Source organism: Sus scrofa, chromosome 6, assembly GCF_000003025.6.
Source record: "Sus scrofa isolate TJ Tabasco breed Duroc chromosome 6, Sscrofa11.1, whole genome shotgun sequence".
Lineage (NCBI taxonomy): Eukaryota > Metazoa > Chordata > Mammalia > Artiodactyla > Suidae > Sus > Sus scrofa.
In genome coordinates this window covers 10,157,734-10,446,091 of record NC_010448.4, presented here as the reverse complement: position 1 = coordinate 10,446,091, position 288,358 = coordinate 10,157,734, and the positions used below count along the sequence as shown (strand labels likewise).

The 288,358-nt window shown below is 43.7% G+C and overlaps 1 protein-coding gene and 1 long non-coding RNA gene across 5 annotated transcripts; one reads left to right on the top strand and one right to left on the bottom strand.

Annotated features, from left to right (window-relative positions):
• Positions 76,730–272,937, bottom strand: LOC110260910. 2 transcript variants are annotated; one of them, XR_002344486.1, is made up of 6 exons: positions 272,512–272,937; positions 181,705–181,995; positions 176,011–176,129; positions 157,150–157,268; positions 116,879–117,148; positions 76,730–76,920 (listed from the first exon to the last, which is right to left on the bottom strand). It is a non-coding gene; the product is annotated as an uncharacterized LOC110260910 (long non-coding RNA). The 2 variants fall into 2 exon arrangements; XR_002344487.1 differs by lacking the exon at positions 176,011–176,129.
• Positions 272,086–284,133, top strand: NUDT7 (nudix hydrolase 7). Of its 3 annotated transcripts, none has more exons than XM_003481783.4 (4): positions 272,086–272,218; positions 274,697–274,850; positions 277,831–277,989; positions 283,467–284,133. In XM_003481783.4, exons 1-4 carry the CDS (start codon positions 272,187–272,189, stop codon positions 283,833–283,835), a joined length of 714 nt encoding a protein of 237 aa, XP_003481831.1. In that variant the 5' UTR covers positions 272,086–272,186; the 3' UTR covers positions 283,836–284,133. The 3 variants fall into 3 exon arrangements, with proteins under 3 accessions (XP_003481831.1, XP_003481832.1, XP_003481833.1); XM_003481784.4 differs by having other exon boundaries at positions 277,810–277,989; XM_003481785.4 differs by lacking the exon at positions 277,831–277,989.

Sequence of the window (288,358 nt, the reverse complement as noted above, 5' to 3'; positions counted from 1 at the left end):
AGGTGATTATATTCAATAAAGGAGAAGGTAGGTGGGGGGAGAAAATATTTGAAGCAATAATGGCCAATTGTGGTTTTTTCCTAACGTCATGAAAGCCATATCTCTATTGATTCAAGAAACTCAGTGTTTCCATAGCATAAGAGACATGAGAACTCCACAAAGGCACATCACCATCAAAACCTGCTTACAATCCTCAAAACCATAAAGACGGCTTAAATCAGTGATGAGCAGAAAATTGTAAAAGCAGCCAGAGGAAAACAGCCCTAAAAGCTAAGATAGGGACGTAAGCAGATTTCTCAGCGGAAATGTTGTAAGAAGATAGTGAGACCTTCTAGAGTGACCAGTAAGCCACGCCTCTCTCATGATGCTCTACCATCCACAGAGTTCACGAGGTTGAGGCTGGGTTCTCCACCTGCGGGGAGTAGGGAAGCAAACAGCTTAGTCTAAGGGACTTGAAAAGGGACGTGCTCTAAGGGACGAGAAAAGGGTCCACACTGCCTCTGCCCACAGCCCATCAGCCAGCACTGAGTTCCAGGCCAACCCTGGCTGTAAGGAGGCTTCTAAGTATAATCTCTAACCTCAGGAGGACCACTGCTCAAAGAAAAAGAAGAACAGACATATCATGGGGGGACTGCCAGTGGAACAGTAGATACATGACCCTACTCCCATGTAGTCTTTATCCAACCCCCTCTGTATTTAGCCATGAGCACATGTATGCTGCCCCTCCAGACTTTAAGCTCCATGAGGATAGGAGTCCTCCATGTGGTACAGACCCACCCCGGACGTGTTTTTGTTTATTCGTTCTTGTTTCTTTTCTTACTTTCTTTTCCATTTTAGTATTTCTCTACATTGTTTGCCTCTTAGCTGCCTAATTGAAAATATACTTAACATGCCATGCGATTCACCCCTTGAAAGTATATAATTCAACGTATTTAACTCTATTTGGAGGATGATGTGACCATTACCATTAGCGCTGTCTAATTTTAGAATTTTGGCAGCCCCAAAGAAACCTCAGACCCATCAGCAGTCATTTTCCATTCTCCCCCACTGTTTCAACCCAGGCAACAAGTAATCTACTTCCTTTGTTTTCAATGTGTGAGAGAGCAACAAATCTCAGTCCCCAGAGCCTCACATATGGTGGGAACTCAACAAATTTACACTGGACTCACTTAAAATATTCTTGCTGCTACCATGCCTTCTCAGAGATTCCTTCCAAAGATTTTTTTGAAATACACGCTCCTTGGTGGACTTTATCACTCCATCAAGAGGCACAGAATTAACAAATAAAATCCTATTATCAGGCAGCTGGTAATTAGCTCATTTTCCCTCCACCGCAGGCTTCTGGGAAGGGCACAATTGTTGCTCCCATTTTACAGATGAGAACACTTGAGTCTGGCTCCTCTTCTAGAGGTGGCCGATTTTGAGAATTGTTAACCCACGTGTTCAACACAGGTCTGTCTGAATCCTCAGTTTTGGCCAAACCAAAAAAAAAAAAAAAAAAAAAAAAAAGCAAAACTCGTTAAGTCATATGTCTTAAACACTGTCTTAACAAGGCTATTCTGGCCTGGCTGTGGGGCCTGTTATATAAACAATATTTGTTTTTCAAGTGAACCATTACAACCTGCACTCTGATCTGCCTGCCAACCACCCTCCTATCAGGCACTCTGCCTGTGCCATCCTTTTCCCCAAAGTGACATAAATATCCACTCCAACACTCAGAAAACTGGACATCTTCGCAGATGAGAATTTTTTTTGTTCCTTAAACGGTTTCCCAGCTTGCTCTCACAGTTGGCAGGAGGCCTCTGTTCAATCACTTGATGTTCTGACTTTTCTTACAGTAAACTCTGCAAACAACCAGAAGCACAGACGCCCTGCCCTTTCTAACTGTGTGGGTTCTGAGTACATGGAAACACGAGGACATTCAGGGTTCTTCTTTCTCATAGAAGTCCTCATAGTTTGGAGCTATTTGCTTTACTGTAATACAGCCACTTAACGTACCACAATGAAAAGAAGACTTGTTTAAAGTATCTATTATTGCTCGTGGTCCTCGCCCCAAGCCACAGAGTTGCCAAATGTTGCTGTCGGCACTGCCTCTCCTTTCCAAATGGTCCCTTTTTTTCAAGGGAACAATGGTCTTTCTTTCCAGACACCTTGAGGAAAGGATGGGTGAAGCAAAGTGTGGCTGGTGAGGGCAGGAGCTGCCTCGGAGGTTTGGGATGAGTGACAGGTTGGTGAGAACGTCTGGGAGGAGGCCCTGCAGACCCACTCCTGGAGACTTTGAAGTTTTGAAGGCTGATGGAAGTCAGCCAGGGAAACTCAGATACACTCACCCAGTAATTGATTATTCAGCTGCATCTCAGAAAGACACAGCTTGGTGGGGGCTTACAGCTATTGTTTCCTCTTGCTGCCTTTCGAGGGTGGAAGCCAAGGAAATGTGGGGCAAAGATGCAGCCTGTGGGGGACCGGAGGTAAGAAGTCATCCAGCTCATGAAGCCTATTGTTCAGATATTTGTGAACTTCCTTTATCCAGTCTGAGATGGACAGTGGTGTGAAGGAAAATCTGATAAGAAGGAAAAGATGAAGCCTTTGGTGAATGAGTGGAGAAGAAGGAAAAGCAAGTGCAGACATTATGGACAAATGGAGCTTTTGTGAGCTTAATGCCTTTTCAATTCTTTGTAGGGTGGATAACATGAATCCACCATAGTTCAGTGGGTGCACAAGCTCTGTAAGATAATGACTATTAATTGTGATCCACCGTGGTTTTGTGCCACTGCTTGCTGATATTCACTTATGTTTAAATATATGACTGAAAGAACGGGTAAAATATTATACCACTGTTCCTCTCAATGAAACTTTTAGTAATTTTTTAAAACAGATGAACAAATATCTACAATAATTTTCAAATAATAACTTCCCTGGGTTATTTTTCATGGGCATAATGGGTAAACATTTCTAGGCTGGAAAACAAAACTTCGAGAGCTTTTAAGACAGTGATTTTAACTTGGGGTGCTTGACTATTGTGGGGAAAGTGGAAAGTGGAAAGATATAGATTAGATTTTCCCAGGGGAAAATGCACACACACATTTACATTTTTTCATACCTTTTTAAAAATTTTTTATTTTTTCTACTGTACAGCATGGTGACTCAGTTACACATATATGTATACATTCTTTTTTGCTCACATTATCAGGCTCCACCTTACCGCCTAGACTTACTGCTATTCAGTGTGTTCTATTTGGAAAGTCTGAGAGATTAAGCTGCCTATTACAAAGGGGGTCACATTGACCTAGAAACAGCTTCTCATCTGCAGGTGAGCGGATACCCAGAGTGACTTACGAAAGGCAATCCAGCCAGTGGAAGAAGCCGAGCTGGGACTCGGAACCAATCACTCTGATTCCAGACTCGACCTTCCTTGCATGATTTTCATGTATTTGGTGGCTAGCAGTGTATGTTTTGATGTTTATTCTAAATGCCTCTCTGCTGAAGAGAGGAAAATGAAGATCCTCTGGATGGCAGCTGACATATTACAGGATATAATAAGGGTTCAATAAATGTGATTAGTTTATGCTGATCATTGCGCTAAGCACTTTCTATTTAGCATCTTATTTAAAGCTCGTAACTATATTACAAGTTGGGTACCACAATCACCCCCATTTTGCAGGTGAGAAAATGGAGACTGAGAGAAGTTCAGAATTTGCACAAAGGCACGCTGTCAGCACTGGGCTAACTCAGTATTAACGCTCATGACAAGTAGATGCAGAATCCACCCTCCTAATTTCTGGAATGCATGACTATCTGAGATCACAGGTGTTTCTGTTCTCCAAGAACGTGGGCTCCAGCTCCGGTAGAGCTTGAGTGGAATTTGACCATCATCCCTTCTTTGTGCTCCAACAGTCCTACAGACCCTGCACAAGGCGAGCTGAACATCACAGAGGGGGATCAAGTAGGTGTAGAATGTCCACTGGGAAAAGCTGTCTCTCTGAGCCAGGGTGAAGCCACTGACCTTAGGTCTTCTCCCACATTGGGCGTTGATGATTCTCAAGATGTGTTTTCATGTGTTGCCTTTTCATTTTTGAACCACTGATTTTGGCTTCCCACTGTATCTCTCAGATTGTGGTGTTTATTAGCATCACCAAAGCATACACAGTCCTGACCACACTGCTAAGCTGACTTTATAGGATAAGTAAATTCTAAAGAGAAGGATTTCCAAGAATTCATTGTTTCTTTTTCTCACCCCAGGGAATCAGGCACTAAATGGCATTGAAAGAGCTAGTCTTTTGCTTGTCCCAGCTGGTATAACAACATGACCTGGAAACAAATATATATAGGATGGATAAACAACACAGTCCTATCCTATAGCATAAGGAACTATAGTCAATATCCAGTGATAAACCACAATGGAAAAAATATGTACAAGAATGTATTTGTATGTATAACTGAATCACTTTGCTGTACAGTAGAAATTAACATGACTTCATACATCAAATGTACTTTAATAACATTAATAAAAAAGTATTTTTTTAAAAAAATCATGACCTGGGTTTGTGGAAGGATGCTGGGACCATACCAAAATGATACATGTTTGCTTGGAAGCTTCTTGCCATATAGAAACCTAGCGGGATGTTGGAAGTGCAGATAATTTGAACAGGAAAGAACTTGTTTACCAACAAAAAGGTGTCTTAATTTTGACACATGAGAAAACACAGAGAAAGCAGGCAAATTGCTCTATGTCACACAGCAAGCTGGCAGTCAAGTCTGCACTAGAACTTTCACTAGGACGTCTCTGGGATCTTTTTCTTTCTTTTTTAAAAATAAATTTTATTGGAGTATATTTGACGTAGAAACTTGTATTAGTTTCAGGTGTACAGCAAAGTAAATCAGTTAGACACACAGATAGATATGTTCCTTTTCAGTCGTTTCCCACAGAGGTTTTAAGACAGTATTGAGTAGATTTCCCTGTGCTACACAGTAGGGCCTTGTTATTTATATGTTTTATACATAGTAGTGTGTATATATCAATCCCAACCCCCTAATTTATCCCTCCTGCGCAACATGTTCCCTTTGGTAATCATAAATTTGGTTTTAAAATCTTTGAGTCTGTTTCTCTTTTCTAAGGTTCTTTGGTATCATTTTTGTTAGATTCTACATATAAGTGTTATCATGTGATATGTGACTTTCTCTGTTGGACTTATTTCACTTAGTATGATAATCTCTAAGTCCATCCATGTTGCTGCAAATGGTATTATCTAATTCTTTTTACGGCTGAGTAGTATTCCATTGTATATATGTACCACATCCCCTTTACCCATTCACCTATCGATGGACATTTAGGCTGCTTCTATGTCTTGGCTATTGTAAAGAGTGCTGCTATGAATATTGAGGTGCATGTACCTTTTGGAATTATGATTTTCTTTGGATAGATGCCCAGGAGTAGGATTGATGGACATTATAGTAGTTCTATATTTAGTTTTTTAAGGAAAATCCATACTGTTCTCCACAGTTGTTGCACCAGCTTACATTCTCATCAGCATTAGAGGAGGGTTCCCTTTTCTCTGAGATTTTCTTCATGGCATCTAACCATCCATCCAACAAACTTATGTTAAGTTGCTGCTACTGCCTGTGCTCTAGACGATGGAGATTCAAAGCTAGAGACTCTCCATTGCCTCTTTGGGGAGTTTATGGTGTAGCAGGGAGAGATGCATGTCTAACAATTACGCTAGCTTGAGAAGACCTGTAATAGAAACAGAGAGACTCTATGGAAACACAGAGAAGATAGTGGCTGAATTTCCAGAAGAAGCATCCTGGCAGGAGTATCGCTTGCTCTCAATTTTGTGGGATGAGTAAGAGTTTTTTAGGTAGTCTTATAGGAAAGAGAGAGGCGATTTAGGAAAATGGCACAGACATGTGACATGCGGAGACAAGAGAGAAAGATTTCCCTTCACGTGGATGCTAAAAACAGAGATGGAAAAAGCTGAAAAGGTTGAAACAGCCGCTACCCCAGAAAAACATTTGGGATGTGGGCCTCTTTAGGAAGCCTCCTACACAGAGGAATCCATGGAAATGTGGTAAATCTGGAATAATCGTCTTAAAACAACCTAAAATATCTAAGGACCTGTCTGTCTAACTTGCCCTATCTCATCCCATACCAGTTTGATCGTCCAAGATGGTTTTTGGCATCAAGAAGAGAGTGTGACTAGACCTGTGATGGAGCATGATGGAGAATAATGTGAGAAAAAGTATATATATATATATATATATATGGCTGGGTCACTTTGCTTTATAGTAGAAACTTGACAGAACACTGTAAACCAACCATAATAGAAAAAATAAAAATCATTTAAACAATGAAAAATAAATTTAAAAATAAATAAAAACAATTAAAAAAAAAAAAAAAAAGAGAAGAGAGTGTGGAGTTCCCCTTGTGGCTCCGGTTAGTGAACCCAATTAGCATCCATGAGGACTTGGATTCAATCCCTGGCCTCGCTCAATGGAGTAAAGGATCTGGTGTTGCCGTGAGCTGTGGTGTAGGTCGCAGACCCGGCTTGGAACCACTGTTGCTGTGGCTGTGGTGTAGGCCAGTAGCTACAGCTCCGATTCAACCCCTAGCCTAGGAACTTCCATATGCCATGGGTGTGGCCCTAAAAAGACAAAAAATTAAATAAATAAATAAGAGAGTGACATTAAGCAATGAGCTCCTACTGCATAGAGCAGGAAACTCTATCCAGTCTCTTAGGATGGACTATGGATGGAAGATAATATATATATTCCCTTTCTTTATTATCTATACTATAATATATATACTATGACTGGTTCACTTTGCTGTAGAGCAGAAATTGGCACAACACTGTAAACCAACTATACTCTAATAATTTTTTTTTTTAAAGAGAAGAGACTGACAAACCTTAAGTGAGAGGGGACCATGGAAGCACAGCATTTTCTCAAACATATTCGTTTGTGGAGGAAGTGTGGTCAAAGATTTATATAATTTCTGTATTATCTTCCACAGGTATAGTTCCCTGTGCTATGCAGCAGGACCTTGTGAGTTATCCATTCTAAATATAATAGTTTGTATTGACTAATCCCCATCTCTCAGTCTATAAAGATTTATATAATTTAGTGACGCTGGGAGACACTATAATCTGAGATAAACAAGGGAGGAAGCCAAGACCAATGTCTCAAAAGCCAAGAGGCAAGCTACAGAAAACCAGACCCGTGAGCCACAGCGACTTGCACCATAGCTATACCATGCTTGTGATTCTCTCTGCAGAGAGGCAAGCGTCCTTTTGACTGAGCCCATCCTTCTACATGTAAAAGGCTCATTTCAAGAGGGTCCAAAGACCGCCATGATTGGAAAATATGCTCCATGTGGTTAGGGTGGTAACAGAAGGGGTAGCTCACCACCCACTCTGAGAAGGCCTATAGACCTCAAAGAACTGACAGGGCTGCATGGTCTCGCCATCAAAGCTGTGGCACAATGCCAATGAAGCCAAAATGAGGCGTTTACAGTTTCAGCATGATCACATGTCTCTTTGAGGAGAGAGTGGCTGGATTTAGTTTCTCTTCAGGACCTATCTTTGCCTAGGCATGCTTCATTTTTCTGTTTTTTGTTTTTTTTTTTTTTTTCCCTAAAAAATTCGCTTCAGGTCAGCTGGAGAGAGGAGTTTTGCTTAACTCAAGATTTGGCATGAACAATCAGAGTGGAATAAATTTTGAAAGATCCAGAATGTGGGGTCTGGAATGACCAGCCAAGGTTACTGAAAATTTTTTTTCCACACAAAGTCAGCAACTGCTCAAAAGGTATCGGGAAGTCTATGCTGTTTATAATTATTTGATGCATATAAGGAGACACACAGGTACCAATTCTAAATATATACACACTGCAATGGTTAACTTTATGTGTCAACTTGGCTGGGCTATAGTGTCCAGATATTTGGTCAAACATTATTCTGGATGTTTCTGTGAAGGTGTTTATTATGTGAGATTGACAGTTTAAAGTAATAGACTTTGAGTAAAACAGATGACTCTCTATGGAGTGGGTGAGCCTCATTCAATCGGTTGAAGGCCTTCGTAGAACAAAGGCTGACTTCCCCCAAGTGAGAAGGAATTCTGCCAGCAGGGCTGCCTTTGGACTAGAAGTGCAACTCTTCCTGGGTCTCCGGTCTGCTGGCTTATCTGGCATATTTTGACATACCCAGCCTCTGCAGTTGCATAAGCCAATTCCTTAAAATAAATTTCTTGGGAGATTGATAGATAGAAAACTCATTAGATACACAGATGACAGAAAAAAGAAAGAGAGGAGGAAGGAAAGAAAGAGAAAAAGAAAGAAGAGACAAAGAAAAAGAAAGAAAGAGAGAAATAAAGAGAAAGAAAGCAAATAGAAAAGGGGGAAAGAAAGAAAGAAAGAAAGAAAGAAAGAAAGAAAGAAAGAAAGAAAGAAAGAAAGAAAGAAAGAAAGAAAGAAAGAAAGAAAGAAGAAGGAAGGAAGGAAGGAAGGAAGGAAGGAAGGAAGGAAAGGAAGGAAGGAAGGAAAGAAAGAAAGGAAGGAAAGGAAGGGAGGGAGAAGGAAAGAGGGAAAGAAAGGAAGAAGGAAAGAGGGAAAGAAAGGAAGAAGGAAAGAGGGAAAGAAAGAGAAATTATGAAGGAAAGAAAAATTGAGAGAGGAAATAGAAAGAGAAGAGAAAGATATACATACCCTATTGGTTCTTTTTCTCTGAAGAACCCTGACTAACACACACACACACAGTCATACCACATGCCTACTGTATGTCAGGCAATATGCCAGATCATTCATATCTGTTTAACCCTCACAAACACATCACAACTTAGCTATTATTATTTCCATTTTATGGGTGAGAGAATTAAGACTCCGAAAGATTCAATAACTTGATCACAGCTTCCCAGAGACAGAGCTAGGACTGGAACTCAAGTCCATCCCATCAAGACACTGAGCTCCCATTCCCAAAGTGATGACAAGTAACCAGGCAAAATGAAACAAATTAAGTGGCAGAACATGTGAAGGGAGAAGACCCACAAGTGTGGAATCATCTCCCAATAACCATCACCAGCGACATCATTTACAATTGGAAAAGACAGGCTCTTGGAAGGGACAGGGCAGCCCTGGCAAAGGAAAGCACAGTCCAGATCTCTCTCTCTCCCTGACTCTGCCCATTCCCCCAGCTGTTTTGATGGGTTTGGGCTGATTCTGGACGTGCCCTGGAGGGAGAGAAGGTGCATGGCAGCCCCCAAAGGACGACAGTTAGGTTCCCATTAGCTTCGTTCATGACTTCATCACTGACTGTTTCTCTTTGTTGCAGTATTTTAGAAAATTATCCCCAACAGATTACTGGAACACATGGGACCCGGAGATTACTATTTTTTTTTTTTAATGAAGGACATTCCACTGAGAGCAAGCCTCTACATTGACTCATCAGAGGAAGTGTGTTCTTGGGGTGATGCTGATGGATACTGGAAGCTGAATCCTAGCTCAGCAATTTTAATCTGGGTAGATGTGAGTATGGGAAATTCCCCCAAGTTTATCCCCAGATCCCCAATGCCTAGCTTAGACAAGGATGGAAAAGGACTTCCTCCAGCCTTCTTCCTTTCTCTGGCCATGCTCTTAACTCTTCCCCAACATGCTTCACTGCCAACATGACTGGGAAACCTTCACCAGCTTTGGGAGCTAATCTTGACCATACAGTTGCTTAGAAGTAGCCAACTCAGAGTGGCCAAAGATGAAGTCATGGGAGCATCTTTGTACCTAGAGACAAGCATTTGGTTATTTCAGCATTTGTATATTTCCCCACCACTATTCTCCATTGGCTTAGATAACCCAGTGCTGACCAAATAACTGACCTCCTTGCTCTCTGTAGTGTGAACATTTATTTCCAGCATATCCCAGATTTTCCACTGATGTGTTTGTATCCCATACGTGTCTCAGTGCTCTCCAACTTTGTTCCTGTTTTGTTTTCATCTCTCCCATTGTATAGTCTCTAAAAAGTCCCCGATGGTAGACGTATGTGGTTTCAAATCACAAGAATGGTGTGGCCATAGCAATGAACCATTAGGGTGTATCATAAATCAACCACAGTTTGGGGAAACAATGACAAGTGTGATTTATAGGCTCTTTCAGCTCTGATTTCCATATAGCTTTTCTCTGATTCACAATTATTCCTTGGAGGAGTAGAAAGTAAAAGAAACTTCAGTGTGGGTGGTAGATTCCCCCTGCAGAAATCTATAACAGTCATCGTCCCCATATAGGAAAGCAGATAGTCATGCTTTGCAAAGATCCATGGCAACTGGGAAACTGTCGGAGCTGGAAGAAGTGAGTCAACTAAATATCATTTTTCCCTTGACCTGGGTAAAACAAGACTAAGCTTACATATTGGTCAAGAGAATCTGAAAATTGCCCATAATTCATGGTGGAGTAAAATTCCTGGAATTTAACCTAAGCTATCAATATGTGAATTAAATATATAAATGTTGATCAACTTTTTTTTACAGTAAGTAGAAGCAGAAAATGTGACTGATTTTACTAAAAGGCACTTCTTTTGTCAGAGTGGTCACCGTGTCTTCCGCCCCTTCACTAGATACTTAGGAAGCAAGAAGCAAGATATCTTGGTGTCTTTTAGTGAGAGGCCATTTTCGTCTCTGTCAGAGGCTAAAATATGCTTGCATTAAAGAAATGACACATTGATATTTGAAACACATTCACCCAGGTGCCTGGTATAAGGTAAGCACTCAATAAAGTATACTAATAAGAATATTTTAAATATTACAATGAGTATAATCTATTATGCTATAGAGGGCCAACATCTTTTGCAAGTATTCAAAATCAATGATTTGGGTAACACTTCAATATTTTTATTATTACTTTCTCACTGGAAGTCTTTTTTGTGGTTTTCAAATGTAATCTTACCTGGAACCCTAATATATAAAAATGATCAAAGCAATTACATATGTGCTATTTGGTGGAAAGCTCCCAGGCATTTTGCAGCACTCCCAAAACATGGCTTCAGAGCTAAACACATCACTTGCAGAACAATTTAAACTCTACAACCCTAAATATACTCTGACTAAAATGTTAAGATGTCAACTAAACATGATTTGGAGGGAGAATCCCAATATTTTAGGCAATTTCAGAAGTGCATTAAGGGAAAGTCAAGAAGCTGTATCTGCCATTCACTGGGTCTTTGGTTTTCTTTCTTTCAAGACTGATGCCTTTGTTATAGCATTTGAGTCCTGAGTGATGCCTTCAGCTGAAGTGCAGAGACAGTACAGAATAGAAAGAGGAAAAGGCCACTGCTATGTGCAGCATTTATCCTCAGACGCTTTCAAACCCAAGAAGACAGTCAATGGAAAACAGATTTTCTGAATGAGCCCTCTGATAGTTTCTTTATTTTTTTATTGTTATTTCCCCCAAACCCCCCCCCCACTCGACTGCATGTATGATATTTATCTTAGACATCTCCTTCTATTCTGGCCTGCCAAGTCCTTTCTTCAACCCTCTAGGCTGGATTGAGAGAAGTTGTTCTCTGTCATGTTGACTGAACTGGAAGAAAGTGCTTCCATTACAACATGATCCTAGAAGATCCCACGGGATGTTCCTATTAGACATTGTGAGATTTGCAGCAAAGACTCGGATGTGTTGACTCATTCTAGGAGAAGCTCCTTTCCCAAGTTCTGCAAAGCCAGAGCTGTCTGCGATGGGTCGAAGTCTCTGAGGCCACACCCAGAAACGTACGGCTCAATGCTTCTGGAAGCAGTTGGCCAAAACACCCCTGGGGCTTTCCTCCCATCCTCCACACTTCTTTTTGTCTCAGTGGATCTCAGGCAAACATCGCTGTGTTATTTACCTAGTGCTATACAACAAATTCTCACAAACTACTGACTTAAAGCAATACACCTTTATTATCTGATACTTTTATAGATTAGGAATCCACACTCAGCTTAGCTGGGTCCTGTTTCAGACTATCTTATAAGGCTGTATCAAGGTACTGGCCAGGGATGGAATTTCATCTGAAAGTTTAGCTGGAGAAGGACTGGCTTCCAAGCTGCTCACAGGGTTGTTTTCAGAATTTAGTTCAGGAAGATCATGGATAGATGGCCTTAGTTCCTGTCTGGCTATTGGCAAGAAGTTGTCCTCAGGACATGTGGCCTTACCACTAGAGGAGCAGATCAGAGAAAGAGAAGGTGAAACAGAAATCATAATCTTTTATAACCTGACCTTGGAAGAGTCATACCACCACTTTTGCCATATTCTGTTGGTTGGAAAAAAGTCCCGGGTCTTACCCAAACCCAATGGGAGAGCATCACCCAAGGATGTGAGTACCGGGCGGTGGGGATCACTGGGGACCTTTTGCAAGGCCATCTATCACACCCACTGTTTGCTGTTAGGGACTCATTTGAAGCAGAGGAAGAATTTGAGGTCAATGCAATTCCAAACAAGGCATTCAAGGCCTAGATCTCTAAACCACCCTCTAGTCTCCCCATAAACCCCTCCCTTTTCATAAGCCTTCCCTCTCTTCTTAAAACACACCACATCTGCAAATTTATGGCCTTCATCCCTGCTCTTCTCAGTGCCTAGAAAGCTCTTCTCTCAGCTCTATGCAGCCCCCTATTGAAATGTCACAGCTCCACAAAGTCCTAATGTGAATACCTGTTGAATACCTTTTGGTTTTTGGCCACATTCACAGTATGTGGAAATTCCTGGGTCAGGGATTGAACCTGCACCATGGAAATGGCTCAAGCATCTGTAGTGACAATGCCAGGTCCTTCACCCACTGTGCCACAAGGGAATTCTGAATATTTATTTTTTGAGCTTCTAACATGCATTAGGCATTGTCTAGTACCCCCCTCCCAAAATAGAAAAAAAAACAACAACAAACCAGAACCTGTGGCCTAAAGGAATTCTCTATTGTAAGAGACAAGTAAATAGCCTCAGCACATCCTTTTGCAATTTCTATGAGAGAGGTGAGGGGAAGGGGCAGAAGGAGTAAACTAGGAATATGAGTGGTTGGATGAAGCCCACTAATTTGCCCAGAAGTTGAAGCCAAACTCCTTAGCAAAAAGATTCTTCACAACTGATACAATTTCATGCCTCTTTCTTTCTCACTATATAGGACATTCATTAAGAAGAAAAAAAGCCAGATGTGGGAGTTCCCATTGTGGCATGGAGGGTTAGGAACATGACTAATAGCCATGAGGAAGTGGGTTAGATTCCTGGCCTCCCTCAGTGGGTTAAGCATCTGGCAGTGCCGTGAGTTGTGATGTAGGTCACAAACGCACTCAAATCTGGCATTGCTGTGGCTGTGGTATAGGCTTGTGGCCACAGCTCTGATTAGACCCCTAGCCTGGGAACTTCCATATGCTGTGGGTACAGCCCTAAAAAAAAAAAAAGCAAAATAAAAAAAGTCAGATGCTGTGTTTGTCCATACTCCCTTCCATGTGTTGTCCTGTCTGCTGAAAATACCTCTTCTCACTTGCTGAACTTGTATGCATCCTTAAAAGAGTGAAATATGGCACATATGAACCTATCTACAAAACAGAAACAGATCACAGACTTGAAGACCAGACTTGTGCTTGCTGGGGGGAAAGGGGAGGGAGTGGAATGAATGGGGAGTTTGGGGTTAGATGCAAACTATTACATTTAGAATGGATAAGCAATGAGGTCCTACTGCATAGCTCAGGGAACTCTATCCAATCTCTTGATATAGAACATGATGGAAGATACTATGAAAAAAAGAATGTATACATATGTATGACTGGGTCACTTTGCCGTACAACAGAAATAGAAGGAACACTGTAAAACAACTACACATTAATAAATTTTTTTTGAAAGTTTAGGAAATCATGGCAATCTTTGTGCAGACAGACAAATATAAACTGAACTTAGCTTCTATTCAAAGAATATATTTCTCTGTTCACCTGACCTATATCAGCTTCCTCCTTTGTTTTATAGCCTATATTTTCTCAATTTGTATTTAATATTTTGTATGTCTTACTGTTGTAATAATTGGTCTTACAACTTTTTATACCTCTTTTGGTATTCTTTACCAGATGATAAACTATTAAGTCACTGAGACCTGATAATAAGATGACTATAAATAAAGAGCAAGCACATTAAAAAAAAAAGAATGAAATCTAAAGCTACCCCTGTCTTGGTCTGCTCAGGCTGCTACAGAAAAATACCATAGTCTGGATGGCCTAACCAACACACATTTATTTCTCATGGTTCAGGAGGCTGAGAAGTCTAATCTCAAGGTGCCAGCAGATTTGAAGGGGGTCCCTTTCTTGGCTTGCAGACTGCCATCTTCTTGCTGTATTTCATGTGGCGAAGGAAATTCTGGCATCTCTTCCTCTTCTTCAAAGGGCACTAATCTCATCATGAGGGCCCTACCCTCATGACTTCATCTAAACCTAACACCCCCCCCCCAAGTCCCCATCTGCAAGTACCATCCTACTTGGGGGTGGGGGTAGAGCTTCAACAAAGGCATTTTGGGGAACATGAACATTCAGTGCATATAGTTCCTCTTTTTAGGAGCCTCCTCCAAATCCCTAGAAAAGTAAGCAGCTACACACACTGTGTTTCTGTAATCCTTTGAAATGAACGTGAATAGCACATGCAGCGTGTTTTGTGAGCATGAGTCTTTTACTATTAAACTGTGAGTGCCTTGGCAGCAGACTGAGTCTTCACTGCTGTCTGCTCTGTGGGTGCAGGGCAAGGTGACTGTTCAGCAGTGGTCAGTATACACTTGGGAAGAGCATAGAAAAGAGCAGAGAAGCCTTTTCCTAGCACTCAGACTGTTCCTTACTCACCTTGACGTTACTTTGAGCTCAAAGAAACGCCAAGTGAACTTCTGGCTGCCTGAATCTCAGCAGGAATGTTTGCAATACCCGGCCATCCTGTACATGGTGAGAAGTTCCAACATGTCCATCCAGAAATTAGAAACCTGAACATCCCTGACTCTTTAGAGTGTTTCGTATATTATGGTCTTTGAACCTCAGTCTGAATTGGATACATCTGTCTTCAAAAGAACTTAAATTCCAACATGAAAGTCAGAGAGGAAAACAGCATCCTTGTCTCCAGAAGGCGGGGTCCCCGAGGGTGAACTTCTCTGTCTGCTTAGGATGCCAGTTCACCCCATTATCAGGGTTCTTAAAGGAGTGAGTTTACTGCCAAGGTTCTCTATGATCTTTAAAGCACAAACTTACACTATGATGAATCGTTTTATATGCCATCTCCAATGTACTTCACTGTGGTTAAGACCTGTCTTTTATAAAACTTTAAAATAAAATTTAATGTACTTCAGAACGTCTCACGATATAATCGTTTCTGGCCTCTTAACCTAGCACCTAATACTGATTGTGATAATTAAAAGAGCAGTTTCAATAACTACCATTTTGAGCATTTATCATGTACTAAGAACGTTACTAAATATTTTCAATACAGAGATCTTTGCTTTTTGCCTTTTTAGTCCCTAAAACCATCTGAGGTTGATATAACTAACATACTTTGTAAATGAGAAAATTTAGACTCAAATAAGTGTCTGAGGACAGACAGAAAAGATGTAAACTGGGGGCAGGGAAAGCCAGGAAGAGAACTTCAGCTCCTAGGTGACTGTTGGCCAAAGGTCATTCTCAGCTTTTCTATCGAATCCTCGAGGATCAAGACTCTTGTTCGAATTAGAAATGAATCAGTGCATCTGAGGCTGCAGGATCAGTGACTTACAATCACACCAAGAGCAAGCCTAATAATCACGTCTTTGTTGAGGACAGAGTTTACTAAAAAGGGGTGAGAGGAAGGACAGACAATGGGAGGGATATCACACCAAGGACACTGGTGACTAAAGGGTCACCTGGTCCCCTATTAGACAACGACCCAGACAACTAAGCTTTTTTACACTGAAAATGAGAGCAGACCAATAATTGGGACATCCTCCTATCGTGCGGTCCTGTCGTTCATTCCTTCAGCCGAGTATGACGTGTTTGTCCATTATATGGGATTAACATAAACAAATAACCCTCAACATCTCATGTGGAAGTTTTTAAGAAACCAAGTGTTTCAATCAGTCATGAACAAGCCATTCTGTCACTACACTTGGGGCTTAAAATCTGCGTCTTTGTGTTATTCAAAAAAGGACCATGAATACATACAAACAATTCTTTCTCAATTTTTCAGGGCCTGAGGATAGATCCCCATAGACACATCCAACCCTCGCAACACTTATCTTTGTGTAACTTTGTTTAACTGAGGCCGCATAAGCCTACTCTAGGCTCTTGGACCACTCCAGACCCATTAAAAAGGGGATTTCATACAAATCAAAACTGCAATGAGGTACCACCTCACACCAGTCAGAACTACCATCATTAAAAAGTCCACACTGGAGTTCCCGTCGTGGCACAGTGGTTAATGAATCCGACTAGGAACCATGAGGTTGTGGGTTCGGTCCCTGCCCTTGCTCAGTGGGTTAGGGATCCGGCATTGCCGTGAGCTGTGGTGTAGGTTGCAGACGCGGCTCGGATCCCGCGTTGCTGTGGCTCTGGCGTAGGCCAGTGGCTACAGCTCCGATTCGACCCCTAGCCTGGGAACCTCCGTATGCCATGGGAGTGGCCCAAAGAAATAGCAAAAAAAAAAAAGACAAAAAAAAAAAAAAAAAAGTCCACAAATAACAAACGCTGGAGAGAGTATGGAGAAAGGGAACCCTCCTACACTGTTGGTAGGACTGTAAATTGGTACAACCACTATGGAAAACAGTATGGAGGTACCTTATAAGACTATATATAGAACACCATATAATCCAGCAATCCCACTTCTGGGCATATATCCAGACGAAACTATAATTCAAAAAGATACATGCACCCCTATGTTCACAGCATCAATATTCAGAATAGCCAAGACATGGAAACAACCTAAATGTTCATCAGCAGATGAATGAATGGATTAAGAAGAGGCAGTGGAATGGAATGGAATACTACTCCGACATAAAATAATGAAATAATGCCATTTGCAGCAACATGGATGCATCTAGAGATTCTCATACTAAATGAAGTAAGTCAGAAAGACAAATACCATAGGCTATCACTTCTATGTAGAATCTAAAATATGACATAGGAGTTCCCATCGTGGCACAGTGGTTAACGAATCCAACTAGGGACCATGAGGTTGTGAGTTCGATCCCTGGCCTTGCTCAGGGGTTAGGGATCCCGCATTGCCATGAGCTGTGGTGTAGGTTGCAGACACGGCTCAGATCTGGCATTGCTGTGGCTGTGGTATAGGCTGGCATCTACAGCTCCGATTCGACCCCTAGCCTGGGAACCTCCATATGCCAAGGGAAGTGGCCCTAGGAAAGGAAAAAAGACATAAAATAAAATAAAATAAAATAAAATAAAATAAAATAAAATAAAATAAAATAAAATAAAATAAAATAAAATAAAATAAAATATGACACAGATAAACCTATCTACAAAAGAGAAACAGACTCACAGACATGGAGAACAGACTCGTGGTTGCCAAAGGGTGGAGGGAAGGAATGGGATGGACGGGGAGTTTGGGGTTAGTAGATGCAAACTATTACATTTAGAATGGGGTCACACTTTATAGCATAGGGAACTATATACAGACTGTCTTGGGATAGACAGTGATGGAAGATAATATAAGAAAGGGAATGTATATATATGTATGACTGGGTCACTTTCCTGTATAGCAGAAATTGGCACAACATTGTAAATCAACTATATTTTAATGAGAAAAGAAAAGGGGATTTCAGGAGCCTTTAGTTCAATACTTGAGATCTGACTCTGCTTGGCGGACGAGCATTCTGCCCTGCCCTGCCCTGTGACCCAGCCCTCACTGTCCAGCACTGGTCTGATAAAGGCATGGCCCCCTCGGGACTGCTGACATCCCCTTTGCTTCTCCTGCCTCCCTTTTTGCAGTGGCTCCTCCTACTTGTTATCATGGCCTGCCTGCATTTCTTGGTACTGTCTCGTCTCGTAAGAACTCATGGTGCTTCGGGCTCCAACATCACATCCCCCGCTTTCACTGATAAAATAATGTGGGAAATATCCTGACTTAGAGCCTCTGTGAAATTTTTTCTCAAACAAAAGTTAAATTTTATTTTTGAAGTGGAAAAGAAAAGCTTCTGGTCAATGAAAGGTTCTGAATGCGACTCCTAATATTCTAATAGCAAACCCTGAATGGCTAGTAATATTTGTCAGTGCTGATCTGAGACCCACAGAACAGATTTTTCATGTGTGACAAAATAAAAAGGCCACCAATGCCAGGATTTTCTAGGGGCTGGAAACTGATTAATGTCTATAAAACTTTTGACTTTGTAGATTCTCTTCAACAGGAAAAAAAATCAGAATATACAGACATTTATCCTCAATGTCACAGTTTCAATCAGTAATATTTAGGTCATTCAAAATAGAATGTCCGATACAGAGACAGACAGATAGACAGACAGACAGACAGACAGATAGATATACATACAGACAGACAGACAGATGTGGATGGAAAGATGATGGATGGATGGATGAGGGATGGATGGGCAGGGAAATAGGTAAGTAGATCTACAAATTGATAAATGGATAGATAGAGATAAACTGATGATTAGGCTTTTTGAATGAACTGACACTTTCCTTCTCCGCCACTACCAGTCCTCGGAAGTCATCGTATAACACATGAAAGGGAGTGTGTATATATATCGCTATGACTGGGTCACTGTGGGGTACAGCAGAAACTGGCACAACACTGTAAACCAACTCCACAGAAAGAGGGATCTGACACTGCAGACCAGCCGAACATCAGAAAGGAGTCTTCAGCATGAGAAGCTGTGTCATTCTTCCCAGGAGCAATCACCCACTAACGTCCTCACACGGAACCCGAGGACATAGATGCTGTACTTATATGGCAGGTCCACTCCTCATTAGGACGTGGGACGAACCAGAGCCCTGATCATCAGCCACCCCCTGACTCTTCTTGACTCTGGACCCCTCAGGGAGCCCAGGGTTTAATCTGTTGCCCCTGCCTGAGAAATCGAAAGCAATAAAAATGGGCAAAGCAAAAAGGAGCCAAGGGAGGAGTCCAGCTCCTCACATTCTGAGAGCCAGGTGCGGAGGGGTAGGTCTGACTCCCTCCCGCCCACCCTGTCCAGCCCTCCAAAGGCTGTCCAAGGCCCATGTGGATTGAAGAAAGACAAAGTGTCTCTGGGAAGGAAAGTGGGGGAGGCGCTGACCCTGAGTTATAACTTGCCTACACAGTAAAGGTGGTGGTGACGGGGAGAAAATCTGAGGGGCAGGCCCTGGGGAGGCCCAGATAATGAGAAAGTAGGCCCGGGAGGAGCAGCGTGGGAGTGCGGAGGGTGTTTTGCATGAGATTAACAGAGGCGAAATGGAAAACATAAAGGAATACACAGGTCAGAGGATATGAGCTCCAGATACAAATCAAAAAAATTGCTTTGCTGCAGGATGAGGAGAGGCCGGCCAGCTCATGAGCCTCCCACCAAGATGACACGTGAACTTTCTCCCTTGAGGAGCCCAGAGGGAAGCCTGGGGAAAGCAAGCTTCTGTTTGTGCAATTTGGCTTAAAATATGTCACCCATTCTCAGGCCAGCCTCTCCCCTGGTGGCCAATCTGCAGAGATTGGGGGGTGGGGGTGGGGGCACAAGAACATGCATGCCGCCCTCTTGGCTGACCCACGCCAAGAATGCAATCACATGCCAGTGCTGGTGATAAATAGAGGCAGTGTCCTTTAAGCATCTATTAGGTGCCTGTCATCTACACCCTGTGAGGGAGGCATTCTTAACTCTCATTTCACAGATGAAGAGATTGAGGCTCAGAGATAAGTCACTTGGCCAAGGTTCCATAATGAATCAAAGCAGATCAAAGTGTGAATACCAGCAACACCAGCTGCACTCAGTTCCCAGGACTGTGTCCTTTCCATTACCCGCCTGTGTCTCAGTTAAAAGCAGGAAGGGACTAAGAAAAAGGGAGGAGAACAGAGAGGTATGGGGGCCGTTTCTAAACTACTGCTTGTGCGTTTAAATTTTAACACAGAGCAGGAATAGGTAATACTGTTGGGAGACAGTTTTCCCCATTCTTGCATATCTTGTGAGCAGCGGCACCGACTGCCTTTGTTATGCACCATCTTCTAAAGGATGTCCAGCAAACAGGTTTGGAAGATAGAGATAATATCTCCCATGGGAACAATGGGCAGAGTGTTTACTATCCATTCGGGAAATATCAGCTTGCTCTTCTGTGACACACCCTACAACCTGTGTGTGTTTGTGTGTGTCCTGGCCCTCTCTGCATTGTCCTGTGGGTACTAGGGCAAGGGAAGCTGACACAAACATGAACCTCATGCCAGTTGGTGTGCCAGAAGTAATGGCACTGGCTCAGGAGGGTCATGTCTTCTGCTGACATCTACAAAACCTTCCCAGACTAACTTCTTAGCTGGCAAAGAAGGTAACAGCTCAGACCCCGCAACACGGGGCGTTTCTTGGAGATGAGGGGACTGCACAGAGACATCCAGACGGATAATTTCCTTCCTGTCTTCTGGCACCAAAACAAAGTCCAGATGCTCTCACGTGGCACAACAGAAAGCATCCTGGTACCTTGTGCATCCTTGGGCAATGCAACCTGGGAAATATCTTGAACACTAATTAGCCATTCCCACAAGGTCCCAGCTCCTGAGCAAACATACATCACTCCCTAGGCTGTCATATACCTGTAATACAATGGGGGAACTTGACCAACTGCTTAAAAACGGCAGACACCTCTGAGTGCCTCATACACATTATTTCACTGAATCTTAAGAAGAACTCTATGAATTAGGAATGATTGCTCTCAGAAAGGTACCTAATTCATCCAAATCACACAGCTGGTGTCCAAGTGTGTCTGAATCCACGCTCACAGTTAGCATCCTGGAAGAGACCCGTTTCTTCTGCCAACACTGAATTCATCACTATTCTTGAAACATATTCCTTTTCAATTCTTTAAAACAATTCTTTAGACAAGGAACTTTGCACAAGTAAGAAGAGGCAATTGCCATTCAGGGTAAAAAAAAAAAAAAACACACTTATTTAGTTAATGAGAAACACTTGTTCAAGCAACATACTCTGGGGCAAATGAAACTTTATTTTTTTTCCTTAATTATCTGAAGTCCATGTTAGGGTAATCCAAACCTCCCCACAGAGAGGATGCAGTCTGTATAACCCCTCCCTCTCCCCCCCCCCACTTTTTTTTGACCCTTTAGGAGGAAAAGATGTGAGGCCAATGAATTCAGGCAGTGCAAATGCCTTTTGCTGGGCCAAGAGATATAACCACCTCCTCAGTTCATGCTACAGTCAGGAAGGAGGCCAGGCTGCAAAGATGAGCCTGCCCACTGCTTATGTGGCTAGGAGGTTGGGGTGATGGCCAATCTTCGAGGCATCTGACAGAGTGAGCTTTGGGGGAGAAGCACTCTGGAGCCCTGCTGGCAGAGGAGAAGGTATAGAGGCACTTCGGTAAAGAAGGTGGGTCCTTCCTTGGGTCCGTTACCAGCTCAGGGAGCCAGGAGATACCCTCACACCTCTCAGAGAGGGTTAATTCACCACTAGGTGTTCTCAGTTTCATTAGCGCGAGCTTGGTTATGAGAATCATTGCAGATAAGGGGTTACTGCACTTATTTCCCGGGGGTTGCCCTGACACCTACCAAACCACAACCCACTTGGTGGCTTACAACAAGAGAAATGTCTTTTCTTCCAGATCTGGGGGCCAGAAGTCCCAAATCCAGGCATTGGTGGAACCATATTCTCTCCTTTAGCGTTCTGACAGTGGCCAGCAGCCCTCAGCAGTCCTTGGCTTGCAGCTACTTAACTCCAATATCAGCTGCATCATAACCCAGTTCTCTTCTCCTTATGTGTCTCCACCTTCAATGGCATTCTCCTCTGTGCGTGTCTGACCCTCTTGTCCTTCAGAGTCTCTGTTTAAACACCACCTGCTCTATCAAGCATTCCTGCAAACCTCCTGGGTTCTCTACCGTTCCTTTGTTGGTCAGCATTTCTTTATGATAATTTGTTTCTCCTTCCTAGGACCCTCGCCTCCTACTTCACTGGGGTGTAAACTATTATGCGGGCAGGAGTTTGAGTCTGTTTTTCCTACCATACTTGGAAGGCAGTATACATTCAAGAAATACCTATTGAACAGGTGAATGCATCAAGGAGATGTTTTCATGAGCCAAAGGAAGTGGGACACACTTACAACCAGCACTGGAACTGACGCTCACCACCAAGAGGCCCTGGTTAGAATGTGCCATCTTTTACACCTTAAGCATCAGGACACTGTTCTATTTAAGAATGTGGTTAAAAATTGAAAATAAAAACATAAAAATAACTAAATATAGAACTATCATATGACCCAGTAAACACACTCCTGGGCATCTATCCAGAGAAAGCCATAATTCAAAAACATACATGCACCTCAATGTTCATTGCGGCGCTATTTACAATAGCCAAGACATGGAAGCAACCTAAATGTCCAATGACAGAGGAATGGATAAAGATGTGGTACATCCATACAATGGAATACTACTCAGCTATAGGAAAGAATGACATAATACCATTTGCAGCAACATGAATGGACCTAGAGATTTTATCACACTGGGTCAGACAGAGAAAAACAAATATCATGAGATCACGTATATGTGGAATTTAGTAAAAATGATACAAACGCACATATTTATAATATAGAAACCAACGCACAGATTTTGAAATCAAACTTAGGATTACCAAAGGGGAAACCATTGGAGGGGGTAGGGATCAACTGGGAAGGAGGAATTAACATACATACTACCACATATAAAATAGATAACTAACAAGGACCTACTGTATAGCACAAGAAATCTACTCAGTAGTCTGGAATGACCTATATGGGAACAAAAGAATGGCTATTTGTATATGTATAACTGATTCACCTTGATGCACACCTGAAACTAACACAACATTGGAAAGAAAGAAAGAAAGAAAGAAAGAAAGAAAGAAAGAAAGAAAGAAAGAAAGAAAGAAAGAAAGAGAAAGAAAGAAAGAAAGAAAGAAAGAAAGAAAGAAAGAAAGAAAGAAAGAAAGAAAGAAAGAAAGAAAGAAAGGAAAGGAAAAGAAAAGAAAAGAAAAGAAAAGAAAAGAAAAGAAAAGAAAAAAGAAAGGGAATGTGGGTTTTTGAGTCAGACAGCTGAGGTCCTAGTGCTGGTCCTTTCCCACAGCTCCTGTGTGACCCTCAGCACGCTACTTAGCTTCTCTAAGATGCTGTATAATATGGATGTGTGGTTTGTTTGTTAGTGTTTTGACTATGCTTGCAGCATGTGGCAGTTCCTGGGCCAGGGATCGAACACACGCCACAAAGGTGACCCAAGCCAATGCAGTGACCTCGCTGTATCCTTAACACACTGAGCCACCAGGTAACCCCTAAATGTGTGGTTCTGACCTCCTACGATTATTGTATAAATTATTTATCTAACAGACATTTATTGACTGTCTTGTTGGGCTTTATGATAAAAGAGGATAAGCCCTATACAGTGCCTAGCAAATTTTTGACATGTTGGAGGTGTTGGTTAAGTGGCATTTGCTCAGTTGGGTACCTAACATGGGTACCACACAAATGAGCAAGTCCACCAGGTATGGTGTGAAGATGATCCGAGGGACCACAGGTCCTCAGCATTCTTTGTCACTCAAGGTGTCCCCCTCTGCCTACCCAGTGCAACCAGAGAAGTTTCTACTCAGCCTCTGCAGATAAGAGCTTTAGAGGGGGGAATTGGGAAGAAAGCATGTGAGAGGGAATTACCCAAGGGAAGCATTGTTTGTCACCATCCTGTTGGGGTTTGGGGGTAGGAAGGTTGTCACCATGAATTCCAGTGGTACCAATCCTATCGGGCAAAGGTGAGTGCTGGCAATGTGGCAAGGAGAGGCAGAAAAGCACAGGCTTCAGGAGTTCCCGTCATGGCGCAGTGGTTAACAAATCCGACTAGGAACCAGGAGGTTGAGGGTTCAATTCCCGACCTCCCTCAGTGGGTTAAGGATCTGGCGTTGCCGTGAGCTGTGGTGTAGGTGGCAGATGTGGCTTGGATCCTATGTTGCTGTGGCTCTGGCGTAGGCCAGCAGCTACAGCTCTGATTAGACCCCTAGCCTGGGAACCTCCATGTGCCACAGATGCGGCCCTAGAAAAGACAAAAAGACAAAACAAAAACAAAAACACACAGGCTTCAGATTCAACACCGTCTATGAACAGAGTGTCTGCCACTTACAACAGAGGATGAGGCAAAGAACCATATTCAAAGAGGATATCCACTTGGGGGTACCAAGTACTTGGGGGTACCTACCACGGGCCACAGCCACATTCTTTGCTAAACACGCTACTCCGTTATTTCACATCAGCTTTTTGAGTCGGGAATTAATACCCCTATCCTGCAGATGTAGAAAATGAATCCTGGGAGATCAGTTAAATTTCCCAAGGACAATTGGCCTCTAAGCAGAGCAGGGGGTGGGACTGACCTCTGTCTGCATTCCCTCTGCTTCCAACCCCCACATCCCTCCCATATCCAAGATTCCTGGGTGTGGAGTGTTCGAACCATAAAACAGGCCAAAGTTCTAAGTGGGTTGCTCAGTGCATAAAATGTTTACATGGCCATTTTAATTCTGTCGCTTTGTAGGGGGCACAGAGTTATTTCAGTGGATTGGCATAGAGGACTTTCAGAAGTGGCGCTGCCCACTTAGATGGCTCCATAGGATCAAAACCATACTAAGGAAACATCACTTTAACTCCAGGGCAAAAGAAGGAAAGCCTTGACTCAGTGAAACTAGACCAGGGTTTCTCAACCTCAGCACTGCTGAAACTTGGGGCTGGATCATTCTTTGCAGTGGGGCTGTGGTTCACACTGCAGGATGTTGAGCGGCATCCATGGCTTCTGCCCACATACGAGAAGCACCGCCTTCCCCCCGGTTTGTGATAATGAGAAATGCCTGCAGATGTTGCCACAGACCCCTTGGGAGGGGGCTGGTGACAATCACCCGATTGTGAAACAGTAAACTAGGCAAACATGGATCCAAAAATCTTGGTCTACAACTTTTGTGGCTTTGGGAAAGTTACACACTCTCCTTGAAATGCTTTTTCATATACAGAGTGGGGATATTAACTCGTATCTTGTAAGAGAATTGTGTCAAGATAATGCATCCAAAGCACACCCCTTGTAGGCCCTCCCAAGATGCTCGGTAAATACTTATAAAAATAAGGATTTAATTTTTAAGACGTTTGACTAGCTTTCACATCACCCACATTATCCCTCTGGAAGGTGATGTACACTCTTTTTAAAAAAACATAATTCTTTTTTACGGCTGCACCCACAGCACGTGGAAGTTACCAGGCCAGAGACCAGATCTGAGCTGCAGCTGTGACCTGCACTGGATCCTTTACCCAATAACCCACTGCACCACAGCAGGAAGTCCGAAATACACTCATTGTATCATTGCTGCCCATTCCATACAAATTGGCCTTTCATCTTTAAGAGTAACATCTATCGAGTATGTTACACCTATTATCTTCTTCTAATTCTTCAAAACCACTCTATTGGTTTAAAATATCAAAAGTTGTACACATTTAATGCATACAACTTGAGGAGCTTGGAAATATGTGCTTAGCTGTAAGACTACTGCCATCATCTATGCCATTAACATATCCGTCAGGTCCTAAAGTCTCCTTTTCATCTTTACATAGTCCCACAAGGATGCGGGTGCCATCGCCACTTTAAAGAGGAGCAAACAGTTTTACAGACATTAAATAACTTACCCAAGACCATGCAGCAAGAAAACAGAGTTCAAATTTTATATCCAAGATATTTTCTAGTATCTTATCTTACTTCCATATGTATCTTTGAGACCCTTCCTGAAATTCTATACTGAGAACAGAGTCTCTGGTTGAGTTTACAAAGAAAAATAAGCAATTGCTTTAAGTGGGATGAATAAAGTTTACATATGGGGAAGAACGAAAGGTTATGAGAACACAGTGGAGGTGTATCTATCTCCTTTAGAAGGTGCTAGAAGGCTTGCTAACAGAAAATGTACAAAGAAAATCGAGAAGGACAATTTGGAGTTGGCCAGCTTGGAAGAGGGAGAGTCCAGATAAAGCTCACACACGTGCAAAGTCCTAACACTGAGAATAAACATGATGCATGTACAGTTGTCCCTCCTGCCCATGGTTCTGCGTCTGTGGGTTCAACCAACCACACATCAAAGTATTCAGGGAGGAGTTCCCATTGTGGCTCAGTGGTTAACGAACCCAAAGATCAACCATGAGGACGCGAGTTCAATTCCCGACCTCCCTCAGTGGGTTAAGGATCCGGTGTTGCCATGAGCTGTGGTGTAGGTTGCAGAAGCAGCTCAGATCTGGCATTGCTGTGGCTATGGCGTAGGCTGGCCACAGCTCTGATTGGACCCCGAGCCTGGGAACTTCCATATGCCACCGGTGTGGCCCTAAAATTAAAAAAAAAAAAAAAGATATTCAGGGAGTTCCCACTCTGGTGCAGCAGGTAAAGATCCAGCATTGTCTCTGTAGCAGCTTGGGTTGCTGCTGAGGCATGGTTTGATCCACAGTCCAGCACAATGGGTTAAGGATCCAGCTGCAGCTGAGGCTCAGATTTGATCCCTGGCCTGGGAACTTCCATATCTCACAGGTGTGGCCATATATATATATACATATGAATATATATAGATATTCAAAAAAATTCCAAAATATTCTAAAAATCAAAAATTGAATTTGCCACATGCCAGAAACTGCTTATATCATATTTATAGCCATTTACATTGCATTTGCATTTTATAGGTATTATAAGTAACGTAACCTAGAAGTGATTTATAACATACAGGAGGATGTGTATAGGTTATATGAAAATACTCACTATTTTATACAAGGAACTTGAGCGTCTCTGGATTGTGGCATCCACAGAGGCTCCTGAAAGCAATCCCCCCACAGATACTGAGGATAACTGTGGTTCAAAATGGGTGAAGTTTGGAGGGCAAGGAAATGGGAAGTAAAGGATGAGATGGGGGGGTAGGCAGGGGCCAGACAACCAAGGGATGTGCCTAGCGTGGTGTTCAGAGCTTCTTTTGGCTCAGGGAGCTTCTTGGCTGTTGCAACTCTCTCCTATGTCCTACTTCTCACATCAATCCCCTGAAATCTCTCTGCAGTGGCTCACCAGGCTACAAAGGACTCTGTTTCCTTGCAAAGGCTGCAGCTGTGATGTTGACCTTCCACACTTTGGCAAATAGAAGTGCTCTCATGGTAAAGTTATTCCAGGGAGACCAGGTCTTTTGGCTGTAAGACCTAATGAGGAAAAATGAACAGGACTGCTGTGCTTTATACAGGACCTGGGCAAGCCACACACCACCAGTTCTTCCCAAAAGGCTGCACGAAAAGAGACACCCAGCTCAGCAAACGGAGGCAGCACTCCTGGCAGGCTGATGGGAGAGGGAAGATGGGCATGCCAATTTGGGGGCCTGGGGTGACCCCAGGAGGATGAAGCCCAGCCCAGATTTAGAAAACCCAATCTCTGAGGATCTCGGCAGACACTCAGAGGACAAGGCTTCTAAGGAGCAAGGCTCCTCAGCAGTATCTCCAGCATATGAGGCTTTTTCATCATGACAGCAGGCAGACTGCCCTTTTCCTCACACTTTAAAACTTTCTCGCAAATGTTAATGACATTTCAGACTTGAAAAACCTAAACTATCCAAACTGGTTGTTTTGTAATGTATATACAGAGAATGTGGTCGCTGCATTGAAGGCAAGTCATGTGGAGTTTTTCTTGTATCCCCAGCACCTTGAACATAGTGGGTGCTTGATCAATGGTGGGGGACAGGAAATGAACTTGTAATCCCTATAGCATCTTAAAAAATGTCTGATCTGGGAATTCCCATTGTGGCTCAGCAGTAGCAAACCCAACTATTATCCATGAGGATGCAGGTTTGACCCCTGGTCTTGCTCAGTGGGTTAAGAATCCAGCATTGCTGTGAGCTATGGTGTAGGTTGCAGACGTGGCTCGGATCCCAAGTTGCTGTGGCTCAGGTGCAGCTTCAATTTGACCCCTAGCCTAGGAACTTCCATATGCTGCGGGTGTGGCCCTAAAAAGACAAAAAAAAAGTCTGTTTCATCTTTTTTTTTTTTTCTCACAGCTCCAGTCACCGCTGATAAAAATAGAAGGTATCCAAAATATCTGTGGATTAATTATTCCCAAAGTATATCACAGTGCATTGCTTCTCATTTTGAAAATGGGCAAGTTGGAAAAAGATGGCCCTGGGGAAGCAGACAGTAACAAGTCTGCACTGAATGTCAGAAAAGCCCATAACACACACACACACACACACACACACACACACACACACAGAGTCATACACATACACAGAAGGAAGTCACATGTTACCCAAGGGTAAGATTTTTAAGTCACATAAATAACAAATCATTTGGGGTATAAAATTATCCTTGAAAAACTTCCCAAAGAAGGAAGAAAAGAGGGAAGAGTAAGGAGGGCAGTAATATTGTCACACAGCCTGGGAGTGACAACAGTGCTGCCCAGGGCTCGGAATGGATACGTTGCTGACTCTCACAGACAAGGATGCTGGGATAAAATCAAGTGGGGAGGGGGGAAGGGCAAAACATTCTGCGAGGTTCCTCTATGCTGCCCAACCAAACTTCAGGAGAGGGGATGGGTTATTGGTGCTCCCATGACATGCTTCCCAATTTCCACTGATGACCATACACAATAAAATGGGCATAAGCCTGTTCAGTAAGAAACATCTAGAAGTTTCTCCAACTGAACATCCAAGCACATCAAGAAATAACTCCTTTTTTTTCATCTGTAGAAGAGTCTTTGAAGAGAGGTTATGTTTGGCTGACTCTGGGGATTCTAGAATCTACCTGACCCCCTTCTCAGGAAGCAGACAAAGTTTTGCACTGAATTTCAGGGGTTCCTAGTCCCTCAGACATACATCCACAAACCTCCCTCTAGAAAGAAAAGGTTTGCTAATAAGTTAACTGTGCACACCAATCGCTCTTGAAGGAAGTCAAACTGCTCTAAACATCTCAATAGTTTTGTTTCTTATGGAGAAGTTCCTATTTTGATAAAGTTACTAAAAATGCTTATGGAATGACGCCACAGAGTCACCTCTGGGATTTTTCGTTCTTCACTAATGTGTCATAGTGAGTAAATCTAGAGGAGACATTTCAAGGGAATGGAAAGGTTACACTCGTTTCTCCTTGGGTGAATTCAGAAACACGTTTCCCCTTCTCAAAGTGCAGTTCCTTCATCTGCAAAATAAAAGCATCATGCCATAGAATCTCTCAAGCTCCTTCCAGCTCATGAGAGAATAAATACCTACAACCCAGACCCTCCAGAAATTCTGATAAGTCTTCCCTGGAGAGAAAGAATTGCTAACATTTGATGTTTATGGAAACAGAAGAGCAAAATCTTTCTGCAGACAAAGCAAGAATGAACAGAGTCTCTGTTTCAATGGAGAATCGAAAATAAACCCATTATCTCATTTTACCCCTCAGCCTCTCCTTTGAGAATTGAAAGCTATTCTTGAGTTTCAAAAACTCCTCAACATCATCATCGGTAAATTAACCACAACAAACGGCAAAGATCTCTCAAAGCACCCAGGAGAAGGCAGGAGCAGGTTTCTCTTGGTTCATTGTTTACTCATTCCTCCTTCTAGTGACAATTACTTTTCTCGTAGGAGGAAGCCCAGCCAGGACAGCGTAGGAAGAGAGGAAGAAAAGGTGAGTCATCATCTGTCCACGATGATTCCAGGCCAGGAACTGTGCATATGTTATTTCATTTCTCAGTGGAATTCGCTGGATGATGAGGAACTGGAGACTCGGAGGCAATGAGAAACTTGCATAAAATGATCCAAATAGAGAATCTCAGGACAGAGAGGTCAGCTGAGGTCTGTGTGACCCCACACTCAATGTCCTTTTCAATAAACTGTTAGGGGACCATTGGCTGAAACCGCCCACCTTGGCAGGCATGAAAAGAGCCATTTGGTTGAGGGGTCGCACAACAGGAGCCCCTCATAAGGACCATGGTGCTGCGCTGAAGACTAACCAGGAGGATTTGCGAGGGATCACTAGGAGGAAGGAGACAACCAACTCCCCAGGATCCCTGGCGCTGGACTCCATCTTGGCTGAGAGGTGTGCGCGCCACCAAGAAGGACCCTGAGCCCGACCAAGTATGTACAGACCATGCAAATCGATTGGCCAGAAACTAACCCCACTCCCATAAAACCTGAGGCCGTGAGCCACATGGCAGAGCAGTCCTCCTGGGTTCCCTTACCCTGCGGCTCTCCACCTGGGCCCCCTTCCCAATAAAGTCTTTTGCTTTGTCAGCATGTGTGTCTTCTTGGACAACTTATTTCTGAGAGTTAGACAAGAGCCCACACTCAGGCCCTAGAGGGGGGTCTCCCTTCCTACAACAAAACCAAGCTGTGTGGTTTTGTTGATCGGATGTGTGACCTCCAGAGACGTTGTTGCATCTGAAAGCAAACATGATGTAATATGTAACATGTGACTCAGAGCTGTAATGTCCAATGGGACCCAAAGGGCCACAGGTGATGACTACAAAGACTACATCGAGGGATGATACCGACAATCACTTTGTGGTGGGGAAGGATGCATTGCTCAATGACAAAGCAGGTAGTGAAGATGAGGAAACCGAGACAGCTTTCTCTACGAACCAGCTGTGACCTTGAATGACCACTTAACATACGTAGGCTCCTACTTCTTTGCCTTTAAAACACAGATGGACGGTATCATTAGACCCCTCCCTCACGGGGCCCTTGTGATAATCAGAATAATACATGTAAAGACACATTTGGGAAAATCGAAGGAGTGCTTTATGAATGTAAGGGTTGAGAATTTTTAACGAATATTCTGGATCTTTAGTTCTAGCCCAAAGCAACTAACCAGAGAGTCACCTTGCCTACTTATAATTCACTCTTGATTGTGTCTGTATTACCGTACTCACCAAAGAACATCATAGGAAATAAAAAGACTAGCAGATTCCAGACAATTTTCCATTAAAATAGCCGCATGTCCTCTGATTACTTACAGCCTAAGTCCTGAGTTTCTAGTTTCACCCAAGAGAACGAAACCTCTCTTTCTGTGTGTGAACATTTTTTCAGCCTAGCTCATATCTTTAAGGCCTGGTTTCCAAACATCAAATTGTAGTAAGAATTTAAAGTTAAGAGCCCCCGTCACTTAGCGAATAAGCAGTGTTATTACTCAAACGGAGGTCTGCTTGACTTAAAAGGTGATGGTCTTTCCACAAATGCTGCCCTGTCTCCTAGAGGAACAAAGACCAAACATGAGAAATAAAGCTGGAAATTCCACTTGTCTGATTAATACAGAGTGCCTATCTGGAGATTTATGTTTGTTTTTCTACTAAATAAATGGTTACATTTCCCCAGCCAAGAATACATTGGGCTAATTAATAACAGCCCTCTTTCAAAGTCTACTACAAAAAAAAAAAAAAAAAAAAAAAAATTCTCTCCCCAGGGACCAATCCCTCTCAAAGGCCATGGATAGACCATCTCAAGAGTTCCTCAGTACGAGACTCCTGAGAACAACCACACATTGACATATTATTGGTCATTCACACCTTAGCAAAGATCAGCACGGGTGCTCTGTCAAGAAAGTAATACGGAATGAATGGAGGAAGAAAGGGAATGAGAAAGGGAAGAGGGAGGAAGGAGAACAAAAGGGAGAGGGGGCAGGAGACAGGCAGGAACAGGAGAGGTGGAAAGAAAGGTTGAGAGGCCCCTATTTTCTGAGCACTTGCTGGGTAACATAGACATGGCTTCACTTAACAACATACAATATTAAATTTTTTGTTCATTATCCGCTATTTATTTAAATGTCTGGGATCAACTTCATGTGTTATAATTTACATCCAATAAAATGAAGAGCGTGATTAATTTATTCCTGTTAGGAGGCATCACTGTAATCAGGATAAGTCCCATGTTCATCACCTGAACATCTTCCCTCCCTCGCCTGTACAGTTAACTCAATCTCAGAGTCTGCTCATCACTAACGTGATTTTTCACTTTTTCTGGACACTTCACATAAAAGAAATAATATAGTATGGAGCCACTTTCATCAGACTTCTTTCACTTAATGTACTGTTGATGAATTTTTTCCATTACGGGGGCTATTCCTAGTAAAGTGTCTATGAACATTTATGTACAAGTCTTTGTGTGAGGAGTTCCCATCATGGCTCAGTGAAATGAATCTGACTAGGATCCAGGAGGACGCAGGTTCGATCCCTGGCCTCACTCAGTGGGTTAAGGATCTGGCGTTGCTGTGAGCTATGGTGTAGGTTGCAGAGGCAGCTCAGATCTAGCATTGCTGTGGCTGTGGCGAAGGCCAGCGGCTACAGCTCTGATTCAGCCCCTACCTGGGAACCTCCATATGCACAGGTACGGCCCTAAAAAAGCACACACGAGAAAAGTCTTTCTGTGAACTTATGCCTGCATTTCTCTATCTAGGAGTAGAGTTGTTAGGTTGTATGGTATGTGAATGTTTAACTTTTAAAGAAACTATCAACAGTCCTCAAAGGTAGCTGCACTATTTTAAACTCGCAGCAGCAATGTATGAGAATTGTGGTGGCTTCACACTTTGGTCAACACTTGGTATTGTCAGTCCTTTTAATCTCAGACATTCAATAGGTGAGTAGTTGTGTCTCTTTTTGGTTTTACTTTGCATTTTCCTGTTGACTAGTATGTTGAGCATCTTTTCATGTGCTTATTGAACATGCATATATTGCCTTTTGTGAAGTGTCAGTTCAAATATTTTGGCCATTTTATTAGGTTATCCTTTTCTTACTGAGTGGTAAGAGTTTCTAAATATTCTGGTTTACTTCTTTATCAGATATATGATTTACAATATTTTCTTCAGGTCTGTGGCTGAATGTTTTTCTTATCTGAATTATCATCTTCTTTTTCTTTTTAAGGGCCTTATCCGCGGCATATGGAAGTTCCTTGGGCCAGGCACTGATCTGCACAACAGCAGTGACCCAAGTCGCTGCAGTGACAACTCTGGATCCTTAATCCCACTTCGCCACAAGGGAAATCCTTTACCTTTATTTTATTTTATTTTATTTGTCTTTTTTTTTTTTTTCTTTTTAGGGCTGCATCCACAGCACATGGAGGTTCCCAGGCTAGGGATATAATCGGAGCTGTAGCTGCCGGCCTATGCAACAGTCAGAGCAATGCAGGATCTGAACCGAGTCTGTGACCTACACCACAGCTCACGGCAACACCAGAGCCTTAACCCCCTGATCGAGGCCAGGGATCGAAGTGCAACCTCATGGTTCCTAGTCGGGTTCTTTTCCACTGTGCCACAATGGGAACTCCCCTTTACCCTTTTTTATATGAAACTTTACTTACCCACAGGACACAAAGATGTTCTATATATTACCTTCTAGCTTTAGTTTTTTTCTTTTCTTTCTTTCCTTTTTTCTTTCCTTCTTTCTTTCTTTTCTTTTCTTTTTTTTTTTTTTTGCTTTTTAGGGCCACATTCACAGCATGTGGAGGTTCCCAGGCTAGGGGTCGAATCAGAGCTGTAGCTGCCAGCCTACACCAGAGCCACAGCAACGCAGGATCCGAGCTGCATCTGCAACCTACACCACAGCTCATGGCAACGCCGGATCGTTAACCCACTGAGCAAGGGCAGGGATCGAACTCGCAACCTCATGGTTCCTAGTCGGATTCGTTAACCACTGCGCCTTAACGGGAATTCCAGTTTTTTTAATTATATATATATAATGATTTTTATTTTTTTCCATTATAGCTGGTTTATAGTGTTCTGTCAATTTTCTACTGTACAGCATGGTAACCCAGTTACACATACATGTATATATTCTTTTTCTCACATTATCAGGCTCCATCATAAGTGACTAAACATAGTTTCCAGTGCTACACAGCAGCATCTCATTGCTAATCCATTCCAAAGGCAATAATTCACATCTATTAACCCCAAACTCCCCAACCACCCCACTCCCTCCCCCTCCCCCTTGGCAACCACAAATCTATTCTCCAAGCCCATGATTTTCTTTTCTATGGAAAGGTTCATTTGTGCCATATATTAAATTGCAGATATAAGTGATATCATATGGTATTTGTCTTTTTCTGACTTATTTCACTCAATATGAGAGTCTCTAGTTCCATCCATGTTGCTGCAAATGGCATTATTTTGTTCTTTGTTATGGCTGAGTAGTATTCCATCATGTACATGTACCACATCTTCTTAATCCGTTCATCTATTGATGGTTGTTTCCATGTCTTGGCTATTATGAATAGAGCTTCAATGAACATGCAGGTGCATGTGTCTTTTCCAAGGAAAGTTTTGTCTGGATATATGTCCAAGAGTGGGATTGCTGGGTCTTATGGTAGTTCTATGTATAGTTTTCTAAGGTACCTCCATACTGTTCGCCACAGTGATTGTACCAGCTTACATTCCCACCAACAGTGCAGGAGGGTTCCCTTTTCTCCACACCTCTTCCAGCATTTGTTATTTGTGGACTTATTAGTGATGGACATTCTGACTGGTGTGAGGTGGTATCTCAAAGGACCTGAATAGACATTTCTCCAAGAAAGATATACAGATGGCCAACAAGCACATGAAAAAATGCTCAACATCATTGATTATTAGGGTCAAGGTTTTAATTTAGGCTTTTCCTTATTTGGATACACAAAAAATAGTGTACCTTCATCATTTTTAAAAAGGATATCTTTTCTCCATTGAATTACCCTTAGTAGCTTTAATGGTATGCCTCTATTTCTTGATCCAGCATTATGTTTGATTGACTGGTATACGCCTATCCTTATGCTAATACCACATTGTCTTGATCACTGTAGCTTTTTAGTGGTTCTTGAAATAATGTAATATAAGTCACCAGCTTTGTTCTTCTTTTTCAAAATTACTTTGGCTATTATGGGTACTTTGTGTTTTCATACGATAAAATTACAAAGTTAGCTTGTCAACTGCCACCCGCCCCCAAATCCAAAAAGGAAAAAAGAAAAAAGAAAAACCTGCTTGGATTCTTATTTGAAATGCAATGAATCTGTAGATCAATTTGGGGAGACATAAACTGGAGAGATCCTCAAATTATTGAATTTTTCAATCATAAATATACATAGCATCTCTTTATTATATTCAATTATCTTTCTAGGAATCTAGATTACACTCTGATTCAGCCTTAGGTCTAAAAGATATCTTCGTGATCACTGAGTCTAAGGACTTCATTTTGTATGTCATAAGCCATGTATCTTTTCATGTGAGTGCCCAATTTTCCTTTTTCAACCCTCCAGCTAAAGAAAACATTTTGATGATCAGTCCAGTATCCTCTTCCCTCCTTTCTTGCTCATTAGAGGTTAATTTGAGTTAAAAGATAAAGTGCTGAAAGGAAAAGAGACAGGAAGAAAAAAAAATGCTGAATATATTTGGGGTAGAAGAGGATTCTTTACCTGTATTAATTGCCTTCCTTCATGTATATACACACCCACATGCACACACCCCAACCAAGGGAGTTAAGAGAAAGAGGCTAAAGTGCACAAGGAAAATGACTGGACGCAGAAGCAGGATTAATAAGTGTACTTGTAGTCTGCGTATTTGGGTTCTTTTCCATATTCTTCAACTGGTGCCAGTAATGCCTGGGCTGGAGGAACTGTGATTCCTGGAGGTGGCGCTGCCCCAAGAGTGAACCACATGAGCTTCTGGAGAAGGAAGGGTCCCATGCAGAATCAGATGAGGGAATCAGAGCTCAGTGGAAGGCTGACATTACTCAACAGGAAAGCAATACACAGCAGAGTCAGCTCTAAGTCCCAGGCCGGCCTCATTATAAGCAGAAGTGGGGAGCCCATCACAAGCTGCTCCCCACCACTCCTGCATGGAGTTACGCTTACAGAGTATTACACCGTCACAGGACCCTGACGGCACCTGGGTAGCAGCATTTCCATGACTAGTTTCTCCACAGACAAGGAGGATAGCCAGGAGGCATCAATCTCTCTGTACTGAAATACGTCTATATTTACATATTGACACAGTTCTGTATGTGATAGAAAGTGGTGTGATAAACAGCCATTTCCTCCCAGGCTTACCCCCCACATTACAGCGCCTCTAGCGGCCCCAGCTGCCCCAAACGCCATCTCCACGTGACCCAGCATTGCTAACCCCCATTTCCACCCCCAAGGATGTGACCTTCATCCGTTCCGATTGGGGCCTGTCTTACATCAGCTGTTAAAAACTTTAACCACCACCACTTTCTACAGAAATGTTTTAGAAGACATTTGATTCCACACTCCCCTTGGTATCTCTGACATGCATTTTTTCTCTATTCTTACAGACACCACCTCTTGCCTAGGACATAAGTGAGCTGCTCACGGCTATAAAAAACTATCGTTTATTAAAAACCTACTTCTTCTGACTCTTTATGGGCACAGTATTGTTTGGTTCCCCAAAGAAGTCTAGAGAGAGGGCATTTTTGCCCTCATTTTTATAAGACACTTACAAAATATGTATAACGTCCTCAAAGCCGACATTTGGGCCTCTTTCAGGTTGAGTTTTTCCATTCCTCATGATCTTTCCTCATCTGAGTAATGGAAGACATTTAAAAATAAAGTCTCAATTAAAAATATGAGAACCCAGAGTTTGCACTGTGGTTCAGCGGTAATGAACCTGACTAGCATCCATGAGGATGCAGGTTCGATCCCTGGCCTTGCTCAGGAGGTTAAGGATCTGTTGTTGCTGTGAGCTGTGGCGTAGGTCGCAGATGCGGCTCAGATCCTGTATTGCTGTGGCTGTGGTGTAGGCCAGCTGCTGCAGCTCCGATGTGACCCCTAGTCTGGGAACCTCCATGTACCATGGGTGTGGCCCTAAAAAAAAAGTAAAAAAAAAAAAAAATATGGGAATCCTTCTCAACTGTTCCAATTCATTTAAAAGTGCTAACTAAGCATCTCTCATTTTAAAAGGTCATCTTTAATGTGTGTTTACTAACTCAGGATAGAAACAGGAAAGCCTATCCAGAGCCTCTTCTGGCAGAGCCTGATGGCTTCTCACGACAGCAGGGACTGTATTCACACGTGCTGGGAATGCAGAGCCATCCTCTCTAAGCACCATGTGAACAAAATCCTTCACTTCTGCCCTCCACTCTTCCATTCGTGGTTTTTATTTATATTCTCAGCCATTATTTGTTCATGCTTTTACACTCTCTTGTTATAAAAGAATACCTAGATTTAATAGAGACAGGCTTTGTCACAGTAAGAGGGCTGGATTTAGTGGTTTCTAGGGGGGAATTATTTGGGATAACTAATTGAAACCAAAGTGCAGTGCCATTCCTTGCCTGCAACAATAAACACTGGGTCTTCAAAGGCTGACCAAGTTTCCAGTGATTCCTAACAATAGCAGTTGTCATTTTCAAATGATGGTCCTTTTGAAACGCCAAGTGGAGTGAAGAAAAAGTGTGTGCTATTGCTGATTAGACAGGAATATGACTTGCAGAGGCCTAGGTTCCTCTCTTGTCTGCAAATTTTCTGCCCTGATTAATTACAAAGAGTGCCAGAGTGTGTTGACGTTAGTTAAAAGCATTTGCTCTTTCCAGCCTGTCGTTATACCCGAATTAAGGATTTCTGTGTCGAGGTGAGGTCAGGAGGGTTCAGATCTGTTTTCCACTGATAAATCTTTCTGTCCCATAAGGATTAAAGGAACCCAAGGCTTTCATATGTAAAACTAATACATGATCGCCTGTGCGTCTCTGTCCCCATGATCAAAGCTCTTGACCAAGTGGGAATGCCTCAAAGAGATAATAAGTAATTTGTTCACCACAAACATTACAATTATCTATCCCTCTACAAAGTATGGAGAATAAATTCTCTAATCAGAGTTAATTAGCATCCTTGCTGCTTTGGGTTTAGCTGACTCGTTCTCTTAAAGGCACATGAACGTAAAAAATTACATGCCTTCTCCAAGCCAGCTCCTTCAACTCTTTCCAAGTTGACTGGAGTTAACTGCCCATGAGTTAGCTTCCAACCCTTTACTTCCATTTGATGAAACCCACTGAACAAAATTCACGGAGATCTTCCTTTGTGTGCACTTACCCTTCCATGCTTCTGTTGGTCACCCAACTACCCTGTGCCGGTTGCCTTTCTGAGGGCGGAAGGCCCTCAAATTTCCAGCCCAACATGGGGCGCTACAAAGAGGAGTGAGTATGGGAGCTCTGGGAGCTCAAAGAGAAGAGGGGGGATGGAAAGGAGGTGAGAGTCAAGGTTGGTCTGGAAGAAGGAGTAAGAATCTGGTAGGTTTATTTGAGGAAGAAGGGCATTTTAAGAACATGGACAATAAAGCCAGGTGAAATAATAACAACAACAAGAACTGAAAGGCCAGTCGAGTTAAAATCCCTCTCGTCCTGACTCGGAAGAGGCGACACCCCAAATCACTCACGAGAAGCGGTCTTGATGCAAACAGCAAGAGGATTTTTATTCCGAGCGCGCTGGGGCCCACAGTCGTACGCCACGCAGGGGTAGAGGACTGCGGCCCCGAGTGTGGAGTCGGGACAGCTTTTATGGGGTTCACAACAAAGCCCGCGCTTTTACAAACTAATCATTTTTAAAATATCGCAAACCAGTCAATTCAAAACTTCGAGAGCCCGCGCTTTGTGGACCAATTAATTTTAAGTTGTTCTGGAGTTACATGTTTGTGCCTGTCTCTGGGTGGGGAGACATATTGTCACCAAGATATATTTATCAGGATTTTCAACATTTTGTGGCACGCCCGATCTTACTGGGGTCCGTTAGGCAATTGACTTCTCCTCTTTTTATCTTATGCAAGCAGGTTTACAGAAGCCAAACAAGCAGTTAGGAGCAGTTTCAAGAAGTTTCAAGCATAGAGGCACATACTCAGGGGCCTGTTTTTCCCCTTCCACAAAGTTTTGTACAGAGCAGAAAGCAAGCCCTAAAACAGCAAAAAGTATGATCTTTTACCTATAGGGAACAGGGTCTGGAATTCGAGGGCATTTAGAGCTTCTTATTAACTTCCTGGGTTCTGGGAGAGTCAGGTTGCATTTTCATCCTTTCATTCCCCATTTCTTCTCTTGTTAATAGTTCTAATCTTAGAACTAGGAAGGCTAAAGGTCAGTTTCTCCTTAGCTTGGAAGGCCTTGGTACTGCTGTCTAAGTACCATGATCCGAACTGCACTCACTTGTTCTCTAACAAAGGCAACAAACCGATTAATTAAGCAAGGCCCAACTGTAAGCAACAGGAGCAGTATTACTAGGGGTCCTGTTAGAGCAGAAAGCAGGGTGGTCACCCATGGGGACTTGTTGAACCATCCCTCAAACCATCCTTGGCCAGCCTCTTTTTCTTTGTGACGTTTTTCTAACCTTTCTCTGAGCTTGCTCATGGAGTCCCTGATAGCTCCTGAATGATCCACATAAAAGCAGCATTCCTCTTTTAAGGCTACACATAACCCTCCTTCTTTTAGAAATAACAGATCTAACCCCCTTCTGTTCTGTAGAACCACTTCAGATAAGGAGGTTAGGGATTCCTCCAGGTTACTGACAGATTTTTCTAGGGCTTGGAGATCTTCCGTTACAATTCGATGTAGGTTACTAAGTCCTTTCTCCAGCTGTTGCGGTCCTGTGATTAGGGCAGCCGTTCCTGTTCCCACGCCTGCAGCCACTCCCAATCCGAGCATTACAGCTAGTGTCAGGGATATGGGCTCTCTTTTTGGCCGATTATATCTATAGTCATATTCATCAAGGACTGCTTTTTCGGGATAGTAGTACACCCGGGGGACAATTTGGACCATAACGCAAAAGTCTTTAGTTTGGTTGAAAACCAAGGTGGAAACACAAGGGGTTAATCCAGTATTACATGCCCACCACCTGTCATAACCAGGTACCAGATACTGACTCTCAGAGGTTCGATTAAAGGCTTCAGTGTGGTTACAAAGGTGTTGGTGGGATGGGGGAACCATCCCTATGCAGGTGCCTTTTCCAGAAACCTCAGTAAGGGTAAGCTTATTTTGGGATCCCCATGTACATTGGTCTCTATGTTCCTTTGTCACATTGAATTTCCCTCCTCTAGCCATTCCCTCATAGTAAGGTGGGCCCGAAGCTAAGCAAAGCCAACAAGAAGAGGTAGCCTCTGGAGTCGTGGAGTTAAGAGCTTGAAAAGCTCCCTGGATGAGGTTAAAAAGTTTCGCCCCTGTTTTAATAGTGATGTTAGGCTCAGTGGGGACTGATCCAGAGGTTGTATTGTAATCAGAGGGGTTAGGAGATGGCCTCTGTTCTTGGATTGGAGGTCCTTGTTCGGCCAAACCCTTATTTGGTCCTATAGCAACCGGAGGTTCCATCTGAGTTTTTATTCTGAGGCGAATAGTCAGAACAGATCCTTTCTTTCTCCCAGAGCCTCCATAGTACACTATTCCCCAAGACATACCATTTACCCACTTTTGAATATTTTCTTGTTTTCCTTTTTCAGTGAAACTTATTTTTAAGTAATCTAGGTCTAACGAATGACAGCTTATTTGCTTATTTCGTACATCTTTTTGTACCCGCTGTTGCCAATCTTTCCATCTCCCATGGCCATAATTAAATTGATTATAACTGGTAGGATTGTTAACAAAAGAGTAACTTACTCTGTCTTGCTGAGAGACTGGCCATTTCCAATTCCCATCATTAGAAGTTACGCAGCTCCATTGCTTGCAAAAGAAATCCTGAGGATTTCCACAATATTCTTCATTATTTGGGGGTCCTGGGCAAACGTAAAACCCGTAAGCACGGAGTACATCGGGGGGTGTGGCCTGGTCATTGAGACCAGGGATTACTGATCGAAGGCAGACATATAATTCAGGCCACCAGGTCCCCAAGGGAGCCTCCCTTGAGTGCTGTTAATATTAATACCTGTACCGGAGTCAGTAAGTAACCAGGTGAGAGATAAGGGTTTATGGGAGTTCGGGCTGTCCACAAGGCGTTTACCATTAACTTGAGGAGTTATTGACAGAGTAAGGAACCACGCGATGGAGGCGAAGCTTAAGGGGATTTTCAGTCTTTTCGGCTTTCCACCCCGAATCGGGAGGTGGCGCCGGCTTAACGTGGGATGCATGGATCCAGGTGGGGATTCCTTCGACTTTCACAGCCGTTGGTGTGGTCAAAAGTACGAGATAAGGTCCCTTCCACCGAGTCTCGAGGTTTCCTGCACGGTGGCGTCTAACATAGACTGAATCTCCAACTTGGAAGCGATGTGGAACTTGCAAGTCTCCTCCTGAGTAGGCCTCCCGGAGCTGCTTCCACGCTCGCTGCCTCACCCACTCGAGCGCCTTGAGCCTAGAGAACAAAGGCTTCAGCCGTGTTGTAGTCCCAACCGGGGCGAGTCAAGGGAAATCCCATGTCAATCTCATTTTGCAACTGCGTGGGTCGCCCGTCGGCCCCAGGAACATTTTTTCTAGCCTCTAACAGAATTCTCTCTCGCTCCTCGGTTGTGAAGAGTGTCTGCAGCAGCTGTTGACAATCATCCCAAGTAGGCTGGTGAGAGAACATAAGGGACTCCACCAACCCCGTGAGGCGTTGGGGATCCTCCGAGAAAGGGGGATGGTTAGTTTTCCAATTATAGAGATCTGCAGAAGAAAAGGGCCAATACTGGAGGGGCTGCAATTGGCCCCCCGGTATGGGAGGGCCGTACGTGCGCAGCGGTAATGTCGCGATCTCGTCTGTCCGCTCCGGGGTGGCGCCCCTCCGGCTCCGAGTCCCTGCAGCAGGTCCCTCCACCGCCGGAGCTCCAGGAGGGGCAGAGGGTCCCCTCGCAGCACCCTGTGCCGGATAAGGGGGTGGGGGAACAGATTGGGGTTCCGGCCAAGCCGGCGGCTCCTCAATCTCGGGGTAGATATGAGGAGAGGGCTTGACTTTTTCAGCCGAGTGTTTGTTTTTCTCTCCAAGAGCCAGAATTCGGGGACCTGGCTTTCTTGGCTTATTCAGCCAAGGTTTAACCCATGGCGGAGGATCCTCTGCCAAATCTTGCCACGTAAGGATATAGGGCTCCTGATCGGGATGAGAGCCGGGTCCAGTCTGAAAAATAATTGCTTTAACAGCCAGGATAATCTCAGAATTAAAGGTCCCCTCTGATGGCCATCCAACATCGAATGTCGGCCATTCAGAGACACAGAAAGTCTGCCAAGGTCCCTGAACTGACAAATTATGAGCCCTGGATTTAACTTCAGTCCAATGGTCGAGAGTCAAACTAAGAGGGGTCGTCACCGTCTGTCCCATATTAAAACTGTAGACAAGGACGCACAAGACAAAGACACACAAAACAGAAACCAACAGATCCAGACACACGCGACCCGTCCGCGTCTTCCACAAGCAGGCAAAAGAGTCGGACGGCCGCGGAGGGGGAAGCTTTCGCTTCAACAACAGAACTCGGTCCTCTGACCGACAGAAGGAGACCACCAGGCGTCCCTGGCTCTCCCCACCTCCCGGGGCGTCCCCCAGGGTGGCAGCCTGTGATCCTCCTAGCACGTCTGCTGATCACAGTCCCCCAGTCCTTACGGTCTGAGAGGACAGCTGCAAACCGAAAGCGCGCATCACCGAAAACAGACACTCAGAACAGAGACGCCAGCCGACACACACACTCACACGTTCCAAAGGGGATCCCTTTACCTCCAAGTCGGTTCTCGGGTGTGAGGGGTAGTCGCGGGTTTCCCGGCCCATGCACCAAACTGAAAGGCCAGTCGAGTTAAAATCCCTCTCGTCCTGACTCGGAAGAGGCGACACCCCAAATCACTCACGAGAAGCGGTCTTGATGCAAACAGCAAGAGGATTTTTATTCCGAGCGCGCTGGGGCCCACAGTCGTACGCCACGCAGGGGTAGAGGACTGCGGCCCCGAGTGTGGAGTCGGGACAGCTTTTATGGGGTTCACAACAAAGCCCGCGCTTTTACAAACTAATCATTTTTAAAATATCGCAAACCAGTCAATTCAAAACTTCGAGAGCCCGCGCTTTGTGGACCAATTAATTTTAAGTTGTTCTGGAGTTACATGTTTGTGCCTGTCTCTGGGTGGGGGAGACATATTGTCACCAAGATATATTTATCAGGATTTTCAACATTTTGTGGCACGCCCGATCTTACTGGGGTCCGTTAGGCAATTGACTTCTCCTCTTTTTATCTTATGCAAGCAGGTTTACAGAAGCCAAACAAGCAGTTAGGAGCAGTTTCAAGAAGTTTCAAGCATAGAGGCACATACTCAGGGGCCTGTTTTTCCCCTTCCACAAAGTTTTGTACAGAGCAGAAAGCAAGCCCTAAAACAGCAAAAAGTATGATCTTTTACCTATAGGGAACAGGGTCTGGAATTCGAGGGCATTTAGAGCTTCTTATTAACTTCCTGGGTTCTGGGAGAGTCAGGTTGCATTTTCATCCTTTCAGAACCACAAACGTTTCTTAAGGGCTATGTGCCATATGCTTTGCATATTCTAATTCATTTATTCTTCACCAAAAATGCTATAAGGTATGTTCTACTGTTCTTCCTTTGAACAGATGAAGAGAGAGTGGAAAAGACGACGTAATTAAAACAAGACACACAGGGAGTTCCCATCGTGGCTCAATGGTTAGCAAATCCAACTAGGAACCATGAGGTTGCGGGTTCGATCCCTGGCCTTGCTCAGTGGATTAAAGATCTGGCATTGCCATGAGCTGTGGTGTAGGTTGCAGATGCGGCTCGGATCCCATGTTGTTGTGGCTCTGGTGTAGGCCAGTGGCTACAGCTCCAATTAGACCCCTAGCCTGGGAACCTCCATAGGCTGCGAGTGCAGCCCTAGAAAAGGCAAAAAGCCAAAAAAAAAAAAAAAAAAAAAAAAAAAAAAAAAAAAAAAAAAAAAAAAGACACAGAGCTGGAAAGAGGTAAAGCTAAGGTATGAACCCAGGCCATCTGAATCCACGATTTGTATGCTATACCAACCACACACACACACACACACACACACACATATAATGCTTGGAAAACACTCATCTTCAAAGAAGCTGTGGTTTGTTGGGATATATGAGCCACTGACACACTTAATTTCTCCTGTACTTAGTATGAGCTCTACAAAGGAAAGGCAGCAACCACTGAGAGGAGGGAGAGATCCCCAGGAAAGGTCAGGGAGATGTTTGAAGAGCTTGATTCTGAAGACTGCAGCTGACCACCCAATGCCTCGCTTTGTTTTAAAAACAAGAAACGACACATGGAAATGCTTCTCGCAGCACCTGATGTGTGAGAAGTGTTTGACGTAGAGGCCCTGTCTCTCTCTGCCCCTCCAAGCCAGCCTCCCCCACCAGAGCTTTGAAAGCCCTGCCATTAGAGATAGTTCTCATCTTTTGTGCTAGGTGGGACATGGAGGATCAAAGGAGGGGTGATATTTGTTTTCACACAATTGCCCTAACAGTGATAAAAAACTGAATTAGACTCTTCTCTGCTCTGTGGCTCATGTAAAGAGAGCCTGGGATTAAAAATAAAAACATTTACTCAGATTGCCTTTACACTTGTGTCTAGTTCAGAATCATGTTCTCACAGCAACAGGCTGATGCCTGTGGAATAGCTATTACTATCTTAGTCATCTGCTTTTGTTTTGTTTGTTTTGTTTTTTGTCTTTTTAGGGCCACACCCACAGCATATGGAAGTTCCCAGGCTAGGGGTTGAATCTGAGCTGCAGCTGGTGGGTCTGTGCCACAGCCACAGTAACACAGATCTGAGCTGCATCTGTGACCTACACCACAGCTCACAGCAACACCAGATCCTTAACCCACTGAGTGAGGCCACAGATCCAACCCGCATCCTCATGGATGCTAGTCAGATGTGTTTCCACTGTATTTCAAATGCTATTTTCTCCTTTCATCTTTCCAACAGCCCAATACTGGAGATAACACCTCCAATTCTTTTTTTAAATTTTTTGGCCATGTCACCACATGCAGAAGTTTCCAGGCCAGGGATCAAACCTGCCCAACAGCAGTGGCTGGAGCTGCAGCAGTGACAACGCCAGATCCTCAACTTGCTACAGCACAAGGACACTCCTCCAGTGCTTTTTTAATGAATGAGAAAGCTGATTGCTACAGAGTGTATGTGACTTGTTCAGATACACATGCTCCTAGTACTAAAAGAGAGAAGATTTGAACCCAGATTTATTCATTTAAACTGTTAACCATTCCTTCTCAATACATTCTCCATCACTTTTAAATGAAGGGAAGAGTGGCAAAATCCAAGCCATTTTTCCCTTTGGTGATTTTAGGAGGACAGGAATATGGACTAACTTTGGAGCAAGACCTCTTGAAACCAAGTCCCAGTGGTGTACATTAACTTCAAAGTACATAGCATTTGGCTTTTCCAAGCATCCGTTTCCAAACCTAGAAAATGTAAATAACATCACCTTTCTCACAAACACAGCTAAAAATTAACAGAGACGGTGTGTGAATAGGTTTTGAAATCACTCAAGTGGCTTTACTATCCTTCTAGGAGAAAAGAAGCTGGGTGACTAGAATTTTGGAGCCTGATTGGGGACACGTCATCATTTTGTTCCTTGGTTTCTTCAAGTGGAAAGTCAGTGGTTTGGGCGAGGTGACTTTCAGACTTATTCAGCAGTGGAAGTCTCTTTGCAAGTAAAATCTTATACAGAAGCTCAACACGTGATATAGGTAAACTCTCTGTGCCTGACCACACAGCCTCTCTAATATCCATGACTGGGTCAGAGTCAGAAAACCTTTCATTTTTTTGGCGGGGGGTGGGAGGGGTGGGGGGCTGCACCTGCAGCATATGGAGGTTGCCAGGCTAGGGGTCTAACAGGAGCCACAGCTGCCCACCTATGCCACAGCCACAGCAACGAAGGATCCAAGCTGCTTCTGCAATCTGCACCACAGCTCACCGCAACACTAGATCCTTAACCCACTGAGTGAGGCCAGGGATCAAACCCGCATCCTCATGGATCTTAGTCGGGTCGGTCTGTTAATCACTGAGCCACGACAGGAACTCCAGAAAACCTTTCATCTCAAAAGTGATGCCAGGGATCCTGTGTTTGAGGCCATCCATGCAGAACAACAGCAGTAAATTCAAAAGGAATATCACACTCCTGACACCTTAACTCTTCCATAGAAATCTGGTCACTGTGATAAAAAATAATCCATACCAAGTTATCAATGATTATGTGTTCCCCAAATAACTGGCACACCCCACTCTTTCCAATCTCAGAGGCTCAATGGCATTTATATCATTGACCCATCAGCCTTCCTATATGGTCACCCTGGATTCTCTTTCCATTGTCCTCAAATTGAATCAATCCATCATAAATATTGTGGCTATTAATTTCCAACAGACATCTTGAATATCACTACTTCTATTGGTCTCTACTGCCATTTTCCAAAGCTAAGACAGTCAGCTTCCTCCAGACGATAGGTAATAATAACTTGCCCTTCCTGTCTCCTTTCCATACAGCATCAAAGAAATAAGCTCTTAGATAAAACTGAAATCCCTAACTATAAACTCCAAGACCTTCTGACCCCTGCGTTATGGCACATAGCCTGCCCCTGGCTCACAGAATGAGCTCTTTCCTCTCTCTGGCCTTTGCATTTATCCTTCCAAATATACAGAATTTTTTTTCTTTTTGTCTTTTTACGGCCACACCTGTGGCGTCTGGAGGTTCCCAGGCTAGGGATCTAATTGGAGCTGTTGCTGTGGGCCTACGCCACAGTCACAGAAATGCCAGATCCGAGCCACGTCTGTGACCTACACCACAGCTCACAGCAATGCTGGATCCTTAACCCACTGAGCGAGGCCAGGGATCAAACCCGCAACCTCATGGTTTCTAGTCAGATGTGTTTCTGCTGCGCCACAAGAGGAACTCCTCATGGAATTTTTTTTTTTTTCTCATCTTCTTTGCTGCTTCACTCATCTGCTTCCGTCTTTGATTAAGTAAATGTTCTTCCTCACAGGAATCTCCCCTGAATAGCCTTTCAAGTTCTTCCCACCAATTGTGTAACCTGAATAGTCCATCCATAACCCAAAGCACACTCTGTATTTATTGATTGCTTGTTTGATGTCTGACCTACCCACTCAGTTATAAGCTCCAGGAAAGTAAAAGAGCCTTATTTTTTTTCATAATTATCATCTCAGTGCCTGAAATACTACCTAGGCCATGAAAGATGCTTACTACATATATGATGAAAAAAATGAACAAATAAATGTTCTAAGCATTTGAATTGATAGGTTTCTAAATATACCCATAAAGAATTTGTCTTTATATAGCTGCTTCCGCTTATTTTGGTTTTTGCTTTTTTTTTTTTTGGCTGTACCCTGCAGCATATGGAAGTTCCCAGGCCAGGCAGGAATGGAATCCAAGTCTCAGCTGTGACCTACACCACAGAAGCGGCAACATCAGACCCTTAACCCTCTGCACCACAGTGGGAACCCACTATTCTCCTGGTTTTGAAAAGCAATTTCTGTACCTTTCTTTTTTAACTTTTTTATTATAGTTGATTTACAATGTTCTGTTAATTTCCACTATACAGCAAAGTGACCCAGTTATTTATATATATATATATATATATATATATATATACATTCTTTTTCTCCCATTATCCTCCATCATGTTCCACCAATCTGCACCTTTCTTGATCTATGCACAAAGCACTACCCAGCACTCCTGTGGCACTTTCCCATTCTGAGAGCTTATTCTGATGCAGATTCTCTATGCCCAGCTTTCTTCACTTTTGGACACAGAAAAGCCCTGTGTGGGCTTTCTGAAGTGTTGCTAGAAATGGTCAAATTCAGGTGTTACCAGTTTCCACCCTGCCCCCCTAATTTTCTAAAGAGTCACCCAAGTTATATCTTCATCAAGATATACGCACACATGTATATATATTTGTTCTGGAGCTACAGCAAAACTGTCGTGTAATCCGAACATGTGAATAACTTCTACATGGCTTTCCTAGAACAGAAGAGACAGTATTTGATTTAAGGAATGTGTTGTCACATTTATTTCTTTTGCGTTAACAACCTAACATTACACTGGGGGGACAAGGGACCCAGTGATACCACCCCTTAGGGTTTGCAAAGGCCTTTCATATGTATTATTTTACATCCTATGTTCAGTGGATTAGACCCTGTCAGTGCCGCGATGATTACCTTCAGGCTACAGAAAAGGGTATTTAGTCTCAGAAAGGTCAAGAAAACTCCCAGAGATTTTATGATTAAAAGATAGGGGTCCCCATTTCAAGGACAGTATTGTTTCCACTAACCACACTGCCTTCTCTGACCAACCAATGCCCAAGAGAAATAACTGACATACAGACCCTAACTACCAGCAGGATACAGGGTTCTTAACGCTACCCCGACTAAATCAAGATGGTGGCGGAAACAAGAGCTTAGTCCAGTGGTTCTTGACCAAAGGTGATTTTGCACCCCGGAGAACATTTGGCAATGTCTGGGGACATTTTGTTGTCACAACTGGAGAGGGCGGTGCCACTGGCATTTGGTAGGTGGATGGCAGGGTGGCTGCTAAATACTCTATGATACACACAATAGCCCCCAACAACAAAGAATTATTTGGCTCCAAATGTCAAACATATTGAGACTGAGAAACCCTGGTTAAAAATAACTGTCCTGGAGTTCCCATCATGGCTCAGTGGTTAATGAATCCGACTAGGAACCATGGGGTTGCGGGTTTGATCCCTGGCCTTGCTCAGTAGGTTAAGGATCTGTGAGCTGTGGTGTAGGTCGCAGACGCGGCTCGGATCCCACGTTGCTGGTTGCTGTGGCTCTGGCATGGGCTAAAGCTCCATATGGCCTGGGAATCTCCATATGCCACAGGAGCGGCCCCAGAGAAAGCAAAAAGACCCAAAAAAAAAAAAAAAAAAAAGAATAATTGTCCTTGGGATAATAAGAGAGAAAAAAAAAAAGGAATAAAGCTTATTTTTCCCACTGGAACAAGAAAATCTAGCTCTTTGTAGTTTGAGCTATTTCCAACCTTATGGGTGGCTCTGCCTACAAAGATTGGGTGGTGGGTGGTGAAGGGTCTCCTGGTATTTTGCTAGGAGATACTCCCTGCTTTATGCAGCGAATTAATAGGAAAATGAACTTCAACATATAGAAATTCACTTTGCAGCTAATTTTTTTTTCTCAGAATGTACTTACTCTTATTACCATTTGAATTGTCAAATGATAAAGTATTCACTATGTGTAGGCTCCATGATATACTAGTGAACATATGGGCTGTTCTCCTCATTTCATGAAGAAGACAGAAAAATAAACATACGTCAATTAATCACAGGAAACATCAAAGAGGGAAATCATTTAAAATGCTGTCTATACTAGATTTCTAAACTTTAAGATCAAAGAATATTCTCAGGAATTTTTTTTAAATCACTCTGTCCTGTGAAAAGGAAATCTCCACGAAAATCTTCCTGTTTGGACAGCTTCTCTTTACCATAGTCAAGGAGTTATCAAAATGTTTTAAATATTAACAGTTTGTTAATGTAATATTATAATTGTAGCATGAACAATTCATAATTCTTGGACTTCCTGTGTGGCTCACAACAATTTGTAATTCCTGAAATTCAAAGCCAGGCTAAATATAAGCCTAAAATAGTTTAAAATAGGTGTCTTTTTCCAAAAGTGCAATTGCCCAACAATTGGTAGCTGGGATGAGAGCTTCATTTTCACTGCACAACTGTAAATCCATCCTCTGTGAGAGGGCTGTAAATTAGACATTCAGGAGAAATTCCTCTTGCTTAGCCTACTGGGGGAATCCAAGAAAAGCAGTAGGAAAAATGACTTACTGCCTCTGCACACTGCCCTGAAACTTGTACAGATACTTCATTGCTAGAGAGAGGAACTGGCAGAATGTGAATGCTTCAGCAGCAAAGTCCAAAATGAACTTCCAGGAGTGACAAAGAGGAGTGAGAACTAAACAGTGGTTCATCCCTCCCCGCCCCCAATCAAAAACACCTCAAGAAAACTAATGTGTGCTCCTTGAAATATGATTTCATACATCAAGATCTTACAAACCAGAGCCAAGAAAGGAATCAGGTGTTACCTATACCTTCCACATCCAATCCTTGGCAAAAGTGTATATCTGGATATTAAGTGCCCAAGGAAAAATACACAAAGTGCACGAAAAAAATTAATCAACTTTAGAAGGACTAGCCAAGGTTTTATCATAGGCTGTCCGGACAATAAATGAAGTACTTAACAAATGGGGATGTGGGAATGGATGTTTTCTCACATGCCAAGGAGAGTCCTTCCTTTAGATTAACTGAAGCTTGACTCATCATGGAACAGAACTAGGATCACAGAAAGTATTTTAAGTTATTTTTCTGCACTATGAAATTACTAGCACCTATTCAGAGGATAGACTTATCAGTAAAACTAGATACAAAGGTAAAGGACACATTTATATGTGTCCTATAAATGTTTTCAGAATGAAGGCAAGTAAGACAAGGGGAGCATGTGCCTGCTCTATGGAGCCCCAGAGCAGAGACAACAAAGTGACAGGAGAGGATGAAAAGGAGAAGTTTGGCTTGGCTTGGAAGAACGAGTAGGAATTTGGGTCATACATACAACCAATTTAGAGACGAGGTTCAAGAAATCTGAACTTAGGTGACCTTGGTTAAATAATTTGACACCTGTGAGCTTCAGTTACCTTGTCTGTAAACTAGAAACAACATTAGTACATTTCTCAGTGTGTAAATAACTTCATACACACCAAAAGCTTAGAATAAGTCTGATACCCTGAAAATGCACTCAACAAATGCAGTTATTATGCTATTATTACTATACTTGTGATTAACAAGGACTAGCCAGCACTATATCCCTTAGGGATGTTTGGGCAAAAAGTGGGCTCTCACTGTTGGTCATATCTGACCAGAACCTGGAAAACCACTATTTAAGAAAACTATACCTTGGCTGGAAAGGTTGCTAAGACCCCAAGCATCTCTCTATCCTAGGCATCACAGGAAGCCAAAATCTTACCTGCTAAAATATGCAGAAAGGCCTCCCACTTTAAATTCTCAGCAGAGCCAGGTCATAAAATTGCACTTATTTCTCTGGTCTCCTTCTTGGCAGCCAAGCCTTTTAGCCTCCTGCAAGTACTCCCCAAACCTCAGCAGCATTTTAGAAGATTTCCCATCACAGTACCTCCTAATAAAGTGCAAGACAAATTGGTAGCCAGGGGAGATAAATGTCTTGTGTTACATTTTGTGTTCCTTTAACTAGTCCATCTGTGATTTACAGCCCAACAGAGGGGTAGGGTTCTCATTCAGGGAGGCAGGGTGGTGGGTGAGTGAATGTTGAGAATGAAATTAGAAGCATCACACAGCAGCTGCACACACCAGACACACTTGGCTATTTTGTTTGCCAGAAGTAGAAGCTAGGAAAACAAAGGGGATACATCAGAGGAGATCTTCTGACTACATGGCTAAACATACATCAATAGACCCAGAAAAATCACAGAAAGTGCACAATCAGTTTTGCCAGCTAGCCCTAAAATCATGCTGGCAAATGTCTGGACCTCATACAAAATTTTTCCTGTTGGGGAGAGAGTGGGATGGACTGGGAGTTTAGGGTTAGTAGATGCAAACTAATGCATTTGGAGAGGATAAGCAATGAGATCCTGCTATATAGCACAGGAAATTGTATCTAGTCACGTGTGATGGAACATGATGGAGGATAATGTGAGAAAAAGATATACATATATATAAAACTGGGGATATCCTACTCCAGAAGACAAAGAGAAGGCCATATCAAGAGATAGGAGGGGTGGGAGTTCCTGGTGTGGCGCAGTGGTTAACGAATCCGACTAGGAACCATGAGGTTGCGGGTTCGGTCCCTGCCCTTGCTCAGTGGGTTAAGGATCCGGCATTGCCATGAGCTGTGGTGTAGGCTGCAGACGCGGCTCGGATCCCGTGTTGCTGTGGCTCTGGCATAGGCCGGTGGCTACAGCTCCAATTAGACCCCTAGCCTGGGAACCTCCATATGTCGCGGGAGTGGCCCAAGAAATAGCAACAAAAACAACAACAACAAAGACAAAAAGACCAAAAAAAAAAAAAAAAAGAGATAGGAGGGGTGAATATGCAACATAAACAACCCCATACCTCCTGGGTGGGAAGCCCCACAGACTGGAAACTAACTGCTTCTCAGAGACTCACCTACAGGAGTGAGAGTTCTGAGCCCCACATCAAACTCCCATGTGTGGAGATCTGGCACTGGGAGAAAGAGCCCCTGGAGCATCTGGCATTGAAGGCCAGTGGGGCTTGTGCTCAGGAGCTCCACGGGACTTGGGGAGATGGAGACCCCATTCTTAAAAGGTGCACAAGGACTTTCACATGCACTGGGTCCCAGGGCAAAGGAAAGTCTCCATGGGAATCCAGGTCAAACCTGAATGCAGCTCTTGGAGGACATCCTGGGAAAACAGGGGTGAATGTGGCTTTGGAGTCAAAGCTCTCGGGAATATTCAGCAGCGTGCCTTTCCCTGGAGGTGGCCATTTTGGGAAAATCTGGCCCCACCCATCAGTCAGTGCTGAGAAGCCCCAGGGCAAACAACAATCCAGGTGGGATCACAGCCTGCCCCTCAATAAATAGGCTGCCTAAAGACCCCTCAGGCACACAACTGCCTCTAATCCCATCCAGGGACTAAGCCCTACCCACCAGAGGGATTAGAATCAGCTCCACCTACCAGTGGGCAGGCATCAGCCCCTCCCATCAGGAAGCCTACAGCAAGCCCCCATACTGACTTCAGCCACAAGGGGGGCAGACACCAGAAGTAAGAGGCTACAACTTTATTATCTGTAAAAAGGTCACCACACCAAAAACCTATAAAAATGAAAAGATAGAGAACTATAACTCAGATGAGGGAGAAAGGAAAAACCCCAGAAAATAAGCTAAGCAATGAGGAGATTCTCAACCTCCAGGAAGAAGACTTCAGACTGTCGATGCTGAAGATGATGCAAGACATTGGAAATAAGCTGGAGGCAAAGATGGATAACTTACAGGAGACACTGACCAAAGAGATACAAGATATAAAACTTAAACAAGAAGAGATGCAAAATACAATAACTGAAATAAAAAATTCACTAGAAGCAGCTAACAGCAGAATACAGGAGGCAGAAGAATGAATAAGGGAAGTAGTGGAAATTACAGATGCAGAGCAGAAAAGAGAAAAAAGTTTGAAAACAGATGAAGAGAGTCTCAGAGAACTCTGGGACAACGTGAAACGCAACAACATCCGTATTATACAGGTACCAGAAGAAGAGAGAGAGAATGGGACAGAAAAAACATTCCAAGAGATAATAGCCGAAAACTTCCCTAACATGGGAAAGGAACCTCTCACTCAAATCCAGGAAGCATAACGAGTACCATATAAAATAAACCCAAGGAGGAATACACCGAGACACATACTAATCAAACTGACCAAAATTAAAGACAAAGAGAAAATCTTGAAAGCTAGGGAAAAGAAACAAATAACATACAAGGGAACCCTGATAAAGCTATCGGCAGATTTTTCAGCTGAAACTCTGCAGGCCAGAAGGGAGTGGCATGATATACTTAATGTGATGAAAGGAAAAAACCTGCAACCAAGATTACTCTACCCAGCAAGGCTCTCATTCAGATTTGAAGGAGAAATAAAAACCTTCACAGATAAGCAAAAGCTGAGAGAATTTAGCAGCACTAAACCAGCCTTACAACAAATACTAAAAGAACTTCTCTAGGTAGAAAAGACAGCAAAAGGAAACAAAAATTCCACAAATGACAAAGCTTACCAGTAAAGGTATATATACAGTAAAGATACGAAATCATCCATACACAATTATACCACCAAAATCAGAAATCATGAGAAGAGGAGGGTACAAATGCAGGACACTGGAGATGAACTTGCAATTAAGAGAACAACAACTTAAAACAATCTCATATACATATAGACTCTTATATTAAAACTTCAGAATAACTGCAAACCAAAAATGTACAATTGATACACAAACAAAGAAAAATAAACTCAAATACAACACTAAAGATAGTCATCAAACCAGAAGAGGAGCGAACAAGAAAAGAAGGGAAGAAAAAAGAGCAACAAAAACAAATCCAAAGCAATGAATAAAATGGCAATAAGAACACACATATCAATAATTACCTTAAATGTTATACAAAAACAAGACCCACATATATGCTGTCTTCAAGAGACCCACTTCACTTCTAGGAACACATATAAATTGAAAGGGAGAGGATGGAAGAAAATATTTCATGCAAACGGGGATCAAAAGAAAGCTGAAGTAGCAATACTCATGTCAGACAAAATAGACTTTTTAAAATGAAGAATATTTTAAGGGACAAAGAAGGGTATTACATAATGATCAAAGGATCAATCCAAGAAAATGATATAACAATTTTAAATATCTACGCACCTAACACAGGTTCACCACAATATATAAGGCAACAGCTAACAACCTTAAAAGGAGAAATCGACAATAACACAATAATAGTGTTTAACATCCCACTTCCAGCAATGGACAGATTAACCAGACAGAAAATCAATAAGGAAACACAGGCCCTGAATGACACATTAAACCAGATGGACTTAATAGATATTTATAGGACAATCCATCCAAAAGCAACAGAATACACATTCTTCTCAAGTGCACATGGAACATTCTCTAAGATTGACCATATCCTGGGCCACAAATCCAACCTCAGTAACTTTAAGAAAATTGAAATCATATCAAGCATCTTTTCCGACCACAACGTTATATGACTGGAAATCAACAACAAGAAAAAAATCTGCAAAAACCACAAACACGTGGAGACTCAACAACATGCTACTAAACAACCAATGGATCACTGAAGAAATCAAAGAGGAAATTAAAAAATACCTGGCAGCAAATGACAATGAAGATACAACACTACAAAACCTATGGGATACAGCAAAAGCCATTCTAAGAGGAAAGTTTATAGCAATACAAGCCCAGCTCAGGAAACAAGAAAAAGCTCAAATAAACAAGCTAACTTTACATCTAAAGCAGCTCGAGAGAGAAGAACAGACAAGACCTAAAGTTAGTAGAAGGAAAGAAATCATAAAGATCAGAACAGAAATCAATGAAATAGAAACAAGGAAAACCATAGAAAAGATCAATGAAACGAAAAGCTGGTTCTTTGAAAAGATCAACAAAATTGATAAACCCCTAGCCAGACTTCTCAAGCAAAAAAGAGAGAGGACTCAAATTAATAAAATTAGAAATGAAAAAGGAGAAGTAACAACAGACACCACAGAAATACAAAGGATCATAAGAGACTACTATATGCAACTATACACCAATAAAATGGAAAACCTAGAAGAAATGAACAAATTCTTAGAAAAGTACAATCTTCCAAGACTAAACCAAGATGAAATAGGAAAGATGAACAGACAAATCACAAGAACTGAAATTGAAGATGTGATTAAAAAACTTCCAACAAACACAAGTCCAGGGCCAGATGGCTTCACAGGCGAATTCTATCAAACATTTAGAGAAGAGCTAACACCTATCCTTCTGAAACTATTTCAAAAAATTGCAGAGGAAGGGATACTCCCAAACTCATTCTATGAGGCCACCATCACCCTGATACCAAAACCAGACAAAGATTCCACAAAAAAAAGAAAACTATAGGCCTATTTCACTGATGAACATTGATGCAAAAATCCTCAACAAAATACTAGCAAACCACATCCAACAATACATTAAAAGGATTGTACATCACGATCGAGTGGGATTTATCCCAGGGATGCAAGGGTTCTACAATATCTGCAAATCCATCAGTGTGATACACCACATTAACAAACTGAAGAATAAAAACCATATGATCCTCTCAATAGACGCGGAAAAAGCCTTTGAAAAATCCAACACCCATTTCTGATAAAAACCCTTCAGAAAGTGGGCATAACGGGAACCTACCTCAACATGATAAAGGCCATCTATGACAAACCCACAGCGAACATCATTCTCAATGGTGAAAAGCTGAAAGAATTCCCGCTGAGATCAGGAACAAGACAAGGATGTCCTCTCTCGCCACTACTCTTCAACGTAGTTCTGGAAGTCCTAGCCACAGCAATCAGAGAAGTAAAAGAAATAAAAGGAATCCAAATTGGAAAGGAAGAAGTAAAACTATCACTATTTGCAGATGACATGATACTATACCTAGAGAATCCTAAAGACTCTACCAGAAAACTGTTAGAGCTCATCCACGAATTTGGCAAAGTCACAGGATACAAAATCAATACATAGAAATCGATGGCATTTCTATATACTAACAATGAAAGAGCAGAAAAAGAAATTAGGGAAGCAATCCCGTTTATCATCACATCCAAAAGAATAAAGTACCTAGGAGTAAACCTACCTAAGGAGACAAAAGACCTGTACTCTGAAAACTACAAGCCATTGATGAAAGAAATCAAAGATGACACAAAGAGATGGAAAGATATACCATGCTCGTGGATTGGAAGAGTTAATATTATCAAAATGACTATACTACCCAAGGCAATCTACAGATTCAGTGCAATCCCTATCAAATTACCAAGGACATTTTTCACAGAACTCAAACAAAATATTTTAAAGTTTGTTTGGAAGCACAAAAGACCCAGAATAGCCAAAGACATCCTGAAAAAGAAAAATGGAGCTGGGGGAATCAGGCTCCTGGACTTCAGACTGTACTACAAAGCAACAATCATCAAAACCGCATGGTACTGGCACAAAGACAGAAATATAGATCAGTGGAACAGGATAGAAATCCAAGAATTAAAGCCATGCACCTACAGTCAACTCATCTATGACAAAGGAGACAAGGATATACAATGGAGAAAGGACAGCTTGTTCAATAAGTGGTGCTGGGAAAACTGGACAGCCACATGGAAAAGAATGAAATTAGAACACTCCCTAACACCATACACAAAAATAAACTCAAAATGGATTAAAGACCTGGATATAAGACCAGGCACTATAATACTCCTAAAGGAAAACATACGCCAAACACTCTCTGACATAAATGACAGCAACATCTTCTCAGATTCACCTATCAGAGTATGGACAACAAAAACAAAAATAAACAAATGGGACCTAATCAACTTCAAAGTTTCTGCACAGCAAAGGAAACCCTAAACAACACAAAAAGACAACGCACAGAATGGGAGAAAATCTTTGCAAATAAATCAACTGACAAGGGATTAATCTCCAAAATTTATAAACACCATCTGCAGCTCCATACCAAAAAAAACAAACAACCCCATCAAAAAATGGGCAGGAGATCTAAACAGACAGTTCTCCAAAGACATACAGATGGCTAGAAAACACATGAAAAGATGTTCAACATCACTCATTATTAGGGAAATGCAAATCAAAACCACTCTGAGGTACCACCTTACACCAGCCAGAATGGCCATCATCAAAAAGTCTACAAACAGTAAGTGCTAGAGAGGGTGTGGAGAAAAAGGAACCCCATTACATTGCTGGTGGGATTGTAATTTTGTGCAACCACTGTTGAAAACAGTATGGAGATGCCTCAGAAAACTAAACATAGAACTACTATTTGATCCAGCAATCCCACTCCTGGGCATCTACCCAGAGAAAACCACGACTCGCAAAGACACATGTACCCCAGTGTTCACTGCAGCACTATTTTCAATAGCCAAGACATGGAAACAACCTAAATGTCCATCGACGGAGGAGTGGATAAAGATGAAGTGGTGCATATACACAAGGGGATATTACGCAGCCATTAAAAGGAATGAAATACTGGCATTTTTTGCAACATGGATGGACCTAGAAACTATCATGCTAAGTGAAGTCAGCCGTACAATGAGACACCAATATCCAATGCTTTCACTGACATTGGAATCTGAAAAAAGGACAGACTGAACTTCTTTGCAGAACAGATGCTGACACACAGGCATTGAAAAACTTATGGTTTCTGGAGGAGACATTTTGGGGGGGTGGGGGATGTGCTTGGGCTGTGGGATGGAAGTCCTGTGAAATTGGATTGTTATGATCATTATTCAACTACAGATGTGATAAATTCATTTGAGTAATTAAAAAATGTAAAAAAATGGACATAATTTTTGTGGGAATTAAATGAGAAAATCTATTTAAATAGATGTCCAGTGGTTAGCGTACACACACACACACACACACACACAAAACTGGGTAATTTTGCTGCACAGCAGAAATTGACACAACAGTGTAAATTAATTATAATTTTTAAAAACTTGCCTGTGATACCTTCATCTGTGAAAATAATTCTGATGGGGAAAAAAACCCTCAATAGATATTTTATAGGTCTTATAAATTTCCTCTCTGTTGTCAAGTTTGCATACTTCTTTGCAAAACTAGGATCTACCTGGAGTCTGCTGTGGCACATAGGGTTAAGGATCTGACTACAGTGGCTCGGGCTGCTGTGGAGGCACAGCTTCAATCCCCAGCCCAGCTCAGGAGGTTACATGATCTGACATTGCCACAGCTGTGGCATAGGGCACAGCTGCTGCTCAGATTCAACCCCTGGGGCAGGAACATCCATATGTCAGAGGTGTGGCCATAAAAAACAAAACAAACAAAACAAAACAAAAGCTAGGATCTCTCAGATCCCAAAATTTGAGAATAAGGTAGCAAGTTTGATGCTTTCAAGAAAAATTTTGTGAAATCTTTTGTTCATTAATCATTATTTTAAAGGTGGTCATATATTTTCTTCCCTTTCTCTATAAAAAGATTTAACTTTTTTTTAAATAAGAAGATCTAAGGACATAATTATATCTTAGCTGAGAACATGATGTATTTTTAAAATTAAGCTATAAGTTGTTTGCCTAAATAATGGGAAATAAAAAATGCTTTCCTGAATATTATCTAATTTTTCCTAATTACAAGGAAGCAAGTTTCATTTCAGGTTAAAAATAAAATAGAAGCCTAAAAATTAATTTTTAAATCTCAAATTTTAGTTCCATGGTTAAATATCTGCTTTAACACATATGAATAATAGTGGAAAATCCAAGCCTAGCTTCCTACAACAAAGGAAAAGCCTGTGAAAGGGATATCAGGACTAGGTATAAAAAACACATCCATCTGGTCAGTTCACTCTGGGATGTACAGGTTCAGCCTCTGAACTCTATAAAAAAAAATTTGATGGTGGCCAAACTCCATCTAATGACAGATCACTTTCTTTGGATGAGAATCAGGAAACTGAACTTCAATCTTTAGATATGCCCCATGACCATACACTATTCAAGTCTAACAGAAATCACAACTGTCCTGAAAAGAATGATGTGGCAAATCATTCTGAGGAAGTTTAAATCGCCTCTTTGTCTTATTCAAACCTGATCTGAATTCAACAAAATAGGAAATCACTCAAATACCACTGAAATAATAGGTTGATAAAGACTCTTCAAAGGGATGGAAACACTCCTTTACAGGAATTACTGAATATCCTAAACCTTTACTACTAAAGCTTCATATACACTGTTATTTCTTGATTTAGCAAATAATGTTCCAATACGTACTGTGCATTAGTGACTGAAATTCTTCAAGCTTCAATGTGCATCTGTTGTCGGACACAGTCTAGACTCAAGGAGCAGTGGAGGAAAGGGGAATGTGAACATCTAAGACAGAGGAAACTAATGATTCCTCCAGCCCCAAGAGGAGGTCAGGAGAGGTCAGTCAGCATTGTGATTGGATTCTGAATGTGGTGAAGAAGTCCATAGGTCTCACTTCTTGCCCCAACGCCGTCCTACCCAAAGTGCAACAGAATGGTGGACAACCCAACTAGGAGCAGGACTATGGGAAGAGTAACCAAGGTGTGAAATGATCCAAGTGGTCATGGAGGGAAAAGGGAGAGAGAAGTTGGAACTTTCCAGAAGAACAGTTCCTCTACTGACCATGGGGAAAGGGTGGTCAGATAAGGAGACCCTGAGAGGCCATGTCATACCACTCGTGTCGACTAAAGGATGGGGTTGGGACAAGCTGAAACATTCTCATCATAGATTCTGCGTCAATTAGAAGATAAGACCTAAACTTGAGATAAATAACTACATTATACATTCTTGAGATATATGTACTTTTTCTGTTTGTTTTGGTTTTTGTCTTTTCTAGGGCCACACCCACGGCATATGGAGGTTCCCAGGCTAGTGGTCTAATGGGAGCTGTAGCCATTGGCCTACATCACAGCTACAGCAATAGGGGATCTGAGCCGAGTCTGCAACCTACTCCGCAGCTCACGGCAATGCCGGATCCTTAACCCACTGAGTGAGGCCAGGAATCAAACCCTCAACCTCATCGTTCCTAGTCGGATTTGTTAACCACTGAGCCATGACGGGAACCCCTTGAGATATATATATTTAATCAGCTAATACAATGTTGTTTAATTATGGAAGGAAGAGGTAATTCAGTTCTGCCTCAAAGTAAAAACCCAAGAGCTGCTCATTCATTCATTCAACAAATAAGGCTTAATCTGCGAAAAGAGCCAGAAACTCCAGGAGCTCTGCCCTTTATCCTTCCCTCATCCTTCGTAAGCTCTCAAATTCTTTAGTATCTTAGAAGGAAAACTGGGAGCAGGAAGAGCCAGAGGCCATCCCAGGGTGGGAGGAAGCCAGCAGGACAGAGAGTGGCCCTGAAGTAGGTGAGATGAGGGGTTTCCAAGTCAGGAGTTGGAAACCAAGGTGCAGCACATTTTTTGCCCATTTAGTCATCTTCACATAGCATGTGACCACGAGAAATACCGAGTGACAGCTTCCCTACCTACTTTTCACCTAGCAAATGACCACAGGACCATGAACAGAGTAGAAAAAATAAAACAATGTTTAAAACTACTGCTTGCTCCTTTATTAATGAGCTTTTCTTTTTTTTCTTTTTTCTTTTTTGGTCTGATCATCACACAGCCTCACTTTTTATTAGAAGAATAATACCTTAGAATTGAATATGCTTATGATTTACCCAAGGCTTTCACAAAGAGATCCTCCTTTTGCTTCCAAGAACTACTCCAGAAGTTGGGGGTTGTTGTTATTTTAGCACGCAAGATCTGGAAACTCAAGCTACACAGAGGTTAAGGGATTTGTGTAAGAGAACACAGAGTGTTGCACATTCACCATACTTTCAAGTCAAGTGGTTTCCCCACAACCCTGTTCTATCATTAAAGGGGTATAAAATTGCACAGTGTCACCAAACTCAGCACACGACCAAATGTAGTTCTCCTGACTTGCACTCATGCCGCCTGATCTTCTGCAAAGAATGGAATATACAAGGGGGAGTGTTGAAAAAGAGGAGGAAAGGGTATGATGAAGAGCTAAGTATGGGGGTCAAGCAGATCTAAAATCAAATTCTGATTCTGGCACTTACCAACTCTTGATCTTGACTCACTTGCTGGACAAGTTAGTCCACATCCCTCAGCCTTAAAATCCTCCTCTGTGAAATGGAGTAAGAGCAGTGCCTCCATCATGATGCTGTTGGGAGGATAAATGTTTCAAGCCTGCAAACCATGTGCACATAGCAGCCACTGCATCTCTGCCAGATGCCGTGACAACAATGCTAAAGAACAATAGCAACTTGGAGTTCCCGTCGTGGCTCAGCGGTTAACGAATCCGACTAGGAACCATGAGGTTGTGGGTTTGATCCCTGGCCTTGCTCAGTGGGTTAGCTGTGGTGTAGGTCGCAGACACGGCTTGGATCTGGTGTTGCTGTGGCTCTGGTGTAGGCTGACGGCTACGGTTTCAATTCAACCCCTAGCCTGGGAACCTCCATATGCCGGAGTGGCCGTAGAAAAGACAAAAAAAAAAAAAAAAAAAAAAAAAAAAAAAAGAACAATAGCAATTAGCAATGGGACATAAATATCACTACCAGTACTAGTCCTATTAGTAGCAGCATTAAAATAGCAATAGCATAATAGTAGTGGCAGCACGTGTGCAGCAGTAGTAAGAGTCATTGTCGTCATAATCATAGTCATAGTAGCAGTAGTAATAGAAGCTGTCTAGAGCCACTTGAGACTCAATGATCTTCCCACAAAGTGATGAGGAAAGAGAAAGGGACATGACCATCCATCAACAAACATGAGCAAAGAGCACATGAAGGTAAACATTTCTCTGGGTTTGATGTGTTTGAAGTTACCGCTGAGATCACCTGATCAGAACAGATATCAGGGGAAGGAAAAAAAATACGTCTTATTTCAATAATCAGAAATCACTAATGAAAAAAGAAAGGCCCACCTCGTCACCTGATTCTTCCCAGGGCAGCTGGAAGCAGTGGCAGAAAAGACAACAGTCTGGGGCTCATCCACTCTGGCAACCGAGATGTCTTCTCTGTACCAACTGGGGAAGCTCTAGGCTACTGAGGCTGGTAAAAACTATGGTTCCAAACTCCATCTTCGCCTTTACTTTGCTTTCAGCCAATTTCTGAAAGCAAGTGGGGCCAAATAACTTTCCTTTATTTAATTTAAACTATAGTTGATTTACCATATTGTGTTAGTTTCAGGTGTTAAGCTTTGGATTCTTTTCCTTTATAAGTTATTAATAGGTTATGTTGAATATATGTCATTAGGTTACATATACATTATACATATGTTACTAGGTTATGTGTGTGTGTGTGTGTGTGTGTGTGTGTGTGTGTTACTAGGTTATATTGAATATAGTTCCATGTGCCATATAGTAAATCTTTGTGGCTTACCCATTTTATATTTAGTAGTATGTATCTATTAATCCCACACTCCTAATTTATTGCTCCCCCTCCTCTTTCCCTTTTGGTAATCATAAGCTTGTTTTCTATGTCTGTGAGTGTACTTCTAATTTGTAAATAGTTCATTTGTATCTTTTTTTTAATTCTACAGGTAAGTGATATCACATGATATTTGTCTAAGTCTGACTTACTCCACTTAGTATGATAATTTCTAGGTCCATCCATGTTGCTGCAAATGGTAATATTTCTTTCCTTTTTATGGCTGAGTAATATTCCTTTGTATATATGGACCACATCTCCTTTATCCATTCCTCTGTCAATAGACATTTAGGTCACTTCCATTTCTTGGCTATTGTGAATAGTGCTGCTGTAAACATAGGGGTGCATGTATCATTTGGAATTAGAGTTTTCATCTTTCCTGGATATATGTCCAGGAGTGGGATTGCTGGATCACATGAAGGAATCTCCACACTGCTCTCCATAGTGGATGTACCAATTTACATTGCTACCAACAGTGTAGGAGGGTTCCCCTTTCTCCACACATTCTCCAACATTTGCTGTTTTTAGAATTTTTGATGATGGCCATTCTGACCAATGCGGGGTGATACTTCATCATAGTTTTGATTTGCATTTCCCTAATGATTAAAAATATGGGGCATCTTTTCATGTGCCTGCTGTCAAATAAACATTCTTTACCTGAAAGTTTCTTCTTTTTAGAAGAAAGTTTAAAAAATAAGTTACAATTTTAGTGTCTAGGAAGTATCTCACCCCACGCTAAGCTGGGTACCTGCATTTGACATTGGCTATGACCTCAGAAGGGAAAAGGGCACCAGAGCCCAAAGAATTCAAGCAAGACAGCCACTATGAAAGAGCTGGAAATGAGTCCGTCCAGCTTGAAACCCTAGTCTTTTTCTTTCCTTTTTTGGGGGGAGGGTGGGCATGCCCATGGCATATGGAAGTACCCAGGCTAGGGGTCAAATCAGAGCTACAGCTGCCAGCTTATACCACAGCCACAGCAACGTGGGATCCAAGCCGTTTCTGCAACCTACACCACAGCTCATGGCGACACCGTATCCTTAACCCACTGAGAGAGGCCAGGGATCGAACCTGCATCCACATGGATACTAGTCAGGTTTGTTAACCACTGAGGCATGACAGGAACTCCAGATCCCAGTCCTTTTCATGCATCATGGCTGCTCACTGAAAATATGCCTTCAAAAGCTATTTGCCATTTAGAATAAGACATTTCGGTTAGGTCACTTCTGAATCAAATTTTAATTTGTGTTCAGCATTGTAGCCATTGGGTCCAATCTGTGTCTTCACCCTTACCACCGTAGTGTTGGATCTGCCTGAGTGCCTTCTCTAGCTGCTGAAGCCCACATTACCTGCCCACCTGCATACGCCCATTTGTAAGCACTGGATCCTCTCAGGGGCATCCATTAATCAATGACTGGGGAAAGTTGGGGAATAAAAGCTCAGCTGCCTCCATCTCAGGAGAGATGGTAGCAGCATTTGCTTTACGCTGACTTCCCGCGAGATTAAGATCGAGTGGTCGCAGGAGTTCCTGGCTTGTTAACACATGCTTTGTTAACTGTCTTCCCTTTCCTATCTCAACTATTCTCTCCCAGGTAAAATGCTTACACTCAAATCGTTGCTCCAAATGTGCTTTCAGGAGCATCAGAACACATTTGATGTATGTGCAAACTCTGTTCATAAATTCCAACTTACCATTTGCAGGATCACACCCATTTTTCCCAAACTCTTCTGTATTTTTTTAATTAGCTAAAATTATACCCAAGAAGTTGATGCTCAGAGTTAAATATAACCCATTATTGTCACCAAGTACATTAGTTTGAGAAAATACTTTAGATTGTGTTTGGGTTTTTGCAGCTTCAAAAATGTCTATCAATTTTTCCATTGTTTCAAGTAGAGCAACAGGATTAATTGTTACCAGGCTTCTAAAGAAAAAAGGAAAAATGAAGATCCAAAACATTTCATATGTAATACAAATCTGTGTTAGGGAAAAAAAGATCTCAGCTTTCTAACCATGTGTCAGAGTGAAAACCAACCACGCAAGCGAGACTATGTGGAAGATGAAGAAAAGTGACAGTGATGGGGGTGGGGGCAAAAAGCAGGGTATATTTACTTGAGGTTTTTTTTTGGGGGGGTGTTATTCGTAGCTATTCAGGGGCAGGTAGATCCTTTACAGACAATAGCTTTTCAGGAGAATGTTCCTACTAAAACGAAGGAAAGAAAGGATGGGACGAGAACACACATTGTATATATGCCTATCAGGAAAAAAACAGTCCCTTGGGTATTGTACATTTTCTCTTCTGTCAATCACTAGCTTATTAACAAAATTTTTATGAACATCATTATTATCATTTACAAGGGATGCAACAGCCTGATGGCTTCATATAGAGGATACATTTAGCAACGGGCAAAATGAGAGTTCAGAACACCAGTACAAAAGATGCTAAAGCCTGCTAGTATCAATGATATACTAGTACTTTAGCAAGCTTGCATGGAAATGACATCACGTCACAATCTGCAAAGACCTTTCATTAAGGCTGAGAAAGACAAAGGCAGCTCCTGACAGCTGGGGGTGGGGTGACACTATCAGCTACACCTTAGTGTCACTAAGAGCCTCCTGGCACCAGCAGCAGGTTGTGATAGGTACCTGTTGAGCACAAACAGGTTCAGAGAACACCAACATTGGGGAAAGGCCATTATGAAGATAAATACATGATCACTCCATAATCAGGGCTGAACAAAGATAAAAACAACTACACCCTCCAAACAAAAATGATGATGATAATAATAATTAATAACAACATTCATTCATTAAAGAGACTGAATATCACCACTTCCTGGCAAATACAAGTGATTGCTCCTTCTCTGCAGTTACAGTTGAGCTTTGCTTCGCCCCACTGGTCTTCTAGATAACAATTGTCAAGACCTCTAGCCACAGAGTTATCTTTATATCCGGACATCCAATCCAGGGCAAAGCCCAGTTGTGAAGAAGGTTCTAGTTTCCTAGAACCCTCCCTACCATCAAATAACACATGCCTTCTAACATCTTACTGAGAAAGTACAATTTCTAATGATATGCATTCTACCTCATTATAGCAAGTTAATAAATCCTATGCTGTTCAACTATAGAGGTATGTCCGGCGTCTTTGGCCAAAGGACATTAAGAGTAGGTTCATTTATTCAACAAGCATTTTTGGAACCAGGTAGAGTGAATGATATATTTTTGTTTTCTCTGCAAAACTGACAATAAATCCTACCCTTGAAAGGTACTGCAATGCATTCTCTAAACTCACAGACAATTTTCAAAATGCAGATAGGAAATAGCAGTGATTTAATAACCCTTAGAACTCTCCTGAGTTCACACCAAAATGACAGTGAATGTTGCCTCTAAATATACTACCATGATATGGAAGAGAATGGAAGAGGAGTCTTCAGAAAAGACAGAAGGAAAGAAGAGGATGAGGGGTAATTATTGAGGAATACTGGGTACTCCTGAAAGTAAAGCCTGAAACATCAACTTGAGGTAGAATAAAATCTAGGGAGCAGCAGTGAGGGACCAGGAGGAGGGAGAGAAAGAGGAAAAGCCTGGAGTTCCCATCGTGGCACAGTGGTTAACGAAACCGACTAAGAACCATTAGGTTGCAGGTTCGATCCCTGGCCTTGCTCAGTGGGTTGACGATCCGGCATTGCTGTGAGCTGTGGTGTAGGTCACAGACGAGGCTCGGATCTAGCGTTGCTGTGGCCCTGGTGTAGGCCAGCAGCCTCAGCTCCGATTAGACCCCTAGCCTGGGAACCTCCATATGCCGCAGAAAGTGGCCCTAGAATAAGGCAAAAAGACAAAAAAAAAAAAAAAAAAAAGAAAGAAAGAAAGAGGAAAAGCCAATGTAAGGATCTGTTATCAGGTCTCTGATCACCCATAGGTGAAGCCCACCTATGCACAAACCCCATCTTGATATATAGAGCCCCGATCCAATATTAAATGCCAGTCATTAGATAGTGGGCAAAAGTGTCCAATATAAAAATGAGAGAAGACAAGATAAATAGAAACAGAAATGAGCCTGGAAGAAATAGAGGTAATGCAGGGAACAGAAGATAATTTAAAAAGCAAATTTTTATTAAGGTTTCAAAGAGATTAAAAAATTTATAATATCCATAAAACAAGCACAAAAAGAGTACCCCAGAAAAGTCTGCAGAAAGGTTAAGGAAATCTTCAAGGAAACAAATTGAAAAGACAGAAAATGAGGTATATTTACTTACTGAGACATATGGGAGGACCAACATAGAAGTTAAAATATCTCATTTGTTTTTTAAAAAATGATAAAAAAATTATGTTTCTAAATTTCACCAAGATGTACCTAGGCATAAACATTTTAAAATTTTTCTACGGAAGACTATTAACAGAACTTCCTATCCAAAAACGTGTTAAAAATTAATCAACAAAATTAAAAGGTAAGCAAACAAGGAAATATGTTCATAAAAGTTTATAAGAAAAGCTCCAATATCCCAGAGGAAAAAATTATTAAAAATGTGGACATTTCACATAAGACATACAAGTTGCCAATAAGAAATAAAACTTTAAAGAACACCTCAAAACACAAGTAAAAAGTGACTAATGACATGAAAAGTGTCCAGCGCCAGCAGGAATTTTTAGAAAATGCAAATTGAAGTGAGACTTTCTTTTTTACTCATCAAATAAACTAAACTTAAAAGTCAAACAATTGTTGGAAAGGAAGAGCTGGAAAAGACACTCTGATTTCCTTCTCAGGGGAGTGTGCCTTGGTACAAATCATCTAGAAAATAATTTTATAATATGCATAAAATCCTTCCAAAAAGGTCCTTTGCTTTCCCAGTGACTTTTCCCAAATTCTTCCTAACAATATTAAACTCAATCTCTCTCTCTTTGCTTTGTAATAAAACATTCACACAGACCGAAAAGGAAAAAACTCAGAGACATATATAGAGACATGTTTATTATTTTGGCATAAACACTGAAAATAAGCTAGACATGGAACAAGTAGAGTTGTAATGTAAACACTGTGGCTCATTCATTCAAAGAGACATCGAAGAGGGTGTTTCAATCAAATGAAAAAGTATTGCTGATAAAAAAAAGTTGGATGATAAAAGCAGGCTTCAAACTAGTTTATACAATGGGATACCTATCAAATTGTATACATATAATAATGTATATTATATATATGATACATATGTATATAATATATGATACATATATATGGGGCATGGCAGAGGGAGACATAAATAGATAGATGAAAGCTAGACAGACAGACAGACAGACAGATATCCAGCAGGAGAGCAAGACTCTCATGTGTTAACAGTGAAAATTTCGGGTGGAGGATGGTTAATTTTTATTCTCCTCTTTAGACCCTTTGATTTTTTTCCCTTCCACCAGTTACAATGAATATACATCACTTTTTTTTTTTTTTTTTTGGTCTTTTTAGGGCCACACCCGCAGCACATGGAAGTTCCCAGACTGAGGGTCAAATCAGAGCTGTAGCCACAGGCCTACGCCACAGTCACAGCAACGTGGGATCCGAGCCTCGTCTGCACCCTACACCACAGCTCTTGGTAACACCAAATCCTTAACCCCCCGGAGCGAGGCCAGGGACCGAACCCACATCCTCATGGACACTAGTGGGGTTTGTTACCATTGAGGCACGACAGGAACTCCCTATATATCACTTTTAAAATAAAACCAAATCAATGTTTCATCATTCCATTTGGGGGGATTTAACTGTTTAATTCTTAGAACATTTATTTTGGGGTTTTATTTTAAGATTTTGTGAAATGACCAACCCGTGAAGTCAACAGAGAAAACCCCTGGATCGGTTTCTGCCAGGTCTGAGGAGGAGGAAGAGTTAAGGGAGTAAAGCAAGTGAGAGGGGACTGCGTCTGAATGTGTAGGTTCCAGAGGGCGGGGGTGCGAGGATGGGGTTGGGAGCCCTCTGCTTCCATTCCAAGCCTGATGAAAGAAAGGGGTTCACAGGGGAACGACTCTGTGAGACCATCAATATGAGTGATCCCCCTCCCCCGACACCTGCTGCCAGAGGAAAGTTCAAGGGCGGTCTGCCAATTTTAATGGCTCCCCGGGTGGAAGCCCTCAGAGCTGGCTCGAACACATTAAGAAGTACCCTTTTTTAAAGAAAGAGAATAATACACTCAGGTCTCAATTTCATGCAATTTTATCCTTTTTAATAAGCAGTTAAATACATTTTACATCTGGTAATAAATTAATGGAGTTTTGCCCGTTGCTAAGGCTGTTCACAGAACTATCTTCACAGAGACTGAATTCGTCCAGGGGTTAAGATCACACACTTCCGAGTCACGGCCACCACCTCCTAGCTGTGTGGCCTCGGACAAGTTCCTTCACCCTCTCACGCCTGTTTCCTCATCTACAAAGTGGAGATAATAAAAGAACCTACCTCTCTGGCTTTCTCACGAGGAGTGTATAACTTAAAATACATCAGGTGCTTAGAACAGCGCCTGGAAAAAGAATATGCCCAGTGGAAATGTTTTCTATATTAAATAAAAATAAGTTGGAAACATTTCTTGGTCAGACCACGACTACTTATGTTTGCATTAGGAGACAGCTGTCTGCAGTTATTATCATAAAAAAGAAGGTATTTTCTCATTCAAACATGAAGAAATAAAAGGAAAACAGTGGCCAGCATCCCTTTTGCCTACCACGAGTTCCAAGGAACATAAAAAAACATGGTGACTTGGGGAACCCACTCAACAGAGTAGATGAGGCTGCTCCAGACAGGAAGCAGAGGGAAGGAGAGAGCTCAGAGAGAGTCCCCCAAACACAGACAGTGACAAAGGCTGGGAGGGCCAGCGAGTGCGGGGAAAAGAGCCCTGACTCTTGGAAGCATCCCTAGAAATTGGCAGGACCTCAGCTGGTACTGATGCAGAGCTGATGGGACGTAGCATCACTGGCCTCGAGGGCTGCAGTCCAGGCCATAGGTGCGGAGAGGTGAGTGGAGAAACCTAGATTGATGCCTGATACCAAAAACAAGGTGGAGCAGAAAGAGACAAGGAGCCACTTAAGGAGCACTTCCTTTGTCCCAGGGATTCTCCCAGCTCATGAATGGAGACCCTCGTTCCCATTTCAAAGATGAAAAAACCAAGAGATAACTTGTCCAGAGTCATACAGACCCGAATTTGAATCCTGGCCCTGAGATTTTTCTACCTGCCTCTGTACCTCCCACAGCTGCCCAGGACCCCTAAATCCTGGAGCTGGGGTACACATCAAGATGAGGCATGCCGTGACCTGCCTGCTGGGTCACCTGCAGGCTTTCTGAAGTTTAGCCAAACTCACTGCCTGATCCTCCCAGTCATACTTTGCAAGGGAGTCTATTCAAGGATTTAAGGCTCCTAGGGCATGAATTTTCAAGAAAAAGGAAGGATGCAAGCAGGATAGATAGTGCCCTAACACATCAGCCCTGTCTGGTGGAGGTCTTATCGATTGCTGGAATGGATACAGGTTGCAGCATAAAAGAGCCTGGGCTTGGATCCCAGGTAGAACTACCAACTCTATGGGGTCAGTGATTCAGGTCACTTATCTGAGCCTCCTTCACTTTCTCATAGTGTAATTATTATCATCCCCATTTCAAGTAATACCTCAGAGAGGGTTGAATACGACAATGGGGTGAGATGCTTAGCTTGGTGCTTCATTTAACACGGTGCCTTCCAGCTCCCCCTCAAATGTATATTCAAGTTTTCTTCTTCCCACCAAGAATAATACCCAGGAACCTAGACCTTAAGAGACACACCTCACTCCTTGAGGGGCTAGACCAAACTCAACGTCCTTCAGACACGATGAAACTAGGTGACCTCTTTAAGACCTCCCTAACCCCTCCCTGAAATTCCCAGTGATTATTTTAAATGACATCACGAGAAGAACGATGGGGCAGGAAGACAAAGAAAGTGCGTTTTCCTAACAGCTGGAAAAGAAAACAAAACGAAGAAAAATATTCCCCATGAAATTCTTAGAGCAAAAAAATATAAACCATGTTGTCTTTAACTGGGGTCAGAGAGTAAGTTCAAACTGTACCCGGGACGTATCTACCTTGCAATTGTTCAATAGCTTCGGCACAGACAGACAGTGTTAATCATTTTCTGATGGTTGCTCGGAGCTGTGGCTTTGGCGAGTGAGAAAAGACAAATTCCCAGAGCTGACGACTGAAAAGAAACACTGTACAATCATGGGAAATAAGTGGTGGTGGGGGGGAGACAGTCTTGGGCTGAGTTATTATATATCGCTGGTGAAGTCGTTCGAGGACTTTGCAGCTGTGAGCTGCTATGAGAGCGTCTGCACCAATATTCCCACAGGGGAGCCTCACGCACCATTGCAGTGGATCAGTCCAGGCAATGGCTAGGCCAGTGGTTCTCAACCAGGTGCAGTTTTGTTCCCCGGAGGACATTAGCAATGTCTAGAGAGACATTTTTGATTGTCCCGGGTTGGAGGGAAGTGCTACTGGCATCTAATGAGTAGAGACCAAAGATGCTGCTAAATTTCCCGTACTGCACAAGACAGCCCGCTCTCCTGTGCCCCTCCTCCGGGAAAGAATTTATCCAGTCCCAAGGAATTTATCAACAGGGCAGAGACCAGGGAACCCTGGTTCATCTCTCTGGGCAAGAGACAAGGTTTAACACTCAGACCCTGCATCTGATCCTGAATCCTCTCTTTCTTCTGATGACACTTCCCTACTCAAAGCCACAGGTATTCTCAGCCTCCAGCCTAGATTTCTTTCCTCTTTTCCCCCCTGATACTGAAAACATATCATTTGTCAAGTCCTGAACACAATGGACACTTTGGGAAGCGCTTCACAACACTTTCGAGTAGCCCCATTTCTCATGATGACTCCATGTGGAATGTGTGGTTAGGACCCCCATTTTACCCACCAAGAAACTTGGGGCTCAGGGGGTTACGTAAAATGCCCAACTGTGAAGTGGCAATGCCTGTATTCAAACCCAGGCCGGTGTGATTTCAAAGCATTAGCTCCTAACTGTTCAAGTCTACTTGTAGGCTTAACTTTACTTCCCAGGTAGACCCAGCAGGTCACTGAGTACCCCTGAGCTAGGATAGTGGAGACAATCAGAGTTTTATAAAGTTGCTTGAGTTGAAGATAATAAGACAAGAGTCCTTGAGAGTCTAAGCAGGTAACCCCTGGGCAGTTATACCCAGGAGTGTCTTAGAATTGAGTAGAAGTTGAACTAGCCGTCCCCAGATTTTCCCCTAGTTCTAAGTTCCTAGATTCTAGCCAAGCCTTAGCAATTCTTCAGGGCTTGACTCAAATCCTCCTCTCCCATGATTCCCTTCTATATCTCTTGCCCTCTAATCCACAGGTGGGCTCTTTCTGTGAAATCCTAGCATCTTCGTTTGTGTACCACACTCTAGTTAATTTCTCTTCTTTGTTCAATTCAACCTGACTCAACCTGATAGCATTTCACCATAAGTTTCCTGAAGGAGGAGTTCTCACATTAGTTTTTAGGGTCAGAACAGGTGATGCTATAGGCGTAAATACTTAATAAATACATCTTGAGTGAGGTGATTCCACAGGTAAGCAACAGAGGTCATAAAGCTTTGATTATGTCCTAAATGACTTCAAACATCTGATCTCATTTGATCCTCATGGTAACATGTTGAGTCAAGACCATGTTATCTGACTTTTCTGCCTTTCTCCTCCCACCCATCTGCATTATTTTGACGCTGTTTTAGCAGCTTTGTGTTCCCTTTTCCTACTATATGGTTGGGGCTTACTTTCTAGAACTTACTCTCTGCCTCTGATAAGTACTGATGTTGAACTCAATCCAGGGTTCTCAAACTTTGATTTTTTTTTTTTTTTGTCTTTTCTAGGGCCACACCCACAGCATATGGAGGCTCCCAGGCTAGGGGTCTAATTGGAGCTGTAGCCACCAGGCTAAGCCACAGCCACAGCAACACAGGATCCGAGCCACGTCTGCGACCTACCCCACAGCTCACAGCAATGCCGGATCCTTAACGCACTGAGTGAGGCCAGGGATCAAACCCGCAACCTCACGGTTCCTAGTCGGATTCGTTAACCACAGAGCCATGATGGGAACTCCTAACTTTGATTTTCTTAAGACGATTCCTTCTTCAGACAAAATCTTACACAGCACCTTAAAATAATGAACAGAAGCAGAGCTGCCCTGGGGGAAGGGTAGCACGGTATATGTGGTTCCAAGAAGATGGACTGGGAGCCTGAGTTTGATCCACTGTAGTGTTTTCCATTATTACCGTTGCTCCTTTGTCTACATCAGCCATGCCACTGTTGGGTACCAGACATCTATAGGCAGCCCAACATGGCCGTAGCTGGCAGAAAAAGACATCCTTCTCAGGGGACTTCTCCACCAACTGCATGTTCGACCACTGGGAACCCTCACTTCTCTCAAAGTTAATTTCCAACCTCCAGGTATCACTTGGCCATCGTGCCCCATTCAAGGTTGATCCTCCACCAGACAGCAGCCTTGAAGGGAGATACAAGCCAAACTGGCTTGCCCATCTTATCTCTCATTGGCTTCTCCCGCCACCACTTCCTTCCCCTACTGCCACCCCTACCCTTTTCATGAGGAATTCTCACATTCTTTCTTGAGTATAGTCCATTCTGTGGTCCCCCAACCCTTGGATAACCTCCCTTCCTTGGAAAATCCAACTCTATAATATTTATAAGCACAGGCTTTCATGAGAAAAATCCCGTTAAGTCTCCCCATCAACTTTTCCAGATATGATGGTTTGGTTCATAAGGTGGAACAGAAACATTAGTCTCTTCTCACCTTCCTGCACTCAACCCTGACTGTAGGAAGAAAAAAACCTCACTCATCTCTTCACTCCATTATTGCCTCAGCGATTAATCAGAAAAAGTCTAATTTTCTTGAAACTCATTTTTTATCGTACTGGTTTTTCCATCCATCGCCCTTGCTATGCATTTCCAAGCTATCCACCAGGAACACAGAAAAAAAAAAAAAAAAACACACATAGTGCACATGAAGGCCACTCCATCCTACCCATTCTCCCTAAAGTGCATGATCAGGTCACGTGGGACGAGATTAATGTGATTCTGAACTTGGAAACATGCTCTTTATGATTATTAATGAGGATGGCTTGGAAGGGAAAGGACTTTGCAAACGCAGCAGTTTAAAAACTGTATCTTCTACCTTGTTTATGAGGCACAAATCTATATATAATTCAGTTCCAGGGTGGAGATTTTCTGTTATTATGTGCCAAGGGTTATTTATCACAATTGCGAATCATTTCCCAGTACAAATTAGCCTCATCTTATCATCCAAATGGACTTCCCTTCCCCATCAGTCATGTCATGTTGAAATCTAAGGCCATAAAGTTGAAACCATGAAATAAGTCTTCCTTCAGAGGGCAGCATATGGCGTGTGTTGGTTGGGGTTTTTTAAAGCACCATCAAATTTACCACTGTCAAAGGCTAGCCTCCCAACTTCTTCTCAGCTGGTGACTCTGGTGTCTGAAGCTGATAGGAAATTATGCACTCAATAAAATATGAGATTGCGAGAGAGAGACAAAGCCAAAATAAGCAGTAGTCCACCAGAGGAGAACCCACTTTCAACAGCCTGGGTTTCACGTCTATCATGCTGATTGAAGCCATCCAGGGGTAAAAACATAGGCTTCGAGATACGTGAAACTTCAGGATGACAGCTAAGGCGCCCTACTCAAAATATAAGATGGATGTCCATGCATGAGGGTTGGACGCTCTAAATATGCGGAAAGTCTGGCAGGTTGGAATATTTGTGTGAAAGGAATATGAACTCTGATTAGTGAACTTCTGTGAGGGGGCACAAGCACATTTTTCTTTATGACACAAACTTTTTATTGACACTCATGAAGAAGCAAAAGACAGATTTAGAAAAATCAAAATGGGGACTTTTGTGCTTTCCTGGGGAAAATAAAACCAGATTTCAGGAAACCTCAATTTTCAAAAAAAATACATTGCTCTTTACAAAGCCAACACAAAAATGGGGCCACATTAAGTCCCATGACACAACGCAACTTTAGAAAACAGAAAAATCAAACAACACAGAAGCAAAAAAAAAAAAAAATTATCTCAAATCGTAAAAAGAAGGGATCCCAAAAATGCTATGCATTTTTCTCTAATAAGGATTCTATTTAGATGCGATCTGTCAAATATTTGGAGGTATGTGTCTGTTGTTTTTGCAAAGGAAAGTGTGGAGTGTTTCTTTTTGCTTCAGTGGAACAAATGTGTATGATCCTTCAAAATTGTTTTTCTGCCCCTCATCCACAAACAGGCTGTGGTTGCTAGGAGGCATTGTCGAACTCCACCAGGGGCACAACCACAGACTTTGTTATTAAGCACCATATTCCTGCTCAGAGAGGTGGACTGACTTGCTTAAGGTCACACAGCTAATGACTGAAACGAAAGGCACTCGCCTAGAAGCTAAGAGCCTTGGGTTCTAGCCCTGGAGCTGAGAGCTGATAAAGTCTGCACCTCAAAATAAAATCTCATGAGGTTTGTGCAATTTTTATCTTCAGAAGCAAGCATTTCATATTTTTCCTTGTCCCTTTATGTGTCTTCTGCACCCATGGAATCCCATAGATAGTTTGCCCATGAACTTGGACCACTGCTGTAGCATACTTACATCTGAAATCTTTCCTCCTCTGGTCAACCACCAAGCCCCTTGGATCCTTCAAGTGCCCTGCAAAATCTCTTATCCTCCCTTAATGTAATCTGTGATGAGGTGCAAGCCAGGACGCTACCTTCCCGTTTTGTGGATTAGCAGAGGGGCTCTAACAGAGAAGAACATGCCATCTGGGACCTGACTGGATGTGCTAGAGAGAATTCCAGCTGCAGAACATCTGCTCCACAGTGTCATGTTCTGCACATGTCCTCAACGGCCTCGCCTCCATCTTTGGGACTCAAATAAGACCTCCCAGTATAGCCACTGGCAGCCCAAGTGGGTGACTGACTGCTCCAGGATGAAACATTCCTCCACTCCATTTTAACTAGAAATGAGAGCCAGCCAAGCAGGCGGCCACCAACCTGGGGGCTCTGCCTCTATCACAAAGCCTCCTCCACCCAAGAGAAGACCCTCGGAAATGACCTAAGCTTTCCACCACCACACATGCTACTCCTTATAGCCGTCTGGGAGACACACCCATTTAAACAGTATTTTTTTACCTGCCGAGGATAACACGGTCTAATGGGAAGAGCTCTCGACTAAGTTTAGATGCAGGTTTCGATCTCGGCTACAACATGTGTGACAGAGTTTCTTGAAAGCATTTACCCTCTGAGTATCGTTTTCTCCTTCTCTAACATGGAATTAAAGATCCCTGTCAATTTCACAAAGTAGAGGTCAAGTGAGAAATTCAGTTAAATCGTGGATGGAAAAGCAAATCATAAACTCTTTTTTTTTTTTTTTTTAAATAGCAGCATGTGCAGCATATGTAAGTTCCCAGGCTAGGGGTGAATCAGAGCTGCAGCTGAGATTTACACTACAGCCACAGCAACATCAGATCTGAGCAGCATCTGCAACCTCCTCTGCAACTTATGGCAATACCAGATCCTTAACCCACTGAGCAAGGCTAGGGAGCGAACCCACACCTTCAGAGAGGCAATGTTGGATCCTTAACCCACTGAGCCACAATAGGTACTCTCATTAACCTTTTTTTTTTTTTTTTAATCTTTTTAAGGCCAAACCCGAGGCATATGGAGATTCCCAAGCTAAGGGTCAAACTGGAGCTACAGCTGCCAGCCTACGCCACAGCCACAGCAACTCAGGATCTGAGTAGCATCTGTGACCTACACCACAGCTCATGGCAACGCCGGATCCTTAACTCACTGAGCAAGGCCAGGGATCAAACCTGCATCCTCATGGATCCTAGTTGGGTTCGTCAACCACTGAGCCACGAAGGGAACTCCCTTTAATCCACGACCATTGATGGGAATGTATGAAAACTGTTGCTATGCATTCTCAGACTTATGAAATATACCAGCATAAGATAGTATCATTACTGATCAATACTGCAAAGACATACCTACCAGACATGGAGGCCTCGGGAGAAAAACATCAAGCAGCAAAATTGCGGTGGGAAAGGGAAAAGCAAGATCCGAGAGGAGGTGTTTCCTGGGTAAAGAGAAAACATAAAATACAAGGTCCATCACAAATGTGAGATATTGCCAAATGCTTTAAATGTAGCCATTTCTCTCAGCAAATAGTTGAGTCCCCACAGTATGCCCAATGCTGTACAGTACTGCATATGTTTCCAGTAAAAAGCCTCTAAGGTAGGAAGTATAGGTATTCTTATTTTGATGCCATAGAACACCGCTGAAGCTCTGAGAGGCCTACAACAGCCAGGTGACGGCAGTGACGAATTCATCATTCATTCATTCATTCATTCATTCAAAGATGTCTTGAACTTTCAAGGTAGGCTAAACACTATGTAATATATTACAGATAAAATATGCAAAAAGGGAGTTCCCGTTGTGGCGCAGTGGTTAATGAATCCGACTAGGAACCATGAGGTTGCGGGTTCGGTCCCTGCCCTTGCTCAGTGGGTTAATGATCTGGCGTTGCCGTGAGCTGTGGTGTAGGTTGCAGACGCGGCTCGGATCCCGAGTTGCTGTGGCTCTGGCGTAGGCCGGTGGCTACAGCTCCGATTAGACCCCTAGCTTGGAACCTCCATATGCTGCAGAAGCAGCCCAAAGAAATAGCAAAAAAAAAAAAAAACGCAAAAAGACAGAAGCACTCAGGTCAATTACAATGTTGTGGAAGTAGATGGCCATTGATCCGTCATCACCCAGGTGAATGGAAAATTCGAATGTCATGAAGTGCTTCAAAGGAAAGCTGCATGGTGTTTCTAGAACGTAGTGTGCAGATGCAAACGGGAGCAGGGGGGATAGGCTCTCCTGTGGAATTGATGGGCCAGTTGGGATCTGAAGAAGGTGCTGGAGCTGACCAGGGGAGGAGGGAAAGAATATGCCAGGTGAAAGCAGCAGCACATGCAGAAAGCCCTGTGGAAGAAGCAGGGCAGGTGTGAGAGGTTAAAAGAGGCTTTGAAGAGACCACGACTCAGAAGCCCTATTAAGGAGCTTTGTCTTCCTCCTGGGAGGGGTGCAAAGCTGTTCTCCAGGAAACACCATGAAATTCAACTAGGAAGTGTGATCCAACACACACACTTACTGCTGCACCAGCTATGGAAAGGGCACGGGAATCTGCACGATTAAAATAAGATATATTTTGAATACGTTTGATGGGTCTCAGTTAGAAGGATAAACTAGTGGAATCATTGCTCACTTGGCAGAACTATTCATCACTTGCAAAAGGAATGGGCGGGTGGGTCCTCTGTCTGCCAGGCATCCGCCGAGGTCTCCTGAGGCACTGGTTTGGTGGTCCATCTGCGAATCGACTGGGGTAGCAGGTGAGGAGGAAGGGGACCCCAGACAAGGAAAGGGAAGAGGAGGCTCTTTATCCCAAGACCTGCACAGGCCCTCATGACATCTGCAAGACCTGAGCATCATCTTAGGGACTGCGTCGTGAGGTTTTGGTTTCTCAATAAAATTTGAGGTTTCTCTGGCTCCAAAAGACACAAATTTGAGAGGCAAAGTCTTGCATGGTGCTCCCCAGAGAAAAGAGCAGTGCCTGTATTATCCCCAGCTCCATGCCATGACGTGAGGGATCTTCTCATTTGATAATAACAATATTTTTCAAGTCCTTGCTAAGTATCGCAAGGGCTTTTCTCCAAGAGTATGAGACAACCCTTATGTTTCCTATCAAAAAGAGAACAAAAATAAGGCTCTACAATTTCTCACATTAGAGCTGGTGTCATATACTTCTCTTTTGCAGTGTTTGGCAACCTTGGTGTATTTGCCTTTTTATTAGTTACATTCTCAAGCCCAGCAAATGTTTGGCTTCGCAATGTGTTTTGAATTAGATTCATGAAAGCTATAAAAAAAACTGGCCTGAATTAAGCTAATAAAGTCCTAAAAGACTAAAGAACTGCTGTTTTATGAGAGTCAAGTACTTTTTTTTTCCTGAGAATTCTGGTACCTGGATTGAATATGTATTTTTGTAGAACCATAGACTCTTAGGAATGGAGAGAAGATTAAAAAACTTAGCTGATCCAATATCCCATCTGATACGCTCTTCTACAAGGGTCCCATTGAGTGCTTTTATTTTTCTCTCAGTTTATCAAATACCTACAGTTACTTGTGGCTCATCAACCTCATTTTGGACACCAACTCTATCACTCAATATATTATAATCTAACCATGTTTTCGTCTGACTTATCTCAATGATTATCACATGCCTTGATGAAAACCAGAGATGCTATAGCCTGAGCTTTTTCCAATAGCCCTATTCTGAGACAAGGAAGTCAGAATTAATTTAACATGACTGATTCTATTGATTCTTAGTTATTGTTACTTCATTTTCCAAGTTTCTTTTAAATACTCTATTTACCAATCTCTAAACCGAAAGACAACTGAATTTAAACCGCTACATAAATACAGGGTAGAAGTCTTCACATTCACACAGATGGCCAATAGGCACATGAAAAGATGCTCATCATCACTAATTATGAGAGAAATGCAAATGAAAACTACAATGAGGTACCACCTCACACGGGTCAGAATGGCCATCATTAATAAGTCCACAAATAACAAGTGCTGGAGAGAGGATGGAGAAAAGGGAACCTTCCTACACTGTTGGTAGGAATGTAAATTGGTACAACCACTATGGAAATCAGTATGGAGTTTCCTCAAAAAACTAAAAACAGAGCTCCCATATGATCCAGCAATCCCACTCTTGGGCATATATCCAAACAAAACTCTAATTTGAAAAGATACGTGTTCCCCTATATTCATGGCAGCTCTATTCACAATAGTCACGACATGGAAGCAAAATAAATGTCTATTGGAAGATGAATGGATAGAGAAGATGTGGTACATATATACAATGGAATGTTATTTTGCCATAAAAAGAATGAAATAATGTCATTTGCAACAAGGTTGGACCCAAAGATTACCATACTAAGCAAAGTCAGAAAGAGAAAGACAAATAACATATGATATCACTCGTATGTGGGATCTATATGACCCCAGTGAACACATCGATGAAACAGAACTTACAGACATAGAGAGCAGGCTTGAGGTTTCCATGGGGGTGGGGGAAGAATTGGAAGTTGGGGATTAGCAGCGGCAAATTATTCTATATTGGACGGATAAAACAATAGTAACTGAATCACTCTGAAGTACAGTGGAAATTAACACAGCATTATAAATCAACTATAAAAATTTTTTAAAAACCTTCATGTTCAAGTCTTTTAACCTCACACAATCAATAATCATTTACTGGGCCCTTCCATGTATGAGGAACCATTTTAGATCTGCAGAATGCAGAAATCGGGGATATTTTTAGACTTTCAAAAACTCGCAGCCCCATATGTCTCATGAATAAGTTTTGACAATGCAGAGACTAGCACAAGGAGTGCTGCTTGGGTGGTTGGGCACCAATGGAGGGCACAGAACTCAGGCTAGCTGGTGGGGAGAAGGGAGAAGGGAACCCCCTCTCTGGGTAAAAGTTTCTACAAGTCATCATGGCACCAGAAGCATGGTCCGGCTAGGCAACTGCAAGTAGACCCATGGTCTTTAGAGGTCTTATTTTTTTTTTTTGCTTTTTAAAAAATAGACTTTTTTGAAAGTGGTCTTAGGTTCAGGGCAAAACAGAATAGAAATTAAAACTATTACATTTATAGTGGATAAGCAATATGATACTACTGTACAGCACAGGGAACTATGCCCAAACTCTTGGGTTTAAAACATGAGGGAAGATCTTGTTTTAAAAAAGAATGCATATATATGTGTGACTGGGTCACTTTGCTGTACAGCAGAAATTGAAGGAACATTGCAAACCAACTATGCTTTAATAAAAATTAAAAAAAAAAAAAAGGAGTTCCCATCGTGGCTCAGCAGTTAAAAATCTGACTAGTATCCATGAGGACAAGGGTTTGATCCCTGGCCTCACTCAGTGGGTTAAGGATCCTGCACTGCCATGAGCTGTGATGGAGGTTGCAGACACAGCTCAGATCCTGTGAGGTTGTGGCTATGCTGTAGGCTGGCAGACATAGCTGTGATTTGACCCCTAGCCTGCTAACTTCCATATGCTGCAGGTGCCCCCCAAAAGCCAAAAACAAACAAACAAAAACTGAATAGAAAGTATAGGGAGTTACCATGTAGTCCCCATCCCGCACATACCTCCCTCCTATCAGCATCCCACACAAGAGTGGTACAGGGTGGCTGCTGATGAACCTACACTGACACATCATCATCATCCAGAGTCTAGAGTTTACATTAGGGTTCACCCTTGATGCTGTACGTTCTTTGGGTTTGGACAAATGCACAATGATGAGTATCCACCATCACAATATCATAGAGTAGTTTCACTACTATAAAAATCCTTTCTGTTCTGCCTATTCATCCCTTCTTTCCCTGTAGCCCCTGGCAACCACCAATCTTCTTACTGTTCCATAATATTGCCTTTCTCAGAATGTCATACAGTTGGATTCAGACAGTATGTAGCCTTTCAGATCAGCTTCTTTCACTTAGTCACATGCATTTAAGGTTCCGCCATGTCTTTTCATGGCTTAAGAGTTCATTTCTTTCTGGTGCCAAATAATACTCCACTGTCTAAATTGTGGATGTACCAGAATTTACTCATCCATTCACCTTCTGAAAGACCTCTTGGTTGCTTCCAAGTTTGGGCCATTATGAATAAAGCTGCTAGAAACATCCACATTCAGATTTTTGCATGAACCTAAGTTTTCAATTCCTTTGGGTACATACCAGGAAGTACAATTGCTGGATTTTATGCTAATGCAAAATTTAGTTTTGTGAGAAATTGCAAACTGTCTTTCTAAGTGGCTGCACCATTTTTCATTCCCACCAGGGCCACTGGTATTTGATTCATTTATTTAATTATTTACTTCAGAAACAGTCACTGAGCATCTATACGAGTTCCAGCAGAGGGATTATCGTGGTGAAGAAAACAGGAGGGACCCTGCCTCCTGGAGTTTGCAGTCTCCTAGGGGACTTGCTAGAGGTTATTAGAGAAGGTATCTGGAAAGAGGAGTTGCTTCCTGAGGCTGCTTCAGGAAATGACTGAGACAGGACCAGAAAAGAGCTCCTGACCGTATCCTTTCTGGGATGGCATCCTCAAAGAGAAAAGGGCTCTCCCCACATTCCGAGGTGATGGCACATTGAAGGGAGGACAAGAGCTGTTCCTGAGGCACAGCTGGCTTGAGGATGGAGAGAGATGTCACAGAATGGGGCTGACCATGGAAGAACGGTGTGTTTGTTCCCACATGGACTTCAGAGATTCACATTCTTTGTCCCCAGCGTTGACCTTTGATACTAAGGACTAAGTCATAGTTGTTTCAAACAGAAGTGAATCTCAGGGATCCACTGTCCTGCTGGCTTTCAAACACTTTTTAACCACTGAAATCCTTCCTCAAATGAAATCTTAGATGGAACGCCCATATGTACTTCAAATAAAGGTGAGGATATTAAGTTCCTATTCCTGCTGATCAAATGACTGCAAACTGAGGGTCTGAAAACAACACAAACGTATGGTCCAGAGATCAGAGGCCCTCAAAGGAAGGTTGTCAGTGGGGTGCATTCCTCTCAGAAGGTTCTAGAATAGAATCTGGTTCTTTGCCTTTTTCTGGCATCCACCTGACTCCTTATTTGGAAGTCACCTAAATTCCTTATCACATGACACCTCCATCCATCTTCAAAACCACTTCATCTTCAACCCTCTCTCACACTCTTCATCTTTCACCACCTCTCCTTCTCTCAAGCCTCCCTCTTAGAAGGAGTTTTGTGATCTTAAATGCCTCTAGATGTTCCAGGATCACTCCCATCTCAGGATCCTTGCCTTCATCACCTCTGCAATGTCCCTTGTGCCACGTAAGGAAACATATCCCCAGGGCCCAGGATTGGAGGTGGACATCTTTGGGGGCCATTATACATCCTGCCACAGAGGGACACCCCTGGTGGAGAACCTGATACCTAGAAACTTCACAGTGCTGTGCAGACCACAATTTTAAAGCAACTGATCCGAAGCCTTCCTCAGATCATGGACAAGGAAACAAAAGTCCAGAGGCAGGAAATGGCTTATGTTAGGACCCCCACAATTTCAGGGAAGATCTAGGCTGAGGATTGACTCCTGCTGCCATGTTCTTTACCCTAAACCCACTACTTTTGGTTTAAACAACACCAACTATGATAAATAAAAAAGCAGCATAGTTTTGGTCCCATGGTCAAAACTGTGAAGTTTTGTAAAATGAAGACATCTACGAGGTTTCCTTAGGTCCTGGAAAGCTGATATCCTGTTATAAAGTGGAAGGCCTTCCATTCTGGAAACTTTTCAGTAGAAACAATCCTTGCCAACAAACCACTCCTCATAATGCAGAAGTCCATACTGTCTTTGTAGGATCTGACGACCCTGGCAGAGTCCACAGGGACCAGGAAGCCCATACGTGGCTCGGAGGACTTGTCCTCACATCCTTGGCCTCGTGAGTAACCCAAGTGCTTCCACCACATCCCCCTCCCTCTTTACTTTATGTCATTTACTGCTTTTTCCCTTAGTTTCAAATATGAGCCACAAGTTACAGACTTTGCAAAAGACTAGACTCTCTGACATTTGGGGGATCTGGTGTTTATTACACTGGGAGATTTAAACTGACTGTGATTTGTTCTTAATTTAGGGCAGTGACAGACAAATGCCTGAAATGTATGTGTGTGTGTTTGTGTGTGTGTGTGTGTGCGCGTACGTGCACACATTGTGTTTGTATCGTGTCCAGGATCCAGGCACATTTGGGCGAATAGTTTAAAAATCCAGGCAGCCACAAGTTGGAGGGAAAGGAGAATAAATGCACATTGGAAATCAATGATACTGTGAAGTGAGTGGGACAGATGGACCCCAAAGCCCAGGGTTCCCACTGCTCCGATGCTGCCACATCGGTGGGCACATGACCAGAGATGCCTGGTAGACTAAAATGGCTTTCAAGACTAAACAAATGGACCATTTCAATCTGCCAATCTCTGGGGAGACACAGTCTGGCTTAGGGGAGGCAGATAGGCCACACAACCAGCACTTAGACCCTGGTCTCTCATGATCATGCTAAGAAGCACCATGGAGCTTTCTCTATGTGATTCAACTCAGGGACCGAGCCCCCACTGTATGCCAGGCACTGCTCAGTACTTTATAAAATCTCTTAATCTTCACAGCCTCTGAGCTGGGTAATATCCCAGAGTCAAACTGATTTCACAGATCGAATCCATCACAGCTCAGAAATGTTCACTGCCCAAGACACTTGCAAGTGGTGTAAGGAGCGATTTTTAGCATTAGGTTTATCTGAATACTCAGTCTATATTCTTCCCACCACCACATCATCACATCAACTCCATCTTTATTTCCAGGCTAAGAGCTGGAGGTAAAATACGAATATAGACATAAACGCTGTCCACCAGGAGATCTGTCTGTCTCAAACAGTGAACTATTTAATTAACTTATCTTTTTCCTTTTCTTTTTAGGGCTGCACCTGCAGCATATGGAAGTTCCTAGGCTAGGGGTCAAATCAGAGCTGTAGTTGCAGCCTATACCACAGCTATAGCAAAACTGGATCTAAGTCATGTCTGAGACCCACACCTCAGCTTGCAACAACACCGGGTCCTTAACTCACTGAGCGAGGCCAGGGATCAAACCCGCAACCTCACGAACACTATGTTGGGTTTTTAAACTGCTGAGCCACAGTGGGAACTCCAACTTATTCATCTTTTACTTCAGTGAGTTTTCAAGGAGAACATCAGAGGACCCACCTGTACACCGGATCAAGGAGTTCCCTGTTCCTGCAGAGCTTGTGTCTACTGTGTGGAGGAGCACAAAGAGTCAACAAATGAATAGATCAATAAACTAAATAGGTTCAGGAGTTCCCTTTGTGGCTTAGCAGGTTAAGAACCCGACTAGGATCGATGAGGATGTAGGTTTGATCCCTGGCCTCACTCCGTGCGTTAAGGATCCAGTGTTACTGTGGCTGTGGTGTAGCCTGGCAGCTGCAGCTCCAATTCAACCCCTGGCCCAGGAACTTCCAAATGATGCAGCTACGGCTCTTAAAAAAAAAAAGAAAAGACAAGAAAAGGAAATAGGTGCAGATGCTGATAAGTGTGAGGAAGGACATAATCATGCTGCCATAGTGGAGAAGAGCAGCTGACACCACCCCACAAGAAGCTCGTTTTGTCAGGTAATGAGCTTCACGTCTCAGGAAGTATTTAATCAGAGGGTGGGTGACCCCCAGATGATCCTGCCACAATGGGAAGCTACTAAAGGGATGCAGATATCCATCAACCTGAGTCCTTGGGACGCTCACTCCAACCACAGGCAAGATGGGACGGTCCCCAAAGGGAGAGGCGGGATTCTGGAAGGCAGGATTGGGTCATTGATGGGCAGTCACGAAAACCGGGCCCAGACCAGGAAAGTACCAAATGTGGATGATGACGATGGCGATGGAGGGAGAAACAATAGAAGAGAAAGTATTCAAATGACTGGAAGGGTGGGGTAGGATGACACACCAAAGTCACGGCAGGAATGGCAGGAAAGACGGAGAGCGCTGGGTTCAGGCCGAGTTCAGGCTCAACTGAGATGATATCAGGATCTAATCACTCAGCCGCCTGCAGAGCCAGGCCCGCAGGGAAGGGTGGCTGCTACCTGCTCGCATGTGCAGCTCCAGTGCCCCTTCAGACCAGACGAAAGTCTGGTCTGGGCTGGAAACAGGACAGGCACTGAAAGAGCACTTCATTTTAAGAGGTGACCTGTTTTGCTTTTGTCAAACTGGTTAATTTGTCCCAAATGTTAAAGCCCTCTCCTTCTCTCGAAAGATCGGCTGTCTAGAGATTCAAGGTCCAAACAGGCAGACCGGGGAGAGTTAAACCAAACAAATGCCTCCCGGGTCTCGCCTCTGCCTCTGGGTCCCACCAATACGTTCCCATTGAGGAGAGATGAAGGATTTTCCCTGGCAGAATGAAGAAAAGCCACGGCGGAACCGGGTCCAAATGGCAGGAGACTACAGAAAGCCGGTGTTGACAGTCATCTGAGTCTAAGGGAAAAGGACGTCTCTGGTTTGGCTCGGACATTTGAGCGTCCCTGTTCCAAATAGAAACGTCCCCAGGTCATAGCTTCAGACCTAAAGTTAAGAATGCTCAGATTTTCAGAAAAAGAATGTGTGTGTGTGTGTGTGTGTGTGTGTGTGTGTGTGTGTGTGTAAAACTGGGTCCCTTTGCTGTACAGCAGAAATTGACAGAATATTGTAAATCAACTATAATAAATTTTTTTAAATAATATATTTTCAACATTGTTGAAAGCAACAAAAAAAGAATACTCAGATTTTTATAAGTCCCTTCTCTATGAAGAGGAGGAAAAAAGAGGAGGGTGTACTTCGAATTTTTAAAGTCTGGCAAAAGTCCAGGATGTATGAACACACACACACACACACACACACACTCACACACACACAGCACAGAGCAAGAATTTGGCTACACTCTTGAAAAGCGTTTTTTCATGTAATCCTGACAACCACCCAGGGGGGTAAGGACTTAAAAGTATTAGCGCCCCCCCCCCGCCCCCTGCCTCGTTTTATAGTAGAGAGAACCAAGGTTTTGGGAAATTAAACACACTGCCCTGAGTTCACACAGATGGTAGGCAGCAGGGCCAGGATGTGAACCAGTTCCATCTCCCTTTAAGGGGATGGTTCTTACCCAGGGCCCATTCCGCCCCACCTCCCCAGGGGACATTGGCAACATGTGGAGATATACCGGGTGGGGAGGGAGGGGTGGCAGATGCAGCTGGCATCTAGTGGGTGAGGCCAGGGAGGCTGCTAAACATCCTACCAGATACAAGATGACCCCTGATAACAAGAATCATCCAGCCCTAAATATCAACACCGCTGAGGCTGAGAAACCCCGGGCCAGAAGCTGTGCTGTGAAATATTACCTTCCACCTGGCTCTTCTGTTTGCATATCAATCCTTAGCTTTTAGCACAAATCCCTCTGGGTTTATTTCAATCCCACTGGACTACACTTGGTTGTATGAAGAAGCCACCACAGAGCCTTCCTGCTCTCAGATGAGAAACATACACCCTCCCAGAATCACGGTGCGTGGGCATGGACCTCTCTCCGGTATTTTCGAACTGTGAGATGCCTTCTGTCTCAAGGACAGCAGCCTCAGATCCACATGCTCTCTTATCATCCTAACAGCAACCGTGGGAAATGAGAAATGACCTGTTTTGCAGATGAGGCTCTGACATGCCCAAGGTTAAGCCACTGGAAAGTCTCACAACTGAAACTCCACAAGGCCCCTCATTTCCTGACCTGCATAGTTCCCTATGGTGGAGGTTCTCAAGCTTTAGCAAGTCTGGATTGGGATACAGGAATGGACATTTTTTCTCCCCATGGGATTTTTTTTTATTTTATGACCCCACCTGTGGCTTATGGAGTTCCCAGGCCAAGGAATGAATCTGAGCTGCAGCTGCAACCTACACTGTAGCTGCATCAATTCAAGATCGTTTAACCCACTGTGCTGGGCTGGGAATCCAACTCACACCTCAGCAGCAACCTGAACCCCTGCAGTCAGGTTCTTTAACCCATTGTGCCACAGTGGGAACTCCCCACCACCCCCTGCATGTGGGATTTTGATGCAACTGTCCCATGGGCCAAATTTTGAGAAACGCTGCCCTCTATAATGGGGGATATGAAGTGCATTTAATTGCAAAAATAATAGCAGAGATAGTTTTGTTTATTTCAGAGTAAATAGTCAATAGGATACAGATGAGCACACTGTGCATATACACCTGGAGAGGAAACAGGCAGCCTCTGGGGTCTCTGAAAGGTAAGAGCAAAAGGATTGCCTTGACCACCATAAAGATTTGAGTTTTCCACCCCAGTTTTGCCACTTAGAACTTTCTGATCGCAGGCATTCTCTTTTGTCTCTCAAGCCTTTATTCTTTCATCATTTACTATTTGTTTAAAAAGCAGAGTAAAATTAATTATCAGCTTTTTAGAATGGCATCAGCATTAGACATTTGCGTTGGGATGCACTTAAAACAGTAAGAAGGTTCACTAAGCTCAACTCGTAAATGCTTTCAGTGGTTGTTGTTTTCAGCACATGCAATGAGTCTGTTCAGCTCAACTCCATGAAATGCCAAGTCCACAGCGTTTCCCCTTCCGCAGAGCCAAGAGCACCCAGAACCCAGCAGCCGCTCAACTAGATGAAGTACCATCCCCTCTCCATCACACATTCCCCCCGACCACTGAACCAGAATAAGCAGCATGGCAGAAGCATCTGAAATATTTTTAAATTTATAAACACGCCTAGAGCAAAAGCCCCTCTTCCCGGCTCTGAGGAGAATGCGCCAGCTGCCCCTGCCCCCTCTCTCTTCCTTTCTGTTTATCTGATTGGGCTTCAAGCGACACTTTCATGAATGAACTGAAATGTCAAAACGTGCTCAGATGATCGCCGTTAGAGTTTTCCTTTGTGATGACGTCGACTATGTCTGCTCGGAAACCCCACCCGAGTCACTATCCGACGGTGGGAGCCGCTCCCAGTCCTGTCACAGAATGTGCACGGGTCAGGCAGGGTGCAGGGATGCGCAAGGTCTGGGACCTGACGCAGGACCGGCACAGGGCACCGCAGCAAGACAGGAAACTCCGCTTATTCCCCCAGTACGTGTTCCCTGAGCTCGCACCCCGTACAAGACACGAACGAAACTTGCACTACACGAGAGCGACGACGCAAAGGTGAGCCTTCTCCTCAAGATGCTTAGAGCCTGGTTCGTGTCAAAACCTCTGGGAAGTTACTCAACCATTAAAAAAAAAATTAATAATGCCATTTGCAACAACATGGATGCACCTAGAGATTATCACACTAAGTACAGTCTGTCAGAGAAGACCAATATCATATGAGAGTACTAATGTGTGCAATCTAATTTTAAAAAGATACAAGAGAACTTTTGCACAAAACAGAAACAGACTCAAAGGATTTGAAACCAAAGGGGAGATGTTTCCGGGAGGGATAAATTAGGAGGTTGGGATTAACATGTAACTACTATATACAAAATAGATACAGTAACAAGGACCTACCATATAGCACAAGCAACTCCATCCAATGTTATGCAATAACCTAGATGGGAAAAGTATCTGAAAAAGAATGCATATATGTGTATATAACCAAATCACTTTACTGCACACCTGAAACTAACACAACATTGTCAAGTAATTATACTCCAATTTAAAAAAAAAAAAACCACTCGAAGGACAGGGAATTTGACAAGTTATACAGCCAGTGCAACTCACCACTGCCCAGGTTATGAACAAAGTAGGAAAGGCTGAGAAATAGTCACAGACCAAAGGCGGCTGGGGAGCCGTGAGAACTCAATACAATATGGTGCCTTGGATTGGATCCTGGAACAGAACGAGGACACTCATGGAAAAACCAGTGAAATCCAAGTCCAGAATTTAGTGAACACTAAGGTCCATGTCAGCTTCTTAATTTTGACAAATGTACCACAGCGGGTGTTTTAAGTTGCAGGAACTAACGGAGAAGTAAAATATTAACAATGGGAGGGAAACGGCGTGGAGTGTAAAGGAAATCTCTTGCTATCTTTACAACTTTTCTAAAAATCTAAAACCATACCAAAATTAAAAGTATGTTAAAAAAAAAAACAAGGAAGTTCTGATAAAAATGCATACCTCTTGCTTCTCATCCTGAAAATTTTGATTAAGTTAGACCTGTCTTTTCTTTCTTAGGTTGGAAGCAGCCAAACTTGACCTTGGCAGCTGTCCTTCGCTGAGGCTGGGATGTTCTGCTGTCCTTCTATTAGATGAGATAACTTAGGTTCTCTGGTTATGAGATATGATATGTTCTTTCCATATTTTCCTTTTAAAATCTAATTTAGCCAGAAAAGCAGTGGGTGTTTTACGCTGGAGGAACTAATGGACGAATCTTCAGGGACATTTTTCTCTCCTTTTATTGCCCAAAATTCAGAATGCTAGTGTGAGAGGGGACTGTGTTACCGTCTTACTCCCCGGGGAGAGAGGGCAAAGCACCTTCCATGATTACCCAGCCAAGAATGGACACAAACAGGGGAGGAGAAATGCCCCACAGGGAAACTGAGATGCTGTGTCTGGAAAGAACAGGAATAAATGCTGGGCACACACAGGACAGGTAAGCACACCTGCAGGGATGCTGAGGAATGTGCCTTTTAACAGGAACGCTCCCCTGCCTCCAAGGGACTCTTTGGCAAGGGCTTCAAAGTTCTCACTTGAGAATTGCTGGTCTAGCGAGGCAGACGACCCCTGTCATGATACAAAGCAGATGCTCCTTGTCTTCTAAGGAGAACAGAAAATGTAACAGGACTCCCAAGAGACAGAGACCAACCTTGACCTCAGAGATGAGGGCAGGCCCTATGGGAAAAGGGGCACTGGGCTGTGTCCTGAAATATGGGTATGATTTCAGAGGCTGGGGAAGAGCAGGAGGAGGACATTCTCATTTCTATTTTTTCCTTCAAAAAAAAATCAGAGCAAAGGAGAAGAGGAGCTGTTGTGGTCCAGGGTGGCTGGACCGTGGGGTGCATGGTAGGGATGCAGCTGGGGATGGGGGAGAAGAACAGCCCATTCCAGTGGGAGGTGGGCCCCCCAAGTCCTGCAAGGTGCTGCCTGGTTCTAGGGACCACCCGCATGCAGAGCAATTCACATGATCCTCTGCACCCCCAGATCCTCCTGGTTCCCGCTTGTGCCCTGGTAGATTACGAACACCCAGAGAATCTGAAATAAACGTGGATCCAGGGAAACGAGGAAGGAGGATGGCAGGATATGACTCAGGCCAAGTTACAGGACCTGAACTATCATTAGGTGCCCTGGGAATTAAAGGATGGTGGGAGATTTGGCAGAATAAAGATGGCAGGGGAGTTCCTGCTGTGGCACAACAGGACTGGCAGCATGTCTGTAGCGCCAGGATTTAGGTTGGATGCCCAGCCCAGCACAGTGGGTTAAAGGATCCAGTGTTGCTGCAGATGCAACACAGGTCAAAAATGTGGCTCAGATCTGATCCCTGGCCCAGGAACTCCATATGCTACGGGGTGGTCAAAAAAGAAAAGAAAAATAAGAAGGCAGAAACTGGGAATCAGGTGGACAAGAGAAATGAGGGAAATAGTGTTTTTGGCTTCCACTGGGGATCAGAGGTGAAAGGGTGGACTTCGCTCTGGAGCTGAGCACAGGCTTGGGGTCCTGGGCCCAGCTGGACAATGAAGGACACTTGCCTTCATGCTTTGGGTGTTATCCCCAGGTGGGAGGCTGGGATAGCCATCCAGGTGCACAGAAAGAGCCAAGGTCCTTGCTGGGACAGTGGTGTTGAGTTTCAAGTCTGAAGAGTGAAGGAGATGCAGAGGTCAAGGGCTGATCAGTGAGGTCTTGTCAGGACCCCACACTCTGCTGCCAAGCTTAACAAAAGATGGCAATAAATGGGTGTGAGCGTTAAGTGGAACTGTGGCTTCATGTTAGGTGACTGATACTCCTGATGGGTGCGTCAACATGTTTTACAGATGGGAAGACTGATGGGGTCAAGGGCTATTTATCAAGTGCCTCTGGGAGGAACTGAAGATACAAAACCCCTTGAAGCACACAGATAGGAGACAAATTGTGAATTAACCAAGTAGAGTTTGGATGACGGCAGCATCATTTTCTGATAAGTAAGAACCATGAAGAGCAGCCTGAGATAGAATCAGAAAGACCCAGGTTTGAATCTTAGCCACTCAGCTGTGTGACCCTGTGCAAGTCACTTAACCTCTCTGATCCTCAAGAGCGTTATCTGTAGCATAGATATGTGATACTTCTTTGAAAGGTTGTGCTGAGGATTAGGAATAACGTATGTAACTAGTGTTAATATAGATCCTCTTGTAGGTGGCCACACAAGTTGTCAAAATAAAAGGAGAAACTTTGGTTCCTCTCCTTGGTAATGTGTCTGAAAACCCAGCCAGCACCGCCTCCTCACTCTTGATAATTTAAATTAAATAAAATGGATGGGATGATTTCATGTAACGAGTTTAACTCAGAAACAGCTGTGGATTACTGCCTGCATCTCATCCATAAAAAGCCCTGGTTTCTGTAGATGCTAAGTTTTTTTTTTTCTTTTGCTTTTTAGGGTCACATCCATGGCATATGGAAGTTCCAGGCTAGAGGCAGAATCAGAGCTATAGCCGCTGGCCTACACCACAGTCACAGAAACTTGGGATCCAAGCTGCGTCTTCGACCTACACCACAGCTCATAGTAATGCCAGGTCCTTAACCCACTGGGCGAGGCCAGGGATTGAACCTGCATCCTCATGGATACTAGTTGGGTTTGACGGGAACTCCTGATGCTAAGTTCTGACTATCCAATTCTTCCTTCAATCCAATGAGCTAGTGCACAAGCTTCTAGAAAATTCCCTTTTTGCTTATTACCCAAAGAAGTTGCTTCTTAAAAAAAAAAAAAAAACCACTCTTAACTGATTCAGTTCATATTATTAATATTAGTAGTAGTGTTTGTACCCCTAATATGGAATATAATAATCACATGTCATTTTCACCCTGAGTATTAGTGTTACCATCTTTCTCAAGAAGTAAAAGTCTTATCTGGGCCCTAGGTTTGGGGGTGATGGAAAGAGACTGGAACACGAAACATATTAATAGATACTAGATTTCTCCTCCTCCACTGCCCCCATCCTTGACAGCTGAGGAAATGCCAGATGCTTTGTCTAAAATGCAAAGGAAATATTAGTCCTTTCTTGCACACTGCCGTGGGTGCTGAGGAATACACATCTCTGAAGAACAGAGCTCAGGGGACAGAAGCAGGAATTCAAAACCCAGAGAGGCGAGGATGCTAAAGCTGGAAGGGCCCCTGTAGATCCATCCAATAGCCTGTGTTTCTTAGACGGGAGTATTCACATGTGTCCATCCCAGGCCAAGCTCTGATGATGCTGCATCCTACTGCCGGCAAATTTGACTCAAGGTTGTTATGTTAGATGAGGATAAACACAAACATCCATGCGTGTTTGTGGTCTCTCGTTTATCCTTAAGAAATTCTTGCTCTTCAGTTCCTTCAGTTGCTCTTCTTCCTCTTCAGCCGGCTTGAGCTTGGTGTCCAGCTGTTCAGAGTTGACACCAACGCATTTTACAGATGGGAAAACTGAGGCCCAGTGAGTCACCCTCATTCAGGGTCGCACAGTGAACAAGGAGCAGGGCTGATCTGAGAACCAGGCCTCCGACTTTCCCAGCTCAGCTAGGGAGATAAGAATTAAGGGGAGAAGAGAACATTCTGGTGGGTTTTGTTTGCTTTGGTTTTCAATCAAGTGTGATTCCCCCCTCCCCAGATACACTCTTGCTTTCTGCTCTGCAATTGAGAGAAGGTGAACACATTCTGTGAGCTGTGTTTCCTCTACCGTGTGGCTCTCTGCATTCCAGTCCTTGCTGTGGCTGAACAAGGGCACAGAGGGCTGGTCTAAGGATGCAGACTAAAACGGATGTTTATTTAGCAAGGCTTGCTGGACAAAGTTGAAGCTTCTTTCACTTTTGCTCTCACAGTCTTGAAATGGGCTTTGGTAGAAGAAAGTTGAATCATCAAAAATAATTCTTAGGGTTTCCACTGTGGTAGAGCAGGTAAAGGATCCTGCGTGGTCACTGCTGTGGCACCGGTTCGATCCCTGGCCTGGGAACCTCCATGTGCCGCCAGTGAGGCAACAAACAAAAAACTAATAATAATAATTCTAAATAAGATCTGTATCTACTGGAGGCCTGAGCTAACTTCTTGATTGTCTTACGAAGGTACCTTTCACCAGCTTCCTCCCACCTCAATCACAGCCGATTAAAATCCTAGCCATTCTTCTTGCCATTTTTAAGTATAAAGGATAACTTCTGGAGGCATGCGAGGGTGTGTCCTTCATGCTTTATTATGTTCCTTTTAAATAATTTAGATTATATGTGCATATACACATTTTCTCCTAAAATGTCCATCTACTGTTTGCTAAGAATTTTGTTATGTCATCATGAACTCTTCACAGATGTCACTGAGGAGAGCGACACAGTTTCTAGCCATTAACAGTTACATAATCAACCCTGGGTGTGGGTGATTTAAATCATTTTGGCTTGTTTCTCTTGCTAATAAATAATATAATAAATATGAGCATTTTCCCCCCAGCCCTTCCAAGAGATTACAAAAATGGAATAGCTGACATACTGGACTCGCTGTTAGGGTTAGGGTTAGGGTTAGTCAGGATAATGTGGCTATTGCAGCTTCATCTTGCCAGCCTTGGAGAGTTCCACTGAAGAAGAAAAAAGATTTGCCAACTGACAGAGCCTAACACTGTAGCTTCAGTTTACTCTGGAAGGTGAACTTTTGTCCATGTTCTCCGAACAGTTCTTCCTTCTTCAATGACTACCTTTGTCCTATGTTCTGAGGCCTTTCTCACCTCCACTGCTCCCATTTAGGGGCTCCAATGTCCTTCAGCACAAAGGAATCCCCCTCCCATCTACAGTTCTGGGATGACAAGCAAATCGCAGTTAACTCCATGTGGCCATAATGAAACTCTTGGGTGGAAGCAGGATCCCTTATCAAACCGACAGCGAGCTTAGTGGTGCTGCTCAGACACAGTGAACATTCAGTCCATGTTCAAGGGAGCGGGGAGGAGGGGCAGGAGATAAGGCAGGTCCAGCTCCTTCCGTCATCGTCTCGCCTTCAGGAATCTGGAGATCATGGTGGAGGAGAGACAGCAGGAGATCCTGGTCCGTATTCTGAGTAGGTATCTGCACTCCGTTTTCATCAGATTCACAGGCCATCAGGCATCGACACTGCCTCCCTACAAACTACAGATGGGACCTGGCCAACCACTGTCTAATGCACTGAGAGCTTTCTAGAGGCAGGGCTGAGTCACTGATCCATACCTACAAGGCACTCTTAGATAAGCCAGCTTTTAAATAATGCTGGATTTCCAACACCGAAGCCAATCCCATGGCAAACCACACTCAAGAAAAGAGCACCCTCGAAAAGATTCATGCATCCCAATGATTACTGCAGCAGTACTGACAACAGCCAAGACATGGAAGCAACATAAATATCCATAGTTGGAAGAATGGATAAAGAAGATGTGGTAAGTATATGCAATGGAATATTACTCAGCCATAAAAAAGTGAAATAATGCCACTTGTAGCAACGTGGATGGACATAGAGATATCATACTAAGTGAAATAAATCAGATAGAGAAAGACAAACATCATATGATATCACTAACATGTGGAATCTAAAATAATGATTCAAAGAGTTCCTGTCATGGTGTAGCGGAAACGAATCTGACTAGGATCCATGAGGACACAGTTTCGATCCCTGGCTTCACTCAGTGGGTTAAGGATCGGGCATTGCTGTGAGCTGTGGTGTAGGTCACAGATGTAGCAGATATGGCTCGGATCCTGAGTTGCTGTGGCTGTGGTGTAGGCCGGCAGCTGTAGCTCCAATTTGGCCCCTAGCCTGGGAACTTCCATATGACATGGGTGCAGCCCTAAAAAGCAAACATAATGATAAGTTCATTTGAATCTTTTATATTATTTTATTTTATTGCACGTCTGCAACCTACACCACAGCTCATACCAATGCCAGATCCTTAACCCACTAAGTGAGGCCAGAGATAAAACCTGTTCAACCTCATGGTTCCTAGTCAGATTCGTTTCTGCTGCACCACAATGGGAACTCCTAAATGCTACAAGTGGCATTATTTCACTTTTTTATGGCTAATATTCCATTGTGTATACTTACCACATCTTCTTTATCCATTCCTCTATCTATGGATATTGGTAAACTTCCATTTTCCAAATAGAAGCAGATTCACAGGCTTCAGAAACAACCAAATTTCTGGTTACCCAAGGGTGGTGGGGAGGGATGGACTGGGAGCTTGGGCTTGGCACATGCACACTACTGTATGTGGAACGGATGGTCAACAGGGACCTGCTGTGGGGACCTGCACAGCGAGGGATCTCCACTCAATATTCTGTGATAACTAACATGGGAAAAGAACCTGAAAAAGAATGGATATGTGTATAACCGAATCACTTTGTTGTACAGCAGAAATTAACACAGCATTGTAAATCAGCTCTACTTAAAAAAGTTTTTTTCCAGTGACCTGTGTCATTGTCAGGCATGTAAGTTTTCCTCTATCTTCTTCACACTATCTCACCTGTAAGGAGAGGGTGATCATGCTTCCAAATTATGTTAATGAGCATAGCCAAAGATGGACATGCTGAACTCGACCTAGAACTAGGTGGGGGAAGAAGATCCACTCCAGCCTGCTGTGTTTAATTAACCTCTTGTGTTCTAGGATTAGCTCATGCCAGAAAATGACAGCCATTCATTTTAGAACATATGTGCCAAATGGTATGTGTAATTCAGTGGAAAACCCCTACCAATAAAAGGGGAAACTCTAAAATTGCCAGCAGTTCTCTGGGTCCCTGGAAAGCTTAGATAACATTTGGCAAACTTCAGACCCTTTTTTCTTTAAATCCCACTTGAATCTCAAACCTCACAGTATAGCCTATTGCTACCTGAAACCACCCCAAGCATCCAGGGTGGCTGATCAAAGGACCAGGGATGAAGGCCACGATGAGCCTCTGTTTGCTTTCAGAACAGTAGTGTAGGGGAAGGACTCTATAATGTATGCACTTCGTTATTAAGGAATTGGAAACTTACGTGTATTAAGGGACCAGAACCATTACTCCAAAGACCAATGGATCGAGAAGGCTGATAGAATGAGTGTGTGTTTGTGTGTCACAGGTGAGGGAAACTGGGGACAGCAGCTTCGGCTTACTTACTCTCATGCCACACACAGCAGTAGAGACAATCCCTTGTCCTCCACCTATTTAATGCTATGACATACTTCACTATTATTTGTCCAGTCCTATGCTAGGTGTTTTGTTTTGTTTTGTTTTGTTTTGTTTTGTTTTAAGATGCAGACTTTCCTTTGTCCTTCCATAAGGAAAGTAAGTTTGGAGCATATATGTGGGGTATGTGTGTAGTGTCCTCAAATCACATCCTTTAAACATTTCTTCTTTAGAACCTTAGGCATTAGGTGGGACCCTCCTCTGTGAAATGGAAATAAATAATGACTTCCATGTCTAAAAGTTCAACAACTTTCCCAAGTCGTGGGAATGCTCGGGTGTGAACTCAGCTTCTCCCAGTGCATCAGGACCCATGAGGTCATACCCTCCATCCAATATGAATAGTGACCCTTCTTGTGTAATTGCTTAAAGGGTTTATGATGTTTTCCTACATATGATCTTCTATTGTCTTCTCAGCAAAACTATGAACTTAGCACCTTATTTTAAAGAGGGGGAGCTGGAGACTTAGAGATTCGGTGCTTTATTTGGGATGGTAACTGGGTAACCAAAACAAACTGAGAAAAACAGGAATCCATTAAGTATGGAAATCTAATCAAGTCCTTCTGATTAACACCTGTGGTCCTGAGGACACCACTTCAGCTTCTTAAGGAGCAGCCAAGGCTCTGATGATTCAGCCTCAGGGTATCTTGCTCCGTCTTCTCAGCCCCCACATTCCAGCCACAATGGATAGTCTTTAGTTCCTTTGTATCATCGTAATATCTCTGAGTCCTGGGCCTCCCAACATATTCTTTTCTCTCTCTGGAACTCTCCAGTCCCTGCTACCCCTCTTCCCATTTCCACCCAGATAACCTCCACACCCACCTGCTCTCTCAATTTACATGTCACTTCCTCAGGGCCACCTTTCCTGAAACCCACAAGTGTGAATGAGAGGCCCTTCCCTTGGGCTTGTTCTACCCCAACCAGCAATGTGTATGCAATATCGTGATGGACTCTTTATGTTGACATCTTCCAACCATAAGTCCATGACCTTCAGGAAGGCAGGGGCTGCAATACCCCAATGGCCATACAGGGTTGACCCACAATGACTGTGGCCCAACGATCTGACCATCTTTAGACTGTGTATTCCTTTCTTAGATAGGGGGACATAAAGAACGCCTGAGAAAGTTAAGGAGGACTCTGCATGAAGTAAAGCCAGACTGATCTTAAAAGGGGGACTTAATTTGCAGAGGGAAGCGGGGGAGGAACGGACATCCTCAACTTGGAAAACACCGTCCGGTCCTATTGAGCATCACGTTTTCATGGAACGGGGAAGAAGCTGGGCAGGCTCCAGAGGAAGCTACAGTCTTCCTTGTGTTAAAGCTCATGCTCTTTCCAAAGAGAGTCCCATGTCAGGTGGACACTGGGTCTGAAAGTGGAGAGAGTGGAGCAGGATACTGAAAACCCCACATCTAAGAAATCAAGGGCACACCATCACCACAGCACAGATGTCATGGAAGGGTTATGAGTGGGAGTCTTTGGGTGTGAATGAAATCAGTGCTTTGGGAATTCTCCTCTGAACCCATGGGGAAGGAAGGAAATGGAGAGGATGAGGGTGGCAACCTGGGAAAAAATAGGAAGCTATTTGGCATGGGTCCAGGGGAGAAAGCAAAAGGGAAAAGATGATTAAAGTATTTCAAAAGTGCTGGGCAGGGGGAGGGGCTGGATAGCAAGTCTGATCAGTTATTCGGATTGCTTTTCTTCCTCGGAAGAGATGTGCTAATAAAACTTTAACAACTGGCTCTTAATGGGAGGAGGTCTGGCTCATAGGATGGTGTAAATACTCCCACTTGCTGTCGTGTAAATACTCTCAGCATGGCTGATTTCAAGCTATCAGCCTAACTTCTCTGAACTTAGAGTTGGGAGAAGTCCAGAACAGTCAGTTCCTATGAGCCAGCAGGAACCATTGCCATCATACCACTGGCCCTGAGGCCCAGAAGACCTGAGATGAGAGGAAAGCAAGAATGCCCCAGGGCCCGGGGGAGCCCAGCTCTACTAGGATGCACAGCAACCATGAAGGTCCATGGGAAGTGACTGAGGAAGCTAGTCTGAGGGATGGAGACTAAACACAGAGTTTCCACTTATTAACAGATGTCCGTGACTAGGCACTGTGCTCAGAAGCCCCAACAATCTCATTTAATCCCGAAAACCACTTTGGGAATTAGATGTTCACTTGTCACCAATGGGAAAATGGAGGCTAAGAGAGGTTAATACACTTGTTCAAAATCACACAGCAAGTAGGTAAAAGGAGAAGAGATTTAAGGATAGGTGTATCTAACACCAAAACTCTGGTTCTGTTTCTCCTCAGTGTTTCTTCCTACCAAATCAGAGTGGGGTCAGGGGAGCTGTAAGACAAATATTCATGAGGGAAGTCAGAGGGGGGAGAATTAAAGATTGATGCCCACGACTGTAAACCTAATCCACATGCTCCGTGCATGCCGAAAACCCGTAATTCATGCCAAACGTCTATCCTGGAGAACCCACCTCAACCCCCACACCAGATTTCTAATATGATTTTCTTACAACCTTCTCCCTAGATTCCTGAAAGAGGAGAAAATGATAAAGCAATAGGAAAATGAGTTATATCTATTTCACAATAAATTAACAGCATTTCTCCATAGCTGAACACTGGACACGTATCTAAAACAGAAATACAGTTCTTGGCCCATGTTTCCCACTTCTCACTTCTGCACGACTTACCCCCAGTCACTTAATATTGTCCAAACTGAATGTTCCTGAACAGAGCAGCCCAAGGGGAGAATAAGGTTTCGCAGTTGCCATGGATCGCACCATCATTCTCAACGAGCATACACACAAGAAGAAGATGTTTAGAGGGGTGATATATTCACAGAGCCCTCAAAATACAGCGTCTTGTTCTTGAAGCCGCTTCGTCTGGCAGAGACAGAGACATCAGTTATGCTCACCAGTGGAGACCAACCATTCCAGGGTCACCCAGACTAGGATTTGAGATGTCCGTTTTGGAAGGAAAGCCTTGCTGTTGGGAAATACAGAGGAAGCCGGAAGGAGTGGTAAATAGTTCGAGACATGGAGACGCCTCATCACAACTCAGAGTCCACCTTGGGGGGTAGGGTAGCCAGCCTCGGAGTTGGCCCCCCGGAGCCTCGCTTTCTGGCTGGTACTCCTGTCTTTCTATAGCTCCCTCTGATCGTGAATAGGGCCAACCTGCGTCATCAACAGGACATTGCGGAAACGACAGCATATGCCATCCAAGGCGAGGTGATAAAAAACATGGCAGCTTCTCCCTCGGCCTTAGATTGCTCTTTTGGAGGAAACAACTCCTTATCCCAGAGAACATAAGGGGGGAGGGAGAGCCATACAGGACAAGGGACTGAAACCTCTGGGTCACAGCCAGCACCAACTCGCCAGGGATGTGTCCACAATCCTGGAAACAGCCCTCCAGCCCCAGTCACACCTTCAGATGATGGCAGCCCTAGCCAATGTCTTTGTCTTTTTTCAAGAATAATTGATTTACAATGTTGTGCCATTTCCACTGTGCAGCATAGTGACATAGATAGATAGACAGACAGAAAGAGAGAGAGACATTGGTTTTCTCATATTATCTTCCATCAGGGTCTATCCCAAGAGACTGGATAGAGTTCCCTGTGCTGTACAGTAGGACCTCATTGCTTATCCATTCTAAATGTAATACTTGGCATCTACTAACCCCAAACTCCCAGTCCCGCCCCCTCCCTCCCCCTCCCCCTCGGCAACACAAGTCTGTTCTCCGTGTCTGTGAGTCTGTTTCTATTCTGTACATAGTTCATCTGTGCCATATTTTAGATTCCACATACAAGTGATATCGTATGGTATTTGTCTTTTCCAGCTGACGTCTTGAACGCAACCTCACAAGAGTTTCTAAGCTGCTCCCAGATTCCTGACTCACAAAAATTGTGTGAGACCCTACAGGTCTTGTTTTACTCTGCGAAGTTTCAGGGTAACATGCTCCACAGATCATAGAACTAACACGGATGGTGGAGGAGGCTGGGTTCCTTGTAAGCAGACCCTGAGGCTGGGGCTCGAGTGTACATCATTTCCTGGGGGGGTTGACGTCAGGAGAAACGTGTGAGGAGGGGTTAAGGCAGGAAAGGGCCAAACAAGGAGGTGGTCTCAGGTACATTTCAGCCTTGGCCTGGTCTGGGGAGGCTCTGGAGTTTGAGCTGCATCTCTGGGTTGGGTTGTCTTTCTTGAAACAAGGTGATCCGGCTGTGATCCTCATGCTGCCACCAGCCAATGGCTGTGGGCCATTCCCTTGGGGTGTAACTTCCTGAGTAAAGCAACTGTTATCAGTGGAAGGAAATTCTCCATTCACTGAAAGGGGACAGATGAGAGCCACCCACAGCCAACTCTCCCCAAGCTGGGGGAAAGGTCCACCTGTTTGATGAAAGGGCTCTGGGCGGGGCTCCACAGCACTACAGCCAAGGGGAAACTCTAGTGACTTCTCTCTTCTCTGAGGCTCCCCCCTTTCACTTCCCACTGGGCTGGCCCTGCAGGATTTCCTCTCCCAGGGAGCTGGCTCTCTTCGGTGCTTGTTCTAATCTTTACCCACTTGGAAACAGAGATGGGTTAGGATGCCTGTAGGTTCAAGAGGAATGAGTAGATGTTTATAGCCCAGGAAGAGAATAAAAGAGGGGAAAGACAGGGGCAGTGTTAATCTGTACTAAGGCTTCCTGAGGCTTAACACGTGTAACTCCAAGCAGCCCTGATACCCTAGAAGCTGACAAATCTGTACTCTCAGAATGGCTCCAAGGTTTCTGTCTGCCTCTGAGACCATCACGCCAAAAACTGTGACAATACTTCCAACTCCTTTCTCCGCTCTGGTGTCTTTCCTTAGCACTTAAAACCATCAAATGTGTGGTTCCTGTAGTGGCTCAGGGGCTTAAGAACCCAATATAGCATCTGAGAGGATGTGGGTTAAATCCCTAGCCTTGCTCAGTGGGTTAAGGATTCCATGTTGCCACAAGCTGCAGCATAGGTCACAGAGGCAGCTCAGACCTGGGGTTGCTGTGGCTGTGGTATAGGCCGGAGGATACAGCTCTAATTCGATCCCTAGCCTAGGAACATCCATATGCTACAGGTGTGGCCATTAAAACAAAACAAAACAAACAAACAAACAAAAAAAAACAAGAAAAGAAGAAAATAGGAAAAAACATCAAATGCATGAAATACTTTAAGTATTCATCCGGTGTACTGTTTGTCTTTGCCACTAAGTTCCATGGAGATGGATGTGTGTCTTTTTGGTTCCCTGCTCTATTCCTAGCACTTGACATAGGTTGGCACATCGTCTGTGCTCCTGAAATATTTCTTGCATTAACACATGAGCAAATGGTTCCTTCACATGTGCACCCAAATACAGACTCTGCCCCTCACTGCAGTCTGGGTCCCCCATCCAAGAGCTCTCTGCCTTCTCACCTTCACGGACCTCAGGGAACTCCAGTGTTGGGGCTCCCTTTCTCTTTATTTTCTCTACTTGTCCCTTCTCAGAACCAAGATCTCATCTTTTCCTAAGATCAGTTCAAAAGATGGTTTCCAACGCAGGAGCCTGTAAAAACAGCCATGTGGAGTCTTTCTGTGGGAACCCAGTGGAATTTGCAAAGCTCCCCCTTGCCTCGGCTGTCCCGAGCCCGTCTGCTCCAGCACTAATGAATTATTTCCATCTTTACCATAAACTGGGGTCACAAGTGAAAGTATTGTTCTTGGACGAGAACCCGCGTCCTCGAGAAACTCGCCCTTGGGGTGACCTCACCCCAAGGTCAGACTGTCTGTGTCTCTCTAGGGCAGACAGCATAAGGGTTTGAATTACAGCCTCAGGAAGCTCCCTCCTCTGCGAGCTTGGACTCAGACTTCCCCTAAGTCCCCAAAGGAAAAGTGGGCAAAGTAAGGTGTCAGTGAAAGAACTCAGGTATGAAGACTGTTCCAGGATTCAGCAGCCACCAGGGTTGAAATTAAAAGGCATGCATGGAGGAGTATGCGTGTGAGCATGTGTGTATGTGTGTGTGTGTGTGTGTGTGTGTGTGTGTGTGTGTGTGTGTGCATGTGGGGGGGGGCAGTGAGGGAGCAGAAAACACGAGGAAAGAGCTAAATTCCTTCAACAAGACTTGAATCTCTAACTGAAAAGGTCTGGTGAGCTTGTCTATAGGGGAAGAGAAGGGACCTCATATTACCTACTTGCGACACATCTGCCACTCAGTCCCCCCTCCCCCCAAAACACTGCTGACGCATCCTAATTTTACATATATTTTTTTTAAATGCAATGAATCCTTTACGTATGATAATTCTGTAATTTTATATACACCATAAGAGGTTCTTTTCAATTTGTAATCGTTTCTTATCGATGTTCTGGGTTTCCCCATAAGACAATTTCAAGTGACTATGCAAATAACTAGTCCATATCCACTTTTTAAAAAATGCAATGAAAACAGTTTCTATTTCTTGAGAACCCCGTTTTGTGTTAGAAATTAGCTCTTTATACCTTCCTCATCTTGCTAAGATATAGGAAGTATGTTTATTTCTTTTCTTTCTTTTCTTTTAAGCCCACACTCATGGCATATGGAAGTTCCCAGGCCAGGGCTTAACTTCAGGCTGTAGCAGTGACAACTATTGCAAGGCCAGATCCTTTAACCCACTGCACCAGGCCAGGGATCAAACCCACGCTTCCTCGGCTACCCGAGCCACTGCTGTCAGATTCTTAACCCACTGTGCCACAGTGGGAACTCATATTTTTATTTCTTTATGAGTAAAAGAAAGCCACTGAAGCTCAGAGACCTCAAGTGACTGTACAGAAAGGGAAAAATCCAAGATTACGGTTGAAGTCTGTCCAACTCTAGTGACTGGAAGGTTTGCCACTATTCAGCCGAGGGGTGACAGGAAAGCTGCGCTGTTTCTGCCTATTGCTTATTTGCCTCTTTTTGCTAATATCCATTCCCCACTGTCCCCTGCTGGTCTCTGTACTTGAGGAAACTACACTTCCCATGTTTCATTGCCTTTGACTCCTGGATGGACTTGACCAACTGGATGCACTGGCAGAAACTACTAGGTATAAAATAAGCTACAGGAGTTCCTGTCGTGGCACAGTGGTTAACGAATCCGACTAGGAACCATGAGGTTGCGGGTTCAATCCCTGCCCTTGCTCAGTGGGTTAACGATCCGGCATTGCCGTGAGCTGTGGTGTAGGTTGCAGACGCGGCTCAGATCCCACGTTGCTGTGGCTCTGGCGTAGGCCGGTGGGAATCTCCATATGCCGCAGGAGCGGCCCAAGAAAGAGCAAAAAGACCAAAAAAATAAAATAAAATAAAATAAAATAAAATAAGCTACAAAGATAGATCATACAACATGTGGAATAGAGCCAATATTTTACAATAACTATAAATGGAGCACAATCTTTACAAATCGTGAGTCACTATATGCACCCTATGTTCATAGCAGCGCTATTCACAATAGCCAAGACAATGGAAACAACCTAAATGTCCATTGACAGATGAATGGATTAAGAAGATGTGGTACACATATACAATGGAATACTACTCAGCCATAAAAAAAGAATGAAATAACGCCATTTGCAGCAACATGGATGGACCTAGAGATTATCATACTAAGTGAGGCAATCCAGACAAAGACAAACATCATGTGATATTGCTTATATGTAGAAGCTAAAAAATATGATATAAATGAATTTATAAACAAAATAGACATGGGCCCACAGAAAGAGAAAACAAACTATGGTTACCAAAAGGGAAGGAGCTGGGAGGGATAAGTTAGGAGTTTGGGATTAACATACACACACTACTATACATAAAATAGATAAGCAAGTAGGACCTACTGTATAGCACAGGGAACTCTATTTACTATTTTGTAACAACTTGTAAGGCAAAAGAATCTTGAAAAGAGTGTGTTATTTATAAAGATAAAGCATGTATGTTATATACACACATATATATATGATATAGGTGTGTGTGTGTGTGTATATATATATAGCTGAATCACTGCTCTACATCTGAAACTCATACAACATTGTAAATCAACTATACTTCAATTAAAAAATCAGAAACATAAAAACTATGAATTACTATATTGTACACCTGTAACTTATAGAATATTATACATAACTAAACCTTAAAAAAAAAAAAGCGCAAGCAATAGAGAACCCTGGGTACGCTTCCCAGCCCGCCCTCCCCCGGTACCTCTCCCCACCCCTGACCCCAGCCACCTCTATTTGCAGCAGAACCTCCACTACAGCTCCAGCTCCGGGTGGACACACCCTGGCTTCTGAACTCTAACAACAGCACCTGTTCTTGCAATTCCTCCAGCCAAAGCCGTGGCAGAACTGTTGTTAATTGCTGTTATCTCATCTCCTGTTTAGTTTCTTAGCTCTTCCATCACCCCCGTAACCAATTCCCTATATTATGTCACCTCTGGTTGAAAAACCGAAACTGGTTTCTGTTTTCTGCCTGAAATCTGGCTGACACACTATCTTCTTTTCAGAAAACAAACGAACACTATTCTAACATTAAAACTGTAGTCTTACATGTGGAATCTAAAATATGGCACCAATGAACCTATCGAGAGAACAGACATGGAGAACAGACTTGTGTTTGCCAAGGGGCAGGGGAGATAGGCAGTAGGGATAGATGGAGAGTTTAGGGTTAGAAGATACAAACTATTACATTTCGAATGGATAAGCAAGGAGGTCCTGCTGTACAGCACAGGGAACCCTATCCAGTCTCTTGGGATAGACCATGATGGAAGATCTCATAAGAAAATGAATATATGTACATATGTATATGTGTGCGTGTGTATGACGGGGTCACTTTGCTGTCCAGCAGCAACTGGTACAACACTGTAAGTCAACTATACTTTAATTATTTAAAAGTTAAAAAAAAACCCCACAGAATCAAAGCACAGAGTGAAGGGGAGACTTCAAGGTCACAGGCATGGTTTAAATCATGGGAGTCTGGTGTTAGACTGAGACACACCAGGAGATAAGCCCAAGGCTTTGTCATCAGAGCTAAAGCCTATCCCTTGCGTTTACCAGCTGTGTGACTACAGGCAAGTGATCTTAGCCTCTCCAAGTCTCATTGCCATCAGCCCAAAAAAAATCCCTGTGTTGCGGTGTCGCCGCATGAGTCAGAAATTATGCATGAAAAGCAGCAAAGCACAATTCCTGACACATAGAAAGCAGCCAATTAATGTTACTTATTTTTCTTTCATTCCCAGGAATCTGACACATTTCAAAAGGATTGAAAAGAAACATTTTTCAGGAGTTGCGAGAGACATGCATCGCTTTAAATTCAGGAGAAAGCAGGAAGCATAATGTTTCAAAGGAGGTCTGAGCTAAATAACATTACCTGAAAGAATGCTAAAACTTGCAAAATTGAGGGTGGGGTTGGGGCCAAAAGAAGACAAATATGACAAAAATGTTTTGTTTAAGAGCTCTTTTTTTTGGGTCTCACTCAGCCAGGAAATGTTGATTTAGCTTCTCTTCAACCCATGGCTAGAGGAGAGATGTGAGAATAACGGCCTCACGTTGGGGCAGGGGCAGCCGTCAGGAAATGTGAGTGCTGGCGCAGCTCACTTCCCCACCACGCCCCCCTCAGTTTGCCCTTCTGCTAACAGTATTAAATCAGTGGCTCCCACCTCAGGCTCCCCTTTGCAGCTCTTAAAACATGCACTTTCCCAGGGTCTATTGTTAGAGTCTGACCAGTACATTCCCTGGGACGCCCCAGGCTAAAAGCTCCAGATTCAGGCATGCGCTCTTGGCCTTTGGCTTCGAAAGTCTTCTCTGGCTTAAGACTTCTCAAACCATGAATTTACCCCACCTGGAGAGGGAGAGTGAAAAGAGGGCCCAGCCCCAATCCTGAGAGACAGGGAAGGCTCTCCGAGGAGAAAATGCCCTCAACTCCAAAGGGCAGTTAAGACTGGGAGAGATTTACATTCCCACCAACAGTGTAGGAGGGTTCCCTTTTCCCCACACCCTCTCCGGCATTTATTGTTTGTAGGCTTTTTGATGATGGCCATTCTGACCAGTGTGAGGTGATGCCTCGTTGTCCTTTTGATACCCATTTCTCTAATAATTAGTGATGTCGAGCATCTTTTCCTGTGCTTTTTGGCCACCTGTGTGTCTTCTTTGGAGAAATGTCTGTTTAGACTTCTGATCATTTTTTAATTGAGTTGCCTACTTTTTGGATATAAAGCTGTATGAGATGTTTGTGTATTTTGGAGATTACGCCCTCATTGGTCAGTTTGTTTGCAAAGATCTTCTCCCATTCTGTGGAGAACAATATGGAGATATCTTAAAAAACTAAAGATAGAACCACCCAATGATCCAGCAATCACATTCCTGGGCATATACTTAGAGAAAATAAAAAAGATACATGTCTCACCCCCCCCCCCATTGTTCATAGAAGCACTATTTACAATAGTCAAGACATGGAGACAATCTAAAAGTCCATCCACAGAGGAATGGATAAAAAAAGATGTGGTACATATATACAGTGGAATATTACTCAGCCATAAAACAGAAGGAAATAATGCCATTTGCAGCAACATAGATGCAACTAGAGATTATCAAACCAAGTGAAGTAGCCAGACAAAGACAAACATCATATAATATCACTCACATGTGGAATCTAAAATAATGATACAAATGAACTTATTTACCAAGCAAAAACAGACTTGCAGACTTCGAAAACAAACCTATAGTTACCAAAGGAGAGAGGTGGGGGGAGGGATGGACTGGGAGACTGGGATTAACATTTATATACTGCTATACATAAAACAGGTAAGTTAACATGGACCTACTATCTAGCACAGAGAAATCTACTCAATACTGTGTAATAACCTGTATAGGAAAAGAATATGAAAAGCAAGGGATATATGTGTATGTGTAATTGATTTATTTTGCTGTACACCTGAAACACACAACATTGTAAGTCACTTATTTTGCTGTACACCTGAAACACACAAAAAAAATTCCAACAAATTTTTTTTTTAAATGTCTGTGATAGAAATATGAGAGAAGCTGTCTTTCCAGGGGAAAGGAAAGGTATGAAATGTCAGTTTCCTGGTAGCACAAAAAAGGGGGTGGGCAAAAGGAGAGCAAACCACAAAGAAGTGTGCAAGAAATCAGGCTGGGGGCTTTGACTCAGTCTGGCTCTAAAACCCAGCTCCATGATGCCATGACCTAGAGCAAGAATGTATTTTTTCCTGAACTCTCTTTTCCTCATCTGTAAAACAGGTACAATCACAGCACTTTGTCAGAGATTTGCCTTGAGGATTTCCTCGAATAGACTGTATACTGAATAACGCTCCCAATAAAAGAGACCCAGTACCATGATCATTGTCACCACTGTGATTTCTATTATTGTCTACATATCCCCCTTGGGTGGCTCACCATCTCTTTAAACTCAGTGCTTGGAGCCACCATACTAAGCTGCCATCATCCAGCAGGAATACAATGTTACCTGCTTTCTGGAAAGGAATCTGGGAGGCATGGAGATAGGAATGGAGAGAAATGAGAAGGGTGATGCTGAATTTAGTAAGATTTAGAGCAGAGCTTCTCCATCTCAGCTACTGAAGTTTGGAGTTGGATCATTCTTTGTATGTGTGGGGGCAGGGGGCTGTTTTGTGCCCTGTAGGATGTTTCACAGCATTGCTGACCTTGATCTGCTAGATGCCAGTAGCATCTCCCAGTTGTGAAAACCAAAATAAATTCAGACACAGCCAAATGTCCCCTGGAGGGGCCAACTCACTTCAGTAGCAAGGAATTACTGGTTTAGAGGAGTGAAAATGGAGATTTCTCAGGAGAAAGAGGTAGACAGAGAAAAATTAAAGATTTAAAGGGAAAGCTGATTTTAATACATGCGAGAAAGCGGGCAGTCCGGGGTTTGGGGGTTGTCTATTTCAAAATCTTAGCTGCGTCTGCATCAAATCTGGCCTGCGCTAGACACGCCATCAATGTGATTTGAGAAGAGGCACCAGGGTGTCTTTACATCATACTCCCCCTACGCCTGCCCTGGCCCCCCACCAGAGGGAAAGAGTGTCTAAGCGCTGATTACTAACCAAAAGTACAGATCTTGGCTGATCACCAGAGGGATTTTTGCTTCCTTCAGTTACATGGTTGCCTTGGTGATTCCAGAGTTCCCACCCAGCCCACGCCTGACCCCCATCTCCCCTGACCCCTCATCTCCCCACGTCGCCGCTCACATGGCCCAGGGAAATCCTGGAAAGGACCAGCCAAGAGTGGTGGCCAAGGTAACAGATCTACAACCTTATCTATAAGCGGGGCAACTTCCCCCAATTCTTTCCAAGAGGAAAACTAACCAGGCGGCTGGGCTCATCAAAGCTGCCGGACAGAGGCCAACTGGCAAAGAGGCCAGAGAGGCAGATGAGCCCGGCCACCTCCTCCCTCACTCAGCGCATTCCCCCCAGGCCAGAGGCAGGGAGGGGCTCCCAGTTTTCCTCGAAGGCAGCCAAGTCCCCCCTCGGTCTGCCCAGTCCCTCCTCTCCCCTTGGCCCCTTCACACGCTCAAGGGCCCTTGGATGCTTCCCCACTTCTACCTTGTGGCCTCCAAAGTCAGGTGGGCAAAGTCAAGAGGGTTTCCCTGAGTTCAACATCCATTCAAATACTCCAGGTGGGCACTTGGAACAAGCGATACGGTGAAGTGCTGCACTGAACTTCTAGAATGTTCCTCATCATCCCAACCTCATCACTGCTCTCTTTGTTCTCAACGGAGGCTTTTATCCATGTCGTTTCCTGTGTGGAAGATGTCGCTTATTTGCATCTTAAATAACCACTTGGAGACAAAAAACAGATTGTGGGCTTAACATTTTTTAAAAATCTCTAACAACACATAGCTCTATGCTGACACCTAGCAGGTGCTGGGTGAGGGCTTGGCGTTAACAATCAAGTGAGTCAAAGGAGTCTGACACCTAACACGGTGCTTCTCAGCTCTGACTTGAGCTGAACATTCACTAGCTCACTAGCTCTCTCTTTCCATCATCCTGGCCCTCAAATAATTGTGCTGCATAATTTCCAGAAGACCTACTGTGTGCCAAGCATTATACCAAGCAGCAGAGCTATAATGATGGAAAAAACAGACATTCTTCTCAAATCCATGGATCCAAGCCTAGCAGAAGGGCACGTATTCATAAAGCAAGCGGCTGTCTTTCTTTGGTCTTCCAAAATCCAGACTTTTCACTAATTCAAATTGTCCCTCCAAGAAACGTAAATTGGGATTTATAGTGCTAAAAAGTCCTGGAACTCAACTCTCTGCATGTTAAATCACATTCCCCAATTCAGCCACTCTCCACCTTGGTCCATGCATAGCCTCTGCCCTTTTTTGATTTTTTTCTTCCTTTTTTGCCTGATTTGCACTTCTCCTCCACAAGTCTTACTATATTTACTACGTTTCCTTTAAAAGGCTCATGACCTTTAAATGATGTGTTTTATGTATGTGCATGTGTGTTTGAGTCACACTTAAAGTCTGCTGTTCAAAATCACATCCTGTTCCTTACTTTTCTCCATTAGAATTTTTGTAAGATCTGTACATATTTCTGTAACTTAAATGTTTAATAAGCTTGCTTAGAATGTTGCATAGTAGGAGTTTCCATTGTGGCTCAGTGGTAACAAACCTGACTAGTCTCCATAAGGATGCTGGTTCAATCCGTGGCATCACTCAGTGGGTTAAGGATCTGACATTGCTGTGAGCTGTGGTGCAGGTCGCAGATGTAGCTCAGATCTGCCATTGCTGTGGCTGTGGTGTAGGCTGGCAGCTGCAGCTAAGATTTGACTCTAGCCTGGGAACTTCCATATGCTGCAGGTGCAGCCCCCCCCCCCCAAAAAAAAAGACCAAAAAATGTTGTATAGTATTTGTATCTGTTTCCTATGGCAACAAAACACCACAAACTTATTACAAGTTTATTATCCTACAGTTCTGGAGGACAGAAGGCTGGAATGGGTGTCACCACATGGACCTCAAGATATCAGCAGAGTGGCATTCCTTTCCAGGAGTGAATTTGATCTTTAGGCTCTATGGCTCAAAGGGAGCATCTGTTTCCTTGCCTTTTCCAGCTTCTAGAGGCCACTGCATCCCTTAGGCTGGGGCCCCTTCCTTCATCTTCAAAGCCAGTAAGGGCATATCAAGTCTTTCTCATCTCACATTCCTGACACTGATTCTTCTGCCTCTTCCTCCCGCTCTTAAAGACCTTTGTGATGACACTGAATCCACCCAGATAATCCAAAATGATCTGTTTTAAGGTCAGCTGATTAGCAAAGTAAATTCCATTTGTGATGGAAATTCCCTTCTGCCATGTAAGGTAACATATTCACAGCTTCCAGGCGTTAAGGCATGGACTTTTTGAGGGGGAGTGGGGGAAGGATGGAAGGAGCTTTAGTCTGCCTATCATTGCATTCCATAGTGTACAGCCACTGTATTTTAATCAACCTGGGTTTCCCATCAGGAAAATGAAAAACTCCAATTCCTAACTAAAGCAAATAGTGCCTCGATGTTCATCCTAACAAATCTATGAGATCATATCTCTGCTATATACATAAAACTAGAGGAGCTCTTACTTAATCTTGAGTACTGTTCATAGTTATGATAGTACATGATTTCAGGAAAAACAACAAATATTCACTTTCTGACTCTCGAGCATGCAAGCACTATTTCTAAATGTCCCTAAGGAAGACATTAGAGGTCTTATCTCTCTCCACTTGCCAGGCACCTGGTGGGTGGCCCTCCCTGACTCCTTTGAAGTTAGGCATGGTCATGTGACTTGCTTGGGCCAGTGATGACATGAGAGTGGACGTGAAAATGGTCCTGCAGACCAAAGTTTGAAGAGTACAGCTTTACCTCCTGCCACGGAGATCAAAGACGCCTGTGTTGATATGGAGCCTTCACTGAGCTCAGTCTCTAAGTGACCACAAATGGACAGAGACCAACCCCACCCTTGGCAACCAACTGGATATGGAGGGGCCAGGGGGAAAAAATCAAATCTTTATTATATCAAGCCACTGGATTATGTGGCTTTTGTTACTGCACCACATGGTAGCCTATCCTGACTAATATGTCTTCAAAACCAGAAAGAAATCAAGTTTCAAGGCTATTTAGATGTTGAGAATTTTACAGAGCACTTTCTACTGCCTTCTTCTCCATCCTGCAGTCTTATGAGCTGCCCCCTCTTCCCTGCCATCCCCTCCTAGGCAAGCTGTTCAGAAGATGGAACTCATCTCATCATTTGACATTCTTGCTTACTGGGTGGTGATACCCAGTGGTCCCTCTCTTGACTCATGTTCCTTAAGCGCCAGGGCCATGTCTTCTCAACAGGCACAGGTACAGAAGGTGGTCAGGATGGGGCACATGGTGGTCAAATAATACCAACCCAAAGGACTACCTATTCTCCCAATCTTACACACATGAACTGAAGTTCAGAGAGTTCAGGAGACTGGCTGAGGTCACACAACCAGGAAGAAGAGGAATCACGATGAGAATCCAGGCCCCACTGCAGTGCAATTCCTCCTTGGCCAGTTCAGGGGGAGGTAGCCCTGACACCACAAAAATCTACCCCTCATTGCCTTGCCCACCCCACTCAGATACAGAGACGGAAGCTTAAGTACTAGGACTGTGTGGCTTCCTTAGTGACTACATGGATTCCCTTCCATGTTTTCAAAGAAAGTGGAATGATGGGTCTGACATCTATTTGTGATGAAATTAGCCTCTGGGCTAATTGCTTCTCAGCATCTTGTTACATGTTTGTTAATAGTCTTTTCTCAATAGCAAAAGGAGCCTCATGAGCCTGCTTCATCAGATGGGATATCACAGACCATGACCTAAGCCCAGCATCTCAAGAGATGTAAACAACTCAAATCAGCAAGTGTTCCTGGAAGTCAATACAAATGCGAAGGTACAGGACATACAGGGAGGCTCTGAGCAGAAAAGGGGGCCACAATTGGTTTAAAATAGATATTAGAGCTGGAATGGGGGAGAAACCAAAAGGATCCATTTCCTCTCATATTATCATCAATGTAGTTGACAATGATCCCAAGGACTCAGAGGGTTGGCTGTCGCCAGATGGTGCAGCTTCCCTTATCAGCCCATGGCCAAGCTAACATGACCCTATGGAAATCCATTCTTCTCGGCTGCATCTGTGCAAATAAACACTGGCAATTTCTAATATCAAGTTGCTTGCCTGTAAAATGATCTAAGTGATGGGAACTTAATTCACAAATGATGGCTCACCTCCAGCTGGACCTAAAACACCAATTCGCTAATTCCTCTGATTTTTCCCTTTTCTTCTTACTCTTGACCCTGACAGATTATCACCCTGAAAGTGAGTAAGCAATTCCAAGCCAGAGGGTCCCGTTTGTTTCTAGACCTTGAATGTCTCCTTCTTTGTAAGGAAAGAATGGTTGCAGCCCCAGATGGATAGAAGCTTCTGATAATATGCTCTCCCCACGATACTCAGAGCTGAGAGATTTGGAATGAAGAGACTAAAGGATGTGATTGGTGTGGAGCTAGTAATGGCCCCCGGACGATGCTAAATGTTTGTGCATGATATGAGAAAGCTGGAGCCTTGGCATCAATCTCTGGATGAGACAATACGGGAGAGAGGTTAAGAGCTAAGGATCTGGACCTGGATTTGAGTTCTGATCTGCCGTGTAGTAGCCCCTTGCCCTGGAGTGATTGACTCACACCTTCCCAGGCCACTTCACGGTTCACCTGGAGAAGGAGGGTTAACAGTAGACTTGGATAGGGTCATTGTGAGAATTAAACCAAATAATGTACACGAGTGCCTAACACAGTCCTCACGTGAACTATTCCACTGATAATAAGGAGAATGGTCGTCATAGATCCTCCACTGGACAGTGGCTACATCTTCCTGCTAGAAGGGTACCCAGGCTGGGCTAAGACTTCAAGAACCAAGAAGGTGCAGTTCCTGTTGTGGTGCAGTGGAAATGAACATGACTAGTATCCACGAGGTTGCATGTTCGATCCCTGGCCCTGCCATGAGCTGTGATGCAGGTCACCGGTGCAGCCTGGATCCCGCATCGCTGTGGCTGTGGTGTAGGCTGGCAGCAGTAGCTCCGATTCGACTCCTAGCCTGGAAACTTCCATATCCCACAAGCGCAGCCTTAAAAAGCCAAAAAAAAAAAAAAAAAAAAAAAAAAAAAAGCTAAGAAGGTAGCCCAGGACACTCAATTCCCTGGAGTCTGGGGAAGCAGGCCATCCTAGAGGAGGGGAAGGGTCTTCCAAATGTCCCAGGGGCACTCTCTTGGGGTGTATGGCCATGGTGAGATCCTGATTATCACGGGCAAAGGAGCTGCTCAAGGAGGTGATGGCCACAAGCCAAGCTCCCTCCATGAGCGCAGGTGAGAGTCGAGAAAGAGAGAGCTGGTCAGCTGTTGCCACCAAGAAGGCACAAGCTCTCAAAGTAGACCGCAAAGGAGTCCCTGTCGTGGCACAGAGGAAACATATCTGACTAGGAACCATAAGGTTGGAGGTTTGATCCCTGGCCTCGTTCAGTGGGTTCAGGATCCAGCGTTGCCGTGAGCTGTGGTGTAGGTCACAGACGCGGCTTGGATCCCGCGTTACTGTGGCTGTGGTGTAGGCCGGCAGCAACAGCTCCAATTCGACCCCTAGCCTGGGAACCTCCATATGCCGTGGGTGTGGCCCTAAAAAGACAAAAATAAATAAATAAATAAAATAAAATTGTAAAACAAAAAAAACAAAGTAGACCCCAAAGAAGGGGTCAGAACTGGGGCCCCCATAATTCTCACAATGACCCTTCCCAAGCACCCAGACGAGGGAAGGGGAGTGATTTTCTTGCTTAAAACTCTTCAATGGCTTCCCATGGCCGTAGGAGGAAAAGAAAATGCCTTTCCGTTTGCCTCTTACTAACCCTCCAGCATCAACTCTTCGCTCTCCGGCCACTCTACCCTCCTCTCTGTTCATCAAACACCTCAAGTTCCTTCCAAGTTCACAAGATCACTCCCCCTTGATGCACGCCCATCTCCTCCGCATCCAGTTAGCTCCCATCGCTCCACCCCTGTCAGCCCCAGCATCGCCCCTTCGGAGAAGCCTTTCTCTATGGCCCCATCTCTCAACTGTCCTGCAGGTCTAAGGATTAATTTCCACCATGACCGGTCCCTGAGGGCCTCTCTGTTAAATTTCCATAACCTCTGTTCGTACTTCCTCTGTTTAAGACTCTTCCAAATCCCAAATTGTGTTAGAACTGTGACTGCCATCTCCAGGAAGAAAATGATGCTAGCGACCCCAAGTTAACACACCACCCTGGGCTCTCCCATCACCCTAGGAAGTTTATGCCTCTGCCATTAAAGCAGCATCAGCATATACACTGGGGTGGGGGGGGGCATCAGCACGTTTTAAGAACGGCTGAGTGGAAACTGCTGAACGGCTGGTCAAGGAAAGATGCCCAGGCTCCTCCAGCATACAGTGCTTCTCAGACTGTCCACGCCTGGACTGGGCTGCCATCCTGCCACGGAAGGATACTACAGCTTAATGCAATTAAAACCAAATGCAAGCCTTCCGCTGATGGACATGTGGAAATGAGAATTGGGAGACGACACTACCCTCCCTGGACTGATGATCTCGAGGACTCGAGTGCCTCTGTGCTACCCCGGGAGCTGTGCGTGTTTCCCACAGGGGTGACCTTGAGAATGCACTACTCACCAGGACCGTGAACCCAACTGCTTCTATCTGGTGTATAAAAACGCTAAGGTCCGCACTTCCTGGATGTTTGGGATCCCAACATGAGCGGCGGCAAATGCCTTAGAAGTTTCACTCTGTTCCTCGAAAAGCATTTACAGCCCTCCCCCACCCCCACTGTGTTACCTGTGGTTTTCCAAAAGTGTATGGATTTCAACACCCCGCTTCTGCCCCTGACCCCCCCCACACACACACACCTGCTGTCCAGTCTTAACCATGTCCCCAAACTGAAAACACCCTCAGGGATTCCCAGGAAGTGGAGATCTAAAGCTCTGAATCTGAAAGGCCACAAATTAACATCCATCTGTAGCTTCTTAGACGCAACTGCCTGGGCCAAGCACCAGCCCAAAACGGGATCGTGCCTTGGCTCCCAGTGGGCCAAAGATTTTCATGTGCTTCACAACTATGAACTCTAATGGGCATCTACCACCATGGGCTGCTCCCCAACCATCCCCCTTCCTTGTGGGCAGCTCGAACTGTGACGGCCCTCAGCCCATGGCAGACGTGGGCTCATGGCCAGTCACGTCACTCCAGACATCTCCCCCCTATCACCATTTCCTGACACCCAGCGAGGGAGCGAGTGTGATAACTTCGGCAAATTGAAGAGCATCCCCCAAGACTCTGAGTCTTTAGCAAATTGACGGCCAGTTGGAAAAGAAGCAGGTGAGAGTCTACTCATTTCAGGTGTGAGCTAGTGCCTTGCCCAGGTGCGCTTGCAGCTAGACTCTAGCTGCAGAATACAACAAATCACAGGCCTTGGTGACAATGTGAAACAACTGACATGAAAAGCTGAATGCCGAGAGCCGACTGAGCACAGTAGCCACTGCTGAAACTTCACCTAGATCCCAGGCAAGTCCAGCTTCTGTGTACTTATACAACAGCCCGGCTCAGAGCTCTAAGGAGGGTTGACTTTGGCTGAAGGAGCCGGCTTTTCTCATAGGTTTGGAAAGCCACAGTGCCTCGGAATTCATGGCCTGCCCTCTCTGGGGGGCGGCTCTTAACCAATGACTGACAGGTGCAATTGCAGGAAATCCCCATCTCCCTTGCCCAAATCCTAAGGCGTGACTTGCCTCTCAAAGTTCGCCTGATGAGATCAGGCTGAAGTTCTCCACATATGGGCCTTGGCCTGAACCCGCCATCTGCCTCGGCATCTTCCTCGGCCCAGTCCTGCTCCCCCACCCACGTGATCTCCCCCGGGAACCTTGCCTCGTGCCTGCATCCTCCGCCCCAGGTCCGTTCTGGGAGCATCTCAGCTCCATCAACCTGCTAAACCTGCAGCAGGTCCCAGATGTGAAGGTGAGCAAGCATAGGCAGATACTGGAGATGAAGCCCTGATCAGATACATACTTTGCAAATCTTTGCTCCCATTCCGTAGGCGGTCTTTTCACTCTGTTGATTGTTTCCATTGCTGTGTGGAAGCTATTTCATTTGATGTCATCTCATCTGGCCGTTGTATTTTGATTGCCTGTGCTTTTGGGGTCAGAGCCATGAAATCATTGCCAAGTCCAAGGACATGAATCTTTTCCCCCGTGTTTTCTTGCAGGAGTTGTCATTACAGTCAACAATAATGTCGGGACATTCAAAACGTGTTAAGAGGCTCTTTCTCATGGTGTGTTCCTGCCACAAGAAAATTCAAAGGGGAGATATATTTGCATAAGAAATAATTAAAAGGGTTAGCGCTGACATGCAAAGGCCCAAAGTAGACTGTGTATTATATTTAACACACTTAAGACTCTTCCCTTAGTTAGCTTACAGTCCAGCAGGAATGATAACTATAACCCTATTTATATCTACATACTACATTATATACATATGCACACATGCACACACATGTATAGGTGCATATACACACATGTATACATGCTTGTGTACATATATGGATGCATGCATGCATATACATGTATATATGCATGTATAGACATGCGTATTTGTGTATATATACATATGTATATATTGTACACACACGTACATGTGTATATACACTCTTGTATACACACATGTGTATACATACATATGTATGCACACATGTGTGTGCATATACACACATGTATGTATATGTGTATATCTATGCACACATATATGTATGTTATATACACACATATATACTGCATTATACCATATATATTGCAGTACATATGGTATACATATTACAGCTATAATAATGGAGTATATAGATAGATATAATTAACCAGGAAAAACAAAATGCCTAAATGCTGAACTTAGAGCCAGTCCATGGCTGAAGCATTATGAGCAGCTTATGATCTCTTCTCTCAAAGGAAAGTTTGTGGGAAAACAGTCCAGCTCCCTTGGCATCACCCTTAAAGGGCCGAGGTGTGACTCAAGAAATCGGTCTTCCTCCAAAACCACCTTCTAGGGATGTGACAGCCATGAACATACCTAAAGGCGTTCCTGGCTATGTCTATTTTGGGACCGCGTCTTGGGAGCGATGTGTTCCCTAAGTTCCTGCAGGGAGACAGGGTGAGGACTGGAAGACTGGCACAGCAGGCAAATATGGGTTTGGTTGCAGCCTCTCCTGCTTACTGGGTCTGTGGCATTGGAATTCCAAACATTAAATGTTTGTCATTCTCCCTTGCTGTTAAATGACACGCCCCCTCGGGTTCATAGTGAGGATTCTATATATAAAGCTCTTAGCTCTATACCTGGTACACAGTGGGATTCAGTAAAGTTTATTTTCTGTCGGTCCTGCACCTTACTCTTACCTTTTGACAACTCAGACATAAGGAATATAGGGGCTGACTGAATGAAGAGTCTTCAAAAATGGTCCAAATCAAGGGACTTTTGAAGACAGGTCTTGGTAAACTCCTTGAAGGCAGAGGCTAAATCGTTAAAAGTATTCAGTACGGTGCCAAGCCTGCTAGAGTTGCCCAGCAAACACTTAAAATAGTAACAGTTGCTTAAGAGCTGGATTTTGGTCTCAGTTTCCTTGGAGATGTCGCCACCTTGTGGACATAGGTCAAAACAGCACACCTCTGGAACCTGGGTGGTGTTCCTAGGGCCATTTAAACCCTGACAGTTTTATCTGCTACCATTTATAGCTCCTGGGATCCTGCGCAAGTAAGGACGAAGGAAAACTTAGAAGGAGAACAGAAACTTTTTATGGTTCTAGAAAGACTGATGCATTTTCTTGCTTTTAATGCTTTGCTTGGAGACACTCCTGTCCCATCTACTGACTCTAAGATTTGCAAGTGAAAACCAGGACCTGAAATCCCCATAACCATCTACAAAAGGACCTAGGCTAAGCCAAGTGACAAGGAAAAAACAAGGGCCATGTTGAGCTGCTCTCAGTAAACCCTTTAGAACTATCTGGTCTCTCCTGCAATCAGTATTCTGAGATCTAAAATATAAAACCACCTTTCATGCAAACACACTTGCAATACAGCTGATTCTCCAAACAGGGGATATATTGGGTAAAAAAAGGAAACAGAAAGGAAATTATAAAAGGGGATGAAAATCCTGGGCTCCCACTCCATGAATCTATGATAAAATGGAAAGAGCCTGGGTTTAAAGACCAGATGACTCTGGATGCAAATTCCAATCATATAACGTTGGACAAAGCAGTTAGCTGTTCTAAGGCTTCGTTTCCTCATCTGTAAAATGGGTCAATGATTTTCTCTCTGTACCGACCACACAGTCCCACCCAGTTACAGTTCCCAGGGTGGCACTACCATGATGGTACCGAAAGAGTCTCCAGTAGCCCTGATGTGCAGAGGTAAATGAGACGGGCATGTGTGCAAATGTCTGGGTTTCTTTTATGATTCCATGTCCGGTGGCCCGGCATGACTCAATCAGTTTTTTTACCATGAACCCATGGAAGTCTGGGGTCACAGAAGCACTCATGAAATAATGCCCACAAGTTTCCTGAACAGAGTCTTCAAGCAAAGCCAATAATGGAAGGAAAGGGCTGCCCACTTCCATCAATTCATTTCTGCCTCTGCTTCCGGAAGGATCCCAATTAGCAATTGTGATCAGCCCTGGCTGGGGAAACCTGCAAAGCCCTTCAGCAAACTGGCCCAAAGAAGAAAAGAGGTACTTGAGTGGAGCTCCTGTGAGATGGGCTGCCCTCTGTCTTCACCTTCGCCAGCAGTTATTTCCTGCAGCTAATGGGGAGGCTGAAAGGATGTTTATGATGGTGACAGAAGCCCTCACCCTGGTATTAGGGAAACATAAAGTGAGGTGGGAGGCCAAGAATCTCAAGACAGTCATTATAATGGAACCAAATTCCCATCCCCAGGACAGAAGACACACCAAGACACCCCTTTGCTCACGGGTGGTTCTCAATGTCTCTCCTTGTTTCCAGAGCTGGCAAAAGACGCCAGCAGACTCATTTCCTGCCTGCCGGGTTCAGGGTCGAGATCCTTGTGCTGAAATCTGATGAGGTTCTTCTCTGCGTTATCCTTGAACAGAAACTGGGACATTACTAGGGACGCAGGGCCAGAACGGGAAAGTGAGCACGGCAGTCCGCAGGGAAGAAGATCAGCCGTGGAAATCCTCAGAGCAGCGCCCCCCCAAAAACCTGATGGGAGCCCCAGAACTAGCACCGATGGGTCTGTGTCGCCCTTGAACCAGTGACTTGATAAAGCCTCAGTTTCTTTATCAAATGGGCATAAGATCCCTTTGCTGCACTGCAGCAATTGGCACGACATGGGAAATCAACTATAATTCTTTTTAATGTTTTAAAACAACGAAAAAAGAGAAAAACAACAAAAAGTGTAACCCCAAAATTAAATAAATACAGTGAGTGTACGTGGCAGAACCCTGTGATTAAAAGTGAAATTATCCCCTTCCTTTAGAAGTTTGTAAAATTAGACATTGAGGTCATCTCTGAAAAGTGCCCACGAGAGTGCCTGACAGTGGGAGCTTCAGAAATGGTACTTTGTCCTGATGATTCTGCACGGAGGCAAATTCTGTTGAACCTTTTCTATGGAAGCATCTCAGTGTTAGCTTTTTCTTTCCTCCTCTTTAGGGCTGCACCTACAGCACATGGAATTTCCCAGGCTAGGGGTCGAATCAGAGCTGCAGCTGCCCGCCTACACCACAGATCCGAGCCGCTTCTGTCACCTACACCACAGCACACCACAGCTCACGGCAACGCCGGATCCTTAACCCACTGAGCGAGGCCAGGGATTGAACCTGCATCCTCATGGATACTAGTCAGGTTCCTAAACCACTGAGCCACAACAGGAACTCTTCAGGGTAACTTTTTAAAGATCACGCTCCCTGTAAGGGTTGGGGTTGGACGGGACCTAAAACTCAATCCCGAAACTCATGCCTTTCACCCTGCGGCAGGGATCCTCGAGCTCTGGTGGGTTTCAGAATCCCTCGGGAGGCTGGAAAAAAGTGAACCTTCCAAGAGTTCCCACTGTGGCACAGTGGGTTAAAGATCCAGCATCTCTGCAGTTGTGACATAGGTTGCAGCTGAAGCTTGGGTCCAATCCCGGGCCGGGGAACTTCCACATGCCACTTACGCAGCTGAAAAAGTAAAAACATATTTGGTGAGTCTATAGCAGTGACCATAAAAATGGTTAAATCTCTTCAAGTTTCTGTATTTTAGGGAGATGATGTCAATACCACTTTGAAAGATTAGGGAACGTGAAATTCAGTCCTTCATCCAGCAAACACGCATTGCTACTCTATTTTGTGTTAGGCCCTGGGAGAGTGGGAGGGATTCAGAAATCAATAAGACTAGAAGCTTCCTGAAGCCCCAGAGCCTATCTGTCCTGTTGGGAAAACAGATCAATTTCAGTAAATCAAGCAATTCCAGAACATGGCAAGTACCCATAGAAGAGAAAATCCGGGTGTCGTGATAGAACAACAGGGAGGCAGGGAGTGTGAGAGTCTTCTTTCTGGAGGACAGACGTTCAAGCTGAGAACTGAAGGCCAAAGGGGCTCAGGTATGTGAAAAGTGGATGGAACAGCCAAGTGCAAAGGCCCGGAGGCCGGCAGGAGCTGAAAAGGTTCATTGGGAGAGGGGGGAAGTGTGAGGGCAGCCCGGGAGCTGGCCATAGACAGCCAGGGCGGAGCGGCATGAGGCCCAGCTGGCGAGGGCTCAGGGATAACCCAGGCCCCGTGGGCTTGGCCAGGAGGTTGGATTTTATTGCACGTAGAGCAGTGCAGCTCTTTCAAATGCTTCCTGAAACCATCACTATAGCCACTAAGAGGAGAATGGACTGGAGGCAGCAGGAGGCCAGTGAGGCGTCACACAGGGAGGGAGGCCACCACGGGGCAGCTGTGCAGGCTCCCCCGGGTCACTGTCCCCCAACTCTGTCACACACATGGTGACAGCCCTCATGGAAACCTCAAACAAAGCCCCCACTGGCTGAGCCAGACCTTAAGCCCAAGGGTCTTATTTCTCTCTGCCTTCCCCAGGCCAGCTGCCGGCCGGACACCCCTGTCCCTCCTCACTTGGTCCTATGGAGCACATGTCCCAGGAGCAGGAGGAAAGAGGTCACTTTCAGGGGCCACTCCCATCATAGGCGTCTCTGTTCCACACTGGGCTAGGGACACTGGGCTACTCAGTCTGGATGCAGTCCAGGGCATCTCTGGCAATGTCTGCAGGCATTTCTGATTGTCACTGGTAGGAGGCAGATGCTACTGTCACCTACTGGGTCAGGCCAAGGTGGCTGGTACACGTCCTACAATGAAGAGGATGGGCCCCACTCCAGAGGGGCCCCACTCCGGCCCCAAACATCAACAGTGCCGAGGTTGAAAAACCCTGGCTTGGCAGTCCACCCAACTTTCATTCCTTCTCCTACAAAGCCAGGGTCTCCCACTGCAGTTCCCCAAAGGAGAAGGAAGAATTCAAAGCCTCGTAAACAAGGCAGAGGAGAGATGAGTGGCAGGCAGTGACTGATGCACTGAATGAGGCCACGGCACTTTACACATGTTAACGCATTTCCCCGTTTGTTTTCTTTAGGGTCTTTTTGTTTTGTTTTGCTTTGTTTGCTTTTTGATGGTTTATTTGCAACAGATCTATGGAAGATGGGTGCTTTCCTTACTACAGAAGGGGGAAACTCAGATCGCTCGGGAGAAAGGACACTTGTGAAATCACAGAGCTGGGATTCAACCCCAAGGCATGCCGACGCCCAGCGTGGAGTCCTGTTCCGAATTCCATAAAACCTCTCGGGTCAGCTGGAGGGGAAACGGAGCAGTCGAGTCTGATTGTAGGAGTCTGGTGTCTTGCCCGGGAAATGTAAATAGTTTATAGAGTACGGGGCTGGAGGGGAAGCACGCTGTCTGGTTTCATGGGCCACCCAGATGGCGCTGGGGACCCCCACCCCACCATCCACACCCTGCAACGCACCTGCTGCCCATCACCCATCTGCCGGCAGATGCTTGCTTCCAGGGACTAGAACCTCCCTCTCAACCAGAGGGAGAAGGGAGAGAGGGGAAAATACCATTTGTTTCAAACAGAGGAACAGCACTACAAGCTGAGGAAATGGTACTGAGGCAAAGCTCCATCCACACGTGCGGATTTGGTGACGTCCACGAGGCGCCACGTGAAGAACAGTTAGGACCGGAAAGGTGAGCAGGAAGCACTCCTGGGACCTCTTTCATTCATCATGACATGGTTTATCAGGCGTATCTTTTATATCGAGCCAAAGGGGAACCTCCGGGATAGCAGGAGAGAAAAGACACGATCGCTGACCTCAAAGCACCTCTGGTCTAAAAGCGCCCGTTTATTAAGAAACAGGGCATATGCACACGGCGCTCTATGGAATGACTGGCCCAATGGGCACCCGCAGTAGAGCACAGAGAATGCCATCCAATAGTCTCTGCGTGGGAAGAGAATTTGAAAGAGAATGGACGTGTGCGCACGTGTAACTGAATCACGTTGCCGTCCAGGAGAAATGGTGGCGACCTAGCACATCAACTCTATGTCCCTAAAACTTAAAATAAATAAACAAATAAGTGCTAACAAAGATGCAACTGAAAGCGACAATGAGGACAGTCAGGGTCCCAAGGGGATGAAAGGATGGATTAGGATGACAAAGGAACAGGTACCACTCCAAAGCGCAGCTGCAGTTCTGGGACGTGCGTGAACACTGACCCACAGGGGATGCATCAGGAAGAATTTCGTGACCCATCAGCCTTTCATCTTAACAACATTCAGACCTGCGGGTCTGAGAAGGCTTGCATCCTGGAAAAGAAGGGACCGTCAACATTCTGAAAAAACGCCTTCTCAGACTACAAGGAACCATATTAGCCAGAGGCCAGAGCCATTTGGAAAGAAATGGGATGGCACCAGGTGGGTTCGGGCACCCAGAGCAGCGGAGACTGTACTTGGACTCCTTTTCATACTGTCCCATTGAGACCGACCAAAAGAATCAGAGTTCCCTGGTGGCTCAGCAGGTTAAGGAACCAGCACTGTCACTGCTGTGGCATGGGCTCGACCCCTGGCCTGGGAACGTCCATGTGCTGTGGGTGTAGCCAAAAAAAAATTGTTTCTAATAAAGTGTGCTGTATTTTTTTAAAAGAATATAAAGTAGATACTTTTATTAATGGCATTTAACAGATGGAAATGACAGAATAGCCACCTACAATCCTGGCAGGTAAACAGTGATGCCCAGGTGGGGTACAGGCCCTTTGGCTCAGAGCAGGTGACCTCAAACGACAGGGAATGAGCTAAATCTGGCATGTCATCTGTCTTTATAAATAAAGCTTTATTGGAACACAGACATGCCCATCCACTTGGCCATTGCCTATGGCTGCTACGGCAAAGCTGAGCAGTACGACAGAGACCATAGTGTCTGTGAAGCCTAAAGGAATTACTGTGTGGCCCTTTCTGGAAAAAAAAGTCTGCCCGCTGCTCTCCAAAGCGCGCCCCATTGGCTTAGGTGGCCCAGTGAGTCCTGGGCTGGCAGCAGCAGAGGGAGCCTCCACCTGGGCCTAGGGGCCACTCCCAGCCCTTGGCCACACCAGCCACTCCCCCCTCTGATGGGGCAGAGCTGGGGGAGAGGGGGAGCCCCAGGGTCTTCTCGGGACGTAGGAAGCCCTACAAGAAAGCACACCCCTTGAGTGCTTGAATTCCTGTGGCATCTCCACTATTTATACTGCAAACACCACAAGAACTCATTTTTCATGCTATTTCAGCTGAAAACAGCCACAGCCGGCCCACAATCTGGAGATCAGGACGGCGGAGGACAGCTTGTTTGTGCAGTCGGGCTCAGCCGAGCGGGCTCCAGGTTGCCTGTACCAGGTGCACTGGGCCCAGGCCAGCCTTTCTTCTGGGACAGTGGGCTGGAGGAATGAGGGCCGGTCGAGGGGGGCAAAGGCGCCTCGCTGGAGACGTTGCCTCCTCTCCTCCAGAACCGCATGAAAACACGAGCTGGCCTTCACACGGCTACCTTGTTTGACAACCTCACATGGATGGTTAATTGAACTAAAATGAAACAAAACGGAGCCCAGATGTTGGTATAGACTCACCCGCCCAAAATTCAGACACAAATCACCAAATGGAAAGGCATCAACACACAGAGCAGGATTTATTGGAGGGGCCTGGGGTTACCTCGCTGTTTCTATCTCAACCATGTGGGTTTTCTTGGTCTTTTGTTTGTTTTTTTTCTTTTTATGGCTGCACTGGTGGCATATGGAAGCTTCTGGGCTAGGGGTCTAATCAGAGCTGCAGCTGTGACCTACGCCACAGCCACGGCAACACCAGATCCTTAACCCACTCAGCCAGGCGAGGTATCAAGTCTGCATCCTCACAGGGATGTCAGGTCCTTAACCCACTGAGCCAAACTGGGAACTCCTCAATCACTTGTTTTTGTTTTGTTTTGTTTTTCTTTCACAGCTCTTAGGCAAAGAGAAGGAAAAAAGACAGATAAAATCCTAACTTAGAATTTTCTTGGAGTTCCTATGGTGGCTCAGTGGTTAATGAATCCAACTAGGAACCATGAGGTTGTGGGTTTGATCCCTGGTCTCGCTCAGTGGGTTAAGGACCCGGCGTTGCCACGAGCTGTGGTGTAGGTAGCAGATGTGGCTTGGATCCCATGTGTCTGTGGCTGTGGCGTAGGCCGGTGGCTACAGCTCCAATTAGACCCCTAGCCTGGAAACCTCTATATATTGCAGGTGCAACCCTGGAAAAAGACAAGAAGACAAAAAAAAAAGAATTATCTTGTATTTCTCCCCATAGGACTGGAAATTCCCTAAGAGACTATGTTTGCTGTTCGCTGTTATATCTCTGGTACCCAGCACCCAGCCTGGCACGCGGTATGTACTCAATTAATCATCGTTGGTTGAACACGTGGTCCTCTTTTCATATATACCAGATGATCACAAGACACATACAGTACTCTTAGAATTTTTAAAAACAACGCTATCTAAAAATACGTATCAATTAAATCAGCGAACGGAAACTAATGTCTCATTCAGCGAATATTTACTATCTCCTGTGTGTGCTCATCACCATTTTCCCTCACCCCCAGAAAGCCATGCACGATACAATATTCATAGCAAATCATCATCGAAGACCTCGTGAGCATCCCTAACCACACAGATTGCACAACCCATCAGCACTGCTCTTACCACCTACTTCCAGAAAGATATGTAACCCCAGCAGAAACAACCACTCATCTTTAAGAGATTAAATGTTCCAGTGAGCCCACCACCACAGCCCCCAAGAGTCTGGAATGCCTTTTCCTGGAAGACAGTAGAAATGAACTCCAACCTTGGCACAGAGAAGATCCCGCTGTTGTTCTGGAGAAGTTATCAACAAGCATTGTGAGGCCAGCAACCGCTATGAATAATAAACAAGTCAGCGGTTATGAAAGTCTGAAACACAGAGATTGGCATCCAGAAGGCTTCAGTCCACCATTGGGCCCGAGACTCTGAAGATCAAAGTCGAGGCACAAAACGAACAGGAGGTGTTGGAAAGGAACAAAGCGTCTTAGATCTACATGAGTGAATCCATGCTCAGTCTTAAGCAGGAGATGTTGCGGCAGATGGGGACTCATTGTTCCCCTCTTCACAAACATGGTCGTGAAACCTTGATTTTTAAAGACCACTTGTGAATGTCAAACAAGAAAAGACTCCCAGGGACTAGCCAAGATCGTGAAACAGTGGCTGGCCCGACATGCTACTTAAACTGGGCTTTCTAGTCAAGCAAGACTGGTGTTGGCATGTCATACTAAACCCTGCCACTCTGTGGGTCGGCATGCCCACTCTGAGCCTTCATTAATAAAGACAACTGGTCTAGCATGATCTGGACCATGTTTGCCAGCTGATAAGTGGTTCCAATGGCACAGGGGAGTGAAGAACAAATGGGAAAATGAAAAACAAAAACAAAAACCTGGAACAAAAGAAGTAAACATTCTTAAGAAGATACCACCTTCCCCTAACCCTGCCCTAGAACTACAAAAAAAAAAAAAGAAAGAAAAAAATTAGACTTAAGCCGCATTGAGCAAGGGAAAAAGCCTTTCATCCTGGGGAGAAAAAACAAAGCCAAACCAAAATGGCAGCCTAATGTAAGGGATGCCTCAGTCTTAATGACTGTTGAATAATGGATTATGAGATGTTATCTCTTCATTCCACAAAGGAGTAGCCATCAACCTGCTGGGTGGCTGGCCTAGGTGCTATGAAGAAAAAGACCAGTCTCTGCCCTCAATGACACGTATGATTAACTTCTTAGAAGCATGTTAAAATTTGCTAATGGCCTTCCATGACCCAAGGTTGGTGCGAGGCTTCATAAATCACACTCAACCATTCAGCAAGTGCTGGTTAAGCATGTCAAATAAATAACGCTGTTCTAGGCATTAGGGTTACACTGAACAGAAAAAAATCCCATCGTGATGCACCCCCTGCATGTCCCTAGAGCACCATCCTGTGGATATTATTCCAGTGAGATTAGACACGATCTACTCAAGGTCACACCGGCCAGAGCCAGGACTCAGGCCCTGCCCACCCTCAGACCCTTCCTCTTTCACCCCAAACACATGCAAGGACCTCCTGGCAGATGGTACAGCGGGTTAGACTGACCGACAACAGCAACTTGTATTCGTTTCTTTGTTTCTACATAGACACCCTTTGACTATTAAACCCACAGGGATAGTTCCACTTCTGCCAAAATAAAGACAGCAACAATAGTACAACAATAACAACAACAACAGTAATAACAAGACTCCATCTCATTTTTCTCCAAACACATAGCCCTTTTAGCTAATTGTTTTGCTTGGTCTTGAGACGGAGCCAGAGTTGACAAGAAATACTTCGCTGTGTGTTCCCCACGGTTGAGCATCTTCAGGATGGCCATGGTCATTGGATGACCCTGACCCTTGTCAACTCCCCCGTTGAGGAGGTGATGAGCGGCTGGCGGGGGTGGGGGGCTGCTGTGGGGAAATGGGGTACCTGAGGCTGGAGTCTAAGGGGAAGCTGCTTCTCAATCTCCACTGATGGTCCCCTTGCAAAAAGGAAGCCAAGTGTTGTCAGAACTTCTAATTTTTCAAAGGAAGCCACACATCTGGATTGAAAGGTCAAATCTCCTCAAATGTCCATACTGGCAATACATTTTTAAAAGTATTTTGGAGTACGTGTACCAACATTTTTAGCTAAGCAATGCGTAGTTTGGTGTTAAGACTGGCACAGGTCTCTGCATTCCTCCAAGTATTCTTTCCAGCAAGTATCATGCACATGGAATAATACTTTATTTATTTAGAATACTTATCAATGGTTTTTTCCTTTCCATATTTACAGATATGCCATGAAACCACCTACACAGAGAAAGAAAAAAATGTGTTTCCATCAAATAGCATTATATTCCAAGTACCAAATACAAGACGTTGACAGCAAGGGCAACAGAGGTTTAAAGGAGGGAGAGGTCACCCAATTCTTAACTAAGTGTCATAGAGGAGAGGAGACTTTACCTTGGTTTTAAAAGGAGGGGTTTAGGGAATTCCTTGGTGGACTAGTGGTTAAGGATGAGGCATTGTCACTGCTGTGATTCAGGCTCAATTCTTGGCCTGGAATTTCCACATGCTGCAGGCATGGCCAAATACCTAAATAAAATATGTATTTTTTTTCATTTTTCATTTTAATTTTTTGCTTTTTAGGGCTACGCCCGCAGCATATGGAAGTTCCCAGGCTAGGGGACGAATTGGAGCTGCAGCTGACGGCCTACACCACAGCCACAGCAATGTGGGATCTGAGCCAGTCTGTGACCTACACCACAGCTCACAGCAATGCTGGATCCTTAACCCACTGAGCGAGGCCCCAGATCGAACCTGCAACCTCATGGATCCTAGGTGGGTTCGTTCGCCACTGAGCCACGAAGAGAACTCCTGAACTAAATAAAATAAAAGGAGGGGTCTACTCTGGATTTAGAGAATAATGGCAGAAATTAGATGAAGAAGACATGGAACATGCACAAAAGCTTGGAGATGAAAGAGAGCAAATACTCTTTAAGGGGCTGTAAATATGGGAACACAGAAGAGCAAAGAAGACAAGGACGTTGTAGATGGTGTGGACAGAAGGTTACACTGAGGCAATTTATCATGTTCCAAATGGTGCCCATGTGTTCTCTACTTCAGAAGATGAGGTTGGGGGAGAGCCTGAATTCTAAGGGGTGTGCTGTACGTCCTTCGATATCCCCAACACCTCACGCAGTGTTGAACATGTAGAGAGCTTTCAATAAAAATTTAAGGATGAAACGAGCTCCTAGATGGGAAGGCATTTTGACCAACACGAAGTGTGCCCAACATCAAAAGGTTATTAATATTGATGAGGAGACAGTTTTCAAAGGAAACATATAGGACCCTTGAGAGAAGAATAATACATGGAGGGTCTCTGGCAATCGTTAATGGGGCTGTCAAAGTTCAGCAGGCATTTCCTTCTTACAAACAATGAACGGAAACTCATTCCATTGATTTCTAATCCAACTGGGGATACTACACCAAAAGGGGAAGGGAAATAGAGGTTAATACGTGGCCCTCTTTGGATGCCAGAGTCAAGAGACACACGCTAGCCTTCCCCCAAAGCCTCCCCTAATTAAAAAAAAAAAAGAAAGAAAGAAATAGAAATAGAAGAAGGCACCACATCTTACTTTCACCAACAGCTATGGTCTACTTTCCCCTGCATGACAACACAAGCTCCGGAATCAGGCAGACCAGGGTTCAAGTCCTAGTCCAGCCACTTAGCAGCTCTGCCATCTTGGATAAGCTACGGAGCTTCCCTGAGCCTCTCCGTAGAGCAATGAGGCAGCGAAAACAGCACCTGTCTCAAATGACTTAGGAGGATGACAGGAATAATGTAGCGTGAAACCTGATTACCCTCCTGTAAAGATCAAATCAGACATAAGATGATCTCATTTCACGAAGACATCAAAAGCCAAGGAGCCAATTCTGCTGAGATGAAAATCCCACAGAGATTTTCTCCAGGATGTAAATTGCTTCTTGATAAGTCACCTCTTCCTTGACTCCTAAGTACAGCGTGCTGCCTTCACACGTAGATGTTTCTCAGCAGGGTAATCCATATGCACAGGTTGCCCACAGCTGTCCCAACCACATGAAAGACCCACACGCTCCCCAGTGACCTCTTGGTACAAGGCAGTCATTCATCAAATGCTCAAGGCTCAGCCCCAGACACAATGAAAGGTTAGCCTTTGCTTTTTATTGTGCTGGTGTTAGCTTTCCCTGTCTGCAGCCATTTGCTCAGTACAAAGCTTTACACTGTTTACAAATGTTGGAGGGTCCTGGCCTTTTCTCCTTATTGACTTTTAGATGCTTGCATCATTAATCTTTTGTTTTCATTGGAAATTTCGGCTGGCCACGAAAATGAAACACTGCCTTGGGCTGTGTCCCTCAAGTTCTGCTGGGCTGTGTTCCTCCAGGGAGGTCTGGTGTGATGGGGTGTGTTCGGGGAAGGACTGCTATTATTATCCAGCTGGTGAAAAAATTGCAAATGTTATTTGTGACACTATGTATGCCTTCGAAACCAGCCATACCCACCCAAGGAGTGTAGTGCAACATTTAGTATATGGGAGCATTCGATAAAGAACAATGGTTTTTATTATTTTTTTCTTTTTTATTTGCTTATGGTTATTTCCATAACCTGTATGGTTAAGAAAAAAAAAAAATAGGGGAGTTCCTATTGTGTCTCAGCAGGTTAAAAAACCCAACTCCTGTTCATGATGATGCGGGTTCGATCCCTGGCCCAGCTCAGTGGGTTAAGGATCTGGCATTGTCATGAGCTGTGGAGCAAATAACACTTTCATCAGTAAAGACTATTACACAAAGAGCAGAGCAGTAACAGAGATAAGCCATTGTCACTATATCGTCCAAGCTTCAGAATTCTGAGCATGGCATGGTGCAAGTTTATTCTTTTCCCTACTGGTGTTGCATGTGGATGGGGAAGAGTAAGTGGCATACTTTTTGTGAAAAAAGAATTGTTTTCTTCTAGATTTCTGTTAAATAGTTCTCTAGATCAGCATCAGCAAATACAACTTTCTGTGATGATGGAAAAGTAGAACCTAGCAAAAAGCTGACATGACTAAAAACTCAATGCAATTGAATAATTTTACTTAAGATCTCAGAAGACCATAGTCTATGGTATGTATATGCCATATTTTACATAGCGACCCCCTCACTTCTTAGAGTTGCTATCCATTTAGTAGCAAAAATTCAAAGGATACTTTTGAGATACCTTCCAATACTAGGCACCAAAATTAGGAACACTAGCTGTTCTCTTAAGAATCCTCATCTCTTAGAGTGTGGTGTATCACCTAAGATGGACCGACCTGCGAGATCTATGAGAAAGAGTCAACACTGTGTTAATCCACTCATAAGTGTGCCACTGAGATAGGATTATTATATCTTTTCACATATTTAAATTTCTAGCCTGTTAGCTTTTTAATAATCAACAATACTTACACTACCCAGAAATCTGATCAAAGGCAGGTGTTCAAGAAGGACGGATGTCAACCTGGGAGTGATGCTACAGAGAGTGTACAATGGATAAGAGAGTCTGGGGGTGGGGAGCAGCCTGAGAGCACAGACAAGCCACTTGATCCTCCATCCCTAAAGGGGTGCCAGCTGCTGCCCCAGCCCAAGAATACACCTCTCATCATGTTCCACAGGTCACTGAAGTAGAATTCATTCGCGGTGTATACCGCTTTGTACAAAGTATTATCACATCCATTATCTTTATTTGATCATCACAATGACCCTAGATGTGGGTGGGGGCATACATTTGGTGGGTAGTATTACAGTATTCCCATTTTACACAAGAAATATTAACTTGTCTAGGACTATAGGGCTACCCTACACCAGCACTAGGATTAGAACTCAGGCCTCACGGCTTCCAAGTTCAGAGGTCTTTTTAGTATACTCCATGCCCTCTTGCCCCCCAAGAACAAAATAGGGCAGCAGTTTGGATGGGTGAAAAAACAATCAAACCAGAAGGCTCCATATCCTGCCTAAATGTATATTTTTTAATTTTTATTTTATTTATTTGTTTATTTATTTATTTTGCTTTTTAGAGCCGAACCTGCAGTATATGGAGGTTCCCTGGCTAGGGGTCGAATCGGAGCTACAGCTGCTAGCCTATACCACAGCCACAGCAATGCAGGATCTGAGCCACATCTGCAACCTACACCACAGCCCGCAGCAACGCCAGATCCTTAATCCACTGATCAAGGCCAGGGATTGTACCCACAACTGCATGGTTCCCAGTCTGCTTCATTTCCACTGAGCCATGATGGGAACTCCCTAAATGTATAAGGACTTCTGATTCCGGGAGACATGGAGGAAATACACCCCACCCTGCCTGACCCCCAGAATATAGCTATAAAGCATAGACAAAAAACATGAAGCAGTTATTTGAGGACTCAGGAAAGTAAACAGTGGCATATAAATTGGGAAATAAAATTATAATTCAAAGTAACACTGAACAAGTGGTGGGTTTTCCACTTCTTTTCCCTCCAGTACACTTTGGCTTGAATTCAACACTCCAGATCCGACACTGGGCACTAGGACAGAGCAGAGAAAGCTTCTGAGAGGCCACTTCATTCTGGCCTGAGGCCCTGAAGAGGGAACTTCCAAAAAAGAGGGTGGAAATTTCCCATTTTGTTCTCTCTTTCTTTTCTCTGTTTTCTCGTGCCCCCAATCAATTTTTAAGGGTGGTAGAAGTGACGAGTAGCAGGAGTTCATGGGAGTCAAAATTCTGATGGAGAAGAATGTTTCTATCAATGTCATGGAGTTGCAGTCCCAGGGGGGTGGGAACAATCTTTATTTTTCTCCCTCTGTCCTGCCACCATTGGCCCCTGACCCAACCAAATGAAGGGATTAATCCTTGGTTCTCTAGTCAGAGGACCAAAAGCACAAGCCCCGGGGAGCTGGGGAATATTGAAGAGATCACAAGAAGGGAGGAACTCGAGCAAACAGATCCATGATGCGTTTATTAACACTTGGCTTCTCCCCCCTTACAGTACTTGCATCAGTCTGATCCTACTCAGCATGCCAAACACATTGCTCAATGTCAAGCCACCTCCTAGGATACAAATTGGTCACACGTAGGGCAGAGCTGAATAGTAATGAAAATGCTTTGAAAACCAAAGACCATTAGGATCATAGCCCTCAGGATGTGGGAGAGAACTTAAGGCCTGGCCATCAACAGGTTGACTGAAAGAAAAATATCAACATTCTGCAAGGATTTTAGAAAGAGCCAAAGTCTCCTAATGCAACATTAAAAATGTTCAGAATACAACACAAACTGTGCAGCCTATGAAAACTCAGGAAAATCTGAACTCACAAGGGAAAAGAAAATTGACAGACACCAACACTGAGATAATATGAATGCTGAAATTACCTGACAAAGACTTTTTTTACAAGTAGTATAAAAATTCTCAAGCAAGCAACTACAAACACTTTGAAACAAAAGGAAATTTAAGAAGTCTCAGCAAAGAAATGGAAGATATAAAGAATAATCAAAAAGTTTTAGAACTGAAAAACACAACTGAAATAAAAATTTACTGGATGACCTTAAAAGCAGAATGAAGATGATGGAAGAAAGAGTCACCAAACTTGTAGATGGATCAAGAGAAATTATCCAATCTCAACACAGAGCAAACCACTGGGGGGAAAAATGGGGAACATATCCTCAGGGGTCTATGCGGTAATGACAAGAATTTTAACATTCATGCGAGCAAAATCCAAGAAAGAAGAGAGTACAGTACCAAAAAATATTCAAAGGATAATGTATGATAAATTATCACAACATTGTGAATCAACTATACTTCAATAAAACTTAAAAAAGAATGGATGAAAACTTCCTAAATTTGATGAAAGAAACAAACTTACAGATCTAAGGAGCTGAGTAAACTCCAAAAAGGTCAAGCCAAAATAATCCACACCAAGACACAGCATAATAAGAACTAAAGACAAAGAATAAAATCATTATCTACAGAGGAACAACAACTGAAACTACTGTAGATTTCTCATTAGAATCCATGGGGCCATAAAGAAGTGGCATGATGTTTTTAAAGTTTTGAAATAAAAGAACTGCAAGTGAAAATAATGTATCCAGCAAAAGTATCCTTCAGAAATAAAGCTGAAATAAGAACATTCTCAGATGAAGAAAAACTACAAAGTTAGCTAGAAAAGACCTGTTCTAACCAAATTGCTAAAAGAAGTTCTTCAGGAGAAGAGAAATTATGCCAGATAAAAATCTGCAGTATCAGGAATGAAGAAAGAGCAGAGGAAGGAATAAATATGACAGACTACTCTTCTTTCAAGGCTCTTAAAGCAGATTTGAAGGTCGAAAGAAAAATTAAAACATTGTCTAATGGGGCTTTCAGTATATACAGATTTACTATATGAGACAATTATAAAGAAGGGGCATGAAAGATGCATATGTTGTAATGTGAGGAAATGCATATGATGGTAAGGTAAACAGTGGAAAGCTCGTACACATGCACATATATATAAATATAATGAACCCTAAAACAATGATTTAGAAACTTTACAAATATAAAGTAGATAAAAGATTCAAAAGTTTGAAAAAGGTAAACTATTTTTTTTACATGTTCAAATGTTCTAAAAGGAAGCAGGAAGGAGGATGGGAACAAGACAGACATGGTCCTTACATTCACAATGACCACTAATGGAGCAGATAAACATTTGCATTTTATCATGAAACTCCTGAAGGGAAATGGAATACCGAGCACTGTGACACAGACTAGCAATGATAGTCGGGAAATTCCTCTGTGCTGAGAAGGATGAGCTTTCAATTAAGAGTAAGAGCAGATATGAAGGAAGACCAAAAGGGGGGAAAAGCATGAGCAACGACTCCAGACAGGAAACAGATTCTGGTGTTAGAAGAACTGAAAGATCATGGTGGCTGGAGACGTGAACAAGGAGAATGTGAGATAAACGAGGGAAAGGAGAGGAAGACTGTGTGAGATCCCCTAGGCCATGGCTACCAATTTGGATTTCATCCTAAGCGCGCTGAGAAGCTGAGCTGTGGAAGTACTGCATCAGAGGAGCAGAGAGATCTATTTTTAATGCTTTGAGAACTTCCACACTATTTTTCATAGGAGCTGCACCGTTTTGCATTCCTCTCAATTGTATAGAAGGTTCCAGTTTCTCCACATCCTCACCAATACTTGGCTCTCATTGTTGTTGTTGTTTTTGACAACAGCATGAGTCCACCTACATGAGGTATCTAATATAGTCACTCTCAAAGAAGCAAAGAGCAGAAGGGTGTTTAAAGCTTTAGTAATGCGAGATGAATAAGTTCTAGAAACCAATGATCAATGGGTTTAAAGCTGCAGGAGTGCAAGACAAGTAAGTCCTAGAGATCTACTGCACAAAACTGTGTCAATAGTTAAAAATACTAGATGGTACACTTAACCATCTGTCAAGAGTGTAAGTCTCATGTGTTCCTACCGCAATACAACCAAAGTTTTTTTTAAAAAAGAATGAAGATCAGAATTCATCTGAGAATGGGAAAGGAAAGGAAAGAGTTACTCTGGAGAACCCTACCTACCACCCCCGCCCAAGGTGGGAGATTCCTGGGCAGAGCATATATGTGTTCCCCCAGGGTTTGGCTGAGGATAACACAGCAAAATAAACAAGGAGGTCCCAGGCAAGAGCCAGCATTTTCATTCCTTTGACAGCTGAATGGTTAGCTTCCCTGGGCAGAAATGTGTACAAATCTGGGTTACATCGAACAGTCAGATGCCTTATCTAAAAGACGACAGCCAAAGCTTGATCTTTGGCCTAAGGGGAGAAGTAAAAGCTGTTTATGTTTCAGAAATAATCAGAGTCAGACATCTCAAAATTAAAATTCTTTGTCAGCCTATCAATATTTATGAATGTGTAAAATTTCCGACAGCCCCATTCCACAATTTCCATGCATTGCAGGTTGAGAGATGTTTGACCCTGGAGATAGATAGCATCTCTTTGCCAGCACATTTCCAATTTCTTACTCTGCAGAGCAAAGTTTATAGAAAACTATGACCCATCTTCCAGGGCAGTTACTTATACACACCTTTCTTGTTGAAATCAACCAGAGTGAGATTTCTTTACTTACAGCAGACCTTGCAGGATTGAAAAAAGTAAACTACAGGTTCTCCCATACACAATCCACTAAAAAAATAACAAAAACAACAACCATGAATTAATGAACCATGGCTATTCTATACTACAGCCAATCTAGTTTGAAACAAAGGCAAACTTTGCATTTAGAATAAAAGGCTCCTTGTCAAACTTTTGACATTAATTCATCATGTGAACTTAAGTCTTTTTTTTTTTTAACCTTTAGTGGCTTCACTTATTATCTGCAAAGTAGGGAGTCCATGTATATTGTGTGTGTGTGTGTGTGTGTGTGTCTGTCTAGAGGTCAAATTCTTTAGAAGCAGAGCCTGAGACAGAGTTTCAGAGGTATATGACTAACTGAGGGAGACTAATCTGTTAGAGAGATGAAGCAAGAGAGAAAGGGGAAAGTGGTAGACAAGGATGTGGTTTCAGGTAAAGTCCAGCTTTAGCCTGACTCCAAGAGAAGATTAAACTGGCCAGGGGCATAACATAAATTTGTAACTCAGAATAGTCCCCTCCATGAGACAAGAAGGTCAGCCTTTAAAAAAAAAAAACCCGGAGTTCCCGTCGTGGCGCAGTGGTTAACGAATCCGACTAGGAACCATGAGGTCGCGGGTTCGGTCCCTGCCCTTGCTCAGTGGGTTAACGATCCGGCGTTGCCGTGAGCTGTGGTGTAGGTTGCAGACGCGGCTCAGGTCCCGTGTTGCTGTGGCTCTGGCGTAGGCCGGTGGCTACAGCTCCGATTCAACCCCTGGCCTGGGAACCTCCATATGCCGCGGGAGCGGCCCAAGAAATAGCAACAACAACAACAAAAGACAAAAAAAGACCAAAAAAAAAAAAAAAAACCCATTATCAGGCACTGGGATGCTCTCAGGATGGAGATAAGAACTAATTTCTCCTGGGTGAAGAGGCTACTCTTGGGTGATGATAATTCTTTGGAGTAGGAAGCCAGCCATGAGCCCTTAGGAGCCAACATTTACAAGAGTTAGGGGATGGACACTCTGGCCCCATAAAGGAGATCTGGACAAGGGACTAACATCTGTGTTGTGTATATATATATATATATATGTATATATGAATGAGAGTACGTTGCATATATGTGAATGAAGGTAATGAAGCCATGTGCACACGTAGACATGCACACACGCACAGAGAAGAGGGGGAGCTTAGTAGTGGGGAGAAAGAGTGAGAGAGAGATTGACATCATTTTCTCTATTGGCTTACAAGGTTATTATGAAAACCAAAAAGATAATACTTGAGGAAATAGGAAAAACTCATGCCTCCTGCATTCCCCAACCCATCCTAAGCTTCCATGACTCCATTGTGCTGTTCCCTCTGCCTGTGACTCTCCTCCCCAACGACCAGGTTTACTGTGACCCCAAAGCGGCTACCAGGTGCTTTCCTTTTGGAAGGTTCTGGGGTTGACCCTCTCTTCTGACCACCACCCCTCCTGCTGCACTTAATCCTAATGTAAGACACCATAAATAAGGACCCAAGAACAGTACCCTGTGTGTGGTGCCCATCTTAGGAATCAATCATTAGTGGGTTCAAATCCCAACTCCCCATTTAATACTTACACGATCTTTGGCAGAGCCAAAACCTTTCTTCTCTACGTCTGCTTCCTTTTTCTCTTCTGTAAAGGTGAGTGATGCCACTACCCTCAACATTTTTATTCTACATGTGACATCTTTTGACAGCTATGGTGATATATTATTTGATGGCTATTTTCTCCGCAGGAAAAAGCATATTTTCAGCATTTCCCACTTAAACTGACCCATAATACCCTTGAAACCTCAGGACTCCATCAGAGAAAGAATGATTCTACTTGGATTTGAAGGAAACAAAAGGAATGCATAGTTCTTGCACGGAAGGAATCTAATACTGAAGAGAGGAAAAGCATGAAAATGGGGTAGGGGGGAGTCCCAGGCCATGAGCCAAAAGCCAGGTTGCAGCTGGGCTCTGCAAAGAAAGCTCAACTATTTTTAGCCTCTGTTTGGGTATACTGATTTCCGGGAAAATAGCCTCTAATTACGGTGTCTAGGATTGTATCCTGACCTCTCACCCTTATCCCACCAGAAGCAGAAATTCCGTACTGTCGGGCAGCTCATTCTAGGTGTCCCTCAAACCAGACAGGGACTCTCGGCCTTCTAAATACACTCTCCTGGAACTGACTTTAATGTCAACAGCCATCCAAGTGCTTTCCTCATAGCAAAGGGCAGTCTTTGAAGCCTCCGCTCCTCAGGCTGCTCCATGGTTTTCCAATGCCAGTTGGCATCCAGGTCAAAGCACTGGCACGATTTTTGTTGTTGTTTTCAGAACAATAATGAAAAAAATACCCCCACAAATCCATCTCAGCAGTTCATGCACTGGGAAAATGAAGCATAAAGCCTATTCTGGTTACCTGTTGCTCCATGACAAGTCATTACCATTTAGTGGCTTAAAACGGCCATTTGGTTCTTTCTCGTGGTTCTGTGGGTTAGCTTAGATGGCTGAACAATTCTGCTAGTGTTCCTTGGGATGTTTCCTGCCATTGCAGATGGCACTTGGGGCTGGTGTCATCTGGGCACTTAACAGGAATGTTGGCTGAAGTCTTAGAGCATCTTCTAAGCAACAAAGTCCGTGGGGAGGAAGACACCATGGGATCAGGGGAGAAGAGGAAGAGGCAAGGCATGGCTTCTCTGCATCTCATTACTTTATATAATCAGGTACCCGCATCAGTGCCTTTGCCTTCTGCCTTTCCACCACTTCTCTTTCCATGACCTCATCAGCCATGGTGACAGGCTTAAAATGAGCCAGAAACACAGGAATCATTGAGCCAACAACCAGGCAGGACCTTAAATACATACTTAACATCTAAATGCCACACATGAGTGAGGGGGATGGATGGAAGTTTGGGGTCAGTAGACGCAAACATGACATTTAGAATGGATAAGCAATGAGCTCCCGCTCCTATAGCACAGGGAACCCTATTCGATCTCTTGGGATAGACCATGATGGAAGATGATATAAGAAAGGGGATGTATATTTAAATGTATGACTGGGTCACTTTGCTATACAGCAGAAATTGGCGCAACACTGTAAATCAACTATACTTTAATTTTAAAAAATCAACTAAATGCACAAACACACTCACACCCCATCCCACAATGGGAGCTAAAGGAACAATTTATGGAGCCACTTTGATGAGACTCGTTACCTTCTCTCTGAACACCTGAGGACTCTCTGATTTTCACCACATTGCTGATAAGAACCTCTGCTGCTCTGTGCTATGTCTCATGTCACAGATTTCCAGCACTGGAAAAAAAGTCTTAGAATTCTGAGGCAATTACCTTCCCCAAAGGGAACACTAAAAGGGATAAAGTAATGAAAAATGATTATGTATTTCTGAAACTTTGTTGCTAAGGAGGTCCAAGGTGATAAGAAGACCGTAAATTTTCTTTCTGAAAATGGCAAATCTGGATTCAGCTGCCCTCTCTAAAACAGAAAGTTAATTACCCTTCACTCAGATTTAATTCTCTCTGTGTATTTCTAACTGCCTGATATTATGTCTGTTAGTTTATTGTCTGACTCTACAAAATATCAACTTCATGAAGGCAAGGATATTATCTTGTTCACTATATATCCCCTTAAAGAACACCTGGGACATAGTATCGATATATTATCTGTTGAATGAATGAACATGAACCTAACTAAGTATAAGATACTATAGAATTTGCTTTGTGAGGTTGTGGTCTGCAAGATGTGAAGCTTTGCAATGTACATTACTAATTATAACACTTAGGAAAACTAAAGGGCATTTAGAGATATAAACAAAGGACTATTGAAAGAGCACAGGAAAAAGTCATGGAAGACTATTACTTTGAGCAATACCCAGGGCAGCTCACAGAGACGTGAGACAAAACTCCAGCAAATGGTGGGCCCACTGTGATGGGGTACAGTTCAAAATGCCCACCATCTGAGAATCCACTTTCCTGGCACCATGACCTCAGATTACTAGCTTGTACTTGGTGGAACGCAGCTCCTTTCTCTGTAAACTAAACATCTATGCCTAGATAATTACAAAGGTTCCTTTCCACGACAACATGGGAGGGATCTAGGAAAGAGGGGACCAGGCTTTGGCAGCAAGTCCTCAGTAAGGCATGTGTAGTGAAACGGGCTTAGATTAGTCAAGCTTAAAGCCCCATAGCCAAACTGTCTGCTATTAAGATCTATCCACAAGGATGTTCTCCACAGAGTTAATTAAAATAAAGAGAAAAATTGGAAAACAAACTAGAAACACTTTAGAATTTATTCTGAGCTAATTTTAGAGGTAAAGAAAAATTGCATAAATTGCTGAGTTTCCATATATCTCACGTGCCTTCTCCTAATATTTTTTGTCAGAAGATATAGCACCCATATGCTCATTGCAGCACTAGTCACAATACCCAGAACATGGAAACAACCTAAATGTCCATTGACAGATGAATGGATTAAGAAGATGTGGTATATATACACAGTGGAATACTACTCAGCCATAAAAAAGAACAGAAAAATGCCATTTGCAGCAACATGGATGGAACTAGATACCCTCATAGTAATGAAGACAGAAAGAGAAAGACAAATACCATATGATATCATTTACATCTGGAATCTAACATACGGTACAAATGAACTTTTCCACAGAAAAGAAACTCATGGACTTGGACAACAGACTTGTGGGGGTTTTTTGTTTGTTTGTTTTTTAATTTGAATGGTTTTTGTTTTTTCCATTATAGCTGGTTTACAGTGTTCTGTCAATATTCTACTGTAACAGCAGGTGACCCAGTCACACATACATATATATATTCTTTTTCTTTCTTTTGTTCTTTTTTTTTTTTTTTTTGATCTTTTCTAGGACTGCACTTGCTACATATGGAGGTTCCCAGGCTAGGGGTTTAATCAGAGCTGTAGCCACCGGCCTACGCCACAGCGACAGCAACATGGGATCCAAACTGCGTCTTCGACCTATACCACAGCTCACGGCAACGCCGGATCCTTAAACCCACTGAGCGAGGCCAGGGATCGAACCCACAACCTCCTGGTTCCTAGTTGGATTCCTTAACCACTGAACCACAATGGGAACTCTTAAATTCTTTTTCTCACATCATCATGCACCATCATAAGTGACTAGTGCTCTACAGCAGGATCTCATTGCTTATCCACTCCAAAGGCCATAGTTGGCATCTATTAACCCCAAATTCCCAGTCCATCCCACTCCCTCCCCCTTCCCCTTGGCAACCACAAGTCCGTTCTCTATGTCTGCCAGTGTGCTGCGTCTGTTTTGTAGACAGTCTTATTCTCCCTACTGCTCTAAAACGTACCTGGGTTCGATCTAGTTTTGAGTCTTTTCTCTTTTATCCTGCTTTGTGCCTAGTGTCTTTTTTTTTTATTATTATTGTTTTTTTCCCACTGTACAGCATGGGGACTCAGTTACACATACATGTATACATAATTTTTTCTCCCATTGTCGTGCTATGAAGTAAGTATCTAGACAGTTCCCAGTGCTACACAGCAGGATCTCATTGTAAACCCATTCCAAGAACAATAGTTTGCATCCGTTAACCCCAAGCTGCCCATCCCTCCCACGCCCTTCCCCTCCCCCTGGGCAACCACAAGTCTGTTCTCCAAGTCCATGACTCTCTTTTCTGTGGACAGGTTCATTTGTGCCGTATATTAGATACCAGATACGAGTGATATCATATGGTATTTGTCTGTCTCTTTCTGACTTCTTTGTGCTTAGTGTCTTTACTCAGCATTGGCAAACTGTCTTCTATTATTTCTTCATTTCCTCAGTTCCACTGTCTCCATCCTCTCTTTGGAAAGCTCCTAGTCACTGGGGATTGGACCCTCCTATACGGATCATCTGTGTTATGTCATGTATTGACCATCTCTTCTCCCACGTTTACATTCGGAGAGATGATTTACAATGTTTCTTCCAGGGGTTAAAAAAACCTTTCTTTCTTAAGTAAGACTACTGCAGCAATGATAGTTTTGATTTAGAGTAAAGTGTCTCAACCTGGAGACTACTGGCATTTGAGGATGGCTAATTCCTTCTCTTGGGCAACCACCTTGTGCAGAGAAGGATGTGTACTAGCATCCCTGGCCTCTACCTACTAGATGCCCAACAGCTCTGCACCCGCCCACCCCTCTGTCATCATCATAAAAATGATTCCAGACACTGCTAATCACCCCAGGTGAGACCACTGATTTAGAAGAACTCTAATCTCCCTTATTTCTTCTCTTTTATTGCAGCCTGCTTTTTCATATGGCCACAACCGCAATACAATTCGGCCTTGTTAAACTTCCCTTTTGTTTCTTGACCTAGTCTTGCCTTCTAGAGTCAAGTGTTCTGTTGGTTCCTCTTGGTCCTCCTCTACCATTGAGAGTTCCCTCAAATGCCTGGTGGTTTTGACCTTCTCCATATGTTCATCATTGAAGGTCTTCATCAGTTAATATAAGTGACTGGATTGAGTTTCTGGGGGTTTTTTTTGGGGGGAGCAGGGTATGTTTGGCTTTTTTTCCCACAAAAGACCTCTTCCCTGAATCAGAGGGAATTCAGGGTGAAGTTTATGAATAATCAGCTTATTATGGGATGGACCGGTCCAGAGCAGGCGGGCATCGCAATGGACCCTACACCAAATGTCAGGTCACTGTGTACTTCACTCTGGGGCACGAATACCCATAACCATGCTCTAAAGAGACCCTCCCATCATCACCCTCATTCTTGCCTCTCACCCATCCCTCACCCTCTGTAACCCACTGACCCCAAGCCAGGAGCCAGGAGTGTCTCTGAGGCACCAGGAAAGAGTAATTCCTAAATTTAACCCGACTATTAACACCTGACCCTAGGCGTGGTCTGGCCCTTCCTCCGCATGTCCTTCAATAAATAAATGATTAAATGCACTGTATTCCATCCACACCATGGAATACTACACAGCAATCAGAAAAAGGAAGCTACCGAGACCTGCAAAAATTTGGTTAGATTTCAAGGGAACCATGCTGAGTAAAAAAGCCAATCTCACAAAGTTATATGGTGGATGATGCCATGACCACATCGCGGAGATGGAGAGCAGGTTGGCATGGCCGGGTATTAAGGGTGGAAGGGGTGACACAGCATGAGTATGACTATCAAGGGTAGCGCAAGGGAGATCTTTGTGATGATGAAATATTTCTGTGTCTCGATTGTCACATGAATACACACATGTGATAAAACCATAAACATCTACACACACACATTCAGAGTGCATGAAAAACTGATGAAATCTGAGTAATTTTCTGTGGATTGTACCAATGTTAATTTCCTGGCTTTGATGTTGTGCTAGTTAGCCAAGATGTTACTGTTGGAGAACCCTGGGTGAAGGGTAACTTTGAGAACTAAACCTGTATGGAATCTCCCCGTACAATTTTTTGGCAGCTCCCCATAAATCAATAGTTACTTCAAAACAGAAGTATTTTTAAGGGGGGCCGTCTTCATCCTCACCTCCAGATATTCATGACCTTCTCGGACCCAACAAATGCTCCCTCTCCCATTCTTAGGCAAATAGGGTTTCAATCCTTCTATTATCTCTCCCCTAGGATTTCTGGACATAGAGGAAGCAAACTCTTTGTGTTCACATGTATGCAGACAGCAATGCTGAATTAGAAATCATGCATATATTTCCTTTGAATTAAGAGAACTGTGAGGGCTCATAAAGGTGAGTTACTCAAAACCCCAGCTTAAAAAGACATCACTTTATAAATCTCCTTTAAAGCAGTGGTTCTCAAAATGCGGTCCTCAAACCAGCAGCATCAGTGTCATCTGGATGCTTGTTAGTAATGCAAATTCCCAGGCCATATTGACTCAGAACCTCTGGGGACGGGACCCAGAAACGTGTTCTAATAATGGACTTTCTAGGAATCTCCAATGCATGTTAGAGGTTGAGAACTACTACCTTAGAACTTAGTGGTGGGTTCTCTGGTGTTGGATTTGGTTGCAATGAGAAAGTATTTTTTATGATTTAAAATAAGAGAAAAAGAAATACGTAGTAAAATATGTAGTGATGGTGGAAATTACTTATAAATTGTTTTCATGCTAACTTTCTGCTACTGGGAAGCTAGCATATTTTAAATTCTGTTTGTCTGGGTTTATTTTGCTCTTTCTGCTAGGAAACTCAGAGCCAAACTGGAGAGTTGGCCATGGTAAATATATTAACTCACAGAATTATCATACAGATTCCTTCCTCAATTTCCTTTCCTTGCCTTCCCTAATTTCTTATTTTTATTTTATTGGATGTTGTTCCTTTGGGGAAAATAGAAAGTTAATAAACAAAAGAATCCTTAACCACAGTGGCAGTGTGTTCTTAGACAGGCCACGTGTTCTGTTCTGAGTATGAAATACAGACCACGCACACCGAGCAGATGTTACCAGATATTAAATTGTTTCAAAAATAGATGACAGAACAGGAAAATCCAAACACTGCCTAGAAAAAAAATATTTTCATATATAGGTCCCAGGGATATTCTTACAAAATAGAATTATTATTCCCCTTTTGTTTAAATGTAAGAGGAACCACTTAGGCTTAGATTTATGATATTAGTATATTAGCCACTATTGTTCTTTTGGCTTCTTGCCTGTGGGTGATGTTTTCTGTTTCCATCATGTTGAAACAAACAATGTGTATTGCAATTGTCTTTTTCTATTTTGTGGGCCAACCGCCCAATACAATTCCCATTTGAAAAAGTTTCTCTGAAGTTTCATACACAACCAACCGAACCTCAAGACTACCCGCAAGTTGAACAACTCCCACACATAGGATTACATCTTGGTTCTCATCTGTGACACGTTCTAACCTGTCCGTGAAAATGATATGGTTAAATAAATGCTTAATTTTTAGAAGATGAACATCTGCAAGGATAACCAATAAGTGTTTCTTGAGCAACACTTGCTTCCTTTTTCTAAAAGTCCAAACTGCGAAAGATAAAGTATAAAATACATTCTCTGAAGACTGAAAACCACCTGGTATAGACTATGTCCCTTTTTCTTTTTCTTTTCTGTCTTTCTTTTTTTGGCCGCGCCCACAGCATGCAGAAGTTCCTGGGGCAGGGATCAAACCCTCACCACAACACCAGTGACAACACCAAGTCCTTAACCTGCTAGGCTGCCAGGGAGCTCCAACGACAGCACTGCCCTTGATCCCACCGTTCTAGACCCCCATATTCTAGAGCCCTTCAAACCTGTCTGACTAAAACGTGGAGACCCTGCACAGTCTCTTTCCAGGGGCTGAGACAACTGGCTAAGTCCTGTTCCAAAGCTGGCAACTGCCCAGAAGCTTGAAGCAGCCATCCACCTGCTTCAAACACTATTATCTGTTAGGATCCCGTGCTGCTCCACCCCCAGCACAGAGCCCCAGGGCATCAGTACCAGGACACTGTAGACCCCTCATACTTCTCTGGAGCATACTCTGTGTATTGGCTTCCTTCGGCTGTCATAAGAAACCACCATAAACTGAACAGCACAAAACAACACCAATGTCTTTTCTTACCATTCTGGAGGCGGGAAGTCTGAAGACAGACTCGGTGAGCTAAAATCCGGAGGACAGCAGAGCTGTACTTCATCCTGGAGGCTCCAGAGCACATCTGTTTCCTTATCTTTTCCAGCTTCCAGAGGCCACCTGCCTCCCTGGGCTCTGGACCCTTTGCACCCACAAGGTCAGCAGTAGCTGCTGAGTCTCTCTTGCATTTTGAACCTCTGACACTGACGCCTCTCTTCCTCTCCTTTTAAAGACGCTTGTGAGTGTATTGGGCCCACCTGAGACTCACAGATAACTGCCTTAATTAAGGATCGCTGTGGGGAAACGGTCCCTTCTGCAGCCCTAATTTCCTTTACCACGTACCCTAGTTACAGTTTCTGAGGATTAAGACCTGGACATCCTGGGAGATGGGGCATTTTCTCCCATGACCTGTGCGTCCACAAGTGAGTCGCTGAGTGACCAGCAGACTAGAATGGTGGACTGACCAGCTCAGGCTGCTGACCACTCCGTTCCTGGGAAGCAGCCTGTCCCCTGGAGGGTCACTGGAGAGCAACGTGGAAGCTCAGCTTTCCGCACTTATACCCCTGGCCCTCGAAGTGTCGCTTGCCTTGTCTGTGAGGAAAATAGGAACCCGTATTTCACAGGGTGATGGTGACATGAGAAGACAGGCGAGTGTCTGGAAGAGAAAAGCACTGAAAGAATTAAAATGGAAGGAGGAAGAGGAAGAGGAAGCGGGCGGGGGGAGGAGAGAAGGGGAGGGAGGGAGGGGGCGGGGGGGGGAAAGGAAGAGTAGGGGAGGGGGAGGAAGAAAAAGAAGGGGGGAGGAGGGGAGGGAGAGGAAATGGGGAGGAAGAGAAGGAAGAGGAAGGGGAGGGGGAGGGGCTGGGGAGGAGGGGGAGGAAGAGGAAGTAAAAGAAGGCCAGTGTCCCAGGGTCCTAAGGTACAGAGACAGAGCATCCTAGAGCTGAAAGTACTGTGGCAAACATCAAATGGGAAATAAAGGCAGAGAGGGGAAACAGCACCGCTCAACTGCGGCAGAAATAAGATTAGCCATCAGCCCTGGATTAGAAGCCAGGAGACCCCTCTCTTTGATCTCGCTCAGCCATTTACCAGGACTGGGACTGGGACACTGAGCAAGGCTCTTCCGCATCTAGCAGATGAGGACACCCAGCCGCGGAGGGCACTTCCTTCCTGCCCCGGCTGCTTTGGGAGCCTGGCCTTTGTGATGTATGGGAGCCACATGCTCCTTAAGCTTTGGGACAGTATTTCAGCAAAGTTTCAAGGACACGCGGACATTTTTCACCATGGATACAAAGCAGAAAACATAATTCTGTATTCATGCTAGCAACAGTTATGTAGATACAAACAGTTCATTTGATTTAAATTCTTGCCAAAAAAAAAAAGTGTTACCCACGTTTATCTCAATGTTGTATATGGTGGAGGCTTTTCACTTTTCTGTCTCGTCTTTGTCTTCCAGATGTGCTAAATGAACATGACTTTTATAATAAAGGAAAGCAAAGGTGTCTATTTAAAAAAAAAAAAAAAAGCACTAATGAGAGAGATTACTTTGGGGGGGAGGCAGTGATTTTGTTCTGTCATGTCCTCAAATTTCTAGATCCTGGATGTTCGAAAGAAATATTTCCTTTATATTTTAAAAAATATTTCACCTAAATATTCCTTTCCTTATTTCTAGGAGATTTCTTTCTTTCTTTTTTTCTTTCTTTCTTTTCTTTTCTTTTTTTTTTTTTCTTTTTTAGGACTGCACACATGGCATATAGAGGTTCCCAGCTAGGGGTCTAATCGGAGCTGTAGCTGCCGGCCTACACCACAGCCACAGCAACGCGGGATCCGAGTGCATCTTCCACCTACACCACCGCTCACGGCAACACCAGATCCTTAACCCACTGAGCGAGGCCAGGGATCGAACCTGCAACCTCATGGTTCCTAGTCGGATTTGTTTCCGCTGTGCCACGATGGGAACTCCTCTAGGAGATTTCTGACTTATCCCGCCCTGTTACACACACACGAAACACCAAAAAGCATTCTACCATTAACCACCTCAGTAAGCAAGTCTCTGGACCATGTGAAACTGAAATACCCCCACCAGTGAAAACAATAAATCAAAACATGTCACTATTTCACATCCCAGAGTCGCCATTATCAGCCTCCCTTCACCAAAGTCCTCCGGCTTCAGGAAGTTTTCTCTCCATAGCACTACAATCATTTTGCAGGCAAATCCTTTCTAATATTACTTGGTATTCAATAAAGAAAGGCATGCATAGCCTGTACCCCTAAGTAGGAGCAAGTCTGGTCTCTTACAGTCCACTTTCCCCTGCACGCAATCAGTTTAATCTCTTTCTGAACGTGTTCTTAATATGGGCTGTGACCATGGACCATTTTTCACATGTCTTGGTTTTTCATCACTCGGTTCTTGAGTAAGACCACAGACACAAACATGATAACATATCATGTTGAAATCATGGTTAAGTTCAAGGGGGAAATAATAGGCTCTGTCTACAGTTAGAATGAAGGAAAGTGACTGCAGATCATGATGGCATCATTTTCATAATATTTGGACTGGTTTCTTACTGTCACGTTTGGGTTAATGGAATTACATTTCGCAAGCTGGTCTAAAGCGTTCTGAGGTCACTGTGTACACGGAGGGAAAGGGGGAGGAGATGAGAGGCAAGTTTTCTCAGAACCTGAACGACTCCTTAGGGTGGCAACGCAGACCCCTGGTACAGAAAGATCTCAAAGCCCCCAAGTGAAAATGGAAAGAAACAGTCTTACCCAAAGGTGACTACAAACCCAAAACCCATCTGAGAAAAAAAGAAAAAAAATCAAGCCCCACCTGACTTCCAAAAAGATGATCTCAACACATCAGGTTTATATGAGCTGTTCAGTTTATTAATTATTAATAATACAGAGCTTCTAGGAGTCCCATGATTAATTGGCCTGCCCTTCTCCATTGTGACTCTGAAGGTGCAGAAGTTTCCTGGTTCAGCCGCTGTCAGCCTGTCTTGCTTCCTTGTATCCTCTACCTACTGAGCCTCCATCCCACCCACTGACCGCCACCTCTTTCTGTAGCTTCTGTCCCCGAAACACCCTGACACAAAGGAAGACCATCAGCTCTCAAGGCTTAGAATTTACATGCTCTCACCGCCCCACTCATGTTCCCTAAAATCTCCTATCTCTAATTTGATAATAATTATTATCAGTAATCACATTAACAGCCACCATTCACTGAATGATCCTACATGCCAAGCATATATATATTTTTTTTTTTTTTTGCTTTTGTCTTTTTAAGGCCACACCCATGGCACATGCAGATTCCCAGGCTAGGGGTCAAAATGGATCTGAGGCTGCCAGCCTATACCACAGCTATACCAATGCAGGATCCAAGCCAAGTCTGTGACCTACACCACAGCTCACAGCAATGCCATATCCCCAACCCACTAAGCAAGGCCAGGGATTGAACCCATGTCCTCATGGATACCAGTCAGGTTTGTTAACCACTGAGCCACGAAGGGAACTCCCATGCCAGCCATCTTTTACTTATCTCGTTTAACTCCTATAACCACCCTTAAGGTAGGTATCCACTATTAAATTCTCTGAGCCTCACTGTTCTCATTTGTAAAATAAGAGTCTGCAAAAGCACGATATTCACAGAATGGGTAAATACTAGGTCTGGGGATCACACCCAGGAAGTCTTAATCCTCGACTCCAGGCTCTTCCTACTGTGGCTCACACTTACCCTAGTCTCCTTGCTGTCAACATATCCAAGGTTAGCCTCATCCATTCAACCCATAGAATTTATCTTCTTCTAGAGTTTACCTTATTCAAAGGATACATATCCTTTAAGATACAGAATTACGGAAAAGTTGCAAAAATACTGCAAGTTCCATGCATGCTGCATCCAGCTTTCCTAAAGGCCATATTTTCTGGGGGGAGAGGGGTTCTTCAGGTCATCACTGTCAAATTCAGATTAACTGAACTGCTGCACAATAGCGACACGGCCACAGAAACCACCTAATATTTTAATAGTATGTCACATGGATGGCATCACTTTCCCCCTCGGTGGAGGCTCTCAGTTGGCCATCTCACTCTTTATCTGTTGTTGTTGTGAGCCATGCCTGTGGCATGCAGAAATTTCTGGGCCAGGGATCACACCCATACCACATCAGTGACCCAACCAAAGCAGTGACAACACTGGGTCCTTTAACCGCTAGGTCACGAGGGAACTCTTTTGCGTTATTATTAATGATTTCCTCTGCACACAGCACAGGTACTGATCTTACAGATCCCCACTGCTGACATAACAGATAGATGAAGGATTCTCTAATTTTGTTGGGTCCTTGATGAATTTAAAGAATCGTCCCTTTCTCCAAGTTCCCATTGTGGCTCAGCAGAAATCAATCTGACTAGTATCCACGAGGACACAGGTTCCATCCCTACCCTTGCTCAGTGGGTTAACAATCCGACGTTGCCATGAGCTGTGGTGTAGGCTGCAGATACAGTTCGGATCTGGCGTTGCTGTGGCTGTGGCATAGGCCAGCACCTTCAGCTCCAATTTGATCCCTAGCCTGGGAACCTCCATATGCCTCGAGTGTGGCCCTAAAAAGAAAAAAAAAAAAGAATTGTCCCTTTTCTCTGAAAAAAATGCAGGGACAAACACTCCTACATAACTCACGTAGTTTGTAGACCCAGGGTACCTCTCTCTGAGTTCAGCCTCATCTGTTTTATTGTTTGAAAACTAACAGCCGCAGTCTGACCTGCTAACCTCACTCGCTATCTTTCCCTCCATCTTCATAGGGCTTCTCTGCATCACTAACCCTGGGGAGGCTGCCAAGGAATGGAAACCACTCCTCCCAAGACATGGCTTTCAACCACTGAATTGTTGGTTTGGGGCTGCGGAAATGGCCGTTTGCCAAAGAATACATGTTGCTGCCACCAGGACAATCTCATCAGGCGCTGAGGACAGGGGATTCACGGCTCCCACCGTGTCAGGTCCATTACTTCAGGGATTTCCTGACAATAGGGCAGCCCCATAGGGTGCTCAGCTACGTACTTGCGGAGGGTCAATCCACTTATCCGTACAGACCCCGGTGACTTCTCACAAATGAGTATTTATGAGTCTGATATCCTGTCCAAGCTAAACATTCTAAGTGGAATGTAGCTGCCTTCTTTCTTGATAAACTAAAAGCCTGAACTTCTCAGGCCAATAGTCTACTAGGGGACCAGGTGGTTATTGATGAAACCAGAACACCTAAGACAAGTCTTAAAAGAGAACCAGAGGACAGCTGGTCTTGAGTTATTTAGTGCAAGAGAATGAGCCTTCTTCACGTATAAGACCAAAATGTTGATTGCCTATTTCTAACATTAATGGGTTAAAAAAAAAAAGGCTATTTCCAACAATACCCATTTTGAAAAATACAAAATTAGTCTATCCTGGGAGTTCCCTGGTGGTGCAGCAGGTTAAGGGTCCAGCATTGTTACTGCTGTGGCTTAGATCACTGCTGTGGTGCAGGTTCAATCCCTTCCACGTGCCATAGGTGCAGACAAAAAAAAAAATTAGTCTATCCCAAGGTAAGAATTAGACAAATAACCCCGAGTTTGGATGTGTCCCTTGACCGAGCTGTGTGCCTTTGCTTATCCTCTTCTCTAAAATGAGGAAATAAGAGTTCTCATCGTGGCTCAGTGATAACGAACCCAACTAGGATCCAAGAGGATGCTGATTCGATCCCTGGCCTCCCTCACTGGGTTAGAGTCCAGCATTGCCATGAGCTGCGGTGAAGGTCACAGACATGGCTCGGATTTGTGGTTGCTGCAGCTGTGGCGTAGGCTGGCAGCTGTAGCTCCAACTCGATCCCTAGTCTGGGAACTTCCATATGACACACCTGCAGCCCTAAAAAGCAAATAATAAAATAATAATAAATTAAAATAAGGAAATAATGCACATGAGAAAGGACCATGATGAAGAAAAAATGTGAAAATGAGCGTAAGAGAGCTTGCAGTGAGGAATAACTCAATAAATCTTACTTCTGTTTCTCCTAGAACTCTTTCTTGAACTCCCAGTTATCAAGAACAGCAAGAAGATAGAAGATTCTACAACTCAAGCCACATCAAATTTTAAGCATATTTAAAATTTAGGGAATTTAAGTGATTTAAGAAGACAAACCTCTGCATGGATAGTAAGGAGTCAGAAGTCAACAAAGAGTATTTTAAACACACCAGCCAGAACAGCATCAAAAAGTCTACAAATAATAAATGCTGGGGAGAGTGTAGAGAAAAGGGAACCCTCTTACACTGTTGGTGGGAATGTACATTGGTGCAACCACTGTGGAAAACAGTATGGAGGTTCCTCAAAAAAAACTAAAAACAGAATTGCCATAAGATCCAGCAATTCCACTGCTGGATACATATCCAAAGAAAACAAAAACACCACCTCGAGAAGATATAAGCATTTGATGTTCAATTGAGCACTATTTACAATAGCCAAGACCTGGAAGCAACCTAAGTGTCCATCAACAAATGAATGGATAAAGAAGATGTGGTATACATATATACAGTGGAATATTACTCAGCCACAAAAAGAATGAAGTAATGCCATTTGCAACAACATGGATGGACCTGGAGGTTATTATGCCTAGTGAAATAAGTAAGACAGAAAAAGACAAATACTACATGTTTTCACATATATGTGGTATCCAAAAATAAAACAAACAAAAAGGAGTTCCCATCGTGGCTCAGTGGTTAAAGAATCCGACTAGGAACCATGAGGTTGCGGTATCGATCCCTAGCCTTGCTCAATGGGTTGGGGATCCGGCGTTGCCGTGAGCTGTGGTGTAGGTTGCAGACGCGGCTCGGATCCCTTGTTGCTATGGCTTTGGCATAGACCAGCAGCTACAGCTCCAAATCGACCCCTACTCTGGGAACCTCCATAGGCCGCGGGAGCGGCCCCAGAAATGGCAAAAAGACAAAAAAATAAATACATAAATAAAACAAACAAATGAATATGGCAAAACACAAACACTCACAGACATAGAGATCAAACTAGTGGTTAACAGTAGGGAGAGGGAAGGAAGAAGAGGCAAGACAGGGGCAGGAGATGATGCGGTACAAACTATTACATATAAAATAAAAAGGCAAAAAAGAACACATTGTACTTTACAGGGAAATAGAGTCATTATATAATACCTTTAAAAGGAGAATAATGTATAAAAATACTGAATAACTATGTTGTACATCTGAAACTAATATACTATTGTAAATCAACTACTTCAATATAAATAAATAAATAAACCAAAAATGTCTGGGATCAATTATGGGCAAGATGGGGTAGGCACAGTCCAGCCTGTCTTTCCACTGAATGCAAATATAAACCCTAAACAGAATGCATGGAACAGTTATCTAAGAAATACATGATGGCAGGCAAACTGTTGCATTTGGAAAGGATACTCAATGAGCTCCTGCTGTACGCAGGAACTATATCTAATCACTTGTGATGGAACATGATAGAGGATAATGTGAAAAAAATGTACGTATGTACGGATAACTGGGTCACTTTGCTGTATAGCAGAAATGGACAGAACATTGCACATCAACTACAATATTTAAAAAAAAATAGAAAATAAAAGACCAAGCCTTGTATAGCTACTGGGAAAACAAAAGAAAGAAAGAAATACATAGTAGCAGACACATCAGGGAAGCAGAATTGGAAGTATCACCAAACTAGGGCTAAGATTCCCACTTATTTCTCCTCCAGTATCACCCAGACACTGGTTTAAACACTGGCTTTCTGGAGTTCCCGTTGTGGTGCAGTGGTTAACGAATCCAACTAGGAACCATGAGGTTGAGGGTTCGGTCCCTGCCCTTGCTCAGTGGGTTAATGATCCGGCGTTGCCATGAGCTGTGGTGTGGGTTGCAGACGCGGCTCGGATCCCGAGTTGCTGTGGCTCTGGCGTAGGCCAGTGGCTACAGCTCTGATTGGACCCCTAGCCTGGGAACCTCCATATGACGCGGGAGCGGCTCAAAGAAATAGCAAAAAGACAAATAAATAAATAAATAAATAAATAAACACTGGCTTTCTGACTCAAGGATTAGGAAAGGGGACTCAGAGGATCAGAGACAAAAAGAAAAGTCTCTTTTCTGTCCCAGCTGCCAGGCAATCCTGACACATGGCTGCAGCAGTAGACCAGGTAGATGCTTAAAACCGAGGAAAGGGTATCCTTTTCCCAGACCAGAAACAGGATTCCAACAGCACAAGGCAAAGAGCCATTACATTTTTTTCCCCCTCTTTGTCCTCAGCAAACATGAAACACAATAGATTTTAAAATAATCATATCCAGATATATCATAACATGATTTGAAAAGTAAAGATAAAGAAAAAACACTTGAAAGCAGCCAGAGGGAAAAGACACGTCACACATGAGGGAACCACAATTCCAATGACCATAGAGCTCTCATCAGAAACAGTGGACACCAGAGGAATGAAAACAGTTTCAAATTTCTGTAGGAACTGTCAACCCAGAATTCTATATCCAGTAAAAATGTCCTTCTCAAATGGAGATGGAATAAAGACAGTCTGAGAGGAGGGAAAAAAGTTTGCCACCAGAACCTTCTCTGAAAGACATGCTAAAGGAAATTCTTTAGACAGAAGGGAAGTGATCTTGGAAGGAAACACGGAGCATCGAGAATGTGCCTAGCGTAAGAAATGGTAACTATCTCGGTAAACAGAAAAAAGGAGTCTTCACTTCAGTTGGCCAAAATACGTATGATGGTTAAGGTAAAAATTATAACACTGACTGATGGAGTTTACAAGGTAGACAGATGTAATTATACACGATACAATTATACATTTGATAAATACAATATATATAAATTGAGGGGAAAAGTAAAAATATCTATATTGTAGGTAGGTTTCTATATTCTACTTGAAAATATTAATTCCGAGTAGAAAGTGAAAAGTTAGGTAGATTTATTATATCGTACTATAAAGTTATAGTATAATATATATAGTATATTGTAATACCTAAAGAAACAACTAAAAAACAAAAACAAAACATTAAAAAAAAACCTTTTAAAGTGTAATAGTAAAAAATCTCAACAGGAAAAAAAAAAAAAGAGGAAACCTAGAAACAAAAAAGAGAAGGAACAAACTGAAAACAAAAACAAAAACCTAAACGGTCCAGGAATTCCCGCTCTGGCATAGGCTGCAGCTGTGGCTTGGATTCAGTCCCTTGCTGGGGAGCTTCCATATGCCAAGAGTGTGGCCAAAAACAAACAAACAAAAAATGGTCCAACTAAATTCAAACACATCATCACATATGTATAACATGTAAATAGAATAATCACACTGTTTGAAAAACAGATACTATCAGAATAAATTTTAAAAATAAGATCCAAGGATATGTTCTCTACAAGACATCCATTTAAATATAATGATATAGGTAGGTAATAATTAAAGGATTGGAAAAGATGTACCATGAAAATACCACAAAACCCTGAAGTGATGCTATAGGTATCAGACAAAGGAGGCTTCAGAACAAGGAAAATTATCCAGATTAAAGAGGAACATCATACAATGATTGAAAGGTCAGCTGATGAAGAGACCTAACAATCTTGTGTATAGTCACCTAAAAACAGAGCTTCGAAATACATGAAGCAAAAATTAATAGGATGAAAAGGAAAGATAGAGAAATCTACAATTTTAGTCGAAGACATCAACTTTCTCTACCCACAATAGGTAGCGTGAGTCAACAGCAATAACAACAAGGAGTTCCCGTTGTGGCGCAGCGGAAAGGAATCTGACTAGTGTCCATGAGGATGTAGGTTCGATCCCTGGCCTTGCTCAGTAGGTCAGGGATCCAGAGTTGCCATGAGCTATGGTGTAGGTCACAGACATGGCTCAGATCTGGCATTGCTGTGGCTGTGGCGAAGGCCAGAAGCTGTAGCTCCGATTCGACCCCTAGCCTGGGAACCTCCATATGCTGCGGGTGTCGTCTTAAAAAAAAAAAATCAGCAAGGATACAGAAGAATTAACATCATCAACTGATTTGATTTAATTGACTTTGTCAATGGTCCCATGGCCAAGATGAGAAGGACACTGTATCAAAAGAACCCTAATGGCAGAGATATGGTATTAGACAAAAGCTCAGACAAGTTGCTCGAGATGGATAGCATGTGCCTTGAAGTCCAGGAACAGCCCAAGTGGTGATGAAAAACTAGGAGCCGTTTTTGAGCTTCCATATTCTTACCCATGGAATAAATGGCTGGTGTAATGCAGTGAAATGCAATGGTTAAGAGGCTAAAGGCAGATAGTCTAGGTTAAAATCCTAGTTCTGCCTCTTACTAGTTGGATGAGCTTGGCCAAATGCTTTAACTACTTCTCTTTGCCTCCTGATGCTTCTCTGTGCAACAATCCCACGTTTGAATACAAAAGGACACACAAAAGCCCCTAATTTCTACAGGCTGGGGGGCAAGCGGGGGTGGGGTGGGGGCAAAATTGAGATAATCTAAGTATTACACTTAAAACAGGACCTGGCACATAGTGAACACACAACAAATGGTAGTTATTATGAAAACTATTAGTAATTCCAAAATTACTGAAAGAGTGTTTCTCAACCTTTTTATTACTGCATCCTAATGAAGCTTCTTATCTTTTCCCCTAATCACTCCCCTTCTCCCTGAAATTTTAATACCATAGATATACCACATATCTGTATATGTGCTGTGACCCTTTGGAGAGCCACAAACCATTGTAATATTTAACAACCAATTTTCACCCTCTTGGGAGAAATAGTACCCTTGCTGAAAATGCACATGCTAAAGAAATTAATCTGTAACAGTCTATAATTCTAAATCGGTATAGATCATATCATAAGACCTTTACAATTCCTTATCTGTTTCACATCAAATGTAAGCTAAAGATCTCAGTGGAATTATTGATTTATTGTTACATTATGTTAGGCAGAAATTGGGAGTATAAGGGGTTAAATCAAAGGATTTGGGACCTAAATAGTACAGGCAGACAGCTGGCCAGAGACTCGATCCCATTAGATAAATATCATTACACCCTAGAAATATATTTATGTCCAAGTTACGGGTATACACTCTGAGTTTGAAGATTTATGAGATTATAAAAAAAATTTTAGTCATCAAGAATATGAAAAAATGAAATATTTTTCTTCTAGTCATGTAGCTGGGCAGATTGAAACGTTCTCCTAATTTCTCTTGACATACAGCCCATCTCTCATTAGCTTATAAGGGTGTCTGTAACTGCAGCACCTGTCAAATTCTTATTTCCAATGATCAACGATCACATTAAAAAGACAGCCCAACCTCATCTTGACTTTAAAAGTAGAGAAAGAAGCCTAATACTAAATGTGCATTCTGGAGCCAAGAGAGTATGTATTTTCTCAGCCCCTAAATCACACACTGATGGTAAAATAAGACCCAAGCAGCTCTTTGGAATACTGCAGTCTTTCATTCCTCACTGACCTCAGAGATATTCAGCCTAATCTTGATAAATTATCAGAGTATCACTTACCCTTCACAGGGGCTTCTATTTTTCCCTTGAACATTTTCTCCTGTGTTTTTTCTTCCATTCTGCTTATCATGAGTTATTTCACATTGGTTCCATCTCTGGTGGCATCCAGTTGATAGTTACTGAGGTTGGAAATAAAGAATATAAGGACATCAAAGAAGAAAACTGCAAACTATTACATTTAGAATGGCTAAGCAATGAGATTACTGAACAGCACGGGGAACTTTATCCACTTTCTTGGGAAAAAACCCGATGGAAGATAGTCTGAGAAAAAGAATATATATGTATGCCTGGGTCATTATGCTGTACGGCAGAAATTGACACAATGCTGCAAATCAACTATATGCTAATAGAATAAATTTAAATTTAAAAAAAGAAGAATGCTGATCAATTCCCAACAAAAGAGAATGTCTTCTGGGAAGCTCACACTCAAGGTCAGATTTTCACATTAAGTAATTTACATTATCAGCTGATCATGATCTCTGGAACTGACTCAGTTTAATCTAATTCCTAAATGGTTACTATAAGTCATAATGTCAAACTTCTGGTTTTAGTTTTTTGGATTTATTTGTTTTGTTTTGTGTTTCCTTTATTCTAAAGAAAACACCTATTCAGTGACTAAAAAAAATAAAATAAAAAGGATGTCTCTCATTCAGATCATACCTGCCCAAACAGCAAGGAACATATGGACACAAATTAGTAATCAGATTGTTAGATCAGAATGTAATCCCCCCAAAGGCAGAAATGGGTGGAAAATGATCATCTGGAATAGCAAAGACAAACAGTTGGCATGCATTCCACTATTACCTCTACTGCACCAGTGAAAGACATTGTTAATCAATCACTGCACACTTTTCATGATGAGCTCTGATATAAGCACTGTAGCCATCCCACAGAGTACTCTAGGCAGCCCTATCCAATCAATCATATAACAACAGAGTTGTTACATGAGATGAAATCTTATATGCCATATTGGCTTGGGGGAATGAGATCCAAGCCATGGATCTCCTTTTCCTGCCACAAGACAGAGAATTCTTCACCAGTTATCATAATTTATATTTATAGCAGATATAGAATTCTTCTCTCTCTGCTAGGAAATTACTGCCAAATTCTCCTTTTCTGGTAGAGTATATTTGACAGGTAAAATTATAGAAAGACAAACAATAATGTTTTTTTTTAATGATAGAATAATGTTGAACTTTAAGAAAAAGACTTTAGTGATGAGACCTGAGTCCCTGTATTTGTCAAAATCTCTATGGAGATTTGGTGTTTATTGAAAACCCCAAAGTTGTAGACTCCTGGCCATGCAGGAAAAAAAACTGCCCAGCCCACAGGAGACAGTGATCCAGGCTCTAGCATTACAGTTAAGGCTGACTACATACAGGCTTGCTTCACAAGTCAAGACAGATACTCAAGACCTCCCAATATGGTGCTCTGGACTACTCTTCCCAAGCAATCAGATTAATGTGCCAAGCAATCAATAGAGTTTTTCCATTCTCTCTTCTTCTGGCATGGCAGAAAGACATTGAACTGACATTCGCCCAGTCTCCTTAAGGTAAGTGTGGCCAGATGACTTGATGGGCCAATCCTATCAGAGGTGATGAGACATGGAAAGCTCTAAGAGACAGTGATGCAAGATCAGCTTTGGGCTTATAATGATGAGGGAGAGAGCTCTCAATCTTCCCATGATAGACACGGAACGTGACAGCTAATTTTCTGCATCAACCTGACTGGTCACAGGATGCTCAAATTAAACATTATTTCTAGGTGTATCTACATGGGTGTTTCTGGATGAGACCCACATTTGAACTGATGAACCCAGTAAAACAGATGGTCTTCCCCAACACAGTGGGCATCTGTCAATCTGCTGAGGGCAGAAGAGACCAAATAGAAGAGAAAGGTGGAATGTGCCCCCTTTTTATCCTGCCTTACTATTTGAGCTGGGGAATCTCATTTCATCTTCTCCTGGGCTCAGGTTGGGACTTACACCATAGGCTCCCCTGGTTCCGAGGCCTTTGGATTCACCCTCAAAGATGCCATCATCTTTACTGGGTCTCCAGCAGAGAGCAGATCACAAGACTGTCTCATCCTCCATAGTTGTGTGAGTCGATTCTTCGTAATAAGTGTGTGTGTGTGTGACTGGTTCTGTTTCTCTGGAGAACCCTAACACAAGCATGTAGAGTGAGTAAGAAATAAGCCTTTGTTCTTTCAGGCCATTGAGATCTGAGAGTTGCCTCTTCCTTCAGCATAACCCAGATTATTCTGAGACATCATGCAAGGGAAACTTTTCTTCTTTTTTTTTTTTTTTTTTTTTTTTTTTGCAATCCTTGCAACATCTTTCTGGAAACTCTCAATAGGAAAATTTGTGCTTCATCAAGGTCTCTTCAATTTTGGCAAACTTTAAAATATAAGCAGATTAAAAATAAGCTCTCTTGATATGTGGGGTCTTTTTATATGGGATCTCTAAAGAGGACCAGAGAGTGGGTTTGAACACAATAGGGAGGAGAAGGGGGAAGGAAATGAAGGAGAAATACACATGGGAACAATTCTTCAGGCCTTTTGCAAACTTGTGCTGATCCCTGATTTTTCTGATTTCTCCAGGATGCCTGGGCAGGGGCCCAAGCCAATCTGTGTTGGAATAAGATACACTGAACCACAGTGAGTGTGCTGGGCCCCAACATCACCATTGAAAGCAAGATGGGGACAAGAATGGTTAAATGCTACAACCATCATTTTCCAGGCAAACATTTAATTTTTTGTTGTTTATATGTCTCTTCTGCAATAGGAAAAAATTTCAAATAAGTGATTTAAAGAGGGCTTGGTTCCTACAAAAGACAGTATTTTTCTGTCTAGCTTTCGCAATATATAGCTAAAAAATATTTTTCAACAATATGATTACAAATTGTAAGGGGTGCCATCCAAAAAATACAAACTACGAATCCAACTTCTAAAAGTGCACACAATGTCAAATAATAAAATTTTTTTATATAATAGAAAACATGTTTTCTTGGGTAAAGTAGGCTGCTGAAATTTTAAAGGATGTCATAATAATTAATTCCCAAACAGATAAACTGAAGGCATGTTTGTATTTCCTCCCACTGCTATTTTCTTATCAAGGATATGGTTTAGAAGAAGATTTTAAAGTGATAATGTCAAGTCACATAAACATATTATGCTTTCCCAGTCAAATTTCATCTAAACTACACATTCAGTTACGGTTTCATGAAATTATAAGGTCCTGGGAATGTATTTCCTAACTGTACATGGCACGTAAAAGATCTACTTTTATAAAACATTTGAAGGGTAAATTGAAGAATTAATCAGAGAAGAGGAACATATTTTCCCCCTTCAAATCACATATTTATTAGTTTTATAAATGGTGTAGATTAATTCATCCATTTATTTCATCAAAAGATACTTCTAAGCACTTGTCACCCACAAGGCTCAATTCTAGATGCTGAAGCTACCACTGTGAATAAGACAGACAACAAGAACCATGGACTCAGAGAGGTTACTCTCCAGTAGGGGTCATAAATGAACAGAAATGAGATAGAAAGAGAGAGTGAGAGGGAGGTGATGGATGGATAGATGGATGGATGGATAGATAGAGGGATAGATAGATAAATGTTAGGTACCACTAAAGATTTCTTCTTACATCATGTATAAGGTCTACAGTCAAGGGATGGAGAATGATGGTCAGAGGCACTATTTAAATAAAAACGTCAAGGACATCATCTCTGAGGAAGATACCTTTGTGAAGAATCCTAAATAAATTGTGAAGACCATTCCACGTACAGTGGAGAGTAGGTGCAGACCCTGACGTAGAAACAAACTTGGAAAATTTAAGACACAGATCTTGAGACGGCAAGATCTAAGATGGAACCATGAGAGAAGAGAAGAGAACATCACGAAGAAAGTTATCCCTGGAGGCAAGGAGGTCAAAGAGAACTCAAAGCACTGGCTGGTTCATTTAGGTTAACGATCTCATATCCTTTGGTTGAGCATTTGTGAATCAACTCTGAATCTAGTCTTTCTTATCTATTAATATAAAGGTCAACTCTTCACTATAAACGGCACATCTGCCTGTCTCTCAAGTGTTGGATATGTAATATTTGCATTGTTATTTGTTTCTAAATATTTTATAAATACCTCTGTGGCTTTTTTTTTAGTATTCTGTGATTTCTGAAATAGGGTTCTCTATGTGCCCATTACCTAACATGTTGCTCATATCTGTATCTTCAGTGATGTTTAATCTCTCAGTATCTATAAGAAAAATGCTTCAATCTCCTGTTACAATTTTGTACTTGTCCATTTCTCCTTGTAAGTCTGCCATTTTTGCTTATATCTTTTTGTGATTACCTTGTTATTTATGCATATCCAGCATCAACTGTACAGTAACTTCCTGGTTAGTTATTTTTTTATTAGGATTCTATAAATCCTACTCGTATATTTCACCTTATAGTCTATTCTATCTGACATTAATATGACTATTGTAGCTCTGCCTGATATATTTTTTCTATCCTTTAACTTTCAACTTTTCTGTGTTATCACACATCAAAAATACCTCATAAAAAATGCAGAAAATTTTTCTCCCAGTCTAAAAATTGCTGTCTTTTAATATGTGAACTAAGAAATTTGCATTTATTATGATCACGGATATACCTAGATTCAATTCTACCATTATTCTATTTAAGATGGATTATATTGTTAATCAAATCCCAATGACAACTTGATAGTGAAAATTCAGATTATACCCCCAAGTGTGGAGCCAATTTATGCCTTTGTCTCCAGTGGGAAGCTTTTTTTCTCCTCTACAGACCCCCAAACAGAATCAAGCTCCCGGCTGTCTCTCCAACTAAGGAGCACAGTGTTTCTACCTACCTCTCTTCACACCAAGGCAGCACTTGCGGTTTTACGGGCCAGTTTCCATCCCAAATCCCTGCCTTGCATTGGCCAAAGGGTCACTTGGTTAGTTTTCTAGGGATATCATAGCTAAATCTTACAGACTGAGGTGGGGGTGGGGCTCAATAACAGAAATTTATTTTCTCACAATTCTAGAGGCTCAAGGTTCAAGATCAAGGTATTGCCAAGACTGGTTTCCTCTGAGGCCTCTCTCCTCGGCTTGTAGACAGCCACCTTCTCTTTGGGTCTTCATACGGTCTTTTGTCTGTGCACATCTGTGTCCAAACCCTCTCCGAAGAAGGACACCAATTCTATCGGATTAGGACACAAGCTAATGACCTTGTTTTAAGTTAATTACTCATCTAAAGGCACTTTCATCAAATATAGGACTGGGGATTAGGACTTCCATATATGGATTTTAGAGGAAAGGACATAATTCAACCCATAATAGACAACCTCCAAATTCAATCTGCCAGGTTGCTCGACGTAGAGGCTCTGGACATTCTTTACGCCCCTCTCTGAGTCTAGTTTAAGACCAAGCTCCAAGGCTAACCTTTCTAGGGAGTTAATCCAGTCTGCTGTCCCCAGACAGAATTCAGTGCTTCCTCATCACAAAGCACTGTGCACATATTTCCCTTATCGTCACACATAATCATTGAGCACATACATCCCGGCAGAGGAGAACTACGCCGCCACGCTGGTGATGATGCAGCACCTGGCACAAAAACCCTTTGAGGTGGTCACTGTTATTAACTGCATTTTTAAAATAAAGAAGCTATGTCACAGAAGGTTAAATCAGTCCACCCAAGATCACAAAGCCAGGATTCGAACACAGGAGTCCTCAGGAGTCCACAGAGCCCACATCCTTATACCACTGCTTACTGACTTTGGAATCAAAGAGACTTGGTACCTTGATGGCTCCTTCCACAAATACTAAGATCTGATGTCACGTCACTCAGTGTGACAGGGCCTGAGGATGCCCAGTGAGCAAAACCCAGCACGGACTTTGTTCTCCTGGAGCTTAACACCCAACGGTGGAGCTGTACCTGGTGGAGAGCATGGGGTGATGATTTCGATGACGTCAAATTATAAACTAAGAAAGAGTGCCTTCAGGGGAGGAGTATGATTGTAACAGAGAAAGCTGCCATAGAATTAGGATGGCAGGAACCTGCCTGAACACACGGATACGAGGAGGGGGAGCTGGTGTTAACTAAATGAGGGTCAAGAATACAGAGAGAATATTCTAAACCAAAAGAGCACGTCCTAAGGTCACGTGGAGGAAGCAGGTGAGCAAAGTCAATGAATTGTATGAACATCCATGAGGCTAGAACACAGAGTGAGAAAGAAGGTGGAGGGAGATGGTTCTGGACAGGTTGACAGAGAAATAGCTAAACCTCTCTAAGGATTTCTATCAGAAGGGTTTTACCAGGGAGTTCCCATCGTGGCTCAGTGGTCAATGAATCCGACTAGGAACCACGAGGTTGCGGGTTTGATCCCTGGCCTTGCTCAGTGGGTTAAGGATCCAGCGTTGCTGTGAGCTGTGGTGTAGGTTGCAGAGGCGGCTCAGACCCCAAGTTGCTGTGGCTCTGGCATAGACTGGTGACTACAGCTCTAACTGGACCCCTAGCCTGGGAACCACCATATGCCATGGGAGCGGCCCAAGAAATGGCAAACAAACAAACAAACAAACAAAAACCCAAAAAGAAGAAAAAACTAAGGGTTTTACCAGGTTTGACCCATCCATAAACTGTTGATAATAATTCCTTCTTTGCAGAACTGTAGTAAGGATTTTCTGGGGGGGAAAAAAAAAACCTTCAACAAATGTCTGGGTTGTGGTCAGCACCCAACCATCAGACTTTCCTTCAGTTTTCTCAACTGTATTTCTTTTAAGGAATGTCTAATCAACAGTCTTGTCCGCTGAGGTTTTAGGCCTCCTTTAAACGGATTCTCACACAAATGGAGGACATTGGTATCTCACTCTGAGCCATGTTCTTTCAACCTTTAATTTGCATGAAAATGACCAGATGAAATAAACGTCGTCCTGCCCCCAAAACCACAACTGTGAAATCAAGTAAACTCTGCAAAAGTGGCCCAACCAGAGGATTTGCCAAATGCCACCACTACCAATTAGAGGCCATGGTGATTTGCAACAACATACTTAAAAAAGAATAAGAAGGCTTTCTTCCAACGATTACCGCGAAAAATTTTCTTTTATAGAGAGAACAGAGGGTAACAGTGTTTAATATTCTTCCTGGAGTACCCACTGTTGCTCAGTGGAAATGAACCCACCTAGTATCCATGAAGACAGAAGTTCAATCCCTGGCCTCACTCAGTGGATTAAGGATCTGGTGTTGCCGTGAGCTGTGGTGTAGGTCGCAGACGTGCCTCAGGTCCTGTGTTGCTGTGGCTGTGGTGTAGGCTGGCAGCTCTAGCTTCAATTCAACGCCTAGCCTGGGAACTTCCATATGCCACATCTGCAGCCTTAAAAAGCAAAAAAAAAGAGAATATTCTTCCCTAGGTTTCAGGACAATTGTGTGTTGAGTGAGTGCTACATTTTATCGGGTGCTTTCTGACCTCCTTTTGGGCTGTATATTCCCATTTCTCAAATGTAAAGAGTTCCCTCTTCCTCATCTTTACAAGTACAACAGTTGGAAACATCACGTTCACACTACAAGGAAACGTTGGTTGAGAAGGGAAATTAGGACATGCACTAGGATTCCTGGTGCTACCTCTACACTGGCCTTGGGTCATGTTGGAGCAGTAGACATTACTCACACTTTAGCCTAAAGATGGACAAAGACTTTTTTCTTTATACCCCATCACTTACCTGAGACAATCTTAGAATGGTCACATCCAACTGTCCTAAGTGGGAAATCAACACAGAAACCAAGATTACCAAGAATACAGATAATCTATTGACCAAGAATGACCTACTCACTCGACGCAGCTGGAGGTAATTTCCAACTTCTCATCTCCCTTTAACTCAGCACCTAAGAATTCATTCCTACCCATCTTAGCTCTTATCTGCCTTCTCTAAACACTGAGCCCAACAGAGAGAGACCCACGTCTCCTTTGTGGGTTATCTAGACTCATCTCTTCTTTGGTTGCCTAACAGCAGGAGTAAACTTAACATGAAATCTCACCTCCTATTCCTCCTTAGGCTGAGGCTTTAATGGGCATCTCTCAAAACAAAACTAGAAATGCAAGGTTCACACACACAAGAGCAGAGGGGCATTTCCTTACATGTAACCCATTCGCCAAAGTAAAGTTTTCTAAAAAAAAAATGGAAAAAAAATTGTGCCACAGAAAATAACAAGTCTAACACCCACTAACTAGTCTCCTGTGCTCCATCCTTTTTAAATGCAGATGCTGTTTTCATACAACAATTTCTACATCCTATTTCATAATTTTGTAATGATTTTCAATCTGTTAAAACCTCTCTTCTTAGCCTCCAAATACCTTTATATACTGAATTGTACAAAAATAACCTAAGATAAGGCAGAGCAGAATGTGCTGAGTCGTCTTTTTTGCAACTATGATTTTGCATATACTGATTACTTTGCCTTGAATTATTTGTGGTACACAGTTTTCAACTTTATTGGCTTCTCAGCATCTCAGCTTTTTCATTTTTTGGAGAATGCCACCCATGTACCACTACCAAAGCTGAAAATGTCAGGTACTTGTGTTCCCAGACTCCCTTTCAACTAAGGCATAAACACACGACCCAGGCTCTGCACCTCTCACAATGGACCCACGATGAACTTTGAAACAGGAGCCAGAACTACCAAGAAGTGAGACTGTCTCCGGCAGCAATTAAGGTTGCCGCAAACTTGAGCTCGCAGGGTACGACTACCGGGCTGCAAGTCCAAGTATTCAGGGCTTGAGCTTTTTTGCCAGTCCGGTTCTAGGGTATGACTTTGATCTCTGTTGCTGGCTGTGTAAATCTGAGCCTGGTTTTTAGCTCCCCTAACAACACCCTTTAAATCAAACTCCTTTCCTGTTCAAATCAGCCAGAATCAGTGACTGGAATGCCCAGTCAAGCATCCTTACTACACCTTTATTACCTGGTGAACAGCTTGAAGCTCCCACTGAGTGGCTGCTAAGGGAAAATAGGAGGCAATTTGACTGACTATTATTGATCTAATTCCTGCAGATAAATAGGATTTAAAAAAAAAAAAAAAAAAAACAGACCAATCTCCTATTTTGGAGCCTCGGAACCCAGGTGAGATTGCTGATCTCCTTTCTGTGGGAACAAAGGTTATTGTCCCAAATAACTACCCATCAGTCTGACAGCCATACTTGTATACCTCTAGTGACACACACAAATCTTTTCAGTTACGATGAAGGTAAAAATGTTTTTTAAAAGGTCTTTCTACTTTCAGAAGATGGAAATCCTTGGATGATGAGAAATTTTTTTTTTCAGGTGACTCTTTTGGATCACAGGTTTCTGCATGCTTTTACTGAAAAGTACATGACATGTCATGTTTTCAGAGCAGAAGGAGACATTCGCCAACTGAATCTGCATAATCCCATCCTTCATTCTGCCTTAGACTCAGGGTCAAGTGAACTGCATCTCATGGCAGAAGTCCCCTCTCTAGCACTGAGGAATAAGACCTTTCCAGAGCAGGAAATAAGACCCTGTCACCCCCAGGGTTGTTCTCCCCTCATGCCCTCTATACTCAGCCCAAAAGCTTCTGTCTGGGGAATCCTCCCTTGCCATGAGGATGGCGACACACAGGGTGCCCTCTGAGCAAACTTGGGAATGTACCCCCACCACACTGTCACCCAGATTTTAGGACACACCAGGGAGCGATGCTGTGCAGTCAGAGTCACAAGTGAGCCATTGTTTCAGGCTGTGGTTTCTCCTGTGTCACTGTGCTCTCAGAGTGCATGCTTCTTACGAACAAGGTCAGCAACAGACCCTTAAATTACATAGTTGTGGGTGTAGACAGAGCCTTCCAAACTTGGCTCTCAATCAGAACAAAATTTGTGCTGAGACATAAAGAAAATTTTGTGCTGCTGGGAATGTTCATCCAGAGAAATCTAAAAATATTGAGTTGCTTGACTACAGATACGCAAGGGGATATAGAGATAACACTTTGCTACAAGTGAGTGTCTGGCAAAATTTACATACTAAACTGCTGGTAGAGAAATCCTACCTAGAACCCAACAGAATAAATCAGATTCAACCCGCTTGTCAATTTGAAATAATAGGTAACTGGGTGCTAATCATTGGCTTAGTGGGAAAGAGTATACGATCGATTAGTTATGGCTGCCCTGGAATTGGAGGTGGGGAGTAGCAACATGAGTACCCTGAATTTTAAAAACCCTGTCATCTGATGTAACGGTGTCAGTTAAGCATTGCCTGATTTCCTCAATTCCACACTGAGTTCCCCATCCTTGGAAACTGCAAAAATGTTTCCTTCTGCTTCTCTTCTAATACTTCTTATATTCCTCTCTTATTTGCATGCTTCTGTTTACCTCTTCTAGCTCTTTAATTCCCCAAGGCAAGAAACTTCATCTTATTTACTCTTGCATCCCTCTTAATCTAGATTATGAGATTCCTAACAATCTCCCATTCATTCTTTCTCCTATCCCTTAATTCAGCAACTGAATTCAGCAGCACTGAATTTCTGCTCTGTGTTGGAACTGGTTAGGCTCAGGAACAGAAGCACAAATAAGATCCACTCCATACCTTCAATAAGCTCATGGCCTAGTAGACTATCCAATGAATGCAGCAAAAATTCTATTCTGATTCTCCTATTGGTGGGATCCATGCTACTGACTGTCTTAGAGGGGCTGGTGTGTCATGACTTATGAACTAGGTTTCCATATACATTGTACTCATGTTATTCCAGTGAGATGGATGGGGCAGTGAACTAAGGTTGTATCAGAGAGGTTAAGAAACTCACCCCCAGTTTCACCACAATGTGTTTTGACAGATCAGTCAAGAAATGCTTTTGAAAGTAACCATGAAGCAAAAAGAGAAAAACTCTCTTCTGTAGCGCTGTGACCTGAAAGCTGAGCTCTGACAATTACCCCAGCTCTAAACACAGAGCAGCAGCCTCAGTGTCTGGGTTGGCTGAATAACAACCCCTATGAAAACGTCCATATCCTAACCCTAGGAAGCTGAGAATATGCAAAGTTTCACGGCCAAAATGAAAGTGAGGTTTCAGATGGAATTAAGGTTGCTAATCAGCTGACACTTACACACGGAGATTATCTTGAATTTTTCCAGGTGGGTCCAATGTAATCAGAAGGTTCTTAAATGGGGAAAAGGGAGACAGAAGAGAACCAGAGAGATGCCAGCCCAGGGAGGACTCAGCTGGACATTGCTAGCTTTGAAGATGGAGGAAGTAACCACAGCCAAGGAATGCAGGCAGCTCCTTCAAGGGCTGGAAAAGCCCCTAGACTCTCCTAGAGCTTCCAGAAGGAGCAGCCCTGCCAACACTTGGACTTCAGCCCCATAAAGCTCATTCTGGATCACTGACTTCCAGAATTGCAAAGTAATAAATGTGTGTTGTTTTAAACCATTGTGTTTGTGGTAATTTGACACAGCAGTAATAGGAATCAAATTCAGAGTACTTGGGAGCAAATCAATTTCAAAAGGTGTGTGTGTGTGTGTCTTACATAAGAGAATATATATACACAGGGTCCTCCGTGCAGCAGAACAGCGACAAATGTTAGCTCCTTTCTGTTGTCCCTTGGAAATAGCCATGTCCTGGGAGTCTTTTTTTAAAAATCACAATTTAAGCAATTTCTGGCCTATACTATTCTCTAACAACATTCAGAAACACCGAAGAAAAAGAAATAAACCGGGAGTTCCCATCATGGCTCAGCAGGTTAAGGACCTGACATTGTCTCTATGAGAATGAGGGTTCAATCCCTGACCTCGCTCAGTGGGTTCAGGATCTGGCATCGCCGTGAGCTGTGGTGTAGGTCACAGATGCGGCTCAGATCTGGTGTTGCTGTGGCTGTGGTGTAGGCTGGCAGTTGCAGCTCCTATTCAACCCCTAGCCTGGGAACTTCCACAGGCCACAGGTGTGGCCCTAAAAAGCAAAAAATAAAAATAAAAAATCAACGAAACTCTTCTTCAAAGAACATAGGTCTCCATCCTACCTATACGTGAGAATCACCCGAGGAACTTTAAAAAAATACAGACACCCAGGCTCTTTCTCGGACCAATCAGACAGTCTGTGCAGGAAGGAATCTCAAGCACGGGTCTTTTAAATGCTCCCCAGGTAATTCTAAGGTGTGATGAGGGTTAAAAGCACCCACCCAAAGCCACAGAGGAGCCTTTTACAGCAGAAGCAAGAGCAAGGCCTTCTTGATTCTGGGCCCCTGTGTCCCCACCATGCCCATCATATAACTTTCCAGCACCTTCTCCTAAAAACACTAGCTTTCCTGTTTTATTTTTAGTTTCAAAAAACTCTTGCCAAAAGAAAACAGACTCCGAAGTCCAACTGATGAAAAAGGTGAAAACGGGAGGTGGTGGAGTTCCCGCTGTGGCTCAGCAGTAATGAATCCGACTGGTATCCATGAGGATGCCCGTTCAATCCCTGGCCCTGCTCCGTGGGTTAAGGAGCTGGCATTGCTGGAGCTGTGGTGTAGGCCAGCAGCTGTAGCTCCAATTAGACTCCTAGCCTGGGAACTTCCGTGTGATGCAGGTGCAGCCCTAAAAAGCAAAAAAAAAAAAAAAAAAAAAGGTTGGGGGGAGAATGTATGGTGCCTAGAGTCCTTCAGGTTCCGGCCTTCCACATGTCCTCCAAAGCCAAAGTGCCAGAGGTGGAAGTGCTGTGTACTCAGTCAGCCACAGATGTGGGCTGAAAACCCCATCTAGTGTGGCACAGCACCCCCACTGTGTACCACAGACCATTAGATCCTCAAGACACTAACAGATGCTATGGGGGAAAATAATGATAACAACGGGAGGGCGGCTATGGTCAAAATATCTTAGAAAAACACCACCCACGATCTCCCACTCTTGAATAGTAAAGGCTATGAGAGGCCCTGTAGTTAAAAAATGTTTAATATAAAAGGTTTTAAAAATTCAAATACATATGCAAATTTAAAATGTATATATTTAGTAAATGATATATATATTTATAGTATATGTAGTAAAATATATACTTATAGCATATATAATAAGATGTGTGTGTGTGTATACATACATAGTTTAACCTAATACTTCCTCAGCTTACTTGACCAAGGAACAGTTTTGTAAGGCATATTGTCATTCACAGGACTCAGTGCAGAAATTCAATTCCTTCTTGTGAAAGATGAGAAAACGGGGGCTCAGGAGCTGATGTAAGGTTAGGAAGCACAGTCTGCCAATGCCTCCCTGTCTGACCCTGAACCCCCCGGGCTTCCATGACCTGGGCTGTGTCCAGCACGCTGACAGCTTCCCACCCTAGGGCACCTGTGTTGGCCATCCCTGTCTCAGAACTTCCTCTGGTCCCACGGAAGTTCACTCGGGGGCAGGAATGATGAGGGCTGGTGCATAAATGCTTCGCTTTCCCATCTTCCTGGATGGGATGTGCTCCATGTGGATTTTCTGAGAGCCTCCAGGGAGTTGAGCCCCAAGTACCTACCTCGAAGGTCTGCTCAGGAGTGGCCCTCTCATTGGCTAACCTCCTTTTCCTGCCCCTAACCCTGTTTCCTTACCTGTGCTTCCCAGAATCAACCTCCTAATGAGTTCAACTTGAAGTCTGCTTTTGGAGAACCCAAGCAAAGAGTTACTCAGAGAGCTAGGTACACAAAATGATCTAAATTTAAAGTCTAGTTCAGACACTAGTAGATGATTTTTTGGCCATGCCCACAGGCATGCCGAAGTTCCTGGGCCAGGGAGAGAACCCAAGACATAGCAGGGAAAACAATGGGTCCTTAACCACAAGGCCACCAGGGAACTCCAGCAGATGATTTTTTTAAAGAGCAGTTTTAGGTTTACGGCAAAAATATGGGGAAGGTGCAGAGATTTCACATATACCCCCACCCTCAAACATACATAGCCTCCCCCCTGCCACCATAGTAGGACACAAGTTACAATAAATGAAGCTACACTGACACATCACTATCATTCAAAGCCCATTGTCTACATGAGGGTTTGCTCTTAGTGCTGTATGTCCTATGGGTTTGGACAAATGTATAATGACATGTACCCATCATTAGAGCATCATACAGAGAAGTTTCACAGCTTTAAAAATCCTCTGTGGTAATGATTTGGTTTTTACCATGAAATCAGATTCAAGTTTAAGGTTCCAAGTTTTAGGTAGACATAGACATTCTCTCCTGAGACAAGCAGCTAAAACTTACCACAAAAATCAGAAGAGTAGAAGCTTTTTCTTCCCTCTGACACACACACACAAAAAAAAAAATTGAGAAATAAGGTTGTGTCAGAGATAAAGCCTTTTGCCTTATCTTCAGAAAAAAGGCAGGGTTGATCCATCTCTGTGCCCTCCAGTGAAAGGTCACAGACAAATAATCAGTCATGTTGCGAGAATGTTCTTTAAGAGCTAAGAAGGAAACAGACATGCTTCAGAAAGTTGAACTCAGGAATTTCTGAACAGGCTGCACATCTGAGATGGCTCCAGGCTGCCAATATTTTTTTCACAAACAGCGAATAAATTTGCTCAAGAAATTAGCTGTCAATAGCAGGGGTATGAAAATCTAGCCAGAGCTCTAAGTTTGGCCAAGGATCTCAAACTGTTTTCCAGATATTTGGGGCTCAGTAAAATCTAACACATTTTCCCCGGGAATTTTTTTTCCACTTTAATTTTCTAAATCCTAAAATTGTAAGGGAACTTTGATATGGGCTTCTTAAACCTGAGTTGATATTAACCAAGGAAACCTAAGTTGATATTAATCATCTCCTGATGATTGCTTTAATGGAAGGATTTTCAAGAAACTAACACTTGATTTTGGTGAATGTGATTTTCCTCCATATTTAAATTTTGCACACTCTATATGCTGAGGAGGGTATATTTAAGGTTGAAATCTCATGAGAGGAGCTTACATTTTTCACAGGGAGGGAGAAGAAGACACACACACACACACACACACACACACACACACACACACACACACACACACACACAGAAAGAATCTATAGGGGCTTCAAGCAACCTGCCCTGAGAGCTGGGAGGAGAGAAATATCTATTAAGGCAGAGAAAATGCAGCCCTTGCCTTTCACCCTGGAGGAGACTGATAATGTCTAAGGCCAGTTGGACAAGAGTCAGGACAGACTCTTGTTGTTAGAATCCATCTGCTCAGCTCTGAGTATCTGAAGAACTGGAGGATTCAGGGTCGTGTGCTTCAGAACACAGCTACATTTCTGACCTACCTTCATCAAAAGCCACGTTTGCCTAGAAATCTATCCCCGGAAGTCCTTGTGCCCCATGAGGATGTGACCTGTTGCTCCTTCCTCACTGCCTTCTCCATCCTCAGCTCTTGCCACGTCCATTGCCAGGAACTTTCCGCTGACCTGGCGTCAGACCTCTACCCCGACAAATGAGCAGACCATCTGACCTTCCACTTGCTTAGCTCTGAGAGCAGATATCACTTTAAAGGGCAGAGAGTCCGTCTGAAGGTTGTTCTCCATCTCCTTGACCCCACGCCGTGCAGCTCCTGCTAGTGGAAGACCACCTCATCTCCCCACTTCCACCTGTACACCTCCCACCAAGCCTCTCCATGGATATGCCACCTTCTCCATCCAGGGCAAATCACCCTCTGCAGATGACATAAGGGGTCTCCTACAAGGAATGTTTTGACAGGGTGATGGGAAAGGTCCCCTTTGACCACAAAGGACTCCCTCAGAAGCCCAACACAGGACCAAAATGTCCATCATTCAGCTCCTTTCTCTGGAGTAAAACATGGAAGGCAGGTGTCTAGGGAAGTGGCAAACATGCGATGTCCTTATCAACCATAGGCATGCTCGCTAAAGTGAGTTTATCACATTTGTTCTGGCCACCAGCAGGGATAATGAAACTGGATCATGGACACGAAGTATCTGCTAAGATCTGACAAGGAAGGATGCTAAGGGCCTATGGGGTTGAGCAATCAAAACGGTTCTCCTTAGAAAAGGGAACTCTCCTATACCACTGGTGGGAATGTCAGTTGGTGCATCCACTACGAAGAACAGTATGAAGGTTCCAAAAAAACCGAAAAATAGAGTTACCAAGTGATCCAGCAAGCCTACTCCTGGGCATATACCCACAAATGAAGAAAACTCTAATTTGAAAAGATACAAACAGCCCAAGATTCAAAGCATCACTATTTACAATAGCCAAAACATGGAAGCATCCTACGTGTCCACCAACAAATGAATGGATAAAGAAGATGTGAGATATATATATATCACATGTGTATATATATATATATATATCAGCTATAAAAGCATGAAATAATGCCATTCACAGCAACATGGATGGACCTAGAGATTATCATACTAAGTGAAGTAAATCAGACAAAGACAAATATCATATGCTATCAGTTGTATGTGCAATCTACAAAAAAGATAAAATGAACTTATTTACAAAACTGCAACAGACTCACAGACATAAAAAACAAACTTATGATTACCAAAGGGGAACGAGGAGGAGGGATAAATTAGGAGTTTAAGATTAACAGATACATACTGCTGTATATGAAATAGATAAATAGCAAGGACCTACTGTATAGCATAGGGACCTGTATTCATATCTTATAATAACCTGCAGTGGGAAAACCTGAAAAATAATATAGTACATATTTACATATATTATATATATAACTGAATCACTTAGCTGTACACCTGATATTAATACAACATTGTCCATCAATGATACTTTGATAAAAAAGTTACTCCTTAGTTATGGGAATAAGAAGGGGGGCAGGCATTAAGGAGACAAAATAAGGGCCCAACAAAATAAGCAGACAAAATATGCCCGAAAAAGAACATAGCCCCAAGGAGAATATACACAGGTAGGAAAAGATGATGAAATTCCTATGAAAACACACAAAAAAATTCCACCGTATGACCCAGCAATCCCACTCTGGGGCACTTATCAGGACAAAACTTTCCTTGCAAAAGATATGTGTACCCAGAGTTCCCGTCGTGACGCAGTGGTTAATAAATCCGACTAGGAAACATGAGGTTGCAGGTTCGATCCCTGGCCTTCTCAGTGGATTACGGATCCATAGTTGCCGTGAGCTGTGGTATAGGTCGCAGACGCAGCTTGGATCCCGAGTTGCTGTGGCTCTGGTGTAGGCCAGTGGCTACAGCTCCGGTTAGACCCCTAGCCTGGGAACCTCCAAATGCCGCGGGAAGCAGCCCTAGAAAAGACAAAAAGACAAATTTTAAAAAAAAGATACATGCACCCATATGTTCACTGCAGCACTATTCACAATAGCCAAGACCTGGAAACAACCTAAATGTCCATCAACACATGAATGCATTAAGAAGATGTGGTACATATACACAATGGAATACTACTAAGCTATAAACAAGGACAAAATAATGCCATTTGCAGCAACAGGGATGGAACTAGAGACTCTCCTACTAAGTGAAGTAAGTCAGAAAGAGAAAGACATATCATATGATATCACTTATATCTGGAATCTAATATACAGCACAAATGAACCTATTCACAGAAAAGAAACTCGTGGCCTTGGAGAACAGACTTGTGGTTGCCGAGGGGGAGGGAGAGGGGAGGGAGTGGGATGGACTGGGAATCTGGGGTTAATAGAGGCAAAGCATTGCATTTGGAGTGGATAAGCAATTTGGAGTGGATAAGCACAAGGAACTACATGATGAAACATGATGGAGGATATTGTGAGAAAAAGAATATATATATTTTGTACATATATATGGCTGGGTCACTTTGCTATACAGTAGAAATTGACAGAACACTGTAAATCAACTGTAATGGAAAAAATAAAAATCATAAACAAAGAAAACAATGTTGTAGTCATCCCTCAGGGAGGAGACACAGTATTAGGTACTTAGCAATACAGTCTCTGGCTTGATTATCATGAGCCTTACTCTAGGTAGGTATTTTCGTTTCCATTTTACAGATGAGTATGTTGAGGCTCACAGAAAACTCACCCCGACCTTATTCACACTACTCTGAAGCGGAAGCTTGTAGGTTCAAGCCCAGATTTCCCCTCCAAAGGTCATTCCCATTCCACTCGGTCGCAGCATCTTCCTAATCATGCATTAGCTGCAGTATAGTTAGCACATATGTACTTTCTCAGGGAAGAAGAAAGACAGAGAGGAAAAAATTCCACTAGGTTTCAGACTAGAGGCTTGGCCCGGAGCAGCAAAAATGTCAGTAAGCTAAATCGACCGTTGTTCCTTTGCCTCACGTCCCACCATTCACCTAAGTCCACGGCTCCCAACTGGGGACTCAGAGGCACTGCAAGGGATCTGTGTATCCATTTGCACACCGAACTTTGTCTGCAGACAAAATACATCACAAACATCTATTCCTGTGATTGATAATATGCCAGTGGATTCAAAAGTGTTACTGAATTCACAGACGCTATTTATCATTGTATATTTCCCAACCTAGGAATATTAAAAGCCTAATTAGAATCATATGAGATGGACGTTTTGGTTATTAAAAAGGGATTTTCAACCCTACGATCCAGAAATTCCACTCTTAGATATCAACTCATGTGTTCACCCATAGACATTATACAGGAATGGTCAAAGCAGCATATTCCTAATTTCCTCAAAATGGAAACAACCCAAACGCCAACAAGACCGCAAGGGATAAATACCTCGTCGTTCAGTCACACCGTGGCATACGACACAGCAGCAAACGTGAACAGACCACAACTGCACTCAACAAGATGAATCTCACACCGGGATACAGAGCTAGGGGACCAGAAACATAAAAGGCACCCTCTGTGGAATTCCACTTGTAAAATATTCAAAAACGAGCAAAATGAATCTATGCGGTTAGAAGTCAGGAGAAAGGTTACCTCGAGGTGTGTACGGGGCAGCAGGTGGAGGTTGAGTGAAGAGGGTGTGTAATGCTCAGCTCCTTGATTATCCGGAAGTTGGTTACATGAGTGCATCCAGCAAATGAACGCTCCTTGAGCTGTGGGTGTGATTTGCATATGTTTTTATATTTATATTTTAATAGAAGATTTTTAAAAGAGAGGGTCGTATCTATACCATGAATGACCACTACTCTGTATGAAGGTTTATCCCAACCAAGACAGACACTGATGTTTTTCCCTCCCCATTTTCACTCAGGCCATCTCCCCAACTTCCAATCGCCCACCCCACCATCTCTGCCTATAAAAACCATCTTCCTTCTTCCAGACCCAGCTCCACAGCACCACCTCCGAGGAACCGCCTCTGCTTCTCGAACCAGATGTGAATTCAGGCTCCCCAAGCCCCAGGGAGCTTTCACAGCAATTTCTCAGATCACAACGTGGAGGTCCCCGGAGCCTAGCATAGCACACTGCTTGCCAGATGACAGGTTGTCAGTGCAGGTTTTCTATTGTTCTAATAATCTCTACCTCTTAACCTCTTAGTGCAAGACTTACGTTGACCTTCCTCCTTGCCCTGAAGAAGCTCCTAGTCTTGGGAGAATCTCTGTCTACCCATCGCATCGCCCACCACACCAACCCATTACCAGCCTTTCCGCAGGTGCTCAGCTAATGGTTTTGAATGAAGACATAGGTCCCCCGGAAAAAGAACTTGGAGTGGAAGAGATGCCCCGAAGATCTCAGCAGCTCTATATCCTACATGTACAAAGGGAAATCAAGAAGAATTCAAGAGGAATATTGCCCTTTCTTCCTGGTGGCTGATTATTTCATTGAAATGATACCAGAATGAATACCCGCCCCTTAGGGGTCCAATGAGCTATACAGGCAAAAATGTGGGTTTTTTTTTTTTTTAACAAGAAGAAAACTGAAGGCAGCTGAGATGCTTGGAGCATGGTCATGAAGAACTCTACCCAATTCCAAGTCCCTTGGACCAACCTTGGCTTCCAGCACAGCAGGAAAAGGAATCCAACAATCAAATCAACAAGTCAACATGCAATGAAAGAAGACAGAAGTAGCAGCGACAAATAAGCCTTCAAGTTCACTTGTCTTCCAGGGGAGCCCTGGTGTTTCTGAAGACCCCCACTCCCCACCCCCGTGTACCCTCAGCCTATCTTTCTGCCTCCTGCCTTCCCTTTTCCCTCCATTTTTCTCACTAACCTGCACACCATCCAGGACAAATTCATTGTGAAATGATTTTTTTTTTTCATCATTGGGGCAAAATGAGCAGCACTGGAGCGCTAAGATTCCTGAATTCATAATATTGCTGCCATCCGTGATTTGAGCTTTCTCTTTTCTGTTGGCAGAAGCCAACACATTAGGAGATATTTTCCAGCATTACAGTCAAACTGTGCATTTTTAGATTTGTGGGCAGGCTGAGTGATCTCCAGCCAGAGTCTCAGCCCTCAGCCCGACATTCCTATGTCAGTCTCTTACCACAGCATCATTCCTGGCCTCCCCCAAGTCATGGCTTCGGAGAAAATGAAGCACATTTTCAGAATTTAATTTAAGAATAACCCAGGCAACCTCAGGCCAGCTGACAAGGCAGCGGGTGAAGTCAGCCGAAGGAACAGTAGATATTGGCAAAATATATGTGGTCAACATCTCCCACCAGCAAGAACTTTGCATCAGGAATTTCATCAACAGAACATTGTACATTAACTATAATAAAAAAAATTTTAAGCAATGAGGTCCTGCTGTACAGCACAAAGAGCTATAGCCAATCACTTGTGATGGAACATAATGGAAGATAGTATGAGAAAAAGAATATATATATATATGGGTCACTCTGCTGTACAGCAGAAATGGACAGAACAGTGTAAATCAACTATACCTACAAATTTTTTAAAAAAATAAGTGCATCAAAAGTTAGAGTTTACAGGTCCAAACAGCCTCATGGGCCCACATCTTAGGGTTTTTATTACAATCACAAGAAAACAGAGCATTTGAATTAAAATATGTGTACTAGAACTAACCTACTTATCTTTCAGGTGTCAACATGAATTTAATTTCTTAAGGAAGCCTGGCCGAAGGCTTGTTTTCAGACTGACGTTCTCCCCCGAAAGCCTTTGCCATGATTGTTATTTTACTAATAATTACGTGGGCAAGCACACACACAGTGCCTGATGCTCCATGGAAAAATAAGTTCCGTGAGAGCAGAGACTGGAGCTGTCTCGTTCACGGCTAGCCCCAGGATCAGGGAAGTACTGGCTATAGCTGACACCTGCTCATTGGCTACACAGATTACTAGAACCTAGTAATTCAGCAACTCCCCACCCACCATGATCGGAAAGCAGGAAGGAGAGACCAGTGTTTTTCATGAGCCCATATCGATGGTGAACCCATGATCAAATTTTCCATCCTTTTTCTTTCTGCCATGTCCCTGAGTGATGGCACCACCCTTCTCCAAGTCAACCAGTTTCAAAAACCTAAGAAACACCCCTCGTCCTGTCCTCTTGGCCAATTTACCTACTTCTGACTCATTGATGCTACCTCTCCAAGCTTTCTTCCAGCTGCCTGCTCCTGCAAGTCAACCAGCTTCAAAACCTGAGACACACCTCTGATTCCGTCCTCCACGATAATCCGCCTACTTCTGGCTAGGTGATGCCTCCTCTCCAAGCTTTCTTCCAGCTGCCTGCTCCTCTCCTTCCTCCTGTTACCCCTGCCCCGGTTCTTGTTTCCACTCTCCTGGACATCCAACTGGCCTCTCTCTTAACCAAATCTCCTTATTCCTAGCTAGCAGGTAATTCTTGGTACTTTCAGATCACCCCTTCCTATAAAAAAAAGCACTCATGAATTCCTCACACCCTGGTAAATAAAATTTCAATGCCATACTTTGGAATACTTCGGGGTCTCCCAACTGTCTCTGGCTTCCTTCCCAGATGAGCCTTCTGTGTTCAGCTGAAATGCCCCTTGAGGCAGGAAGTCTTTCCTAAGTCCTCCTCCACCTGAAAATGCAACCAAATGCTTCCCCCCGCATTTTTGGGAGCTGTGTAAATGTTCAATTTTATAAACCCTAAAGCATCTGCGAAATTGTTCCTATTAGTCTAGAAAGACCTTCCAGCCATAATTTAGATCACATTGGTCTTTGTTTACCCAAAAATGCCTAACACTCTGTCTGGTACAGAGTGGCTTTTCAAAAACTATTTCTCAACCTTAATCAATTTCAGTCCTTCATTCATTCCTTCAAACACGCAGACTCTGTTTACTAACCCCAGCCCCACCCCAGGGACAATGATGTAGAATAATTTTATGACCTCAGACATGTAACTTTAATCCTTCCATGGCTTTGTCTCTTCCCCTGCACAACGAGCTACGCTGTGGACCAAATAAAATAAAGCACTCAGCCTGGTGCCTGGCACATAGTATATGCTCAGTAAAGGCTAACCTCTTATTATTATTACTTCACAAGGCAGTCTGTTCCCTTGTTGGGTGGCTATGATTAATAAAACACTTTTTTTCCAATTCTGAGTTAAATTCTTCTTCATCGATCAGAGCTCCTTCGCCTGTAGGCAATCAGAATGAAGTGTCTCCAAAGCAGGCTCAGATACACTTTTAAAAACCTGATTCTCAGCCCCAGGCCTGGAATGAGGAAAGGAAAACTGGGGTCAGCTGGGGAGAGAAGCTGGGTTTCATTAATTCCGTGGGTTTCTGAAAAGGGCTAAGGTTCTGCAAGTTGGTGTTCATTTTCTACCTTAGGAGTTTCACTCTGGGAGTCCAATCTACTGCTTAAATTTCACTGATTTCCTTTAGCTGTAGGATTTGGGGAAGCAAGGAAAATTCTGCAAAATGACTTCACCACTGGCAGTCAACTTTCCCTTGGCCAAACTGGCTTGCAATTGCTCTTAAGAGTGTCAAGGGCTTCCAAATTAGCTGAGGCTGTCTGATGCTGAGTTGGCTCCTTGAGGTGGGTTATGGCCATGACTTGAGTCTTGTGCAAAGATGGATCCAGCCACCCTGAAGAAGTCTGTGCTCTGCTGTCCTCGCTTCCCGCAGCCCCTGGTTCAATGCCTGCTGGTAACCATGACACCTAAGGAATTGCTTTCATTTCTCCAAGTTCCCACCCCCCTTCAATTGTGTTCTACTACCTCTGGGTTAGTAATTCTTTTCATAAATGGCCTTCAACAGACGGAAGATTCCTTCCTTTAAGAGACCAGCCTTCTGGGGTTCCATCGTGGCTCAGTGGTTAACGAATCCGACTAGGAATCATGAGGTTGCGGGTTCGATCCCTGGCCTTGCTAAGTGGGTTAAGGATCTGGCGTTGCCGTGAGCTGTGGTGTAGGTCGCAGACGCAGCTCGGATCCCGAGTTGCTGTGGCTCTGGCATAGGCTGGCGGCTACAGCTCTGATTCAACCCATAGCCTGGGAATCTCCATATGCCAGGGGAGGACATGGCAAAAAGAAAAAAAAAAAAGAGAGACCAGCCTTCTTCTTTCCATCACCGTGCTCCACGGCTGCGCTGTCTTTGCTCTAAGGGTGCACAAGCCAAGCTGCAAAGCAGCTTCCATGTCCTCATGCAGGTCTAAAGGCTGACGACACTGCCAGCATACTGTCAGAAATCTGAAACCATTTCTAGAAAACTCAAGAAGCGTCTGTAACTCTCCAGTGGTAGCAGTGACTCATTTTCAATTAACTTCAGAGTAATCCATCATCGTCTTCAACTCAAGCACCCAAGGAGGAGTGAGTTATATAGCATTTTTACAAAAATCCATGGAGTATGTACACTAACCTGCAGCCTGACAGCACAGCTTCCCCTCACGGACCTCCACCTCTGCTTTTGTCCCCTACAATCTACTCTCCACCAGATCCCAGAGTAATTTTTCTTTGGCTGCGCCTATGACATATGGAAGCTCCCAGGCCAGGGATGGAGCCACAGCAGTAACCTGAGCCACAGCAGTGACAGTGCCAGGCCCTTAACTGCTAGGCCACCAGGGAACTCCGAGAGTGATTAAAATTAATATGTCATACTACCTTACAGTCTTGATTTCAGGAAAAAAAAAAAAAGGTTCTACAGCTTCAACTGTATTCCAGATGAAACCATGGGTATCTGAGTCCTATAAACCCTGGATCTTGAGGTTTCTCTACCCCCTCACAGCCTGCCCGCCTTTGCCTACTACACACAAGCAGGATTCCTCCCGGTTCCTCAAATGTGTCGAGACTGTTGTGGCTACAGGCCCATAGTCATTGTACTTGCTCTTCCCTCTGCCTGGATTTCTCCTCCCCAAGTTCTAAACATATGCCTCAGTCTGCTATTTTGGCTCCCCTCTTACATTTAGCTTTCTCTGAGAACCGCCAAGTAGAACCCCCTTCCTCAACCTGCAACGCTGCCCTTTGAGTCATTCAGCATGTTTTCTTTACGCCAGCCTTCTTGGGATTGCCATGATTTATTTGCGGGGTCGATGGCCCTAATTCTACATAAATAAAAAGGCTAATGAGAGTCAACAAGTATGACGTGCCTGGTGCGGGGGAACATATATCAATCCTACAGCCGTTCAACACCGTGAATCGGATCGAAGCGTTTCCTCCATAACCGCCACGGAGCTACTACCACCAGGGAGGAGGGTCGAGCAGAGGAAATACTCCCTTTTCTTTAGCAGGGTCTTGCTTATTGCATAAGACTTACCCGGCGGAGCTGCTCGTTGCCACTGGAAGACTCGAGTCGGATGGAGCCGCAACATGAAGGTTCTTCTTTAATATTCCAGTTCCCTCTAGAATTGAATTACCAGCCTATACATATTCCTGAGATGGTGCAAGAGAAATAACACGAACCAGAAAAGGAATTTCTCCTTGACCACTGTCCATCGTCCTTTCTCTCCACACCCAGACTATCCATCCTGGAACTTCTCTCGGTGGGTGAATGAAGAAGCGTGTGGCTTGTGACATGAGCAAGAGGCACGTCTGAGTTTCCCAAGGTCTAGAAGTGGAAAACACAGAAATAAAAACCCAAATAAAGGAGTAAAAACAGTAGCAATATTAGTCAATCCTAGCATCCAGTGAGTGTTTATTCTGTGCCAGAAAGGGTTCTAAGCCTTTTGCACATGCTATTTCATTTCACTCCCATATCAGGAAGTTCCTTCTGTGGTGCAGTGGGTTAAGGATCTGCCTGCAGTGGCTTGGGGTCACTGCAGAGGCTGGGGTTCCATCCCCAGCCTAGAGCAGTGGGGCAGGGTCTGGCGGTTGTAGCAGCCATGGCGTTGTAGGTCACAGCTGTAGCTCAGCTTCGAATCCTGGGAACTTCCATATGCTGCAGGTGCAGCCAATAAATAAATAAATGAAGAAATAATTTACATGTAAAAAAATAAATCCTATATCAATTGCTTTCTTTGAACCCAAGAAATCTGACTTCATCACCTTCCTCTTAATCACTTACTGCTCCTCCACGCTCCAGAGGAACTGGAGAGTTCAGACATCCCAAACAGTGCTGACAACACCCAAGTACTCTGAGTCCCGGGCGGGACAGGGTTTGCCAAAGTGGCCAGGCTGGGCCTCCGCCAACTTGGCTGAAATCATGAGAGAGTGAAACGTGTGATGGATCCATTCAATCCTGTGTGATACAGTCTCGGAGAAAGTTCTAGGGATTCTTGTGAACCTCCCCTCTCTTCTACTGGGCAGGTCTTTTGTTCCTCACCCTTGCCTGGGCCATTTCCACAGACTCCTCTGCATCCGTTTCTTCTCTTTCATCACACAGCCAATGATCGCCCTCAATCTCAGTTCCCATCACATTGACCCCATTACCTACGGAACCACCTGCGTCTGAATCCCAGGGTGGCCACTTACTGTTCGGGGAAACTGGAACATGTCACATGCCCTCATTGAAGGTCAGGTGCCTTCATCACACATGGAACTAAAATAACTTCCTGACAATGTCTTTTGGAGGATCTAGTTCATAGTAACTGCTCCAAAAAATGGTACCTCTGTTGCAAATGTCTACGGTGACGTTCTCTGTGCCTGAGATTGCTTCCTGCTCTCCTACCTGTGCCCAAATGTCATCAATAACGCAAAGGTTGGTGTGGATTTCTCCTGCAGAAAACCATTCCAGCTTCCTCCCTCTAGAATCAAGGGGGATGCTGCCCCTGCTTTGAACGAGCAAAGCCCTCAGTTATGGACTTGATGACTCTTCCTAGCATGTTCAAGCTCCTGGAGGTGAGCGTGTGTAAATCACACTACTATCTCCAAAGCCATCTGTCCCAGGGCTTTGCCTATGCCTCAGTGACGCTCGGTGAAGATGAGTGAATGAGCAGGATGAAGTCCAATCTCAATATTTTTAGATCATCTTGAAAAACCACATGTATTAAATAATAACCTATTCATGCGACAAACAGGCGGGAAACTGACCCGACAAACTTTATACTCTTTTCTCTCCTGTCCTTCTTCTCCCTGATTCCTGCTGTCATCACCAGCCAGGATCACCCCTTTATTTCTGAGCTCAAGTCTTGGGAAGCAGGGAGCGAGTGGGAACCTTCGATATGTTCCTGCTGGCACACGGAGGCTGGCTCACAGAGTTAGGTCATTTTGCTTTCTTTTTAACAGTAAGGAAAATAGGAATCAATACAGAAGTCATAGAGCATAGCATGCTGTCAGGTTTCCCTGGGTTGGGCTCCCGCTGAGCCCAAAGAACTGGAGAAATTTCCTCAGTGTCTTGGTTGGCTGCTGAGTCTATGAACACTGCAGGTTGGCTGCTGGGCTCCATCCTGCTAGACAGAAACAAACACTCACTCGATTTGCTTCCTTGTTAAAGCACCCCAGAACTTTTGTTTTTCTTTCTGGCCATGCCCACAGCATGTGGAAGTTCCCAGGCAAGGGACGGAACCCACGCCATCGCAGCGACCCAAGCCTCGGTGGTGACAATGCCAGGTCCTTAACCTGCTGAGCCATCAGACAACTCCTGGAAATCTTCCCTCCTGTATTTTAGGCAACTCGGACTGCTACAACAACACCAGACTGGGTGGCTGAAACAACTGACATTTACTTCCCACAGTTCTGATGGCTGGAAGTCTGAGGTCAGGGCGCCAGCCTAGACGGGTGCTTGGCGAGGACTCGCTTCTTGCTTATAGACCACTCAGCATCTGACTGTATCTTCACATGATCGGGGGTGGGGGGGGGAGCACCTCTCTCCTGTCACTTTTTTTAAGAACATTCACACCATTCATGGGGCTCCACTCTTTATGACATAATACCTTCCAAAGGCCCCACCTCCAAACAGCATAGTATTGCAGATTTGAATGGTGGGGGGGGACCACAAACGTTCATTCATAACACCCCAAGCACCAATATCTCAGAACAGCTCATCCCAGGTCTTACGGACAAAGGCACACCTTATTCCCAGGCAGGGGCAAGCGAGATGGAAGAAACGACAGCAACGTCCCTGCAGACCCAACAGCGTCATCACGTTTCAGGAAGGCAAGAGCAGAAATAATCATTTTCCCTCCACACGCATCTCCCTCACTGGGTTCCAGCCACGTCATTCCCCTGCAGTTCTGCAAACACACCAAGCTCTCGCCCATCTCAAGGCCTCACATGGCCCATTCCCTCTGCCTGTGATGCTCTTCCCTGTTCATATGAATAAATGATCCTGTCCTTTATCCGCCCTCTAAGAATCATCTTTCCTTTAAGCCTCAGCCTAAATATTCATTCTGCAGAGGGGGCTTCCGTGGCCGTGTTTTCTAAATGAAAGGAACCTCCCTTCCCAATTCATCCGTATTTCTTATTTCCTTCGTGGCACACACCACAACTCCAGTTCTCCCATTCATTTATTTGCTGGCTCCTTGTTTGTCTTTCCAGAAATGGTATAAATGGAAGAAGGTCAAGAATTACGTCCATCTTTCTTGTTCACCGCCTGGACACACAGTCAAAGCAGTGACTAAAACAAGTATACAATATATAATCATAAGGAAAGGGGAGGGAGTCAACAAAGACATCCACTCTTTTATTCACAGATAGTGTTACAACCAGGAAATAATCATCTCATTTTATAACAATATCAGATTTCATCATGAGCTCTATTATCCAAATTATTCTGCTGCTAAAAGAAACAGGTCCTCCTCTGTATTCTAGACTATGATTTACCATGAAACATACTCTAGAGACTCTGAATAATAAATCTCGTTTCTCCCAATGGAATCAACTCCTCGAATCTAAATGCTGACATCCTTAAGCGACGTCAACAAAGACAAGACAACTTGTAGAAGCAGATGGGGCTATTTTCGAAGAAAAAAAAAAAAAAAGAAGTCTGCCTGCTGTTTTAACTTTGCAAGTCTCAAAGAATTCTTTCATGACAATGCACTGAGGACTACTTCGTGAAAATAAACAGCCACAGAGGAATATGGATTTAATTGTTTGCATTGCTGCATTAGCTAAAATAAAACAGCTGTGATCACAGTCTGGGGCAGAAACTATTGTTCAACAAAGACTTCTATTAAAGATCACCCATTTGATGAGTCTGGCTTTCTAAAATCAGGCATACCACCCGTTGTCCTGAGAGTAACAGTAATTGCAATTTCAGGGGGCATCTAGGTTGGTTTTGGTTTTGGGGGGTTTTTTTTTTGCAGAAGTGTTGTCTCTGACATAGGGCACAGGACTGCTTGAGAGGTTTTTCTCTTTTCCCCCAAATACACAGCTCAAGTTACTCGAAATTACTCAGCAAAACAAATTCCTTTCATATTTCCATAATCCCAAGACACAGGCAAGGTGCTAGGCAAGCGGCTGGGGCTTTTTACAGTTCCAATTCGCTAAAAGATGAAACGGGAAGCAGACTTTGTCCAAGTCCTTCCAAAGAATCTTTGTGCCTAGAACTTTCTCCGAAGGGGCGGGGGACAAGTCTCCAAGGTGGTGGGTTTTTTGTTGTTGTTTGTTTTTGTTTTTCGCTATTTCTCAGGATCAGAAACCACCTTGAGATAATAAGAAGGCCCTGGAGACATCCATAGAAAATTCATATATGTATTAACATAGAGTTTGAAGCCTGGCCCCCAGAAGCTCTGCAAACACCCTAAAATTATCCATGAACCACAAACTCACAACTTTTATTGTAAAATGCAGAAGTAGGGCTTAAGAATTCAAATTTTTTTTCACCAACCCCATCATCTATCTACTTTGAATAACTCTGCCACACACCAATCTCATCTCTAACCCTTCCAGTGGCCCATCTGCAGACTTTGAAACATGCAATCGCTATCAAGGCAAGTAAGTAAGGAGAAGGGAAGTCTGAAGCAAAGCGCAAAAGGGCTATTTATGGAATAGAAGCCCAAATTTTTATATTTCTAATAGTCCACCCAGTCCTCCACTCGTAAGATTCGGTTCCAATGATTGGCAAGCCAGTCCTTATCAAAGGCAAGTGTAATCTGGAAAGGGTACCTTCAATTGTTCCACTGGGCTCCCGATTCAAAAGGATTCTGCAGTTTTTATTAAACACCCAGATGATCCCGAAGCTGGTGCCTATTCAAACCACAGTTTCAGGGGTTTCCCATCTCGCTTCTCGGTGTCTAAGAAATTCCAATATTTTAGGATCCAGAATACATACTCCTTCCTCTTACACCTGGAAGGGGCACAAACACCATACTGCCTACTCGTTTGAACCAGATATGCCACTAATTTCTTTTCATCTACACCCCTTTTACGGGGAATTTTCAGGGAAGAGGTGGAGTGAGAGGTTTCTAGACCCCAGTGCCTGAGAAGTGCCCCGCTACTGATGATCAGATGATTAGTGGCCATATTTCACCTGCAAAGTGCCCTCTTGTCACATAATGAAACACATTCATGGATGCAACACCAGCGGAGACAGTCAGGGGGGGCCAGCATCTTTCCTGAGGCGACTGACTATCTTTTCTGCCCACCCTTCAGGACCCTCCTGCTCCAGAATGTCTACTGATTTTACCCTACTTCCCACAAATAATTCCTCCCTTTTTGAGTTCCTATTTCACCTGGTTTCACAGTTAATTGTGAACTATAAAATAGAGATAATGCCATTTATTTATTTGTTTGTTTGTTTTGGCTATGCTCATGGCACACAGGCGTTGCTGAGCCAGGGATCGAACCTGAGCCACAGTAGTAACAATGCCAGATCCTTAACCCACCGAGCCACAAGGGAACTCTGATAATTTCCCTCCTTGTTCTCCCACTGTTTCTTGTTATCTGCCACATGATTACCCATTCTTTGAGATATGAATATACTTTAAATGCCTCGGCATCTCACACAACATACAAGCAATCACAAATGCAGAGCAGGTGTAGTGGCTTCTGCTGCTTGGCTTGCCAAGGCTCTGTTCCCCTCTTTACCCCATTCCTCCCTGATAACAGCATCTCAGTTTTCCCCTAGGAAACTACTCTCCTCCAGCCTGGGTCCATTTGTTGCAGAGTTTAAAAAGTCACTCCTCCTTCCAGATGTGGGCACATGGTCTAGATTGGGCCAGTCGGCATAAACCATTCCCCTGGCACAAACTATTGGTTCCTGATTACATGACCCCACCTGGGCCAATTAGATTCAGTCCTAAAACTTTGCCAAGCATAACCAAGGTCTCTTTCTGTGTAGGTTGCTGGAGTTGGTGAGCTTCCCCAGGCATCATGTCATCCCTAGGAGACGAGCTTCTCGGGAAGGATGCAAGCAGGGCTGAGAGGTACAGAGCCAGTGCCTGAATCCTTGGGACCTAGCTCCTAAATTCAACCAGGCCAGAAGCCCTCCCTATCTCCCAAACTTTTCAGTTATACATACACAGTGTACAGTTAATACATGACAACAGGGAGTATTTGAACCCAGTTGGGTATATTTCTATCACTTCAACAAAAAGAGTCCCAACTTATTTCATGCTTAATAAATACTCATTGGTTGCATGAGTAGCCATCTTTAGTCTCAGGAAATGTTGGCTATATCTGGGTTCTGAAAGCCTGCAAAGTACCTTTTTGTATTTTGAACTTTATACTTTGAACACCGATCTGGTCATAAAACTGTGGCCTTTGAAACTGGGCAAATGAACTTGGATCCCAGTTCCACCACTTACAAATGGTGCTGCTTTGGGCATTTTACTGAGGAATCTTTTAAGCGGCGGAAGGCTGCAGTAAAAAAAAAATAATAATAATATTAATTAATGCGCACCATTATTGCAGGGTCATTTTTACGTTGATGATGGATTGAAGGATGGAGAGACAGACACAAGAATGCACTCTCAAGTCCAGGCAACAGCAGATGAGGCTTTAGACGAAGGCAGCATCACTGGGGAAACACATTAGAGAAAAGATTGCAAAAATTGCATCTTTGTAGCAAGATGAATGGGGGATGTGGGAAAAATAAAGGACACAGAGGTCCAGGAAACTGATCAATTATTTTTATTTTGAGACGGTAAAACAAACAAATGCAGCCTGTGAGCCAGGTGGTGGAGCTGTTCTTCAATTCTCATTTATCTGTTATCTTTAACAACAGCGCAGACAGGTTTGGGGGTAGATCTGCAGCTTCCCGCTTCTTGGAGAAATTGAATAGCTTTTCACGTCTAGGCCAACAGAGGGTGATCTTTCTAGCAAGTGATGCTCTCATCACTTTGATTTAAAGTTGTATTTCCCAAACTGTTAGAGGGATCTGCTGGGGGTATGGGAGGTGGTATTTTTAGGTGGATCACAGCATGTCTAGCTGTGCACAGACAAGGCATGAAATTATTGACTCACATCGGGGGAAGCTGTTCCCTCTCAGGCCTCTTGAATATTTTGTCAAGGAAAAGAAAAATCTCACATGGGGCCTAAACCATCTTCAACACCTCTTTCCAGCTCTTGCTAATCCCCTTGTTTAATCCCCTTGTTAATAGGCTTCAAATCTTGATGAAACACAGTTTCAGTCTAGGTAAGATCGCTGTGTATTTGCTGAATTTATCTTTACACGTGCGCTCTATCACTGGCAAGTGGGACTTTTTTTCCACTTGTAATAGCTATACACCTCTTTTAAAAATAAATTTATTTTATTTATTTTTAGTAAATGTATTTATAAAAAATTGACTCCAGGGAATTCTCTTATGGTGCAGCAGGTTAAAGATCCCTCATTTTCACTGCAGCAGCTTGGGTGGTTGCTGCCGCACTAGTCCAGTCCCTGGCCTGGGAACATCCGCGTGCTGTGGGTATAACCAAAAACTTAAAAAAAATTTTTTTTTAATTAAAAAATTGACTCCTTTTAAAGGCAACTAAAGAAATGTGGCATAGAGCCATGTAAAGAATTGGGAAAGGAATCTACAAAAAAAAAAAAGGCCATCTTGGGTCAGGGGTTCTTAAATACCACTCATCCGTGGTGGAATTTCCAGCACTATGACAAATACTCTTAGGCGGTATATACTCAGAGCACCACTAAAAATAAAACTTGCAGCTAAAAGCCGAAAGTGAGACAATGTGCCTAGTCTTTGGACAGGTACCAAGCCAGAGGCGCAGGACACGCTTTTCCTGCCCAGGAGGTTTCCCGGCACCTGTAGGGTTTCTGCCCCTAATTGGTGCTGAGAACAGCCCGCGGTGTGTGCGGCATCCTTGCAAGTCCTTGCGAGCCCAGCATGACCTCCTATACAACTCCTGATTCTAAACAATCCGAGAGTTTGGCTCCCTCGTTATGAATAAACACTCTCAGCCCCCGGTGTTTGGAAACACTTGGACTTCTGCGCTCCGACTCGCTCCTCTCTGCGCCGCTGCGCGTCTGATGGATGCATCAACCCTTCCCCGACGCCCCGCCACGCTTCTGCGCAGCATCCGTTGAGACGCGCCGCAGGAAAACTCTGGGACACGTCTGGCGTAGGGGTGTTTGATTTCGCGAGCGATCTTTTGTTTATGGGAGAGTTGATTTTCTAGGGGAAAAAAAAACACTTCTGGCTAACCGGGGTTTTCTAACGCTACTCAACTTCTCCCCCTAGTGGACCCTTTCATTAAGAAGTAAATCATTCAGAGCAGGAAGCCCAAGGACCATTTGGAAGAGGTAGCTTTTTAATTTTACGGTCAAAAACGGCATCAGTACTAAAAAGAAAGGGGAAAAAAAAGATTGCCAACTAGAAATTACATGTCATCTGAAATCACTGGAAAATCACTTGAAACTCATAAAAGTACGATGCTTTAACATCAAAAAGTAAGACGGACAGAATCTGAGTAAAGGCAGCACCAGGATTTTCTCCATGGACAAGGTGGATGGCGCCAGACAGGTTAAGTGTTCTTTCTCCTCCAGCAACCTCATATAGCACATTAAAAATAAATAAGGGCATGAGTTCTGGTAGTGGCTCAGTGGCAACGACTCTGACTAGCATCCATGAGGACACAGGTTCGATCCTTGGCCTCACTCAGTGGGTTAAGGATCTGGCTGATGCTATGGCTTATGCTGGCAGTTACAGCTGGATTCGACCCCTAGCCTGGGAACCTCCATATGCCATGGGTGTTTCCCTAAAAAAAAGACAATAAATAAATGCACATAAGCCCAAAAGTATAGTCAGCTGATCTTCAAAAGGAGCAAGGTCAATACATTAGTGCAGACGTAGGCTTTTCAATAAATGGTATTGGAAAACATTTCCATAGGGCCAAAAAAAAAAAAAAAAAAAGCTAGATCTATACCCTTCACAAAAATAAATCCAAAATGGAGCACACAAAATGATAAAATTCCTGGAAGATAACAAAGTCTAGATGACCTTGGGTACAGTGATGACTTGTCAGATATGACACCAAAGGCATGATCCATGCAAGAAACCACTGATAAGCTGTTACTTTGTTAAAATTAAAAGCCTCTGCTATCAACTCTGGAGAGAATGAATACTCAAGCCACAGGCTGGGGAGAAAGTATTTGCAAAAGACACATCTGATAAAGGACTGTTATCCAAAATATACAAAGTATTCAAAACTCGACAGTAAGAAAATGAACAGCCTGATAAAAATGGGCACAAGACCTAAACAGATGCCTCACCACATATATACAAATGGTAAATAACTATATGAAAGTGAAAAACTCCACGTCATTAAAGAATTGCAAATTGGAGTTCCCTTTGTGGCTCAGTGGTTAACGAACCCGACTAGGATCCACGAGGATGGGGTTCCATCCCTGGCCTCGCCTGATGGACCGGCGTTGCCACGAGCTGTGGTGTAGGTCGAAGACGCGGCTCGGATCCCTCGTTGCTGTGGCTGTGGTGTAGGCCGCCAGCTGTAGCTCTGATTTGACCCCTAGCCTGGGAACCTCCATCTGCCACCAGTGCAGCCCTAAAAAGCAAAAAAAAAAAAAAAAAAAAAAAAATTGCAAATTAAAGTGATAAGAAGCCACTATATACCTATTAGAATGTCCAAAATCAGAACACTGAAGACAGAAAATGTTGGTGAGCATGTGGAGCCACAGGAACGCGCATTCGTTGCTGGTGGGAATGCAAAAGAGTACAGCTGCTTTGGAAGATAGATGGGTAATTTCTTACAAAACTATGCATACTGTGCCATCTGATCAAGCAACCCTGCTCCTTGGTATTTACCCCAAAGAGTCAAAAACGTACATCCACACAAAACCCTCCATTCTAATGTTTATTGCACATCTATTCCTAATTGCCCAAACCTGGAAATGACCAAGAGGTCCTTCTGCAGGTGAATGGATTAATAAACTGTGGTCCATCCAGGCAATAGAACAGTACTCAGTGCTAAAAAGAAATGAGCTATCAAACCTTGAAAAGACACAGAGGACACTTCAGTGTACATTAATCAGTGAAAGAAGTCAGTCAGAATATGCCACACACTGCGATTCCAACTATATGACATTATGGAAAAGGCAGAACTATGGAGATGGTAAAAAGATAAGCGGTTGCCAGCGGTTGGGGGAAGGAAAGAATGAATAAACACAGTATAGAGGATCTTTATTGTTGCGAAACTATTCTGAATGATACTCTAATGATGGATACACATCATTATATGTTTGTCCAGAGTCAAAGAATATGCAACACCAAGAATGAACCTTAAGGTAAACTATGGACTTTGAATGCTAATGATGTGTGATTATAGGTTCACGGCTTGCAACATAGGTACCACCACGCTTGTGGGGATGATGATAAGGAGAAGACTGCAAGTTGGGGGCAGGGGATATTTAAGGACTGTCTGTCTGCACTTTCTGCTCCATTTTGCTATGAATTGAATTCTGCTCTAAGAAATAAATTCTATTTTTAAAAATCAAAAAACCACATACATACCCAAGTGAATCAAAAAATAACATCCTGAGGGAATCCTCTTTAGACATGATAATTGCTTATTAGAAAGATGTAGATCCTTCCTATTCCAAGTGTGGTCTGGGGCTACCAGCCTCAGCAGAAACAGGGAGCTTTGTACAAATGCAGAGTCTCAGCCCCAACCCCAGACTTGCTGAATCAGAATCTGCATTTTTAACGACTTTGATTTGTATTACTTGAAACTGGAATCAAGTATCAACTTAACTCTTTGATGTGTGGTATCCAACATAGTTTATGGCAAATAATAGGTATTGAATAAACATTTTTTGACATTTGAATAAATGATTATCCATATCTGTCAAGGTTGAGAGATGATGGCATATTTGTCCTCTATTTTCTAACTCTATGCTAATTCTGTCTTTGCCTAGCACAAGCCTTTGACAGTAATGATAACTACAAGTATCTTCTCATTCTCCTAGTATGTACACTTTTAATCTGAGATTTGTTGTTAAAAAAATTAGAGATAAGCTATGGGAAACAACTTGTCCAAAGTCACATTATTAATAGTCAGAATTTAGCAAATGCTTCCTTATGAATAACTGAGTGACTGAGTGACTGAAAAAACAAACTTACAAAGCCCAGGAAGGGGCAGGATAAAACTTTCCTAGGCCTCTGCTGCCTTGAATGTGAACATGAACCCTTTCCGTATTATCTGATTCAAGATGGCTTGCCCCAGCTTAGAAAAGCTCAGAAGAGATTTTCAAATATGAAATCCTGGAAGAGAAACAAGAAAAATACTCTACTGACAAGAAAGTAAGTTGCTCAGGTTACAACAATAAATTAGATTTGGAAACACTGAAGACACATCTGCCTTTCGGGAGCTTAAGAGAGAGAAGGTCCTGGCTGTGGCTCCCTCCTCATCTGTCACTTGGCCAAAGATCTTCCAAAAGCACCGCAAAACCCAATTAATTAGAAATAGATGAACCTCCATGTTCCGGGGCCATATGACATGTCAGGCCAATGAGCCAACCTTCCAAGCGCAAAGAAACACACTGTGCACTTGGCCACACGCCTTACTCTCAACTTTTAAACTCCTGTGTCTATTTTCACGGCAATCTAATCCACATGGTTCAGATTATTTGCATGAGATTCCACAGAAGCAATTTTTGCAAGAAGCTACCATCTAAGAACTTCCTCAGTGCTGTCTGCTAGACCTGATCTCCTTCTCCACGGTTCTTCCAACAGAGTCTGCTGGGTGGCATTTATTATTTGCTCAAGATGGTGTGGAGATCAAGGGCTGGGGCCCTTGCAGCCAGACTTTCAAGGTTCAATTACAGACGCTCACGGGGTGCCAGGCACCCTTCTAACCAGTAGCTATCATGTCTATGTCACTGAGAGACAACTGACAGCAAAACCACCATTGGAAGGGCTTGCATATGAGAGTTTACTTCTCTTTCATAGAAACACAGCCAGGTCCAGGATAGGATGATGATCCCGCCTCACCAAGAACCCATCCCTTTCTGTCTAGGGGCCCCACCAACCTCAGCACAAAGTTCTCACCTTCTGATCCAAGATGGCAACCCCAGCTCCAGCCTTTGTGTCCACATTCCGGCCGGAAAGAAGGAGGAAAGAGGAGAAAAATCACAGACCCTTCCTTTTAGAATGCCTTCCTTTTAGAATGCCACTTCGGCTGCATCCCATGGAACAGAACTTAGTTTTGTGGTCGAGTGCCATCTTAAAGGAGACGGACACAGGAGGCTCTTCATTCTGCTATTGTTTATTCCACTACGGCTGTTGAAAAAAGGAAGGACCCATATGGAGGGACAGTTATCTCTGCGTCCGATTCAGAGCAGAGGGTCAAAAGCACCATCTGGATCCGGAAGGCATAAGCAAATGGAGATCATCGGATAATGGAATGTGGTTTGAGAAAATTGCATCTTAAACTCAGGCCTCGGCCGTCACCACGTTCTGTTTGCTTATAAAATCCATAAATGTCAGCTGCATAAAACACTAAATAAATGTTTATTCTAATTATTGTACAAAATGACCACAAATCTCTTCTTTCCACCCTCACCAGAATTATATCCGTGGAAGACTTCAGATGCTTGCGGATTTAGAAAGAAAAGATCTGGTGACTTCCAACACTGCTTCAATTAAAAAGGAAGGCTCCTCAAACACCTGGCAGCAGTCACACTCCAAAGCCACCCTGTAGACCCTTGCTGCCCCATCATAACCGAGAAAGTGATGACACCCCAGCAGGCTCAGGGCACCCCCTCCAGACGCTGACCACAGATGCTCGTGTTAGACAAGGCATCTTCCCATTCTGTCTAAGCCTTTACCAATACAAGTTGTTGACAACACATACATAGATAATAGGAAACATGTTTTTGGCCCGTGGGTTCGCTTTCTGGTCAGGCTTGAAGACTGCAGCAGATAGTTTGGAAGCTTCCCCATTATTCTCCCTCCTTCTGAACAGAAATCTCTTTCCCAGCCTTGAGGTTAGGTTTGGGAATGGCTCAAATCAATCAAATGTGTGCACCCCTGTGTCCACAATAATTATTTCAGAGTCGGGTGTGTGACTGAATGAGATGAAGGAATGTGAAGGAAGATGAGGGGAAGAGGTGTTGGAGGAAGAAGTGTCAGTGGATGTTGGCCATTGTCTTGGGTTCTCAAAGAATATTACCCCTTAGAATGAAGACATCAGATTAACAGCCAATGTGACCTAGAAACGAACACGGCAAGATAAAAGTTGATCAGTAATGATGATGAGTCAGTGGCTTGGAACTTCCTAAAACCCAACATACCTGAGGACTTGGAAATTTGCAAGCCAGTAAATTCTCCTTGTGGTTTAAGCCTCCTGAGTTGGAATTTCTGTTACCTGGTATTCTAATGGACACCGAGTCATTAAATGAAAACTTGGGAATATTTAACACAAGCCGAATTAACTGGGAAACTATTATCAGACATCTGTCGCATCAGCTGTACCAAGGTATGGAATAGAGTTCTCTGTGCTATACAGTAGGGCCTTGTTGTTTAGCCATTGCATACACAGTAGTATGGTGTTAATCCCAAACTCCTAATTTATCTCTCTCCCCACCCACCACCACTCTTCCCTTTGGTAACTGTAACTTTGTTTTCCACGACTATGAGTCTATTTCGCTTTTGTAAATAAGTTCATTTGTATCACTTTATTAGCTTCCACATATGAGTGATCACATATGATATTTTTCTTTTCTGTCTGATTTACTTCACTTAGAATGATAATCTCTATGTTCATCCATGTTGCTACAAGAGGTTATTATTTCATTCTTTTTTATGGCTGAGTAGTATTCCATTATGCATCCCTAATTTTTACTTGGAACAACTGAAGGGAAAGAAGCATGTTGGGGTAAGGGCTATGGACTGAATTGTCTCTCCCTAAAATTTGTGTGGTGAAGCCCCGAATGGCCAGTGGGACTGTATTTGAAGAAAGGGTCTTTAGGAGGTAATTGAGGTTACATGAAGTCATAGGGCGGAGCCCTGATCTGAGCGGATCAACGTCCTTATATAAAGAGAAAGACCCAAGATCTCAAGGGAAAACACAGTCAGACGATGACCATCTGCAAGCCAGAAAGAAAGTCTTCACCACAGACAGACTCTGCTGGACCTTGATTTGGGGCTTCTAGCCACAGAACTGTGAGAACACAAATTTCTGTTATTTGAGCTACTTCGTCATAGTACCTTAAACATGGCAGCCCCAGCAGAATAGTACAGAGTGACCCAGAAGAAAAGCCCGGAGCTGGTCATCGGTGAGATGGATGTGGCCCTAATATCTTTTTAGTCTTTTTAGGGCCACGCCCATGGCACATGGGGGTTCCCAAGCTAGGGGTCCAGTCAGAGCTGGTGCCCTGGCCTCCACCACAGCCACAGCAACGCGAGATCCAAGCCGTGTCTGTGACCTACACCACAGCTCATGGCAACGCCGGATCCTTAACCCACTGAGTGAGGCCAGGGATCGAACCCAGGTTCTCAAGGATGCTAGTCAGGTTCGTTAACTGCTGAGCCACGATGGGAACTCCTATATCCTTTTTTTTATGGAATCAAAATGGAAACAACCTTCTGTGTAGGCTGATGATGAGGACTGAACTACAGAGATAATATATGTAAATTGTTCAGAGATAATGTATGTAATCATTCACATAATATATGTAAATTGGCACCTGGAAACACTCAGTATCTGACACTTTGTATCAGCCAGCTCTGTGTCCATCTCTGCGCCCAGTATGAACCCTTACACGTACAGGGGTGCTCAGGAAATAGTTGCAAAATGTAACTGAAGTGTAATCACACATGCTAAGGGACCTCTCCGTATTTTAATTTTTTCATTTGCACAGTGAGGTAGCTGATGCAAAAGGGTGCGTCTGACATCTGACACTCTATTTTGTGTCCCACAGTCTGAGCAGGAAAGAACCTGAGTCATTTTCATCGTAGGATAAGCAGATTTCAGTCATGAGCACAATGAGATCTTTGCCTGGTATTTACCAGTCATCATAAAAAGGAAGTGTGTACTTCCTTAAAGCATAGAGTCTCTACTGCAAGGTGGAAACGATTGGGCGGAGGAGGCAGACGGGGTGTGGGGGGTGACTTCCGGGGCGCCTGAAATCACAACTTAAAGAGGAATCAAGCATATCCTTGGACTCAGAGCTCCCCTGGGGAAGGAAGTGGGGGTAGGTGGCTGTGTAGACAATGCACTGACGCCCACAGTGGTGTGCTGGGGCAAGCTCCTTCCAGCTCTTCCGAGCCCAGAGCCCATTGTGGACTTCTCTTCCCAACTCCACATCAAGGATGCCGTGTTGGGAGCTTCCCTTCCAAGAAGGGAATCTGAATGAGAATGGATTGTGTGTATGTATAACTGAATCACTCTGTTGACCAGAAGAAATGATCACAGCATTGTAAATCGACTTTACTTCAATAAAACTTTAAAAAATGAAAGAAGAACTGGCAAGAACTTAAATGTCAGCAACAACATTGAGTAAAGCAAAATATGGTGGGAGTTCCCCTTGTGGCGCAGTGGAAACGAATCCGACTAGGATCCATGAGAATGTGCGTTCGATCTTCACTCAGTGGTTAAGGATCTGGCGTTGCTGTGAGCTGTGGTATAGGTCACAGACGTGCTCAGATCTTATGTGGCTGTGGTGTAGGCTGGCAGCTGCAGCTCCGATTTGACCCCTAGCCTGGGAACGTCCATATTCTGCCAGTGCAGCGCCAAAAAGCCAAAAAGCCAAAAACAAAACAAAACAAAACAAAAAAAACACCATCAACAACAACAACAAAATTGGTCACAGTGGGACTGTTTCTCCACAGAAATTGAAAAATGCTATAAAGTGGTGCATTCCTGACCCACTGGAGTGCCCGTGGTTAGCCATCTACCAGCACACTGCTGGGTCCATGGGCCAGGCTGGCTCCTGCTTCCTGGGGGTTCAGAAATCTCTGCGAAGGGAGAGGAAGGGATGGCAGGAGTCTAGGATGAGTGGACCAAGAGAAAGATTCAAGGAAGTTAGGGGGAGGTCCAGATTTTGGGGTTTAGATGCTAGCCTTTGCTGTAACTTTCACTGTTTTTGAGATTCCAGTTTGTGACCTGATTCTGAGAATTAAATCATGGATGGTTCTAAGAAAATTATCCTCACAGACTCTGGTTGTACTTTCTTTTTCTTTTTTTGGCTGTGCCCCTGGCATGCAGCAAGTTTCTGAGCCAAGGATCAAACCCACACCACAACAGTGACCCAAGCCACAGCAATAACAACGCCAGATTCTTAACCAGCTGAGCCACCAGGGAACTCCTGACTGTACTTTTTTTTTTTTGCTTTTTAGGGCTGAACCTGTGGCATATGGAAGTTCCCAAGCTAGGAGTCAAATTGGAGCTGTAGGTGCCAGCCTATAGTACAGCTCAGAGCAACGCCAGATCCTTAACCCACTGAGCAAGGCCAGGGATCGAACCGGCATCATCATGTTTAGTAGCCAGATTCATTTCCGCTGTGCCACAATGAGACCGTCAGATGATACTTTTTTTTAACCTAGAAACTCCACTGCCAAAAGGGTTACTCCCAATAAAAGTATTAAATATGTATGCAAAGATTTTACACCGAGGTATGTGGAATGACTGGCCAATGGGGACCTGCTGTATTGCACAGAGAACTCTACCCAATATTCTGTGATAATCTGCCCAAGAGGGGAATCTGAATGAGAATGGATTGTGTGTATGTATAACTGAATCACTCTGTTGACCAGAAGAAATGATCACAACATTGTAAATTGACTTTACTTCAATAAAACCTTAAAAAATGAAAGAAGAACTGGCAAGAACTTAAATGTCAGCAACAACATTGAGTAAAGCAAAAAAAAAAAAAAACAATTTAAAGAATGAGATCCTGCTGTGTAGCACTTGGAACTATGTCTTATGATGGAACATGATAATGTGCAAAAATAGAATGTGTACATGTATGTGTATTGGGAAAATAACTATTTTAAAAAATAATAATAATAAATATTGAGAGAGAGAAAGAAACAAAGAAAGAAAGAAAACAAAGATTTAGTCACTGGAAGGTTCTATACAATAGTCATTATCCTGCAGTGTATTTTGGAATCACCCAACGGCCCAAAACATGGAATTCTGCTTAACTTTAATACTATGGGCTCATATAAATGGATACTATGCCATCTTTAAATATTCCTCTAAAACTTGATTTTTAATGTTAACAAATAAGGGTCATGATAAAAAGCAAGCAAAGTAAGCAGCAAAAGAGAGTGATTCAACGATCAGAATTTTATAAAATGTAAAAGCCCTGATGGTTTAGCATAGTTAATGTTAAGTGGCCAACTTTCTTACCTTTGGTGCTTTTCTGCACTTCCCAAATTTTTCTGTGATGAGAATGTATTACTTTTCAAAATACGAAGGAAAAGAATTAATATTTTTAAGTCACTTCTCCAACTAGAGAATCTGAGAACCAAACCTAAAGTTTGGTTTATCTACATAAGAGTAACATTCATTTAATTAACAAAATTGACTGTTACACAACATTGCAAGAATTGCAAATCATCAATGGTACCTAAAACAGCTATAACTATGCCTTTCTCCCCTTCCTTCTACTATCTTCCTCTCCTTCTCCTTTGTCTTCTTCTGATAATAGCAATATTTTTGGCTCCTCCCCAGACATGTGGAAGTTCCTAGACCAGGGATCACACCTGCACCACAGCAGCGACTCGAGCCACTGCAACGACGATACTGGATCCATAAATCCATTGTGCCACAAGAAAACTCTTAATAACAATATCTACAATGTAATATCTACAGTATCTACTATAATAAAAAAATTTTTTAACCACTACACTTTCCATTCTGGCACTAGATTCCCAGGAACCATGCCTACAGACACCCCAAGATACCCAAGGATTGTCTCAGAGAAAGCATCTCTCTGGGTGATGTCTGGCTTGCTTTGAGCATAGACATCACCTGCACTTCCCTTTGCGTCAATATGTGCATTGCCCAGCAGAGGGCAGGCTTGCACAACACACCCTGGTTCCTTCCCTGTTAGAACTAAACAAGGGAGAGAAAGAAGATGGTCCAGATTTAGCAGCATCAGGCAGATGAAGACACGGAGCAGACCAGGGCCTGTGTGCTGAGAGATGACAGCATGAGAAATACTCTGGGCTGGGAGTCAGTATGCTGGGCCCCAGCGTGGATCTGGGAGTCACTTCACCTGGTCTCAGCCTATCAACAACCAATGTTGTGGCTGGACGGGCCCTGGTGGTTCTTATTATGAAAGCATGACAACTTCAGCCATGACCATCAGGAAACTTCGGGATAAAAAGACGTTTATGACTTACAGGTCCTGGAAACTACATGGCACACCTGGGGCCACAGAGAGAGAGGTCAAGGTGGAGGGAAGGAGGGAGGAGAGAGAGAAAGAGAGAGAGAGAATGAATGAGCTGTAAGAGATTCTGCTCCTACTGGGTCAAGGGTGGATGCCTCTTTATTGGGTAATTTAAAATATAACATGGAATTTAAAGTGTGGAAGGACCAAAAGGTCAGTTATTAAAATCAAACAAGATTTGCAAACCAAAGAAGCCTGAGGGGGGGGGTGGTTTTTTAAAAGTGATTGGTCTTTGAAGTGGATGCGGCAACAATCCAAGCTTAAATCAGCCACTTTGCCTTGCAAAGAGAAAAGCCAAGGGGAGGGTTTCAATTTCTCCAGTGGTGTGGTGAAGGAATTATCTTAGGTGAATCCCAAATTGTATTTCTCCTCAAAATTTCTATAGCACTACACTCTGGCCTATCCTGAAATAACACTCTTGAAATTGTCCTTTTTGGGGGTGCAGGGGTGGGGCACCCATTGCATGCTGAAGTTCCTGGGCCAGGGATGGAACCTGAGCCACAGTAGTAACCAGAGCCGCAGCAGTGACAATGTCAGGTCCTTAACCCCCTGAGCCACCAGGGAACTCCTTGACATTGCAATCTTGCTAAATACCAACTGGAGCATGTGGGCCCCCAGTTATAATCTGGGAGTAGGAGTTGGAATATGATGTTGACTAAACACTACGACCTGAAAGTTGAGAGTTAAGTTTTATTTGGGGTGGAATCACCCCAGAAGACAGCATCTTAGGTGGCCCCAGAAAGAGAAACCACTCCTAGAAGGCAAGAGAGGAAGCTAGGATTTATCGGTTTTTGCAACAAAGCTGAGGTGGTAGGAACAAAAGATCTACAGATATCCAGATTTACAGAAGATTTATAGAAAACCCATTTCTATAGAAAGACCTAAAGGTGGGCTTACTGAAAGCACTCCTTTGAAGGGCCTCCCTGAGTTCCCTCAGGGCCCCCTGGCCCACCCTTGGGAGTGGCTGTTCTCAACGCTGACCACATCTTTGGTTCTGCCCACTAACTGCAGCCCTGGAGGCAGTATTTCAGTAGCTCTGAAACAGGAGGCAGTATTTCAGTAGCTCTGAAATACTCTGAAATACTGCCCCAAAGAGGAAAGGGGAAATATCCAGATCTAAGTCCTAAAGGTAAAGGGGGAGGGGCCTGCAGCCAGGCACACATTTTTTTTTCCCACTGTACAGCATGGGGACCCAGTTACACATACATGTATACATAATTTTTCCTCCCATTGTCCTGTTGCGATGTAAGTATCTAGACATAGTTCTCAGTGCTACACAGCAGGATCTCATTGTAAATCCATTCCAAGAGCAATAGTTTGCATCCATTATCCCCAAGCTCCCAATCCCTCCCCCTCCCTCCCCTTCCCCCTCCCCCCAGGCAATCACAAGTCCATGATTTTCTTTTTTTTTTTTGTCTTTTTTTTTTTTTTTGTCTTTTGTCTTTTTGTTGTTGTTGTTGTGGTTGTTGCTATTTCTTGGGCCACTCCCGCGGCATATGGAGGTTCCCAGGCTAGGGGTTGAATCGGAGCTGTAGCCACCGGTCTACGCCAGAGCCACAGCAACGCGGGATCCGAGCCGCGTCTGCAACCTACACCACAGCTCACGGCAACGCCGGATCGTTAACCCACTGAGCAAGGGCAGGGACCGAACCCGCAACCTCATGGTTCCTAGTCGGATTCGTTAACCACTGCGCCACGACGGGAACTCCATGATTTTCTTTTCTGTGGACAGGTTCATTGGTGCTGTATATTAGATTCCAGATATCAGTAATATCATATGGTATTTGTCTTTCTCTTTCTGACCTATTTCACTCAGTATGAGAGTCTCTAGCTCCATCCATGTTGCTGCAAATGGCATTATGTTGTTCTTTTTTATGGCTGAGTAACATTCCATTGTGTAAATATACCACATCTTCTTAATCCAATCATCTGTCCATGGACATTTGGGTTGTTTCCAGGTCTTGGCTATTGTGAATAGTGCTGCAATGAACATGCGGGTGCATATGTCTTTCTTAAGGAAAGTTTTGTCCGGATATATGCCCAATAGTGGGATTGCTGGGTCACAGGGTAGTTCTATGTATAGATTTCTAAGGTATCTCCATACTGTTCTCCATAGTGGCTGTACCAGCTTACATTCCCACCAACAGCACAGGAAAGTTCCCTTTTCTCCACAGCCCCTCCAGCACTTGTTATTTGTGGACTTATTAATGACAGCCATTCTGACTGGCGTGAGGTGGTATCTCATGGTAGTTTTGATTTGCATTTCTCTAATAATCAGCGATGTTGAGCATTGTTTCATGTGCTTGTTGGTCATCTGTATATCTTCCTTGGAGAAATGTCTATTCAGGTCTTTTGCCCATCTTTCAATTGGGTTGTTAGCTTTTTTGCTGTCGAGTTGTAGAAGTTGCTTGTATATTCTAGAGATTAAGCCCTTGACAGTTGCATCCTTTGAAACTATTTTCTCCCATCCTGTAAGTTGTCTTTTTGTTTTCTTTTGGGTATCCTTTGCTGTGCAAAAGCTCGTCAGTTTATTAGGTCCCATTGGTTTATGTTTGCTTTTATTTCTGTTGCTTTGGGAGACTGACCTGAGAAAATATTCATAAGGTTGATGTCAGAGAATGTTTTGCCTATGTTCTCTTCCAGGAGTTGGATGGTGTCTTGTCTTATGTTTAAGTCTTTCAGCCATTTGGAGTTTATTTTTGTGCATGGCGTGAGGGTGTGTTCTAGTTTCATTGATTTGCATGCAGCTGTCCAGGTTTCCCAGCAATGCTTGCTGAATAGACTTTGTTTTTCCCATTTTATGTTCTTGCCTCCTTTGTCAAAGGTGAATTGACCATATTATTTCTGGGTTCTCTATTCTGTTCCATTGGACTGTCTGTCTGTTTTGGTACCAGTACCATACTGTTTTGATGACTATGGCTGTGTAATATTGCTTGAAGTCTGGAAGAGTTATGCCTCCTGCTTGGTTGTTGTTTCTCATAATTGCTTTGGCAATTCCGGGACTTTTGTGGTTCCATATAAATTTTTGGATTGTTTGTTCTAGTTCTGTGAAAAATGTCATGGGTAATTTGATAGGGATTGCATTGAATCTGTAGATTGCTTTGAGTAGTATGGCCATTTTTAAAATATTGATTTTTCCAATCCAGGAATATGGAATATCTTTCCATTTCTTTACATCTTCTTTAATTTCCTTGACTAATATTTTATAGTTCTCAGCATATAAGTCCTTTATCTCCTTGGTCAGGTGTATTCCCAGGTATTTGATTTTTTGGGGTGCAATTTTAAAAGGTATTGTATTTCTATATTCTTTTTCTAATATTTCATTGTTAGTATACAGAAATGCAACTGGTTTCTGAATGTTAATGTTATATCCTGCTACTTTGCTGAATTTGTTGAGTCCTTAGGGTTTTCAATGTATAGTATCATGTCATCTGCATACAGTGAGTTTCATCTCTTCCTATTTGGATGCCTTTTATTTCTTTGGTTTGTCTGACTGCTGTGGCTAGGACTTCCAATACTACGTTGAATAGCAGTGGTGAGAGTGGGCATCCCTGTCTTGTTCCAGATTTGAGTGGGAAGACTTTCGATTTTTCTCCATTGAGTATTATATTTCCTGTGAGTTTATCATAAATGGCTTTGATTATGTTCACGAATGTTCCCTCTATATCCACTTTGGTGAGAGTTTTTATCATAAGTGGATGTTGGACTTTGTCAAATGCTTTTTCGGCATCTATTGAGATGATCATATGGTTTTTGACTTTTCTTTTGTTAATGTGGTGTATGACGTTGATTGATTTGCATATGTTGAACCATCCTTGTGAACCTGGGATGAATCCCACCTGGTCATGGTGTATGATCTTTTTGATATGTTGTTGGATTTGGTTGGCTAAAATTTTGCTGAAAATTTTTGCGTCTATACTCATCAAAGAAATTGGCTGACAGTTTTCTTTTTTTTTTTTTCTTTTTTTTTTGTCTTTTTGCCTTTTCTTGGGCCGCTCCCGCGGCATATGGAGTTCCCAGGTTAGGGGTCTAGTTGGAGCTGTAGCCACCGGCTTACGCCAGAGCCATAGCAACACAAGATCCAAGCTGTGTCTGTGACCTACACCACAGCTCACGGCAACGCCGGATCCTTAACCCACTGAGCAAGGCCACGGATGGAACCCAAAGCCTCATGGTTCCTAGTTGGATTCGCTAACCACTGTGCCACAACGGGAACTCCCCGTTTTCTTTTTTGGTGGTATCTTTGTCTGGTTTTGGAATTAGGGGGTCTTGTCTCTCCTGCAGGTCCAGACCTTCTCCCAGGTTCCCTCTGTGTGGCTTTCCACTCCCTAGCCCTTAGCAAATTGCTCCCTCCACCAGTGAGGCACCGCTTCCTAATCCCTCAGGCTGTTTCCACACTGCCAACCCCAGCCCACTCCCAGGGACTAACCTCCGAGCCACGGTCTCTGGTGCCCAGCCCCCGCCCGAGCATCTTGGTTTTTGGCGTCTGTGCCAGTGGCTCAGATGATCTGTGTGGCTCTGGCTCTGCTTTTCAGATCTCAGACCTACTGCTGCACTTTTCTCAGTGTCTGGAGATCCCTCCGACCCGGTGGATCTTTCCATTGGTTAGGTGACTTTCCAGGGTGTGGGTTCCCTTTCTCCCTCACGGTTCCCTCTCGGGAGCGCCCATCCGGTCCTGATGCCCCTTCTCCCTCTCTCCTCTTTTCTCTTATTCTACCCAGTTATGTCAAGAGATTCTTGCCACTTTGGGGGGTTTAAGTTCTTCTGCCAGCATTCAGTTGCTGTGCTGTGTGAGTGGTGGAATGTGTAGATGTGCTTTTTCGTTGGTTTGTGGGAGTGGGCGAGCGTGTCCCCTACTCGTCCACCATCTCGCCTCCCCCACCAGCACGCATTTTATAGGTTTGCTGCGGGTCTCCTGCAGCTGACTCCTACTCACAGACATCACTCATCACTGATGGAGTTTAGCGTTTTTCTAGATATGAGGAGATGCAAGAAGTGGGCTCGTACAGTCTTCTCCTGAAAATATCTGAAGACCTGTTCTTCCAGTTTTCCCAGAGCACAGACTGCCTCACGCCTGGTCTCCACCCTGAGCTCCACTCAGGGGTGCTGCTGAGCTGCAGTGGCTCACGTTTTACTCCACGTAGAGGCTGACGGCAAGTGCCAGTCTTCAAGTCACAGTGAGCGTGTTCACACTGATGCCTCAGAAGTTTCTCCTTCCAGCAGAGGGCAAGGTTGTCCTCCCAATTTGATGTGGAGATTGGGGTGGTTGTCTCCGTGGTAATAAAAAATAGTTATACATAATATATTTATATACATATTTATTATATATTATTTAATATATTTTTGTATATTTAATATATACATTTAATGTATATTTATAATATATTAAATTTATATTAAATTTAATATATATTAATATAATATAGTTATAATTTAATATATTAATATATATTAATATTTAATGTATACAATATATTGATATATTATAATTATTTAATATAGTAATATATTGATATTAATATATAATAATAAATGTATATATTAATATATAATATAAATATATACATTTAATGTATGTTTATAATATATTAAAGTTATATTAAATTTAATATATTAATATAATATAATTATAATTTAATATATTAATATATAATATATACAATATATTAATATATAATATATTAAATATATTATATATTATAATTATTTTAATATATTAAAGTATATAATTATAATAAAATATAATTTAATATACAAATGTAACATATTAAATTTAATGTATATACTTTATGCATTGATACATATTAAATTTAATATATATTTATATGTTTGTTTATTTTTTTAAAGGCCTCACCCATGGCATATGGAAGTTCCAGGGCCAGGGACAGAATCCGAGCTGCAGCTGCAGCAACATGGGATCCTTTAACCCACTGCCCCAGGCCAGGATTCAAACCCATGCCTTTGCAGTTAACCAAGCTGCTGCAGTTGGATTCTTAACCCAGCGCACCACAGTGGGAACTCCAGGCTAACATTCATTGACGTGTCAGGCAACGGCAAAGCACACTACATGAATTATTTCATTCACTCTCCCACCAACCCCATTTTCCAGGTAAGGTCACAAAGTCGCAGTGAGATTTAAGTAAATTGTTCATGAGTGTGCTTCCTGATGGGAAGAGATGGAGCTGGGATTTGAACTCCAGAGAATGAACTTAGCTGTGCTCTTCAGGGCTTCAGGGACTTTGGGGATGGGAAACCGAGCAGAGCCTTGTGGGGCTCCTGGGCACAAGCCTTTCTGTGTCCCTCATTTCTCCTTTTCAGGGAACGTCAGCCCCCATAACCTTCCCTGAGTTCCAAAGGGCCGGCTCAAACAGTTGCTCATCAGGAAGGGGAGGGGATGCAGAGACCAGGGAAGAGCAGTCGAGAAACAATAGTGCAGCCTTGGGGCAGGTCCTGGTTCTTCTTCAAGGAACATACATAACAACATCTTTGAGTTCTTCTGCAGAACTCAGACTCCCCCAAAAATGAAAACGAGACAGGAGGACCACCAGAACCAGGCTTGGGGCCACTAAACACCAACTCTGAAGAAGAATGAAAGTTTGCATCTACCCTTGATAGGGATGGAGTAGGATAGTTACACAGGGACTTGTACGAACCCCAATAAGAGACCATATATAGAGAGGGAACCCAGGGAACTTTGGGAGACCACTGTAAGTTAATAACTGCTCACGAGAACAATCAGAATGAGGCAGGCTTGCTTGAACAGTGGAGGCATGAGATATGCCTCAGGTCATTGGGTGGGAGATGGGGTGGAGCCTGCAGTCAGGTTCAGACGAGGGCAGGAGTTTAAGGACCACCCTTCTGCTGATTTGAATAAGCACTAGGACAGTCCTAGTCTAACCTTATAGGGTCAAATACTCTCTTACGGTATGCCAAGGAGGAGCTACTACAAAAATAAACAAACAAACAAAAACAACTAAGAAAAAGGAAGAGGTGGGCTTTTCCCATCCCCATTTTCCTTGGATAATAAAAGTGTAGCCCACCTGACCCTCAGGGCAGAGCCTCCTAGCCTGCAAGCTTGCATCTCTCACCTCGTCTTATCTTAATAAAGCAATTTCTTACCTATCACTTTGTCTCTCTCTGAATTCCCTCTGCGCTGAGGCCCAAAACACCTGAACCTCAGTAAGTCCAGACACCAGGTGAGTGATTCCAATTTAAAAACCGTGGGTTCAGAGTTCCCGTCGTGGCTCAGTGGTTAACAAATCCGATTAGGAACCATGAGGTTGCGGGTTCGATCCCTGGCCTTGCTCAGTGGGTTAAGGATCCGGTGTTGCCGTGAGCTCTGGTGTAGGCTGCAGGCACAGCTCATATCCCGTGTTGCCATGATGTAGTCCGGTGGCTACCGCTCCAATTGGACCCCTAGCCTGGGAACCTCCATTTGCTGAGGGTGCGGCCCTAGAAAAGACAAAACATAAATAAAAAGTGAAAACCATGGGTTCAAGTGTCTATCTGGGTTTAGGCTGGGTGCGAGTCCTGTGCACGGGTTCTGGCTAGGTTTAAGTCATAGTGCTGTCAGTTTCAGCCTGATCCTTATCTGTGGCTCTATTTTCTACTCCCAAACAGTAAAACCACTTCCTATTCTCTCCCAAAGGAGGGCACAGTCCTTAGGGGATCAGCCTGCTGTGGCCTCTTTGCCTGGCGATGCAAGAAAGCTATTTTTTTTCTCCTTCACCCAAAACCCCGTCTCTGCATTCCTATTTGGCACCAGTGGACAGAGGCCAAGTTTCGGCATCCAAAGGAGATGAACAGAGACCACCATGGGTCCTTATTTGGGCCAAGATTGGTTCATACACTCCCTCACTCACTCACATTCTTTCTCAATAAAGATCTCCCAAGGGCTTACTGTGTCACTGCAACTCCGTACACTTGCAGTGATAGTATCCTGTCCAGTAACATGATTCTCTAGACCAACGCAGAAGCCTGGGGGGTAAGACAATGTCAACACTGGCCTTGAGGTGAGCTTTTTGCCGGGCAGGCACAATAAAAGTGGGGTTGGGGAGGAATTGGGTCAAAAGTGCGACAGTTGATTCAGACAATCAACCATGAGGTCCAGATGGAAACATAAGCCCCCGCTGAGCTGCGGCTGATCAAGGTTTGATGAATCTGCTCCCCTAGTTTTTTCCCAGCACAACCCTCACTCTCTGTGGCTAAATGGACCGGCATTAACAGCTAGAATACTAGCTTCCATCATAGCCCTGCCTTGACCATCTCTGCAACATGGAAAAACCATTCACCATTTCTGGGCTTGTCTCCCTTATCTGTGTTTAGAGGCACCATTCAGCTCAACCATGAGAAAAAGAGCCGCGTAGAAGGTGCCTGGCACTGTGCTTCGTGCTGAAGACACAGAAAATGACAATAACAACAATTTCCCTGTTCGAAGAGCTCACACTCTAACACAGTCTAGATATTTGCAATCGAACGTAATAAGACAGTGGACCGACCTTTGATTTAAGAGTGTCTACAGGATACCAGCAGTACTGTCACTAAGAGCCCATGGTTTGAGGTACCTAATTGGGGCCAAACTCTACGTATGAATTAGTTTTGTAATCCTTTACCCCAACCCTCTGGCATACACACAATTATCATTTCCATCTTACTGATGGAAACACTGATGGAGCTCCCGTGATGACGCAGGGGAAATGAATCCGACTAGGAACCATGAGGTTTCGGGTTCGATCCCTGGTCTCGCTCAGTGGGTTAAGGATCCGGCATTGCCGTGAGCTGTGGTGTAGGTCGCAGACGCGGCTTGGATCCTGCGTGGTTGTGGCTGTGGCTGTGGTGCAGGCCGGCAGCTGTAGCTCCAATTCAACTCCTAGCCTGGGAACCTCCATATGCCACAAGTGCGGCCCTAAAAAGCAAAAAACAAACAAACAAACAAAAAAACCTGACTGAGGATTAAAAAGATCCAGTTACTTACCAAAAGTCATATTGATAGTGTCACCTGCCATATCAGTAAACAAAGGATGTTGCAGCCACCGAGCCATCAGCCAATGCAGCCACCCTAGGACTGTGCACGTGGAGGGGATTCAGGATGGGGGAAAATAAAAAAAAAAAGCAAAACAACTGGAGACTGGCCTTAGATAGTTAAGGTGTATATCAAAGGGATGATTGCATTGAGCCTAGACTCTTGCATCTTGCTGCAAGAAAAGCACTAAATTCATTAACATGAAATGTTTGGTTTCCTCAATGGACAGTAATAGTTTGATGTTCCAACTACCAGGTCTTTGTTGCAAAAACTCCTGTAGATCCTGGCTCCTCCCTTAACTCACTCACTCGCTCGCTCTCTCTCTTTTTTTTTTTTTTTTTGGCCCAATCAGAGCTGCAGCAGCCAGCCTAAGCCTAAGCCACAGCCACAGCCACAGCCACACCAGATCCAGGCCACATCTGCAATCTTTGCCAGAGCTTAGGGTGACGCCAGATCCTTAACCCCCTGAGCAAGGCTGGGATCGAATCCACATCCTCACAGACACTACGCTGGGCTCTTAACCTGCTCAGCTCCAGTGGGAACGCTTCTCTTACCTCTTTGGTGCAATTCCTCAGATTTTGAGAGTCTGTCTCCTGGACTTACGTCTTCAGAAAGTTTGCCAAATAAAACAATTCTCAACCCCAAATAAAACATAATCTTCAACCTTCAGGTTGGGGGTGGGGGGTTGTTTTTTTTTCAGTTGACAACCGTAAGAGATAGGAGAACCAGAACTGGTTCCCATCATGGCGCAGTGGTTAACAAATCCGATTAGGAACCATGAGGTTTCGGGTTCGATCCCTGCCCTTGCTCAGCGGGTTAACGATCCGGCGTTGCCGTGAGCTGTGGTGTAGGTTGCAGACGCGGCTCGGATCCCGAGTTGCTGTGGCTCTGGCGTAGCCCAGTGGCTACAGCTCCGATTAGACCCCTAACCTGGGAACCTCCATATGCCGCGGGAGCGGCCCAAGAAATAGCAAAAAGACAAAAAAAAAAAAAAAAAAAAAAAAAGAGAGAGAGAACCAGAACTAAAACCAGGAGGCTTGTGGGAGATCAATGCCTGTTTATTCCTAATCCCTTTTTAAGCACAGAACAAGGGACCCAGCCCTTCTAGGCCGTGAAATTTCAAGTCAGTTTCGGGTGAAAACTGCCTGGATTCTTGAGACTGAATTTCACTCATCTTATCAATTAAATTTCAGTGAAATTTCAGTCAGTGAAATTTCTCTACTGACTTTTGAGTTCTCATCCAAGAAAAATTGGCTTAATAAGAACTGGAATTTGAGAAAACTGTATTTCTTCAAATGTTTCTTTTTGGTCCGGAGAGCTTCTCAAGAGATGTGAAAAGAAGTGATATGTTCGTTTGATGCATAACCCCCAAATAGCACACTCTTGTGTTGGCTAATTCGTAGCTGTTGGTTGAAGAATGTCATTTACTTCCAGGGCCTTCCCTGGATATAGCACAATTATGGAAAAGACTGTCAGCAGTAATTGTTCCATCATGGGCCCAAAAAGTCCTAAAGAATCTGAAATGCTAACAAGTAGTTCGGATCCGCTGGAAAACAACTATAAATGACAGATCTTGTCATTTTAACTAATATGGTGAAATACTTTGGCTTGCATGATTTACTAATTCCCTAAGCCATCTTTAAAGTCTTGAATTCTGAAAAAAAAATTAAAATCATTAAAAAATAGTCTTGAATTCTTTTCTAAGCCAAAGAATGACACAGATTTGAAGGTTATGTTTAAAAGAGTGTGCAGCCCAGGAGTTTCCTTCATGGCTCAGTGGCTAACGAACCCCACGAGGATCCATCCATGAGGATTCAGGTTTGATCCCTGGCCTCACTCAGTGGGTAAAGGATCTGGCGTTGCTGTGAGCTGTGGTGTAGGTCACAGATCTGGCTCGGATCCTGCGTGGCTGTGGCTGTGGCCAGCAGCTACAGCTTCGATTGGACCCCTAGCCTGAGAACATCCATATGCCAAGGGTGGAGCCCTAAAAAGCAAAAACAAACAAACAAAAAAAAGAGTGTACAGCCCAGATGGCTGTTAGAGTTGTCAATGTTTAAAATGGCATTTCAGATACTCCAATGGGTCCAAACAGAAATTTGAGTAGGCTATTGGTCATATTTTCTGGCACCTGGAAGTTCCCAGGCCAGGGATCAAATCCAGGCCACAGGAGTGACAACACCAGATCCTGACCCCACTGAGCCACCAGGGAACTCTGGTCATTTTTTAAAGTTTTTTTACAGGTATAATTATGTTTTAAAGGTGTTTTTTAAAGGTATAAGTACCATAAAATACATTCATTTTAAGCAGACAATTTAATGACGTCTAGCAAATTTCTAAAATTATGCAACCATCACTGCAATTTGGTTTTACACCACTGCCATCCCCCAGAGTCCCCCTCACGCCACTTAGCAGTTACTCTTCTCTTCCACTCCCAGGCTCAGGAACTACCTAACCCCCTTTTTGTCTCCAGAGTCCTACCTTTCCCAGACATTTCTTTTTTTTTTTTTGTCTTTTTTAGGGGTGCACCCACAGCATATGGAGGTTCCCAGGCTCGGGGTCCAATCAGAGCTATTGTTGCCGGTCTACGCCAGAGCCACAGCAACGCCAGATCCAAGCCGCATCTGCAACCTGCACCACAGCTCACGGCCATGCCAGATTCTTAACCCACTGAGTGAGGCCAGGGATCGAACCCGCAACCTCATGGTTCCTCGTTGGATTCATTTCTGCTGCACCACGACGGGAACTCCTCCTGGACATTTCGTGTACCTGGGATCATACGAATACGTTTGCAGCTGGCTGGATAAACCTGGTTCCTCCATGTTGTAGCATGTAACAGAATTCTGTTCCTTGGTCTGGCGGAATAATGTTCCATTGGACATATGAACACGTGTTGTTTGTAGATTTCCCATCTGAGGGACATTTGGGTTTCTCCCACTTTCCAACCTTTCGATTAAGGCTACTGGGAACATTCATGCATGAGCCTCGGTGTGGACATATGTCTTCATTTGTCTTGGCCGATAACCAGGAATGGGATGGTGGGACCCGCAAGCAAATGTATGTCTATCTTCTCTTTTTAAGTTTCATTTTCCTTTTATGTGTCACTTGGGAAAGTTTATGTGCCCAACTGTTCCCCAAAACAGCTTTAATGCTTTACATTCCCATGCTGGTCATGTTCAAGAAGGCACATTAAGGAGTTTCCTGAATAGCTGCATTCATTCCACAATGTTGGGAATTTCAATTATCTCTAATCCATTGAAGGCTTTCTGGTTTTAGGCTGTGTCAAACATTGTTATTGCCCCATGGGTGGGCAGAAGCTGAAAGAATATTAGGCCTCTCAGTAAAGAATCCAGTAATTATACATTTAAATGATCACCCCTCCCCACACACCCCCCTGCACACTTTCATATTATTTGCAACAGCACTCTGGCTTCTCTTACTGGCTTGTGCTCCAACGGTGAACACTCCCACCCTCAAATTTAAGAGAAGTGCCTTTTTTCATGGTTCTCGTAATATTCCATGCCTGCCTTTTGTCACTATATAATTTTCCAGCCTCTCTCAAGAGAAGTATATTTTGCTTCCTTTTTTCTGCTCAGCACAGACAGAGCGTCATTGGATGTACTCAATAATACCTACGGGAGTTCCTGTTGTGGCTCGGCAGGTTAAGAACCTGATGGAAATCTCTATGAGGATGCCAGTTCAATCCCTGGCCTTGCTCAGTGGGTTAAGGACCCAGCTTTGCCACAAGCTGCGGTGTAGGCATACAGCTGTAGCTCCGGTTTGACCCCTAGCCTGGGACCTTCCATATGCCACAGGGGCAACCATAAAAAGGAAAGTAATAATACCTATGGATTAATGAATGAATCAACAAACACACCTCTCTGCTAAGTATATCGTCACAATCTTAATCTGAAATACATGACAAATACAGGTAAGGAAAGACCTGAATCTCTGTCTAAGTAATTTCTGATTTTTTTCAAAAATAACTAGGAACTCAACCTAGCATTGACTTCATCCCAAGGGTCTAAAAAGACCTGTGAGTTCTAGAAAAAGGGTGCCTTTTAGACCCTTCTCTCACCAGCTTTGAGGCCTGGCCTCAGTCTAACTACTTAATTCCACCAAGCATCCATTTCTTTACCTCAAAAGCACTGCTGTGAGGATTAAACAAAATAATTGATATAAATCCCTTAGTGATTATTGTATTAGGTCACCACGCTAACATTTATTGAGGATTTATCAAAATTGTTATGAATATGAGTAAGAAGGTTGGTGTGTCTTGCTAGTAAAGGCAACATTTCTGCTACAGGCCACCCTAGAAAGCGACAGCGCAGGCCACACCCCCAGAGAGTCTGGCCTACATCACCTAGTCATCCAGTGAAAGATTGTAAAAGGCAAGACCCTAAGGCAAAGATAATGAAAGACAAGGAAGATTTACATCCTGTGCAGGTGTGATATTAACTAAAGCAAAAAAAAAAAAGTTGAAAGAAAGAAAGGAAGGAAGCAAAGATTTCGTCACTAGAAGGTTCTTCAACACAGCATTCATTATCCTGAAGTGTATTTTAGAATCACCCAACATCCCGCAACATGGAATTCGGCTTAACTTTATTAGAGTGGGCTCACATACATGGATACTATGCAACACACACACACACACACACACACACACACACACACGTCCACTGCATCAGATCTCAGAGGATGCCTTTAAGTTCAGCACTCACATCCAAGCGTAACCCAGCAGGTCCAGGGTTCTGGGGATAGACCCCTCCCCACATCCTCTGCTTTGGCTCCTCTTTGGAATATCTAGATAATAGAATCCAAGGCATATTTCCTGAATTTTTCAGATGCTACAACCACTGCCAAATGGAAGAAATTAACACCTGATGATCATGAGCATGTAAAGGTCCCACCTCGGGGCCTCTAAGGATGGATCACCATCAACCAAGCAGAGATTTGTGCAGAAGCTGATCGCACACCCTGGACGCCCCTCCCCCACCTGGCCTTCAAAAATGCTTTGCTGAAACCCTTTAGGGAGTTGGGGTTTTTTGAGCATGAACCACCCTTTCTCCTTGCTTGGCCCTGCAGTAACACTTGCTCTGCTCCAAACCCCCAGGTTTCAGTTTGTGTGGCCTCCCTGTGTGTCGGGCACAGGAACTTGCATTTGGTACAAGGAGATTCTTCTGGAAGGGAGGCTGGTTCTAGGACAAGGCCCATCATCAAGAGCGACTGTTGTCTCCAGTTGCTTCACTGAACACCACCCCCTCTTCAGTCTCGGAGGAAAGAACAAACACCTCCAGAAAGCTCTTTGGAATCCTCAGACAGAGCAAGCCATCGATGTGGAGATGCTCTCACCACACATTATCCAGTCTGAAGATGATGGGGTTGCTGAGCGGTATGTCCTCGGCATCGTGTGGTCCAGGGACGCGCATCACGCAGCCCTGCGAGGATGCAGAACCACGAGGCGGCCACAGGTGTGTAAATGGTGTGCTGCCATCTTTAGAGGCAAAATTTGATTGGACTCCTCACCTGCCACTTGCTAGTCTTGGTCAAATTATTCAGTTTTTCAGAACCTGTTTTCTGCATCTGGAAATGGGGGTCAATACCTGACGGACAGGAAAAAGAATGAAATAACACCACTTGCAGCAACATGGATGGACCTAGCGATAATCATATGAATGAAGTCAACCAGAGAAAGACAAATATCATACGACATCACTCATAGGTGGAATTTAAAATAGGACACAAATGAACTTATTTATAATACAGAAACAGACACACTGACATAGAAAACAAACTCGTGGAAGTGCTTGTCGTGGCTCAAAACCGATTAGCATCCTTGAGGACCCGGGTTTGATCCCCGGCCTCACTCAGTGGATTAAGGATCTGGTGTTGCCGTGAGCTATGGTGTAGGCCACAGACATGGCTGGGATCTGGCATTGCTGTGGCTGTGGCATCGGCCATCGGCTGCAGCTCTGTTTCCACCCCTAGCCTGGGAACTTCCACATGCCATAAGTGTGACCCTAAAAAAAAAGGAAGAAAGAAAACAAACTTTCCAAAGGCGAAAGGGGGTGGAAGGGAGTGAGGGAGGGATAAACTAGAGTTTGCGATTAGCAGATATAAACAGATACAAACTATTTACATATAAAATAGATAAATAACAAAGTCCTACTGTATAACACAGGGAATTGTATTCAATATCTTGTAATAAACTAATGAAAAAGTATATACATATATATATATATATATATATATATATATATCTGAATCACTTTGCTGTATACCAGAAACTAACACAACACTAAAAACCAGCTATACTTCAATTTAAACAAATTTTTAAGTACTTAGCTGAGTCACTATGATAATTTTATACAATAATATAAAATTATCCAGCAAAGGTAACAGATGTAACTATTCTACAACGTCTATATGAATATATCTACACACACACAAATATGCCATGATGCTAAACCAATTACTCAGTAATATACTTATAAATACATATCCTGTGACATAAAGCTCCCAAACACAGAGACAAGAAGATAAAGGTACATGTTTTCCCAGGCTCTCGTCTCCATTTAGCTTGCAGAGTTGCTTTCTCCTTGGGCCTCCTCTTTGCACGGACTGACTGCCACTAAGCTAATTTTTCACATGTATGTTCTGATTACCTATGATGGACAGTGATGTCATTGAGAGCAAAATAAATGAGCTTGAGGACGGGGCCGGAGGGGGACCCCTAACCCACTGGTGCCTGGCTACCCCATGAGATCAAGCAATGAAGAGAAAGATGGCCGACGATGGTCCCATGTACCCCCAAGCTTCTGAAATAAGCATCTCCCACCCCAGCCTTCAGGCAGGAGAGCCCACAGTGAACACACCCTCTGAAAACTGATAGCTCCTCAATCCCACCCATGTTTTTACCAAGACCGCTAAACCCCAGAAAACACTTGTCAAAAGAGGAAAGACCATTGCCCCAAGTGGTTTTGAACGCTTTTCCATTTCAGAGAAGGATAAATACTTGTTTGTCAATGAGAGAGTGTTGTCTGGCAACGGGGCTAGTAAAACCCTGATGTAATTGATAACACTGCATGTTCCTAATCGCGTATGAAATTTATTCCACCACACTGTGTAAATAATATCAAGAGCATATGTAATCAACAGATGCCAGTTGTCCTCCACTTAAGCAACTGAGAAACAACCCAAAATGAATGAGGTTTATTGAACGCCAGTGTAGAGCGCTGAGATATTAAATATTTAACGCCCTGAACATAACGGTGTAGCTGATTGTGTGTGCTTGTTAGTTTCGGCTTTATCATTTTGCATCAGTGATCCCTCGAATGCGTCATTTTTCTGCAAGGCTCGTTGGATGTTGCTATGGAGACAGGAGCTGCTCTGACACATTCCCACTGGCCCTGTTTGCCAGCTTTTTCGGGAAACACTTAATTATGCGTTGCATTCTGCAATCAGTGCGGTTGGAGGAAGTTGGCTTAACTGATTTCGGGATGAAGATGAGTCCCCCTCAAAAGCAGATGCTTTCGTAAGGGTTGAGTGTGATTCTAATAAACGGAGCAAAATCAAGGACCCTCCAAGAGAAAAGCAAACAAATAAGAAGGCAAGGATTCAGTCTAATGACTCCTGATTACCTATATGTATCAAAGCTTATCCAAGTCTTATCAACAACCTTGGCTCCATACTGAAACCCCTGACGGTTTGGCAAAGAGGTTGAATTATTCTAAACCATATAACCTAAGCAGACAGATCAAACCAACCAACCAACCAACCAACCACAATATATTTGAAGCCTATTCTGTCCAGGAAGAAGGTATTATTAAAATCTAAGATTCTAGAAAACAAACTTATGGTTACCAATGGGGAAAGTAGGTGGGCTGAGGGATAACTAAGGAATTTGGGATTTACAGACACAAACCACCACATATAAAACAGATAACAAGGTCCTACTACACAGTACAGAGAACTATATTCAATATCCTATTTAAAAAAAAAAAAAAGAAAGAAAAGAAACACAAGATCCTTCTTTCAGTCCGGAGTCCTCAACACGAACACAGACTTCCAAAGTCTACAGACTACCCCCTCTTTCTAGAAGTATAAGCAGAATATGGTTTCTGTGTGTCCATGTGCATCCTTCCGGAAGAGGCCACAGCTTTGATCAGAAACTCAGAAAATCATCAGACAGAACAAGATAAAGAGCCCTCAACCGACTGTATTCTAGCGAAAAATACCCCATCACCTCTGAGGAAGCGTGTTAACTCTTTCCCCCGTCAGGTGTGATTACCAAAATGCAGGAAGGCTTTCTGGGACGGAGACCCCACCCTGCATCTGCTCTTCAATCAACTCTGGATTCTGATAAAGACATGTCTGGAACTCTTGCTCAGGGGAAGGAAACAAACACTGGGTTAGGTGCCCCGAATAAAGAAGTAAGCTGATCCACGCCTGCATCCTAAGTGACCACAAAAGCTGTCTCCCAATGGATCCTTAATTGTACGAAATGATTTAATTTCTTGAATGAAACACTGATTTGACAGATCCTCCCAGGGAATCAGGTTTCTATTTGATTTCCTTTTTACTAGGTAATTTGCTCCATACCTGGCCTGTCCTTATCCACACTCTGTGGCCTCTGTGTGATTTCAGTGTAGTTCTTTGCACGGAAACCAGAAAAGAGAGACAAGGGTTTAGAGCCAAGCATAATTCAGACAGAAGTGCGGATGCAAACCTGGGGATGAAGGAGGCAGGCTGGGAGCTGCCGCAAAGGAAGGGCTCACCCTTCACCTTCACTAAATGTCAACAACGTGAATGTGTTTGTGCAGCTACGTTCACTGCACAAATGCGTAACCTCACCTTGAAACCACAACTGTCTCTTAAGTTCGTTCATTGTTCTATGGGGGTACAGACACCACCACCTGTCTCTTCTGCACAGTGTCTGGGGCTCCCCCTTGTTTGACCCAATGGCTGAGGAATGGATGCCTATGATCCTTTATGAAGCCTCAGGGCCTCTCCATGTGCTCACACATAAGGTCACCCCAGCAGGAGAATTTCAAGGCACTCCAACTTCCTGCATGCTGGCTCACGGCTCAAGTTGGCATTTGCCCCAAACAAGGGCAGAAACTGCGAGGCTCCTTAGGACCTGGTCTCATAAGTCCCAGAACATCATGCTATTTGTCAAGAAGACACTGAAGGAGTTCTCGTCATGGCTCACCGGTAACATTCCCGACTAGTATCCCTGAGGACGCAGGTTCGATCCCTGGCCTCGCTCTGTGGGTTAAGGGATCCGGTGTTGCCATGAGCTGTGGTGTAGGTCGCAGATGCAGCTCAGATCCCACGTTGCTGTGGCTGGGGCTGGGGCTGGCAGCTACAGCTCTGATTCGACCCCTAGGCTCAGAACGTCCATATGCCACAGGGGCGGCCCTCAAAGGCAAAAACAAAAGAGACAGAGAGAGAGAGAGAAAAGACACTTGAGCCAGCCCAGACTGAAGGCGGGGAGGGTGGGGAGGGACGTGGGGCTAGCTCTCACCAGAAGCAGTGGCAAACCCTGGGGAGCCACGTTCAGCAGCTCCAAAGGCAGAGCCCATTAGATAACACGGTTACATAATTGCCCTAACTCCTGTTCACACGCAATCTGAGTCACCTCTCCTAAGCAAACCTGTCAACCCCACATGACAGATATGAAAACCGAGGTTGAGGTGTTCCCGTTGTGGTTCAGTGGGTTAAGAACCTGACAGAGCATCCATGAGGATGCAGGTCCAATCCCTAGCCTTGCTCAGTAAGTTAAGGATCTGGTGTTGCCACAAGTGGCTGTGGCTGACAGGTGCCACACCGATTCGACCCCTATCCTGGGAACTTCCATGTGCTGCAGGTGTGGGTGGAAAAAGAAAAACAAAAAACAAAAAAGCAGAAACAAAAAACCGTGACGGTGGGAGAGATTATGTAATGTGCCCCAGTGGCAGCAGAACAGGGATTCAGCCCAGGGTGATTTGAAGGTTCTGTGCCACGGACGACTCCCCCTCCTTTCTACCCCAATTTCACTTCAGTGACAATTACTGTAGCCTCCAGGGATGGCTTCCTCCTTCCTCCTCACACACTAACTACTTGGATCTTACATGAAATGTACTGTAATGACCCGGCATCTTTTTGGGGGGGATATAGACATCTCCCCAAAGAGATCACAGAATCCCAGAATGGCAGAGCTCTGGGTCCTGAGATGGCACAACAGAGTACACAGGGCCAGCATCTTGCCTAGGACCTCACGGATGCTTGGAGGAGAGGGAACGGGGCTGAGGGAGAGGAGCAGCTTCTGGTGCTACCCCAGGCTCTGTCTTCTTTATAGTTTTAGGCACTGTGGGGGAGGAAAACATTTTCTCCTACCCATCAAGGTTCTTTTGGTTGGTCTATGCATTCAACTGACATCAGACAGATTAGCAGGAGGAAAGTAAATTTAATTTTGTACCTATGGGAGACCTCACATAGACACTGGGGCTTATATGCCATCCCGAGCTAAGGAGAAGAGGGTAGGAGTCCGGGGCATCATAGGGAAGGAAGATAATGCACAGGAAGACTGGTAAGCAAACCTCTGTCACGCCACACAAAGAAATAGGACACAGAGAGAAACGTGCCCAGGCCCAGGTGAGCCCACTACACCAATCCCATATACGTATTTTTCTCTTTTTAGGGAGGCACCTGCAGCATGTGGAAGATTCCAAGCTAGGGGTTAAATCGGAGCTGCAGCTGCCAGGCTAAACCACAACCACAGCAATGCAGCGTCAGAACTGCACCTGTGACCTACACCACAGCTCACGGCAACACTGGATACTTAACCCAGTGAGCAAGGCCAGGGATTGAACCCACATCCTCATGGATACTAGTCAGGTTCATTACCCCTGTGCCACAGTGGGAACTCCCCCAAGCCTTTACTTTTGTGGCTATTGTGGGTGATCCCTCTCTTCCTGGACCAACCCTCTATCTGAATTCTTTTATGTTGTTAAGAGGGAGGTACGAAGCTCTTCCTGAGTCTTTGGGGCCTTGATGGACCCCAGCTCAAAATAATCAACATGCAAAGTGGCACATTCTGGGGAGGCTGGGTCTGAACCCCTTCAGTACATAGAAGCCTCTGGGGCGGGGGGGAGGGAATGTGTGGTGAAACCAGTGATTACTGGGGCTATTCCGTCTGTCTTATCCAGGGCTGAACTGTGTCTAAGGGAAGGTAATTTGCTCTCTAATGAGAGCACTTCAAGTGCATTTCTTTCACCTGCTTTGAGATTTCTGTCAATTTTTTCATCTAGTTCTAACCGAATGGAGCTTAAATCCATTTTCAGCTAATTAGAGGAAACGCTTCTAATGGGTAAATTAAGTTTCCTGGTCTGGGAGGCTCACCAGCCAATACCTTTTCCCTCCATTCCCCACAGTTCACTCTTCCTTGTTTGTTCTTAAAGACTTGTCACTCCCAAATCTCCCCAAATCATGAGCCATGGGAGAAGCTTCCAGAGGTCATCGTGACCTCAGGAGGAAGCGGCCATCCACCAAGGCCATGTCCAGGAGCCCTGAAGTTACTGCCCGAAAACTGCTGACCTCTCTGGTGCTATGAAATGTTCCTCCTGGCTTTAGGAAAACAAAAGACGGTCTGCCACTTGCCTGGAAGCTACAATGCCTGCCAAAGCAAAGGGGTGGGAGTTGGAATTACCAACAAAAGAAAAAAAGCTTTGAAAACGAGAATGTGCCTGTGGCATCCTCAGTGCTACTTTGCTTCCTTTCCGAAACGCACTGAAGGAAATTCTAGGTCACACAGTCCTCGGTGCTGTGCTCTTGAAAGAACTAGTAAAGTCCAAAGTGACGGGGGTTGGGGGGGGGAAACAACGTGGCTGAGGTTATGCTTATCAGTAAGTCCAGCTGCAGATATAAGAGCAGCTACGGGCTGTTAAACAGAATTATCCGTCATGTGACCCATGAGGCTAAAACGATAAAAAAAGAGGAGTCCCCATTTTAAAAACCCAACATTGTCTCCATGAGATGTAGATTCAATCCCTGGCCTTGATCATGGGTTAAAGATCTGGCATTGCTGCAAGCTGCCATATATATACATCTCAGATGCAGCTCAGCTCTGGTAGTGCTGTGGCTGTGGTGTAGGCCTGCAGCTACAGCTCTGATTCAACCCCTAGCTTGGGAACATCCATGTACTGCAGGTAGAGCCACAAAAAGGAAAAAAAAAAAAAAAAAGATTAAAAAAAAAAAAAAACGGAGAAGTATAGATCTTTAAATATTTCTCAAACACCCAACTGTTTCGCTCATAACCAAATATATTGGCAAAGGGGAGCAAAATTTTCTACCCTAACATGTTTTTTGTTTTTTTGGTTTTTTGGTTTTTTTTGTCATGTGGCTTGTTTTAAGATGAAAATAATCAAGGCCCCAAAGACTTGGGAAGAAACTTTGATCTTCCCCTTAACTGCCTAAAAGAATTTAGACCAAGGGTCTGTTCTGGGAATAGAGCTAACACCACAGATATTTGCAAGGAATATGGGCTGGGTGCCATGGGGGAAATGCTAGGCAGGACCTAGAGGTCAGGTTCCCAGTTTCTCTGCCTAGCCCAGCAAACATTTGATTACCAAAGATTTGCTTTTCCATCTCCATGTGAATTGCCTTCCTCCCCTTAGAAGTCCAGAACCACTACCCTCAACATCCTCTTTTGTCTTTGACTAAAGATAGTATTTAAAGTGAGGGTTTCAGCAATTTTGGTGAGTTACTCAGTTTTCCTGGGTCTCACCTATGTATACACATTTTTAAATGTTTGTTTGATCATCGCCTAGTAATCTCATACCAACTTAATTTTTAGACCAGTGAGAAGCACCTAAAGGGACAGGAGAAAATTTCTTCCTCCCTGACTAACATTGGTCAACTACTTCCATCAATCTTTAAAATAGTTAATGATGTCTGTACAATAAATAAAACAAAGTATCAAGTATGTCTCCTCTGGATGGATCCTATACCTCATCAGGTCTATCTACAACTAACTGCTCACAATTCTGGCTGCCCCAAATATCCCTCACCCCTGCTTTCTGATGTCTTCACTTCCAGTTAATAGTACACAGATCCTTAAGATCAAAACAAGATTTTACTTAGCCTGCTTAGCCTCCAGCGTTAATCTAATGTTTGTGATAGATATTCTAATCGTGGCTCTAGCAATACTTGCAAGAGAAAATTGATGCCTGAAGAAATTAAACGGTCCATCTAAAGTTTATCCACCATTTAATAGAAAGGTTTGAACATGAGTCTTTAATCTCTAGGAGATCTTAACACTCTTTCCTATCTCATGCTGCCAAATGTTGCAGCCTCATCCCAACAACACCTTCAACTATGATTCCTTCTTGTCAATTCCCTGAATTCGAAGCCTTGTTATTTCTAATTCAGATTATTTTAACCATCTCCCCATGAGGTTTCATCATTTTGGCCTTGTCCTCTTGCTTATTCTTCCCTTAAATTGCTCCTGGGACAGTCTTCCCAAACATAACACCAGCTGAAAATGTGGTGCTCTTGGAGGTCTAATGGTATTAAGACAGAATTCGGACAAGTGGCTGGCAATTCCTGAACATCACCTTGGCCAAGCATCCCTTTGTCTTCTGAGCAACTGTTGAGATGAATGCCCTGGGAATTGTCGTACCTGAAAAATGAAGTTCCACTTTGCAGGTAGATGCTGCTCATCACCATTCAATCAGGGCTCCATAAAAATGGGCAGGGGTGCCCTTTCCCTTCCCCTAACCCCAGATCCAAATTCTATCACTAACCAGCTGTAGAGACTGAAGTTTTGAAATCCACAAGGGAGGTAGAGGAGAAGGAATAGGAGAAGGGAGAAGGAAGGAGGAGGAGGAAGAAAAAGAGGAGGAGAAAGAGGAAGAAGGAGGAGGAGGAGGGAAAGGAGGAAAAGAAGAAAGGTAAACAGTAGAAATGGTGGGTCAGGGAAGATTTTTCGGGGAGAGGTATCTGAACTGGGTTCTGAATGAGAAATGGGATTTCGCACAAGGTTGTCGCTACACCTGAAGCAAGACTTAAAAGTTATAAGATGCAAGAAACAAACAGTGAATTCAAGTCAAGAGAGACAGTAAAAAATGTAAGTCATCTTTGACAAAATCCATGATATTCATAGAAATACTTCTTTCATTACTTAGATGTGGAAGATTAGGGTGGTGGGGATGGTACCTACAGGTTGTGGGGGGTGGAGCACAAAGGGGCTGGGAGAACACACAACCGTTTATCCAGTGGCTTGCTGGTTAAAAGCAAAGAATCTGAATATGAAGTACTTTGGACATAAATCTTGGGTCTGTAACTAACCTGGAAGCTTCAGAAAAGGAACATATCCTCTTTATAATCTATTCTTTGCTTCCATATCTTTTGTCAGTAAATGAGGAGAACACTGCATCTCAGGAAGGGGAGAGTAAAATGAGCCAGTGCATTTCAAGAGTCCAACACAACTCGTGACACATACTCATCAATAACTGCGATTGGTGTTAGTTCCATTCATTTCGACAGCCCAGGGATCCATTCAAAGTTGGCTCTGGCTGCCATACCACCAGGTAAAGTCTTGCAAAGTTCCAGTCTAAAATGGCCAGACTTCTTTATTCCTAAGAGAAATATCAGCCCACAGTCTGTGAACTGGAGATGGTGTGTGTGGAGAGGAGAGTTGAGGGCCAGTGTCTGAATTCTTCCAGCTTCCTATAACATTGATGATTGAACTGTATGCTCGAGTCCAAGCATATTCTTCACTGTGGATGCCAAAAGATGGTGTGAACAAAGCAGATGCTAGGTGGGAGTGGATATTACAGTTGGGTGTCACAGGACCATCTTAGAAGTTATTCATTTCAATGTCTTAAGAACTGAATTCTCCCTTTAAGAGGGTCTAACTCGGCAGCCCTTACCATACTGGGATGGTTTTCCAAGGAGGCTGAGGAGAGTACACCTAAGGCTCAAAGCCCTCCTCCAACCTCCTCCACTTACCCTCCCATTAGACTTTTTTTCTTTCTACAACTGCACTACAGTATATGGAAGTTCTTGGGCTAAGGGTAGAATCAGAGCCACAGCTGCAGGGCTATACCACGGCCATTGCAACACCAGATCCAAGACTTGTGGCAACACTGGATCCTTAACCCACTGAGCAAGGCCAAGGATTGAACCCACATCCTCACAGAGACTATGTCAGGTCCTTAACCCAGTGAGCCACAATGGGAACTCCTCCCCATTAGACTTTTAATGCAGCCCTTAAAACTAGGAACCTCTGCCTCCCCACAAAAGCAACCCACATAAACCCCCAGGCTCCTAAAAGAAACTTCAAAGTCCGGATTCTTTTTTTTTTTTTGTCTTTTTGCCATTTTCTTGGGCCGCTTCTGTGGCATATGGAGGTTCCCAGGCTAGGGGTTCAATCGGAGCTGTAGCCACCGGCCTACGCCACAGCCACAGCAACGCGGGATCCAAGCCATCTCTGTGACCTACACCACAGCTCATGGCAATGCCAGATCCCTAACCCACAGAGCAAGCCCAGGGATAGAACCCACAACCTCATGGTTCCTAGTCGGATTCGTTAACCACTGAGCCACGACGGGAACTCCAAAGTCTGGATTCTTAATCATGTACTAATTCAGCTGGTTGAGGGTTCCTAGAAAAATATATCAGGGAGGATTCTGAGAGTGAGTATGATCTTAGTGGATAGACAATCAATAAACATTTTAATTAATAAGTATTATATGCCGGTAACTATCTCAGGTGCAGAAATGTATCAGTGCATGAGACAGACATGGTTCTTGCCCCGTGGAGTTTACAGTAAATGTGCTGCGCTCCATTGGTGATGTCTGTAATGGACTCGGGAGGGAAGCGCAGTGAAGGTGTGCTACATTCCTGCCAGCTCAGCACGCTGTTTCACACCACTCATTAACCACCACCGGAGGAAAAACGCTAGAAAAATCAATGCCCAGTTCGTGAAATGTTTTTCTAATACCCAAGCCACATTATGGAGTTTCTCACCTTTCCTCTCTTTCCAATAAAACTTAAGTTTGGCCAGCTCACTGAGGGAAAAAAACATATGCCTATAATTTAGGATTGAGACCACCTGCAAATGTCATTTTGTCATTTTGAATTCTTTCACTAAACTGACCATGCCTTTGACTTGAACGGTTCAAATAGGTAGGTTTGGCCTGAGAAGCTATCAAAACCATATTCAACAGCCACGATTTGCCTTTTTTGGGAAGTGCACTGCTTTTTTGCAGCCATGATTTTGCTAGCTTTTGAAAATGGGCTATTAAATTTAGACTACTTCAGAATAAGAGAGCAGAGCCCTGGGGAGTCTAGATGGTGGGGTGGGTAAGGAAAACCCTGATGTGAAGAGAGATAGTAATTTAGGAGACACAGATGGGCCATTCAGGAAGCAGAGGACAACTCTTTAAGGTCCACGTCGTGCTAGATGGGGCAGGAGGAAGAAACTTTACATTCAAGCTAAGGGCTTTTCTGTTGATATTTCCTGTCTCACAGTGCCGGGGGCTGATGTGAGCCACAGAGCCCTCTGGCTCTGCGTGTGATCAAGCAGAAGCCAGGAGTCTCTGTCAGAGATGCCGAAAAATCAGATGGGAAGGTAAACTAGTTCAGAGGTTATAACGTTATGGCCCATAGAGTTTGCTTTTTTCTTTTCAGGGCTGTACCTGTGGCATACAGAAGTTCCCAGGCTAGGGGGTTGAATCGGAGCTGCAGCTGCCGGCCACGGCCACAGCCACAGCAATACCAGATCCAAGCCACATCTATGATTCACACCACAGCTCACAGCAATGCCAGATCCTTAACCCACTGAGAAAGGCCAGGATCTAACCTGCCTCCTCATGGATGCTAGTCGGGTTCGTTTCTGCTGAACCGCAACAGGAACCTCGAGTCTGCTTTTTTTAAGGGGTCCATGGAGGGGGAAGGGAGACAATCAACTTCCCAAAATGGATAAGACAGCACCAAAAGAATCCAGATTTTCTTTAAAAATAGAGAGCTCCAAAGACACTAGGCTCATTCCATTTGGCCACATTTACTAACTGGCTGGTATTGCTGAGTAAATGTTTATCCCTTTCTATGGGTCAGGGGCACTGGTGTGCCTGATTGATATTATTAATTTCAAGTACCTGCTGGGTCCCTGAAGGCTTCTGCATATTTGACCCTGGGCCCTGATGCAATGTAAGCTTTTTCCCTATATTTGATGGTAAGCAATCATGCCTGACCCTTCTGGACGTCTGTTATCTTGCTGAAAATGGACTTGCAAGATGCTGAGCCAAAATAGGCTGCCCAGACTCAGACTTGCTATGTTTCCTGAAGAAGGGCAGGGCACAGATCCCAGCCGATGTGTCACTGGGGTCCTTCGGGAATGGACGGGAGCAAAATTTGCCGCCATAAAAATGTGTTTCTTGGCATGAGCATTATTTCAGGCTGTTTTATTGCTTCATCCATGCCCTGTGGAAGTTCCCGGGCCAGGGGTTGAATCTGAGATGCAGCTGCGACCCATGCCACAGCTGCGGCAACACTGGAATCTTTAACCCACCCTGCTGGGCCATGGGTCAAACCCACGCCTCTGCAATGACCCGAGCCACTCAAGTTGGATTCTTAACCCACTGCGCCATGGCAGGAACTCTAGGTTAGCTGTGTTTAAGAGATAGAAGCTTCAGGAAGAACTTTTTCCTCTTTTCCTTTAAATTCCCTTAAGAATTTAGATGGGGCATCCATTTAGATGGGAAACTAGCAAGAGAGCTAGTTTTTCAAAAGGAATAAGAGCTGAGTGTGGTGGACTGAAGCAAACACAGCAAGGCCTGCTTGATCAGAGTCCCTCTGTCCCAGTTTCTCAGGATGCTGCAAACACATGCGTACGAAATATTTACATCTTCCCATCTTCCTGCAAATTGTATGAAATCCCAAACCTCTACTCCCTCTCCAGGGCCATATGAGTCTCAATTGCCTAACTTGTTTGGGGGCCTCACATTCTTGTGGAGTCCCTGTGCATCTGTAATGACATTTGGCTTCTCTCCTGTTAATCTGTCTCATGTCATTTTCATCACTAGGCCAGCCAGAGGAAGCTACAAGGGTAGAGGGAAATGTTTCCTCCCCAGCTGGAACTGTGACGCCTCTTTCAATCTGCATCTTCCTAAAGCATTCTCCTCCAATGAAACGATGTCACTTCCCATCCTAAAGCCTCCGAAATCTTGACTTTACTCAAAACACTCAGGAGGTGAAGCAGAATCAAAGGCTCTCAGGCTTGGAAGGGAGGGGCCGGTGATGCCTCCAGCACAAAATCGGAAGTTTTCACTCCCACGGTGCGCCCAGCCCCACCTCCAAGGCGGCTAGGTTTCTGCAGACACTTCAGAGGAACCTGGTTTGTATAATTATTTGAACTTTGCAGAGAGTGGATGGGAAGCACTTTGAAAAGCTAATTCCCTCTTCTCGCCACACTGTCACTCGAGTGGAGCTTCTAAAGCACAGATGCGATAATATCAGGTCCTCACTTATAACCCTCCATCCCATCTTTACCTGCAGCCTTAACAAAAGAGAGACATCACATGTGTGAGCTGATGCAGGCAGTGGACAGACGAGCCCTGAATGCTTCCACAGTCACGTAGACTATTTCATATGCATCATGTAAAACCAGAACAGCAGATCAAACTTACAATTTCAGTTGAAATGTAAAGTTTCTTTAGTGTATCTACATATACATATGAGGCAGATTAATAACACAGGGAGTCAGTGCACAAGCACGGGCTTCGATGCATTCTTTGACATGGCCATTGATTAACATTTGCGGCTTAAGAGTTCCAGGGAGTAACATCCCCACAGGCCTTGTTTACTGTGGGGAGGGTACCTATGCCCAGATGGACATTAACCTCTAACCCCCTGTGTCTCAGTTTACGGGAAGAAAAGGGCAAAGAAACCATGAGACTTACAAGACATTTCCACCCCTAAGAACCTTATTGGATAAAAAAGGACTGATATAGGTAATTGGGCAAGGCCAATGGGAAAAAACTACATCTTTCTGGACCCCACGTTGGTACCCCCCCCCATCTTTAAGGGATAAAAACCCCTTTAGGACAATAGAGAGCGGGGGCTCTTCTCCACTCTTTCAGGAGCCCTGAGAGCTATTTGCTTTCCTGTAATAAAGACTTTGCTTGCTTGCTGCCAGTGTGTTCCTGAAGTTCATTCTTTGGCTGCATGAACAAGAACCCAGACTCCAGTAACATCTTTCCAGCACAATATATATATATATATATATATATATATATATATATATATATATATATAATATATATACACACACACACACATATACACATATATACACACATATATACATACATATATACATACATATATACATACATATATATACACATATATATATACATATTTGGCTACACTCTCGGCATTTGGAAGTTCCAGGCTAGGGACTGAGTCCCAGCCACAGCTGCGAACTATGCTACAGCTCCAGCAATGCTGAATCCTTTAACCCACTGTGCCAGGTCAGGGCTTGAACCCACACCTCTGCAGTGACCCGAGCCGCTGCAGTCGGATTTGTAACCCACTGCACCACAGTGGGAACCCCTCTTTAAAATATTATATTTAAATATTTCCTGCCAAAATTCATTTAAAGAAGCAATATACATTTAAAGGAAAAATCAATTTTCAGTAAATGGTACTAGTATTATGGGTGGGGAGGAAAAAGAACTTTGCCCTTCTAAGTTCTTGGCTGAGACACCTTGTGATAAAAGGCAGAGTAATGGAAGGAAACCAACGTGTCCTAACATGCATACCTCCTGAACACATGGCTCAGACCCAGGAAAAGTCATTCCCAGAAATGGTCCAAGCCACCAACTGCAAGGTCATCCTCGGCTCAAGACAAAAGAAGATGTGGAGTTCCTGTCGTGGCGCAGTGGCTAACGAATCCGACTAGGAACCATGAGGTTGCGGGTTCCATCCCTGGCCTTGCTCAGTGGGTTAAGGATCCGGTGTTGCCATGAGCTGTGGTGTAGGTTGCAGACATGGCTCAGATCCCGCATTGCTGTGGCTCTGGTGTAGGCCTGCAGCTACAGCTCCAACTGGACCCCTAGCCTGGGAACCTCCATATGCCATGGGAGCGGCCTAAGAAAAGGCAAAAAGACAAAAAAAAAAAAAAGATGTTAAAGGAAAAGAGAGTCAGTAATGGGAGGTGACCAGAAAAAGACAGTAAACAAGGATAAGGCCATTGTGCAGGTTTGGGTCCTTGCCTTTTCCATTGATGAGGGTTTCTAGAGATTAAAATCATTCTTCTCCTCCTGGTATGGAGAGGGAGGCACCCCCACAACTGGAAATTTCGTGATAAATATAAAGGCTTTCTCTGTTCTCAGAGCTTTTCCCATGTCGCTGCTTCTTTTCATATAACTTAATTTTCATCTTATGTTGGAGGGTACTTGATTTACAATGTTGTGTGAGGTTCAGGTACATAGCAAAGTGATTCAGTTACACATACATGCACATCCATTCTTTTCCACATTCTTTTTCCATATAGGTTATTACAGAGTATTGAGTAGAGTTCCCTGTTGTACAGTAGGTCCTTGAGGGTTTTTTTTTTTAATTTTATTGAATTTTATGGTTGTTTCTTAAAAATAATCTGTCCCGTTATAAGAACTAGGGATGTAATAAGCAACAACATAAACATAATTAATACTGCTCCATGTTATCTCTGAAAGCTCTAAGGAGAGTAAATTCCGGGTGTTCTCACTGTAAGGAAAAAAATATCTTTTTTCTTTTTCTTTTAATTTTTCAGCTATATGAGATGATGGATTTTCACTGAAATTACTGTGGAAATCATTTCCTGATACATACAAGTCAAATCATTATGCTGCACACCTTAAAGTTATATTGTGCTGTATGTCAAATCTCAATAAAGCTGGAAGAAAAATAAATAAAATATAAAAATAATAAAAAATCAGTCTAAAATAATCCTTTTACTAAAGAGGCATGTATTGGGGGTGCTCCCTTCATATGTGTGTACAGAAACATCATGAAAAATGGTACATGAATGGCTGAAACTGGGTTTTAGAAACCCAGACCTACAGAAGAGAATCCAAACTACTTAGAACGTCTTAGATGCCCATCAGAGCCTGGCCATGTCCAGTCTCACAGAAGGCTGTCAATCACCATGCACTTGGCTCCTGGGAACCACATGCTTCATTATGACTCAGGGCCTTTGCACATACTATTTCTTTATGGCTGAAGTCCCTTTTGCTCCCTTTCCCACTTGGTGAACCTCCCCTCTAGCTTATCAACCAGCTTACAACTCACCTCCCCAGGGAAACCTCCTAAGTCTCACTGGGCAGAATTAACATCCCCCTATGTGCCCTATAATTTTTTAGCACACTATGCAAACACGTGATCCCTGATGTTAGTTGTGGACGTGTCTGTTGATACGACTAGACCGAGACCCCCCAGTGGCCTATCTTCATCTCATCTTTCCTCCTGTGTTCCAGCTACTCATTCTTTTTCTCTTTATTGCCAGTTCTCCCTTTTTTCTTGACTCTTCAGAGTCAGAGATTTTCAAGGCTCACTTCCAGATCCTATTCACGTCTCCATAACACCAGGAATCTAACAACAACAAATACTTAATATGAGCCAGACACTCTTCTATGCAATTTTTCTCAAACTTTCTCATTTATGCCCCTAAAACTATGAATGTACCACCTCCTACGTTTGCTTCTAATCCACAGAGAAGATTGAGACACAGAGTTCAGTGACTCCCCCCAGGCAGGAGGTCACAGCTAGTCTCGGACATAGGCAATCACGTCCCACAACCTCAGCTCATCACCTGCCCTCTACTCATGCTTCACAACCAAGGGCAACTTCATCCCCAAGGGGAGAAATGGAAACACCTGGAGACACACTGGCTGTCATAACTGGGGGGGTGCTCCTGGCATTGAGCGTGTAGAAGTTAGGGATGCTACTAAATATCATACGAGTCACAGGATAGGCCCCACAGCAAAGAGTTATCCCGTGCGGGATGTCAATGGGACTTGGGATGAGAAACAGCTTTATACCATTTTGTAACCTTTTGGTAGGCAATCTTCCCCAGGTCCACAGCTGTGAGTTCAGTCTGTACTCTGAGTAGACCAGAACGGATATTCTTAGCCCCAACTTCTTTAACTCTTCACACTTTCTTGCATTTGGATATCCACTAGCTAACAAAGGCTCAATGTATCCAAAATTGAACTCAGGACCGTTGCCCCACCATATATCCTCCTCCAAGATTTCTTCTCTCAGCAAAGGGCACCCCCATCCAATCAAATGCAGAAACCAGGAACTAGGGAGACCCCTGGCCAATTTCTCCTTCCTCCTCCCCAATTCTACCCACCACAAACCCTATGGACTCTACCTCCTAAATACCTCTGGAGCCCACCCATTTCTCTCCATCTCTGCCAATGCCACTCTCCAAGTCCAGGTTTCCCTCCAGTAATTTCTAGCTTGGGCAATGGCAGCCAACTTCCGATCTCTGAATCAACCACTCCACATCATCCATTATGAATCTTCAAAAGATGTCATGTTAAGGTCACTACGCTGATTTCATTTTTTTAACTTTGAAAGCTATTCAGTGGACATTCTGCCCAGCTCTAATGCCATCCTTCTCTGAGCAGACTTCCCAGTGTGCCCCTCATTTATCCATTGATGTCTCAACAGAAAACAGATGGTGCATTCAACACAAGTTGGATAGGACCAAAATGGCAGAGTAGGAGACACCAGCCTCTACCCCCCCCAACAAAGAACAACACTGACAGCTATTTATAAATGAAAAGATCTCTGGGAAAGCTCAGAAGTCCAATGAAGAAGCTTCAGCAACACAGTGGGACAAAAAAATCTGAGATTTGTAGGAATATGGATAGATATATTCTTTTCTCAATCTTTACACTATTCCTGACCCAAAGTAAGCACTTAATAAATGAAAAATAGAAGACCTCAAATATATATGAGCACTTACGAAGCACCAGGTCCTGTACTGAGTGGCTGGATTACACTGGTGAAAAAGACTGGCTGAACACAGAGACCTTACAAGTAGGACTTTTTCCAACCATGAACCAAAGATCTCCACCATTAAACTATTTCAATAGGGGAGATCCCTTCCTGGCTCAGCGGTTAGCAAACCCAGCTAGGACCCATAAGGATGTGTGTTCCATCCCTGGCCTTGCTCAGTGAGTTAAGGATCCAGTGTTGCCGTGAGCTGTGGTGTCACAGACATGGCTTGGATCCTGCATTGCTGTGGCTGTGGTGTAAGCCGGCAGCTGTAGCTCCAATTCAATCCTCATATGCCACAGGTGAGGCCGTAAAATTAAAACAAAACAAAACAAAACAAAACTATTTCAACAGGGAATATTATCCTACTTGTTCCTGGAGCCCTAGCCTAATCACCTCCCAAGAACAGTGCCTCAGACTCCTTCTCCTTTGTTCTATTTATTTATTTATTTAATTTTTGCCATATCCACAGCATAGGGAAGTTCCCAGGCCAGAGACTGAACTTATGCCATAGCAGATACCCAAGCTGCTGCAGTGACAACACTGGATCCTGAACTTACTGCTCTTTAAGAGAACTCCTCCTTCCCCTTAATTCTTGCATGAATTCCTCTTGCCCATTCTGATGTTTGAAAGGAGTATTCTTTACAATCTTTTTTTTTTTTTCTTGTTTATCCCCTCTAGGATTGAATGCCTCACCAGAGTCAACACACAGGATATGAAAAATCAATGCATCACTGCTCCAAGTGTCCTCAAAGGAGGTCACGCTCTATTGATTCACAGACCATATTAAAGCCCTAAATCGAAATAACGACAAATCCTTACCCGTTTCCAAGGATTTTATCAGGCTCAAGAGCTCTTTGGTAAGTTTTCTGTTGTAATACATTCCTCCAGCCTGCAAGAGCTTCTGGTTTCAGACCATCAAAACTATTTGATTTGAATAAATCCCATACGGCGTGCTCTAGAGAGTAATTGATTTATGGCTTAATGATTTTCCAAATACCGTAAGCTCTAAGACAAATTATCTGCAGGGAATGGCATGCCGTAAGAGAGCATAGCAGCAAACCTGTGTTAAGGATTCTTGGTGCCTGTTCTTGTTGCCAGAAACAGTGTGACTGCTGTGTACTTAAAAATCACCTAAGAGATCCTTGAACCTTCGGCACTTGATTGAAGAATGTCTTCAGGGTTCAGAGTTTCACGCTTATAGCTTAAATTAGAGGATGTTGCTTGCCATCACACAGTCAACATGGCTAGAGAAAATGAAATTGATGAAACAGCATGGTGGAGCAGAAATTGCCACACATTGAAAGTCAAGGGGCCTGGGTTTAATCTCTTGACACTTCCATTCACTGAATATACACAGTTGTCCCCGTTCTCCTTAGCAGCATGACCTGTGGGATGATGTAGATCAGAACTCACATGGAGTTCCCATCGTGGTGCAGTGGAAATGAATCTGACTAGGAACCATGAGGTTTCGGGTTCAGTCCCTGGCCTCGCTCAGTGGGTTAAGGATCCAGCATTGCCGTGAGCTGTGGCGTAGGTCACAGATGCAGCTGGGATCTGGCACTGCTGTGGCTGTGGTGTTGGCCTGAAGCTGCAGCTCTGATTCAGCCCCTAGCCTGGGAACCTCAATATGCTGCGGGCGTGGCCCTAAAAAGAAAAAAAAAAAAATTTAATAAAATAAAAAATAAAAGTAACCACAAACCAGGAGTTCCCATTGGGGCTCAGGGGTTAAGCACATGACATAGTCTCTGTAAGGATGTGGATTTGACCTCCAGGCTTGCTCAGTGTGTTCAGGATCTGGTGTTGCCACAGTGGGTTAAGCAGCACAGGTCACACAGGCAGCTTGGATCCACTGTTGCCATGGTGGTGATGGAGGCTGACAGCTGCAGTTCCCATTCGACCCCTAGCCTGGGAACTTCCATATGCTCCGAGTGAGGCCGTAAAAATAACAACAACAAAAAAAAAAAATCACAACTCGCAGCCAACTGGCAGGGTGTGGTTTGCAGACGTGTTCTTTGGGCTGCTCAGTATTAAAAACAAACAAACAAACAAACAAACAAGCCAGCAACCCTGAAAAACACAGTCAAGGTTTTTAAAGTCAAGAGATGTTCCAGCAAATTCCGGATTTCCAGCTTCTACTAAAAAATCAGGAGATGTGGCCACGTACATCTGCACTCCTCGTGGACACGGCGATTAGAGCGGTGTAGGTGCTGCCCCAATGGATGGGGTCCTGGCAGTCCAGTTTGTCACCACCGCCACACTTCCCGTAGTGGTCCTTCGGATTGAAGCACAAGTGATTTTGCATTTTCACTTGCATTACTCTGTTGTTCTCTCATAGTAGAGAACCACTTCATTTTCTAAGAATTTATAGAAAAAAAATGTACAGGGGCAGACAGACTAGGAAAGCCACTTGATTCAATAAAAGTAGCAAGAACGTGTTTTGCAGAACTAACGACAACTTCTAAGTGTGTCATATGCAAACAGGGTACGTCTTTGTTGAAATGAGGCAAAGGGCTGATTTCACTCATTGAGAGAGTTTTCCCCTCTCAGATGAGAAGCTCTCAAGGGCTCTTTCTAGTTCTACAAACTTAGTCTACGAAAACCCTGTTCTGCAAACCAATCTTATGGGTACCATAGGTGAAACCATTGAGGGGAGGAAGAATTGGGAAGGTGAGAATAACATATACACCTTACTGTATAAGATAGATGATTAATGAGAATCCACGGCATAGCACAGGAAAATCTACTCAATAGTTTGTAATAACCTATATGGGAAAAATGAATGGATATATACTTATTTTTTATTTTATTTTATTATTTTTTGCTTTTTAGGGCTGCACCTGCAGCATATGGGAGTTCCCAAGCTAGGGGTTGAATAGGAGCTGTAGCTGCTGGCCTAAACCAAGCCACAGCAACACCAGATCCAAGCTGCATCTGTGACCTACACCATAGCTCAAGGCCACACTGGATCCCCCACCCACTGAGCAAGGCCAGGGATCGAACACACATCCTCATGGATACTAGTCAGATTCATTTCCACTGCACCACAACAGGAACTCCCTAGAATGATTATATTTATATGTACGACTGGTTCACTTGGCTGTACACCTCAAACTAATACAACATTGTAAGTCAACTATACTCCAGTAAAATTAAAAACAAACCCCCCAAAAAGCACGTTCTACTATTAGAAAAGCCATTTATTGATCTTTTAGGACTCTCTCTTTTTGTTTGGGTAAGTCACATACCAAGTAAATTGATGTCTTTGGAGAAGAGAATCTTACTATAATAATTGTAAAAGTATGACATGACAAAATGAAGCACTGCTTATGCTCAGAACATGTATAAACCCATCCATATACACTCTATCGCCATGGGTTAAAAAAAAAAAAAATCACCTATGCTCTGAAGCTGGGGCAGCAATAAAATTGCTAAGGCGGTGGGTGGCATACTGATACACTGTATCCAGAAAGACGGTTCATCTCTCTAGGTGGATGTCAGCATCCATCATCTACAGTAGGAGTTCTTAATCTGGACTCTGTGGATCCAGTTAGGTCCTACAATGGAATGGGCTTGAGAGCATCTTATTTTTCTAGGATAATGATCCATACTTTCACCAAACTTCCAGAAGGCCCATGACTCGCCATGCCCAAAACTTAAGAACCACGGAGATACACAGGATATCAACTAAGCACTGTTTATGTGGTCTTGTTGGGACCTAACTACAATGACTATACTTTCAAAACCAAAAGTTGGGGTTCAGGTTGGGCTGGAAACCAAGTTGGGATGTTGAGATGAGAATTGTTTCAGAAGACTCAGGATATAAGGTCACGTTAGAAATAGGGTCCTCAGCAGAAACAGACTCACACAGAGAGAAAACAGACTTGTGGTTGCCAAGGGGGAGGGAGCAGGGAGTGGGATGGACTGGGAGTTTGGAGTTAGTAGATGCAAACGATTTCCTTTAGAATGGATAAGCAATGAGGTCCTACTGCATAGCACAGGGAACTAACCAGTCTCTTGGGATGGGCTATGATGGAAGACAATTTAAAAAAAGGAATGTGTGTGTTTCTGTGTGTGTATACACACACACACACACATATATATATATACACACACACATATATATACACACACATGACTGGGTCACTTTGCTGTACGGCAGAAATTGGCAGAACATTGCAAATTAACTATACTTCAATTTTTTAAATGTTAAAAAAATAAGAAAGAAAGAAATAGTGGCCTCAGGATGTGATAATAGCTGGGGAAATATGCTTTACCGATGGCCATGTCACACCAGGTAAAAGAAGCAGTTAACCTAAGACGATGGTGTTTCTGGCAAAATCAGTACTAGAAGTGGGGTCTTTTATTTTTTGCAGTGCATTTCCATAACCCACCTTCTTGCATTTATTCTAAAACAGCCCCTCTCCCCTGCTGCACACACACACACACACACACACACACACACACCCCTTATTCTTTTTTTTTTTTTTTTTTTTGCCTTTTCTAGGGCCACTCCCACGGCATATGGAGATTCCCAGGCTAGGGGTCTAATTGGAGCTACAGCCACCAACACCACAGCTCACAGCAATGCCGGATCCTTAACCCACTGAGCAAGGTCAGGGATCGAACCCGCAACCTCATGGTTCCTAGTTGGATTCGTTAACTACTGAGCTGCAATGGGAACTCCAAATTTCCTCAATTTTATTTTATTTTATTTTATTTAGTTATTTATTTATTTTGCCACACTGATGGCATGTGGAAGTTCCTAGGCCAGGAATCCAACCCATGCCACAGCAGTGACCCGAGCCACAGCAGTGACAATGCTGGAGCCTTAACCCGCTGAGCCACAAAGGAACTCCAGCAGGTATTTTATCATTCTGCGCCAATTATAACAGAGAGCTATTTTGTGAAACTGTAACAGAGAACAAACCTGAAATACACATGATTGTCTATTCTCAAGGTTCTGCCTCCCAGGCTTGACCTTTAAAGGTATTACACTTTTCATTCATATAAAGAAAAAAAGTGGGGAACAGAAAATAATATTTGTCTCCTTGGAGGTTTATAGGAACATGAACGGCTGCAAGAACAAAGGATTCCAGCATGAAGAAGTTTGTGGCCACCAACCATATCCCCTCCCGTTTTAGTAGAAAAGAAATCTGAATTCCAGCTGGGAGAAGATGGGTCTTTGGGACATGAATCTACCATCTGCTTGGTCTGCTGGCTCTCTGAATACAATTGCTATTCCTTGCCCCTTTGTCTCTCTCTTTTTTTACGGGTCTGTCATATGGTGAGCAGTACGAGCTTGACTCGGTAACAAAACCATCATGGTTTGAGGGCTTTAGTTGCAGAATCACATTTGATCCTCACAATAACTTTATGAGTTAGATACTAACAGCATCCCCCCACATGGTAAAACTGAGGTCCAGGGAGATACAGGGATTTTCCCAGAGCGACACAAATGCGAGCAGGTGAAGCCAGGACTCTGGTCTGAGAGATTCCAAAGTCATTGCTCTTTCTTTGCAGGAGACAGTGTCGCCCTATTGTTTGGTTTTTGCCAAGGTCCAGTTCACCCAATATCTGGGAGAAAAGAGTGTGAGAACCACCAGGGTAAGGCGCCTGTTGCATAGCAACCCTGCACTTGAGTCTGGTGAAAGGAGATAGGCTCCTTGAGTTTTTTAAGCACTATCACTAAAAATAGCCTGAGCTATGACAGCTCAACATGAGGTCTCCTCCAAGAAAAACCCATCTCACAATAGAGTGTCTTTGCTGTGTTGTCCTTGAGAAAAGCAAGTGAAATGATGGGAGGCTGAGCGTCAATAGCTTTTCCCAGCAAACACATTACTTCGCACCACTCTTTCACCTCAGAGGTGAGGGTGCTGCCAAGTATATGAGGCTCCTGAAATATCTATCTCCATATTTATTTCCACTCCAAAGCTGGAATTCCATCCAGGTCTAGGCAAGAGCAGTCTACTTGATTACGAAACGTGGCCTTCGGCTTCCCTGTATTAATCTCCCAGAAATTAATCACTTCAGTTGGAATCACCTGAGGTGCAAACGTTTATAATGCCTACATTTGTCACTCCAGGAGCAACCGTGCCAGTTCCAGTGGCGCCAACTATAAATCTCATGCCTTCCAAAGAATATTAGGTATTTAATTAGATCTTGAAAAACCTCTTCACCTAGTACCTTGATGGTCTTTGAGTCCTCTGAAGGCTGACAATTAAAAGAACTCCCGTCTGAGCCTGCTGTATTTTTTCTGGGAATCAGAAGTACCCATCACAGTATTTACTGAGCCTGAATATTGGCTTGGCTGGGGTAGGCACACGAAGCAACATAAGACATTTAAATGCAGTCATCTGCCCACAAAGAACTTCTAAACCAGTTGGCCACTTATTTATTCAAGGCAGAAGAATGGTCCCCCAAGATGTCTACCCCCTAATCCCCAGAACCCGTGACTCTGTTAAATTACATGGCAAGGGAAATTAAGGTTACAGATAGAATTAAATGTGCTAATCTGCTGACTGTAAAATAGTGAGATTCGCCTGGATTATCTGGGTGTTCCCAATGTAATCACAGGGTTCCTAAAAGTGGAGGAAGGCCAAAAAAGAAGAGATTCAGAGGAACAGATGCCTAAAAAAGAAATGCACACGGAGATGCGATACTCTTGGCTTTGAAGATGGAAAAGGGGGCCTCTACAAGATGGAAAGAGCCAGGAAGCAGTCCTTCCCTAGAGCATTTAGACTCTGGAGAGCCTGCCAACCTTGATTCTACCCCAGTGAGACCCCTTTTGTACTTCTGACCTCTTTTGTACTTCTGACCTCCTGAACTGTAAGATGATACTTCTGCATTAAGTCCCAGAGTTTGTGGCAATTTGTTACAGCAGCGACAAGAAACGGATACAAGCACCTAGTTGGTATTTAATGATCAGCACTGTGTTCAGTACTAGGCAGACAATAGTGAAGCCACAGTCGCCACCTTTCCCCTCTTGCTGTTTATACTCTGGTGGTGCAGACAGAAGGGGAAAATGAATAGTTCCAGGTGATGGAGAATAACCAAAGAGCAGTTGACAGAAACTAACAGAATGTCACTTTCGATGGGGATGATGGGAGGCATCTCTGAAGAGGTGACATCTCAGCCTAAAGAGGAGTTGAGGGGGAGAGAACTCCAGGTGGAGGGGACAGTATATGCAAAAGTCCTGGGGTGGAAAAGAGCTTGGCACATTTCTGGACACTAGTGGAAAAAGCAGTGTGGTTGGAGCACAGCAGATCAAAAAAGTGAGAAGCAAGAGGTGACACTGACCAGTCATGCTGGGGCTTGAAGGCTTCAGTGCCAGTTTGGATTATCTGCTGAGCGTTCTGGATTTGAAGGCTTTTAAATAGACAGATGTGATGCAACTTGAGTTTTTAAAGATGCTTTTTGCCCCCGTGCAAAGGAACAGATTGAAATGGCAGGACACAGAGATATCAGGTGGGAAAATGACAGTGGCTTAGATCTGGGCAGTAGCTATGGAGATGGAGAAGGTCAGGTTCAAGATGTATTTTGAAAATAAAACTTATAGACTTGCTGATGGGCCATCTGTGAGAAGTAAAGGATGAGGAGAGTATAGCGCCTTTGGGTTCCTTCTTGTTGCCACTATGACTGTTTTCCAAAGCAAGAGAGAGACAAAAGGTTGGGTACCATCTTTACCTCATTGTACTTCAATTCTTGCATATGTATTTATTCATTTCACAAGTAGTTATTGAGTAACAACTAGGAATCAGGTGCTGTTTAGGTGCTGGAGATATAAACCCAATAAAAGCCCTTATCTCATAATGTTTATATGCTAGTGGGGTAGACAGACAACAGATAAATAAATGCAGAAATGTATAATGAAATTTCAGATAGTTCTAGGCTATGAAAAAAAAAGGCAGGGGATTGTTACTTCAGATAGGATGGAAATCCTGGCTAACTCATGGAAACCAGGAGTTCACTACTTAGCCTAATTAGGAAATAGAACTAGAGATGTTAATTGCATGGTAAAGATAATTAGTAATAACTGCAAATAGGAGTCATGAACCACGAGGCAGCTACCTCTTTTACTGTCAAAAGAGGGGTCCATGGCGAATCTCAAATTGGGCCATGGAGAATGCCTTTTTTAAAACATTTTTTTAAAATTTTTTAATAGAAGGAAAGAAATAGATAGAAGAGTACATGTGAAAGGCTGGAGTTGAGGGGGAGGAGGAGAAAGGGAACAGGTGAAACTGAGCAGGAGCCTGGGGGGCCCTCCCAAGTACAAAGGTCTCTTTGTATCCACCCCCACCCCATCCTTTGTTTATTTCTCTGAAAAAGATTTCAGCCTCCTTGACTTCCCCTGAGTTCCAAAGGCACATTCAGAGGGGTACTAATTAGGCGAGTGAGGAAAAGCAGAAAGAAACAACAGCGCAGGATGCAGTCTGGGTCTGATTCTTCCGGGGGGGGGGGGGGGGGGACTGTTTATAGCAATTTCATTCAGTTCTCTGAGTTCCTCTACAGGAACTAAGACTCCCACCCCCAGCTAGAGGATGATAATTCTTGGCTGAGCCCAAGCACCTGGCCACCAGACTGGTTGGAACCGGAAGGCTGATGATTGAGATTCCGGGACCATCATCCTGTTACCTCCCCATCAGCCAATCAGAGGAGGGTCACACACACGCAGCCCTTCCCTCAAATTTTGCCTATAAAAATGTTCTTCCTGAAAGGCAATGGGGAGTTTCCATCTTTGGAGCAGGAGTTCCTTTGTTCTCCTAGCATGGCCCTCCAACAAATAATCCTTTTTCTACAGCAATCTCCCACATTTCATCTTGTTTGGCCTCCCTGTACATTGGCACATGAACTTGGATTCAACAACAACGGCACGGCCAGGTCTCAGTACCAGACTTTTCCAGTCCCATCCCTGACAAATTGGACCTCTGCGTACTTTCTTAGAGATGCAGGAGTACCCATTTTCCTTGGTTTCAGCAAAAGAAAGGAAGACGTGAAGAGGGAGTCTGCTCAGGCTAACAGGTTTACTTTAACAAACATACTCCAATTGTATCATTTATGTTGAATATTTAAATTCAGAGTTCTCCAGGAGTTCCCTGGTGGCTCAGCGGGTCAGGGATCCTGCACTGTCACTGAAATGGCTTGGGTCACTGCTGTGGTGTGGGTTAGATCCCTGGCCCAGGAACTTCCACATACTGCAGGCATAGCCAAAACAAAACACACACAGGAAAAAAACAAGTAAAACAACAACAACAACAAAAGAATGCCCCCTCAAAATTAAATTTCCTTCCACTTGAATATTACTGAAATAGCTAAGACCAAAAGCATTGCTCCTCGAAGTGGAGGTTTACCAGTCACAAACAACAAAAGCAGTCAGGTAGGTGAAATCTTTTGAAATTGCTCTGTGCTGAAAATAGAAGACTAGGAAAATGCTGAGCACATCATAAACACAAAAGAGATCTTAGACTTGGGGCCTCCTGATGGCAGGGGTTAACTTGCCAGCATCTGGTTCAGGCCTAGTGCATGATGGGTGCACAGAACAATGTGAGAAAATAGATTAGCTGGTAATAGTTGAGCAATAAAGTAGTAAAGTTAATATAAAGTGTGACTGTACTACTACCACGTTCCAAATGGCTCCATTTCTTGCAGCAACATCTAGGCTGTAGTCTTCAGAATAAAAATGTTTACCGTCTATTTATAGAGAAGGCAGAAGATTTATGAAATAATCAATAAATGCTTATTAAGCAACTGCAACTAAGTATGGAACACGAGGCTCAGTGACGATCAGGCAAGCTGTATGTCACAGGAGAACTTTGGCTTCTTGAGAAGTTTTCAGGCTCAAAGTAAAATGTGAAGATGATGGGGATAATAAAGAGGAGGAGGGGGAGACTATCCACCATGGATGGAAGTCTTACTATCTGTTTGGAACTCACTTAATTTTTTTTTTTTCTTTTTACAGCCACACCTGCAGCATATGGAAGTTCCCAGGCTCGGGGTCGTATTGGAGCGGCAGACCTACACCACAGCCACAGCAGCACTGGATCTGAGCCACATCTGTGACCTACATTGCAGCTTCCGGCAATACTGGATCCTTAACCTACTGAAGGAGGCCAAGGATCGAACCCACATCCTCATGGAGACTATATCAGGTCCTTAACCTACTGAGCCACAATGGAAACTCCCACTTAACTTTTATATTTGTCATCACATTTAATCCACACAACGATCCTATAAGGAAGTCACTAGATTATCCACATTTTATGGATGAGAAAAGTAAGGATCAGAGAGGGTAAGAAACTAGCCAAAAGTCACAGAGCCTATAACGAGGGGGATGGGCTCAAATCCCTGTAGCTCAAATGCAAAAATCCTGTTTTATGCTACTCCCTCTGATCAGGTAATGAAAGGGCACTTGATCTACAGAGAAAATATCTGTGAGTATAAATTGCAGCCTCATATTCCATATTAAATACAGGAAAAATCAGCATCCTACCAAATAGAATAGAAAGACCCCTACTCTCTAGCCAAAAGGGCAAGGAAAAGGCACTTTTTTCAGAAGCTGGAATCAGCACCAGAGTCATCCTCAACCCCGTCATCATTTGAGAGAGAGCAACTTTAGTGACCTCAGAACCTTAACTTCACTGATAAAACAAGAACTGATGCAAACTTCATTGAAAATGCAACTATTATTCAACTATTAACATTATATTTTTGGGAAAAAAATGTGGAGAGAAGTCCATGCTATATGTTTACTGATAAAGGCAGGAGGTAAAACTGTGAATATTATAGTATACTCCTATGTCTATGAATAAGAATGTATGAGTTAAAATATGTAAAGAATATATGAGTTTTAAGGGTATATGAGTTCAAATACGTTTTTTAAAATTTACAGACAAATGTAAGTACTATAGTTATTTCTATGTGATGGTATTTTGGGTTTCCTACTTTTTTTTTTTTTTTTTTTTTGTCTTTTTGCCTTTTCTAGGGCCACTCCGGCAGCATATGGAGGTTCCCAGGCCTATGCCACAGCCACAGCAACACAGGATCCGAGCCTCGTCTACGACCTATACCACAGCTCACGGCAATGCCGGATCCTTAACCCAGTGAACAAGGCCAGGGATCGAATCCGCAACCTCATAGTTCTTAGTCGGATTCGTTAACCACTGAACCACAACGGGAACTCCCATCTATTTCCTGCCTTAATTATCCTCTATTTTTCAAGTTTTCTAGGCAGATTTATAGTATTACTTTACCTGAAAAATTTTATTCTCAAAATATACATACACACGCACACATACATCCACTTACAGTATTAAAAATCCAGTAGAAATTATAATTATTCACAGAAGTCACTTGATATATAGAAGAAGAATCAAGAAACAGCAATGATAATATTTCTTCTTGATTCACTAAGTCTACTTTATTAATATGATGAAAAGTTAGGTTCTTAGTTCCAGGAGAATGTGAAATAGGCATTTTTCCTCTAGATGAATGACCATGACCTGGAGCAAGAGACTCATACATAATGGGAAAAAAATCACAAATTGCTTCAAGGCTTCCTCTCATTGTCCCAGAAATCCAGTGTGAAAGAGAAGAGAGGAATCTTAGCAAAAAGGGAAAGTAAGAGCTCTAATTTCTCACCACTCCAGATGGAGTCACATATACCACAGGTGGAGGGGACCATCAGACCTTGATTGGATGGACTTTTAACTCCCACGGCCAAAGGCCCAGGCAGATGAGCCCCCCTTCACCCTCATGAAGGAGGATGGAGAACACTAGGCTTTGCCCAACGAGCATTTAGTATATTCTGTGTTTCAAGAAAAATGGGAAGGAGCATTTGTGGAAATGAAGATGCTTCCTATTTTCTTCCCCAAGTTTGAGATGCAGGTAAATAAAAATTTTCCCTGTCCTCTCCCTCTCACTGGTGCTGATGTTTATCTTACAGTAAATGGCAAGAGATGCTCAGCTTCAATGCCTAGAGGAAGACAATAGGGAATGGTGTGGCCTTTGGTGAACTTAAGGGGAAGCCGCCAGCTGTCTCCCACTAATTGGTGTCATATTCTAATCTCAAAGTGTAGTGTGCAGCCAAGTTACCTGGGAATCTTTTCTAAAAATGAATCCTGAGCCACAAAACCAAAGTGATCTTACTCACCTTGTCTAGACCAAGATTCTGGAACCTGCATTTTAACAATCACCCTAGGTCAGCACTCTCCGTAAAAATATAATGTGAGCTACTACTGCAAGCTGCGTAACTTTATATTTTCTAGTATCCACATGTCTAAAAAGTAAAAAGAAACAGAAGGGAGTTCCTGCTTTGGTGCAGTGGGTTAAAAACTGTCTGCAGTAGCTTGGGTCGCTGAAGAGACATGGGTTCAATCCCTGGCTTGGTCCAGTGCGTTAAAGGGTCTGGTGTTGCCATGGCTGCAGTGAAGGTCGCAGCTGCAGCTCAGATTTGCTCCCTGGCCCAGGAACTTCCATATGCAGTGGGTGCTGCCATAAAAAAATTCTTTAAAAAAAGAATTTTGGGCCATGCCCATGGCATATAGAAGTTCCAGGCTAGGGGTCAAATCCCCATCACAGCAGTAACCCAAGCCTCAGCAGAGACAATGCCAGATCCTTAGCCACTGGGTTACCAGGGAACTTCAGAAGATATTAATTTTAACAATATATTGCATTTCATCTCATACCTATTATTTCAACATGTGATCCTTATTGACAAAAGTATTAATTTTTCCTACTAAGTCTTGAAAATTTGGTGCATATTTTACACTTACAGCATATCTCAGCTCATTGAGGCCACATTTCAAGTGCTCAGTTGTTATTGTAAGAGACTCATATTTCTGGTTTATCTTTTTTGTTTTGTTTTGTCTTTTTGCCTTTTCTAGGGCCACTTCCGCAGCATATGGAGGCTCCCAGGCTAGGGGTCTAATCAGAGCTGCAGCCACCAGCCTATGCCAGAGCCACAGCAACGCGGGATCCAAGCAGCGTCTGCAACCTACACCACAGTTCACAGCAACACCGGATCCTTAACCCACTGAGCAAAGCCAGGGATCGAACCTGCAACCTCATGGTTCCTAGTTGGATTCATTAACCACTGTGCCACGACGGGAACTCCTGGTGTATCTTTACGAAAGTCATACTAAGACTTATTCCCATTGCTTGTCCTAGTCACATGGGGCCCCTGTAATAAAATACCCCAGGCTGGGTGGCTTATAAACAACAGAAATTTATTTCTCAAAGTTGTGAAGGCTGGAAATCCAAGATCAGGAAGCCAGCACGGTTGGACAGGAGAACCTCTTCGGGTCACAGACTTCTCATTATATCCCCCCCAAAGCAGAAGGACTAGGGAGCTCTGTGGAGTCTCTTTTATAAGAACATTAATCCCATTTATGAGGTCGCCACCCTCATAACCTAATCACCTCCCAAAGACCCCACCTTCTGATACCAGTACATTGGGCAATAAGAGTTCAACATGTGAATTTTGGAGGAAAACAAGCATTTAAACACAGCAGTGCTTAAAGCCAAAAAATGTATTTGGTCACTCACCTGCTCCAATACCCCTCTCCAGCTCTGCCTCATATTAACCTCATGACTTTGGACAAGTAGCCCCTTTACCTGTTAAGATGCCACCTTCCACATCTATAGGTGAGTCGCTTGAACTAGATAATCGCTGGAGACCCTTCTTTGACTCGGTAATGCTAACGAATGGATTATCTGTCCTTTAGTTCCAAGAAAAGAGTATTTTTCTTGTCTTCCTTTCTTTGTCTTGTAATACTCCTCAGAAAGTTAAAACTGAGGCTTGAAGGACCTGAATTAGACATGGTCTAAAGGCATGATCTGAGACATGACCTGGTTTAGCCAACCAGGTAGCTCCAGCTCTGTAAGGATGTGTGGAAGTAAAGCATCACTTGGGAACCCTCCTGCACTGTTGGTGGGAATGTCAACTGGTAAAACCACTATGGAGAACAGTATGGAGGGTCCTTAGAAAACTTAAAATAGACCTACCATATGATCCAGCAGTCCCACTCTTGGGCATCTATGTGGAGAAACCATAATTTGAAAAAAAAAAAAATACATGTACCCCAATGTTCACTGCAGCACTGTTTACAATAGCCAAAACATGGAAGCAACCTAAATGCCCATTGACAGAGAAGATGTACATATACACAATGGAGTATTACTCAGCCATAAAAAAAGAATGAAATAATGCTATTTGCAGCAATATGAATGAACGAAGAGATTATCATACTAAGTGAAGTTAAGTCAGAAAAAGACAGACAGAGAGGACAAGATGGCGGAGGAGTAGGGGGACACGCTCGCCCTCTCCCACAAACACAACAAAAAAAGCACATCTACAGAATAAATGACTCGCACAGAACAGCAACCAATCGCTGGCAGAGGAACCTAAACTCCAATAACGGCAAGAAATTCGTGACATTATTGGGCAGAACAGGAGAAAAGAGGAGAGTGAGAGAAGGCGAATCCGAGCGAGACGGGGCTCCCGAAAGGGAACTGCGGAGGAGAAAGGGATCCCGCACCCTGGAAAGTCACCTACCGGGGGAAAGATCAAACGAACCGGAGGAATCTCCAGATGCAGAGAAGAGTGTAGCAGTAAGGTGGAGTACGGAAAAGCCGATCAATAACCCAACGGACCATCTGAACTACGGGCAGAGTCACCAAAAATTGAGACGCCTGGGTGGGGGCTGGGCACCGAGACCTCGCCTCTGAAGGTTAGTCCCCGAGAGGGGGCCGGGGGACGCCTGGGTGGGGGCTGGGCACCGAGACCTCGCCGCCGAAGGTTAGTCCCGAGAGGGGGCCGGGGGACGCCTGGGTGGGGGCTGGGCACCGAGACCTCGCCGCCGAAGGTTAGTCCCCGAGAGGGGGCCGGGGGACGCCTGGGTGGGGGCTGGGCACCGAGACCTCGGCTCCAGAGATTAGTCCCCGGGCTAGGGGGGCGGGGCAGAGCGGAAACTGCTTGGGAGGTCTAGAAACCAGTTGACAGGGCAGAGACTGCCTGGGAGACTAGAAAACAAAGCTGTCGCAGAGGAAGGGAGCAATACTCCAGGAGTGGGGAAGGGGAAAGCCACATCAGAGGGAACCTGGGAGAAGAGCCTGGTCTGCGCCCGTGCTGGGGAGGGGAGAGAAGAAGGGGTGGGTCCCCATAGAATACCCCCCACGCCACAGCAAGCTTACAGGCCCACTAGCTAGCTGAAAACTCTGCTTCCCAGTGCATCCCCTCCCCCCACCCCCGCCACGCCCTACGCTCTCACGGACCTGGGGCTGCCTGCCATCCAGGAGGGCTGGCCTCAACAATTGCCTGAAGCCTACCACCGCAGGGGCTGTCCCTGCACAGGCCTGCTTGCCCTTTGGAGGGGCTACACTTCCGCAGAGCAGCACCAAACAGCACCAGCCCCCGAGAAAAGGCCTGCAGCCTAGAAAAGCTAGAACAAGCTTAGCCAGGCTGTGAATAGATCGGCCTAATTCTCGGACAGTTTTTCTGAGTCGGGTCACCCCGGGGAGGAGCCTCTTCGGTTTCCAACGGCCCTGCTACCCGCCCAAGCCCCCAGGGGATGCTCTAGTGGACCAGCTGCATAGGACTGCCAGCTCCAGTCAGGACCCCCTGCAGCCCAGAAAAGCTGCAACAAGCTCAGCCAGACTGTGAAGATCCGCCTACATTCTCAGGCTGTCCTTCTGAGTTGGGCTGCCCAAGGGAAGAGCCCTAGGGAAGAGCCCCCAGGGGGTGGTGCACCCCTAAAAAGCAGCTGCCCAACACCGCCAACCCCCTGCAAGAACCCCACAGCCTAAAAACACCAGAGCAAGCTCTGCATGGCCAAGTGAAATCTGCTACCATCGCGGTGTGGACCTCTCAGTCCTGTCTGCCCTCAGGAAGTCCTCCTTTGCTTCAAAGAAACACTGTTAGCCCCATCAACACTCCAGAAAAGCCACACTGCCTCAGAAAAGATTGACCAACAACGCCAGCCCTCAGGAAATATTCCACGGCAGTGACAAGGCAAACACTGCCCGATCACGGAGAGTACAACTCCCTCAGGAGAAAGAAAACAACAAGCAAGATGAAGAAGCTGAGAAACCACTCCCAGTCAAACCAACAGGAAAACTCACCTAAAACAGTCAACAATGAAACAGATCTCGGCAGTCTGACAGACCTGGAGTTCAAAAGAGAAATAGTGAAAATACTGAAGGAATTAAGAGAAGATATGAACAGTAATGCAGATACCCTCAGAAAGGAACTAGAAAATATAAGGAGGAGCCAAGAAAAATTAGAACATTCATTTGCAGAGATGCAAACTGAACTAGGGGCAGTAAAAACCAGAATGAATAATGCAGAAGAACAAATCAGTGATATGGAAGATAGAATAATGGAAATCACTCAATCTGGTCAACAGACAGAAAACCGAATCAAAAAACTGGAAAGCAATATAAGAGACCTATGGGATAATATAAAGCGGGCCAATCTACGCATAATAGGAATTCCAGAAGGAGTAGAAAAAGATAAGGGAATGGAAAATATATTTGAAGAAATTATTGCTGGAAACTTCCCAAATCTAAAGGATACTGGACTCAAGATACAAGAAGCACAGAGGGCCCCAAACAAACTGAACCCAAACAGACCCACACCGAGACACATCATAATAAAAATGGCAAAAGTTAGTGATAAAGAGAGGATCCTAAAGGCAGCAAGAGAAAAACAGAATGTTACCTACAAGGGAACCCCCATAAGAATATCAGCTGATTTCTCTACAGAAACACTACAGGCCAGGAGGGAATGGCAAGAGATATTTAAAGTGCTCAAAGGAAAAAATATGCAACCTAGAATACTCTACCCAGCAAGAATATCATTTAAAATAGAAGGGGAAATAAAAATTTTTCCCAACAAACAAAAACTTAAAGAATACAGCAACACAAAACCCAGGTTAAAGGAAATATTGAAAGGGCTTCTCTAAACCAAAAAGAAAGGAAGGAAAGGGAAGAAAAAAGAAAAGAAAAAAAAAAAAAAGAAGAAGAGGAAGAGGAAGAACTAGGACTGAGGAAACTGCAATCAGAGAGCAGTCACTCAAATAAGCCAGCATACAGATTTAATCATGAACATGCTTCAAACAAAATAAAATTAAAAAGAAAAAAATAAAAAAGTGTCATCATAACCATAAAATGTGGGCAAGGGATGTCAGGAGGTAAATAACCCTTTTTGTTTGTATGTATGTCTCTCTTCTTAATTTTAATATAGTAATTAAGTGTTTGAACTTACAGGACCATCAGGCTAAAACACACATTCATGGGAAGGGGTTAGCATACTTAAAAAACAGGGCAATCACAAGCCAAAACCAAATATTGCATTTGCAAAAAATGAAAAAAAAAAAAACCACTCAAGCAGATAACAACAGGAGACCATCCAACCAAAAAAAAAAAAAAAAAATGGAGAACCATAGAATCAACTGGAACACGAGGTTCAAATGGCAATAAATAATCATCTATCAATTATCACCTTAAATGTCAATGGACTGAATGCCCCAATCAAAAGACACAGAGTGGCTGAGTGGATAAAAAGGCAAAAACCTTCAATATGCTGCCTACAAGAAACTCACCTTAGGACAAAAGATACATATAGATTGAAAGTGAAAGGGTGGGGAAAAATATTTCACGCCAATAGACATGACAGAAAAGCAGGAGTCGCAACGCTCATATCAGACAAAATAGACTTTAAAACAAAAGGCATAAAGAAAGACAAAGAAGGACACTATTTAATGATTAAGGGATCCATCCAAGGAGAGGATGTTACTATTGTCAACATATATGCCCCAAATACAGGAGCACCCAGATACACACAACAAATATTAACAGACATAAAGGGAGATATTGATGAGAATACAATCATAGTAGGAGACCTAAATACCCCCCTCACATCAATGGACAGATCCTCTAGACAGAAAACCAATAAAGCAACAGAGATCCTAAAGGAAACAATAGAAAAGTTAGACTTCATTGATATCTTCAGGACACTACATCCAAAAAAAGCAGAATACACATTCTTCTCAAATGCTCATGGAACATTCTCAAGAATCGACCACATATTGGGACACAAAGCGAATCTCAATAAATTCAGGAGCGTAGAAATTATCTCAAGTATCTTCTCTGACCACAATGCCATGAAATTAGAAATCAACCATGGGAAAAGCAAAGAGAAAAAACCTACTACATGGAGACTCAACAACATGCTACTAAAAAACCAATGGGTCAATGAGGAAATCAAGAAGGAAATTAAAAATTACCTTGAAACAAATGATAATGAAGACACAACCTCTCAAAATCTACAGGATGCTGCGAAAGCAGTGCTCAGAGGGAAATTTATAGCAATCCAGGCCTTTCTCAAAAAAGAAGAAAGATCCCAAATTGACAACTTAACCCTCCACCTAAATGAATTAGAAGAAGAAGAACAAAAAAGTCCTAAAGCCAGCAGAAGGAAGGAAATTATAAAGATCAAAGAAGAAATCAATAAAATAGAGACTCAAAAAACAATAGAGAAAATTAATAAAACCAAGAGCTGGTTCTTTGAAAAGGTGAACAAAATTGACAAACCCCTGGCCAGACTCACTAAAAAGAGGAGAGAAAGAACCCAAATCACCAAAATAATAAATGAAAAAGGAGAAATCACAACGGATACAGCAGAAATACAAAAAACCATAAGAGAATACTATGAACAACTGTATGGCAACAAGTTTGACAATCTGGAAGAAATGGACAATTTTCTAGAATCTTACAGCTTGCCAAAACTGAATCAAGCAGAAACAGACCAACTGAACAGACCGATCACTAGAAATGAAATTGAAGAGGTCATAAAATCACTCCCTACAAATAAAAGTCCAGGACCAGATGGCTTCACAGGTGAATTTTATCAAACATATAAAGAGGAATTGGTGCCCATCCTCCTTAAACTCTTTCAAAAGGTTGAAGAAGAAGGAATACTCCCAAAGACATTCTATGAGGCTACCATCACCCTCATTCCAAAACCAGACAGAGATACCACCAAAAAAGAAAACTATCGGCCAATATCATTGATGAATATAGATGCAAAAATTCTCAACAAAATCTTAGCCAACCGAATCCAACAACATATCAAAAAAATTATACACCATGACCAGGTTGGGTTCATCCCAGGTTCACAAGGATGGTTCAACATACGCAAATCAATCAGCATCATACACCACATTAACAAAAAAAAGGTCAAAAATCATATGATCATCTCAATAGACGCAGAAAAAGCATTTGACAAAGTCCAACATCCATTCATGATCAAGACCCTCGCCAAAGTGGGTATAGAGGGAACATTCCTGAATATAATCAAAGCCATTTATGATAAACCCACAGCAAATATAATCCTCAATGGGGAAAAACTGAAAGCCTTCTCACTCAAATCTGGAACAAGACAGGGATGCCCACTCTCACCACTGCTCTTCAACATCGTTTTGGAAGTCTTAGCCACAGCAATTAGACAAACAAAGGAAATAAAAGGCATCCATATAGGAAGAGAAGAGATCAAACTGTCACTGTATGCAGATGATATGATATTATACCTAGAAAACCCTAAGGACTCAACCCCAAAACTCCTTGAACTGATTAATAAATTCAGCAAAGTGGCAGGATATAAGATTAACATTCAGAAGTCAGTTGCATTTCTGTATACCAGCAATGAAACATTAGAAAAGGAATACAAAAATATGATACCTTTTAAAATTGTACCTCACAAAATCAAATACCTCAGAATACACCTGACCAAAGAGGTAAAGGACCTATATGCCGAGAACTATAAAACTTTAATCAAAGAAATCAAAGAAGATGTAAAGAAATGGAAAGATATTCCATGTTCCTGGATTGGAAAAATCAATATTGTGAAAATGGCCATCCTACCCAAAGCAATCTACAGATTCAATGCAATCCCTATCAAATTACCCATGACATTTTTCACAGAACTAGAACAAACAATCCAAACATTTATATGGAACAACAAAAGACCCAGAATCGCCAAAGCAATCCTGAGAAACAAAAACCAAGCAGGAGGCATAACTCTCCCAGACTTCAAGAAATACTACAAAGCCACAGTCATCAAAACAGTGTGGTACTGGTATCAAAACAGACAGACAGACCAATGGAACAGAATAGAGAATCCGGAAATAAACCCTGACACCTATGGTCAATTAATCTTTGACAAGCGAGGCAGGAACATCAAATGGGAAAAGGAAAGTCTATTCAGCAAGCATTGCTGGGAAACCTGGACAGCTGTATGCAAAGCAATGAAACTAGAACACACCCTCACACCATGCACCAAAATAAACTCAAAATGGCTGAAAGACTTAAATATACGACAGGACACCATCAAACTCCTAGAAGAAAACATAGGCAAAACACTCTCTGACATCAACATCATGAATATTTTCTCAGGTCAGTCTCCCAAAGCAATAGAAATTAGAGCAAAAATAAACCCATGGGACCTCATCAAACTGAAAAGCTTTTGCACAGCAAAGGAAACCCAAAAGAAAACAAAAAGACAACTTACAGAATGGGAGAAAATAGTTTCAAATGATGCAACTGACAAGGGCTTAATCTCTAGAATATACAAGCAACTTATACAACTCAACAGCAAAAAAGCCAATCAATCAATGGAAAAATGGGCAAAAGACCTGAATAGACATTTCTCCAAGGAAGATATACAGATGGCCAACAAACACATGAAAAAATGCTCAACATCGCTGATTATAAGAGAAATGCAAATCAAAACTACCATGAGATACCACCTCACACCAGTCAGAATGGCCATCATTAATAAATCCACAAATAACAAGTGCTGGAGGGGCTGTGGAGATAAGGGAACCCTCCTGCACTGCTGGTGGGAATGTAAACTGGTACAGCCACTATGGAGAACAGTTTGGAGATACCTTAGAAATCTATACATAGAACTTCCATATGACCCCACAATCCCACTCTTGGGCATCTATCCGGACAAAGCTCTACTTAAAAGAGACACATGCACCTGCATGTTCATTGCAGCCCTATTCACAATAGCCAGGACATGGAAACAATCCAAATGTCCATCGACAGAGGATTGGATTCAGAAGAGGTGGTATATATACACAATGGAATACTACTCAGCCATTAAAAAGGATGACATAATGCCATTTGCAGCAACATGGATGGAACTAGAGAATCTCATCCTGAGTGAAATGAGCCAGAAAGACAAAGACAAATACCATATGATATCACTTATAACTGGAATCTAATATCCAGCACAAATGAACATCTCCTCAGAAAAGAAAATCATGGACTTGGAGAAGAGACTTGTGGTTGCCTGATGGGAGGGGGAGGGGGTGGGAGGGATCGGGAGCTTGGGCTTATCAGACACAACCTAGAATAGATTTATAAGGAGATCCTGCTGAATAGCATTGAGAACTATGTCTAGATACTCATGTCGCAACAGAAGAAAGGGTGGGGGAAAAAACTGTAACTGCAATGTATACATCTAAGGATGACCTGACTCCCTTGCTGTACAGTGGGAAAATAATAAAAAAAAAAAGAATAAAAGGCAAAAAAAAAAAAAAAGAAAAAGACAGACAAACGCCATATCACATATATGGAATATAAAAAATGATACAAATGAACTTATTTACAAAACAGAAACAGATTCATATAGAAAAAAAACCCTATGGTTGCCAAAAGGGAAAGGAGCAGGCAGGGAGGGATAAATTAGGAATCTGAGGTTAACAGATAAATACTACATAAAATATTTCATACATACTATATAAAATGGATAACCGGCAAGGAACTACTATATGGCCTAGGGAACTCTACTCAATATTCTGTAATAATCTATATGGGAAAAGAATCTGAAAAATAATGGATATATGTTATGTAACTGAATCACTTGGCGGTACACTTCAAACACAACATTGTAAATCAAGTATACTGCAGTATAAAATAAAAATTTTTTAAAAAGAAGTGAATCATCACCAACCTGTAAGGCATGCATATCTAGGAGAGCCCATCTCTCAGAACAAAGGTCTGCTCTCAACTTCATGCCCTCTGTGTGCAAGCCAATTACTTACAGCGTGCATATAATTTAAACTTCTAGTGTTAATTAGGATAAGCGAAACAATGCTGATATAACAACCTTCAAATCTCAGTTGCTTAAAACAAAAGTGTATTTTTCACTCATACAATACATCCATATGGGTCAACCCTGTCTGATATGGGTTTGAACTGTGTCCCCCCAAAATGCATACATTGATGTCTTAACCTCAGAATGGGACCTCATTTGTAATTAAGGTCATTACGTAGCTGGTTAAGAGGAGGTCACATGGAGTAGGATGGGCCTTGAATCCGAGATGACTGTCGCCCTTGTAAGAAGAGGAAGTTTGGAGACAGAGCCACACACAGAGAGAAGGCCACGTGAAGATGAAAGAAGAGATGGGGTAAGGTTTCTACAAGCCAAGGAATGGCCAAAGATGACCAGCAAGCCACCAGAAGCTGGATGAGAGGTATGGATTCTCCCTCACAGTCCTCAGAAGGAACCAACCCTGAGGACACCTTGATCTTACGCTTCTAGCTTCCAAAACTGAAACCATGCCATTTTATTTTTTAAGCCTCTCAGCATGTGATACATTTTTATTTACAAGAGCCCAAGCAAATTGTTCCCGAGGATCCCCAGATCATGAAGACTTTACCATCTGGTAGCTGTGTCCTGTGGGATTCATCACCTTCTCATAACCTCCCTAGGACCCAAGGAAGAGCTTCCAGAAGGACCTGTGCTTTGGCCCAGAAGTGACACAGGCCACTTCTGTCCAAAGGCTGTTGGTCAGGACTCGTCTTACCCATCCTAACTGCAGGGCAGAGAAAGAGACATAACGTTTGGTGGGCATCGCCCTGGCATCTTTCCCACCTGCGACCCTCCCCAGAGACTAACATATGTATTTAAATAGTCATTCCAGTTCCCCCCTTTTGTAAGTTTCAGGGACATCTGAAGAGCTTTCAAGAAGTTCCAGAAGTCCATGGAAGGTTCCATTTCATTTCAGATGACTGCTGTAATGGACCTGCTGTAATTATGATCAGCTGTCAAGAGTGTCGTGCCAAGACAGATTCAATTCTACATGGCTTCTAGGATGGGTGACCAGTGGCAACTGTGACAAGCGAACAATGAAAGAGGAGAGCATGCATACCATGGGCCTGCCCCTCCACTTCCGGGGGGGGGGAGGACAGGCATGGATAATGGGGCAACGCTTATTTCTGGGTCAGTGCAGAAAATGCCTGAGCTTAGGCCTCCGTCCCAAGTAACATGATAAAAATCCTTCCCCAGAGAAGCATATCCGTGCACAGTTTTCAAGCTGTTTTTACTTATGTTATCTTATTTGGTATTCTCAGTACTCTTAGAAGGTAGACATTTAGATAAGGTGGGGGGGAGACGTTTCAAGGGAGTTAAATGATTTTCCTAAAGGCGGGCAGTGTTTGCTGTTTTCAAAATCAGGATTAGAACCTACATTTCTTCGGCCTTCGAGCAGCAGCCCTCGCCATAATCTCTAGCTGAGAAGGCGCTCATTGGTGATCGACCAACTTCCTGGTCTCTGTTCTACAAACAACAAACAAAAAGGAAACACTTGTTCAGCAGCCCATGAGTCAGATACACTCTTCAAGCAAGCTCATAGAAAGGTCTTGGGTGACTTCAACGAGAAGCTGATCACCGCTGTTTCTCTTGACCCTTAAGCCTCAGCAAGGTATGGCTGATTCCGAAGGATGCATGAATTAAAGTGCTTTTGCTTCATCCCATCCGTCGGATGGTATAGCATTTTAAAGGAAACCAAAGCTGTATGCTCCAGAATTTAACAGGCCAGCATAGAAAGACACATGCAAACACCAAGTTTGGTTTTTGTTTTAAATGTTTAGGGCCACATCCACAGCATATGGACGTTTCCAGGCTAGGGGTGGAATCAGAGCTGCAGCTGCCAGTCTATGCCACAACCACAGCAACGCAGGATCCCAGCCACATCTGTGACCTACAGCACAGCTTGTGGCAAAGCCAGATCCTTAACCCACTGAGCAAGGCCAGGGATTGAACCCACATCCTCATGGACCTGATGTTGGGTTTGTAACCCACTGAGCCACAACGGGAACTCTATAAGCACCAAGTTTCAAGTGTCCAGCAAACAGGTACTCATTTCCCTCCTGAAACCACTGGCTTGAAGAGCTCTCCAACTGTGCATGTGCAGCCTGAGAAAGATTATTAAAGGGTTCCTTTTTTTTTTTTTTTTTTTGCTTTTTTTAGGGCTGCACCCATGGCATATGGAAGTTCCCAGGCTAGGGGTCTAATCGGAGCTACAGCTGCTGGCCTACACCACAGCCTCAGCAACGTGGGATCCAAGCCGAGTCTGTAACCTACACCACAGCTCATGGCAATGCCAGCTCCCTGACCCACTGAGGGAGGACAGGGATCAAACCCGAATCCTTATGGATACTAGTCGGATTCATTTCAATTGCGCCACAACAGGAACTCCTAAGGTGACTTTTTAATTGCAAAATGCTAACAGCTCAACATCTCTGCCTCCCTGAGATTAGGGAAAGATTTAGAAAGGATTCCTGTGCCCTAAGAGAAAGGCTGGAACGTAATTGCAAATTATTACCCTCCTGCAGGTCACACTGACAAGATTATCTCCCAGCAGGCGGACAATCAGAAATCTGCTTCTAATCTGGTGCTTTTTCACAGCTGGTAACCTTTTTCTTTATTCCTGCATAGGATGGAAATGAGTGTTGTGTGTCTTCTCCTCTCGCTTTCATGGACCATTTATCATATCAAAGCCCGTTTGTCTGGGTACCAGCCTAACCAAATTAGGTAAACAGAGTGCTAGGAGGAACTGACAGCTGTTAGTGAGAGAGTAATCGCAAAACACAAAGCTTCCTGGCAGCAGCTGCCACATAAACACAATTTTCAAAACTATGGCAGCTCAGAAGCAGTTTCGGAGAGCATCTTCAAAGGGCTGTTGGAGGCCTCATAATGCTTAACTGGAAATGGAGGCTTGAATTCCCACTTCCTCAATAACGCAGGAAAAGCCCCATCTGATCTGGCTCTGCCCTCCCCCCAACCCCCTCCTGCAAGCACCCCAGTCTTCTTTGGAGTCTTCCAATGCTCCGAGCTCCTTCCACCCCAGGACCTTTGTGCACACATACCCCCTCTTGATAGAGCCAGCATGTTCTATCAAGATCCAAGTTCAGCCATCAGCACAGTCCACAGTTTGTGTTTAGACATCTATGCAAGAAATCATGCTGGAAGCTGAGACTTGAAAAAGCTTCGCGGGAGACGAGAATAATGACTATCATTTAGGAAATACCATAGACCCACAATGGCTTTAAGATGTGTATGCACGTTAACAAGACAAAACAATCCTAAGAAGTAAATCCTGTTATTCAGCTCTTTTTAAAAGGACGCTTAGGGAGATTATCTTGTCCAAAGGCACAAAAGGATGACAGTTAGGGAAGCAGGGATTGCAACTCACTGCCAATACCACACCACAAGGTATAACATGCTCAGGAAGTCTTGTAACCTCTACCACAGGATTGTGCAAATGTTACCAAGCCGAGCTTGGGTCTGCACGCATGCACGCAGTAAAGTCAGTCTATTGCCATTGGGTTGTGGTGAAGGAGAGGGCGGGGTTTACTGCAGGACACCAAGCAAGGGGTCCAGGGCAGCCAACGATCAGAACATCCAACTCCCTGATGGGTTTCAGCAAAGCATTTTTAAAGGCAAGATGAGGGAGAGGTGTTGCTGGGAATGTGATCAGCTGGTGCACAATTCTCTGATTGGTTGATGGTGACGTAACAGGTGCCATAGGGGTTAACATCATCAACCCTCAGGCACCAGTAGGTCTGCAGTCTGCGAGCTCATGGTTATCAAGTAGCTGATTCCTCCCATTTGGTGGGGGTGTTAGCTTCTGTAAAACAAGTCAGGTATATGCATCAGATACCATTATCTACTAAAACAATTCAGGTATATGCATCAGATACCATTATCTACTAAAACAATTCAGGTATATGCATCAGATAATTATCTACTAGGTATTTCAGAGAGGAAATAGAGCAGAGGATCTGGGCAAGGCGGTCTGTCCTGGGACGACCCCATAGGGTCCCTCTTGGTTACACAAACAGGTAACTTACGATGGATGAGTGTCAGATCCGGGAAGTTCATTTGCACCTGGGGACTAGAGGTTCATGGAAACCCGTTCGGTAGGATCACAAAACGGAAACTAACAAGAGCCACGCTGGCAGACACTAGGGAACCTGAACCATCGCGGTTGGCATCTCAGTCCTCAAAAGCTCCTACGGCACTGGAAATGCTTCTCTTTCCTCCACCGCAATGCTTCGCAGAACTCTCTGTGACTACAACTCACCTGGGAGTTTTGTGGAAAATGCAGGTTTTGGTTCAGGAGGTCTGCGGCGGGGCCTCAGACTCTGCATGTCTAACAGTCTCCCACGCGATGCAGAGACTATTAATCCAGAGACGACTTCTGGACAAAAAAAAGGCTCCAGAGTGGCACTTCTCAATGTGGGGTTCCTGGAGCAGCAGCAGCAGCGTCACCTGAGTGCTTATCAGAAATGCCAATTCTCAGACCTGCTAAATCACAAACTCCAGGGTGAATCCCAGCCGCCTGTGTGAACAAGACCTCGAGGTGACTGAGTTTCCACTGGGCCTCAGCAGGTTAAGGACCCAACATTGTCTCTGTGAGGATGAGGGTTTGATCCCTGGCTCAGTGGGTTAAGGATCTGGCACTCCTGCAAGCCGCAGCATAGATCACAGCTGTGGCTGGGATCTGGCGTTGCTGTGGCTCTAGTGTCAGCTGGCAGCTGCAGCTCCAATTGACCCCTAGCCTGGGAACCTCCATATGCTGTGGGTGCGGCCCTAAAAGGAAAAGAAAAGAAAAAAAAAAGAAGCCAGGTGATGATGATGCAGGCAGAAGTTTGCGGACCACTGCTCTAGACAGTAGTGTATTCTCCTTCTCTAGGCTCCTTCTTTTATGGGTTCTTTTTCCAGATAAGGGAAGAAGTCTTTTTTTTTTTTTGGCCATGCCCACAGCATGTGGAAGTTGTCAGGCCAGGGATCAAACTCACACCACAGCAGCAACCCAAGCCACTGCGGTGATAATACTGTATCCTTAACCCGCTAGGCCACCAGGGAATGCATATATATAGAGAGAAAGGGGAGGGGGAGAGAAATCTTGATGCAGTTACTATGTGCATGGCCGGGCCATTGCAGAGGCCTCCCTGACACCCTCTCTCAGCTTCTCAGAGCTGGCAAATTGTGTTGGGAACAACTTAAAACCCCAGCCCAGACCCCAGATTCATCTTTATCTAGACTCACCCTTAGCTTCTTGAGAGCCTGTTTGGAGGTTCTAGCGGGGGAGCGCAGCTACTCATATACCCTGGACCAAACAACGGCCCTCCTCTATTGGGGATCATTGTCCTCTTCCACCGAGCGCGCAGCTTCGGGAAGGACGCACTTGGAGCAGTGGGGGAGGAAGGGGGCACCCGCCTAGCCAGTCAGATCAGCCGAATCAACCCTGGCGATCAGTGGGGTGACAGATGTCGCAGCCGGATTGCCCTCACATCCTCACCATTCGTTTCTTAGGGCTGCGTTATATAACTGTCAAAAATGATACACATATTAGGGGTTTTTTCCTTGATAGATGGGTGGTACAGATGCACAACGAACTATAAGGAATGCTTCAAAGCTCTAAATGTAACAACAAGAGCACCATAGAAATGAAAACCGCTTCACCTGTAAGATTACAGAAAACCTCCTCACTCTCAGAAACACGATCTCAGTGCCTGCTAGACAGAAGATTGTAATTTATCACCCAGAGTGTAAGCAAAGGTATTATCAGAAGTTTATGAGCCCTGACTTTAATTTCAATAGAAATTAAGATGTTTGTTTCCACTGCATCAAATTTACCTCTGGATCCTGGGAATCTGTATACGTCAAGACAGAATGGGCCGAGTTGTAAATACATAGAGGTTGTCAGTGGTTTGTCTCCTTCATGATCACACTACACTTCCAGCCTGACGTGTGTGTGTGTGTGTAGTGTGTGTGTGTGGTGTGCAACGGCACTAGTGAGGAGGAGTGCTCTACCCCTCCCAGTCACTCGGGACCCCGGGCTGCAGTTCTGCCATCTTGGGACACAGCTACTACAGCCTGTGGCTCCAGAATCCTGGTCCAGGGTAGACACTACATCTCTAGATGTAGCTGAAGGTTTTTCACTCTTGCAGCTGGAAGGGATGCACTTCACCTCTGCTCACGTTTCCTTGGCCAGAATGAGTCTCGTGACTCCGCCTAGCTGCAAGAGAAGCTAGGAAGAGTCGTCTCCCGTATGTCCAGGAAGAAAAAGAGAACTAGAAATTGATGGACACCTCCGCATGCGGCTGAGATAGGGTACACTTGAATCTCCATAAGCATCATAAGGTATACAAATGAGCAACCATCAGCTTCGTAAGATCGCATAAACCACGGTGTGACACTGCCATTTGTGAAGCCATTATTGTGTGCCGAGCACTGACTATCCTATTTTGCTTATATCATCTCAACAGGTGTGAAAACAGCCGTATGAGGGGGTCCCATTATTTGTTTAGCCCGTGTAAACCTTTTGCCAAGATCTGAGGCAGGATTTGTACCCACTCCCATCTGACTCTGGCACATGCAAACCCAACCCTCATGCGGTACTCCTGGGTAACATGCCAGTCTCCTCCCAGTGCGTCAAAGCTCTCGCTGGTTCTATACTGCCTTTCTGGGGACCACGTGGTTGTTTAAATCCGAGCCTACTAAGGATGGTCTCTGATCTCTGTAGGATGACCTCTGGTGCACTGGACTGAGTCCAGGACTGAAGCTGGTTAGAACTTTGTAAGGGCAGGTCTGTGAGAACATCATTAGTTAAACGCACACAATTGATGGCCTCACCCCTCAGGGGTCAGCACAGCCTTCAGACTTAGGTGCTGACCTAGTCTCACTTTCTCTTCTGTTCTTTGAGAGAGGAAGGGGCCCTGGTCTGCCCCGGAAGCTACAAGTGCCCATTGTCAGCGGACAAACAAGGAAAATGCCATTTGGAAATATTTAGTCGGACACAGACATGGAATAAGCAAGAGAGGAGGCCCCTTGTTCCTTCCCGTGGCCACTTGGAAGTTCAAAGATAAACTTTTTTTTTGTGTGTGTGTCTTTTTAGGGCCACATCCACGGCATATGGAGGCTCCCAGGCAAGGGGTCCAATAGGAGCTATAGCCACCGGCCTACACCACAGCTCACGGCAACACTGGATCCTTAACCCACTGAGGCCAGGGATCAAACCTGCATCCTCGTGGATGCTAGTCAGATTTGTTTTCACTGAGTCACGACGAGAACTCCCAAAGATAAACTTAAGTGCTAAGAACAACCCACCACCTGTCCTCAGCTTCTCGTGCAACTTTCTTCCCTTTCCTGTTCGTGCAATTCATGTTCTCCAGTTGTCTTTAGTTTTAACATCAAGCGAACCACCTTGAGCCATTTTTTTAACAGGGAGCATACACATCACAAATAAAGGACATCCAAGGGCATATACATATATCCTCATATATGTGCATATGCATGTATGTATATATTAAGGAGCAGTCACTTCTAAAATGAGGCGTTAAACTGTATGAAAACTGTTCAGTAAGGAGCACAATGTCACAGAGTGGATATGGACACTGGAGTGAAATGGTTTATATTCAAATCCCAGTTCCATCCATACCTGCTTTGTGCAATGCTCAGTTTTTTATCTGCTGTCTGCCTCAGCACACTTATTCACAAAAACAAACAAAAACAAAAACCAAGAAAAAGAAAAAAGAGAGAAAAGTGTTTCTACCGTGGAGGTTGGTTACAAGCACGAATTAAGCCCATCCATGTACAACAACGAACACACCTCCCTACCACGCCTCGCACGCGCCTTCAAACAGAACAGGCTGTTGTGGATAAAGATGTGTGGCTATTGACCTTGTCCTTCTGGTTGGGGTGAGGAGCACAAAAATCAGGTGACTCTATCCGAGGGTAAAGGAGGGGAAACTAGCAGTCCCTCTGGGGCTGCCAAGGTGGAGGAGGTCTGTCGGGAGTACATTCTTACCTACAGTGAACATTTTAATCTCTGCCCAAGGTCGGAGGAAGGCTCACAGGGCAGAAATGATGAGCGTCTCATTTCCCATGAGGCTGTCCAAGTTGGCCTCGCTAGCGGCCCAGCATCTCTCTGGGGAACAGAACGTTCCTTTTAATTATGAGCAAAGACAAACAACATTAAAAGAAACATGTTCTGCTTTTTGTCCCTGCCTCCAAAACACATCTGTATTCTGCATGACAGAGCAGAAAGGAAATACAGCCTGACAGCCGATGCCCGTTTTCCCAGAAGGATGACTCATTGCCTCAATGGATGTCCGGCGGAGATATGTTTATAAGGATGGCATCCTTTGAGAGGAGCTGGTTGTGCATGTTGTATGCTTGTCTTTTGCTTCCATGTAAAGAAACTGGAGCAAGTTCATTTAAAATGCACAATCTTATAAAAAATGTGTAAAAGCAGATGCCAGGCGTATATCATGCACATCTTATAAAAAACGTATAAAAGCAGATGCCAGGCGTATATCATGCACGTGTATCGTTGGCGCATATATATCAACAGATGTGTTTGTAGGCTGGTAACCTGGCCAGGAGTCCAGAAAATAGAGAGTGGCTTGCTCCCCACAGCACTGCCTATTCCTCAACAGAGAAGCCAGTATTCTCTGGAGATAGCGAAGTACCCACTGGATGTTGCCCCTCTTAGAAGATGCTCCCGTAAAGTAAGCCAGCCCTCCTGTCTGTCACTGTCTCTTCATGACCTGGCCCCAGCGAATCCTTGCAGTGTTAAGTCCTGCCACTAGGAGACTGCACACTGTCCTCAAACAAAGCCAGCTTCTCCATGACTCGCTGAGTGCTTTTATTCTTCTGCATCTCTCCTTCCTTCTGGAACGAATGACTAGCCCATCAACATCCTTCCTCTCCTGCAAAGCCCAGTTGAAATGTTTTCCTCCTCTCCACATTCAGTCCAAAAAAATGCATTGATGACCTGGCTGCTGGGGCCATGGGGATGGGGGAAAAGACACTTTGCTTCTTCTCTCCTGGAGCTTAGATTTTAGTGAGGGGAAGCAGAGAATTTAGGAAAACTAAATAAGGATTGCATCATCCAGTGATGAATGTTCAGAAGAAAAAGGAAGTAGGTTAAGGGAATAAGGAATGTTCGCATCATCAGGCTTGTCCACGAAATTGTCCTTTATCCCCAGGAGGAAATAACAACCTTCCCCCTATCCCCACCCATCGCTCTGACGGAGCAAGACCCCAGAGCTACGTGACACCAACAGAACACAACATCAGTTCAGGTCAATGTTAGCAGGTATTATGGGGGCAAAAAGAACTCAGTGGCCAAACACATCAGAGAAAAGTTGAGACAAACAAAGTAAAGCAGATTTCCATCTAGTGAATATCATGGAAACTTTACCTTGCGTGGAATTAAACATCGTAAACGTAAAAGGTAAAATTACAGCCAGGACCGACCTGCAGGGGGCGATCTAGTACCCCTGCCATGTATGGTCAGCTCCCTGCATCTCCCACAGGAAGGTATCACCTCCTTCACTATCCAGCAGAAAAAAGAAAACTTCTCTTTACCTAACAGTACAACCAGTCAGAGACTGTGGTAGTTGCACCAATGAGTAAGCTCCATACTTTGGGCTCCCAATTTCTCCAACGGATGGACTCGGTTTTTACAGTGCTTCCCAGGAATAGGTCCCTTTTTAGAGGAAAGTGAGTATACTAATTATTTTTATTTCTATTTTGGCAAAAGAAAAGAATGAATGATACTTGCATCTAGCACCATCTGCCCAAAATACCCTTGGGAACAAAACCTCTAAGAATTATTCTCAAAGCAAGTTTTTAACTCAGAAGATATGTTACCCTGTGCAGAGATCGTGAGCTGATATTTCCAAGGAGGCTGCAGGATGCGAGGAAACAGAAATTACAACCGTTCAACGGTGCTAATATGGAAGCCACTAGCCACATGTGGCTATTTAACTTTCCTCAAAGTAAATAAAATTTAAAATTGAGGTCCATCACAGGAGCCACATTTCAAGTGCTCAGGAGCCACATTTGATAAGTGGCCACCGAATTAGAAAGCATTTCCGCCACTGCAGAAACTTCTATTGGACATTGGCTGATAGAAGTACAATCCTCCACCATCAGACCCTTGAAATTACAGCCCATGTTCTTTTGGGTTTGGGGGGTTTTTTTTGGCTGCACCCACAGCAAGGGAAGTTCCCAGGTCCCCAGGCCAGGGAACAAATCTGTGCTACACCTGCTGCAATGCCAGGTCCTTAACCCACTGCAGCACAGTGGGAACTCCTCAGCTCACATTCTTCTTGGGCTTCCACTGAAAACCTTAAGCCATGACCTCCCTGACAAGACTACTGTGTGGTCATTTTAAGATAGCCCAACCAAAGGACAAACATGGAACCACAGGCTAGCAGCAAAGAGATGGCATCCTTCTCAAGAGTTTGTCCGTGTGTCGCTCTCCATACCTGGTAGGGTGTATTACCCCAGATACACCAAGAGAGGCTCCACACTTGAGTGTAGTCCCCAGGAGCAGAACACAGACAGCATGAATTTTTTTTCTTTTTAAAGAAAAAAGCACTGCGGCATATGGAAGTCCCAGGCCAGTAGTCAAATTAGATCTGCAGTGGTAGCCTAGCCCACAGCCACAGCAACATCGGATCCGAGCCTCATCTGTGGCCTATGCTGTAGCTTATGGCAACATCAGATCCTTAAGCCACTGAGCAAGAGCAGAGATCAAACCCTCATCCTCACAGAGACTACATCAGGTCCTGCGGAGCCACAACAGAAAATTCCAGCGAGCATGATTTGCGCTGAGGGAGAAAGAATGAGTTGGAGAGAAGGTGACAGACTAGGTAGGTGGTGGAGTCTGGATTTGGAGAGGGATGTGAGTTTCCATCTCCTCTCACCGGCTTCTAAAAGCAAAAGAGTTTATGGAGCTCCCTGATGGCTCATCAGGTTAAGGACCCGGGGTGGTCACTACTGTGGCACGGGTTCAATCCCTGGCCTGGGATCGTCTGCATGTTGCGGGTGTGACCAACAAAATAAACAAAGTAAATTTTAAAAAAAGCAAAAGAGTTAAACTAGGGTTGAGTTGTGAGTGCCTCACAAGGTAAGGACACAAGGGATGAATTCCCCGTGGAGCAGAAGCTGCGTTTCTTCCGCAGATGCCAAGCTTTCCACATGCCCTAGAAAACCTTAAGCCAATTTCCCAACTAATTCATGAGCTAATTGAGACCAGACTGTTTCTCATTGTGCTGCAAAGTCACGCCATGACAGTGCATCCTAGGCCTGAGCCTTCATTTAGATCACAAATTTCCCAGCACAGTTGTTACTGGTAATTAAACCTCCTTGATGGTTCCATTACACAAAGACTACATGACAGTAAAGGAATCAAACATAACTAATCTTTATCTCGTTTCTAAAGGTGCACAGAGATGAGACCCAACAAGGATATAATATATGTGAGAGATGGGCTCCCATCAGTTTTTGGCAGGCCTGGCTCATGGAAACTCAGAGATTTACAACATCCTAATATGCAAGCATATATCTGTTTTATTGTTACACAATGAAAATTAAACACGAATGAAAAAACACCATGGATTACTGTGAAAAATCACATTGGCAGCACCGGGAAATAAATTCCCAGCAATTTACATTTTGTGTGATCCAGGGCAGTCCTGGAAGCATTTTCCCAATAATCCCTATCTAACCTTTAGTTCCCAGTCCACACTGGTTGCCAGAAAAATGAAGGACTGTCTCAGGTCACTGGCTTCTTGGCTCAAGTATCTAGACTTCCTAGGCCTGACTGATTCCTACTCTTTTATTTTTTTCGGATTCGAGTTCCATTTCTGCCCCTTTCAAAGTGTAGCCTTATATCAGAATCACCTAAGGATCTGGTTGCAAAGGCAGATGCATTTGCATTGCAAATGAGGCAGCAGCCCAAGAACCTACAGGTTTAATTAGCCCCCAGAAGATTCTTGCACAGACGTACCATTACTCACCTCAGTCTTTGACACCAAAGCCCTCAACAGCAGGGACCACCTGCCACGTGTCTCTGTATCTCCACCACCCAGTTTGAGGCCTAGCCCAAGAATGGGCACTCAAGCCTGAAAACGCCCTGAACCAGATTCACAAATTCTCATTTTTAACGGGTCTTTTGCCAAAAAGCAAGGACCACATTAAGGAGAGATCTATTCCCCCGACCCACCCACCCCCAGCCCACTTTGTACTAAACACTTAACTCAGCTTCCTTGGAGCCTCTCCTGAGATGGACTTGCCTGAGGTGCCCACTCGCAAGCCCAGAAAGAAAGACTGTTCCAAGTGCTACCAGGAATGGGGCCTCCTGGTGCTGGGGGCCACCATCTGCCTTCCCTCTGCAACATCACCCAGTGCTAGAAGGAGGTGGCCTCATCCTCAATATCCCATCTCCCTCCGGAGCACTTAAACCAGCGTCTTCCCCATTACAACACAATTACCTAGATGAGTGCTCAGAAATGCATGTTCCTGGGTGAATTTCCACCCTGAGGTAAGTACCTGTTGAGAGGGATTTGGGGCACTTTGTATCCACACAGCATCCTCGCCCCTAGATAACTCTGATGCTGAGAACCCTGGCCCATTCCTAAAGGAATTTCTTTATCTTTTTTTTTTTTTTTTTTTTGGGGTCTTTTTGTCTTTTTAGGGCTGCACCCAAGGCATGTGGACGTTCCCGGGCCAGGGGAACAATCGGAGCTGTTGCCACCAGCCTCTGCCAGATCTGAGCCGTGTCTGTGACCTACACCACAGGTCAGGGCAATGCTGGATCCTTAACCCACTGAGGGAGGCCAGGGATGGAACCCACAACCTCATGGTTCCTTGTCAGGTTCATTTCCGCTGCACCACGATGGGAACTCTGAGGAATTTCTACTTAAACCTCATCCCCAAATAACACTGTTACCTGCCAATCAAAGGGGGGAACATGTGCCTCCTTAACTTCTCTCTGATTTGCTGGGGGAAGCATGTTGGTGGAGGTGATAAGGGGAGAGTCTGTTCCTGAGATGCCCCACCCAGCACCTGTAACTTTATCCCCTGATGGCTACATGAGAACTTAATCTGAAAATCCTCCCCTGAGACTTCTCTGCAAGAGTTTGGAGACACTCCGCAAATTGAGGAAGGAGTGGAGGAAACACATTTCTTGAGCTTTTATCTTCTTGGGAAAATTACACTAATTGCTAAGTGCCCCCTATTATCTTACCCTCTCTCAACAGCTTAGCTATACCCCACTGCCAACTCCCAGGCAGAATTAATTGCTTCCCTGCTGCTCCCCACTCCCTGAGCACTTTAGCCCCCTTCCTGGATTAGAACACTTATCTGGCATTCAAGTTAATTGTTTGTTGTAGGTCTTTTCCCCAGACATCCTTTGCTCCAAAGGCTGGTTGGTATTTTCTTTATCTCTGCTCCACCCAGGGCTGGCCATAAGGTGCTGCTCAAATAAAGTTTCCAGGTGGGTGGACTTCAGATAAGGTCCACTCCGGCCCCAGGGTGGCCTGAACCTTTTTATCGCTTTGCTTCGCTTTAACACGTTTTCCAGAATTATGTCACTACCAACAAATCTGTGTGCAAAATTCTACAGAGACAGGTCATTTCCCCTAAAAGCTATTGCCCATTGACCTTGAATCCTGTATTGTTTTGCAGACATATATATATATATATCTTCTTATGACGATGCATTTTACCTTGTGATGTTCCCTATGCTACGGCTTCCAACATGACCAAAGCCATAAAACCTAAGTGTTTTTCCAGCACTATTTATGGTCTTGAAAGCAGATGTTGTGCCTAGAGGCTTGGAATACAGCAAGGCATCTCAGGATGCTGCTTTTTGCTTTAAGGCAATCCAAAGCCGTGCTACACTCTGACTTTCTGGTGTCAGGAGTATGAATAAGGATTTTTCAGAAGGTCTAAAGCATCTTCTTTCTGGTCCCCTGAGCCCAGACTTTTGGAAGAGCCCCCAGTTGCCTCCAGCCTCTCCCCACTTCCAATCCATTTCCCACCCTGACTCCACAGAGATTTTCCTGAAAATCCAGACCTGTTTTTCCTCTCCCTTTAGAAAGAAGGTCAAACTCCATCTTTCTGTGGCTTTCAGTCTTTTCCTCTGTTCCTGGGGCTCTGCTCTGCAAAATGCCTTTTTAGTTCCACCCATGCTGCACTGCCTGATGCTCTGAAAAAAGCTCTTTACTCAAACTTGGCTTCTGCTATTCCCTCTACCTAGAATGCCATTGACCCCACTTGGGCTTCTTGGAATCCCACCTATCCCTTAAACTCTACCAGCTCCCTGCTGTGTGACTATGGGCAAGGCACTCAACCACTCTGAGTCTCCCGTTTGCTCATCTTCAGAAGGGGGATTCAATCAAAGGATGTGTGAAAGAGGAGAGAAAATAAAATGCTCAGATGATAATTTTCCACCCCCAACTCAATCCTTTGAACCCCACTGTGCTTCCCCTTCTCATACAGACCTGAGAGCACACTGCGCATTAACAGGGCTGAAAGTCAGGCTCATTATCATCCCCAACAGACTAAGATGTCTTAGAGGTCAAGGGACTCCATCTTAGACATGCCTGGCACATAGTAGCTGGCAATAGATATTGGATAAGGGGTTAATTTATCTCTCCTCCTCATTCCCAGTCAGAGCCACATAATTCACAGGCCAGTTACTTCTGAGAGGTTTTGTCGAAATAAATGAACTCAAAGGTCAGAATGATCTAACCTTGAACTCTGTGTGGCCTTAAGCAAGACATATTTAATTTCCCAATTGGAACGTGAGGATGCTAAGTGAGGATAGTTAATACCCCTATGGAAATAATGCTGCTCTGTGGGGTTACTCAGAGGATTAAGTACACTAGCATGAGTGAAGTACTGTCATCGCTATTATTAGGAAGTATTTTGGCCTGGCTCTCCCAGCCTTGGCAGACTGACCAGATGAATATCTGAGTTCAGCTGGTTTGTTTGTTTGGCTGCCCCTTGACATAAGGAGTTACCCAGCCAGGGATCAGCTCTGAGCCAGAGTTGTGACCTAAGCCACAGCTGTAGCAATGCTGGACCCTTAACCCACTGTGCCAGCCAGGGATCGAACCTGCACTCAAGAGCTCCCAAGATGCTGCTGACCCCATTGTGCCACAGAGGGAACTCCCGAGCTTAGGGGTTTTAAAGGTCTTAGGTACTGTGGCCCAATGACCCAGGGGCCACACTGTGCTTTTGAGGGCCCTAGATAAATTTGGTTTCATGAACCCCATTCTCCATAAAGTCATAAAATGAATTCTACTTTCTGACTGCGTTGGTATAAAGAGGATAGAACCTAGGCTGGATTCATTACTGTCTATCGACTATTATTATATTCGTTTTCTTCTTTGAAAAGAAATTAAAATTCAGACATTTTCACAAGGGCCTGAGGTTATTGCAGGTCCCAGGCACCTCCTGAGTGGGATGGAACAGTCAGCCTGGCCTTCAGTCTCTGAAGTCTGAGCTCTAGTGCATCAGTTCAAACCAGGCTCCTGCTCATTGGTCTTCTCCACCTACTTGTGGGATCTTGGCGCGAACTTGTCCTTCTTCCTGGAACTTTCTCCCTGACCCTCTTCCTCTCCTTTTACAGCACAGATTGCTAGCCCCTACCCTTGGTTTCTGATTTAGCAGCTCTGGGGTGGAATCCAAGAATCTACATTTTTTAATAGCACCCAGGTGTTGCTGAGGTGGCCTTTCTCTGCTGGTCCTTGGACCACACTTGGAGAACAGCTACTTTCGAGGTCAGCTCTGTTTTCACTCACCTTCTCTGATCTGTTTCAGTCATGTTTCTCCCTCATAGGCTCTCCACGGACTAAGGCCTTCTGCCTTATCTGCATAATTTTTTGATTCATGTCTCTTTTGCCCATGCGACTGTAAGTACCAGTTGTCTTTTCACTCGCTGTAGGTGCTCAATGAACATGTGTTGACTGCTGCTTAGAAAAACTGAACCAACTTATCTTCTAGCAACAGTGAGTGCAAGGGTCAAACAAACAGATGTACAGATGAATGGAACAGAATAGAGAACCCAAAAATAAACCCAGACACCTACAGTCAATTAATCTTCAACAAGAAGGCAGGAATATAAAATGGGGAAAAGACAGTCCCTTCAGAAAGTGGTGCTGGGAAAACTGGACAGCTGCATGTAAATCAATGAAACTAGAACACACCCAAACACACACCATTCACAAAAATAAACTCAAAATGGCTTAAAGACTTAAACACAAGACAAGACACCATCAAACTCCCAGAAGAGGACATAGGCAAAACATTTTCTGACATCAACTGTTCAAATGTTTTCTTAGGTCAGTTTCCCAATGCAACAGAAACAAAAACAAAACTAAACCAATGGGACCTAATCAAACCTATGAGCTTTTGCACAGCGAAGGAAACCATACCAAAAAAAAAAAAAGACAATCTACAGAATGGGAGAAAATAGTTGCGAACAACTGAAAAGGGCTTAATCTTCAAAATATACAAACAGCTCATACAATTCAACACCAAAAAACAAACAACCCAATTGAAAAATGGGCAGAAGACCTACATAGGCATCTCTCCAAAGAAGACATATGGACGGTCAACAGGCACATGAAAAAAATGCTCAACATTAATAATTATTAGCAAATCAGAAATCAAAACTACAATGAGGTACCACCTCACCCCAGTCAGAATGGCCATCATTAACAAGTCCACAAATAATAAATGCTGGAGAGAGCATGGAGAAAAGGGAACCCTCCTACACTGTCGGCGAGAATGTAAATTGGTACAACCGCTATGGAAAACAGTATGGAGAGTCCTCAGAAAACTAAATATAGAACTACCATATGATCCAGCAATCCCACTCTGGGCATATATCCGGACAAAACTATAATTCAAAAAGATACATGCACCCCTACGTTCATAGCATCAATATTCAGTATAGTTAAGACATGGAAACAACCTAAATGTCCATTAACAGATGAATGGATTATGAAGATGTGGTACATATACACAATGGAATACTATTCAGCCATAAAAAAGAACAAAATTATGCCATTTGCAGCAACATATATGAAACTAGAGACTCTCATTCTAAGTGAAGTAAGTCAAAAAGACAAGGACAAATACCATATGATATCACTTATATCTGAAACCTAATATACAGCACAAATGAACCTATCTACAGAAAAGAAACAAACTCATGGACATGGAGAACAGACTTGTGGTTGCCAAGGGGGAGGGAGAGGCAATGGGAGGGACTGGGAGTTTGGGGTTAGTAGATGCAAACTATGGCATTTGGGGTGGATAAGCAATGAGGTCCTGGTGTAGATAGAGCACAGGGAACTTTATCTAATGACTTGTGATGGAGCATGATGAAGATAATATGAGAAAATGAATATATGTATATGTATAACTGGGTCACTTTGCTATACAGAAGAAATTGACAGAATATTGTAAATCAACTATAATAAAAATTAAAAAAAGAAAAAGAAAAAACATCCTCTCAACTCACCAGCCCTGCATTTTCACTTGCTTTTTCAACAACTGTCAATTTCTCACTGGCCTCTTGCATCACACCAAGGGCAAGGGGCAACTTTGCAACACCGGGAAGGCGCGGCCTTAAGCTCCACCGGCCCCGCCCTCATGCCTCGCCCCGCCCCTCCCTCCGCCTACAGCTCTCGGCCTAACCCAGCTTCCTACCCTAGGCCCCGCCTCCACCCCATCTCCGGGCATGGGCCCCGCCTCTCTCCCCGCCCCAAGCCCAGAGCTGCTCTGCGCATGCTCGTCCGGCCGCCTACCTAGGAGGATTCGCTAGCAGGAAAGAAATTTTCCGGGATAATGTCGCTACCCTGTCTTCAGGAGCCCATCAGGTAAACCCTCTCCGGTCCCTGTCACCCGAGCCTGGCTTGGCCGGGTCTTGATCGCGGCGAGGCCAAACAGATCGCGGGCCCCCGCTGGCCGGGGCTCTTTAGCTGGGACTGTTTTTGCGGAGCCTGCCTACCCATCCTCCCAGCCCACGGGCGCTCTGGACGCTCGCCCCCCTTGGCAGCTCCAGTATCCCCGGAGCCGCACCTTCTCCTGCCAGAGACAGAGCCCGGCTTGACCTCTTCCCCAAGGGCAAAGCATTCACCCTATCCAGCCCGGGCTTCCCTCTTCGCCTCACCGAGTCGCCGAAGTCCGGCCTCCTGGAACGGGAGTCCGCCCCGGGCAGCCCTGGGTTCAAGGCCTCGGGGTTCCTTCCAGTTGTGATCTTGGGTCTCTCAGTTACATAACGTCGCTGAGCCTGGACGTGATCGTGGTGTTCTCTGTTCTCACTGTGCTGGGCTATTGTGAGGATTCGGCCTGGAAACACTGTGGGCTGTGCCCATGCTGAGAATAGGGTGGCTGCCTGTGGTGGTGTTTTTATGGTGATTACTCCAAGGACCAGCCCCTAATGTGGTTAGACGGGCTTTTGCTTCTGCTGGTTCCTCTGGCCGGTTCTGGGAGCCTCTTAAAAGTAAAACGCTTTAAATAGTCTCTCACACTGCCAGTAAGGCCAGTTTCCTTTTTTAGGAAAATGCGCTAGCATTCCCTGATTCTTTTCAGGCCATTTGGTCGTTTTTGAAATCCACTGCTGTTAGCCAACCACATACATTATTGAGCACCGAGCCTCATAGAAAGAGGCAAGAAATAGCAAATATCTCTGGCAAACAACCGCAGCATCTAATGATGGAGACATTTATGATAACACATTACCTTTCTTTGGGCACTGAGTGCCAGCCACAGTATGGGAACCAGGCTGTTGAATCCACACAGATATCTTCAGCATGCCACAGATGAGGAAAGAGAGGCTTAGAAAGGTCGTTCCTAACACTTTGAAACCAGTTTTGGCTAACTTAAACATCTGATTTTGCCCCTTATGCGAAACTGCCTTAACCAGAGAAAGGTAAAAACCAAACTTAATTTCTATGGCTGTCATAACACAAAACCCCAAATTGGATGGCTTAAAACAACAGAAATGTATTCTCCCCACAGTTCTGAGGCTAGAAGTTCGAAATTAAGGAACCAGCTGGGCCATTCTCTCTCTGAAAGCTCCAGGGAAGGAAATTCCTTGCCTATTTCAACTTCTGGTAGCTTCTAGTGTTCCTTGCCATGTGGCAATATCCCTTCAATTTCCGGGTCTTCTTCACATTTTTTTTTTTTTTTTTTTTTTTTTTTGTCTCTTTAGGGCTGCACTCGAGGCATATGGAAGTTCCTAGGCTAGGGATCGAATTGGAGCTGTAACTGCCGGCCTACACCAGAGCCATAGCAACTGGGGATCCTAAACCCACTGAGCAAGGCCAGGGATTGAACCAGCATCCTCATGGATACTAGTTGGGTTTGTTAACCGCTGAGCACAACGGGAACTCCCGAATGGATTTTTTTGAGGGGCCCCACCTATGGCATGTGGAAGTTTCTCTGGGCCAGGGATCGAACCCAAACCACAGCAGTTACCAAGTCACAGCAGTGACGGTGTTGGATCCTTAACCCACTGAGCCACCAGAGAATGCCTTCACACGGTCTTTTTCCCTGTATATGTGTCTCTATGTGTCATCTCCTCTTCTTATAAGGGCGTCATTGGATTCAGGGCCCACCCTAAACCCAGAAGGATTTCATGTGAAGCCCTTCACTGATTGTATCTGTACAGATTCTGTTTCTAAATAATGTTCTGTTTTCAAATGATTGGGGGTGGGGAGGACACTATTTAACCCACTACACAAACCAGCAATAAAATACACCTGTCAAAAGGACCAAAACAAACCCAAAGTTAGGGATTCAGGGCACTTTCTGTAGCTATAAGTCTAAATACTTGCATTTTACAAAGTCACAGGTGGACCCAGCAATGTGTGTTGTAACAAGCGCTCTGGGTAATTCTCTTGCCTAAGTTTGGGAACCACTGTTAAAAGGCATTTGAAGACAAGGGTTTGATAATGTGATATTAGGGCCAGGTTAAGAGAATGTCCTTAACCTTATAATAGTCTAATCTTCCAGTGACTTGCTCAGCAAACCTATCTCTGTGAATATTGTGGGTTTCAACATTTAACTATTATACTGTTGAAAGAATATTTTACCCTCATTTAAAACTAATTTAGATTTCAGAGTGAACTCAGGTACTGAACTATATTCTTAGCAGTTTTTGCCTCATTTTATCTTGCCAAAAGTCACCTTAGTTCATGGAATTATTATTTTGGCGATATTATTAAAAAGCACATGGGAGGCTCAAAAATGGTAAATGCCAGAACACACAACAAATCAGAAACATGATCAAGATGAGAAGCTTTTGAATCAGAACTCTGGTTACTAAACTGTTTGGTTTGTTTCCATTTTAGAAATAGTTTAATAGATGACGCTAAGGCCCGCTTAAAAAAGCATGATGCTGGGACCAAATATTCTCACTTGCCATCTAGCAAATATTCCATCCTTTTACCACTGCTGGCTAAAGAAGGAAAACTCTACCTGTTGCTCACCCTCCGGTCTGACAAGGTAGGTGACACAAAGGTTCCTGCCGTTCATCTCAGGAGATTTGAAAACCTCCTGAAATCTTGTCACTGGCACATATTTTAAGGTTCTAGAGTCTTTTTTTTTTTTTTTTTTAATTTTATGGCTGCACCTGTGGCATATGGAAGTTCCTGGGAGCCAGGGACTGAATTTGAGCCACAACTGCAGCAATGTCAGCTCCTTTAACCCACTGCACCAGGCGTCAAACTCAGGCCTCCACTGCAACCCAAGCTGCTGCAGTCAGATTCTTAACTCACTGCACCACAGCAGGAACTCTGAGAACAAGTCATTGAAAATACTTTGTTTTTTGTTTTGCTTTTTAGGGCCGCCCCTGTGGCATATGGAAGTTCCTGGACTAGGGGTCGAATTGGAGTTACAGCTGGTGGCCTACACCACAGCTACAGCAATGCCAGATCCAAGGCGCATCTGCAACCCACACCACAGCTCAGGGCAAACGCCAGATCCTTAACCCACTGAGCAAGGCTAGGGATCAAACCCACATCCTCGTGGAGGCTAGTCAGGTTTGTAACCCACTGAGTCACAACGGGAACTCCTAAAATACTTGGAGACCAGGGTTTCTTGACCTGGGGCCATTTGCATTTGGGCTGGATAATTCTATGTTGTGGGAGCTGCCCTTTGCATTATGGGCTGTTTAGCAACGACCCTGGCCTTTACCCACTAGATGCCAAGAACATGCCCACATGCATGCACGTGAGACACACACACACACACACACACACACACACTACTGTAACAACCACAAAGGTCTCTCGGCATCGCCTCCTGTCCTGACAGGCATGGAGGGGTAAAACTCCCCCCACCAAGAGCCACTGTTGGAGACTGAGTGCATCCCAGGCACAATGTGGAAATTCTAGAGGATTGAAGTTAACAGCCCGGGGCCTGAAACTGGCTCCCCGTGTGTGAATGCAGAGTCTTCCTACACCTGCGTGACTGGTCTAGTTACTCTCTCAGGGCTTCAGTCTCTCCACTAGCGAAATGAGCACAAGACATTAGCACCTCTTTGGGCCTTGGTTCCCTTGATTTAAACGTGGAAATGATAGTAGTGCATTAGTACTTTATATACCCATCGGCGGAGAGACAGATCACGAACTGTGGAAGATAGACATAGTGGGATACTCTACAGCCCTGAAAAGGAATGGGTATTGATACATAATACAACATGGAAGAACCTCAGAAACCTGATGCTAAGTGAAAGAAGCCAGACACAGCAGTCACATATCTTATGATTTCCATTTCTATGAAACATCCAGGAGAGGTAAATCCGTCAACAGAGACAGTAAGGGCACAGAGGAGAGGGGACTGGATATCCACTGCTTAATGGGTACGAGACCTCCTTTGGGGGTGACACGAATGTTCTAGAACTAGATGGTGATGGTTGTACAATATTCTGCATGTTTTAAATGCCACTGATTTGTTCACTTTAAAATAGTTAAGTCTGGGCGTTCCCGTCGTGCTGCAGTGGTTAATGAATCTGACTAGGAACCGTGAGGTTGCAGGTTTGATCCCTGGCCTTGCTCAGTGGGTTAAGGATCCGGCGTTGCCGTGAGCTGTGGTGTAGGTCGCAGACACGGCTCGGATCCTGTGTTGCTGTGGCTGTGGTGTAGGCCAGCGGCTACAGCTCCGATTGGACCCCTAGCCTGGGAACCTCCATATGCCGCGGAAGCGGCCCTAAAAAAGGCAAAAAAAAAAAAAAGACAAAAATAAATAAATAAATACATAAAATAGTTACATCTATCCATAAAAAAGAATGAAATAATACCATTTGTAGCAATGTGCGGGGACCTAGAGATTATTGTACTAAATGAAGTAAGTTAGAGAATGACAAATATCATATGATATCACTTATATGTAGAATCAAAAAAAAATGATACAAAAGAACTTATTTACAAAACAGAAACAGACTCACAAGACATATGGTTGGAAAGGGATGGGGAAGGGGTAAATTAGGAGTTTGGGATTAGCAGACAGACACCACTACATATAAAATGGACAAATACCAAGGGCCTACTGTATAGCAAAGGGAACTATAGTCCATAGCCTATAATAAGCCATAATAGAAAACAATATGAAAAGAAATATGTATATGTATAACTAACTATATTGTGTGCATATATATGTGTGTATGTATATATTAAAAAACAGAATCACTTTGCTGTACACCAGAAACTACCACAACATTGTAAATCAACTATAATTCAATTAAAAATATATTAAAAATATTCTAAAGGTTAATTTTATATTATGTGAGTTGCATCTCAAATTTTAAATATACTTAAGGAAATAGTCACTTGAACTGTTCTGGGGACTCAGTGAAAAGAAATCCATGTGAGGCTTTGTGCCCAGAACGTGGTAGGCACTCAGTAAAGGTTGTCTTTCAATAACACTGCCCTTTTCATTTTCCTTTTGTTCAGCTTCTTTTCCCCATCAATGCAAATCCATTCGTGTGTCTACGCTATCTTTGCCAGGCAAGGAGAAAAAAAACAGAGGCGAGAGTAGTTCTCAATTTTTTTTTTTCCCCAAAGGATTCAAGTTGAGAAAACTTTAGGAATTCCCATTGTAGCTCCCTGGTAACAAAACCAACTAGTATCCATGAGGACGTGGGTTCGATCCCTGGCTCTGCTCAGTGGGTTAAGGATCCGGCATTGTCGTGAGTTGTGGTATAGGTCGTGGCTCGGATCTGGTATTGTTGCTGTGGCTGTGGTGTAGGCCAGTAGCTGCAGCTCTGATTCAGCCCCTAGCCTGGGAACTTCGATATGCTTCAAGTGCAGCTCTAAAAGGCAAAAAAACCCAGAAAACTTTACTTTTTGGGTTTGTTCCCCACTTACTACCGGGAATGCAGGAATGGCCTCTGGCACTAGATAGAAATACAGGAAATACCTGTCGAGGGAGTGAAAGGCGTCAAACTTGGACTCGTACATCACAGCTCTCCTCTTGCCGTGTCCAGCTAAGAAGGTCACCCGGCGAGGTCTGCTTTCCCGGAGGCAAGAGGGAACCTACAGACAAGGATGACATGGCCACGGCGCTCAGGGAAGCCCAAGAGGAAGTGGGGCTGTGTCCTCACCAAGTGGAGGTCGTCTGCCGCCTGGTGCCGCTGCTGATCGAAGTAAGGCTTGGGATGGAATTGGGTTTCTTAGACTCTCCTGAGCTCACAGTGGACCCGCCATCTTCAGGATCCCACACATGGCAAAGGACCCTCCAGAGTGCTGTTCCCATAGTCAAGAGATTGATTCGTATGTGGATTTTGCCCCTCGTGAGCTCAGAGGCCTTGGGCGAGCCCCTTTTTCCTGTCTGGGCCCCTCCTTCCCCATCTAGAAAAGAAAAAGCTGAGTTCCATCCATGGTTTTCAAACTGGGTGCCCTGGAACCCTGTAGGTGCCTCAGAATCCTTTCATCAACATGCAGGTAATATTTATTTTTCTCCAGGAGGCATTTATTTTGAGAATTCTCTTGGAGAAAAAATAACAGACACTTGAGCAGGCCACACACCAAGTTTTAGCCCCTTGGAGGCCACCAGGATATCATTTTTGCCCTAAAGACACCCATTTTTGCATATACCAGGGAATGGGCCTCTCCAATCATGTTAATTGAGCAGTACGCTGATCCCTGGGGAAGCAGTTCAAAAATAGTTACTATTTGTAATTGCATTTCTTTGTGAATCAGGACTTCCTTGATAGTACACACACACACACACACACACACACACACACACACACACGCACACATACCAAAAAACTCCAAAACCCAACATAACAGAAAATAAATTCTGAGGCTGATACAGCCAGCTCTTACTCCGTATGAGCTGACTACAACAAACCCACTCTAGTGCTAACTGATTTAGAAGGAGTAAATATGGCAAATCTGAAGCTGGATAACAGCATGATTTTATTACTATATGCCACTTGTTACATACACTTTGAATTTTAGAATAGTTCTAGATTTATTTTAAAAAAAGTTGCAGTGCTAATGCGGAGTTCTCACATACCTGTGCTCAGGTCCCCCCATGAGTGACATCGGACATCACTGCAGGACGTTACTGACAACTAAGAAACCTGTGTTGGCACACTTCCATGACCCAAACTCCACACTGACTGCTGTCATACTAGTTTTTCTAGTAATGTCCTCCTTTCTGTCCTGGATCTCATCCAGAACAACACATTGTAATGGTTTTCATGTCTCCTTCTCTGATCTGTAACGAGTTTCTTAGGCTTCCCTTATTCTTATGACCTTGACACTTTCGAGGTGCATTGATCAGGTATTTTCTAGAATGCTCCTCAATTTGGATTTATCTGACATATTTCTCCTAGTTAAGCCAGAGGTCTGGGTTGGAGGGAAGGATCCTGCAAAGGTGAACTGCACTCATCACACATCAGAGGTAGGTATACACTTTTTTGGCCACGCCCACAGCATGTGGAAGTTCCCAGGCCAGGGATCAAACCCATGCCTCAGCAGTGACCTGAGCTGCTACAGTGACAACACCAGATCCATAACCCACTGCACCACAAGGGAACTCTAGGTGTATATTTTTTTCATTTTTTTAATGTTTGAAATAGTGCTGGGCTTCCAGGTAAATTTTTATGTCAAAGGAAGATTCCCACTGATGCCTAAAAATCAGAAAACTAGGGAGTTGCCTGGAGGCTTAGCAGTTAAAAGGATCTGTGTTGTCACTGCTTGGCACAGATGTGATCCCTAGATCAATGATGCTGAGATAGGACTTCATCGGGTCCATTTTAAAAATAGAAAGGTCACCACCTAAGGGAGATGCAGTTTGGAAGAAGCTAATGGCCACTTGCTAAATGCCTCCGTGATGAGAAAGAGACAAGACAGAAAAGTAACATGGGATTAGGACGAGACACGTGTCAATCACTCCTGCTTCTGCTGTTTTCTAATGGGAGCCCTTTTCAGTGGATGTCTGCCAATCCCCCAGCACATGTTAGGGATTTATCTTAGGGCTCTCTTGACAAAATGGATCTTGGTTAAAAGTTCCCAAAGTGACAGTAACTCCCTTTCCAAGGTCCCCAGTAGCTACCGAGAGCTGCCTGTGAGGGGAGGGAATACAACAGAATTCCCAGGAGTATATATGGGAGATTCCAGAGACTCCCAGGGGCCAGATGCTCCCGGAGCAAGTTTCTACAATGACTGGCTCTTGATATAATCCTGATTAGAATGAACGAAGGCTTTCAAGAAAGGCATACTGGTTTGGAAGCCCTGGTGATGCTTGTTTTCTTTTATGGATGCAACAGATCTTTTAAATATGGTACAAAAGTACCATTTATTTCATGTTTAGAAGCCTAGTCGAATTCAGTGGTTCTTAACTGGGGGGTAATTTTGTCCCCCAGGGAACACAGGGCGATGCTCAGAGATGTTTTGGGGTGTCAAACTTGGGGGTAATTTTGTCCCCCAGGGAACATAGGGCGATGCTCAGAGATGTTTTGGGGTGTCATAACTTGGGGGTGAAGTTAACTTTTTCCCATCCCCATCATAACCTTCCCGGGTGCTCCAGCTCCCCCCCCCCCACATGTGCTTCTGTCATAGAACACCTATACTTCTCTCGGCAAAGGCTTCAGGGGCTAGTTCTCCTTTTTCTTTGTAGGTGGCCCATACCTGCTATTCTCGATCCTTTGCCTCCAAAAGGCCCAAATTCTGGAACATTTCAGCACATTGCTGTGGCATGTCTTGACTTCCTGGAGGTGTGTCTAATAGCGTGTAGCTTTGTCCAGAGGCCCTGCCTCATCCTCTTTCCCCAGCAGGAGCCGGTTCCCACAGGATTCCAGCTCAGCAAGTGGGCAGAATTGGGACTTTTATGGGTCCTAGAATGCCTGCCATGAACCACCCTTTCTCCTTCAAGTTCAGACGTGTGTGTGTGTGTGTGTGTGTGTGTGTGTGTTTTCTTTTAAAGGCCCTACCTGCAGTATACGGAAGTTCCCAGGCGAGGGGTCAAATTGGAGGTGCAGCTGCCAGCTTACACCAGAGCCACAGCAGAGCCAGATCCGAGCCATATTTGCAAGCTACACCGCAGCTCATGGCAATGCTAGATCCTTAACCCACTGAGCGAGGCCAGGAATCGAAGCCACATCCTCATGGATGTTAGTCGGGTTCTTACCCCGCTGAGCCACAACAAGGACCTCCCAGACGCCTGTGTTTTTAGAGACCATATATCCAGAGATACTGCTTTATCCCTAAATTCCCAGAGTCTCTTCTTCTTTTCTAAGCTTGAACCACGTTGAACAGGCCTGCCTTCCCATCCGAAACATTCCCGTCTTCATCATGACTCTCTCCTTTTGAGGCTTGGATTTTCTTTTCCCACCCATTTCCTCTGGCTCAGACAAGCTAGTTCAAGGGCTTGTGCCGACCAGGCAAAGTCACCATCCACACGCCAGCCTGACACATTTAGCCCTCAGGGAGGGCGTGAGAGCTGAGCTGCAGCTGGGGACTCCTCTGCAGCAGTATTGAAGCCACGTGCAAGGCTGGTCTGTCACCTTGAAGATATGGGGACCCTTGTGTTTTCACAGAACTCAAGCGTTGAATGCCAGGGTGTGGGCGGAAGCCCCTGAGGTTGAATCCTGGTTTCTGCCAAGGGTTAGCTGGGCATGACGTTGGGCGTGTTTCTTCTTGTCCAATTTCTGTTAAGGCTTCCTCGTGCGCGGGTTGGGAAGAATCAGGGGGAGGGGTTCTGAGTTCCAGATGAGGGAGCCAGAGGTCATGGTCTACGAATGGAAATAGCAGCCACAGACGTGTGCTGACCGACACTGCCAGGCTCTGTCCACGTGCCTTCTCTGTCCTCTTAGGCCGTGTTTCTTTTCTTTTTTTTCTTTTTAGGGCCACACTTGCAACATATGGAAATTCCCAGGCTAGGGGTTGAATGGGAGTTGCAGCTGCCGGCCTACACCACAGCCACAGCAACACCAGATCCGAGCCATATCTGCGACCAATGCTGCAGCTCATGGCAACGCCAGAATCTTAACCCACTGACCAAGGCCAGGGATCGAACCCGCATCCTTATGGATACTAGTAAAGTTCTTCACCCACTGAGCCACAATGGGAACTCCTAGGCCGTGTTTCTCATGGACACAGGGGCAGCTTTCTTCCAGGACCCTTGGGTTCCCCTGATGCACAGAGAGCCAGCACTGCCTTGTTACTTCCGGCCGGGCAGTCCTCAGCCAATGACTGAGCAGCATGAAGGCCCCACCCCCTCATCCCTTGGGACAGACTCGCAGGTGTACTTTACATCTCAAGGCTCCCCACAGCATCGTCACCTGGCTTCCCAGCTCCCTGCCTTTCTTCCCCACTTTCTTCTGGGAGCATGACCTTAAATGATCATTTGCCTCTGCATTTTCATCTCAGAGGTCACTTGGGGGGGACCCCGTGACTGAAGAGGCTGAGTTTCCCCAGGGCCGGGCACAGGGATGGCTGCTGCTGGGGCGAAGCCCCTGCCCTTGGGCAGCTCATGACCCCAGACTTCCCACCCTAAGGATGTCTGAAGTCTGTGCTCCCACATCCTCCACTCCTGGTCCAGATGTTGACTTTAGTTTGGCTAATGTTCAGGGTCAATTCTGGCTGCCCCTCAGAATTTTCCACAGGCCTGCTTCTCCTCCTATAGTTCCCCAGCCTCACAATGTATTCTTGGCTTTTCCCATTCATTTTCCCTCGGGAGTTTCCCAGGAACTCCTCATTCTTCTCCGTTTCTCATTCAAGGTCACAGAGTCCTTCTCAGCTCCTATACTAAACCTGGGCCTCCGCTTTGAGACTCCCAGTAGAACCTCTGACTTCATGGCACCCTGCATTCATCTGAAAGCAGCAGTAATTTTAAATAGGTTCCCCCCAACTTATAAACACGTATGTAAAATAGTTCATGTGCAATTATATATATATATAAAATTTCCCATAAATGGAAATATACCACAATTAACAAGATGTCACTTTTCTATTAATAAGATAGCATGTACTTGTCTATACTAATAAGAAGATGTGTCTATCACATTCTTTTTAAGGGCGGCATAGAACCCCATTATATGGATATAGTCAGAAATGATCTTCCCTAAATGTCTATCCACCGAGGGGTGAGAATGTAAGAGTTTGGGGCTGTTGCAAGTAATGCTTTAGTCTTGCCCTTGTATCCTTTCTCCCTGATGGGAATTCACCATACAGGTATACACAAACAATGGCAATTGCTAAGTCCAGGGGACCATATTTTTATATTATTACCAAATCACCATTCCGAAAGACTCTACCGGTTTGTATTCCCCAAAGAGAGCATTTTTCAGAGACCTGTGAGATGCTGTCTCAGGAAGGGCAGAAGCTGCCCCCCTTCACTGGGGACATAAAGTGTACTTATGGAGCTAGTTTTATGGAACTGACTTCTTTTTTTTTTTTTCCTATCTTTTTAAAGCTACATCTGCAGCATATGGAGGTTCCCAGGCTAGAGTCGAATCAGAGCTGTAGCCGCCAGCCTACACCACAGCTGCAGAAATGCGGGATCTGAGCTCACAGCAATGCCAAATCCTTAACCCATGAGCCACGATGAGCACTATGGACACAATAACTCTTCACTTCTTAGTCTGTGTCTTTTGTTTTCTGCTTTCAGGGCAATGCACTGATAACCCCTGTGGTAGGATTTATAGACCACAACTTCCAGGCCACGCCTAACCCTGACGAAGTTAAGAATGTGTTCCTGGTGCCGCTGGAATATTTCCTGCGTCCCCGTGTCTATCACCAGAATCACATAACACAATCTGGTTATCATGTTATTGTCCATTGCTTTGAATACACGGACCCTGAAGATGGTGTGACTTACTGTATCAGGGGAATAACGGCAAAATGCGCCTTGCTCATTGCCTTAATTATTTTGGGGCAAAAACCTACCTTTGAGATTGAATTTAATCTCAGCGATCTGATAGCATCCTCTGAAGAGACTTTCCTAAAGCATTATAAACACGCTACAAGCAAGTTGTGATTGATGAGACCAATATCCAAATAACAATCCAAGCAGTGTTTGTGTTGTGCATGTTGATCCCCAGAAGAACAAGGGAATTCAACAGGTGGGAATATTTTTCTTGCAATGTGGAAGGGAAAACCTTGTCTTTTTTCTTCCAGTTTTCCTCTCTCATAAAAAAAGCAAAAGTCTTTCAAAAGCAGAAAAATATGGCTCTAGTGTTGCATCCATTTACAGTATGTCAAAAATATTTTTTCCTTACACATGTAAGCAAAGGATCAGGCACCGTGTAGACACCTAATAAATTCTGTCGACTGGATGACCATGTGGCATTCATCTTATTTGTGAGAGGTAGCATCTCTTTCTATCTGTTGTTACTTGTGCCAGAAACTTCTGACCAAAACCTACCTTCCTTTTCTTCCTTGGTGAAAGAGAGTGAAAGCTGAGCTCAAAGCTCCCCAGGTAGAAACAGCATTACCTGGAGTTCCCGTTGTGGTGCAGTGGTTAACGAATCCAACTGGGAACCATGAGGTTGCAGGTTCGGTCCCTGGCCTTGCTCAGTGGGTTAAGGATCTGGCATTGCCGTGAGCTGTGGTGTAGGTTGCAGACATGGCTCGGATCCCGCGTTGCTGTGGCTCTGGCGTAGGCCAGTGGCTACAGCTCCGATTGGACCCCTAGTCTGGAATCTCCATATGCAGCCCTAGAAAAGGCAAAAAAAGACAAAAGAAAAGAAAAGGAAGGAAGGAAGAAGGAAGGAAGGAAGGAAGGAAGGAAGGAAGAAAGAGAAAGAAAGAAAAAGAAAGAAAAGAAAGAAATAGCATTACCTAAATTCCACTGCAATTAAATGTAGCTCTGAAACTTAATTTAGGCCAACAGAATGAGAATGAAAATCATTCTTCCTGGTCATCTCCAACTTTCAAGATAAGCCAGCTTCCCTGGATTCTCTTTCCCCTTTCCATGATTTATCAGCAACCCAGCTTTGCCTATACACAGAAGAAGACAATTCCTACAGGAAAGGCAGAACCAAAAGGTAGTGAGAGGCTGGATCTCTGAATGACTCTGTGGAGCAAAGCAACCTGCCATCCACGGCCATTCACTTACATGGGAGAAGAATAACATGATGTTATTTCTGCCACCATAATCTGGGGTCATTTTGTGAGAACAGAGCTATAACCCTAATAATACACCAGAACATTTGAAAATGGATGGATGGATATTCACCCAAACTTGAGGTATTAGAATTCAGGATGATCTGATGTTTAACATATGGGTTCTGGGACATGCACAAGAGGACTCTGGGTGCTTCTGGGGGTTGGCAGTCATCATCCAGAGTAGCTGAAATGAAGGAATATGAGAGGCCCATATGCCTACAATCAGGAGAGACGGCACTAGCTGTCTCAATATGGAAGGAGAAAAACACTGATTTCAAGCACTATCCCCAAATCAAAAGTCAAAGAGACAAACATTCTGAATCGCATGCCTTGAAATCTACCCCTTCTTACAGGGGCATCTCCAGATATCATGCTTTAGAGTGAGCAGGGATTTCTTTGTTTAATTATGATTGTTAGTCATGCTGCACTAGATCAGGGAGGGTCTTGAATAAAGCCACGTAACCTCAATTGTATGATGGTAGTTTCCCAGCTTGCTGTTATTAGATTTTTTTAGAAGGCCAGACCGTTTTTAATAAGACTGTGTTAGAGCTGTAAATGCGATGCCCACACTAAACCTGTCAATCAACCATGCAATTGTCCACTGCTGCTGAGTTCTTATTTTCTGAGAGTTGGCAGAGGAAAGTATTCGATCTGTGCTTTATACCCATAAACGTTGAAACGACGCAAATCTGGCTCCAACCAAGAAAGCAGATGTTGGGTGAGCTTCCCCATTAACATTCTGTGACTGGTGCTGCATGAATAGGCCTAAACTGTTTCTGAACAATCATAGAGGCATTTGCAAATGTGTGTTTACAACCTAACAGCGGTATAATTGCAGGGTAGACGGCTGACCTCTCTGGCAGTGTGGAAAGCTGCCTTTCAGACTGTTTGTTTATGTGAACTCCACAGACCTGCCTGGTTTTTTTTTTTTTTTTTTTCTTTCTTTCTTTTTTTTTTTTCTTTTTAGTGCCGCACCTGTGGCATATGGAGGTTCCCAAGCTAGGGGTCGAATCCGAGCTGTAGCTGCCAGCCTACACCACACCCACAGCAATGCCAGATCTGAGCCACACCTGTGACCTACACCGAAGCTCACAGCAACGCCAGATCCTTAACCCACTGAATGGGGCCAGGGATCAAACCTGCATCCTCAAGGATTAGGTTTGTTACCACTGAGCCACAATGGAAACTCTCTGGACCTGCCTGGTTTTTAAGAGGAGGTGGCCCAACTGAAGTCTACACTCTGAATGATATCCATGGCCCCCAGCTTAAAGGGCTGAACAGTTAGTGATGGAAGTATTATTCCCCTGCTCCCTTTTTAGTGGTATATTTCATGGAATCTGCGTTCAGGGTTCTAGTTAAATATCCTCTGGTTTAAAGGGACAGAAGCCTAACAAGTCTGGCTCAAATGAAAGGAGAAGGTATTGGCGGAGTACTGACCTGCAAAACCATTGAGCAAACCAGCCTCAAGACACATAGCAATGGGGATCAAGCCGTGGAGCTAGGTACCTCAACAACAAGAGGCTGTGAACCTTCGCTTTTGCATCCGGTCAGTATAGGACAATAACCACCCAGGGGAAGTGATTGACAGAAAAGCAACGGAAACGCAGTGCTGTGGTCCTTAACACCTCAGGGGAAACCCCTGTGGCCTCACTTGGGTCCCTCTCTGGGAACCTGCAGATACGTTCAAGGGCAGGGGTCAGAGGCGGGGCCACAGTTGCTTGTCCCTCCCTCAGTCCCCTGCGTCAGCCCGCGCTGGGCGGGGAGCATTTCTGAAGACACAGACAGTGGACTGGATGAACATCCCCAAACATCTACAGTCTCCAGTAACTTCTGTGGATTCTGCCATCTAGGAAGCTCAACTTTTTCTCCTTTGCATCCCTGTGGCCTTGGTGAGCAGGTGGGTTAAGTGCGACTTTGGAATCTGGATGCCTAGATTGGAATCCCAGCTCCAGCATCAGTCCACTTGGTGACCAATGGCAAGTTACTCATTCTCTCGAGGTCTCAGTTTCCTCTTCGATAACATGAGAGAGAGAGAAACCTTTTATTCTACAGCCACTGAGAGAAAGAAAAGAGTACCTGTGACCCTTAGGTACTTAAAGCCCATTCAAATGCTTAGAACAATGCCTGGGAAATAGCAAGCGCTCAATTACCTGTTAGCTGTAATTATGACATTACTAATAACTGTGACATTACGTTATAACAATAGCAATACGCATTGTTATTTCTCTAGCTCTGAATATCATTATTTTCCTGTACCAGAAGGTCCTGAATCTTCTTAGTTCACGATGCCATGTGTACCCTTAGCATCTCAGTAATTTTTTCACAGAAATCTAAGCCAAAAGAAACACCTAGTAACTTTGTTATGTTGTTACAGACAAATGATTTAATAACTGTTTATGTCCTACTAATATGGTAGCCACTTGAAAATACACACTATCCTAGAAAAATACTATTTTCATTTCAGTCTTTTTCTTTTTTTAAAAAAGCACACAATTACTTACTGATGGGATGCATGCAGCAGTTGGGCACCCAAATAAATGGAAGATTCAAATTCAGTCCCGAGTTCCCATCGTGGCTCAGTGGTTAACGAATCCGACTAGGAACCATGAGGTTGTGGGTTCGATCCCTGGCCTCACTCAATGGGTTAAGGGTCCAGTGTTGCTGTGAGCTGCAGCATAGGTTGAAGATGCGGCTTGGGTCCGGTATTGCTGTGGCTGTGGTGTAGGTTGGCAGCTACAGCTCCAATTAGATCCCTAGCCTGGGAACCTCCATGTGCCGTAGGTGCGGCTCTAAAAAAGACGAAAAAAAATGTATATTTTTATACAGTCCGATGGTAGGAATAAGCACATGGATACGGAGAGAGGGGACCAGATTTGGGACTCAGGGAAGTCATCCCAGAAGAGATGGTGGGTGAGCTGTGCTTTGATGGATAAGGAGATGCTCCCCAGGTAAATGGGATGGTGGCGAAGATGACGGGGATTACTTTTTTTTAAGCACCTATTATATACCTGACCTTTCCCCCTTTGACTATTTCATTTAACCCTCCACCAAATCTCTGCAGAGAATACTATTATCGCCCCCTCCGCTTTTTTTTTTTTTCTTTTTAGGGCTGCATCTGAGGCACATGGAAGTTCCAAGGCTAGAGGCTGAATTGGAGTTGCATCTGCCAGCCTACGCCACAGCCACAGCAACGCAGGCGTCGAGCCATGTCTGTGACCTACACAGCAGCTCGTGGCAAAGCTGGATCCCCAACCCACTGAGTGAAGCCAGGGATCGAACCCATATCTTCATGGACACTAGTCAAGTTCCTAACCCACTAAGCCACAGTGGGAACTCCATATTTCTCTTATTTTTAGATAGGGAAATTTGAGGATCTGAGAAGTTAACTATTTC

Excerpts from the sequence above, each read along its gene's own strand:
- NUDT7 (XM_003481784.4), top strand. The coding sequence starts at position 272,187 with ATGTCGCTACCCTGTCTTCAGGAGCCCATCAG. Across the intron at positions 272,219-274,696 it reads TGTCTTCAGGAGCCCATCAG|AAATAGTTTAATAGATGACG; the intron begins GTAAACCCTCTC and ends TTTCCATTTTAG. Across the intron at positions 274,851-277,809 it reads TCACCCTCCGGTCTGACAAG|CTCTCCTCTTGCCGTGTCCA; the intron begins GTAGGTGACACA and ends CGTACATCACAG.